The sequence below is a fragment of the Castor canadensis genome, chromosome 4, assembly GCF_047511655.1.
Source record: "Castor canadensis chromosome 4, mCasCan1.hap1v2, whole genome shotgun sequence".
Taxonomy (NCBI): domain Eukaryota; kingdom Metazoa; phylum Chordata; class Mammalia; order Rodentia; family Castoridae; genus Castor; species Castor canadensis.
This window is the reverse complement of record NC_133389.1, coordinates 16,272,171-16,560,528: the sequence shown is the minus strand read 5'-3', so window position 1 is coordinate 16,560,528 and position 288,358 is coordinate 16,272,171. Positions and strand designations below refer to the sequence as shown.

Below are 288,358 nucleotides of genomic sequence, written 5' to 3'. Positions count from 1 at the left end.
TATTTTCCAAGGCTTAGTGGATAGAGGCCCTAACAATGCATGTGTAGCTCAGTCTTAGGAAGACTTATGAATAGATCTGGGATGAAGATGAACGGGCTGTCTTGGAAAATGCTGAGCCTCTCTGGCTGACTGATAAATAGGCAAGGAATTTATAGAGAGACTTCTAGTCCTTGAACAAGATAATTAATAGGGCTTCTTCCAATTCTGAAATCCCACAACTCTATGATGGTGCCATTTCCATGACATTGCCAACAGACTAAAGAGGTACTCAGAATATTCTGGTGGGAAGAACTTGAATGTAGTTTAACTAATGAATCTATAAAAATAAAACTTAAAGCCAACACCTACACCACATAGTTAACACTGAATCTTAAAAGTTATTTTAAAAATAAAACTTAAGCATGTAAAATAAAGATAAACCTCATTTTTGAGATGAAGGCAACCTAAGCATTGAAACTGGCACTTAGAAGCTGACCCATGTGACCTTGACCAAGTTTCTCAGCCTTTCAATGCCAGTTCCTTATATGTATAAGGGAGATAACAATAATAACTTTAAAACCTATCTTATGTAATTGGTGTGAAAATTAGTGAGTTAACAAATTCAAAGTGCTCAGAATAGTGTCTGGCACAACATAAAACCTATAAAAGTGTCTGATATCTATTATTAATCAGAATACTTAGATGAGAGGTTCTGAAATCAGACAAATGTGTATTAAATCCCATTTCCATCCTTAACTAGTGACATTTCCCCCTCTATAAAATAGAAATGAATGAATAAACAAGTTAAGGTTGAGTTTCCAAAATTAGGAACTATCCCGAGTACCATAAACAGGTAGTGATTAACTGCAGAGAGTTAGAAACCTACAAAAGTTTGTAAGCCAGAAATGGATAGCAGTTCTGGGCTATGGAGTGACACACCCAGGACACGTTTGCAGAGCAGGTCCAACACAGGTGTTGCCATCTTTGATATTATTCAAAAGTAAGAGAATCCAGCTGCTAACTTCACACTTCTTTGAGGATCTAGAGACCCAAAATTGCTATCACAACACAGGACCAAAAATGGATGCTTACAGAGTCTTCTACAACCACCCCATCATCGTTGCTGCAAAACACAAATGCCTCCATCAAGGTGCCTGCAGAACAGAAGTGTGGGTCTCACCTCCTGCCTCAGTTCCCAGCACCATGAAGCACATCTGCTCAATGCAAGTTAGCTCACGTGTAGAAATGGTGTTGTAAGGAAGCCTGAGAGATGTAGGCTTTGCCTTTTCAGCAATAGCTGCAATATAAAATAGCTGCTCTCAGTAGGGTGAGATTTAAACAGGAAATTATGCACGTGTATTACTTAGGACTGTGTTTACCACATGGCAATACTCAATACATACTGTTGACCTCTAATGGAATGAGGCTGAATAGGAATTATCTTTCCATTTCTCCTTCTAAAAATTAAGAGAAAAGTGGAAAGCAAGAACCATGCTCTGTTTTTAGTATAACTAAGGGAAATACATAATAAGCTGACTCATAGACATACATAATGTCTTCCAAAATTAGCAAAAATAAAACAGAAGCTACACAGGAGGTCATACAAAAAGGAAGCAGAGAGGATGCCAACAGAGCCCAGTGATGATGATCCTACAAGGGGCTTCCTGAAAGCGGAACTTCATACCGAAGCAAGTTATGATTTGTTGAAGTGGCTATTGAAACAGAAGTGAGAAAGCTGACAAAATGTAATTCTCTGGGTGAGTTTTAATTGAGACACAGCGAGGAAAGCACCCCAATAACTCACTCACAGGGGTCATAGTGTGGAAAGCAGTCATTCTATGTGGCAGCAAAATGACAGAAGCCTTTGCTTTGGGTTGAGACGCCTGAAAGGCTGCCATGAACACCACATACACACACACACACACACACACACACACACACACACACGCACACGCACATGCACATGCACAGAGCCTTACACAAAGAAGCAAGTCTGGAAAATTCAATTCATTCAATGAGTGAAAGAAAAGAAATTCCCCACAGAATAAACATGAAAATACAATCAGAAAAAAAAAATGTGAGGAAAAAAACAAATTCTATCATTAGAAGTACACTTACCAGAAAAAAAGCAAATAAAAATAGCTACATAATTTGCTGACATTTTTTCTTTCATATGTTAAAGTCTTAATCTCTGGCACATCAGAATGTGACTGTCTTAGAGATAGAGTCTTTAAAGAGGCAAAGCTAAATGAGGTCCCTGAGGTGGACCATACACCAATATGACTGATGTACTTACTGGAAGAAGAAGAAGAAATTTAGGACACAGACATGCACAGAAGCAAGATGTGAAGACTCCAAAAGGAGATGGCATGTCCACGCCAAGGAGAGAGGCCACAGATGACACCAAACCTGCCAACATCCTCATCTTGCACTTTCAGCCTCCAAAACTATGAGACGAAGGTTTTTTTTATTAAATTCTCCCAGTCTCTGGTGCTTTATTATGGCAGCCCTAACAAACTAACACATCACCTGTATAAGCAAGGATCATGAAACAAAAATGCAAAAACCAAAGATGGTGAGACAACAGAAATTGAAATGACAGCTGACAGAATTCAGGGAAAAAGTAAAAGGTGGGGGAAAAGCATCAATAGGATAACTTTGCTTTTAAAAAAGATACTTTGAATGTTAGACCATATAGCATGTACTCTTTGGGACATAAAGGATAGAAATAGCAAAATGAAGAGGAAATAAGAAACATCTTGTAAAGAATTAGAGGAAAAATGGTTAAAGAAGGTAGTCAAAGCAAATCTAAAATATGCACAATCAGATGTTCTAAAGTAGAGCACCAAAACAATTTAACTGAAAACGATTTAAACGTATGATCAAAGAAAAGCTTCCTGACTCTCCTTATTACAAGGTCTACCATGTGCCTATCAGTACGGTAAGCAACAGATATCCTGGTAAAGTTATTAGAGTGTGAAGATAAAGACAGACTCTTTGGGTTTCCAGGCAGAAGGAGTAAGTTTCTTGCAAAGAGAAATAGCACAAAGTTATCTCAAGTTTTTCTCCAGAAACCTACGATGACAGAAGTGGAGTAAACCCAAAAGACACTCAAGACAAAACAGAGCAAGTCAAGGACTAGGTGTGTATCCATCAGAGAAGATTCAGATGCAAAGCTGTGGAGAAACAATTGAGCACACAAGTTTCTAAGGCAGATGCACTCACTTGGTTAGAGAACCAGCTTAGCCAATGAAGAAATGCTAGGGAAGCAAAAGGTAACAGAATTAGAAATGAGAATTGAGCATATGTATTTATAAAACTAAGACTACACAAATGTGAGCATCCAGAGGAAAAACAATGGAGGAATTTTCCTACTATGGAGGAATCATACAAACATTGGGAGAAGAATGAGGTAAAAAAGTAGAACGTACAAGAAGTTTATCAGTCACCTATATAGTTTATGTTCAGAGAATTTTATCCAACAATATCAATGAAGTTATGAAATATAGGCAGAGCATAGCAATATGCAGGGAAACATTTAGGAAATACTAATAATTAAAACTGAGTTATAACAAAGAGGGAAGGACAAGGGAAAAGAAAACACACTTGCAGTAGAAATAAATGTGTATGGGCTAAGGAAAGATAATAATATAGATTATATTATATAAACATTTAATTATAAAAGTAGACACTAGAACAAGAATAAAAATATAACCCTTCTAAATGGCATTAAAAAAGATCTATATACACACGTGTGCACACATGCACACACACACACAGCTGATAGACCAGTGGGGAACATAGGTAAGACTTCATTAAGTTAGAGAACAGAAACCATAATATGCAATAAAATGACAAGAATAAGATCAAATACAATTGATGTATCAACTTAATAAATGTAAATAAGTTTAATTCATTTATTAAAAAGCAAAAAAAAGTGCTTTTAACACTAGATTACAAAGGAAAAGTCCAGCTCCTTATAAAAGACAAATTACAACAAAGTGAGACAGAAAGATCAAAAACAAAGCAATAGACAAAAGTATTCTGGCCAGAGAGAGAAACTTCCAACTGTGACAAGGTAAAAAGGTCAGCAAATCTCCAGGAAAAAAAAAAGTGTAAAGCCAGTCAAAATTGTCCAAAAAACAACTCTTCCAGAATCCTAGAAATAGAAGAAAGGCAGAGAATACATGGAAAGTACTGACTCTTTTTAATAGCTTTATTATATTTTGAAATTAGCATACATTAATAGTGCAAGGGGGTTTCATTGTGATAATTTCATGCATGTGTACTGTATACTTTGAAAAAGTTTATTCCCACCCATCCATTATATCCCCATTCTCCCCCTTTCTCCTCCCCCCATTTTCAAAGAGTGTTTGGTGGGTTTCATTACGTTGTCTTCATGTATAGATATAGATAGATAGATAGATAGATAGATAGATAGATAGATAGATAGATAGATAGATAGATAAGGGATAGATAGATGTATATGTGTGTGTGTCATACTTCTATCCTCTTCACCCTTGGTACCTTTTCCTTTCACCCTCCCTCCTCCTGCTGATCCTTCCCAGACCATCCCCCTTCATGGTCATGTCCCATTATTTTTATCATCATCACCATCATTTTAAGTCTAGGTTTCACAAATGAGCAAGAACATGCAATATTTGGCATTTAGAGCTTGGTTTAGCTCACTCAACATGATGATCTCCAGTCTATCCATTTTCCTAAACAGTGACACAACTTCATTTTTCTTTAGGCTGATTCCATGGCATAAATAGATAGATAGATAGATAGATAGATAGATAGATAGATAGATAGATAGATAGATAGATTTTTTTATCCATTCATTGGCTATTGGGTACCTCAGTTGATTCCACAGTTTAGCTACTGTGAACAGAGCTGCAATAAATGTTGTTATGCAGGTATCTCTGTTGTATATCAATTTATATTCCTTAGATATATGCTAAATTGATAAGTGAGACTTGGTGGTACAGGTGTATGGTGCTAGCTATGCAGGAGGCACAAGAAGAATTGCAGTCTGAGGCTGGCCCTGGGTAAGAAAAAAAGAAAAGGCTAGGGCTGAGGCTCAAGTGGTAGAGTACGTGCCAGCAAGTGTGAAGCCATGAGTTCAAACTCTACTACTGCCAAAAAAATAAAAAGAAAAAAGTTAGCAAGACTCTGTCTCAAAAACATGCTGTGTTGTGGTGGAGCACACCTATAAGCCCAGCTATTAGGAAGGCAGAAAGAAGTAGGAAGACAGGGCTTGAGGCCTACCCAGGCAAAATGCAAGACTCTATATCAAAAGCAAACTGAAAGTAAACAGACTGGGGCATGCATGGCTCAAATACTGCAGAACTTGCCTATCAAGCATGAGGCCCCGAGATCAACTCCAAGTACAGAAGAGAAAAAGGGAGAAACACCAGATGGTAACTCATACCCACATGAAGAAATGAAGAATCCTGGAAATGATACATTCATGAGCAAAAGACTAACCAGAGCCACAGCACCTGCATACTGGCTACATTGAACCTGCAACAGCTTCTCCAGCAGCCACCTGAAGGGACTAATGTGACCCAGTAATGCAACTTAGAAACATGAGGGAGGCGGTGTACCTGAAGCATCCCCAACCAACAGGAAATGAGACACAGAAGAAAGCCAGCACATATACTTCTCACCTCTCTACCTACCTCACCCTGCTCCGAGATAGTCGTTTAAATGGTATCTCCATTAACACCCATGAAGAGCCAGCTGAATTTTCCTAAAGCTGTGGTTTAGGTAGTAATGCACCCCTTGTATTGTTCTGCATTTTTCCCCACTTCAATTCCATTTTTCCCTCACTTTTGCTTTCTTAGGATGACAACTCCCCCTCCCAAAAAGCTTCTGATTTTTAGGAAACTAAGTGTGGTCCTAAAAACTCAACCTTCAGGATAGGATTTCAGAGTTGAATTAGCAACCTTTCTACCATCTCTTTCTGGTAATATGGTAATAATAACTATCATTATTTGTTATTTATCTGACACAATGTTTTCTCATTTATATAGACAAAACTTTAACATTCCAGTTTTTTGTTTCATTTTATTAATAAGGGGTAGCTTCAAATTAATCAGAACATTTTTATTTAGTTTTTCGTTTATCCAATATATCTGTATTGATCCCTCATCAAGTGATAGACACTATAAAGAGATAATATATTTGCCTAAGTAGAGGAAGGGGAACAAGAAAGAAAAGAAAGGGAAAGAAGAAAGAAAGGAAGGAAGGATGGAAGGAAAGAAGGAAGGAAGAAGGAAGGAAAGAAAGAGAAAGAAAGCCTTTACCCCCAAGTAGCAAAAAGCATAATGGGAAAGTGACAGTTAAACACACAAGGATCCTCCAGTGGGTTGACTGAAGCAATGACAGTAATTCCTGGCATGCAATCGCATGACAGCTTCTAAGGCTTTTTCACTTGCAGTTGTGGTTGACTGGGATGAAGATTAAGTGGAAGGTAGCACTGAGGAACCAACTGGCTGCTGCCCTGAATATGCATGTGAGGCAATGGTAATGACAGGATTGTGGCTAGTGTTGCCTGCTTTAATGAAATTAAAGCCCTGGCAAAAAAGAAAATGATAGGCTCGGCAGTACAAATAGTGCAATAAATAAATTTTGAAAATAATAACTAAATCGGAAATAAAAAGGCTCTTCTAACACTTGCACATTCACAACCACACAATATACACATGACATAGGTTAGCTGATTCTTACACCAGTACTACTACTTTAGCCCGATAATAGAGAATGAATCAACGCACCTCAGATTCCCATGACCTGCCACAACAATCAGAAAAGAAAGATAAATTGTTCTTATTCGTCAATTACATCACCATATATGTTAAAATTCCTAGAGATCCCACCAAAAACTTTTAGAACTGACATATGAATTCAGTAAAGTTGCAGCATACAAATCAACATGCAAAAATCATAGTCTAGCATTTCTTTACACTAAAAACAAACATTCTGCAAAGAGAAGCCTAGGAAGAGCAATAGGTGGCATGATGGGTAAGCATGCAAGCTTTAGACCTGGAACCTGTGTTTAATCCCAGTTTGCCACTTACCAGCTATGTAACCCCAGGAAAGTGACTTAATCCTCTCTGCCTCCATTTCCTTGAGATAATATCTATTTAAACAGTACACTTTTGTTACATGTAATAAATTGACATAGGGTGCCTGGAACAGAGCCCATCATTGCATAAGTACGAGGGAATGGAAATGTAGTCATGAAGAAGACACTATGTCTGCTCTCCAAAAGCTTGAATTCTGATGGCTCCACAGCAAATCGTCGTCGTGTGCTAAAATAATACCTAAGTGTTTGCTAATAAGCACTATGACAAACTCTATAACTATTCTATAGGCTAGTCTGACTATGAAAAAATGTTCTGAGATATTTTTTAGAAGAAAATCTTGAAAGAAAATGCAAAAAATTGCAGTTATTATTTGAGACCATCAATGAGCTACATAATATTTTGTTTAGGCCAAAAATGTTTCTCACTTAGAACCACTTGGAGAATTTTCTAAGTCCCTGCTTTCTGAGGCATGTGTGAAACAAGCTCAAGGATTCAAAGCTAATGCTTTATGATACTACCAAGCTCTCATTGCACCTAGACTTGTAAAAAGCAGACTGCAGTGGATACATCAACCCAAAATCTGTACAGATATTGAAAAAACAAAAGATACAATTTCACATAAGCTGGCTTCAGTGGAAGGAACTCTGAGGTTCAGGCATAGATCCCTGACTAACACAGTTACAGAAAGCAAGTTGTGAAAGTAAATTGTAGAAGAGGACATGATTGAGACCTCTGAATCCAGCACTTTCCTCCTTAAAATCATAAATTTGCAAATTATAAGAATGAAAATGATTGAAATCCACTTATCTTTGGGGATTGGTTTACAGATTACTCTGTAATAAGCACACCAAATGACTGCAGCAACTGAAGTTGAGACAAGGTGATATTAAACAGGTCTCCCATCTGACATCTCCAAGGAAGCTGTAAGAAAATCTGAACCTTTTCTTATTTCATTCAAATATAATAATGTCTAACTTTTCTAAATTAGTTATAAATGTTATCATCTGAGAATCAAGTTAAAGGGAACTCAACATTTTGTCCTCAGCTTCCCTTCCTTGTCTACAGAATAAGAACAAACTTGGCATAAGAGTTGTTACAGTAGCTCTTTCATGGACACTGTCCTGAAAAAGGACAAACCTTCAGATCCGGATCCAGTTGTGCTATTCTAACTAATGCTATCAGTTGCAACTTGCTTAAGAATGTCCTATGGTAATTTAATCACCAACAGAAATATGGAGTATATAGACTACAGGAGACATGGTGGCCTTCGATGGGATGGATGGCGCATTTGCCCCTCCTAGCTAAAAGAGGTGGAGACCAACAGAAACAGACAGAAAGACTGGAGACTGAAAGAGGAAGAACAGCCCGTCACTGTCAAGCAAGATAGCTGCAGAACTGCGGAAACTGGTTAGCCTACTATTAGTCAATGTCCCATCACTATAGCACAATACCTGAGATAAGTCACTTATTAAAAGAAAATATTAACCGTGGCTCCCAGATATGGTGACTTCAGTCCATGATCAGCTGGCTCCATTGCTTCTGGCCTGTGGTAAGGTAGTACATCATGGCAGGAGTGCATGATGGAGCAAATAACTCTTACACCACAAGCAAGGAAAAACAGAGACAGAAGAAGGGGTCAGGGTCCCACAATTCCCTCCCAGGGCATACTTCCAATCACCTAAGTTCCTTCTATAATCCCCTCCTCTTGCAAGTTCTACCACCTCCAAATAGCACCACCTTGGGGACCAGACCTTAACACATTGGCTTTGGAGAGACATTCAAGATCCAAATTATAGCAGATGCCTCCCTCTGTCATCAGACCAGAATACAGCAACAGTATTCTTGAGCAAACTAGATCTGTACCTTCTGGAGTTTGAGGCATAGATGAACATAGGTACTAATTGGTCCCCTTGTCTTAGAAATTCTGAAAGGAGACAATAACCTACACCAACAGAACAAGAAGTGAGTGAACCCATCTGAACTCCCTCCACAGGTACAGTAAAGATGACCTTCTTTCCCTTGGGACAAATTATTACTTGGACGATGGCAGGAATTACACCATCTTTCTAGATACCTCAAACAAGAGGGTGCTAATGAGGGCCACGAGACCTCACAGTAAAAGACTACAGGACACATTGAAAAGAGGCAGAAAATAAGAGCATTTATAGATCAGTGGTGCCAATATTTTGGAACTGTGCAATGTGATCTTTTAAAGGACTTCCAAATAACCTAACATGCACCCCACAATCACATGAGACATTCACCCCAGTTATCTAATGTTTTGTTCCTTTTTCCTCTAATTGCCTGCCCCTCCAAATGTCAGAAAAGCAAAAAGAAGAAGCAATATAACAGAACATACCTTCTTTCTATTGCAGAAGATAGAGATTCTGTCTGTTTTATGAGATAAATATTTTTATTTAGTCTGGACTGTTTTTAATATTTGAAAATAGAAATTATACAAAAGAAGCTTGTCTTCCCTACAGAAAAGAGACTATAACATCCACTCCTTTGTTAAAAAAACAAAAACCATGTTCTATTAGTTGTCAAAGCCATTCAAACTGTTTTATAGTCAATCAATCAATCAGGAAGCTGATCAAACATGAACTTTATTAGAGAGGATGATTTGCATAAATAACTAATAACTAATAATCTAGCAAAATGAGAACAGACAGTTAATGAAGCCATATTGCCCAATGGTAATTACTAACTCTTTGTATAATTCTGTACCAATACAGCCTGGGAATAGATTAAGGAGAGGAACTTGCTAGACTGGTATGCCTGTCAACTCTGTGGACCAGTGTAATAATCTAATGCTCCATTCAAAGTAGGAAACATTTGCATTAAAATCGATGATATATGGAGAGGAAAAATAGTAGCTAAATGTAAGGAATAAAAAAATGGTTTATGTAATTTACAAAATCTAGTACCATCTTCAGAGAGACTAAGAGCAAGAAAATGATACTGTCTCTTAGCACAGTTGTACCAAAACCCCAAAAGATGAAGCCATAAATTTGCCAAGACCCCCTGCTCTTGAAATCTGGTGAAGTTTAATGGCAGCCAGCAAACCTAGATAGCACTTCTAACATTTTGCTCATATAATATAATGATGAACTGGATAATCTGTTGATGACTGATGTTAACTCTAATAATGTGCCAATATCTTTGACTAATTTTTCAGGTCAAAGCTCCTATAAAGGATATCATTTAGGAAGATATTTCTAGCAACTACTCTCCACCAGGCCATGCAGTAGAATGATCACTGTGTAATTATAAACCCTGATGAGCAAATGCTTAAAAAGGTCCCTAGTACTAATGGAGAAAATGTACAAGCTGCATGATTGACATGCCACAGTGTGCTGTGTACAAGCACATATTACTCTTTTGTGAGTAGAAAGCTATTAAACAGAATAGAAAAAATGGGTTCCTGATTAGAAAAAAGCAATAGGCTTCACATACTAGATCTGATTTCTCCTTGCTAAACCCTGAGATGCAGAGGCCTATGGGAAGCCTTAGGGCATACTCAAACTATCTCATATCTAAAGTCTGACCACTACTCATTACATGAGGGACCCAACATTTTGGAATATGAAACCTGTGCTCTTACTGCACTAAGTCCACTTGTACACAATAGCATCCACATATGAGATGCATTGTAAGACTTTGGCCTACAAGACAGTGATTTAGGGGAGATGTACCAGTTTAGACATTGTAAGATGTACCAAATTGACCTTGAAAGAAAAGCAGTATTCAAAGGAAAATAATGCATTAACTAGGAATAGCAGATTAGAGGAACTTCTGTTCAAGCAGAAAGGTAAGAGATATGTCAGCCTGGAAAGAGGCTTTAGCAAAGTAGGTCAGGCAAACTCAACAAATATGGCAGACAATGCCAGGATCCAGCATTTGGAAAGAACTTGGACTTGGGTCTCTAGCCTGATTTAATGCAGATCGAAGCGGATGTTGCCATGAAACAATGGGCTTTGTCCCCAACTGATTTGGAACCCAAAAATAATTGAATCATGACCAATTGTAATTATTTCTGCACACAATACAAGCAATTCTGTTGAGAACATATCTCAAATACCTCTGTAATTCTTACTTACTTGTTCTGTAATGGAACTGAATTGTACCAACACCATATTGCCATATGCTGTAACACTGGCTTTGTTGGTAAGATTAAACTATCTTCTACAAAAAAGTAAATACCAATATTCATTCAAATGATGAGATATACTGGAAAATGGAGTTAAAATTTCCTCAAGATATAATACTCATGCAAAATGACTGGTCTGAGGAAGAACTAGCTTTGACTAAATATCAACTTATTTCCATGCTAAATAGTTCTATACATTTATCACAACATAAATCAAGTTGGAAAGTGAATGGTTTAATTAGTACAATTATATGGCAAATATAATTATACTAATTATATTTATGCAATGCCTTTGTAAAATGGGTCATTGTTTCCTTAACTGTTTCTTTCCCTGCCCCACACCACCTTCTCCAAATGCTAGGTACCTTCACTTCAGTACTACTGCTGCAACTAATGCTAGACTAAAGGCAGATACTTATAAAAACATCATTATTTTAATAAAAGAGCCCACACAAAGGGCCAGGGGTATTAACTATGTGGAAAGGGGATCACACAGCAGGCCTGGGTTGCTCAAACCATGTACATCCCTGAGAAATGTTGGCTTCAGCATTGGCCCTTGGCTAGCTCCTGGGAGATGAGCTCTGAGCCACTGGAAGAGTTTGTCTGATAATAAAATAGAAGATCCAGAAATAAACACACACAGGTATAGCAATCTAATTTTTGACAAGGAACCAGAAACATATGTTGGAGAAAAGAAATCTTCTTCAACAAATGGTGTTGGGAAAACTGGATATCCACAGGTATAAACCAAATCCCTGTCTCTCACCCTATAAAAAAATCGGTCCAAAATGGGTCAGAAATCTTGATGCTAGACCAGAAACTTGGAAACTACTACAGGAAAACATAGGAAAAATACTTGAAGATACAAGCATAGGCAACAGTTTTCTGAATAGGTCTCCAATTGCTCAGGATGTAAGAACAAAAGACAAATGGGACTGCATCAGATTGAAAAGCTTCTGCACATCAAAGGCAACAATTTCCAGAATGAAGAGACAACGACAGAATGAGAGAAAGTCTTTGTCAGCTATTCATCAAAGGATTTACATCCAGAATATATAAAGAGCTCAGAAAATTAAACACCAAAAGAATAAATAATCCAATTAATAAATGGGCAATTAATTAATAATAATTGAAAGAACAGACAGTTCTCAAAAGCAGTAGAAATGGCTAATAAATACATGAAGAAGTGCTTCACATCCTCAGCCTTTAAGGAAATGTGTATCAAAATGACCCTGCGATCCCATCTTACTCCAGTCAGAATGACTAACATCAAGAAACAACAACAAATGGTGGAGAGGATGTGGGCGGGAAGGAACCCTTATACGCTGTTGGTGGAAATGTAAGTTAGTCCAGCTACTATGGAAATCAGTATGTAGATTCCTCACAAAGCTAAAAATATAACTACCATATGATTCTGCTATTCCATTCCTGGACATAAATCTGAAGGAATGTAAATCAACATTCAAGAAGGGTACCGAACACCCATGTTGATAGCAGCACTACTTACAACAGCTAAGCTATGGAACCAGCCTAGGTACCCAACAATCAATGATGGGATAAAGAAAATGTGGTACATACGTACAATGCTGTATTATTTGGTCATAAAAAGAATGAAATTTTGTTGTTTGCAGGAAAATGGATAGAACTGTAGACCATCGTGTTAAGCAAGATAAGCCAAGCTCAGGAAGATAAATATTGCATACTTTCACTCATATGCTGAATCTAGAAATAATAATAATATGACTTGATTGTAAAGGGGGCTGCTGGGTAGGGGGAGAATCAGAGGTGGGGGGGAGTGAAAGAAGAGGGGAATATAGGTTGAGTGTTATAGAAGAACATTATATATATATCTATGAAAACAGTGTAATGAAATTCACCAAAAACTGTTAAAAAGAAGGAGAAGGAGGAGAGGGGGGTCAAAAGGAATAATATAGATGGGGTAAGTTTGATCAAAGTACATTATATGCATGCTTAAATTAAGTATCACAATGAAACCCCTTTGTACAATTAATTTATGCTAATAAAAAATTAAATTAAAAAAGAATGCCTTTTTATGTCTAAGGTCTTGGGCAACCCAGTGCCAGGCTGATCAGATAGTTTATGCTAACAGTGAAATTTACAATGAATGCGTATTTTTGCTCTGATAATGGATGGAATCTGGGTAGTTGAAGTCAGTCACACCTATGCTACTGAGCCCAATTAAAAGCCCTGCACACCAAAATTCATATGAGCTTCCCTGGTTGGTTACATTTTGCAATGTTGTCACACATCAATCCTGAGACAAGTGCATCCATAGGACTGCCCTGGAAACTTGCACACAGTTTCTTCTGGATCTCACTCCCTGTGCCTTTTCTCTATTTATTTTAATCTCTATCCTGTAACTATAATAAACCAAATCCATGAATCAAATAGCTTTTTCTGAATCTCCTAAATTCTTCCAGTGAATTATCAAATTTAAAGATAGTTTTGAGATTCCCTAACCCATGGACTAATCAGAGAAATCTATACAAAGGAGTAAAATGTGACCTGAGACTTAAAGAAGGGGTATATATCTTAAGGAAGGATAAATATTTCAAGGCAGAATGGAGGGTGAACATACAGAAGGATTCTTACTACAGCTAAGAATCATGAAAGGGAATAAAGAATGAATTTTATCTCATCTAGAAGTCTTTGGAATGCCTTCCTGGAGATCTCTTTCTGACTACTTTCTACCCCTAGCAACAAACAATACAAAACTGTTTTTGTGTGTTTTCTAACCTATGTTCCATACGGTTAGAAGCTCGTCACTAATAACTCTCTAGTTCATTCACGCTCCTTAAAACAGCACTGAAATTTGTTTCTATTTTGAATGTTGGTAAGTTGTGTTTTCTTTTTCATGGAACCTAGTTCTTTTATTTTTTACAGATCAAGTCCACAAATACAGACCTCCGTAGACCGTCACTTTTTTTGAGAAAATTCACAAATTGTGCCACATGACAGAACATGTACTATAAAAAGTTATTCCACATCAGCTGTCACCAAAAGCATCTGAATTCTTTTTTGTTTGACCGGGGCATTTTGCCAAGCAACTAAAAATGTTCTTTCATGGGCAGTTGATTTCCTAATAAGGCTTCTAGTTCATATCCATGAAAAAGTCCAGTAAATTATTTGTGTTATATAGTTCAAATTTGCTTGATACTCAAATTTTGCCAAGATCTGCCCCACAAAAAGTCCTTCTTTGGGTAATTCTTATCACCTCCGCTAGAAGCCCTTTTTCTGACTCTTCCTACTTTGAAGAAGTTCTTCCTTGGCTCTCTAACTCCCAAATCCAATACTTTGAGCTGTCAACATAAAGACCTTCCACAGATATTTCAGAAGTTTTTTGCCCAAAATACCATAAAAATTCTAGCAAATGTCCCATACACATTTTCTTCTGCATTCTAGGAAATATATGAGGGTAAGGAAGAAAAGCAACTCTATAGCATGTAATCAATTAGAGAGCATTTCTCTTGAGAGAGCGGCAAGCTCTACTGATCCTCTGATTTGCTTCCTATTTAAGATGTGCCTTTCAGGGATCTAACACTTCTCTTGAGTTCAAACAAGTAACAAAACTTGGAGGAACATAAACCAGCTGGCTAAACAACAGACTGGGCAGTTCAGAGCTATTGGTTCTTATTGTTGTATTAAAATACAACAACCTGGTTCAAGTCCAGTGACTTACTTCTGCTTTTGTGTCCCCAAGTGTGAGAGAGTGCCAGGAGTAACCAACCCATCTCACTGGGCTGCTTGAAAGATTAAGAGAAATTTCAAAGAATTCTCTGAGCATAAAACAGTACACCAATGGTAAATAGAAGCACATCAAGGATTTTAAAATATTATAGTGAAAGTATGTTGTAGCAGAGACTCCAGCAGCCTCTCACATTTTCATTTAGACTGGCACAAATGATAATGTTGGCATATAATCTTTGTGAAAATAGCAACAATAGTTAGCCAAGGGCTTGCCTTGCGTATTGAAGCAAAACAGGATCTCTGGCACTTCTGAAGTTGGCACTCTCAACTACAGTTCATTTCTTACCCAGGAGATACATTTAACTTGTGTGAATTATTTGAAAAGGAGTTGAAAGAGAGTGCATTTTACCTGAGACTTTGACTAATTGTGTGATTTGCTCTGTTCTTTGGGCACCTGGCACCTGACAGATTCTAATTTCAATATTTTAAAATCATTAGTAAGATTGCAGTAAGGCTTTAATTTTAAACACCTTTAATCACTTGGTATAATCTGTCTCAACATTTTTGTCTATTTTTATACTTTTTGACTGTGAAATCTGAATGAGAAGCAGCTTCCTTGTCCAGAATTTATCCTGAGCTTCTGTCACTAGAAAGATATGAAAACTGAAAGTGAAAGCAAGCATAGACAACAGGAAACTACAGATACCTTTTTTAAAAATCTAGGATCATAAAATCTTTTTTACAAGTAACATTCTCCTTTATGTTTCCTTTCCGATTCTTGAAAGTTTTAGGTACAGAAAACATTTGCTTGTGAGCTACACTCGTTGTGACACACCTGCCTGGAATGATGCTATTCAATCACGTGAACCCTGCTATAACTCCACTCAACTCAATGCCCAACTTCGCCAAACTGCATCACTAAGGAACTCAAACTTGGTGGATAATCACATCAACAATGAAACTGCATAATAAGCAGCAGGGTGTGTACACTCACAGCTCTCTCAGCAGTTCTACTTCCTCAAGTGGGAGAGATGTTCTGTTCATTCATCATTTACAACTTACTGCCTGAATTTGTGAAATCAATATACACTCCTAACCTAACAGGTTTTGGAAAATGAATTCCCTCCAGTTTATACACATGTACTTAGAGGGAAAACATGTTTGTTTATATACAGTACAGGACGAATAGGCCTTGACTAAATATAGAGATTTAGGACATCCCGAGTCAAGGAAACGGGCTTCCATGAAAATCCCAATATGTTTCTACCCTAATAAAAACAGAACCAACTGAGAAAGACTCAAAAGGAGACACTTAGGATACACACAGTGCCACCTGGGTCTCGGACTAAGAGTGTTTATCACAGAGGGGAGAATGTAAGGCAGGAAGACATTTGAAAGGTTTGCTCCAGCATTTTCCCCTCCTTGTGGATGACAGAGTTACAGAAGCTGTTGTCCTTTGAAAAGCTGAGGCACTAGTGGTATTAAGTGCATATCATGACTGTAACAAATAGCTTGTGGAGTTATGAGTCTTACATAATGTCATGTACTGAACACCAGTGCTTTGTAAACTTAAGCACTGCAGAATTGACAGTGAGTGGTGACTGGATCTACCTTTCCTACATCCCATGTGGATCTCCCAGAATTCAGGATTGTTCAAGTCTTACAAAAAATTTGCCTTCTTGAAATTTCTTTGCATTTCCTTGTCATTTGTCTTCTGAAAAACCTGTGTATGTTTGCAACAGGCAGATGTGTCATATTTGTCAAACAGGACTAAAAACAATAAATACAAGTTTAAAAGGGTTGATTTGGTCTATGTATGAGAAAGAAATCTAATTAGAGCTCCTCCACAAAGAAATGAGTTTTCTCAACAAAGGAGTGAACTTCCAGTGCTTGGAAATACTCAGGTAGAAGCAAGCCATCTGTTATAGCGTGCAAACAGCACTGCTGTATTGAGAAAAAGACTGAAATAAGTGACTTAGAAGGTTCCCTCCCACTTCTAAAATGTGATGATTGATTGATAATGTGAACAAGAAAAATATGCTATGAACTTGAAAGTTATATTGTCCTCTTAAAAATTTTTAAACTCCCTTTCCCAAAATAACATTCTTAAGGAAGGTGGTGTTGATCATTCCCTAGAGGAAAGAAAGACAAACCTACCCAACCTTGATTTCTCCTCTCTAAGACATAATTAAGAAAAAGGGGTAGGGGGGATTATGGGGAAAATAACATAGTTAATAAACCTTATAGCACAGCCAGTGCCATCAATTCACCAAAAGCTGCATATTGAGTAGCTTTTGTGTTACAAGCATTGCAGGAGATAAAGGATGTATAAACACAAGGTCCCTGGCTTCAATGTCCTTGAAATATGTTTTGACAAGTAAGACATAAAAAGCAAATGCTTATAAATAAATAAAAGAGGTTACAAATCCACTGCCAGGGACTAGATCCAACCTGCATGCCTTATTTGGCCAACACACCAATGTTAAAATTTTCAACTTAGAATACATTAGGCAGAATTCACACCTTCCTCTTCACCATGTTGTCACCCCTCATCATCTTACACTGGACCAATTCAAACATTTACATCAAATACCTACTCCAACAGGCATTTTTGTCATTCCAGTCTACACTATAAAAAAATTAATAGCAGCAATAACATAAGATGGCATATAGTTACTTTCAAATAAATGTCACAAGCAATGAACACTAGAAGAAAAAGACCAGTGTGGCTGTCTTCTGCATGGAGAAGAAAATATCTAGTCTGAGTCTTAAAATATAGTAAAGACTTAAAACAGCAGAAAGAAGCCAAGTCAGATGTGATAAAGACAAGAGTAAAAAGTGGAAAAGACCACATCACAATCAGGAAAATGTGCTAGGAACAGCAGAGAACAGGAAAAAAAAAAAAAATGAGAGCAAGAAGTGAGATTTGACCAAGTTGTAGAAGGGTATGAAAGCCATTCCATATTAATCAGAACTCTTGGCAAAAATGAGAGAAATTCAAACTGGACTATTTAATAAAGATTAGAAACTTCCTGGCTTCCCCAATTGGTAAGTCAAGTGTAGTTCTAAATTCAGATACAGTTGGATCCAAGCAATCAAATGACATTATCAGCTCATACACTCTCACTCTTTTCTTCTCATTTTTCTTACTTTTGTAGTCACAAAAGTACTCTGCATCCAGAGAAATGGATTCCTGAATTGCTTGCTAACCATTAATTATGCCTTCTAAAAAATTATGTGCTATGCACTGAGCAACCAGAAAATTGAGATGGTTCATCCAGGCCCCATCATAGGATGGGAATCAGTACAGTTTTTAAGCCAGAAAATGGTATGACAAAAGCATTCTTTTAAGAGATTTACATGATGAATTGGAGGGAAAGGCAAATGAACATGTGAAGACCAGAAAGGGAGCTCATACAGTAGCCTAGGAAGGTAAGCAAAGAGCTCAGATTAAAATGGAGAAGGGTAGTAGAGAACAGGCAGATGCAAGAAATTTTAAGAGAGCTCAATCGATAGAATATGAAGATTAGCTGCATATAGGAAAGATATAGTTCAAGGTTGATTCATTTAGTAAATAGTCACTGAATGCTCATTCTGTCTTAATACTGTTCCAGGTGTTGGTGAGTAAAGAAGTCAAGAATAAGGAAGAAAAACACATACACTGATAAATAAGAAATATAATTTCAGTTCCTAATAAAGGCTGTGAAGAGAAAATGAGTGAGTGGCAGGGGTGACTAGAAGATGCTATTTTAGATAGGGTGGTCCAAGAAGGCCTGTAAAGGAAGCAACACATGGACAGACAAATGATGGGAAGGAAGCAACCATGTGAGGACCCAGGAGCAAAGTGCTCAGGGAAGGTGATCAACCTTGGCATAGAAGAGACACAGAAAGGCCACTTTGCTGGAGAAGAGTGGACCATGAGAGAATGAGAGGAGAGGAGCTCAGATTTGGTCAAGGGCCAAAGGCAAGAGCCAGATTTGCTCAGGTCACCTAAGCCAATAGAAAGGAGATGGGGTTCTATTTAAATTGCCATCAAAATTCACTGGAAAGTTTATAGCAGTAATGTGGTAGGACCTCCCCTCCCCCCATGATGGCATTAGTAGCTTTATAAGAAGAGACACCCAAACCACACATTTGTCATATGAGGCTTCTCATTATGCTAGGGAAGCAAAGAAAACCTCACAAGATGACGATGCTATGCTCTTGGACTTCACAGCCCCCAGAAAGATGAGCCAAACAAAATTCTGTTCTTTACCAGACTGTGGTGTTCAGTTATACCAACAGAAAACAGAGTAACAGAGCCTCACACAGGATTAGTGTGGAGCATGGACAGCTGGCAAGAAAGGAAGTAAAAGGAACCATTTTCAGATTACTGTGGTGGTCCAGACAAGAGGAGATTGTGGCTCTGGCCATGATGCTGCTGCAGAGATGGTGTTAGACGGTCAGAGAAAGGCGAAGTTTTTACGTCTGAGTGAAAAGTTGCATTATCATAAAGAGAAAAACACGTATGAGTTAGAGAATTTTTTCTTGTTTAAACCTGAATATAACTTCTATTTAGGGGATGCATAAACTGTTGGATTATATTCCCTGTCCAAGAGCAAAGGCCTATAGGTACTTCCTTCTATTCTGTGTGGAGACAGGGAAATATTTAAGCTTGTGTCTTTTAATTAAAAGTTTTAACCCAAAGTGGAAAACTGTTGGCAATAGCTATTTCTGATATGGAAAAATGACCTAAAGGCTACCCCAAAGAAAAAAGAAAGGATGGGAAAGAAGCATAAAAAATAAATCAAAATGAAATTAAAAAAAATTTTCACAGAGGAATTCTTGAAAACTTCATAGAAAAAAGAATGAGTTCATTTGGCCTCTGGCTCTGACAAATTTTTTTACAACAACAAAAAGGAAGGTACAATCCCCTCTCTCTTCCTCTCTTCACAAGGTAACGCGTGCCTTTCTTTCTATTGAGTTTTTTTTTTTTTGGTGATTTTTCAGAACAAAAAATATACAGAGACATTTCTATATATTGCTCTTTAAAGTGAAAACATGTACAGATTTTCTAAACAGAAGATGGGCAGAATATATAAAATTAAAAATCATTTATATTTGTTATTATACTCGTTATTTATAAGAATTAATCCTAAAGAAATCTAAATATGTTTAAAAAGATTCATGTGAAAAGTTACTAATTATAGAATTATATACTTTCGTTAAAAATCTGAAATAAAATAATCTAAATGAACAGCACGGAGGATTGACATCAGCATCACAAACAAGTTTTCTGTATCCTGTTATATTAGACAAACACAGAAGGGGAATCTGGGGAAACCTCACAAAAGCTTCATGTGGAGTCAGCCTGGGTAAGACAGATCTTCATCTGGTACATGGTCACCTTGTCATGACCCTAGACTAGCACTAAGAAGGTGAAATTCTAGACTTAGCAGAGGAAATCCCTGGATCATTTGTTGTTTTAGACCTCAAGAAAGGAAAACAACCATAAAAAAGAAAGGACAAAAAGAAAATACTGTATCAGGCTCATCACCTTGGGATTGAAGCCAAGTGGTTAGTACCTTGAGACTAAAGATAGAACCTCTCTGTCACCAAGATTTGTTTATGTTTTGATCCTGGACCCATCTGTGTTTTGCAATATTTTTTCTTTTTTAACATGCTCTTTGACTGTATCAGATAGCAATTGCTATTTTGTTCCTTGAAAGATCTAACAGTCTCTACTGTCTCAGCCTTTATCAAGTTTAAGAAAAGGATCCAAGGAGCCACAACAAACAGGATACAATGAATTGGCTGTCACTGGATGCTTCAGTTTCATGTTCAAAAAGAAAGAGAAAGAGAAGAGACAAAGGCATGGAAAAAAGAAGAAAAACATTCCGCAGCTACTTCAGCAGCATTCCCATTACCTTTGGGTCATCTCTGGATTATTTTTCACAATTAATAGGAAAACTAAAGAAATAAATGACAGAAAATTTAATTGTAGGTGCTAACAATCAGTGTAATACTGAAACAGAGAGTTTAATCTGATGGCTTTATGTTCTGAAGTAGAAGAGAAAGTATAATGTGTTTATATTTTAATGACTTTCATTTTTAATTAGTATCTTCAAAGATGTGAGCAAACTTAGTTTGGCCCCTCAAATCTATCATTTTAATTAGTTTCCAAATTTTTCTCAACAATTTAGAGAACGTGTTCAGGGTTTATCTTCCTTTGTGTAACAAATAGCTCAATAATTGTGACAAAACTCACTGTAGAACTTTTAAAAAACAGATATGTTGTAAACAAGACTTACACTTTGGTCACTCTGATTTAAAATTTATCTGAAAGGTAGCCATGTGACCTCATTTATGGTGACATTTGCACCACGCTCATTCGGCATGATTCTCAGGAGAGATGATTTATGTTTAATGAAACACATTTGGTGCAATCAAAGCTGTATTGTAAAGTCTTTATTTACAGTATTGTCTAATCACATTGGCCTCTGCGTTGGATGCTGAGAAAAAGAAACAAACAATACAGATCCTATTTTCTTCCTATTTCCTCTGACATGTTGTAGGTTGCCATGATTGCAAAATATGACTTTTTTTTTAGTTTGCACATGATGGTCTAGGTTCTTGCCTGAAGAATACCTTTGATGTCATGGAGTTTCACAATCGAGGAATGAAGGGATAATACCAATCCTATTCAGGTGGACTTTTGGTCCATGTAGGTGTATACAGGGATATTTCCATCCTAGTGACAGAAATGCATCCACCTCTCTTCCAATTCTTAAAAGACTGACGCAACCAAATATCCAAGTTCAGTGAGGACCGTAGTCACTACTTAAGCTGTGTGAACAGATGATTGGGCTTTGGAGGATTCACTGGTTGAATAAGCAATCTCCAAAGGTCATGTTGCCCCTGAAAAATCGTTATAGTCAAAGAAATGAAAGTAACATCCCAATGTGATACCAGTTTGACACTGGGTGAAGAATCTGAAAACTGCCATCACGTGCTATGTGTGTTATTTATTTGGGGAAATACAGCAGTGACTGACTGCATCATTAGCCTTTTCCTGTTGTGATCTTCCTTTTTTCATTTGGCGTGAGATTAATTTGTGACTGAGATTTATTAGCCTCAAGGAGGCTGGGGTTGATGAGATTTTGCTGATATACTGCATAGAACACATATCAAGTTAAAAAGAAAAGATGAAAAATTGAAATGATAAAGTTGCATTGCTAGCTTGTTGGTAAGGTAATTGAAGTGGTTTGTGTTGTGCTGTGCTCTGATGGGTAGAAATAAAGTATGTACAAATTTATCTAGATCATACTTCTGAATAAAAAACTGCAAAATATATTTCCTCTCAGCTTATGTGTTGACAAAACCTCTCAATTATTTCTTGACAGTGAGGTTGAAGCAAAACGAAAATGAAACCCATTCAGAATAGCTCCAAAAGGGAAGCCAGCTCTAAGTTATCCATGGAAATAGGCACAGGGTTAACAAAGATAACTGAAATATGAACATAATATAAAAACGGCATTTTCTCTATAAGGTTGAAACCACAACTCCATACAATTTCTTTTTAACAGAACTGAAATAAAGTAGCAAAATGGATTCAATTTTTTTAACTTGTTCAACTTTCCCTCTAATTGAGATTGTACTTATCAGCAAAATGCCTAAAAAATACACACTCACTAGAATTTAAAAAGGATAGAAAAGCCAAGGATCTTGACACTCATGAGGCACTAGAATATCACCTGCAGAGGAGTAGGATTCTGTAGTTCATTGATGTCCCAAGTGCCTGGAACTGAGCTGGCACTTGGAGGTGCCCAGAAGGATTTGGCTGAATTAACCAAGGGTGCATGCAATCATTCAGTCCTGCACTGCTGAGAACTGCGTAGCTATTCAGTTGGTATGGGGACAACCACAAATCTTTCCTTACTTTTCAGAGCCATATGGCAGATATACACATCATATGGGAACCTGCTACACACGGAGAGTCCACCAGCACACGGCCCTGTATGAATGGGTTGCAGAACTAGTTTAGGCATATGGGGCATTTCCCCACCATCTCTCCCCCCTACCAGGGTTGGAGAGATTTCAGAGTTAGAAGCTGACCTTCCTTGGAGCCTATAATGTCATCCCAGGATGATTCTACACCACTGCAGTTTTCCTTGTTTAGTTCATACAAAAGTCTCCATAGATGACCTTCACCAGGGTGAGCAAATCCTAGAGCGGACATCAGTACCTTATTACTGCCTGCTATTCTCATGCAACTGAAGCAAGGTTTAAGTCAGCAAAATGCCTGGAAGAGGAAAAGATAAAAATACAGAAAGAAGCTTTGAGGGAGGTCTGTGAAAATGAGTGTGCTTCATTTAGGCAAGTGGGGACTCTAGGAAATGACCACACTTGTGAGACTCTAGATTTGGAGGGGCAGCAGGAAAGGTCTTTTAGAAGTCATTTCCTTCTACTTCAGGCTGTGTTCTACATGACCTTCCCAGTAAATTAGGGGTCATTAGCCCCATAGTGCACCTACATCAGTGTCTCAGAGAAGCTGCCAGCCTTACTCTCAGCAGATTCTACCTCTGGGTTAGTACCTATTTACTTTAGTTCTCACAGCTGCCAGGGCTCCAAGGCACATCCAAAACACACTCCATAGCTCCTGAATGGAGGCTCAGGTGACACCTGGGGACCCCGTTACAATCTTGCTCTGTCCCAAGACTGCTCTGAAGACAAGAAGGAATATCTAAAATGTTCTGCTGCATCAGTCCTTGGAAGGATATCAAAGTCTTAAACTGCCCCAGACGGAAGGCGCTGCTCACGTACAGAGAAATGGCTAAGAATACTGTTCTGCTGGGCATGGTGGTACACACCTATAATCCCAGCTACTCGGGAGGTGAAGGTAAGAGGATCATGAGCTCAAGATCAGCCTGGGCAAAGTTAGCAAGATCCTATCTCAGAATACAAAAAGGGCTGGGTAGTAGCTCAAGTGGAAGAGCACTGGCCTTATAAGAGAGAGGCTCTCTCTAGTAAGGGAGGTCCCCTGTACTACAAAAAGAAGGAGGAGGAGGAGGAGGAGGAGGAGGAAGAAGTATGCTGGTTCTGAAATTTGTTACCTGGCTGATGTTGAATAAGTTACCTAATTATTTTGAGGCATTTTTTGGACATATGCTAAATGGAAATAGAACACACCTCCAATTCTGTTGTGGATATTAATTGCAAGTAAGATTTTTAGCACAAATGAAGCATTTGGATGAGACTTGAGGACCTTATTTTATGTGAAAGAAACCAGTCACAAAACATCACACACCACATGGATAGTCCAGAAAAGAGAAATGCTTAAGGAGAGAAAGTAGATCAGTGGTTGTACAGGGCTGGCTGGGGATGAGGGAAGGGAGGTAAATGTGAAGGAATGGAAGATGACAGATAAAATGTGGATTTGACAAAAATGTTCTAAAATTGATTAGTAATAGTTGCCCATACTGTGAATGAAATAAAAATATTGAATTGTACACACTCAATGATGTGAATTATATTTCAATAAAGTTATTAAAAATGTATTTAGCATAGTGACTGCCACACATTTAATATTTGAAAAATGTCATTGTTATTTGTTATTTAATTGAACAGATTTATTAAATGCTTATTTTTAGTCAGGTACTGCTCTTGTTCTTACTATGATACCAATTTTACATTTTAAACTTTTGTATGTGGGTGAAATTTGCAAAGGGAAATGTTGCGGAGAAATACTTCAAGGAAAGTCCATATCACTATTATGACCAAAACGACCCACTTGAACAGACAAAATTAATTTTAGTGAGTAAAATATTGTAGGTGTAAAATTTTTACAGTCATGAAAACCCTGCAACCACATAAGTTTCTTAAGAATATCAACAAAAAGTTTTTCTTTATTCAAAACTAGACTTTGTTTATAGTAAACTTAGAAAGTTTTTCAAATGTATTTCATTTTCAAATGAGAAATACCTAATTTAGTGACAGCAGAGCATCTAAGTTTCTGTGGATTTGAGCATTTCATATTTAAGAATCACAAAAATGAAATTCTGCACTGAATAGTTTGAAACAAATAACAGAGTCTAAAAGTCATGAAGAAGAACGAAATGTTATCATTCGTTGGTAAATGGATGGAATTGGAGAACATCATTCTGAGTGAGGTTAGCCTGGGCCAAAAGACCAAAAATCGTATGTTCTCCCTCATATGTGGACATTAGATCAAGGGCAAACACAACAAGGGGATTGGACTTTGAGCACATGATAAAAGCGAGAGCACACAAGGGAGGGGTGAGGATAGGTAAGACACCTAAAAAATTAGCTAACATTTGTTGCCCTCAATGCAGAGAAACTAAAGCAGATACCTTAAAGCAACTGAGGCCAATAGGAAAAGGGGAACAGGTACTAGAGAAAAGGTTAGATCAAAAAGAATTAACCTAGAAGGTAACACCCACGCACAGGAAATCAATGTGAGTCAACTCCCTGTATAGCTATCCTTATCTCAACCAGCAAAAACCCTTGTTCCTTCCTATTATTGCTTATACTCTCTCTACAAAAAAATCAGAAATAAGGGCAAAATAGTTTCTGCTGGGTATTGAGGGGGGGGAGAGGGAGGGGACGGAGTGGGTGGTAAGGGAGGGGATGGGGGCAGGGGGGAGAAATGAACCAAGCCTTGTATGCACATATGAATAATAAAAGAAAAAGAAAAAAAAATCTTAAGCCAGGCATGATGGTTTAAAATTTAATCCTAACAATACAAGAGTCAGAGGCCAGCCCAAGCCACTCCCCCAAAACAAAAAGTCAGCAAAAAAAAAAAAGAATCTCAGAAGACATTGGACAATTACTCTAAGTAGCTCTAAAAACACCATTGTCTCTACTATATTTCCCACAACTTTTATAAAATAATTACATTCTACTTCCTCTTGTCCTCTCTACCTTCAATCAATGCAAAGAAAAAATGCGGTTCTAAAACCTGTGTCCAAAAGGGACATTCCTTTACAAAAGCCATCTGATTGGCTTCAGCAAATGTGGAGATTCAAATGGTGTTGAGATTTGCCAAAGGGGCATGTGTGCCAGCTCCAAACTGGCTGGCTTCACCATAAATGGTGGCTCTGAGCGCAAAAGAACACAAACAGCAATCTGAAATGACAAAGCAGCCAGCAGCCAAATAAACCTCTGTGAACCTAACTCCTTTGTTTTTCATTTCAGAACAGGTAGACTTGCTCACCAGCAGGCTTTCTAGTGAATTCTCAGAAACCAGAGCAAGATGAAAGTGGTGAAGGCCCTGGTGAGACCTGATTTCCTGGAGAGAGTCACTGAGATTTTGGCTTCAGGACTGAAACCAAGGTAGCAAAAGTCTGTTCTGGTGAAGGATGTTTATTTTAAAATAATGCTCTCCTCCTATGCTTGCTTTCTTCATAATATGTCATGAGTTCGTTCATTCACACTGTCTCCTAAACCACCAAAAATCATTGAAAAAAGTTGGGAAATTTCTCAAGAAAATAAAGTACCCTGGGAAGTATTTGCAAATTGTAGGCATATTCAGAATTCCTTCAAAAGCACAAATTCTGAAGCAAACCAAAGTGAAAAAAAAATGGAAGGAAGGAGGAAGGAAAGAAGGAAGGAAGGAAGGAAGGAAGAATTTACTACTGCCAAATTTCCATGGGGACCACCCTAATTTCTCTATTCCTTAAACTCATTTAGCCTGCTTTATTAATGGCATAGTATTAAAATAATTTTTCATTCTTTATAGAACACTATCAGTTTTCTTTTTATAGATAGAGTAGTCTATGTAAAGTAAAATCATCATCCTCATAAAGGATCTTTTCCTCCTATTAAGACCTTAAATTTTCAGTGAGTAAATTCTCTGTCACTAACACTAAACCTATGTCCTCACAGATGTCAAAATTTCTTGACAAGTCCCGGCTTGCTGTGCTTGTAGGTCACTAGACTGATCCTAAACTTCTTAAGGAAGTGACTTTCATTAATTTTTTAGCGCTTATGCCTCACACTATGTCTAGCACAGTATATGGACTCAGAAATTGCTTGTGAAATAAGTGAATCACCACGGAAGTTAATATTGTATACTTGGCATTGTTTTAGAGATCTATCATCGGTTAAAGCAACTTCTCTTACACACAAAAAAAATAAACTCAAACCATTAATTATCAATATTTCGAAGATTGGTGCCCAAAATACTGAGAACTTGATTATGCTTCTTCCTTAAGTAGGTTTTGAGCCTGGCTGGGAAAGAGGAAATATTAATGGTCACTTCCCTCCATTTCAGCAGAAATATTTCTTATTGCTTTGGGGATTCAAATAGGGTAAGAACATTCTAGCTGGTAACTTCCCCAAAATGGTTTTTCCCTGCTACTTCCTACTTAGCTCCCAGATCCAAAATCTTGCTTTGGAGAGAGAGGCATGGGTATTGAGACACAGGCCCTTCCTATTTCTCTGCAATCAATACTTCTGGCAGTGAGCCAGGACAGATGGAATGTGTGCTCAGGGCTCCTGACAGTTGCTGGACTCGTAGCGTCTCTCTTTTTCTTTCACATACTTCATTCTTTGTTTTCTGTTAAGGATATGTATTGACTTTGTGGAACCACTGCAGAGAGCTGTAAATGATGCATTTAATGAAAAATCCTTGCCTTGCGCTCTGAGAGAGAACACAAACAATGTGGAGCAATCGTTGCTGGGCAGTGATGGGTGCTGTAATATCACTTTCATCTGCTTCACCAGCCAGACAAATGTACCAACTGGAAATATTCAACAGTATACGTAAAAAAATTAACTAACATTTTAATCTTATTCATTATTTGTTGTCTCTCCTGTCCCTACAGTGGTAATCCTTTATTCTTAAAGATTGTTTATTCTTTTGTCAGAGCGCCTCAAATCCCCTATCTTGAAAAGATGCACAAAAGGATTTTGAAAGATTACTTTTTTGGAGGGATTATATTAAAATTTTGATTTTCTGTGGAGCTCTGTAGTTATTGCTACCATACTTGTATTTCATCATTGAATTTCAGGTTATTGAAAAGGTAATTTTCTTCCATCTTCTCTCTCTCTCTCTCTTTTTCCTTTACCTTTAAAAATGAACAAGGGAAACAGGATTCGGTCTTCCCTATCATATCTTTAGCAAGCAACCTGAGTGACAAAGTCCTATCAAACAGGTACCTGCCAATGCCAGAGGAACCACATGGCAGAGCCTTATTTGAATGGGACTGGAGACCATTCCAGGGCCCTAGGGCTCCTGCAGGGTCCTGCACATTAACAGTGAAGGAAAAAAGAAAACTTCTGCTTCACTGCATATTCTCCAGGATGACCACACACAATGCCCTGGCACACAAAGCATGCATTTCCTGCTGACGCCTGACTCACTGCCCACCAGCTGGTGTGTAGGAGACATCCCACATCACAGAGCAGCCTTGAAACCACAGTGACAGGGCACAGCCAATGACGGCCACAGGCTAGGCAGCCCATGACTCTTCCAGCTTACTTTTCACCTACTTCTGCTGACTGGAACTCTGTGGGGTCACAGAAGAGCCAGCTCGATGACAACAGCCAGCAGATGCATTTCCCCCGCCCCCATTCCCAATAGAGCAGCCTGTCTGGTTTTCCCCTGCACTTAGAAGATGCCTCAGTCAATGTGTGCTCACCATACCCAGGGCCCTGTCCTGCCTGGAGACAGGCTCTTCTGGGATGTTTTTATTTTCAGTACTCCTCTACAAACTACAACCCTATGCTGATTTTTTCCTAATTGTCATTATTATTCACTATATGAATTAAGGGACAAGCTTTGCAGAGCACAGCCTATGGGTCTTTGTTTTGTTTTGCTCCAGTTGGGGGCAGAATCCAACTACTAGAACACATTTCCAAGTAAAGACACAAATATTGTCTAAACAGTACTTAAACACTTGGTCATACCTGTTGGGAAAAAAGCCAAGCATGGTTTGGATGGTACACAAAAGAAATAAGTGTTAGGCAGGATTTTTGTTGCTGTTTGTTTTGGTGGTTTGACATAGACACAGTGTGCATTTTAGAAATGGTCACTCATTTTTTTCTGCTTATGTCCAACTTTGACAGGTTTCCTGGATTTCAGAATGGCATGCCACAACTCCAGTCATCCTAGAGCATGCCTGAGCCTTCCTTCAGAGACTCCTAATTAAAACTGTGCTGAGAAAATCTTGCTTTCAAGCATGTGTAATCATAGAAATGTTCACATGTTGAAACCCACACAAGATGGCTAGAATCCTATTAATTCCAAATATTAGAGAACTCTTCAGGTTTATAAATTTTTATTTAAATAGCTGATTTAATTTCCTGTCACCAAATCAATTATAAAAATAATTCACATACAAGTTATAGATTTATATTTTCCAAAACTGCATTCCTAGAAACATGCCATGTCAATTCCTTATAAACTCAACAGGCTCATACCCCTTTATTGCAAAGCACCCCTGTTATCTTTATTTTCCTGTTTGTTTTATGCATCTCACTAGTCCTTTCTGGAGTTAAATAAATCATTCAGAATCTCCTGTGCTCAAGTTACACCAGACTAAAGAGATGTTAACATCCCAAATCATTTTCATGCCTTCTCTTTCTCTTACAAGAGCCCCTCTTTTGGTCACTTTTACTTGCCTTTTCTTTCCCTGATAATCTTCTCTGCTTCATTCCAACCGTGTTTTGCTGTGTGATATTTGAGGAGATAAAGATGTGACTGTGACCTCCTCTCTCTGCTCTTTTCCTGGGCAAATATGATCTCTTCAAGAACATTCTGCTAGCTTTACGCCGAAACCTGTTGTATAAAACATCACATAACAACATCGCTGCTTTGACCTAGTTTTTCTAGGATGATTTGAATGTTCTCATTCTAAAGCCATGGATTTCTGTTTTATAAGGTCAAACCTTCTTTGACACTCATCTGTTTCCCTGGTAAGACATTCAGCCTTTATCTCCCCTGTGCCATTGTCTCCTCACCATGTCCCAGTGGTTGCCTATCTCTTCCCGCTTTCCAAAACATTTGTTCTCCTGCACACACAACCCTTCTGTGCCAGGCGGGTAAAATCAGAAGCTTGCCTCCAGCCATCACATGCTGCCTTCCTAACAGGAAATCATATAAAACCTGGTGGCAACTCCCTATAAGTTGGAGCCTGTAGTAAAAGGTGTCATTAAATTCACCCAGCTCTCCTATAGGGACCAAGGTAATGTTTTCACAAATTCACAGTCTGAGGATTATATGCAATGCAACCTTTTCTATGCTGGAGTTACATGATATTAGCACTCAATAGGAGCTCCCACAAACTAGCTACTGCTGTTGAACTCCAGCAAAAGCATGGCCAGAGATGTTCTCTCACGTTTAGACAAAAATAACGAGTGATAATGAAAACACATATTCCAAATCCAGCTTTTTCTTGCTCCTGTCTTCTACTATACTTTCTAATAATGGCTTGTAAATGCCTGATTTTTTTTCCCACATCTTTACTTTCACCTATTTTATTTTGCCCCCACCCCTTTTTCCTCCCCAAACTGTAGGCCCACACTCTGCCTACCCTTGACCTTACTGAATACATTTTCTATACTTCAGATTTTCTAACATCTTGATTTCCCCTTGGTTTGGGGATCACACAATTTTCCTGGCATAATCCTGACATTTTAAATTCTGATTTTGTTTTTCTTAATAACAGTGAGGCATTTTCTACATATGTTAACATGTGATTTAGACTATGTGATATTTACAATCAACTTGCCTTAAATAAGATAAATGAGACTGATTGTCTCCCTATTTTTTCCCTTGAAAAAGAAACCTAAAATCCACACTGTAATTTTTTTTTCTCCTATCCACCATTGAGAATAAGGACGGATGCCTTTTACTTTTTTACAGAGACTGTTCATACATTAGGGCAGCTTGGCTACCACTTATGACTTTGAATAATTATAAAGAAAATGTATGTTTGCTGAATCCAAAGGCTGTTCTTCGTCTTAACCTAATAAAATTCCCTCTTTGGCACCCTTCCTTGGTCTTTTCCTAGAGTCACCAGGCACCCATATTCCATCATGTAAATACCAGATCTGTGGAAGTGCTTTGAAACCTATGCAATGCTCTTTGCTATTGTTAAGGTGACCAGTAGCCAGAATTCTTCCACAAATTCTATAATCAGAGCTTGAAATATCAATGAAATCAAATTTTAATGCCTACCTTCTCTACTTTCTCTTTGCTGGTCTCCTATGTGCCATAAGAACTTTGTTTTTTGTTTGTTTGTTTGTTTTGGGGGGTCTGAGGAAGATAGGGATGAATCTAGGGCCTCATACTTATAAGGAAAATGCTGTACAACTGAGCTACAACCCAGCCCTTTCCATTAAGAACTGTGAACCCGGGCTTCAAAAATGCAGAATGAAATCATCTGAATTAAAAATGGTTAAAATCTCTAAGAACTTGATCACACCACTAACTTTGAGGAGCACATAAACGATATTTCAAAGATATTATCAAGAACGAAATTCTTTGTAGAACTATTTCAATGGCAGGAAAGTAATTGGCTTTCTTTAAAACACTCATATGCACATAGAAATGTACTCATCATTTTATACACTCATACCTTCCTAAGTTGTTCTGTCTTGGCGATTATTTCTGTCCTACAAACTTAGAGAACCTGAGATGGATTTTATTAAGTGAGTTGGGTTTAGCTAGTGAAAATATTGGGGTAATTGGGAGAAGCTCAAAGAGCAGGTGCTTCTCAAGAAACCTTAACCAGGATATCAAAGTCCCGCCAACCCCCCTCTCCTGGAGAATCTGCCTTTTTCCTATCTGGGAGAAGTAGGCTTTTTTTATCATTAACTGCCTCACTTCTTTGGTCATTCAAACATCACTCCTCACCTCTGTTATTGTCAAAGCATAGCTCTTTCTGCACTTGAATCAGTTTTAGAAGTACTTCCTTATTCACATTACCTCTTTCAATCTATTTGTTTTCCTCTCCAGTCAAGCACCCTCTTTTCTTCTCACACATCAGATGGTTTTACTGCTGCTTGACCTCTTTTCTTTCTCCATGGGCTTCATCCTATATGTAGATTTCTTCTTTGTTCTTCAATTTCTGTTACTCATGCTCTAAGTTCTTAATTTTTATATAAAGTTCTTTGAATGCCTTTAGTCTCAGTCTTGGTCTTGTAAATGTCCTCTCTTAATTAAAACAGGCATCGTCCTCTATGATCTACCTTTTTAAAAAGGGTTTCTGCCTTTATTTTTAATTTCAATATATTGCAAAGTAGATTTATTCCTCCATCATAGATGTAAACTAGACTTTTTCAGATTTTAAAACTAATTTGACTATAACCTTTAAATTATAAGGAAAAATCAGGACTCATCCAGAATGTTAGAAAATGCACATAGTCACGTGTCACTCGACTACAGGGACAGGTTCTGAGAAATATGTCATTAGGCAACTTCATTGTTGCATGAACACCCATAGGGTGTACTTCCACAAATCTAGACTATACAGGCCAGTCACTCAATGATTTCATCAAGAGACGAGATGTATGTGGCTGCTGATGGCATATGTAACAAAGCATAGTGGGGTTTTGTTGGTTTTTTTTTTTTCATTTCTTTTATTCACATGTGCATACAATGCTTGGGTCATTTCTCCACCCCAACCCCCTCACTACCCAGCAGAAACTATTTTGCCCTTATCTCTAATTTTGTTGTAGAGAGAGTATAAGCAATAATAGGAAGGAACAAGGGTTTTTGCTAGTTGAGATAAGGATAGCTGTACAGGGCGTTTACTCGCATAAGCATAGTGCTTTGTAGTAAACTTTTCCTATGAGTAGAAGGAATACACTCTAAAAAAAACAATAAAAATTACTGCATATAAATACATAAGCAGAGGCCGGGTGCTGGTGGCTCACGCCTGTAATCTTAACTACTCAGGAGGCAGAGATCAGGAGGATCGTGGTTCGAAGCTGGCCCCAGGCAAATAGCTTGAGATACCCTGTCTTGAAAAAACCTAACAAAAAAAAGGGCTAGTGGAGTGGTTCAAGATGTAGGTCCTGAGTTCAAGCCTCAGTACTGCAAAAAAAAAAAAATACATAAGCAGTACCGTAACTTAGTTGTTTGTTACCATTACGAAGTATTCTGAACTATATGTACTAGGATATGTTACAGTTTTATACAAATGGTAGTGCAGCATTTGCTTACACCAGCATCACTACAAATTCATGAATAATGAATTGTGTGCAACACACCAACAGCTACAAGGTCACTAGGTGATGGGAATTTTTCAACTTGTTATAATCTGAAGGACCACTTCATATGTGTGACCTGTCATTGACCAAGACATCGTAATGTGACTCATAACTATAGATAATTTCCAAAAATATATATTTATTTACTGTCTCTCTGGTAGATATTGTGCTGGGCACTTTAGATATACAACTAATGAAGAGACTTACTTCCACCCTTACAGTTTCTAGAGGTTACTCTGGAGCAAGGCATGCAAAGAAGCAACCACATCCAACAAAGCACATGCCACCATGGAAACATGTGCAAAAGCCTCAGTTGGTAGAAAATGATCAAAAAGCTTCCAATAAAAGCAGAATGTAGAGTCAAAGAAGGACCCAAAGTTTGCCAAGCATCAATCCAAAGAGCAGATGGGAAAGTGGACAGGAGAGGAGGTCCCAAGCAGAAAACTAAAGCAACAAACAAAATCAGTATGGTCAAAGTCAAGGAAGAATAAAAGCATGATGTTTTTAAGAAAATGCATGTACCAATTAACAGAAATAAAGTCTGGTCTGCAGCCATCCTATTAGGAACAATAGCTCCTATTTATGGAAATCTGTTCTCTCCAACAGTATGTGTTATCTTATTTAATGCTAACAACTTTGCAACAACATCCCACTTTGTGGATAAAGAAACTGAGGCTTAAAGATTTTTTAATGAGTCCAACCTCAATCAATTTATAAATGGTGGCATCAGAATTGAGCCCAGCTGTGTCTGAGTCCATAGCCTATACTCCTCCCACCATACTAGCATCATTTCCAGATTTCATTTTGTAGGTGGTGAGAAGCCAGCATGTAATTTTGTAGAGAGAAGGAACTTGATATTTGAATTTGGGGGAGAATTAGTTTGTGAAGACATGAATTATAGGCAGGGAGTCCTTTAAAGAGAAAGAGATAGTGAAGACCTTGGTTGGGTTCTGTAACTTTAAGAATAGAAACAAGGGTATATCTTCAAGACATAATTGAGAATTAGGATGGATACTGAAGCCAAAATGACTGGCTGGTTGACGAAGAGGGAATATTTGAAGGGTACCTCTTGGGTTTCTGACTTGTGCAACTTAATCAACAGTTGTGCCACTCCCTGATGTAGAGGAGAATGGTGGGGGACAAAAAGTGTGTGGTGAATTTGGTTTGGGGCCAGATTGGCTATAGGAACAGGCTTAAAGAGTGCAGGAAGCAGTGGGTTAAGTGGAGGTACAAGATTGAGGTCAGAGCTAAATATTAAAAATGTAGGAGGTAGTACATATCCAAAGTGTGAGAGGAAAATGACATAACATACAAGGACATAACAAAGGGTGAGCGGAGAAAGAGTTGTTAAGGAAGCCTAAAAGGCCACCATGAAGTTGAAGAAACAGAGAGCAGAGTGTTGGCTAAGAGGGTGTGATCATGGAGGTAGCTAGGTTGTTTCTGGTGATGCTACCTCCTGGCATACAATCCCCTGGAAGACCCTCCCTCAAGTGCGGATTGAGTTTATTAGCAACTTGCTTCTTCCCAACAGAGTACAGTAAAAGTGAAGGAGGTTAGGTTATAAAATGACTGCCACTTCCGTCTGGGCACTATCTTAATCTCTCTTGAGTCACTCACTTTGGTGGAAGCCAGCTGCCATGTCTTGGGATTGGGAAGACAGCTGCCACTTCAAGCAGCCTGTGCAGAGACCATGTGCTAAGTCACCACAGACTGCCAACAACCATGGAACACAGTTGAAATACCCTCTTCCAACTGAATCTTGCAACAATTGGAGTCTAGCCAACAACATAACTGTCACCTCCCAAGACTGGACAAGAACTCCATAGCTCAGCCATTTGTAGATCCCCAATGCACAGAAACTGAAATAAGAAATGTTTGTTGTTTTAGGCCATGAGGTTTGGGATAATTCATGTGCAATAGATAACTGCTATAATCACTCAGCAAATGTAGCCCCCAGTGTTAGACAGGACTGAAAGGGCTTCTGCTCACTTTGCAGTTGCAATTTATATTTTTTGTCATGCACACATCTGTCAATTTTGAGCAGTCATTTGTTGAATGGTAATATATTCTGACTGAATAGGTACCTAGGTATGTACTGAGCAGCAGGACAGAGTGGTAGAGGGCATATACTCTCAAATCAGAATACCTGGGCTCAGCTTTCTGTTTTCTTCTTACTGCGTGTTTCTTTTCTCCTCTGGCTTATCCATATGAACATCCATGATAGCAGTACCTCTAGGGCTGTTTAGAGGAATGCCCATAACTCCCTTAAAACAGATCCTACAGCATTCAGGGCATTCAATCAGCATTGACTACTACTATTATTATTGTATACGTGGGGTGTTTATATAGAGAGAAAGAGGGAAGAGGGACAGATAGAACTTCAATTCTTATCTTCTCCCTTTGACTAAGTCTGTACCTCCATCAGTTACTTTTATTTTTTTTCACACAAATACTTTTTTATTAGGATATATATGCTGTTTAGAGAGGATTCATTGTGACACTTCCAAATAGGCTATATTGTACATTGGTTAGATCACCTCCACCATCTCTCCCTCCCACCCCTCCCTGCCCCAATTAAAGCAATTACAAGAGGTTTCTTTGTTCTATTTCATAGAAGTATACGAAGTCCATCTACCATATTCCCTCACCTTATTCTTCGTTCGCGCTTTCCCCTGCTATGTATCCCCCAGACAACTGTACCTATTTTACGGTCCTATCTTTTGTTATTAATATTTAAGTTGCTGTTCCAATGTGTTTTTCCATGTGTTCCCGCTGTGACTACACTTTACTTTGGTCCTTTCAACCCGTTCCATTGCTCTCCCTTACTCTTTTATCCCCCACCCCACCCCCATTTTTCAATAGCTTTCAATACATATCCTCATATCCTCTACCATCACAAATGTTATGTTTTATGATATTGATGTGCTATCTTTCTGTTTTCCTTTCCCTCCTTCCCTGATTTCCATAGAGGAGTCCCACTATTACAAACATGGTCTACATTTGAGTTTGTATACATCAGTTACTTTTTGTTTTCAGTTCTATCACTTTTCCCCAGAGAAAAAGTTCTTGAGTCAATGCATTACAAATTTGACCTTTTTTCCCCTTGACTCATTATCATATAATCTCCATCCTAGATGTCCTCTAACTCCCCCTTAGAGTGACCATTGCCCTAACCTTAACCTAAAACTTAACCAACCCATTCCTATACCTGAACCACATGCCTCACATCTGCATATACAGGAGTCTCCCACTGTGTGTCACCATCCTGTGCCTTATCCCACATCTTTCCCTGGGCTTGCCTGCCAAGGCCGGCTTCTCTAGCTTCCTACCTGCCTGAGCTACTTTCCTTACACATGGTATACAAATAAAGAGAAATTCTCTCAAGTTCCTTCTTCTCCTATGTACCTTAGGACATATCCTATTTCTCTTCTTTATTCTTACCTCTGGGATTTGGGTTTCATGTTGTTTGATTAGTCATTCTCAGTCTTGAGTATCCAATTCATGACTCTGAAGGCCCTCCCATCCGTCTTCCACTGTGAACATGTTTTCTGGGGCAATGAATTCTCATGTCCTTTATTTACTGGGAACTCTTTTAATCTCATGTCATTGATATAGCTCTTCCAGCATTTGTCTGTCACCTTTCTTGGCTTCTGTATTTTACCTCCTGGTTTTTTTTTTTTGTTTTTTTTTTTGTGGCTCCCCTTACACTATTCTGATTTCCACCTGTAGGTGGTGCCCTTGCATAGGTAAGGGCAGATGGCGCTGGCTCCCTGTCCTTTCGTTTCCCTCTGGTTTGTGTCCTGAGACATCTGCCCAGATGTGCCCTTCTTTCCCACAAAGACTCTTTATCACCTATGTAAAGAGATCATCCCTGTACCCTTGTTCTCCACTCCTGAAATACTTCCACTGACAGCATATGTACTGGAATAATTTCTTAAACTGCTTTATTAGGTAACCTCTCTAAGCCTTACTGTCCGAACTGTGGGGATAAATGGGCAGGCCCTTAAGCGGTGGTTGTGCAAGTTAACTGATAGAACATGTGCAAAGGCTCCAGAATCTAGTGAACAGGAGTAAGTGCTAGTGGTTAGTACTGTTGGCATCATCACCACCATCAGCTCCATCATACACAAACTGCAGTCCTTCTTCGCTCTTTGGGTGAAAAATTCCTGGAATACAGTTTAACTCCATCTTCCCTGGAGTATAGTTCTACATCCTAAATATACTTTTTTCTTTTCCAAAAGATCACTATCCAAAAAGAAGGTCCAATTGCTTCAATCCCACTGCTTTATTTCTGGAAAATATGGTGAGAATTTTTAGTCCTAAGCATGCTAACTAAAATTGCACACACACACAAAAAAATCTCTTCTAAGAGCCCTGTGCCTTTTTCTCACACAAGATCGCCAAAATAAATCTACTTTCTCTACTGACCCAAGCTCACATCAAACCTCTTATTAGGAAGAATTTGACTTCTGAAAGATATGTCTCTTGGGTACATTCTATGTGAACTGATGGTCAGAGTACCCAGCCATATAATCTGCTGTTGGACAGCTGTTCCCATCCTTTGTAAAACAGAATCCCCATAGCAAAATACCTTGTACAGAATCTCTTCCAATTTCACAAGCTTCCTAGATTTCCTTTATGTCTCTATTGACTATTCTTCCTCCCTTTAAATTTTAATGTAGGCACAATAGACAAACCAACCATTTGCCCTGCAATCATTCCCATCCTTTGTCTTCATTATTTTACTCTCTTCCCTGTCTTCCCCCTCACCCAGGTCTTCCACATTTTGCTGCTCCCTCTCCCCTTCCAAGTTCCCATTGTAGTGGACTCTAACCACACTAAAAATTCATGTCCAAAATCTTCTGCTCCAACCCAAAAAAGTACTGCAGAGTCCCAACTCCAAGAGGTTGTAAGAATTAGACCCACTTCCAGCTCTAACTGCCTTCATCATGTCTTAGACTCCCTTGCCAATAGATGCAACCTCTTCCTGGTATACTTCTCACAGCTTGATCTGTTTTAAGCTCCTGACTATCCGAGGAGGTAGTTTGATCAGATGTCAGATTTATAGATAAGAAAATGCAAGCAGAAAAGAAAAGCTTTGCCAAGATCCATTTGACGTGTAGAAACAAGAATAAATTCCTCACCCCACACTTTCAGAAGTGAACCCTATTCCTGTAACAAAAATAGGAGGCCATTTCCAAATATTCTCAGTTGAATGCTTCAGTGCATGCTGCCCTCATATGAAAACATTTCAATTTCCAGTCTTTTGTCCCTCTCCCCTCTGTGTCCCACACTGACAAAACCTGAGCTCTTTTCTATGAACAAGAATCAGAGCAGTCGCTTCTGTAAAGTTGCTTCATGAATCCACATAGAGAAAATGACTCAGAGTTGTTAATGAAATAAGAGGGTTGAATATTTGACCATCTCTAAAATTTCATATTCAAAAATTCTGTGATTTTTAATACTATAACAACAGCACATATATTGAGAGAAATATTTCAATCTCCTCTCTTGAGACAGATATTAAAAAGCATGAAATGCATAGTCACAACTCTTTTATTAATAAAAGTAGATAATCTTTAATGTATGATTACTATGTGCCAGAATGTGCTAAGCAATTGCCATGAGTTATTTAATCCTCATAAGACCCCCTATGATGTGGGTGTTCATATCATACCCACTTCACAGAGGAAGAAATGCAGGCACAAGTTTAAGTTACTTTCTCAAGGTCACTGGCAAGTAGCGAAGCCAATGTTGAAGCTGAGACTGTGCGACTCCATGGGCGGCATTCTTAGCTATGTCACTCCACTCCCCTTGCTTTCTCAATGCTTTTCTCCTACCAAAAATACATGCAAATAGTAGCTGTTAATTTTCCAGTGTTATACAGCACTAATTCTCTAATTCAGATAATCTACAACTTTGCCTCTAATAGGTTATCAATAAGCATATTCAGAGCTGTTTCTTGCAATTATTTGTGGCATAAGGATTTCAAAATAATGTCAAGAATAACAAATAGTCTTTACTTACAAAGGGACTTGCAAATTGAGTTTCCTTCATCTGCAAAACCTTGCCACGTAAAATTAGTCATCTTGTTTTATACTTTATTTTTAGACTGCTTTATGTTCCCTTACCATTTGGCGTAGTTGCATATCAAAATTCAGTCATTCTATCTGCTATGTGAGGACTTTACTCACTTATCAAAGGCTCCTATTCAAAAATTAATTTATAGCCCTACTAATGTTAGCAATTAATGTGTTTTTAAATAGCATGCACCTTATCCAGCTTTTAAAGGACTTGTTATGAATATGGAGTGATTATTATGCTTATGTGTCATGCTGAATGTACATGTGAATTTAACAGTGAATATATTTCAAACTTTTTCTGCCATTTACTTTATTCTTTGATGAAGCATCAAACTAAAACAATAAGCCAGACTCATATAATGTTAAAATTCAGAGATTGCCACTCGGTTACTGACAACTTACATTTTTATAGGAAGAGATAACATTTAATATTACCATTACGTTCACTGTTAAATTATTAATTATCTCACATATAATACAAATAGCAATAATGAAAGTGGGAAAGAAATTAACTTTTTTCTACAAGATCAGCTACTTGAAAGTGAGCTATAAAAGTAACAGTTTGAACATGATTGTGTAGTTTCAGTAAAAATGTAAATTGGGTGACCAAAACAAGGTCATGAACATACGTTGTGATTTCTGTGCACCGATGCTGTATTTCACAATGCTCAACCTGTTACCATCACATCTAGGAGCAGTTTCCTAGGAACCACAAAGGTAGCTTAATTTAAAACAACCAGTCTTGTTATAGTACCCAGTATGAAACAATCAAAGAACATACACTCTGCCTTCACACCACTAAACCTGTCAAATATATTCAGCCCAAGATTTGGAAATTTATAAGAAAACTTATTTCAATAGTTGAGTTGAACTGCTATACAACCATAGTTTATGTAGCTTGAACTTTTTAAATGTATTCTAATATGTAACAATACATCCAAAATAGTAAGCATGTTGATTGTCTTTCTGTATTAGTTTGCTATGTCTGCTATAACAAATGACCACAATTTTAGTGGCTTAAAACAACACAAATGTATTATCTTACAGTTAGGGAGGTCAAAAGACATTTATCCAAAGTGTTTCATTGGGATCAAGTGAAGATGTCTGCCAAGCTGTGTTCCTTTCTGAAAGTGCTAGAGATGAATGTTTCTTTGCCTTTTCCAGATTTTAAAGGCCACCCCATTTCTTGGCTCCTGGCTCCTCCTCACCTTCAAAGCAAGCACTGATCAGTAGGGTCATCACCCCATGTTAGTCTGACTTAACTCTCCGATTCTCTTTTCCACTTCTCAGCATTTATGACTGCACTGAACCCACTCAGATGAAGCACGATAATCTCCTTACTTGAATGTCAACTGATTAGTGCCTTAATTCTTCTTTGTCATATAATTTAACATAGGCATAGGTTCAGGGGATAGAGATGTAGACATCTTTGAAGGACCACTATTCTACCTACCACATCTTTTAACTAAAAGGTAAACCTTGAAAAACTACTAGGAAGTTCATATGAGATGTTTTTCTAGACCTCAGAGGACATGGTCCACCCATACAATTGTCCAGCTGTGCCCTCATCAGCTCTACCAGGTTACCTTCATGTCTCAGACATAATCAAAACCCATCTTCAACCCCAGGCATGCTCTTTTTTTCCCAACACTAATTAATAAAGGACTTAGCCTCACTTCTGTGGGGCTCACTGTGTGTGTGTGTATTGTGTGTGTGTGCCTGTATGTGAGTGTGTGTGTGTGTGTGTGTGTGTGCACATGGATACTTGTTTGTGCACGTGCATGTATGTGTGTCCAAGGCTGTTGAAATAAAGGCATCCAGGAGAAGCAGATAGAAATGCAACTGCAGTACGGCGTCAACACATATGCTATGATTCTTTCTTCATCTCTGTTTCCCTTTCCAGGTCCTGGTTCAGGTCATCATAACACCTTGCTTTAGCTACTGCAGTTTTCCCAGCTGGATCCCATCCCTTCAGTCTCCCACCTCTAAAATGTTCCACCCTCAAATATAAACACAGCTGTGTATCACTCCCTGGCTCAAAGGCAACGCCTTCATCATTTCCTTCAGAATAACATGTGCACTTCTCTGCATGCTATCACAGACTCTCTGGGCTCTACCTCTCTTTCTAGTCTTGTCTCCTTTCAATGTCATTTGCGCTTGGGCCAAATGCAATCACAGCAGTCCACACATCCCTGCTGTGCCTTCCCACATCCAAGTCCCTGCCTTGCCCCATATCCAATGTCCACTCTGCAGAAACAAACCAATAATCACTTCTTCTATGGGACATTCTCCTGTCCCTTCCCCACCGAAAAGAATCTTTCTCTACTCTCAGGGCTCCTGCAGCACTTCACTTTTTGTTTGTTATAGAAACTACCTCAGATCTTTTGCTTTGCTAAGTATCAAGGCCCCTCTCCCAGATTATAAACTCCTTGAGAGCAGTCTCTGGTTTTATTTCTCTTTGAACATCAACAGTAACTAGCACAGCACCTTGCCCATAGCAAGGATACTGTATTCAAGTTTGTCAGATTGAACTGAATGGATCAGTTGTGTCAACTTCCAGAATGTTGTCACAGGCTCTGTGTTTCCATGGCTAGTTCTCCTTGGAGGTGATGGTGGTGGGATGTATTTTTCTCTATTTTATTCATCAACACAGTGAGACATAGACAGGAACTGACAGACATCAACAGAGAGGGAATTAATTTCTTCTTTTAAAAGTGACTGAAAGTCACTGATTAACCCACAAACTCAAAGGACAGAATGAGTATACATGTTACACAAAGCAAAAGGTAACACAAAACTGGAAATGGCCTTAGCAAAATCAGTACAGAAACACACCTGCTTTGTACATTACCGCCCCAGAAAAGAACCTGTAGATTAATAGGACTTCCTAATTTCATGAGTGGTTTGTATGAGCATCTTTAACCAAAACAACTCTCTAGTAATGAATATTTATGGAAAAGACAAACTATGAAGCCACAAAAGGGTTTTTAGTGTGTCATTGTCATCAGTTCTACTAAATAATTATCATTATACATCCAAAAATATCTTGAATGGATAATACTGAATAATCTAGATCACCAAATTGCATTAGAAGGTATTAGCTGACTCAGGAGACTAATTATAATGAGGTATTGAGCTGCTAATCTCTCATCTCAATCTTAAAACCATAAACCACACCATGCATGCAGTGGTTGCCAATCAGGGTCAGTGTGGAGTAGCAAAAATAGTGTTGAACAGGGTCAGGAGCCTCAGCTCTGTCATTAACTCAGTAACCTTGGGAGCTCTTAATAAAGATTGTCCCTACGTGGGAAGAACAGATCACGTCCTCAGAGAAATACAGCTATGTCGGTGGCTGAAGCTGCTCATATACAGAAAACACTCGGGAACTGTGAGAAGGTCTCTCTCTCTCTCTTTCTCTCTCTCTCTCTCACACACACACAGAGTCACACACATATTCACCTTTCCTATATTAATGCCTTCTTGCTTAATGGCCAATTTAATAGTGCTGTTAGCCAGATGATTCTACTGTGAGCAAGTGTTATCCATCCAGGTCCTAAATAACAGCAGGTGACATAAAAATTATCAAGCCACTTCTTCACCTATAGGATATATCAGCCAGAGGTCAAGGCTAAAATTATTATATGTTTCTGGATCTATTTTTGGATAATAATATCATTTTAAGGTGTTTTTAAATTTTCAAAGCACCTTCCAGCTATTTCATTTAATCTTAATAACCCAGTGAAATCAACCAGACACATTTTTGAAAGTGTGCTAGAAGTGGCTGGTGTTGGTGGGATTTCTGAGTGCCTCCCACTCCACTAAATTTGGGGATGCAAAATGATTGCGACAATGTTCCTGGCTTCAGGTTGCTTTTGGCTACTGGCAGAGATAACACATTGTGTTCTAATTATTTCTTTACACATCTGAGAAGTCCTGGGGGAGAACATAGGAGGGAATTCTATTTCTACTGAAAAAGACTGTGTGAGCATGGGGTGGGCCAAAGGAGGGGGACAGAGAGAGATGTCAAAGATGGCCTCACTGAGAAGGTGACTGTGAAACTCCCTGCTCTGTTCCTTCCTGGGAGAAGCTCTGTTACTGAATCTCTGTAGTTGGAGATTCTGCATCAATTACATATGGACAACAAGGTTGAATTCACTGGCTACCAGGAGGATGGAATAGGGCGGGTTATGCGAGGGCAATTTGTAAATAGCAAAGCACTCAATAATTGCATTATACCATTCTACTTTGCAGACGCACTTGGTTTGTTCCAAAGGAGAATGGATTGTCTAAGATAGACTCACATTGCCAACCCAGTGCCGGTGTCCCAACACAGACTGTGGTGGTCCCCCCACAAACACTGCCTGCTAGGACTCCTGAGGAACTAGGGAAAGTACTCAGTCTTTATATTTTATGGGTTCTAAATAATGTTAACATATTCATGTAAATAAACAGGTCAGTGTCAGAAACTTCTCTGTGAAATGTGGCTTCTAAACCCTAGGAGGATTCTCTCCACAAAAGAAGGAATCCACAGAGCATTACAAGGAAGGAATCACAATGAGGAAATTTAATGCAAGTATTTAATACAAGGAGAAAACAGTCATACTTTTTTAGAATAAATGGTTTAAACCACCCAAAGTGGTAAAGAAGAAAATATGGCAGATCCCAGCTGTTTAAAGAGTGACTTAAAGTGTTTAAATCACTATTTAAAGTGATTTAACTGTGAATTTTAATATAAAGCATTTGAATAGATTTGTGCCTTATATTTTATAGGTATTCAACAACTGTCAAGTTCAAAGATTTAACCTGACCATTTTTACTCTTGGTTGTTTTTTTTTTTTTTTTTTTCCTTTTTCCTTTATTGTTGTGCTGGGTGGGGGTTCACTGCGGCATTTACAAAGGTTCTTACAATGTATCAAACATCATACTTGAATTCACCCCTTCTACTGCTCTCCCTTATCCCCCCGGCTATTTTTACTCTCAAAATTGTAATACTTAAATTTCTCCCCTTACATAACAACTATAAATTTTGCTTTAATCCAATATTTTAGTCCATTTTAGTTCTTTCAAAATAAGTTTTAGTTAAATTTGGTGACTCACATTAAAGGTAGAAAAATATAATTGTTCCTTCTTTATTAAGAATAGGCCTGAAAAAGCTTAAAAACAAAAATTGCATTTTCATTATGTACTACATGCTAAATAATTTGTTGGGAAATGGAAGTATTCAGACATGGTTGAAAAATTCACAAACAGTAGTATTTCTGAATGTATGCATTTATATTGGTCAGGGTTCTCCCGAGAAACAGAACCAATAGATAGATACATAGACAGATAGGTAAGTAGGTAGGTAGACAGGTAGGTAGGTAGGTAGATTGATAATAGATAGATAATAGATAGAAGATAGATAGATAGACAGTTAGCTAGCTATAATAGGAATAGGTTCATGGAATTATGAAGCCTGGCAAATCCAAAATGTGCAAAGCTGATGTTCCAATGTCAAGGCCATAAGCAGGAGAATTCTCTCTTCTGGGGGGAGAATCGAGCCTCTGGTCTATTGAGGCCTTTGACTGACTGGAGAAGGGCCACCCACATTATAGATGGAAAACTGCTTCACTTAATCTATCAATTTAAATATTAATCTCATCCAAAAACACCCTTACAGAAACACCCAGAATAACGTTTGACCAAAGATCTGGGGATTCTGTGACCAGTCAAGACATAAAATTAACCATCACACCACCTGTTATGGTTTAAATGTGTTCCCAAAAAGTTCATGTGTTGGAAACTTAATCCCCAAAGTCGTATCTTAATGATATATCTGGAGGTGAGCGTTTGGGATGTAATTAGGATTAAATGAAGTCTTGAGGATTAGGCCCTCATTACTGGCTTTGTAAGACAAGGCAGACAGGCAAGCTTGCTTCTCTGTCTCCACGATAACTTTCACCATGTTCTTACGCAGTCAGAGGCGCTCACCAGGTTTTGGCTCCATGCTCTTAGATCTTCCAGCATCCACAGTCATGAGTGAAATAAACATCTTGTTATGGTTTGAATATGGAATGTCCCCTCACATGGGTTGAACATTTGATCCCCAACAGGTGGTGCTATTTTGGGTGAAGGTAGAAACTTTTGGAGGCGAAGTCTACCTAAAGGAAGTAGGTGGGGGTGGGGATGCCTTTGAAGGTTACACCTGATCCCCAGAAACTTCCTCTCTCTGCTTCCTGTCTGCCAGGAGATAAACCACCCTCTCCTCCACACGCCCCTGTTCCCATGATGTTCTGCCTCACCATGGGCCCAGAATCAACAGAGCCAAGGTCAGTGGACGAAAATTTCTGGTACTGTGATCCAAAATAAATGTTTCCTCCTTTAAGTTGTTCACTTAAGCATTTTGGGTAATCGGTATGCAAAAGTAATAAATACACTTCTATTTCTTAGGAATTACTCGGTTTCCAGTATTTTATTATAGAAAATGGACTAAAACACCATCCTGTCCAAAAAAAAAAAAAAAAGAAACAAAACCCTTTTCTTCTAAATTTTGGTAAGGAATTCTCATTTCAACAAAGTACATGTCACTTAAACAAAATACCAAGAAACTATCTCTCTCCTTAGGTTAGGAAGCAGTGTAATCTGCTGGTGGCTTGACGGGCCTGGCCTAATGATCAGACGCAATTTCATCTCCACCACCTGTAACGATGTGGCCCGGGCACACCAGTGACCTTTACTATCCTCGCCTGCTTAACCTATTAAAATGGAGAAATAATGGTATATACCGAATAAGGTACTTACATTAAGTGAATGACTCATGTAACACAAACCTATCACATAAGCCCTCAGTAAACATTAGCTGCTCTAATATTAATAATTACCATTATAACCATGAGTCCTGTTTCTAGACTAGCTGGTATCTATTAAATATAGCACAACTGGCTTAATGGGAACACATATTTCGATTGTCACATACTTGGGAATTTTATTGGCTATTTACATACATAGCTTTGTCAGTTGTTTATAGACATAGATCCTTTGGCCACAGAGCACTTGCACAAGTAGATCATTTGATAACTTATTAATTCAATCAAAATTATTTTCTGTTTTTAGGAAATCAGTGATGAGTGAAAAGCAATCCTAAAGAGTGATGTGAATGCAGATCTGAGGAGGTTTCACCTGCTCACTTGCCAAACTCAAGGTCATTTGGCATTCCAGGATGGGAGTCAGGATAACAGTGGCATCTCTCCTTTGGGCCTTGTTATTTGACTCCCAGAAACAAGCGCCTGCGCTATAGAGCCTTCACTGCCTTCTAGACTGGCTCTGTCATAATTACTGTGATTTGGGAACTCTCTTCATCTGAGCCAGAAGGGCAGTTCAGCTTCTTCCTCTGAAATTTTTGGTGGTAGTGTCCCTCCATCCAGTCCACCCTTACATAACCCAAGGCTTCAAATTCTACGATTTTATTATAAGGGCAAAAGAAATCTGAGCACTTGGGTCAATTCTTAAGAGAGTCCATGAGCTATGTTTCTGCTCCTTCCGCCAGTTCCCCCCGCCCCCAACATTAGCATCCTAGCCATCAAGGTCAAGGTTAAATCCCGGTTGCTCCTCAGCTCCTTTCCTATTTGCCTGTCTTTTCCTGTTCTCTTTGCTTCTTCCAGAATCCATAGTCTGTGCAAAGTAAGTCACCTCAACTTATGGGGAAACTTTAGGTGTACACCGCCCCCTCCCCCCCACCACGCCTACCTTACGCCCTTTCATCCCTTTCGCGGTTGGCAATTCCTCACTCTCAGCCAATAGAGAAGTTTAAACATTTAAATGCGGTATTTAAACTGCATTTAAAGAATTAACCCATTTTGCCCCTCACTGGTCTAAGCCACAGGATGCCAACCGGACGTTAATTGCTTTCCTCTGGTGGGGTTCCAGACAGCTCCGAAGAAGGAAGGAGTGCACATTCCTGGCACCAATTGGCTAATTCAATTTACTTCAACGGCATTAGCCTCTGTCAGAATATTCATGAGCAGGGGAATGAGGACCCGCGGCACAGGCAGGCGGCAGCCACTCGGGCTAGGGAAGGCTGGAGGGAGGGGAAGGGGACCGCGCGCGGCGCTCGGGGAACTGTGACCACGACCAGGCGGCTCTTCTCACCCGCCGGCCGGAGCGCTGGGGACCGAGGGAGGACCTACTGGGGCATCGGAGGGTTGGCGCGCCTAGCATTGCCCCCCAACTCCTGGCGACAGGGCGGAGACTTTGCGAAACATCCGAAGGCAGAAAAGCTGTGACACTTTTGACAGAGGGGGGAAGGGGGGTGGGGGGCGGGGGCGGCGCCGTGAGCGGGGGCGAAGGGACCCAGCGGGACACTGGCCGCCGGGTGGGGGAGGCAGCGATGTGAGCTGGACGCCCGCCCCGGAGGAGCTGAACGTCTCCGGAGAGTCGCCGGCTGTGCCAGGTAAATCGGAAGGCTCGGGTCGGGCCCCGCGCGACTGTCCCCTGCTCCCAGCGACGAGGACGGGCGAGGGGCGCCCTGGAGCCCGCACTCTGGGAGAGTCCCCCGAGCTGCGCATCCTCCCCGCAACTACCCGCCGCTTTGGCGAGCCTACGGGCCGGCCCGAGTTCGACTTCCTCGGACTTTGGGGGGAAGGGGACGTGAGGGGGCTTCCCGGGCTGGCGGAGCTGCTCTCTGGGAGCAGGGAGGCTGTGGCGCAGCCGGGCAGGTGGAGGACGCGGCGCGATGGCAGTGGGGGCTGTGCGCGCCTGGGGACGGAGGGGGACGGAGGACCCCGGAGCGCGGCTTGCAGGGGCGCTTGGCCCCGGCTTGGCTCTCGCTTGCCTCGCGGGCGGCGGCGCCTCCCTCCGACTGCCAAGGGGAGAGGTGGCTGCGTTCCCGGCGTGGGGACTGGAGACTGAGGCTTTGGGGAGGCGCAGGTACCTACGGGCCATCCCCGGGTCGGCACCCCGCGCTGTGCCCCCGCTGGAGCTCCACGGTGGGAGGAGAATCTAGTGGTGACTCGCGTCCCTGCCACCTGCCGGACATCACCAACTCCCCGGATTTCCTATCTCCGGGCCCCGACACTCCCAGGGAAAGCTCTGAATTGCGCGCGGGTGGTTTGGTCTTTACTTGGTGGTGATGTTTGGGTAGAGCTGAGGGGATGAGGGGGTGGAGAAGGGGTCAGATCGGGTGAACGTTTCAGATTTGCAAAGAAAATGCTACTGCCACGTCCCAACCTGCCCTTAGCAATAGGACAGAACGTAGGCTGGACTTGTTATGATCAAGCAGGAGCCTTTGCCTGGCCATCCGCTCAGAGACGCAGGTGGTGGCGCAATCTGGAGGGCAGCTTGGAGGCAGCGCCAGGGCCATTTATTTATTTATTTGCTTATTTGTTCATTCATTCCTTTATCTTCCTGCTGAGCCCAGTGAGGGATTGTCACCGTGGTGCCAGACAACTGGAGAGTTGGTCACTGTGTAGATTCAGAGTTTTCTGTGCTACTGCGATTATTATGATAATGGGGTTGTTGTTTTTGGCACAATCGCCGGGAAGGATTTTGGTTTTTTATTAACTGCGTGGAAACTGAGCTCGCACAACCCTCCCAGGAATAATGTCTCCAGACTTCTTATAGTCTCCACCAGAGGAAATTACCCCTTCAGAGCTATGGTGATCAAGGACCTGGATAAAAATGGGGATATATTCAAGAACCACAAAAACTAGCAACTATAATGTACTGTAGTTCAATTCACGCACCCTCCCGGGTCTCCTCCCGTGTGGAGGTTTTGCGAGCCCCATATTTGACACAGCTTTCTCCTTTCATGTATTCCTACAACCTGGACAGTCTTTTCCTTTCAGTTGGTGTGACCCTTGCTGTCCCACTGGCTATGCTCCCTGGCAGGGCTGGCTTCCGTTGCCAACACTGGAGGAAGCCACAAGGGCACCTGTGGTTGCCTCCTCTCTGCTTGGCCCTGGGTACGATCTGCTCCAGGACGCAGGCTTGGCCAGCTGATGAAGCAGAAAGCAGGACAAGAGTGTGGGAGGGCAGCCTGGCAGAGTTAAGCTGAGCGCAGGAGATGAGGTCAAGCCTCCACGCTGGCCGCATCCTTTCCTGCCAGAGAAAAGGAGAGAGGAATGGAGAGCAAGTGAGAAGTGTTGTAACTTGGAGCCAACCTCTGTTGGCTTAGTCTGCTTAGGCTGTGGCCACTGACTTTGGTGTGACCTTTCTTTTCAGTGCTTCTGATTTCCCCTGTTTGCCAATGCACAAGCAGTTGTGCCTTTCTAATAGGACGATTGTTATGAGATGATCTAATTTTGAATCCAGAAAAAAAAAAAAAGCTTTGCGCATCCTGGGAAAGGACAGTCTATAAAATACGCGATTTTAATGTTTTGTGAAAAGTTTGCTACACTTCAGGTTAAGGAGATACATTTTTAGCATGTGTGCCATGTGGCAGTGTAAAATTAAAATGGGAAAGGAAAGTACAAACATAAAAATGACTTAGCATTCTTGACATTCTTGTGCATACTTGTAGAAAAATTATCTTTCGTTTGGGGAGAGTTGCCAGGGAATTTAATCAGTGTTTATACTACTGAAACGCCCCCTCCTACCTTTCCTTCTACCTTCTCCTTGGTAAAATTTTATGACCCAGTTCTCACCTGAAAGGCAATGTGACTGTAGTAAGTGTTGGGGGCTGAGAAAAGAGATTGAAGGGCTGTTAGGGGACTCGGTTGTCACAGACGGTTTGGAGACTGGAATCTTTGCAAAACGGTGAAATGTTCTTCTGCAAGATCCATTAAGCAGCTTAGGATAAGGCACACAGCATTGATTATCTATCCTCTGCTCCAAGATTCAGAAAGGAGACTCCACAGAGGGTCCCAGGAGGACTAACCAAGGTGCATTCCCACCTCCATTAAAAGATCCTGCCTCCTGTTGACCTTTGCACTGGGAATGACTTCTTTCTCCCAGTCACAGTGCAATAGTTTGCCACCTCAGAGAGACTTCGCCATACCCTCTGAGACCCTGATATATTTGTCAATATTCCTCATGTTCTGAAGCTTCTGGAAGAGTGCAGCTGTTGGCTAATTTAAGTAAATAGTTGGAAGTCATCAAGAGAGTCACTAAAAAGTGGGTATGTTTTCCCCTGGTGAAGAAGTTATTGAATGCCTTTTGAGCTAGAAAATTAGCAGTTTAGAAAAGCAGGAGGGATTTCCTTAACTTCCCTCCACCCATAAACCAATAGTCGTGTTTTTCTTTCCCTCATAGTGGTGAGCACTGTTTGCTTAAGCATTTTTTTTTTACGATTTTGGACTTAAAATGGGGTTTTGCTTGGTGGTGCTGTATGGAGAGAGGAAAAAATGTAAAGAGATATGGAAGGAAGAGCTGTAGTGGCTTGGACATAAATCAGCCAGAATATATGGGGGGTGATGAGAATAGGTCTTTTCACCCTAAAAAAAATGTTCACTTTGGAAGAAAAAGAAGTCTGATTATTGGCATCCCGGGCTGAAACCAAGGCAGCTGATGCCGAGAAGAGCCAAAGGGCAGTTCTTCTTAGTTTAGAAACAGCAAGGCAGCCTCTGCCAAAGATTGCTGTAAACATGGAATAAAGATTTCATTGTGGGCTGGTGTGACTAGAATAATTAGACAGTTAATTGTTCATTCTGTTCGGGTGGTGCTGCAATCAGGAGAGCAAACTAGGGAAAATAAGAGCAAGAGAGAAATAGGAAAGGAAATTTTATCACTTTTATCTTCACTTGCTTTACTTTGATGGCACTTTGGAAAATCCTAGTTTTGAAGGAAAAAAAAAAACAGTTCTCTGGAGCAGTGGAGAGCTGAGATATCCCACTGACATTCTCCCCTCCCGGCTGTACTCCAGATGTGGACAAAATTCCTCATCTTCTAAAACCAGTATGTGAAACTGTAATAAGAACAAATGCATTTGATAATTCTAGAATTAATTAATACATATTAGGCATCAGCCAAAATCTGCACACAGTCAGATTTTTGTGCTTCTCCAACAGTTTCTTTACACACATTTAAAGTTTGAGAAGTAAATATTCCATTCTTGACATTTACTGATTTTTCTATTGTAAAACAAATTGCCTAGAATGATTAATCCTTCACATTTAATTGAAGAAATAGCCTTCTCTTTATTTTTATACTAATTTTGAGACCAAAGACAATGTATCTTAAGTGAAAAAGGTGACTTTGGGCAACTGCGTATCTATGGTTATTATAGGCAGTAAAGACTGTGACTTATTTTTATTTACTAAGAGATAGCACTGTGATCAATTCCTTCTGAAATGAGTTCTGCAAATGAAGATGGGGGCAAGGAACAATAGATAGCACTGGACACATGGCACCTGGGGAGGAGCAAATAAAGTGCCATGTATTCACTGGTTTCAAACCCTCCCTGAATCCAGATATTGACATGGAATATGGGGCAAAGTTCTCACTATTTGAATTGATAAAGGGACATCTTTAAGTGTCAATGTTAAGTATTATTATTCTGGGAATAAAAAGCACTGTTAGGAAGAGAGCATAACAAATTAAGATAAGGTCATGCAGTCTCATAAAGAAAAATACTTAGTTTCTCTAAAATATTCATCTTGTCTCTTTGTTTAAAATGTCCTACTGTATCTTTACTAACCTTTAGTTACTTTTGTCCATCATGAATCAAAAGGTATTGCAATGGCAGAACACTTACTCAAGTGTTACAAAGTGTAAGTGGTGCAAATTTATGGAGGTAGCTAGCGCTCAGAAGAGAAAATTCTACTCTACAAAATGCACTGTGTACAGCAATTAAAAATAGAAAATCGTATTGCCGCATCAAGTTATGGCAACCACCCATTTTAAAGAGAAATTTAGTCTTTTCTCATTTAATTGCTAATCATGGTTTGCTAAATAGTTTTTCAGAATATTTTACCCATGTCTTGCCAACCAGGACTGTCTAAAGAACATTCCCAATTACATATGGATTGGCTTAATTTAGAACCCTTAGACTCCTCAGCTTAAAGCATTACTCAAGTACAATGCAAAACTTAAATGGTCCAATTCACCTAGAGGTTTATGTAAAATTTTTAAGTTTAAGGGGTTATAAAAAAGAGAACATTTGGTGTGGGAATACATCAGTACACAATAAGCAGGTAAAACAGCTATAAAGTATGGCATCTTATAAAGATACGTACAGTTTTAACAATATCACTCATTTCTTCTTCCAAAGCAATAAACACTGATCATGGAAAGTACCACACAAAAGTACAAATGTCAAAAACATGCACAGAATACCTGAAATGATGGTGTTTTTGCTACTTAGGGGAAAGTTTGACAATCTCATCCAAAATTTAGAGTATATTCTGACTAATGTCATTACCTCCTAAGAGTAAAGAGGCATCCTGTGTGCAAGAGAGATGCCCTTTTAGTGCCTAGATATTTCTTTATAGCTCCTAACTAGGATTTTACTTTTAGGACATTCTCAGTAGATATGTGTTGATTTAACTTAAAATTTTTTTACTTAAAAAAATAAATTATATTTAAGACATACAGCATAATTTTTAGATACATAAACATAGAATAAAATTGTTTTTGTAGTGGAACAAATGAAGACATCATCATTTCAGTTACCCATGTTCCCTTGTGATAAGAGAGCAAGTTACTCATTGAGTAAAAATTCTGAATGCAGTATACCATTATTAGCTGCCATCTTCACCTTTGAACTTGTTTACACTACATATTTGTATCCTTTGACTTACGTCTATCCCTACCACTTCCCCTCTTCCCCCCACAACCTTGACCCTGGTAACCAATGTTTATTTTCTACATACATTTGACCTGTTTTCTTTCTTTTGGTTTTAGATTTGCATATAAGTAATATTGTGCAATATTTTTCTTTCAGTGTCCAATTTATTTTACATAATGTTCTTTAAGGCCATCCATGCTGTGGTAAAAAGCAAAAATCTCCTTTTTGAGGGCTGAATAACATTTCTTTGTGTGTGTGTGTATATATGTATATATGTATATATAGTGTATATATGTATATATAATGTATATATGTATGTATAGTATATATATGTATATATTTTATGTATATATAATATACATATATCATCCACACTTTATCCGTTTATCTGCTCATGTACACCTGGGTTGTTTCCAGTATCTTGATTATTCTGAACAATGTGGCAGTGAACGTGGATGTGCAGATATCTTTATGAGGTAGCAATTTCATTTTCTTTGGGCATATAACCAGAAGAAAGACTGCAGAGCGATATGGAAATTCTATTAAATTTTCTCAGGAAACTTCATACTGTTTTTCATAATAGCTACACCACTTTATATTCCCACCAACAGTATACAAATATCCCCTTTCTCCACACCCTCACCAGTATTTATTATCTCTTGCTTTTTCATGAAAACTATCTTAATAGGTGTGAAGTAATATCATGATTTACATTTTCCTGATGACAGTGAATGCTGAGCACCTGTTCATGTACTTGTCTATTTATATATCATTTTTGGAGAAATGTCTATCCAAGTCCATTGCCCATTTTTAATTGAGTTGTGTGTTTTCTTGCTATTAAGTTGCATGAGACCTTTATAGATCTTGGATATTAACCCTTTATCTGATATATGGTTTACCAATATTATTTCCCATTCTGTACGCTGCCTTTTAATTTTGGTGATTACTTCTTTTGCTGTGCAGAAAAGTTTTTATTTTGATGTATTTTTATAAGGAAGAAAAAGTTGAAAAAAAGTTGAGTCAACGGATTTTTCAAGTTAGATGAATGTACTATGTTTAAAGTCAAATTCTTGGATGACCTTTGTTATTTTAAATTATTTTTTTAAACTGGCAAGATGTGCTTATCACCAATAGTAATGATTATTGGCAATTGTCTGATGTGGACACAAGGGAAGAAACTTTAAATGAAAAACTTTCTTTTTTTAAATGTCCGTTTTACCTAACTATCGAATGTGCTTATGCATATATAAGTTGTTCAAAATGCACAGGATCTTTTCATTAAAAGATGGCACTGTCACCGAAGTTGTCAGACAAATAGATCTACCCCTTAAGTTCTGAGTCTTAATCAGAACAATTAATGCTAAGTTACTGCATGGTCTCTGCTGTATCAACTAATTAAAGGGTAATTAATGAAATGATCATTCCATTCCATGGCAGTGGCTACGACTACATCTGGTAGCCATAGACGTTTGCTTAACATGGTCAAACTCAATCATGCAACTGCAACTCTGCGTTTTCAACATCTGGCAGTGGGACAGAAACTTAACTCTTAACATGTCACAGTGAAATTGCTTGTGGTCAGTACACTTCCTGCCCCTGCACCTGAGTTATAATGAAAATAAGCTATGTTAACACTCCACCCTAAATGAAAAACAGATGCTCAGTAGGAACTAAAATGTCTGTACGTAAATCAGCCTTTTTTTTTTTTTGTCTGTTTTAGGCCTGACCCTTGTTAAATGAACAAGATAGTCTTAGTGTTTTCCCAGAGAATGGAATTAGTGTAATACGCTGGCATAATTGGGAGCTAGTAAACAGGAGAAAACCAGGATGGAATTAGCATGAAGATTCAATTACCCCTTGTTCCCAGAGAGAGTTGTTTACTAGGATTAGAGTTAAGGTTGTGGCTAAAACAGCACAGAAAGATGCGCGGTGCAACTTTCTTGTTCTCTGCTTGATATCTTTGCATGAACCAAACTTTTCATTTTTCACCAATAATTTAAATGATGGCCTATAAATAGCAGCTTATGTAAATTATTGGATAGACATTTTAAGTGTGTACCTGAGCATAAACATTTTAGATTAATTTATTTAAAAATCTATGGTTAAATCTATTAGTACAAAATATCTTCCTGAAAGAATAAAGGAATAGTGTACATTTTATATTATATTCATTATTGCTTTCTGTTATTTGATAAAGTCAATGTCATTGAACCCCTTATCAAGTCCTAATAAAAGATAAAATTGTACATTTTTATGAATAATCAATAATTATTAAATTATTAATTAAAAAATAATTTGTTTTTAAACCAACAGACATAATTTCATTTAGCAATTTAATGAGAAATTGGTTAAAAGAATTTCACTTAACTGCATCTGGATTTGTAAAGATCACCAAACACATGGTTTTTAAAAAAAATTTTGGAAGATTGTTAACACACTGTTAAGAGTATCAAAACAGATGGAAATAAACACTCACTCTTTGCATCTAAGGAGACCTTTTTTTCCCATGCAAATATTCTGAATACACATGTAAATGGCAGTATCCCCTGCCTACCCCTGTTTAAAGTCTACAGAAAGATTGTGAGAAACCAACAGATACTACAGCCACCCCTGTGCCCACCACAGTACACCCACGTGTTCTCATATGTCCTAGCCTGTTCTGTTAGAACACCAGACTGCATGACTAATAAATAACAGAAATTTATTTTTCACAGACCTGGAGGCTGGATGCCTGAGATCAGGATGCCAGATGTCAGGTTCTGGTGAGGGCAGAAAACCAGGACAGAATTAGTTTTAGTGCCAACTTTTCCCTGAATTACTGAAAGAGGGCAAAAACCTCTCAAAGGTTTTATCAGGGCACAAATCCCTTTCCTGAGATTCCCTCTTCCTAATGCCTTTGAGGGTTAAGATTTCAGTATACAAATTTTGGGGGTCACAAATATTCACAGCCCATTGCATCTTCTCTGCATTTTCTGTTGCAAGAAACAATACAACTTCCAATATGTCTCTTTTACAAATCCTTTGATTCCCTGCAAGAGAAGCCTCCTTTGGAGTACAGATTTGCAAAGGCATTATTGTTATATCATTGAAAGCAAGTGCCACAGTTGAGAATATGTGTCATGTAGGTTTATTTGAGGGGAAATATTAATTAAGAATCTAAATCTATGCATTTACTTTGTACAAACTGACAAGAACTCCCAAGGATATCCATCCTATAAATAAATATTGAATAATAGTTTTGTGCTATCATTAATATCAAATCATGTTTAAAGCAAAGAGTATCTAGTAATCCAAGTACATCTCTATTGACATTATAGTTTTGAAGGGCTAGAGTTATAGCTACCTTTACCCTTAACACACAGTCTCATCATCTCCACAATACTGAGACCATTTACATCAGTATAAAAATGTGGGACATACTCATTTTTGGAAACAAAATCCTTACATAGTCATTAAAAACTCAATCCATTTGCAGTTCAACATCTCAATGGAATACTTCAGAGGATATCATGCAATTCATGGAGCTGGCTGACATTTGGAGATCAAATTGCTTAGGGCTGTACATTTCTTCAGATGTATTCACTCATGTCAAAATGTATAGCATTCAGAGAGATGCAAACAGAGCAATAAAAATAACTACCATTCTGTGAATCCTTCACCTCTATGCCAGACACGGTTTTGGGTGTTTCACATACATTACTTCATTCATCTTCTCTATCAGTGTTGTTATCCCTATCATTTTTCAAATGCAGAAAATAAAGCTCAAGTTTACATGGTCACTACAGACAGGTTTCGTACCCAGAACTCTCAGGCTCCCTCGTTGTAGTGTAGCCACTGAGTTACACTGCCTCACTTCAGCAAAGGATCCAGCCTCACTGTCACAACTGACATACTTTGATAATTCTTTGTTTGGGAGGAGTGCCTTATGCATTATAGGCTGTCTGTCTGCATCTCTGGCTTCTACCTCTAGATGCTAATGAAATCCTACACATCCAAACTGTCTCCAGACATTGCCACATGCCCCTGTGAGTTGAGAATCACTACATTATTGTAAAGTTCAACTTCCATGCATTTCTTATTAAAGCACACATTTTTCAATTTAAGGATGAATTGTCCATTTTCCAAATCATAATAATAGTTTTCATAGTTATATTAGCCACATTACAAATGTCTTTATTAACAGTTAGATAAAACCTTGTGGGAAAATGATTCTGTCAACATGCCTTCATTAAGTTCAGATCTTTCCCTACTAAACTCATTTCCTTTGGGACTCAAACTCATCACATCTGTGTGCTAACAAAAATTAGAATATGGTTGAAAAATTTTAAATCTCAGTTCCCGAAAACAGACAATTAGCCCACTAGATTCTAAGTTCCAGGAGGACAGAAATAAATCTCTTCAGATCCTTATATCCTCAGATCAATATCATATCTAGCACATAGTCAGTACTCAATATTTGTGTGTGCATGTGTGTGTGTGTGTGTGTGTGTGTGTGTGTGTGTGTGTGTGTGGTGCTGGGGATCAAACCTAGGGCTCTGTGCATGCTAGGCAAGTGCTCTACCACTGAACTATGTCTGAAGCCCTTGGATTTTGAGATAGCATCTCCCTGTCTATCTCAGGCATGCATCACCACACCTGGAAATAAGTATGTGTTGCATAAATGAATGAAACCCAGATTAACCTAGTACAGGGTTTGGATGTTCTGATGTAGGCCTCTGTCTGGACTAGCCAAGGATTACATTTTGCTTTTATTAATGGCACAGGTGCACACATTATGTTACACCAATCATATTTACAAATGCAATGAAACAAGAATGAATCGATATTAGATGAGGAAATCTGATCCAAATGGTTTGTGCTAGTTCTAACAAGATGAAATTTAACATGAACATGTGCTAGTGAGGAAAACAAACTATTCGGAGGTTGAAGGACCCTCCCAAGACCACTTGGCTGGGCAGGGTAGAGCTAAGACTCACATGCACGCTGTTGGATGCCTACTCTTTCCACGTGTCCAGGGATGAGCAGTCCTGCTCTGCTTTGTCAGGGGCAGGGCACATCCTGTACCATTCATTGCATTCTACAGAGTTGTGGGTGTGGAAAATGGCTCCCTGTATGGGAAGGGCACCACAACACATCTTCCAATAAGCAACAGTTGAATATCTTCAAATGACAGACCTGACATACAGAAGACTTAAAGGAACCACAATAGTCAACTTCAAGTTCAAGAATATCTTCATATAAAAAAAGAAAATGAATTTATTGTGCATTGCCTTGAAGGCCTGAACCAGGGTCACTGAATGGAAACAATAGAGAAACATATTTCATCCCATCACAATGGTGAATTGTTCTACCCTGGAGTGTGCTTTTGGGGAGAGTCACGAGTTACCAGCCAGCGGAAGTGACTGCAAATGACTAGCCTGTGGGAACCAGTACAAGCATCAGATGGGGGACACATCTGAGAGGTTCTCCAAGGTGCTTTCTAGCCCTCGATGTACTTGAACATTTTCTTAGAGGCTATTGATGACCTTGTAATCTACTCTGTGTAATTTTGTTAAGAAAAAAATCTATATTTTCTCCAACCTACATATTTAGAATCATTGGGGTAATTAAAAATAGAATAAGCAGGAAAGGGAATCTTACCATGTCCCAAACAGAAAAAGAGTCCCTCAGTCTGTGCCAAGCACTGGGAAAAACTCTTCACCAGCATGGTCCCCTCTACTACTGCTAAGAACTCAGTGAGGCAGGAAAAACTATCATCTCCATTTTGTGACTAAAGAAACTGAGTAACTTGTCCAAGATCATGCAACTAATAATTCTAGCCTTACTACTTCAACCCACGTCTTTCCAAAGCTACAAAGTCTGTTTTTAACTACTTGATTCTACCACCTCATCCATTCAGCAGGGATGCACGATTTTATTTGAAATGTTGACAATTTCCAGAATTTGAGACATATGGCTATTTATGCAAATACTCAAAACATCTTTCAAAGACTGAAATACATCATTTTAAAATTTGGTTGCTTTTTTCTATTATCCCTGATATTGCTCCCTTCAAATAGTTCAATCTACCATGAGTTGAGTTTAAGTAAATGAACAAAATAGGATTGTTTAAGGTTTATTTAAATCTCTGTAAAGGAAAGATTGAGAAGGGCATTTCAGATCCTGCTCTGGAAATTAGGGAATTAGATCTGAGGCCTCCAAGTTGCAGGGTTCCAATGTGAAACAAAATTGATAACTTTCATGTCCACAGCTTTCACGTCCACAAATCCCAGTGGTCAAGTTTTTATTTTTATAATAATTTTGTTACTAGAGATTGTTCTTTCTTCTGATTATGGTTATCTTATTGGTTACCTTCTATTTTATGATTATCTTGTTGGATATTTCATAAAACCAAACTGATTTTTAAAATTACTTTCTTTGTCTTCATTATTTTCAGTGCCCAAAAGATAGTAAACTAAACACTTTAAAGCACTGTGCCTACAAGCACAGGATTCAACCAATTTGTAACTCTGATTTAGTTGAGGATAACTTCTGCTTTGCAGATGGAATCTGGTGACTTTTGTCCTTTGGTAGTGCTGCTTCATGCTCACTGCTCCAGACAATAACCAGCAAAAGAGTTAGAGTTCAGCATTAGCTTTCTGAAGTTATTGCTACCCTGGTGTGTACATGCACTTAAACATTGATGGAAGTCCATAATTCTATGTTTATCATTCTTGCAAAGCATCAAGGAAGTTATAGGAGGGGCCCTACCACTTATCCTACAGCTGAAAATGGCATCTTATTCTACCCTTTATTTTGCAAGAAGTCAGAAGTCTTCACTAAGCCCTGAGGCTTACAAAACCACAGAAAAGCCCATTTCTCTATCTGCCAGTGGCCAGAGTCATCTGCTGTTAATAAAATGGTTTTGTGCTAGATATTCACAGTCTGCCACAGACCACGCTGACACATATCTGAAATGACTGCTCCACTGAGCCTCTTACCGTAACACTCGCTCATCGGGGTACCATTTCACCAAGTCAAATGTGACTTGGAGAACATTTATACAACTTTGTGAAGAAGAATGGAGATCAGCACACTGAAGTTTTTATGCACAGATCTCCCTTTGGGTTTTTACATTACTTCATAGAGGGAAACCTTTAAAAAAAGATTGTTCTCAATACACATCATGATGGTAGATATTATAAATCAAAAACCCAGATGTCTCCTTAATGGATCATTGGAAACACCTCTACAGCTCTCATAGGTATGGAACGTGCAGTGTGAGCCTAGGAAAGCAGGCATTTAATCCTACACGAGCTACCCTCTCACAGGGGTTTGGGGCAGAACAGACAAGGATTAACATGAGAAGAAAGCAAAGATGATACATTGTCTAGATTCACCAAACTTAAGACCAAAGAGATCTCATGAATGTTAAAGAATGTACAGACAGGTGCTACTGACAGTACCCTGGCCATAGGCTTTCCAAATTACCTGAGTCAGCATGTGTGAGAGACATTATAGCAGCCATTCATAATTCTGAGACATGTAGCTGCCTCCTTCAGGAATGGCACCCTTGGAAGTCATTGGCTAAAATATTTGAATGACTAGGACAGGGGTAAGTGATATATAGAAGAGAAAAAAAAATGACCACTAAGTCATGGCCCTATTTATCATAAGGGAAGATAAAAAATACATCACTGTTACAAGTTGTTCTTATTATAATAGACACCTTTTAAGTTAAATGGGTCTCTAACTTCCCATCCCCAACCTAGTCCCACTACTAATGCCCTGTGGAAGAGACCAAGAGTAACTCTCACATCCTCCAAATAAAAGGAAACCTTTTATATACTTTGTCCTGGGAAAGAGAAATACTTAAACCAAATTGAAGGCATCAAAAATAAGTAACTATTTGAAAAGTCACAACCATATTGAACAATAAACAATTTATGGAAGGAGCCCAGAAAAAAATTGCTTTTAAAAAAATTGAAAAGCATAGCTTCTGACAAGTATTCTTTATTTATGACTGTAAGTAGAATTTTTCAAGGAAGGAAAAAATACTAAAATAAAATGCAAGTTTGACACACAGTTTTCTTTGAGTTATGACAAAAAAAAAAGACGGGGGGAGCTCTAGGTACCTATGAGGTTAATTGCATTGTTTAATTCAATAATCATTTTCTATGCTAATGGAGAGAACAGGAGAGGTCAGGATTCTGTGAAATTGTTAATGATCCAAAAGAATTTGTAGTTGATTAAGGAAGTGGTTTTGGTGATTTGAGTATAAGGAAGCCTGGGGTCTAGCGATTCATTTTTCTCAAGTCAAGTCCTGGCGCCCAAACTTGGAAACTGCTCCCTTCCCCTCCCCAACCCCTATACACGTACACACACCTTGCATTGCGGGCCTCTCTATAGATCTACCTGGGCTACAGTGGACTGAACCCACCAGATCACTACTGAACTTACCTTCTGCTGAGTGCTTTAGGATAACACAGTGGTTGGATCCTTCGGTCGTATTCTTTTCTTTCTATGCTTTGCTTTCTGTTCTTTAGGGTCCCTGTGATTTTCTAAATGTATGGGTCTAAGGACAAAGCATGGGAGGAGGAGGAGGGCAGATTAACCACACAAATTTTTGCCCTAGCAAAAAGTGTTGGTGACACAACACATGTCTAATAGTCTCCAAACTGTTTACCACTATCGAAACCACAAAAATAAAACATATATCATCCGTTAAACATTTCTCTGGTTCTAAGCAAATTGCAATATGAATTGTTTCAAAAGAACTCTCCACACTTGTAAAGTAAATAGCTGTCAACAAAGCTATAATTAAGGAGATGAGATGCTGTTCAATAAACTTGAAATGATTTTTCCTGGAAGCAGGCACATTATATGTTATCTCTTTTCTACCTTCTCATATGGCCTCCCCTAGAATAATCTAGAGTTTTCTCCATTTAAGTAAGAGGCAGAAACTCCATAAGTAGCTCTTAGAGACTTCAAACAATTCATAGACACCACTCTTCTTCCTTTCCAGATGGACATGTTGGTAATGTTTTCTTAAAACTCCTGATGTATTTTTTGTCAAATAGTACCAATTATCCTCTCTAGCATTCTATGCAGCTAATATCCAAAGATAGTTTCATTGGTTGATGAACACAGAAATAAAGATATTTCCTAAGTGTCTAGTTCACTTCATATTTTAGTTCACTCATATAATTTCGTGTTTTCAGAGGATCTACCCCAAACCCTTCTCTTGACTATAATTGATTTCATATTGCATTTCTTTCATTCACTAGAACATTTGAGGTTTTTAAATGGAAGTATGGACTTCCTTTACCAAACAAAGTCACTTTATTCTTCCACTTCTAGGAAGACTTGGTCACATCAGTTCTACTTCTTGAGGAAACTATGACATTTGTTTCCAACTCTCTGATCCTTTCTTCCAAAAGATGATTGAAAACTTCTCTTTCTGAATGAGAACTCAAACAAGTATCCATAGTTGTTTTTGCCCTACCCTCAAGACTCTGACGTTCTCCTCTATGTTAAATTCTACTTGTGCACAATGTTGGGTGGCTTTTTCATCATTGAAGGTTGCTGTCACAGGCATGTATTTTCTCTCCTGTAAATGAGTCATCACCTTCTTCAAAGCAGAGACCGGCATTCTTCTTTTCAATGTTCTCTACTCTGAATGCTGGGGACACATGGATGCCAGTGCTTTATGCTTTGTTTACCACGTCCTTGAAGTGTTCGCTGTGTTGCCTCAGTGCTGGGAATACTCTGGGCCCACACTCCTGTCAGTGAGCGCATTATAGGATTCAATTAGCCACGAAAAGATGAGCAATTCAGATTGTCACCCATTTCAGGAAGGAGGGACTACATATGTGAAAGGTGAGTGGCAAGAGAGCTTTATTAGCACTGAGGCAGAGAAAAGGAAAGTTAAGAAGAGTCTGGGAGAGGGACTATAAAGCAGGATCATGTGGAAAAGGGGGAAATGTTCAGCTCTCCCACACACACACTTTGGTGGTACCTGGGATTGAACTCAGGGCCTTGTACTTGCTAGGCAAGAGCTCTACCATTTGAACCATGCCCTTTTTTGCTTTTAATTTGTCTTGCACTTTTTGCCTGGGGGCCAGCCTTGAACTGTGATTCCTCCTACCTCTGTCTTCCAGAGTAACTGGGATTATAGGCACAAATCACCATGTCCAGCCTCTATCTTATTAAAGGTATGAATGACTACATTTACTTTTTACTCCTTCGAGTCTAGGTGTAGCTTTATGATGCATTTGGGGGAAGTAAATTTATTTTTACACTGAATGTAGACTGTGCTTTTAAGACTGAAGACTACAAGGATGGGAATGTATGTTCTTTAATTGGTCATTTTCTGTGTTGCTGTTGGAAATATTGAAATTACCAGGACAATTAACCACTGTCTCCATCTTCAAACTCTAGGCAATAGAATAAAATTGGGCAAATCTGTTCTCTGTGCCCTACCAGCTAAAAACATCTGTTTGACTTTCACCATCTGCCTCTTCCTAACATATTCAATCCAAATCCAAAATAAACAGGTGGATTTAGGGAAAAAAGATCAATGCTTCCCAAAGAAAACTAGAGAAATACATTTATTGTTAGAAGTTCCAAGTACTCATTTACAAGTTGAACCTAGAGCGTGGTCATTCTCTGAATATGTCTTCCCAGGTTGCAATGTATAGATGCAAGACATCTAGGAAATAGGCTAATTTAGAAGGAATTTGAGTACTTAATGAATGTTTCCCACAGATTCCATAATGACTCCATCCTGTTCTTGCTGTGTAAAGAAGTACGCCCTTTTCGTTGTTGCTAGCATGCTCTTTTTAAAGATTCGCTCCTGCGTAGTGGAGTGACAATTATTTTCTCATGGATATCTATGGACTCAGCACAGAGAATTAGAACATCTTTATTCAAGCCACACCCAAATAAAAGCCAAATGCAGCAACATTCCACATCAGGCCAAAGACTATATAAATCCTTAAATTGCCACATGTTTGTGATTGAAGAAAAGATGGGTGAGCAGTATCAAAACTAGATGTTTTGGTCTATCTCACATCATGACTCATCACAAGGTAACTTGGTTTATATCTTCTCACATGAACAAGAGCTGAAGATTTAAATGGATGACAGAGAATTGAGGCAAAGGAGCAATTGCAACCAATAAAACTCGTCACAGTTAATGGATGTGTTACATTTAGATTGACCCAGCACTAAGAATCACTGCATGTTCTCTTAAATTCTCTGAGTTTGAGTGACTTTGCCAGCGGTCACACAGCAGTTGACCAACCTGAGACAGGATTCCAGGATCCCCATGCCATTGTTCTTGAGAACACTACATTTTCCTTCCCCAGTCTCCCTCATCTCCCTGCCAAAGTGCCACTCTTCGGTCTTGGTGGTCTCTGCACTTTATGCTGCTTAGTAATGTAAAGTGTTGTTTATTCTTCAGCAATATCCAAAAGCAATCTTTGCTTTTCTTCCCATTTTATTCATTTATGTTCTGGCTGTCATCATTTTTGCTTCGCTTTCTATCATAAAATTATTGCTGGCCTCTGAGCCTCCAATCTCTTCCTCTTAGAAGAACATTTAACTTTCTAATGAGACTGAACCTTCCCCAATTACTTTCTTCATTCTAAGACTGGTGACTCAGGGGTCTTCAGCTAATAGGTCAAAGTAATTACACAGATGGAGGGTGAATCCAAGTAAGAGTTTATCCTCAATCCAAAGGAACCATGGTGGATGACTGAATTTTATGAGCTGGAAACAAAAAAGGTACAATGGAGAGGTTCGAAACCATAAACAAAGCTGAGGTGTGAACTTCTAGCAGCTGTAAGAAAATCACCAAACCTCAGTGGCTTAACCCAGTAGTAGGTTATCTCTTGCTTACAACATGGTTCAGCTTTGTGCTGGCGGTCTTTTTGAGGACTTTCCTTCTGAGTAGAGAGTCAGAACTTCGGGCTGCTTCCTCCTTGTGTCTCAACTTCCCCTAGGGGGAAAAATATCTTTTAAAAAAAAATCATAGAGAGGAGCAAAGACAATGTATAGAGGATTTATTAATAGTCAGTAATAAGAAGGCATTTCATTGACCAGACTCCTGCCATATGACCCTAACCTAAAGGCAAGAAAGGCAAGAAAATGCTGTCTTCCCATGTGCCCAGGAAAAGGAAGTGGGCTCATGAACATCTTTCAGTCTCTGACACAACTCACAACCTTTTCCTCACTATCAAGCACCATCTTTATGCTCACCTGAATTCTTTTAGTTTGGTGGCAATGGAGGGGGAGCTCACCAAATAATTGTCAGTAATTTCACTTTAACAAAAAAATGAAATGCAAGCTCATTTTTAAAATGAGGAAGACACAAAGAACAGTACTGCATGATGGCAAAGTGCATCATCTCAGCAATCAAAAATCAGGGTACAGATGCTGCTGGTCCCAGGATTACATGTTGAAAACTACTGCCTTGAACCAGCCCATTTTCTTTGGATGTGGGTGTCACTCCCCTCCCATTTGAGCATAAGCTCCTGTAGTGTTTGATAGGGTTTGGCCCACCAATGTTGGAGTTTGATTAGCTTTAAATCATGTTCCTGTCTGAAATTTCTGAATCAGTTACATAATCTCTCTGAGCAAGTTACTATTTGAAAATGAGTCATAATGGTATTATCAAAGAAATAACATTTGATTATCTACAGAAAGCATTTTGCACCTTCACTAACACATAGAGTTAGGACTCTTTACTGTGTGTTTTACCTGTACACTACCTTTATGCAAAGTTGTTCCAAGTCAGCAATGTGGAATACCTAAATCTGTGTATAAGCCATGTGACTTTGGCCAAGTGACTTGACATCTTTCTTTAAAACTGCCAAGTTTCTCTGAAATGGTTCTACAATGGAAAGTAATGTTTTAAACTATGAGAGTGAGAAAAAAAACATCTTATAAGACATATTTGGGGAGAATGAATGATGAGGGTTTCTAGGAGATGCTTAATAGAAGGATGTTTTTGATCTTTGACCTTCATTACTCTCTACACCTCTTTGGGGAATGGCTTCTCCATACTGCTTTTCAAATGATAATCACTGTGCAAAAACTTCATTCAGGAACTTACAGTACACATCTTAATAAACCATAATGAACCTAAGACATGAAGAATAATGGGATAAACAGGCCTTTCTCCAGCTGTCATGTCAGTTTGTGACAGCAACGGGTATTTCATTGTAAAAGATGCTAATTTCAATCTGAGCAGTGGCAGTGTTGAGAGGAGCACAAAAGGAATTCTTGATTATCTATTTCAGTAACCGTGGTCCTTGGGGATATGCTTGGAAACTTCAGATCACATATGGCAAGAGTCCTGTGATAAAGTATGCATCAGTGAAGCTTCATGATTTATGATAATAAGGAAATAGAAAGTCTTGCCCTCTATGATAACTATTTGTGGCTGGTGTTTCTCTTGTTTTGCTATTTCTAGAGGCTTTGTAAATGACATTTGTTGTACTAATTATTACAGCATTCTATACCTGGACCACCAGCTCATTTCTGTAACTGTTCTTTCGAGTTCCTGGGGGCTTATCATAATACCATTTCAACAATGGTGATTTTTCCAATCTAAAGTTAAAATACAATTACCTTATTTGCTGGACTACATTAGCTGTCTGTCAAAGTTAAAAAAAAACACTAATTAGTATTTCAATTTAAATATCATTGCTTATCAGTGTTGACCAGGCTACAAAAGAGTAGGAAGAGATGAAATTCTCAGAGCTGCATAGCTCATATCATGAGTGCAGGGAGAGAAGAGTGTGGGATAAAATCAGGTTAATCACCACCTTTTCTCTGGAATGGCCTATTCATTATTTTAAAATTATGTCCTGTTTGTCTTGTGTTGGGGTTGGGGGCTTGAAATAATCTTTCTTGTCTTCCGTGGTAATAAAAGGAGATGATAGAGTTTAGAGAGAGTGGGGGATCATGTTTAATATTCTTAGGTGGCAAAATTAAAACTTAGTAATTCTAACTTCTCCCTCTCTCTGTTTGACCAATTGTTGAAATCTCAAATTTGGACTCAACATTTGCTGCAGCATCCCAGCAACAAAATCCTCAGGTGGCCAAAGGCTTACCATTTTACAAGCATTCCATTCCATTCATAGAAGCTCTCATTATGAGGAAATTACTCATTTTATCAATCCGAATATGCCTGCATATATTTGCAACTCTATTTTAGCTCTCTAGTGCCACATACAATAACTCTCATCCCTTTTGTTATAACAGCTCTTCAAATATATGAAGAGAAAACCAATGCACTCTCCCAGTTAATCTGCTCTCTAGCCATCTTCACCTGCTGTGCATGGTTTCTCCTTCTCCATTACCCTGCTAACAGAGTTGTTAGCTCCCCTCCATCCACCTCCACATGAACTCTGCCAAAAGTGCAGGTCTGATCCAGCAGTTTCCAATGTACAAACATTTACTTAATTGTCTATAGAACAAAGCCCAAAGTTTCTTTGTGTGTGGCATTAGCTTCTCTGCAATCCACATCTACATCCAAATAACCCTCTCAGGACACACAGACAGGCATCCTTCCTTTGTTCCTATACTTTCCACTACCCTGGGCCTTTTCTCAGCCAAATGCTGCTATCTATCTCTCTGAATCTGAATAAGCTTCAAGGTCTTGCTCTTCCACAAAGCTTTCTCAAAACCATGGGTTGGTACGCATTTCTCCTTCCCCTAGCTTCTGGTGAAATGAGCTTTGTTCACAATTTTAGCACTTATGATTTGTGTGCTTGTGTTCACATTGATTCCTCTGCTAGGTGATAAGATCTATAATTTCACAGATAGCCTTACTTGCTTTTGAATATAATCTACATCTACCACCTTAATGCTTATTGAAATTTTGTTCAGTTGAATTAAGTGATTGCTTAAATAGTTACCATCTATCAAACGCCCTTTCAACTATCATTCTCCAGTTTGCCACCTCCACCGTCACTGAGCTCCCTCTAAATCTCAACCTATACTATCCAATACAGTAGTCACCAATCACGTGTGGCTATTTAGTTTTAAGTCTACACTAATGAAATTTAAATACAATTAATAATTCAGTTCCCCAGTGTCATTAGCCATATTTCCAGTGCACAATAGTCACTCATGGTTAGCTACTCACGGTTAACTACCATACTGGCCCTCATAGATGGGAACATTTCCATTATTCACTGGCTAGTGCTGGTCTAGACACCATTCCATCATTCTGAAGGAGAGGCATTGCCATCCTTGTTGAGTGATTAGCTCCACCACACTTCTAGCAAATGTCATACAAGCCTCTAAAGAACTTAAGCCCCCAGATCTTTCCTAAATGAATAGCTAAACTTCCCTCATAATGTACTCAGATAATTATTTCTGAGAATCTAAAGGTAATTCCCCTCTATCCATCTATCCAACTTATCTATGTCTTCTATCATAGTTGCTAATAAAAATGTTGTCTATATTCAGGATGAGTATATAATTTGTCATCCCAAACTAGGACACTTTTCAGAGTGAACAGGAATGCCGAAAAAAAAATTTATGCTGGGATCAATCGAACCTGACCAGGATGAATGGCACAACATCCTTAAAGATCACATCTAGAACCATCATTCCATCACTAGAGAACTTCCTCCAGATTAAGACTGGTTTAATGTTCACTATTCTGTTAATTCTACTAAATTTTACCGTATTTCAAACCATACTATTCCACTTATCATAAGGAATAAAATATCTTGGCTTAAGTTCAAATCCTCTTACTGTTTTCAGCATTCAACAGATGAACCAGCACATTTCCATGCAAATGGAAACTATATATATATATCATATATATTATATTATATATATACACACACATATACATACACACACATATATATATATATTAGGTTAATTTCAGCAAAGTAAATGAAGTAGTAAAATTTTGATAGAATATCTAAGTGACATAGATTTCTAAAAGTTTACAAAATTTTGCCTGTACATGAAAGGCTAACAATTATTTGCAGCTACATTTGAGGAGTCAACCACAAGGGAAGAGCACATGTAACTAATTTTGCTTGAGAAAATTATTCAACATAGGTCATTATCTGTGAAAGTCTGTTTGGAGGGAAATAATAGCTAATAGAGGTTAACATAGTTCTTATAAATCTCTAAACTATAGAACATGGATCATGATAACAATAAACAAAGACAAAACCACGTGCAGGTTCTGATAAAATGAATAATATTAAGTAGCACTGCTAAGTGCCGAAGAAGATTTTTGTGGAAGTCTGTTTTCATGAATTTTATGTGCAAAAAATAAAAATAGATTTGGGCAACAATTGGACAAAAGTGAAAAGTTAGATAGGGATTATAACATGAGACTTAAGAAAATAGATGAAAGAGTAACATTAAATTGAAATCAGGGGAGAGGGGCCATATCTGGGCTTTGTTTGTTACTACCTCTTAGTCTTGGACTTATTCCCTTACCATTTGAGAAACAATGCTTCATACTGAGGACCTGGGGGAAAGCAGTGACTCCATCCTCAATGCCTACACCCACAGACTTGCACCCAAGGGTTCTCCAGCTTTAAATTCTCTATTGGGAAGAACAAATTTTTAAAAAAATATAAGGCTTCTCATATCCATAGAAAATATAGTTTTTAATTATAGTTAAAATATTCTCTTTTTTTGGAGTTGTTCATTTCTTGCATCTCTATAATGTATATAGCAAGTATACACAATCCACTTTTTTGACTTTTAAGACATTTTTAAGACACTATCTGGTATTATTTCACTTACATCTTTCTTAATGTTTTTCTCACACAGATTACCTTCTCCCTAATCTGATATCTGACATTTATAATTTGGTATTCATAAGGGAAATGTTATTTTGGCAAAAATTTTACTCCTATTGGCCCTTGACACTATACTAAAATAAAAATCACATTAGCTCTTAAAATTCTTATGAAGCTGTAGGAATAGCCCAAACAGTAGACTTCTTGTCTTGCAAGTGTAAAGCCCTGAGTTCAAGCCCAGTACTACCAAAAAAAGAAGGAAATTCTTATTTTTCTCTGCAGCCTAGATATATAAGGAAAAGCAACTGTCTAATCCATAACTTGAGGGGTGACTATATGTTATCATTTTAATTTTTTTTAATTTTAATTCCCAAGATGATAGCAATTCACAGGCAGTCAAGAAAACCAGTTCAATTCTGTTCTAAGGCCCTTGTTTTTCATTCGGATGATCCTTAAGGCAGGAGGCCTTCAATTAGTTTGGCTGACAGCTCTGGCTAATGTTTTAATGATCCTTAGTAAAGGCAACAAGTGGGGAAAAAATAAGGTGGAAGAAGATTTAAAGTGGTGAGGATAAACTAGATCAGGCAGGGAGATAGAGTACACAACCACTAATTAACTCTCATCATCATTTAAACATCTGCAAGCTAGGAGGAGACACACAAGCATCCCTGTTACCGCTGATAGGGCCTGGAAGTACTTGCTTCCGAATGGCTCCAGTCCTATATCCCAGACACCAGGAACTTGTGCAACAGCCTGTCAGATAATACTATTACAACATCTCATTCCTGAAGGCTTAACTGTAGTTGAAATACTTACAGCAAAACGAGTGGAAGAAGCAAGATCATCTCTTAACAACAGCCTCCTAACTGTTCTCTCTGCTTCCATCTCGCTTCCCTGCTGTCTAATTTATACACACAGCCAGGATACTCTCCAAGAAAAAGCTACATTATACTAGTCTTTTGCTTAACATCCTTTAATGTCTTCCTATTGCAATTAGAATAAAATGCAGACATCTTTAGCATGGCAAATAAACCCTACATGATCTGGCCCCTGACCACTTAGACTTTCAGCTGCATGAATTAGAAACCCAGCTATAATGGCTTAAGCACTGTAATACATGACATGCAAAAGTTTTTAACTCGTCACCATTAAACAAGAGGTTTATTTTTTTCTCCTATACCAGGAAGTCTAGAGGTTGCCAGTACAGGACTGGTACAATTGTTCAACAGTCATGAAGAAACCTAATTCTCTCCACTAGCCTTTACCTGCAGTTCTTGTCCTCATAATTTTAAAATGGCTGCTTTATCTCAGGTTCTATGTCAATATTCCAGGCAAAAAATAAGAAAAAAAAAAAAGCAAAGAATGAAAGTACTGCAAGCCAGGTGAATGTGATTTTTAATTAGGAAAATAATCATTTTCCTAGAATGTGTACCCAGGAGACTTCATCTCATTGACCAGAAGCAATACAGCTACTACAGTCCATCAAAATCAAGTGTTTGTTTTATTTGTTTCTTATAATCTGGTTCATTACCTCCACACACAAATTCAGGTCTTGGTAGAGAGAAAGAAGATTGCATAGAGTGTGCACCCATCCATCTGCCACTCAACCCAATTCCTAATCTCGTTTCTCCTTTCTCCGTGTTCAAACCATCCCAGCTGGTCCTTCAAGTACACTTTCCTTGTTTCTACTTTTCAGTTCTAGTGTTGCTCTACCTGGCCTTCTCTTCTCCAAATCGTCACTAGTTTACATGGTTCTGCTTCAGATCTCTGAACAAACAGTTGGCTCCTCTTGGCAGCCTTATGGATTCCCACTGGTGAACACAGTCACCCTACCTCTAGTTGCTTTGTCATTTTTTTTTTCTTGCACTGCTGGGGATCGAACCCTGGGTGTGTTAGACAGGTATTCTACCCCTTGAGCCACACCCCCAGTCCTTTTCCTCTTAGTTTGTTTTTCGTATAGGGTCTCATGCTTTTGCCCAGGCTGACTTCAAACTTCTGATCCTCGTAACTCCACCTCTCAAGTGACTAGGATTACAGGCCTGAACCACACACCTAATCCCCCTCTGTCTTTTTTGTTGTCATTACTGTTACATATTTTCTTCATAGCATTTCTTGATACTTGATATATTTTACTGTTTGTATTTCTGTGTTTCTTGTCTGCCCCCTGAGGCCTCATACCAGGGAGGAATCCTTTCTTTCCCCACTATATCCAGTGTCTTTTGGAAACTCGGACTCCTACAGGCCAGGTGCACACAGTGAACAGTTCAACTCTGACCGATGAATGGATCTGGGATTTTCTGACCTGTCCTAAACTGTCGACCCTTCTCTCCACTACATTCTTATTCTGAAATGAGTGAAAGCGTAATTCTGGTTAATTCTCTTTGAATTTTTTAAATGACATTTCACATTTTCTTAAATGTTCTCAGTTGGGTTTTATATGCATGATTTTCTTGATCACATAATGTATTAAAGGAAATTATTTCAATGATTTAGCATATCCATTGGTCCTTTTGGTTCCCCCATCATTTAATCATTCTCAATATTTGTGCAATGAATAGTTTTCTTCCCATCTTTGGAGTGACTCTCTGTATTCTAAAAACTGTTATTCAGAATTGGTCCCACACTGTTTTCTCTTTTTTGAAAATTCACGAGTACACGTTAAATAATTCTTTACAGGCTGGGTACACTAGTGCAGGTCTGTGATCCCAATTCTTGGGAAGCCCTAGCACAGGATCTCACATTCTAGGCTAGTCTAGGCCACATTGTGAAATCCTGTCTAAAAAAAAAATCCTCACATGCATCACTAGAAACCCCTTTGAAATAAACACTTAATTAAAACACAATTTCAAGGTTTTTTTGGGTTTTTTTTTAACTGAGTTTCAAATTTGGAAGATACAATAAGAGACTTTGTGTACCTTTCCTTATTCCATCCATTTTTTGCATCTTTCATACATTTTACAGATTATTATACAGGGACTCAATTTTCCTTATCCCAAGGATTTAACATTTATTATGTTTAAGTCCTCTAAAGATTTTTTAGTGCAGATTTTTCCTTTGTATTCATTTGTTTCACTGCAGGGACAAAGAACTATAGCAGTAGGAAAAAATAGAAAGGAAAGAAAGAAAGAAGAGAGGAAAAAACATGCTAAATGTAGAAATCTTTTTCCCTTTCCCTTTAAGGCATAAATGAGAACATTTTCATGACCAATTTTCTAAGATCCATTTTTCTTTCCACTTTGACTTCACTGACTAAGGGTGGGAAGCCCGAATTATCTGAGTAAAGTAGAAGAAAAAACAGTGCTAAGATAACACACGTCCTTAAGAAGCCTGAGGGTTAGCACATTTTTTTAGAAGTCTTCAGATTTTTCCATCTTTGGAGATTCTTTCTAAAGAGACATGAGCATTTGGAAGTACTGAGAAAGAGAGTTAAATGTGTGAAAACAGCATGACCCCAAATTGATCCTTCTGAACTGGGTTTTAGTCACTGACCATCATGCTTCATCCATCATTCCACCTATGTCTTCCACACCCCTGCTCCATGGACCGTGCTGTTCTGACATGTGGTTGCCTTCTGTTTAGCATCAGCTGAAGTTCTGTCTCTGTGCAGAGTGACACAGGCAGCTATCCCCTGAACAAAGGACACTCCTCTTCTTGTTTTTAACCATATCCTGTAGAAAGAACAGATTATCAAATGGCAGGGTGTATGAGAATCACCACAGAGCTTGTCAAAAAGGCATTTTCTTTTCACTACAATTTCCTTGGATAGGGTGGAGACCATAGATTATCTGCATAGAGTGGAAGTAAAAATAGCTCTACAGGTAGTTTTGCTATAGACAATCTGTAGGTTTATACTTTGAGAAAAAGATGTCCCAACCATTTAAGTGGGCAAAAAGAAGGAACATGGCTTGTTTTGAAAAATGATGATGGTAGAAATTAGATTGTTGATTGGAAAAAAAAAAAAGACCATGGATGAATGAATAAATGAATGAGTGAAATGTTTTCTTCACTAACATTTAAGGAGGGGATACAAAATGAAAGAAACAATTCCTTCTCTAAAAATGCCTAAACAACCACCACCCCAAGTGTCTAGTGCATTAGGAGGCATCTGAAGAGGGGTGAGAAGGAGAGCCTTGAGATCAGACTTCAGATGGGAAATGACATTTGGCCAATGAGTAAGGTTTGCCTGCTGACTAAGATAGAGACAATCCAGAGAAAAGGAACAGCGAATATTAGAGCACAGCCAGGCAAAGGGACCCCATCAATTTCCAACCCCCCTTGAAGCAGGGAGAGAAATGGTAGATGACAGCATGTCCTAAAGCTGCCATCAAATCCACACAGGTGTTTCTATACTTAACACTTTCTTTTACTATTTTAGTCATGATTTATAGATATCATGTCTTAATGTGCCACACTGATGTTAACAAAGTAAAAACTGCCCTGATTTGTGCCTCAGTGTTTTTAGCAATTATGCAGGGGAAATCTCAGATCGCATTCTTAGTGCCATATCCTAAACACAGACAATGAATGTGATCACCATTCAGACAAACTTTCTCTGAAAGTCTCTAACCAGCCCTACATGGTAACCATACATACTTCATGAGTTTGCAAACCCAGATTCCACTCACTTTTTTCCATTGGTTGATGGTTATTTTGTCTTTGGCTGTAAGCTGCTGCCAGTGGTAACAAACCAAAACCAGAAGATGGTAAATACATCAGTTCAAGAGCATCTTCCAAACTCATATTGATAAATTCCATTACTGTCCAGGCTGTTCATGTAAATGAATCTTAAAACAAGGAGAAAAGTTGTCTTTCTATAGAATTTGTGGGGTTTTCTTTATCATTACTTGTTCAATTTACTTGATTGTTACTTATGAATTTTGTTATCTCTCTAAGTCAATCAGGCTTTGGAAATATACACAGAGGAAAAATCACAACTGTTGAGCTAAGAGCAGAAATTTTCTTTACTCTTTTTTTCTTTCTTTCTTTCTTTTTTTTGATAGTACTGGGATTTGAACTCAGGGCCTTGCACTTGCTAGTCAGACACTCTACCACTAAGCCACTCCTCCAGCCCAGAAATTTCCTTTAAAAAGTGCACCTCTCTACACAGCCATTCATTGGCTACAGTAGCAGAATCAGAAGAGCTCACTAAGTGGAAAGCCAGTGCTGGTCCATGATCAGCTAAGTTCAGAGACTGAGAGTGCTTAGGAATGTTCACAGTGATTTAGCAGAGAACTATCTTGTCTGTTACATCTAACAATACGTTTAAATTTGGAGCTTTGCATTTGCGATTTTTCACTTCATTTTTCTAGCAAGTCATTTTTATTTTATTTTATAAAGGGATCAGAGCATAATGAACTAGAAAATACAACCAGCCAGGCATCACTGCAGATGATTCTAGATGTTCTGAACCAAGATAATCCTCTGGCTTTCCCCAGACCTATAATGCTGATAATTACAGCATCAATTGACAGTTACACTGTGTTGTATGTTTTTCAAACATTTTCTGAGTCTTAACAGTAACCCTGCTTTTTATTCATCTTCATTTTATGGAAAAAGAATTCTTTTTTCTAGGAAGGGTAAGTGAGTTGCCCAAGACCACACAGCAAATCTGAGGCAGACTTAAATCCACCTTACTACAAGAAAGCTTTTTTTCCTATCGTAACTCAAAAAATGAAATTATGGTAAATTTAACAAAAATGACAAAGGAATAAATGTTTTTAAATTTTTCCAGGGCAGAATTCAATGTAGTGGTTAAAAACTCTTTTTTCAATCCACATACCAATAATTCACATACCTGTTTCTTTTATTATACAGGTGGGAAGACAGAGACATAAAAATATAGATTCTCTGTATTGGGAGAGGATAGAGTATATAGACATCAAGCCTCTAGGCCCAATTCCCTCTCCAAGTGCCCACTCTGCCTTTTCATTAATTTATTCAGGATATATCTACTGAGTGCCTACTGTGCACCAAGGATTCTTCTCAGTGTTAAGGATTCAAACAAACAAAACTCTCAGCCCTCTTGCACCTGACATTCTAGTGGAGACAGATAATAGATATGAAAAATAAGTAAGTTGAACAGTTAGGTAATGATAAGTACTAGGGAAATACAAAGAGGAAGAAGATTGTAAAAATCAGGAGTAGCAGTTTTGGGTAAAATAGTCATGGTGGACACCATAGAGTAGGTCACTGTTGCAATATTCTTACTGGTATTTTTATATATGCATCTATAATTCACTTACTTGAGGTTTCTCAAAAATGTCATCATTTTTAACTAACTATGGACATGCAGTAGGAGCAGAGTCATAGTTTACTGATCTTCACGGGAAGTAACAACTTTGGGACAAGATGTTTAGAAGGTGCAAGTGCTCTGAAGAAGGTCTATGTCTTAGGTTCTTGCTGTCATCATGACCCAAGGAGCAAAAATTAGAGAACAGAGGCACCTGTTGTGGTTAATTAATTAGCACTTGTCCTGTGCCCTTAACACACCCAGATCTGCCACTCAATTTGTGGAGAGGAGTTATGGAGGAGTTTGCAATCAGGCTTGGATAATAATAAAAATAAACAACATTCTCCTACCCAGAAACAGTGGCTCACTGCTGTAATCCTCTCAATTCCAGAGGCTAAGATCAGGAGGATCATTGTTCAAGTCCAACCTGGACAAAGAGTTCAAGATACCCCATCTTAACCAAAAGCTGAGCATGGTGATGCTGCATGGGAGACTGACACTTGTCACCCCAGCTATGTGGGAGGCTTTGAAATCTGGAGAATCACAGTATTAGGCCAGCCTGAGGGGGTGAAAAAGTTCTTCATATTCCATTTCAACCAATAGTCAAGCACAGTAACACATGCCTGTCATCACAGCTACACTAGGAAGTGTAAACAGGAGGATTTGGTCCAAGCTAGGCCAGGGAAACAAGACTCTATCTCAAAAAATAAACAGACCCAAAGGACTGGAGGCACAGCACAAGTAGTAGAGTAGCCATCTAGTAAGCACAAAGCCCTGAGTTCAAACCACAGTACCACAAAAAAAAAGAAAGAAGAAACATTTTTAAAACATCCCAAGAGACTGCAGGGATGAAGGTTAGCAGTTTCTGCAGTAACATGGACCAAGGCACGCTTTGCAGGGGGTGGTTACAGAAACCCTCAGTGCACATCTGTTTTGAGCAGGGCACTTTTTTATAGGACCTAAGAGTTGTTTTACTGGGGAATTCTCTCCATCAAGTAATCTTGTACCAAGCATGGTGTAATGCCATCCTTTCTATGGTAGCTAATATACAGTTAAGAAAACAAAAGCATCGCTTATGAGCAAGAACTAAAATTTTTAAAAGATGAATGAGAGACTACAGGAAAATAAAAAACACATTCCTTTAATGTGTTTAGCATCATTTTAATTAGCAAGTGAACAGGCATGCTTTGGTAAATTTGAAATACTTTTGCTCTTTTGGCTAAGTGTCAATCTTGAATTATTTTTGTATGGCTTAAGGTAATGCTTATTTCCTGGACTTGTGCTGTGTGTGACAAAGATAATAATAATGACTTATTGTGGATTTATGAAGAAGGTCTATAAAATTTTATTTTATCTTACTTAAAGCAAGAGACAGGGAATTCATCCCACTGGATAGTAGTAACAGTGTTTTATTACATCAAAGTTGGTGGAAGCTTATAGAGGAAAAAATGGCCTTCTATGGTGTGTAACTTCATGACCTAAATGAAATGAGATGGATAATCCTCCCCTGAGTGATTTTTTATATTGTTTTAAAAAAAAAGTAGAGAGAAAGAAAGAAAAGAAATGCTAGTGAAACTCACCTTACAGGGCAACACCTTTGGTCCTGCCAACGTGAGGTCACATTAGAAAGACCATGGCGTCTTTAGCACAACACACAAATGACCATCTCTGTAATTACTTTAAATTAATTAAAATTCCTTAAGTTATATTTGCAGCAAATTAACTATTAGGGAAAAATGCATGATAAAGCTATGGCTACAGAAACATTTGAGAATGAATCATTCTAAATAGCTAAGCTAGAGTTGAGGTTTTACAATTTATAATATCTGCAACTGTTATCATTATTTTTATTTTGATAGAAATCCTGTTTATTTATCTTGGAAAAACTTGTGCTGCTATAATATTGTGTGTCCACTTAGGACACTGAATCTACTATCTAAAAGTTACTACTTTCCATCTCTGTCTTCTAACCCAATAGGTGTAACTGACACCTGCCTCTGAGGTATGGGAGCTGTGCTTCCTTCTCCTTGGCTTCCCACAGAGTAGACAGTCAATACCCTCAGTGGGATGAGCATGCAGTGCCCTTCAGAAGGTTTTCTCCTGAGGAATCAGAGACATCATCTTATGGGCATCCATTATTTTTTTTCAGATTTTTTTTATTTCTTTTATTCATATGTGCATACAATGTTTGGGTCCTTTCTCCCCCTTTCCCCCCGCCCCCTCCTTTTCCCCCACCCCCTCCCTCTCACTCCCTACCCCCTCTCTACCAAGCAGAAACTATTTTGCTCTTATCTCTAATTTTGTTGAAGAGAGAGTATAAGCAATAATAGGAAGGACCAAGGGTTTTTGCTAGTTGAGATAAGGATAGCTATACAGGGAGTTGATTTGCATTGCTTCCCTGTGCATGTGTGTTGCCTTCTAAATTAATTCTTCTTGAACTAACCTTTTCTCTAGTTCCTGGTCCCCTTCTCCTATTGGCCTCTGTCACTTTAAAGTTTCTGCATTAGTTCCTTTGCACTGAGGACATCAAATGCTATCTTGTTTTTTTTGGGTTTCTTGCCTATCCTCATACCTCCCTTGTATGTTCTCACTTCTTTATGTGATCAAAGTCCAATCCCCTTGTTGTGTTTGCCCTTGATCTAAAGTCCACATATGAGGGAGAACATATGATTTTTGGTCTTCTGGGCCAGGCTAACCTCACTCCGTGATGTCCTCCAGTTCCATCCATTTACCTGCAAATTATAACATTTTGTTCTTCTTCATGGCTGCATAAAATTCCATTGTGTATAAATACCACATTTTCTTGATTCATTCGTCAGTAGTGGGGCATCTTAGTTGTTTCCATAGCTTGGCTATTGTGAATAGTGCTGCAATAAACATGGGTGTGCAGATGCCTCCGGAGTAACCTGTGTCACATTCTTTTGGGTATATCCCCAAGAGTGGTATTGCTGGATCAAATGGTAGATCAATGTTTAGCTTTTTAAGTAGCCTCCAAATTTTTTTTCCAGAGTGGTTGTACTAGTTTGCATTCCCACCAGCGGTGTGAAAGGGTTCCTTTTTCCTCACATCCTCGCTAACACCTGTTGTTGGTGGTGTTGCTAATGATGGCTATTCTAACAGGGGTGAGGTAGAATCTTAGTGTGGTTTTAATTTGCATTTCCTTTATTGCTAGAGATGGTGAGCATTTTTTCATGTGGTTTTTGGCCATTTGAATTTCTTCTTTTGAGAAAGTTCTGTTTAGTTCACTTGCCCATTTCTTTATTGGTTCATTAGTTTTGGGAGAATTTAGTTTTTTAAGTTCCCTATATATTCTGGTTATCAGTCCTTTGTCTGACGTGTAGCTGGCAAATATTTTCTCCCACTCTGTGGGTGTTCTCTTCAGTTTAGAGACCATTTCTTTTGATGAGCAGAAGCTTTTTAGTTTTATGAAGTCCCATTTATCTATGCTCTCTCTTAGTTTGGTGTCCATTATTGAGTTAGCCTGTAACACAATGATTCCATCAGATCCCACTGAGGATTGTTGGACAGTTTCCCTCTAAAATAAATTGTCACAAATGCTGTATCACACTTTTTTTCCAGATACCTTGGCATAGTAATGGGTTTTGAGTGAGAGCCCTATGGGCAAAAAGTGCCCTGTGAGTAAAAATAAAAATTTTTATGAAAGATTTCTGTGACTTCATATGATCCTGGCAACTGGAGAACCCCCCCCCCCCACACACACATTCTGTAGCTTATTTAATTATGTATCACAGAGACAAGGTTGCTGACAGTACAGTTGAAATATTATCTGTTCCAATCCTAGGAACTTCTGTAGTTATAATAGCATGTTCCCAAGTTCCTGGAAATAGAGTACTTTGGCAGGTAAAGGTTTTCTGGATATCATGCATTCCAAAAAGTACAAGCTTACAAACTTCTAAGCTACTGAAATAGTGAAAATCACATTTCAGTGACACATTAGGCCCTATGCAAGGTATCAAAGTCTTCAGTCTCTTAACAAATAGAATCGACCTTTGAAGATGTGTTATGCTTTACAAAGTATTTTAAACTCCACAGGCAAAAAGTTTTCATAGAAACATTGAGATTTTATTTTGCTATTCATAACGATATTCATAAGTTTAAAATGCTACTTGTAACATTGAGCATTTGGAGCCTGTTACAGTGTTCATATATCTAATTTGATCCTCATAATGACCAGTCATGACTATGAGCTATTGTGAGGTCTTTATGGATTCATCTGCAATACTAAACTCTCAAATTTCTCTTGGTTCTAAAACTGGCCTCCTGAATTCTCTTATCCTACATATTATGCATTTCTTGAGTAAATGTCAGGGGCCAGAGAAAAATAAACTCACATTCTGCCATTTGGTATGAAGCAAGGAATCTAAACCAACATCATCAGTATAGATAGTATTTGTGATAAGCACTGCAAATACTGAGGGTGTTTTTTTAAAGTTAGAAGAAAAAGGGCTTTTGCTTCCTTTATGGTCCTCTTTTGACTACTTTTAATTTACTTACACTTTATTAAAGTACATCAGTTATGTAGTCAAGAAAATTTAAATTAATATTTGTTCTATGAATTTGACATTATTTCTCTAAGATATACGTTAAAGGACTAGAAATTCCCATAAATTCTTGTGTTTTTTTTATAACAAGTGTTTAATTTTTTTAAAGAACAGTAACTGATATAAGTTACAAAAGTAATGGGATTCATATTTCTTCATTTTTCACGTGAAATTAATCTATAATGGGTAGCCAGCATCTTGGATTTCAGACATTTCTAAATTATAATTTAAAATCATTCGTTATACAAATTAGAACAATTTGAATGCTACTTGAAGACTTACAATGTTGTCTTTTCACCTGCCACACACGCATCAACTTTTCATAATTCCTTTTTCTACTTTCATTGCCAGTGGTAGAACAAAGCAGAAGTAGTGTAAAAGCAATCTCTTCCTGCATGGCACATTCTTACCTAAGGATAATCTATTAACTGTTATTTTATGCAATGCTAAGTTACTGTGAAAAACTGGAATTATAGATGAAGCTTATGTGAAGATAAGACAAATACATTAGAACTCAACCCAAGTGAAATCAATTGCTAATTCCTGTGATACCAATGGCCATCTTTGTGTGACTTAAGATGTGCGTCTAGAATTGGAAAATAATTTCAGAAAGAAAAAAGGACTAAGAAAATAGGTCTATTGTGTGCCTTAGCATAAAGGGCTTCACTGGTCTTTTTAGAAAAAGTGCACATTTTTAAAACATTTCCTCTTATGTAGAGCAAGGGAACACCCTAAAAGAGTTTGCAATTCTTAAGAAAGTAAGAAGAGAAGGAGCTCGCCAAGTTCCTTTAAAAAAAAGTTTTACATGTTCTCTACAATAGTAGACAGGGAAAATGAGTGAGAGCTCAAAGCTTTGAACCCAAAAGAGATAAAACCAGAACAAAAGGAAGCCAAGCAGGATCTTAAAGAAATCAAACTTCATACTAAAAGAGATTAAACTCACTCACGGTACAAATTTTTTATGCTGCTGTGACAAATTGCTACTTAATGGCTTAAGACAACACAAACTTATCTCAGAGGACTGCAGTTCAGAAGTCCAATATGGGTCCCACTGGCTTAAAACCAGGGTGTTAGCTGAGGTACACTCCTTTCTGGGTGTTCTATTGGAGAACCCATTTTTTTGTTTTTCCCAGTTTGTAGAGACTGCTGGCATTCCTTGGCTGTTGGCCCAGTTCTTTCAAAGTCAGCAGTGGCCAATCCAGTTGTTCTCATGTTGAATAGCTCTATGATTTTTGCTTTCCTCTTCTACTTTGAAGAATTTGTACTTATTTCCTTGGCTGCCTAATAAAGTGCCACAAACTGGGTGCCTTAAGTAGCAGAAATCTCACCATCTCAGGGTTCTGGAGGTTTACAAGTCTTTGGTCAAGGTGTCAGCAAGACGTTTCCTCTGAGATCCCTTCTGGGCCTCTCTCCATCTTCTCCCAGTGTCTTCACATCATTTTTCCCTCTACACTTGAATGTGCCCAAATTTCCTCTTTTTACCAGTCACATTCAATTAGGGCTCACTCTTATGTCCTCATTTTAACTCGATTATCTCTTCAAAGACCCTGTTTCCAAAGAAAGACCCATTCCGCAGTACTGGGAATCAGGAGTTCAACATGAGTTTTTGAAGAAACCAATTCATCTGATTCTAGGATCCTTGTGACTATACTGGGCCTACTTGAATGATCTTCATATTTTAAGCTTGATTAGCAACCTTAACTTCATCTGCTACTTTAATCCTCCCTTTGTTAGATAACATGTGCACAGGTTATGGGATAAGGGCACGGGCATCGTTGAGGGGCCATTCTTCTACTTTCACCCTCACACTCTCCTTTTTCTTTTTTCTCTTTTTAAATTTAATTTCAAGTGTCAAGAGATCTAGTGTATTTGCTGTAGATTGATGCTTACGTTGCTTTTGATAATTGCTAAAATGGGACTATTGGAGCTGCTGTTTCAGTGAGGAGCAAAACAACTGATAAATGTAAAGGGCCAGTATGCATTTTGGGATCTAATAGATATTTTTACAAATTATAAAGATAGATGTAATATATGTGTACTTAGAAATAATGCTTTAAGTGATTAAAAACTTAAATATAAGTGCCCTATAAAACTATTCTATGTTGTGACTATTATATCTACCAACTCAATAATGTTGAAATACATTTTATGTATTAATATTATTAATCATAACATTTTATGTATTAATATTATACATATCTCTTAATAACAAACAAACCAGCAATCCATTGTATCAAAGTATGCTATTTAATAAGTATTACTTAAAAAAAAATTCCCATAGAGAAGACAGAATTTTTCAAATGCCACAAAGGAGACAAAGTCTGTAACAAAGATGTGCAGTTCATTTAAACTCATCCTGGAAAAAAAAATAGAAACTAGTCTTTATTTTCAGAAAAAAGTTCCAAATAAGTTGAATATTCTGTAAATTATGTTTTCCTATTCTACTAGTCACACAGAGAAAAGTTGTACCTCACCTTTGGTAATTTAATACTTTTCCTGAAAGTCATAAAATACTAATAGTTTCTAAGTCCTAAAAATGTTCTATAAGAACTGTGCTTTGGGGTTTAGGCAAAGGACAGAATTAGGAGGGAAAAGAAGTAGTACCACTTACTGTGTAAGTGTACTACACATCAGATAGGCACATACATTTCAAATAATACTACTAGGCAGGGAGGGAGGTTTATCATAAGTGAAATTTCAGAGGGTCAGCTAAGTTGTGTGATTTACCTAAGATCAAGCCACTTGCAGGTGCAGAACTGAAAACTAAATTCGGGTTTCTTTGACTGTAAAAATCCATGGTCTGGTCCATGTAGCTTAGGTCCCTAAGATGGAAGAAAATATACTGTATGGATTTCTAATCTCCTTAATTGCAGGACATACTTTAATGGGAGTATATTATTCTAAGCACAGGAGATATTAAAATTAAGTATATACTCTTTAAAAATACCTGCTAGAATATTAATGGCTATATACTAAACCTCATAGTTTTAGGAATGAATTTTAAATGTTCATTTCCAAGAGCTGACTTTTAATTGTGAATCATCATAACTAAGGAGTTTTGCTCTCACTGGTACTTTTGCTATTGTTTTGTTCACTTGACTTTCTCAGTAAGTCCTTTGCCTAAAGAAATGTAAGCACAGACAAGCTCCCTCTTGAGTCTAGGGTACAGAGCATGGTGTTTACAACCATGCTTAGAAGTTGATAGGATGCTTGAGTTTGGCATATCTGTTTCCAAAAAGCATTTTAAGTGTTATTAACTAGGTCATTTAGCTCATGCACAAGTGGGTGGGTATCTATGCTTCAGGTCCAGGTTAGTCTGACACCAGCTAAAAACAGAGTAGCATTCATATTAACTTTTCTAGTACTAAAACCTTGTCTATTTCTTCCCACAAATAAAAGTTGCATGTATATAAAAAGTTGCATGCTATAATAAATGAGTTAACATAGCCTTTATTTTACTTAGTTGTCATTTTCTTTTTCTCTTCTTGATTTTTTGTTTTATTTTTAATTTTTTTTTGATGTAGTGAGAGCACTTAAGACCTACCCTCTTGGCAACTTTCAGATATACAGAACAGTATTTTTAACTAGTTTCCAATTGCTGTACATCAGGTCTCCTCTTGCATAACTGAGACTTTCCTGGTCAAAGGGCACAAAACCTCAGTATTTTTTTCTTCTTTGTAGTATTGATTCTTCCAATGGTAGCCAGCATCAAAGGCATCTTTTTTTGGAAAGTATGATTATTCAATAACAGATCAATTTTTAAGTTACAAGCACTATCAGGATGTTCTTTTAAAATAACAATGGAGGGCTGGTGAAGTGGCTCACGCAGTAGAGCGCCTAACAAGTGTGAGGCCGTGAGTTCAAACCCCAGTTCTGCAAAAAAAAAAAAAAAAAAGAAAGAAAAGTGGAATAAAATAACAATGGAATTATTTTCTCAAACTATAAAAAATTAAAGTGATCAGATAGCCCCTGCAATGGGCACTGAAGGTAATAAAGTCTATTTTATTGAGCAGCAAAGGAGCCCTTTTAAAACAACTCTGTTGACAGGGATACAATCTCAGATAGATGTTCTGGATTAAGAATGAATGTTAATAAGAAATATCCTTGAAAAAGAAAGGCTATCTTCTCCTATATTTGTGTTTCCTAGGGTGTGGGGGAAGAGATTAGTAACCTGCAATTAACCTGATACATTTGCACACTTCTCTTTAATCACAGTGCTTTGCATGGTGACTGATGAGACTGAGCGACGGGAAAGTATTTCTTTATTAGCGCTGGTTGACTTGATTTTGGTTTTTGTTTCCTACTGAAAAAAATTAACTGATGGTAATGAAATGGTATCTGTTGTGACTTGTATCTCGTTATAGGTGTTAGAGAGTAAATCACTACTATCACCTTCTTTGGGATTGTTACCCATGTTATTAGAACATGATATTCACTGGATTCAGGAGACTGGACTTAGGAAAATGAGGTCACACACATTTTTTAATCCAATTTACATGCATGAATATAAATACACACATTGCCTCAGATATGGAGAAAAGCACACCTTCTTTTTATTAGAACTAAAGAGAAAAATGAGGCATTTTTCTTTCCAAAAAATATTCATTTCTTGTGTGTCATTATACAATAATGACTGACAGCTGCCCAGAGGGTTTAGTCTCAAGAAAGGCTAATAAATGGTTGAAAGAAAAGTATCTCATTAGGAGTTAGAAAGCAATGACTTTGATAGCCCACAGCTAAATTTGTGACAAATATGACTATTGCCCTTAAATTTTCCATGTGGTCTCCCTTCTTTCATTACGGTACAAGAATATATGTTACTGCAAGTCAGCATCTCTTACAGACGATTCCAGTAGAGAACTGCTACCTGTAAATAGCTTGGCTACTCAAAAACATACTGACTTCAGGAACAATATTTCAATCGTGGTCATTTCCTCCTCATGCTTGAAGGTCATGTTCTTAAAAATCCCTGTGGGAGTAAAACTGCGAGTTAAGAGACAGTCACTAGGGGAAAAAATGAGGTTGAAGATTATAGTTAGGAAAAATCCTGTAAAAGGCCTTACACTTTTCATTCACTAAATATATGGGTGTATAAGCAATGCACACTAAATAAAGAGAATTACCAATGATGGCTTACTCTTTCAAATTTGAAACATTGAGTACTGTATTAAAATTTTTCATTTTTCTTTCCTACTTCTCTAGAAATTTCTCAGGATCTCTTTTTCCTTTAATTTCACTGTCCTAGACTTTATTTTTCTCTATTGCACAGACTATGTATACTACACCATTTTGTGTCTGTTGATTGGTTCAAATGTCCAATGCATTGCTAATTTGATAATACTTGTCAATAAAAGGAAAATACTTTATAATAAAATTGACATATACTTCAAGTGTAAACACTTAAGAAAGACTCTCAGTCAAAAAAAATGATCCCCCTTGCACTCTATTTCCCAAATGTATTTTAGAGGGCAATATCTGCCCCAGTAAGAACTTCTAATTTATACTAGAAGTTAACAAACTGTGTCCCACTGCTTGTTTTTTCATGACCCAGAAGATTTAGAATGGGTGTTTGCATTTTTAAATTGGTAGAAATAATCAAAAGAATATCCTATGACATTAAAATTATTTGAAATTCAAATTTTAGTGTCCATAAAGTTTTATTAGAACACATCCACCTTCATTCGTTTACAGATTGTCTGTGGCTGCTTTTGTGCTACCAGTGCAGTACTGAATAGTTGTGACTGAGACTAAGTGACTTGCAAAACTATCTGACCCTTCACAGAATAGGTTTGCAGATCCTAATTTATACAATAACATCTCCTAAAGGATTCTCACCTCTGCCCATGATAATCCCATAACCAAGTCTATGCCATCACCAGCTTCTCATTGATATAATTCTAAGGCAGATTCACATTGTCTTTTCTTCTGTCTCTCCATCCCAACTCAATTTATCTAACTCTTCTACTTTGGGGGTTTGTTTTCTTGTCTTATGTCATTTTCATTGTCTCTAATAGGAGTGACTTTTATTGTGGCTAAAATTCATATACTACTAACCCTCACAGAATATTTTTTATTTTAGATTTCCTAATTATTATTGTATGAGATTAATTCACCTAACTACAGAAATTAGTCCCCATTAGGGTATCCTACCATTTCTTAGGCCCTCAAGAGCTCCCTAATAAGTCCTGTGAAGACTTCTATTCCACTCCAAACTCCCAGCACCACTCCACGGCAACTGCTGTGGATGCCCACCCTGATTTTGAGTTGCTGGCTACTCTGGTTGTTTCCAAAGCATGAGACCCACCTTAATTATCCTCAGTAAGTATAAAACCAAGTCTCTAATAAAGGATCACAGATGATGAAAGAAATTATAACTTAAAACATAAATGACGACTGCTACTAGACTTGCTACTTTTAAAGCCACAACCTCAAACCTACAGGGACCAGACTATCCATCCTTTTCCAGGAAATCACTGCTCACCTTCTTGCCTTGCGGATTGCCCCTACTGGATGTGGAGGAAGTCGGTTTATACAATCCAAGGTCCACTTCATGCGTTACTCTATATCTGTAGAGCTTACCTTTTTCCCCAGACACCCATTCTCTTTAAGAGAAATCACATTTTCAAAGACTAGGAACTTATTTGGCACATGGCTCAGACAGTCTAAGTCCAAGTCTGTCAATACAGTTTTCCCAAACCCTAAATTGCCTTTCACTCTGTCATAATCTTTCCTGTAAGCTGAAATGATAAAATCAGGCTTGCTCCTCTCTCAGTTCTGTCTTTACTCATGATTCTATCTGAATCAAGTCAAAATTTTCAGGCATAGAGCAGCCTGCATTCAAATTTAGAGTGTGTGTGTATGGAAAGTGGGTTTCACCATCTTTATAGGACGAAGAGTCATACATTCAATCTCCATCGTTTAATACAACTCATACCACCTCAGTGCAAAGCATCTTTATTGAGGCACCTAACTGCCAACGCTCTTGGAGAGTGGGGGGGCGGGAATTTGCCTTTCCTGCATAACCTATAATATCTTCCATCAAGTGGATGCCTCTAAGAATAGAAAGATGGTCTTCTCCAAATCAAAGAAAATGGAAAAGATAGAAAGTTAATTTTTCCATCTAAACAAAACTATAAAACTTTAAGTCTAATCCTTTGAGTAGAAACTGTAACTAAAAGTATCAGTACTTATAAACATACATAGAAGCATATTTGCATAAAATTCAAAAAATTTTTAATTTAAAATAATTGTACTTCTTGTTGGAGAGGAATATTTTTATATTCTGCCTATGTTTGTTTTTCAAAGCAGAAAGAAAAAGAAAAAAAAGACCAACTAGCATTTTACACAAAATTATCTACCTACCCTTTTTAAGCTCATGCAGAATTTTCCATTTAAACCATTCCTAAACACTTTCACAGTTTTTAGATTCTTGTGGACTTGAATACTTTGCCTTCTAGTTGGCTGTTAGAAAATTAATTATATCCTGGTAGTTTCAGATCTAGGTCACTAGGGATGTGTTCATACAAAACAAGCATAACTAAAAGGCATGTTTTATGCATTTTACAAAGGCTACTGCTTTCTGATCTATCCACTCAAGGCACACCTCTCATTTCAGTATGTGTCGATTTTGCCTATCCAATTTAGGGATCTTTAGCAATATCTACAGGAGTTCTTTTAGTGTATGTTTTTATAAAGAAAGCAAAAAGATTAGCTGAAAATAACTGAACCTATAATGTGGGATAACTATTGTATAATTTACTAATTTCAATCCCTACTCATTAAAGATGCTAAGGAAAATGTCTCATTGTGCACCATTCTTCCTCCGAATTGTTGTCCAAGTCCAGTTCACATTGGGCTTGTCATTTCTCAAAATTAGAACTGGCCTTTACAGTGACTGATCATTTTCAAGATCTGCCTATTGTTACTGATAGCTCATAGTTGAAGTGCCAGATTTTTATTGACATTTATAAAGTTCTTTCTTTGTAACTACTGAAGCATTACATGCAATGCTGAATCCTGGGAAAGTTCATCTTCCCATGGGCCATATAAAATTCCTGCTGCACTTGAGAATACCAGAGATCGGCTTTGTTCTCCCTCTTGGTGGGAAGGTTATACAAACAACCTTACATTTGGGTGGAAAGAGAGCTGTAGTATTGAATACAACCCAAAACCTCTCCTGTGCTGCTTCCATGCTCCCATCTTCCATTTCAGACTTTTTATAGGTTGCTGTGCAAATAAGGTTGCTTCCTTCTTCCACACTTTTATATGTCCTATTTTTGTCTGGAATGCCTCCTCATACCCCTTTTCTCCCCTTAGTCAACTCCTTCATCCTTTAAAAGCCAACCAATACAAATGTCACCAATCTTGGAAGACTTTCTCTATCCCCCCTTCATAATAAATACTATTCATTCATTGAACAAAATGTTATTACCACAGACCATGTGCCAGACACTGTCCTTAAATTGATCTCACTTTTAATAATATCAGCAACCAGAACAGCTGGGTTTTTTTTTAACTACTTCCACCTTCAATCTTCTATAGTGTCCACGGCTCAACCTGCTTAAAAGAAAAAAAAAGCATTTCCCTTTGCCCACCATTCTTCTTTACAGTGTATAATTATGTTTTCTTCAATTAATTAAGATCATTGGTTCAATGAGTAAGATTTAATTATCAATTTAAAATAATATGTACTAATATGTTGACTGCAAAATCTATAAATTATTGCATCTATTAACACAATAATTTTATCTATAATTCTTAGGACAGTTATGTATTTCTACAGAATGCATTACAGAATTTGGGGAAGATTCCTGCCAAACTGCCCCTCATTTCCTTCCTCCAAGTCTCACTCTGCCCTCTCTTGAAAGGATATATCTTCTGTTGCTTGTTGTGACTGGACAGTTTTCAAAAAACACATCTTCATTTTGTCCAAGCCTGTGATGTTCTTTTCCATCAGTGCTCAGGGTAGACACCTGGTATCCATGACTCAACATAGTTCCAAAGGGAAGTGAAGAGGGACAGGCCACTCAGCCACCTGGGGTTATAAACCAATAAATAATTTCTCTGACTGTATTCCTTCTCTTTTTTCAATGCAGAAACAATCTGACCTCAAAGACAGACCCAGAGGAAGTAGGTAGGAGTTACCCATTGATGTAAGAAAGCACATCCTGAAAATACATTTACTCATATAGAGAACACCAAAACGCACATAAGCATAGTCAGTTTTTTTACCTGAATACCAAATAGTATTCATTGATAGAAAATGTTTCTTAGTGTAATGAAGCTTGGAATGCAGTTCTAGATGTCAAATAACTCAAAAAGAAGTTTCACGACAGCACATCGACATGTACCCTCCACTCCCAAAACAAGTAAAGTCACCAAGCTTCTCTGTGGACCAAACATGAGGTGTGAAATCAATTCACCTCAAAGTTTATTCTAGCAGATCCTGTTCACTTGACAAAAGGAATGCACTGATCTATACATAGCATTGTTTCTCTCCATTTTCCTATCAGATGTATAAAAAGATACAAGGCAGCATATTAAAGTCTCTTAAGGAAGCATTTTTATAAACCAACAAATTCCTTTCTAAAAATAAGGAATTAAGGCTCTATATTTGGATTTTTACATGTATGTGGTCTGTGGGTTTCTGGGTCTTGGTTTACATTTTTCCTCAAACTACCAGTAATATTGTTTCTACCATCAAATATTCAGTAAAAATGGATAGCTTTTCAATTGTTGATTCTTTGAAAATTGAAGTTTTCCAATCCGATTTTTCTATTAAAAAACATATCTTATTGGATGTGCAGTGAGTTGTCCTACTTACTATTATTAAAACACATAGAATGTACATATGTGAGACAGAGTGTTGTTCCTGGAGGGAGAATGAGAATGACAATATGAAAAAAAATTCAAAAATTTTTAAGCCCTGAACTTTATCACAAATTATTTTAAGTCTCTTGATATGTAAAATAAATTTAGCATAGGCATCTCAGGTACCTCTTTGGTGGTGTAACTAACTTATTTACAAGAGTTTTTTTTTAAATAACTTGTGAGATATTCCAGGGTATAACAGTCCCCCAAAGATTAGAACTCAGGGAGCTAATGTGTCTGTGTGCAGAGTTAATTATTTATGGAAGTAGTGTTAAGAGGAGAGAGTGGAGTAAACCCAGGAAATCTCCTGCTGTTTCATTAAGAGTAGGAGCTGTATTAGTTACATTGGATAAAGGCTTAGCTGATATACCAAGGAAAATACAGAATAGTTTTTTTCTCCTTTAACAGAGAAAGTAAGGCCAGTCTGCTCCATGAGATCATTCAGAGAAATTAGTTCCTTCCGTCTTGAAGCCTTTAGAATTTGTATGATCAGAGCTGAGTTCACCTCCACATGCTTTTTCTGGTCTATGGTTCTCATAAGAAAGATGAGAAAAGGAAGTCTAGACCAAATAATAAATAAATTCCCTTCTGAGCAATTCTTATAGAAGTTGTAATTGGTAATACTCATTCAAATTTAATTAGAGAAAACAGAATTTCATGGTCATATATATAGCTGCAGAGGAATTTGGAAATGTGGCCTCTGGTGACCAATAGTATATCCAGATTAACTCCACTGAAATAAAACAAGGAAGGAACACCCTGGAGGAAAATGGCAGACTGCTATGAGAGATTTGAAATGTTAGGACTGGCGGCAAAAGTTTCTATCATTTTTATACTTTCTCCAGTTTCCTCAGACACACAAAGCCTCTCAGCCTTCCTTCATATCTTCATCCCAACGAGCTCAATTTTATTTGAGTTATGACTCGGCACCATTGTTGATTCTTTGATGAATACTTCCTTATATTCAGGTTAACTAAAATTAATTTTTTGTGTTTTCCAGCAAGCACATAGGTATTTCTTTTAGGTAAATGGAGAGAATGTGACTATTATCAAATCAGGACCCCATTTGATAATAGGTAGGTCATTCCTACCCCAGCTACTTATTTCAGCACTTCATTATGGATTCCCCGATATTGCTTCTTCTCCGCTTTTTACAGATACAAACCTTGCAAGATGAAATTATGAATTGGATCTATAATACTTTTCACTCCAGAGATATTAGGTAACTTAATAACTCTTTTGCATGGTTGAGTTCATGTCCTGACAAGTAATGACCTATTTACTTCACAGATTTGAAATATGCAATCTTTCCTTAAGGAAGAGCATACCCAAGCAGGCATTATCTTTTGTCAAATTAAAAACATCCATGGGAGATCTAGGCATCCCTGTGATGTCCCAAGAGCCAACAAAACTCTCATTATATCACTAAAGACTAAACTACAAAATAACATATTGATCATTTACTTGGTTCATTCTACCAGAAGCAGTTTAAATACCTGGATAGGCATTCAAAATTAAATTTTAATGCAGTGGGACTATGAAATATTTTTATTTTCAAAGTGATGTTGTTTTTGACTAGTTGCAGTATTTATCATGATGATTCAGAGAAACAGAAATAACAGGGAGAAAAAAAGGATGCATACAAACACACATATCTGAGTGAGAAATCCCAAGATCTTTAAGTCAGCAAAGTTTTAGAGACCCAGAGGAGCTGATGATATAAGTTCTAGTTTAAATTCAAGTCCAATGAAAGAAGAAGACTGATGTCCCAGACTGAAGACAAGTAGAGAATGAAGTTCCCAATTTACTCAGCCTTCTTACTCTATTCAGGTCTTGAGGACTGGATTATGTTCACCCACATTGCAAGGATGATCTGCTCCCCTCAATCTACAGGTTCAACTGTCATGTCCCTCAAAACATCTCCACAGACACATCCAGAGCCATGCTTAACCAAATGTCTGGGTACCCCTATGGCCCAGTCAAACTGACACATAAAATTAACCATTACCACTAATAACTATCCTACTCTCTTTCATAAAAGTTTTGAAGTAAATCAAGTAACAATGAGGAAAACAGTTCTCCTTTTTTAAAAAATCCTCTAAAGAACTGGTATTTGGCACATTAGCTTAGGTGCAACTTAGGATGTATTTTAAGGAAACAACCACACTCAAGTAGAATTAATATGAGACACTCAGGGCTACTTACCAGGAATAGAATATATACTGCAAATAGCCATTCTGGGAGAGAACATGTGGTAATTTAAGAATATCTTGTGATAAATTGGATGATGCCCTTTTTTTCTCCCTTCTCAGCAATTTTCCCATAGTATTAAAAACTTTGAGATACCTAGATAAATACAATATGAAATTAAAACTTAAGAATAAGATTTACAATTAGATTTTCCCCTTGTTATGTAAGTTGTGGACTTTTAAATTATCTGTATCCTTGAAGTGATGTATAAAAATGATAATGACTAAGACAGAGTACACCATCCATAGACAATCAGTTTAGATAATTGCAATAGAAGAGTAGATGTCTTTTATTCCAACTCACACTTTTAATTTATCAGATAAGCCTAATAATCAAGCCATTTCTACCTAATTTGCTCTGGGCACATATAATTTCAACAGCATTGAAGCATTATTGTTCTTCCTTAAAATTTTTTCTAGGGCTCTTTGGGAAACTGTAATGTCAAAATTTTTATGGCTTTATCCAGGACAGCAACCCTTCACAGTGTTGCCTTGGATTCCCTCATGTTAAGATACAGAATATACACTCCTAGTAACTTTTCTTACTCTGGAGACTCACAGTATAAAGCTTAATATGTAAAGAAAAACCTACAAAATATTCTTCAGGATGACAGAGACAGGATGTTTATTGTTAGCTGATAGTTGTTGATATTATGAGATAGTGCCCAGTCAGGTGTGGTAGTGCTCACCTGTTATCCCAGCCACTTGAAAGATGGATTTAGGAGGATCCCAGTCTGATGCCAGCCCAGGCAAAGTTAGCCCTGAAAATCAACTAAAAACAAAAGGACTAGGGTGAGGTTTAAGTAATAGAATACTTACATAGCAAGCTCTACACCCTGAATTCAATCCTCAATATCACACACACACAAAAAGAGATAGTTCCCAGTATGAATCTCAAAGATACCCAAGTTTTAGTGGGCTAAAAAAAATCAGAAGGGAGTCTACCTTTATGTTCATCTCACTCATCTAGTGTCTTTGTACATGAAGTGGTTACTGTCAAGGGTGTTTTAACATAATCTGCTGACTGACTCCAAGGGTTTCACTGAAATGAGACAACTATTACTATTGTGAAGGCTGCCAAGAGGAGATAAACAGGAGGGTCTTTGATGATTTCATTTGGACTCCAACATCATGAATCATTCAAAGTTAGACTTCAGGCCTTATATCTACTCTTCATCAGCCACTGGACCAAAGTAGTGAGCCAAGTGCTTCCAAGGATTGTCAGCTTGTAGTTGATGCAGGCAAAGCATCCTTGTCAGGGGATTAGAAAGCAGACAGACAAGTGGATGTTTATTTTAGATCATTTGTTCTGACAAGACTGTCGATTTGGAGTTGCTACAAATACATGTTAAGGAAAGTACTGAAAGTGGCTACAGGCAGATAAAACCCCCTGAAGGGGGCTTCTGGGAGGAAGGTCAATACCCTCATGAAAAGTCTCCTTGGATTTATCCACAGTTAGCTTTGAGCTTGTAAAAACTAAAGAGAGATCAAAGTATATTTCCAAGACTTGATGTAATAAAGAAATAATCGTGGATATTCCCTGCACTTCTGAGAAAAGGGGAAGTTTGATCTCAACATGGACGTATGCTATGAACGCCATAGCAACATTAAGTAAGAAAAGAAGCACTGTTAAAAATGAAGTGTGTGAGCATCGGGTAACAAGGCGTCAGGTGCTTTTTGTTGTTGACAAAAGTAGAAATTAAAGCTAGTTCACATTCCTGTGTTTGAATTTCTGCAACATTTTTGTTGTAAGAATTAACAAGACTTAAGATTCAGGAAAAAATCAACACAGAAGTATTTCTTGGTCAGTTGGTGGCACATATTGCTAAAGTAAGATAGATGGGTTCTGATTTTGAAAAGCAATTAATCTGTAAAAAGGATACAGCCATCCCTCCCCTCAGTGTGATGAACAATGTGTTTACTATAAGATGCTAATTAGCCCTTAAAATTATTAATGTAATTATTTTCATCTAAAGACATAAATCTGACAGCCTCTGAGGTCAGGAGTATCTCATTTTAAAGAAGAAATCTTCAAGAACTTTTTTGCTTACCTACTTGCTTATTTTAAACTAAACCATTCTGAAAAAAGAAACAAAAATAAAATATCACCAAGATGACAGTCATTTGAAGAGGACAAGGATGTTTGGAGCTAAAATAAAAGGTTTTGAAACACACCGACACTGTGATCATAAGTAAGGCATTATTTTTAGCCCTAAAATAGTAGATCATGGATTTAAAGGTGTGCACTGTGAATGCTCATTTAAGCTCTGATAGCAATAAAATGAAAAATAGTGTTGCTCCTTCTCTAACATACTAGATTTTAGAGTGAATTTATTTACTTATATTTTATACAGAGCTTCTAAGTTATGTGTTCCAGGAGCAGTATCTCTACACTGTCCTCACTACCTTCTTTAAATACAGATCTATCACTCTATTTATCTGGAATAAATATAATTATCTTGCTACAAAGATGAAAAGTATATTACAAATTCACCAATCATGTTCCAGAGGAAAGTCTGGGTAATTTCAACAAAGGCAAAAGGGAGAATAAGTGCTGAGGAGGCAATCCAAAAATGCCTGAAACACAATAAAAACTCCATCCAAGTTGCTTGAAGAATCTGTAGAATGTCTAAGAACTATAAAGACAATCAGATAACAGACTCGTTTTCAGAGATATCAGCATTTGAAATGTCAAAGCCATTTTTGACCCTTCCTAAATCACTAACTCCAATATGATCACCTGTTAATTCCATATCACCAGTGTCTCTTGACTTCATCTCCTGCTCATAAGTCCCATTTCCTTACCCTAATCTATGCTTAATGCTCCACTGCAACAATACCCAGCTGGACTTCTAGACATCAGATGAATAAAACTCCAGTCCACCATCTCATTACTATTAGAATTATAAATATCATTGAATTCTTACAACAATCCTTCAAAAATTTCTCCTGTTATTCTTAGTTCAAAACTGCAGATCATTTTGTTCCCTAAGTCTACACTTCAGAACATTCTTCTAAATACAGCATGGTAATTAGGCTAACAATAAGCAAGATGGCTTAAATTGAAAAACGTTTGCTAAAGAAAATAGAGTAAACCTAAGGCAAAAGAGAAGAATGAGAAAAAGCAAGGGCTTGGAGTCAGAAAGTTGTGGAGTGAGTTTAGCTTACAAAGTGAGTGAAAATAGGGCAAGCCCCTTACCCTCTCAGAACTCTAATTTCTTCCTCTGTTAACATAGAGTATAGTCCCCACTTTGTAAGTTATCAAGGGTTTAAATGAGGAAATAGATTAAGTATCTACTGTGGAATGGCAACAGATCCTCAACTCAAAACTGCAATTTTTGTTGTTCTTTTTACTAGGCCCTTCCAAAATGCTGTTTTTTTCCCTTCTTATCAAAAAAAGAGCTTACTGCAGAATTCGTACTTAGAAATGATACACAACTCTAATAAATTTTTTTATTCTGATCTCTCAGCCCAGATTGAATGAACAGCAGCAAATGGAAAAGCAAGAAGGAAAATGGGGAGAAATAGTAGATGGCAGCAAGGAAACTTAAGGAGACATGTAACCATACAGATATTAGAACTCAAAATGTACATTAGGGCAAACAACCTTTGCTACCCAGAGAGACCCACTAGATGAGCGACAAAAAAAGAACCTAATGTGGAAGTGAAGAGCACAGGCTGTGAATTCTGGCTTCATAGGTTTGACTCTCAGCTTTCTGATGACTAGCTCATGGCTGAGGACAGGTTTCTCGACCTGTTGGGGCCTCAGTTTCCTGTCTGTAGAAGAACACAATCATTGCACCTATGACACAGAGGTAAGTGTCATACAACTAAGTGACTTATTTGCTGGAAGAGCAGTGTGTGGCCCAGTGAGGGACCACGGAAGCACTTGTTTGTATTACTACAACACAGCATTGCCAATAATGCTTATTTAAAAGACTGCATTATTGGAAATTTCAGTTTTACTCTGCATCTTCTGTTCTTAAAGAGAAATGGCAATAGCTTTGAGAATTAGTTCAACCAGAGCTGGTACATTCTTAAGAAGGTGTGATGTTTAAGGAGGAAAATTTCAGTCATATGAAATTCCACTGATAGTACCAAAATGTAAAATACTACATTTAGATTATGAACTTTTAAGTCAATGTTATTTTCAGAATACTAAAAGAAGTCTCTCCATCACTACCCCATGCCTGGAGTATTGAAATGAGAGACATGGTCTTTCAAAAAGACTTGCTGAGCACATCCATGGTGGGCTCAGCCACAGGGGGACTTTGTAGAGCAGAGAGAGGTGAGAAGCTACTGAACTGGGAAGAGCTAGACATGATTCCACTAAACATAAGGAACCCAGGCATGCTGTATATGAGAATAAGACTTCCCTAACTAACACATAAATCAGTGTCAGAGGTGTTTCTTGTGTTTTCTGACAAGAGAAGCAAGGGGCAGTAATATTTACATCTTTATAAAGGATGGGTGAAAACAGCTAAGGAAACTTTTATGACTCTACTATCTCAGGCTACTAGGTTTCTGTACTTCACAAGTTTTTTCCAAATAATAAATCACCCAGAAAATGCTGCACTTAGTTTTCAATCAAAAAGCAGATTTAAATCACTTCTTATGATCATTCATAAATTTTTTCATCCTGTCACATCAGGAGAAAGTAAGAATTGTATTAGAACCACTAGAGTGGTTCTAGTTCAGTCTAATTTTGACAGTATGTTGATAAGGCCTTCAGCATTTGAATCCTTGAAATGAATCTTCTGAATGAAGAAAGACACGCCAGCCCTACGCCAAGAAAATTTGAAGGTGTTAGTGTGCCTTCTTACAATGTACCGCCTTCCTCCTTCTGCCATTACCAATAACAGAAAAATTTACACCAAAGAATGGCTAGGCCTGTGATCAAAAAGATTGGCTGACTATGTCCTTCACCTGCATTTGTGAACTCTAAAAAAATATCTAATAGATAATTCAATGAATTATTGATTGTATTTCCTAAGACAGCCTAGGGGATTCACTTAGCATTCAGGGCTTAAGCCTAAATAATAAAAAACTGTTTAGAATGATAACTTCCAGCTGAAGTTAATAGTTGAATAGTTATTTAAACTATTCCAGTTGAATAAATAGTTATTTAGTAGTTATTTAAAAGCACCACATTATTATTTACCTCTAAATTCTCCCTGTATGAAAATAGAATAATGAAACCAGTTTAGTAAAGGAGGCAGAAGACAAGAAAAAGTAATAGAAGAGGTAAATTTGTCAAGGTACATTATACACATGTATGGAAATAGATGGGAATGCACCCCTTTGTATAATTAATACATACTAATGAATAAAGAGAAACAAAATTAATTTGAGAGCATATGTAAATAATAATCCACTTCAGTAAAGTACTTTATCCCATCAGTATGAGTCTCTATTAGTAGCAAAATTTGAATTTGGCATGATTAGTTCAATAAATACTAAGAAGGAATTCGTGAAATTCCCACCTTTTCCTAAGAAGACTAAAGGCAACAGTTGAATTTCCTGCATGCCAGGCCCTGTCCTCCGTGATCTGGATACACTACCTCCTTCAACCATTTCATCAATCCTATCAAGAAAATAGCATCATCAACTCTAATAATTAAGGGTTAGAGGCACGATAGTACTTGCCCAACATCTTATTTTTAAAACTTGTTTTAATTAATCATGACATACTAATTTTACTCTTAGTAAAAAGGGAACATAAGGCAACAATGTGAACCTAATAAGCATATTTACCTTAAGCTAACAGCCAGCATCTATTAATGGCAAACAAAAAAATCAATGCTTATTATCACCACTGTTATCCAGTGTTTCATAAGCTCTCATTAATGCAATATGGCATGAACAGAAGTAAAACAAATTTAAACATAAAGAAACAAAATATGAATTTAAATATACAAATATCTGTGCTTAGAGACTTTCTTTTATTGAAAGGGATAAGTTTCTAAGCATAAAAAATTAAAAGAAACATACTTGTGATATATCCTATTACAATCAAAACAACAAAATCAGAGATCCAAAAATCAAGAACACAATTTTAATAAGTACGATGGATTATACCCTTAAGAAAACTCATAAAATTAAAAGACAAAAACAAATTGTGAAAAGATAACTTCACAGTAGATAGGAAAAACATGAAGACCCACATTTTTAAGGATATATTGGAAAAATTGCTTGTAGGAAGATAAATGTCTCTAACTCTGGCTAGACATTTATCAATTAACATGAGGATTCTTAAATATTATATATCTTTTGCTTTAGTTTGCTTGTTTGTGTCTCCCTAAAAGTCCTATGTTGAACCTGATGCCCAATGTAAGGAAATTTAGAAGCTGGCTTTTGGAAGGTGATTAGATCATGAAGGCAGAGACCTCATGAATGGGATTAATGACCTTAGAAAGCCCTGAGAGACACTGCCTAACCTTCTGAGATATGACAACACCAACTATGAACAGGGAAGGAGGAGAGCCTGAATATGTGCTCTGACTGACATAGGACTTTCCAGCTCCAAAACTACAAGAAACAAATTTCTGTTGTTTCTAAATCACCCAGTTTTATGGTATTTTGTAATAACAGCCTGAAAGGACTTCAAATTATCCCTATAATATGTAGTTATGCAAGGGGAATAATTTGAAATAATAATCAACAGTTTATACAAAAAGCTATCCTTTAAAATGTTATATATAACACTGACAAAATTGGAACTAGCTTAACAGTACAGGAATGGTTAACTTTAGTTCATCTTTATGACAGAATATCAAGTTAACCTCTAAAATGTGTTTTGAATATTTACTTACTTAAAAATGATCTATCTCAAGATATAAATGTCAAAAACAATGAAAAATGATGGATTTTTATATGTAATACAATTCCAACTATGTATCTGTATATTAATAGATTAAAGGTACTAATAGATTAAAGATAAAATGTTGACAGTAGTTATTTCTGTGTTTTCTAAAACCTCTATACGGAACTGGCATAATTTTTATGCCCTTCAAAATGTTACAAATATAAGAGGGTCTGAACTAATGATATTCTATGGGCAAATGATTTTTGATACTATTTCAAGTTTTATGGTAAGAGCTCCAGTAGCTGTGGTCTATTTTCATCCATATTTCTATTCAACTTTCACAAATAAAGCAGCTCCCATGACATGGTTGATGTTCATTAGAGTAAACTAATGCCAAGGACCAACACAGTGGCCCCAACTGCACACACAGGCCCCTTGCTGTTCTGGAGCCTGGCTTCCTTACTGTGGCAGAGACTGTCAGTCCTACCAAAAGAAGTAGAGGATGGAGGAGGGGGAAGCCTGAGGTACACAATTGCCAGGGTCTGTCTTTAAATCTTCCGCAAGGTAGGTCTTCAGTTTAATGATGAAACTGTCACTGAGAAATGGTGCTTGTTCCCAATCACCCTCAGACCATTAACTGTGAGAACCTGCAGGAACATACTTTTCCTCTTGGGATATGTGCCAGTTTGCTCAATTTGACAAATTAACCAGTTCTCACTCAGCAAATGAATTGCAATTCATGAAACTCTGCTAAATTTCTTGATAAGAATGCAGTCTTCATGTGATACTTTCTGAACAAACATATTCATATTTTCAGCAAACCCCCTCTCTATTCTAAATATCCAGAGGCTGCTGTATATAAACTTTGACATAGACATAAAAATACATGAACCAGCCAACTAAACAGTACATCAAGAATTGGACAGAGACAGAGAAACTTACGGTCTTCTAGCACTTGGAAATCAACAGTGCCTACCCAATTAAAATCAGCATTTGTTTGTCCTTGGTGGAGGAAGCAGAATGAATCAGATTCTAGGCTTTGATTGTATTAAAGTAATGATTCTTTTTCATTTCAACTTTTCTCTATTTTCCAAATTTTCTCTCATTAAGTATATGTTACTTTTATAATGGAAAGAAAAAAACATTTAACACGTTTAATGTTCTCTGGTTTGCAGAAATTAAAACCAGCAAGCAAGTCAGAGATTTTACAACTAGCTTTATGACAGTGTGAAGAAAACTACATTGACAGTGCCAGGTTCTCGGGAGCTCTCAGGGGAGGGAGAAGATTGATTCTGTCCAGGAAGGAAGAGAAGTCACGAGGACAAATGAGCTTCACAGGGGAAGTCATATTTGAAATGAGCTTTGAAGGACAAGTAATATTTTTATCTGGTTAAGAAGAGCATTCCAAGAGAAAGGTCAGCAGCATGAGGAAATTCAGACATGAGGGAATGAAACATCCTAGCGAAGGGTAACTAACGTGGGGGCATGGCCCTTGTTTGATGTGGCCACCCAGTTGTCATCCGTTTCCACCCCAAAGTTTATTTTATGTTTTTTTATTTCTTTTATTCACATATGCATACAATGTTTGGGTCATTTCTCCCCCCCTTCCCCCCACCCCTTCCCTTTCCCCCCCCACCCCCTCGCTACCAGGCAGAAACTATTTTGCCCTTATCTCTGATTTTTCCAACATAAAGTTTAATCTTGATTAGATTTTAATTCCTTGGTATGCATTTGGGTTACAATCGATTTCTCATTTTAATGTTTCCATGTTAGCTAACATTGCATGCTTCATGTGTCTATAAAGGTTATTTCAAAAATGAAACTGATTTCAAAATTAAACAGATTTAAGTGTTCCATCAATTCATTTGATTTGCATTTTAGAGATTTCTGTTGAAAAGTTATAGTGATTCCTCACAACTTGTTATTTCTTAGCAATTTGATTAAAGGCTCTTTAACTTAGCTAATTCAGGTGTAGACCAATATTTAGGAAAACATTTTTAAGCAGTTTCATGACCTATGTGAGGATGGGAACTGTAATATAAGTATACAGTAATAGTTTCTGGCAGAAATTCTTTTAGATATTTTAGCCAGTATCTTTATCAAATCAGCATAAGGCCGGTTAGGGAAAATTATTTAATAACAATAAAAGAATTGCCTAAACAAAGAGGAGAAGACAGGGCTCCAGTCCCTATTCCTACATCTCCTAGACAAGAGATTCCAGCAAATGATAAGCTCTGAACCTGAGTTCCCATCTGTGAAACAGATGATGCTGTACATTCCTTACTTCACAGGATTATTAAAGTCACATCAGACAATGCCTATTATAGCTTAAACAACTGCTTATGGCCTTAGAGACAATCTTACCAGATCTCTAAATTTTGCTCCAAGAAATCCCCACTGAGTGGCATAGGGCAGGGGAGGCAGGACCCAGCACCTTACTGCAATGTTTAAGATCTCCTTCCCATCTCCACTTTTATCTGATGAGTCCTAGATTATCTGCTTTACAAACTGGGCTCCAGGAAAGCTTCCATGTAAAGAAAATGTCCAACAGTTTGAAAGGGTTGAAAACCACTGATTTATTACGATTGCCACAAAAATAAAACCCAGAGACGCTAAATAACTTCCCAGCTTTAAGTAACTAAAGTGGCAGGGTAGATAATTAAATCCAAATGTTCTGTCTCCAAGCTCAATGCCTTCTCTATTATACCACATGGTAAAGATAAATACATCTTACGTGCTGACATGAGAGTCGCCGCAAGTATGCATAGAGGGTAAGACATCCCTGTGCAGTATGAAAATTCCATTTAGCAATATACAAGTGTGGGCCACTCACTAGTTTGTGTATTTATTCCACAAATCTGAAGTAAGTATCAGATATATACCAGATGTTTTTCTAATCACTAGTTTCAACACTGTGTAAAATATAGTAACAAACCAAAGTTATAATAGCCAAGCTGAATACATTAAAGCATTCTAAGTTTTAAATTTTTTTTTTGGTTTAGGAGTGTATTTCCTTTTCTTTATTTAAGTTTAAGTAACCTACTTTCTTTTTTATTATTATTGTACTGGATGTACATTGTGACATTTATAAAAGTTTTTACAATATATCATAGTTGAATTCACCCCCTCCATCATTCTCCTATATTCTTCCTCCCCTCATTTCTGGAATAATTTCAACAGGTCACATTTTTCCATTTTCATACATGAGTAAAGAATATATCCACCATATTCACCTCCTACACATTCTAAGTTTTTACTGAAATCAAAGAATAATTACTAGAACATTACAAATTTGTTTATTGCCCATACAAAAGGATCTCTTTAATTTCAGAAGAGAAACAAACACTAGTCTACTTATACTGGGCCCATTCTGAATTTCTTCTTAACTTGTTCCTTCTATCAAAACCTAACATTGCACTCATGGAACACATTTCACCTTTTCCCACCTTTGAGGATTTGGATATTGCGAGCATCTCCTTTCTCTTCCATATCTTCATTTCTCCCTTTCTGGAAATTCATTCTACAATGTGTAAATATGTTCTGATGTCTCCCATCTTACAAACAAAACAAAAACCTTTTCCCCCTGATCAAATGCCACCAATTTCCTGTCTTCCTTTTTAAAGTTAGTATGTTTGGAAAGAGTCGTCTGCAGTGACTGTGATCTTCCCACACTTCCACTGAACCCATCTTTCATAGAAGACAAGTTCCACTGTCTTTCCCCTCTAGAATATGGGAACAGAGATCCTGCCTTTCCACCATTGCATCCCAGCACTTGGAACAGTGCTTACCATATGCCTAGCTCAGTAAATATTTGTTGAATGAATAAATCATCTAAAACTGGGTAGTGATTAAGTGAATTCCATCATGCCATAGCAAGTGAATTCCATCATGCCAAAGCTTGCCAGTTTCTCATATTTTCTGAAAGAGGGGTCATGATATGTAGTAAACTTTATTTGACCCAAATTAAAAAAACTTCAATCGTTATTTGAAAAAAAATGTACTGACCCAGAATGCTAAAGTTAATCTATAAATGTAATTCAATCCCTACCAAAGTCACAACATGATATTTTTGTATAACTTGGCAAAATGACTCTAAAATCCATTTTGAAGAATAAATATTTTTAAATAACTAGGAAAATCTGACAAAGATGAATAATGTGGGTAAAATTGCACTATCGGATATAAAAATTGTGTTACAAAATAACAGTAATTAAAACAGCATGAATCTGGCACGGGATGAGAGATCAGAAACAAAATACAGAGTTCAGAATTGAGCTCACATGTATTTGGAGATTTTATAAATAAAAAAGGATAGCATTTCAAATCAGGAAGGAAAATAGTGGTAATTCAACAAAAGGTATTGGGATAACTGCTTAGGTACTTGCAAAATACATAAGTGACCCTCATTTACTTCTTATTCTGAATTCCAAATACATTCATAATAGAAAAGTATTGGAGATATTTTTCTAGCCTTGGAGTGAGTAAGGCCTTTCAAATATATAAACAAAGCTGAAACCATGAAAAAAACCCTGACAGATGGCAGACGCAACTACTTGTATGCATGTATACGTACAAACCCACGGTAAACACAAAACTAGAAAATCCTGTCAACAAGATTAAAAGGCAAGCAAACTAGCTAATGGTTTCATACATGCATATGACAAAGGGTTAAAAACAAGTTATGTTTAATTAATGGGAAAAAAACATCCCCATAGATAAACAGACATAGGAAACAGATAATCCACAAAAGAATAAATATAAATAGTCAGTAAACATATAAAAAGTGGCCAATTTCATTAGTAATCAAAAGAACAAATGTTAAAATGCCAAATTCCTTAATTTTAGCCAGCTAAAATTAAAAAGATTGCCAATACACCAGGTTGGCAAGAGGGTACAAAAACAGAATTCTTAACACTGTTAGTTAGTAAGAGTCAACTGATACAAAGTTTCTGGAAGCTACTTTGGCATTTAATGTAAAATATCCATTAAAGGAATACATACAGTTAATACATAAAGGGTATTATTTACAGTCATTTATAATTGACAAACATCCATTGACAGATTATTGAATGTGTTATTGATCCATACAAGGTACTATGAAGATCTAATTGTGGAGAGCTACATTTTTGAAATGTAGAAAGAGATCCACATGTCTAGTGGAAAAAAGCAAGTTACAAAACTACTACAGCTCCTCAATATTTCTTGATTCAGTCTCCCTCGTTCATCTTCATCATTATTCTGCAACTGAATATTCCTCTTTCCTTGTCCCCCAGCTTTCTCCTACTGATTTTCCAGTCATGGAGATAGTTCTACAGTACTAGGATCTGATTACTTTGTTATTCACTCCACACTTAAAAACTGGCATTGTTTACCATTGCTCACTCTGCTACCTCTTGCCTGATCTTGTCTCTGTTTACACCTCCAGTCCTCACTCTTGTCTCTCTCCTATTTGCTCTACTGCCCAAGTCACAGTGGCCTTCTTTCTGACCTGTCACTCCCTTTTTCTCACTCCAGCCTTGGTCCTTTGCATTTGTTATTCCCTGCCTGGAACCTTCTGATGTACACTCACCTTCCCTCTCCACCCTGTGCATGTTAAGGTCTTTACACCATTTTGTGCTCAGCAAACACACCATTTCCTCAGAGAAGTCTTCCCTGGCCACTCACTCTAGATCAGCTGCTCTTTTACATACTGTCATAGGTCTCTTCCTTTTCCCTTGGTCACCTTATCACAGTTTGCAACTATATATTAGTGGATTTATCATTACTTTGCATCTCCCTCTCCATGCTAAGGAACAGGACTGGGTCTACTTCGCTCCTCTTTATATGCCTGCTAGCTATTGAATACAGTTCAGAGACTATCACATGTGAGGCATCAAATATCCTATAAATGAAGGAGGAAGGGGATGGCAAAAGAAAGGAAAGAGCATTTGCTCCTCTGTTACTTGACATCTATAGGAAGTAAATGAGTAGCTATAACTAAATTTTTAATTATTGTAAGAATATATATCACTCATTACAAATTTTGAACCATATCAGTAGTACTTTTATTCTTCTAAATTTATCCTTCCCAAATCAGAGGATCAGTGGTGCATTGTTTGGTTATTGTTCTAGACAAGATGGCAGATGCATCCCCCAAAGGCAGGATCACGGCCAGGGTCAAGTTTATAGTAAACTCTGGAACTCTGATGCCAAGAGCCAAATCTCTCTCAAACTCAGATCCCTGATTTCCTAAATGTAATCAATAATAAAGGCAGTTCTATTTTCCATTTGCATAAGGTAAATCAGAAGTTCTATGTTGAATTGATGATTCCACATTTCTAGTTATTATTCCCTTTTGCCATGGCCCTAATGTCACTCTAATCCAAAAAGAAGATCATTCCCCTTCATCTTCTTTCTCTTTCCCTAGCTTTCTACCTTACACCATAATCAAATCTAGTCATAATCACAGTCACCCAGGAAACTCAGGACAGACATTTCATTCCCCAGGGTTATCAAGTAGTTCCCAGCTCAATGTTGAATTTAAAATTTTGGAGCTACATTGTCAACAATCACTGTTCATCTGCCTACACTGTGAAGAATCCAGGCCTTTATGTAGAATTCAACCATTTCTCCCAACTAAGCTCTTCTGATCACTTAAGAAAGGTGTGGGGAAAGAAACTACAGTGGTTCTGGTGGCTAGCTGTTTCAATTTTAAAGGATTCAAGAAACTTACTTCTGTGTTTTGGCATCCAATACAAATTACATAAGTTGTATATAGCTGTAGGCAGATTGGCACCTGTACATAGTGGGTGTTTGAAGATTTATAGTAAATATTTAGTCAACAGCTCAGTCACTTCACTATAGATAAAAAGGTCTATAGCTACTTCTAAACATTATTTTCCACTTTGTGTTCTGAAGCTCATGTAATCCTTTTCCTAAACACTTAAAATAAAAATATTTGAAACAATACATTTCAAAGATATATGATATGGTTGAAATGGGCCTGGATGTGCATTTATATACATAATGCAATTGAAAGAGCAGATTTCTAGCCAGCAGATCTGCTGCAGGTCATTTGACATTTGTGGAACTGAGATTCCTTACCTGTAAAACAAACAAAAAACCTAAGCCAGATTAGCCTGTCTCCACTTCCCTTCTCAAATAATCTTATAGTTTATGTAAACTCAGCTTGCATCTTACATTTACCAGATCCTTCTTGCAATTTAGATGTTTGAGTTCTTTATAACCTATCCACTGGATCTAATTCCAAATCCATCCATGAAGACAGGGATTTTGCTTCATTCATTTACATCATTCCTGTGTACTCAGTGCTTTGGTTTGAATATGATTTGTATCTCCCAAATTCAGGTAGTTATTTAATCCCAAAAGTCACATATTAATGGTATTGAAAGAGTGGAAACTTAATCCGACTATGATGTTTGCAGTGGGGGAGGGGGACTTGGGAAAATAATTAAGTCTAGATAAAGTCATTTGGGTGAAGCTCCCATGATTGAATCTTAGTGACTTTATAAGAGGGACACCACACACAGAGTCATAGACTGTCTCGTGTCATGTGACATTCTGTGCCAATTCAGGGCTCTGAATGCAAGAAGGTCACTACCTGATGAGCCCCTAGACCTAGAACCATGAGTCTAAATAAGCCTTTCCTTTATAAAGTAACTTCAGGCATTTAATTATAGTAATGAAAACAGATTTATATGCCTACTAAAGTTCCTTGAATGCTCAGGTGCTCAGAAGCGATATCAAATTAAATAGGAGTAGCCAGGAGTGAATGTTGCCTCTGCCACTCACTGCTATTCTGTCTCCCCAAAATTTATCCTGTTGTAATCCTAACCCTCAGTATTTCAGAATGTGTCCTTATTTAGGAATAGGATCATTGCATATGTAATTAGTTATTAAGATGAGGACATTAGGGTGGGCCCTAATCCAGTATGACTAGTATCCTTATGAAAAGGGGAAATCTGGACACAGACAGACACATGGGGACAGGACCATGTGAAGAAGGTAGGAATCACAGTGATGCTTATACCCACCAAGAAACACCAACAATTGCCTGCAACCACCAAAAGCAAGGAAAGAGGCATGGAACAGATTCTTCCTCGTGACCCTCAGAAGGAACCAACCCAGCCAACATCTGAGTCTGAATGTCTAGCCTACAGAAATGAGAAACTATAAATTCCTATTGTTTAAGCCACTCTGTGAACTTTGTGATGGCAACCCTAGCCAAGGAGCATGCTCTCTTGCTTTCTCATGGGAGTTAAAGCAACCCCAGGACCTCCATCAGTGTTTACCATGGTCTGCTAGAAGTCCCTGCTCACTTGTCCATCACCACTAATGTACTTGTCAGAGTCTGCACTTGACCGCCCCCACACTGCCTAACCACCACCCTCCACTGGGCCTCGAGGGTCTTCCAATATCCTTTACCTTTTTTGGAATGCCCCTTCTACCTCTTTGCCTTAACAGGAACTTGCTATGCCCAGAAGAAACAGCTGTCTTGAATCTGCAGTCATCTTAAATGGATGCTATTTTGTCATTCATACCTCAAGCCTAAGTGCCTTATTTGTCTGAGACTGCTTCTTCCTCTTCCCTTTGCCACATCTTCTGCCTCATTAAGGTTCACACTATAGCACTGTTCTGTCCCATGATTATACTACACAGCCACAGATACAGGACAGCAAGGAGGTTAAGAACATAGGCTCTGGGACAAGAGTACCTGGGTCTGTGAGCTGTTTTGACACTCAGTGTCACTTCCAATGTCATTCAGGCAAGTTTACAACCTCTGTTAAGATTCATTTTCCTCACCTATAAAATGGAGGTAATCTAGAAAGCTCTTGGAACAATGCCTGGTGTTTGGTAAGCACTGAATATCCATTCACTATTATTTGTCGGTTTTTAGATCTGAGTTGTTATCTATATCTGTATATTATTGGCTATCTTTTTTCTTGGTGCCTTTCACATACATGTGGGTGACCCATCCCCACTCCTGACCTCTGGCTCTTTGATCTCCTCACCTCCAGTAGCCTTTCCTTTACATCAACTGAGCCACAGATGTCCTGATCAACATTCTAGCCTCATTAACTCCAAAATCTGTACGACTTCCAACTTTAAGAATTAAAAAGATCCCAAACTCCAATCACAGTGTTAATGTTTTGTCATGTATGTTTTTGTTTTCTTATTTATTTTTATAGTGCTAGTGATGGAACCTGGGGCCTTGTGCATGCAAGGCAAGACCTCCACCACTGAGCTACACCTCCCAGCCTGCGTTTTCTTAAATAAAGTCAATTCTCTTATCACTATACGTAATCTTTCTTCATATGCTGAATGAAGAAATTCTGCCACCTCCTTTAACTTCCAGCCACATATGCCATTCTCAGTGTTCATCAGTCCCTTACTATCTTCTATTGCATGAGAATTCCTCCTTTTCATGCCTACTCTCAACTAGGCAAACAATGCCAGAGAAAATCATAAAAATCATTTAAACTGGTGCAATAGGTTTAACATACTTTTAAGTATTTCCCTCCCAGTAAAATTGCTCCTTCTAAATGCATCCTTCTAAAAGACACACACAACTAGGTGTGTGAGCAGCTGTCTCTGGCTTCTGCTTCCCAACTCACTGCCTAGCAGTAGTCATTAGTCCCAATAACAGGTGTCTGTTTCAAGAGGCAAATTGGCATCCTCCAAGAATAGCCTGTACTCTTGGGGTCTTTTGTGAGACCCTCAGAACAGCCTTTGCAACAGGATATCCAATGACAAAATGTTCACTTCTTTCTGTACAAGCAAAAAAGCAAGTTTAAAAAAAAAAAGATGAACATGTGCTTTTTCCCATATTCTTAGAAACCATCTTCTCTGAGGCTATGCACCAGCCTTGCAGTGAAGTCTTATTCCCTGAGTTGTCTCCGGCATAGACTCTCTAGCCATATGTGTGTGTGTGTGTGTGTGTGTGTGTGTGTGTGTGTGTGTGTGTGTGTGTGTGTAACGTGCAGGAAGTGTATTATTGGTAAATTAGGAACAGGTGCCATCGAGGGAACTGGACTCACCTTTACCTCGATATCCATTTCTTACAGTAAAGAAGAGTACTCTCCATTTAAAATTGCCCTTTCTGTTCTTAGGGGATTATTTTAAAAAGTCATGGTCCAAGTTAGAAGCCATAAAAAATCATTTTCAGAACCCCCCTCCCCTTTCTAGGTATTCTTCTGGAAATCAGTAACTTAGTTTACTAAAAATTAACAATTTTTAAACACCTCTAAGGTATCTAAGGATACCTTCACTTCTTCTCCGTTTTGTTTTTTTCCTGAGGACCAACTTTTATCTGCCCAGGGAGTTTAAAACATGCTCCTACACTTTTTTGAACTCAATCTTATCACAGCCCATTGATATTTCCAAAATCAACAGCAACTTCTGAGAGACGATCTCATTTCTACTCAACAGCTCTCCCACAGGGTTACACGTGTTGCCTCCAGATGCTTTGGCTTTCATCCTAGAGTTTCTAATCAACCCATGGTGTGGATATTTGCTGCCAGTGAAGATGCCTCCACATGAAGCTCGTAGGAACTTCAGTCTACAAACTCAGATGTGCAGGAGTCTCCTTCCCTTCTGAGTCTCACTCTGCAGAGGTGAAAGTCAGTAACTCCACTTTCCCTGGGGTGACCTAACTCTCCAGGGGAAGAGGAGCACTCACAGTAGTCAGACATTGCTGCGTGCATTTGCCATTCCTCTATACAAGGTCTCCCGAGAGACAACCCTTCTGCTGCATTATCTTTTCAGGCCTGGCTGTTCTCTCCACTCATGTCCCTGTGGACTAGGGGCTGTTTGGCTTCAGCGCCAAGCTGGGAACCAGAGTATCTGTGAAGCTGTCCATGACCCACTCATCTGTGTATAACATTCTGGTGGGAGAGGGGTGCTGCTTCCTGGTGTCTAATCCAGAATACAGGGAGTAGATCACCCCTCATCTCAGCTTCTTCAGGATTCTTGGTGATTGGCCTCTTGTCTGAGAGTCCTCTGAGCCCCACCTCCATCTCTGCCCACCTTACTTCCCCTCATAATCGTCCCATCCTAACTTCCCAGACTCCAAGATATACTCTGTCTCATCTCGAACAGTTTTGTTTGTCTCATGAAGCTTCTTCCCGGAAGCCTGGAGTCCTGCCCTGGTTTGCTCCCCTCCTGAGGTGGCAAGCACAGGAACAGCAGTTGCAGCCCATGGCCTCTGCCAGGTGTCTTGAACACTAGAGACCTTCCTTTGGTCTGATCTCTCTCTCTGCTCTTGGCTGGCTTCTTCTCACCCTACCTGCCTTAGTTTTAAAGTCAATTCCCTGAACACCAGGTATAGCACCTATTATTCCTCTATGTTCCCTTCATAGCTTTATCATGGTCCAGTTCCGATTTGTTTCCTTCTGTTTACCTGTTTATTTATTGTCTGTATTCCCTCTGGACTGTAAAGCTCCAGGGGGGAAGAGACTGTATTGTGGCTAAGAGCACGGACTTTGGAGCCTGCCTGTGTTTTAATTTCAGTTCTGCCACTTACTAGCTGTGTGACTTTGGGAAAGTTCCTCAACCTCTCTATGACATAATTTCATCAGTAAAAGGAGAGAAATTTACCTCCAAAGAGTGGTTATGAAATTACATGAGTCAGTGTCTGTCACATAGTACTATAAATTGTTTATTAGTCAAAGAACCACTTAACATCATGCCTAACTGATATGGAATGCTCTGAACCTGTTTTTTGAAGTAGGAATGAACACATGAGTGAGTGAATACTACAACTCCAAACAAATATCTGTGACTCGCTTGTTCTGCTGACCAAAGCACAGTGCAGCAAGATCAAGGCCATTTGTTTGAATCCTAAAAATGGCATAACTTATTGCACCATAGCAACTAACTACATTCCTACATCTACGTAGCTGTCTAACAATTGCAGCTGTTAACAAGCTGTAATGAATAAGAGAGTTTGAATGAGTCAATGTCCAATTTTCACAACTAGGATACAAATCATATATAGTACATGTCTTAGTGTTCTTTCTAGTTTCATCTGCTTTATAAATAAATGATAGTTCTGTTTTTAATCATCTTCCCAAACTGTGAAGTCTGCCAACAATAATCCTTGAACTTAAAAAGAATTAATAGCAGGGAGTAGGGATGAAGAAGAATGATGGAGGGGGTGAATCTAAGTAAGGTATGTTGTAAGCCCCTATGTGAATATCACAATGAATCCCCCATACAACTTTTTTATGTTAATAAAAATAAATTTAACAAAAATAATAGCAATTTAATTCTGGCCTCTTGTGTGTAAAGTTAACAAAACTATATGTAAATATTTTTGATTTTCATATGTACATATAGATGTGTTAATGCATCTAATTTTGAAAATCAAATTAAAGTCAGGTATTTAAAGGGATAATAAATACCTGAAAAATCTACTGATCAATATGTTGACAGTTTGTCAATGCCTAAAACAAAACAAAAAAGGAAAATCTAATGTGTTTAAAGATAAATTCTTATGAAGTTAAGATAACCAACCACACGTACAGGGTGAAGACTTTGTTTCATTTGCTCTGTGAGCTTTAAGATTCTTGTGTGTGTGTGTGTGTGTGTGTGTGTGTATATATATATATATATATATTTTTTTTTTTTTGCTGTTTGCCTTTATTTTCTCTGTTCGCCCCAGTCACTAAAAAAGAGTCATGGCATAGAGAGTTGACCTAGCATGGCTCAATCAAATTCTCCTGATATTAAAAAACAGAAATGAATTAGGATGTATTTCCCATAAGAAAGATCTAGCCTACATAAGTATTCTTTTATTTTTATTCTTTGTTCTTTTTGTATTTTTTTAATCTTTTCTCTCCAAGTACGTATTCTTGAGTGGCCAGCACTAGTATCTAGATTAGCCAGGGTGGTCCCTTCGATCCCACGATGAGAGGGAAATCGCTATTCCCCCAGTGAATCTGTGTCAGCTCTTAAGGAGCATGAGTTGTTATGGGTAAATGAAGGTCTCCTGGTCTACTTATACAGTACACTTGAGCTTTAGTCAAGCATAGGAAATATGAACCTTTAATCTTAACACAATAAGACATAAGATAAGCACATTTTGTGTGAGGAATCTGTCAGATCTTGACCCTATCATTAGTTAGTACTTACTGCTAATTCATGTTGGGTCTTCAGAGGAGTTTGCAGAAACTGGCAAGTGTACATATCCTTTTGAGTAGAACATCCAAGGAGTTTACTGTAATGAATATAGCCAACAGCATAACATCTATATTTTACCATTAATTCCATCAATTACTCAAGCAGTCTAATTTTCAGCACTTACATATTTTTTCTGCTTTCCTTGAGTCTTATGTCTGATTTTAAGAGCCAAATGGCCATAAGGCCACATGTAGAAATGATATCTCCCTGTTACACTTGATTTTTTTGCTAACACCATGATTCATTTTATAGGCAGCTCAATCTAGCATTTCCTCTCCAGCCTAACATCCCATCATGTTTTGTTTTGTCAGCTCACTGGATCAAAAATACATTGCCATCATGTCATTTCCAGACTGGAAATCATACTATTGTCATTATTTTTTTTCATGAAAATCAGTCTTTACTCTTTGCGTACTCTCTTCACCTTCCTCCACCAATGTCTTTCTTCACCTCTGCCTCAAATTGCTCATCATTCCAATAAATTAATATATTAGAATGAGAAAAATTTGGTTTCAGTCTCAGGGATCAATTTATGATAATCTTAAACAACCCTCTTTTTAATTGATGAGTCTACTACAAATTGCATACTTAGGTTTACTCTGTAAGGAATACAATTAAACCAAGGCAAGGCTGGTTATGACTCATGTATAATGAGATGAAAACAGTATCATCATTAAACACCAAATAAAGCCATTGATTCCATGTATTATTCTGTCAGTTTTAATTGAATTGCATTTTCCCCCTTTCAGTTCTTAATTACGCAGTTCATGCTGAATCTTTATTTTTATGCACAGAATGGGATAATGTTCTCTTCCTCCTTACCTTAGTGTCTAAAAATATAAGCCTACTGAGAACAGAAAAGTCTTTGTTGGTCTTAATTAAAGCAAAACACCTGCTTTTATCCTGGGAACTGAATGTGTTGCTGTACTGTGAGACTGTTACCAAGTGAGGGACAATAGGGCCGTCTCCTATTGCACGTCCCTCTCACTGACCTGCAGTCTCAGCCTCTTTCCAGATTCTATCAGAGGAGGAAAACCGTGACATCACACTATCTGGCAAAGAAGGTCCAGGGAGTCTCTGCAGCTTACTAATGAGCTTTAACTCTGTCTAGACTGCCAGGTCTCAACAATGCAAGGCAAAGGAGATATTGTTTAACTTGGGGGTGGATATGGTTAGTGAGATAACAGTCAATCTAAAAGTACATTCTTCAGTTAACTTATCAAAGACTTAAAGGCAAAAGCAAGACACTCTTCTCTGATCTGTGCCACATAACTGAGATGTTGTGCAAGTGAAAATGAGCAAAGGGAGACGGAATAAGTATCTATTGAACCTAGGTTTGAAAGAAAGCCTGATATGACAATCTGACTGCTTCAGTTCAGAAGAGGTAAAGGGAAAACAACCCCTACTCTTTTCTCTTCCCATAAGCATGCTGACTTTCCAAAGTGCTTCTGCTAGATTCACGTACATGCACCACTCAAATGCCAGCAAAATTTTATTTCTAGGATTCAATTCATAGGGATCAGCTATTCTTGTCTAGATATATCAAAAGATAGAGACTAAGGGATAAGTTGTCCATCTTGGAACATACAACAAAGGCAAAATTTTATATTTTCAGGTAGGACAGTGTCCCAATAGCAACCTAGGTTGGTGAATAAACATCAGAATTGAGAATCAAGGGTCAGTCTTTGATGAAAAGCTGTTATCTTAGGCTGAATGCCCCAGATAACCAGGAATTGAGTCATGGTAAGCAGTTAACGGAGAAGAGGAAGTGGCTGCCATTTGGATATAACTTACAGCTGACATATTGGCCTCATCAGGCTGAGAACATCTCATCTGTTCCACTAAAGAGCTAGCTCTCTTGGAATGTCTCCTAGCTCTGACATCAGTCTCTGCCCTCCATGCAGCTGCAACTCCAAGGATCCATGCTAAAAAGAATGCTGTCTTGGAATGAGAAGAGGTACTAATCATTCTTGTACTCATTTTACCCATGTTCAAACTCATCTGCCAGTAGTTCCCTGTGCAATGCGCTGCAGTGCATTTTAATAAGCTTAACCCAATTCCATCTCCATTTAATCCCCAACCTATCCTGGGATAGAAATGAGAAAACAAGGAAAATGCCCAAGAAGTGAAAGGGGAGTAGGATAGGCAGAAGAAATTCACATCAATTGAGTTCCTTGTATGCTATAGGTAGTGTTTGGTTTTTCATATCAGTGCCAGTTTTTTTTATATCAATGACCAGTTTTAAATTTATCTATCTTGATAAATTACACATGTGTATAATACATATACAATACCTATAACACATGGTATATATACACAAATATATGATTATGTATAGGAAACAAAATAATATGATTTACATACTGGACAATCAAGAGTTAAATGTAAATGCTGAGACCTTGGTCTACATATTTTCTAATATTCCTGACTCAGATTCTACTGTAATAGGTAGCCAGTAAGTCGATAAATAGTGTTGTTTTTCCATGTTCATTGTTCTTAATGTTGCAAACTAAGGATTATGCCACAGTAACATCTATTTCAAATCAATTTCCTGTGAACACTGTTCACAACTGTATTGTTTTTACTAATAAATTAAAACAGCCTACTTGAGCAATGTATTTTTTTGTTTCACACAAATTCACAGAGATCCAAAAAGATTATGAAGGAGATAAAATTTGTGCTTACAAGATATTCTCTTTCAGAAGGGTTTAGGAAATCATTCTCTCACTACTCAAAATGGGAACTCATAAAACACAGAGATTATAACAAATCCTTGGCATGAATTCACATGGACTGTCTGCCAACATTTTAATTAAGGAGAATAGGTTGGCTTATCAAATATAATTGAGGGAATATTGACCGAAGGGTGGTTTGTCTAAAGGGCAGTCAATGGAACATGAGGTTCAAGGCACAGCTTCCTTCTGTCACATTTCTCCTAGATGGCTTTTGAAAGTAACATTCTCCTCACCTTGCCCCCTAAAAGCAAGAAGCAGTTAAATCAAAATACCCAGCTGGATCTCACAGCCAGGGTCTAGGGATCAATGGAAAGGCAAAGCAGTCTGGTGCTAAAAGAGCTTTCAAAGTTGGACACTAACGTGATCTAATGCCTTTGAGGATCAAAGGTAGGGATCCCATGCCAGTGGAAGATTTGTTCCTCCATCATGGCTGTAACATGGCCCTGAGTGAAAGCTCTGCTAAGATTCACTGAACCACTTCTGAATGCAGAACAATCAGATTAACCCTGCTAGGACACAGAAAATTAAAAACTGACATATATTCAAAAAAAAGATATGGAAATCAATTAGCAAAAATATTCCCATGAAATACATTTCTTGATTCCTTAACGTCATCTTCTTTATGAGTCAGATTTTCTCATGGCCTAAACTACTACTCCCTGGTTGTAAGTTAAGTATTATGTGAATAACTTTCTTGATGGTATTCTAGGGAGCTAAGGTTAATCTAAACTGTTAACAGAAAATAGGATTCCAGGTACTATACCCCAGGAGAGTACCATTAGGCACCATTTAGCAAATCTCATTTAAGTCTTATAATAAAGGAGGAACTTAAGTGCTGGAAGAATCTGAACACGAGGAGAAATTGATGTGAAAGGAACCCATCCCCTGGGCCAGGATATTTTATGTTTCAATATTGAAACTTGAACATTTTTTTTACATCAGAAAAGTTATTCTAAGTGGTTGGCAGAGTAAATCCATGTTATCCTGCATTCTGAAGCAGTTCAGCTGAATCTAATTAGAACATCTGCAGATTTATGCAGCTTTCTTATATTAAAGTCCCTACCCCTGTGAAATAAATATTACTCCTCAATCCTTTATTTTTACCCATCCCAGTGTTAATCAGACTAATATGGCATAAATTTTAACAACCATTTTTATGATCCTAGGATGAATGGTGCAATGCACTTCTAAAATATCAAGACCTTATAAATAGTGTCAGTGCGCACTGGATTTCAATGCCTTCCTACTGGCATCAATTTTAGCTTAGAGAAATGGAAACAATTACGAACTCGGTCATTGGCTTCTTGTAAGTTTTTCAGAGATTTTCAAGGTGATCCATGCAATTCTGGAATATTAAGGAGAATTTTGTTCTTGGTTTCTCATCATAAGAGAATTCATGGAATCATGTAGGTAATTTAGCAACAAAGGTGGATTTGTTTTTTGCTACACTCTGTCCCACTTGGTAAGCAAGACCATCATCTTTCTTGAGTAACAAAGCACCAAGATATGCTATTTCATGTTAGAACTTTTAAATCCTAACCAGCCTTCAAGGTCAGAACAGACTAACCTCAGGTTAATTCGTAATTTCTACTTCGGTTTTGAACAACTCAAGGTGTTCGCCAGTAGTTTTAATTTTTCAGGCCAAGAAGCAATGTAGTAAAGAGACCTAAATCTGTAGTCAAGAGAGCCCTGTGGAAACTTCAGTCATATCACTAACTAGGTGTGAACCACTAGAGAGTAATCAAGCTACCCTGATGCTTAAATTCTTCATGGATACAAAGGGGATAATAACATTCACCCTGGTGTAGGATTATAAGGATTAAATGAAATAATGTGTATAACTAGAACAAATAATAAGTGAAATATAAAGATGAGAGCCTGAAAATGGAGCATGCAAAGGACCTTTTTCCCTGGCAATTAAAAAGAGGAACATTTAATATTTTTCAAAAACCCATGGTCATCTCTGGAAAGGTTGTTATACACAAACCATCTACTTCTACTAGTCAGGCAATGTTATGATTCCCAAAGGTCTGGGCGGACCAGCAGCATCAGCATAAATTGGGAACTTACTAAAACGCAAATTTCGGAGCCCCATCCCAGGCCTACTGAGTGGGAAATTTTGAGAGTGAGGCTCAGCAGACTGTTAAAGACGCCCTTCAGGGAAGAGTGATGCATGCTCAAGGGTGAGGAGCATTGTGTTAAGCCTTCTCTCAAACATCAGCATAACCCCTAGGGTTTCCTCCTCCTCACAGGGCTGCACAGAATGTCTCTACTCTGTCCGTGTGAACGTGTGGACACTTAGTAGGTTTGCAGAATGATCTGACTCTCCACCTCCTCCTTGGAATTGGTCTCCTGGTCTTTATTCACAATTAATTAATATTCACATTGGCCCATTAGGAAATGCTACAATTCAAATGGCCCCAACTATGTCCAGAATTAGCATGAAAGCTTTCCTAAAATATGTAAGTAGTTTTATTTTTTAAACACCACAGATCTTCTTATTTGAAAAACAAGCATTTGGCCAATTTTTATTCAATTTTTCAGGTATCATTCCCATGACATAACTATTTTATAGACACACATTGCTAAAAACTTCAGTTTGTAAGACTTCAAAAAGTTGGTAAGGAATGAGATAAAAGCAATTGCACACCTCTATTACATAACTACACTAACCTTCTCCATTCATTCATTGGTTCATTCTACAAATATTCAGCAAGCACCTATAGTGTACCAGACACTGTTCTAGATATAGAGGATTCATCTGTGAAAGGTCAGGTTCACAGCTGAGCTGGGGCTAAAAGGAGAGTCTTTTCTCCTATAATCAGAAATTATATTGGAGGAAAATACACTAACATCAAGAAGCCAATCAATACAACAACTGCAGGTTGTGCTGAGTACTCTGTAGGACATAAACAGTATGATGTGATCGAGTCTTTGGAAGGGGTGCCTTCTTAGACAGGGTGGTGGAGAAAGGCATATTTAGGGAGATTACATCTGAAATCAGTCGTGAAGAATGGAAGGAGCCACTTAGATGAAGAGGTGGAGAAAGTGAAGGATTTGAGGAGGAGGGTTATTCACAAGAAGCAATAGCTTAGTTTTCACGATATGAAAGAAAGCCATTGTAAGTGAATGGGAAATATAATTAAAAACAAAATATCCTCCCAATCCAAGAAAACCTCTCCATAAAGTAGAGAAGTTTATAATTGAATAAATATTAAAGCAGAGTGACATGAATCACAGGTAATCCACTAAGAGATTCCAATGATTGAAAGACACCTCACCCTTTTATGCAACCCAGGAGATGCAGTGCTTAACATACATGATGAATGATAACTAGTCCCCAGGTTAGAGAACCTGACAGCACCACCTGTCACACATAGGTCTGCTTAAATGTACTCGGTAGTTGGATAGCTACCTGTGTCAATTAACTGACTTTATCCAAAAGGAAAATAAAGTGCCCTTTATGACCTCTTTAGAGGTAGTTTTGCAACTTGGAGCAAAGAGCCTGGGTCCTACAGAAACTAGGAGATGGATCCTGAATTCCTTCATGATTACATGTCAAAGAGGTACCTTCCCATGATTTGAGCAACATAGTCCTTGCTCTAAAATTGGCAAGAGATTTATTTAGCTTTTAAATAGAATTACATACACTTCGAGATTTATTTAGCTTTTAAATAGAATTACATACACTTCAAAGATACATAAAGAACTTTCAAGTTTTATAAAGTAATCGTTCTAAGGATAAGGTGAGGGATCTTTCCTTTACTTTCAACAGGGATAATTTATCCTCTTTAATTGTACTCATCCTAACAAAATGCATGAATTAAAGTAATAAGGGAAATTGGGGTTTTAGAGGGTTTGTACTTTGCTCCCAGAGAAATGGAAACCCACTGAAGATTTGGGACATAATCTAACTTCTGACAAGACATTTGACTGCCCTTGACATGATGTATCAAAAAAGGTCCAGCACCAGATTTATGGTGATTCTCAGCCAAAAAAAAAAAGCAGAATCTCAATCTGATGAAAATAATATACAACCCTAAATTGAGGAGCATTCTGTGGAAGAACCAACCAGCACTTTTCAAAGATGTCAAGGTGATGAAAGACAAAAGACTGAGAAGGGTCCCTTAAAAATTGTGGAACATTAAAGATATATGACAAGTAAATGTAATGTGGGATCCTAGACCAGAAACATTACAGGAAAAGCTGGTGAAAATTGAATAAGGTCTATAGCTTAATTGATAGTATTGCATCAAAATTAATCTCCTTGTTTCCATTATTGATTATATAGAAGACAATGAAATTAAGGGAAGGTGGATGAAGGATATATGAGAACTCCACTATATTTGCAAATTTTATAAATTGAAAGTATTTCAAAATTTAAATTTTTTTAAAAGATCATTTCTGGAGCTTGAAGACATTATGTTACATGAAATAAGATAGACGTGGAAGACAAATACTGCAGGTTCACTCTCATATATGGAAGTATAAAAAAGCTGAACTCATGGAAGTAGAGAGAAGAATAGTGATCATTAGAGAATAGGAAGGAAGTGGGGAGGGGAATAGAGCAAACAGGTGCCAAAATAGAGTTAGAATGGAGGAATAAGTTCTAGTGCTCTGAAGCACAGTGGAGTGACTACAGCTTACAATGATCTATTATATATTTTACAAAGAACTGGAAAAGAAGAGTTTGAAGTCTCCCAACATAAAGAAATGATAAACTTTTGAGATGAAATGCTATGTACTCTGATCTGATCATTACACATTGTGCACACGTATCAAATTATCACAGTACAGTCCACAAATACATGAAATTATTAAGTGTCAATTAAAAGTAATAATTTAGAAGACCATTTAGGCTATTGAGTGACTAAATTGTTGGACAGAAGTGGGGAGGCCAGTTAGAAGGCTAATGAAACATGTCTGGGTTAGAGATAATAATTTGAATGTAGTGGTGGCAAAAATGGAGAAAATGAAGAACCAAGGGACATTTTGAGGATGGAATTGACAGTGCTCGGGAATCTATTACATGTAAGATATGAAGGACAGGTTTCATTTCTAGGGTTTAGCATCAGTAACTCTGTTGGGGTATGCCATTTGTTCAGAGAGCGGGGAGAAAGGGAGCACAAGGTTTTAGACAAAATGGCTTGTCTATAAAATGCTGTGTCCTAAGTCTCACCCTCCCCTCCTTGGAATGAGGAGAGGGCATTGATCAGTGTTGTAATAGTCAATATATGACGTCAACATTATCTCTCATGAAGGTGACTATAGACATATCAAACCCTAGTTGAAAACTGTGTGCAAGTCACAATCAGGATGTCTAGGACTTGTTTTTTACAAATACTGTTTTAGATTCCTTTTCTTTCCTTCCATCTCCCCTTCCCCAAAAAACCACCCCTAAACCTTAGATAGCAAACAGGAAAGCAATAAAGAGGTAAACAGAACCCTAGTTGAACTTTGTGGTTCTCTTAATTTAGCCAGTTATGGAAGCCAAAAGAAAATCACTGCCTATTTTTTATTTCAAGATTAACAGTGTACTATGTGGACTTAAAGATTATCTAGCTTCAACTAATCTAAACTTCATGAAATTGACAAGTGTAGACAAAGGGATAGCACTACTAATAAAAATGAAACACCTGACATTTCTAATTCTCAAGAATTTTCAACTCTTCATCTGCTACATTACAACTTAAAAGCAAGTACATTTTAATTGGATAAAACAGTAGTGCCCTACTCTGCATTTTTAAATAAATAAATACATGCAACTAACTCCTTCCAGGTAAAGATGACTTTTTACAGAGGCTGAGAATGTTGCTACTTTTCAAAAGAAACTTAACACTATGCCTCCATAGCCTTTTGCACATTTTGAAATGGTTGCTTGGAAATGTTATCATTAATAAATGATTTGTCACCCAAAGCAATGTATGTCTTACTCATGGTTTTCACTGTGGCAAGGTCCCCATAATGCTTCTGACTTCATATCCTCATGCCCCCATTTCCAGAGACTTTGAGGCCCTGACTTTAAGAGAACAGACAGTTGTTTATGTCTTTGCAGACCTGATGGGGGCCAGCTCCTTCAGTGCGTGTCTGTGGCTGTTCAGGGAAAAGACATCACAGCCAGTGGTGGAAACTTTTGAACTCAGAGGTCACACAGCTGGATTCACATGGTAGCCCCAGCACTTGTGAGTTGTGTCTCTCCTTGAGCACCAGATGTACATTAGGAGGTGGGGATTGATATAATACCTATTTCATTGAGAGGATTCAACCAGCCAAGGAACACAGGCCCTCAGAACAAAGCTCAGTGAAGGTTGGCTACTCTCACCCTGCTTTTCTCTGGTAGGAAGTTCCTTAGCTCAGAGTTGCCTGTTCCTGGATCAACCACTATGTTCTCCTTGGGTGGGCTCAAGCAGTTTCTAAAAGATGCATATCCCCTAATATGAGCATATTTAACTGAACTGAAAATATTAAACACTAATTGCAAAACTAAATCACTGTATGAAAGAGTTCAGCCTTACTAGTAAGATGCTTTACAAGAAAGCTTATGACACGTGGTTTTTAACCTGTCAGTTGGGACTTTTTAAAATATGAGTAAACAGCCACAAAGAAGAATGAAATTTTGTCACTCACTGGTAAATGGATGGAACTGGAGAACATCATCTTAAGTGAAGTTAGCCAGGATCAGAAGGCCAAAAGCTGCATGTTCTCTCTCATTTGTGGAATACAGACTAAATAAAAATGTAGCAATATTATGAAACATTGGTCATGCTAAGGGGAGGGCATGCATGAGAAGGGGAGGGAAACTAAAAACTTGAATAGAGTTGATATACTTTCTACATAAGATTGAATATAGAAATCTTAAACTGACTGAAACTACCATTTTTTTTCTTTCATTATTCATATGTGCATACAAGGCTTGGGTCATTTCTCCCCCCTGCCACCACCCCCTCCCTTACCACCCACTCCGCCCCCTCCCTCTCCCCCCCACACCCTCAATACCCAGCAGAAACTGTTTTGCCCTTATTTCTAATTTTGTTGAAGAGAGAGTATAAGCAATAATAGGAAGGAACAAGGGTTTTTGCTGGTTGAGATAAGGATAGCTATACAGGGAGTTGACTCACTTTAATTTCCTGTGCGTGTGTTACCTTCTAGGTTAATTCTTTTTGATCTCACCTTTTCTCTAGTTCCTGGTCCCCTTTTCCTATTGGCCTCAGTTGCTTTTAAGATATCTGCTTTAGTTTCTCTGCGTTAAGGGCAACAAATGCTAGCTAGTTTTTTAGGTGTCTTACCTATCCTCACCCCTTCCTTGTGTGCTCTTGCTTTTATCATGTGCTCAAAGTCCAATCCCATTGTTGTGTTTGCCCTTGATCTAATGTCCACACATGAGGGAGAACATACGATTTTTGGTCTTTTGGCCCAGGCTAACCTCACTCAGAATGATGTTCTCCAATTCCATCCATTTACCAGCGAATGATAACATTTCTTTCTTCTTCATGGCTGCATAAAATTCCATTGTGTATAGATACCACATTTTCTTAATCCACTCGTCAGTGGTGGGGCATCTTGGTTGTTTCCATAACTTGGCTATTGTGAATAGTGCTGCAATAAACATGGGTGTGCAGATGCCTCTGGAGTAACCTGTGTCACAGTTTTTGGGTATATCCTCAAGAGTGGTATTGCTGGATCAAATGGTAGATCGATGTCTAGCTTTTTAAGAAGCTTCCAAATATTTTTCCAGAGTGGTTGTACTAGTTTACATTCCCACCAACAGTGTAAGAGGGTTCCTTTTTCCCCCCATCCTCGCCAACACCTGTTGTTGGTGGTGTTGCTAATGATGGCTATTCTAACAGGGGTGAGGTGGAATCTTAGTGTGGTTTTAATTTCCATTTCCTTTATTGCTAGAGATGGTGAGCATTTTTTCATGTGTTTCTTGGCCATTTGAATGTCTTCTTTTGAGAAAGTTCTGTTTAGTTCACTTGCCCATTTCTTTATTGGTTCATTAGTTTTGGGAGAATTTAATTTTTTAAGTTCCCTATATATTCTGGTTATCAGTCCTTTGTCTGATGTATAGTTGGAAAATATTTTCTCCCACTCTGTGGGTGTTCTCTTCAGTTTAGAGACCATTTCTTTCGATAAACAGAAGCTTTTTAGCTTTATGAGTATCTATGCTATCTCTTAGTTGCTGTGCTGCTGGGGTTTCGTTGAGAAAGTTCTTACCTATACCTACTAACTCCAGAGTATTTCCTACTCTTTCCTGTATCAACTTTAGAGTTTGTGGTCTGATATTAACATCCTTGATCCATTTTGAGTTAATATTGGTGTAGGGTGATATACATGGATCTAGTTTCAGTTTTTTGCAGACTGCTAACCAGTTTTCCCAGCAGTTTTTGTTGAAGAGGCTGCTATTTCTCCATCGTATATTTTTAGCTCCTTTGTCAAAGACAAGTTGGTTATAGTTGTGTGGCTTCATATCTGGGTCCTCTATTCTGTTCCACTGGTCTTCATGTCTGTTTTTGTGCCAGTACCATGCTGTTTTTATTGCTACTGCTTTGTAATATAGTTTGAAGTCAGGTATTGTGATACCTCCTGCATTGTTCTTTTGACTGAGTATTGCCTTGGCTATTCATGGCTTCCTGTGTTTCCATATAAATTTAACAGTAGATTTTTCGATCTCTTTAATGAATGTCACTGGAATTTTGATGGGAATTGCCTTAAACATGTAGATTACTTTGGGGAGTATCGACATTTTTACTATGTTGATTCTACCAATCCATGAGCATGGGAGATCTCTCCACTTTCTATAGTCTTCCTCAATCTCTTTCTTCAGAAGTGTATAGTTTTCCTTGTAGAGGTCTTTCACATCTTTTGTTAGGTTTACACCTAGGTATTTGATTTTTTTTGAGGCTATTGTATTTGGAATTGTATTCATACATTCTTTTTCAGTTTGCTCATTGTTAGTGTATAGAAATGATAATGATTTTTCTATGTGATTTTATATCCTGCTACCTTGCTCTAGCTATTGATGATGTCTAGAAGCTTCTGAGTAGAGTTTTTTGGGTCTTTAAGGTATAGGATCATGTCATCTGCAAATAGGGATATTTTGACAGTTTCTTTACCTATTTGTATTCCTTTTATTCCTTCTTCTTGCCTAATTGCTCTGGCTAGGAATTCCAGTACTATGTTGAATAGGAGTGAAGATAGTGGGCATCCTTGTCTGGTTCCTGATTTTAGAGGGAATGGTTTTAATTTTTCTCCGTTAAGTATAATGCTGGCTGTAGGTTTGTCATACATAGCTTTTATAATGTTGAGGTACTTTCCTTCTATTCCTAGTTTTCTTAGAGCTTTTATCATGAAATGGTGTTGGATCTTATCAAAGGCTTTTTCTGCATCTATTGAGATGATCAAGTGGTTTTTGTCTTTGCTTCTGTTAATGTGGTTTATTACGTTTATTGATTTTCATATGTTGAACCAGCCCTGCATCCCTGGGATGAAGCCTACTTGGTCGTGGTGAATAATCTTTTTGATGTATTGTTGAATTCGGTTTGCCATTATTTTGTTGAGGATTTTTGCATCAATGTTCATTAAGGAGATTGACCTATAGTTCTTCTTTTTGGAGGTGTCTTTGCCTCGTTTTGGTATAAGTGTAATACTGGCTTCATAAAATGTGTTTGGCAGTTTTCCTTCCCTTTCTATTTCATGGAACAGTTTAAGAAGGGTTGGTATCAGTTCTTCTTTAAAGGTCTGATAGAATTCAGCAGAGAACCCATCACGTCCTGGACTTTTCTTTTTGGGGAGACTCTTGATTGCTGCTTCAATTTCATTTTGTGTTATAGGTCTATTCAGGTGATTAATTTCCTCTTGGTTCAGTTTTGGATGATCATGTGTATCTAGAATTCTGTCCATTTCTTTAAGATTTTCAAATTTATTTGAATATAGGTTCTCAAAGTAGTCTCTGATGATTTCCTGGACTTCTATGGTGTTTGTTGTTATCTCCCCTTTTGCATTCCTGATTCTACTAATTTGGGTTTTTCTCTCCTCATTTTAGTCAGGTTTGCCAGGGGTCTATCGATCTTGTTTATTTTTTCAAAGAACCAACTTTTTGTTTCATTAATTCTTTGTATGGTTTTTTTGGTTTCTATTTCGTTGATTTCAGCTCTTATTTTTATTATTTCTCTCCTATTTGTTTTGGGATTTGCTTGTTCTTGTTTTTCTAGGAGTTTGAGATGTATCATTAGGTCATTGATTTGGGATCTTTCAGTCTTTTTAATATATGCACTCATGGCTATAAACTTTCCTCTCAGGACTGCCTTAGCTATGTCCCATAGGTTCTGGTAGGTTGTGTTTTCATTTTCATTGACTTCCAGGAACTTTTTAATTTCCTCTTTTATTTCATTGATGATCCATTCTTCATTAAGTAATGAGTTATTTAGTTTCCAGCTGTTTGCATATATTTTGTCTTTACTTTTGTTGTTGAGTTCTACTTTTACTGCATTGTGATCAGATAGTGTGCACAGTATAATTTCTATTTTCTTATATTTGCTGAGACTTGCTTTGTGCCCTAGGATATGATCTATTTTGGAGAATGTTCCGTGGGCTGCTGAGAAGAATGTATATTGTGTAGAGGTTGGATGAAATGTTCTGTAGACATCAACTAGGTCCATTTGATCTATTGCATATTTTGGATCTTAGATTTCTGTATTGATTTTTTCCTTTGGATGACCTATCTATTGATGATAATGGGGTGTTAAAGTCTCCCACAACCACTGTGTTGGCATTTATATATGCTTTTAGGTCTTTCAGGGTATGTTTGATGAAATTGGGTATGTTGACATTGGGTGCATACAGGTTGATAATTATTATTTCCTTTTGGTCTATTTCCCCTTTTATTAGTATGGAATGTCCTTCTTTATCTCGTTTGATCAATGTAGGTTTGAAGTCTACTTTGTCAGAGATAAGTATTGCTACTGCTGCCTGTTTTCGGGGGCCATTGGCTTGGTAAATCTTCTTCCAGCCTTTCATCCTTAGCTTATGCTTATTTCTGCCGGTGAGATGGGTCTCCTGAAAGCAACAAATTGTTGGATCTTCCTTTTTAATCCATTTTGTCAAGCGGTGCCTTTTGGTGGGTTTATTAATTCCGTCAACATTTAGCGTTAGTACTGATAGGTATGTGGTGATTCTTGTCATTTAGTTGTCTTAGTTGTTTGAAGGTTTGATTGTGTGTACCTAAGTTGAGGTTACTCTCTACTGTCTTGTTTTTTTCTTTTCCTGTGATTTGGTGCTGCCTGTCTTTTCATGGTTAAGTTGGGTTTCACTTTCTGTGTGCAGAATCCCTTGAAGAATCCTTTGTAGTGGTGGCTTTGTGGTCACATATTGTTTTATTTTCTGCTTGTCATAGAAGACTTTTATTGCTCTATCTATTTTGAATGATAGTTTTGCTGGGTAGAGTATCCTGGGGTTGAAGTTATTTTCATTCAGGGCCTGGAAGATCTCACCCCACGCTCTTCTTGCTTTTAATGGTTCTGTTGAGAAGTCTGCTGTGATTTTGATGAGTTTACCTTTGCATGTTACTTGTTTTATCTCTCTTACAGCCTTCAATATTCTTTCATTAGTTTCTGAACTTGTTGTTTTAATGATGATATGTCGTGGAGTAGTTCTATTTTGATCTGGTCTGTTTGGTATCCTGGAGGCCTCTTGCATTTGTATGGGAATATCTTTCTCTAGATTTGGGAAAATTTCCGTTATTATTTTGTTGAATATATTACGCATTCCCTTCGCTTACACCTCTTCTCCTTCTTTGATGACCATGATTCTCAAGTTTGGTCTTTTGATGGAGTCGGTGAGTTCTTGCATTTTCTTTTCACAGGTCTTGAGTTGTTTAATTAATAGTTCTTCGGTTTTTCCTTTAATTACCATTTCATCTTCAAGTTCTGAGATTCTGACTTCTGTTTGTTCTATTCTGCTGGATTGGCCTTCTGTTTTGTTTTGCAGTTCTGTTTCATTCTTTTTTCTGAGGTTTTCCATATCCTGGCTGTTTTCCTCTTTAATGTTGTCTATTTTTGTCCTGAGTTCATTTATCTGTTTATTCATCATGTTCTCTCTTTCACTTTGGTGTTTATACAGTGCTTCTATGGTTTCCTTTATTTCTTTTTTTGCTTTTTCAAATTCTCTATTTTTATTGTCTTGGAATTTCTTGAGTGTCTCCTGTACATTTTGGTTGACCCCATCCAATATCATCTCTATAAAATTCTCATTAAGTACCTGTAGTATGTCTTCTTTTAAATTATTCTTGTGGGCTTCATTGGGTCCTTTGGCATAGTTTATCTTCATTTTGTTGGAGTCTGGATCTGAGTACCTGTTTTCTTCATTCCCCTCTGGTTCCTGTACTAATTTTTTGCTGTGGGGAAACTGGTTTCCCTGTTTTTTCTGTCTTCCCATCATTGTCTTTGGTGTTGTTACTGTCCCTGTACTGTGTGCAATTAAGTATTTTCTAGCTTGTAATAATAACAATGGTAATATTTAGAATGGAAGGGTGAGCTGAGATGGAAAGCAAGAAGTTAAAGAAATGGGAAAAACAAATACACAGACTGGAGGGAGAAAACAGAACAAGGTATCAGACAAGAAGATTTCAAAGGTATAAACAGGGAGCTTTAGTGTACTAATTGACAGTAAGCTGAACAGACATTAGAGAGACAGAGAGAGGATTGAAAATCAAAACTAAAAAAAAAGGTAAGAATAAAAATAAAAAATAAGTAAATGAAAGAAAAATCTATTTATAAAAATGTATTAAAATAAAATGAAAAAATTGAAAATTTTAAAAAACAAAAAAACCTCCAAGTTCAAATGCAGTGAAGTCTCAGTCTCCAATCCTGGAGATGGTGCCTCAGATGTTGTTCTGTAGTTGTCTCATCAAAGGGGACGCATAAAGTAGAACAAAACTACACACACATGCACAAAAAAAAACCCCACCAAGTGTCCCAAGTTCAAATGCAATACAGTTTCCATAAGTTTTTCAGCTTGCAGGTGTAATTCAGTTGTTCTCTCATCAAAGGTAGGGAGACAAAAAAAAGAGTCTGGAGACAGTTCTGAGAATGGTATCTGCAACTGTGGCTTGCCTGCCTGCTGCTGTCAGCCTCCTGTTGCTGGAGGCGTTATTTATGCAGATCTCAGGGGTGCTTAGCACTCACCTGGCCCTGCAGGCTTTGTTTGCTCAGATTTCTCCTGTGCATGAGCCTGTGCTACAAGCTTTCCCCTTTCCAAGCACTGGGAAAGGTGACACTGTACCCATGTTGTCAGGCCTGTGTGTTTATTTACAGTTCATGTTGGAGGTGGGTCTTCCCCACTCTCCTGTGCAGTTCTCCCACCTCCGCTTTCACAAGCTTTCCTGCTCCTGCTTACTGTGCGGTGCTGCTGCTCCTGCCAGCCGCCATGTTTGTGTACAGTTCACGTGGGAAGTGGATCTTCCCTCCTCTCACAAGCTTTCCTGCTCTTGGTTGCTGGGCACGCGCCCCCGCTCCCACCAGAGGCTCTCCGGCCTGCCCGGCTCGTTTATTTACAGTCCCAGGAAGGATTCCCTTCCCTCAATCTTCGGCGCTCAGTGCGCCCCACCCTCTTTCCAGTGTGTCTTATTTGTTCTTATTGCTTATTACTCAGTTTCTCTTTTTTTCCCTGGGTGGAGGTCTGTCTGTCAAGGGGGCTATGCTGCTCTGGCCCAGGCTTGTCTGTGGGAGTACTGCGTGGTACCGCAAAGCTCACCTGGTCCACATCTTCCCAAGCTGTCTGGGCGCCAGCAACTGGCAGCCCGGGGGCCTTCCTGGTTTCTCTGTTTAACGTGAAGTGGAGATTCTCTGCGCTGGCTGAATAAGGCCAAATAGCAAATGTCACCAGGGAACTCTCCATTGAAAAGGCAGGCCAACCGGGTTTTCCACTGGAACCATGTCTCCCTGGTTCAAAAACAGCTATGACTCTGAAACTACCATAAAAAGAGACTAAGGTAGAATGAAGAAAATTAGAGGAGATAAACCAATTGGGGTTATAATACATACAAACATGGAAATATCACAAGGAAACTCCTTGTGTAATGCCCCTGATCTCAAGCTAAAATGTCATGTAGTTCATTTTAACTTGTCTCTTTTTTTCTCCTACAAAATTGTAGAACAAGGGGACAGAACAAGCCCTACCTGTTGGGGGAGGGCTGGCACCAGTGGGAGAGGAGAGGTGTTGGGGAAAGGAGGTAGGAGGGTGAATATGATGCAATAAAATGTGTACACATGTAAGTAAATGCAAAAATGATACTTTTTGAAACTACTTCAGGAATCGGGGGAGGGGTGATAAAGGAGAATGGTTGAGGAGGTAAATTCATGTAAAATATATTTGATATATTGTAAGAATCTCTGTAAATGCCACAATGAACAAAATAAAATAAAATATGAGTACAATAAGGGATAGTGGTGTGGTACAAGTGCCTGCCTAGAAAGCATGAGGCCCTGAGTTCAAACCCCGTACATAAATAAATAAATAGTAAATTATACGAAATATATATGTACAAGTGTTAGCAAGGTAAAGTGAAATAAGTGCTTGTATATCCCACTAACAAGGGTGGAAATTAGTGCAGCCCTCCTGGAACCTTAAACTTAGCATATAATTCCATCCAACAATTATCTTGGTGAAGTAGCTTTTTTTCTTTCTTCCAGATAACAAAATACATTATAAGGCAAAAATAATTTTTACATGATATGTTATTTGAACAGGGGACATAATAGAGAAATAGATTCAAATAATATGGTCATTTTGTACATTAAGTAGATATTTGAAATCAGTGGCAAAAAAGATGAAATGAAAAGGAAATGCTTTGGAGATAATTGTACATTCCTTGAGAAAACCATAAAGTCAGACTGCCTCTTCATCCCATTAAGTAAAAACAGGTTTCAAATGGATTTGATATCTAACCACTATAGCCCAGGCAGAAAACATGGAAAACTATTTTTAATAATCTTTGAGAGAAAGCCTTTCTCAGTACAGGTATAAGGCTAAAACTCATAAAGAAATCACTGAAATTTGGACTACAACTAAAAATATTTGCAGGGAAAAAGTACCATGATTAGTTCAAAGATAAGTGGTGGATTGAATGAACATATTTGCCAGACATACAGAAAACAAAGGGTTAAAAATTTCTATAGATCAATAAAAAGATATTATTTAATAGAAAACTAAACATATGATTCAAAGAGAAAATTCACTGAAATAGAAATATAAATGGACAATAATGGATGCTCAATTTTTTAAATTATTAAGGTGAAGAAAATTATGCTATATATGAGTTCTTGCCTATAAAGTTGGCAAAATCTTATGATATTGAGAGAATATGGGAATTCACCTTGTTTGTGAATGTAAATTGATACAACTTTTTTAATAATAATTTGACAATATCTATTAAAAGCAAAAGCCCCCCATCCTCTTCCTCAGACATTTATCTTCAAGGAAGTTATTATATAAACTCTCAATGTGTGCATAAAGATATATGCTCAAGGAATATTGTGACAGATTTTGTTTATAATAAGAAAACATAAACAAAGAGAATAGCCCAACAGTCCATGTGTAGGAGGAATATGGGTGGAGCAGAGACAGTGATTCAGCTTAAAAGAGGTATAGAATTTTTTAAAAGGTTTAAAATAGCAATAAATAAATTATAAAAAATAAAATAATCTGTGTCACAATCAAATTATTACTTTAAACTATTCATCTATAAGGAAACACTTTACATCCATTAAAAATACTTTAAGATGTTTACTTAGGAAAGGGATCAAGGCATAGTGAAATAGGATGAGGTTATAATCTTGTATGTTCAGTAGACCAGTTTTGCAATCTGTCTATATATATATATATATATATACACACCAACAAACAAACATGGACATCAATTAGGTGGAATAGGAAAAGAAGTTATAAGATAGTTTATTTATTTTTATTTATTTATAACTTATTTACTAGTCAAAATTAATGTTTTGTGATTAGAAAAATGAAAGTTTAACAACAACAACAACAACAAAATGAAGACTGAGAAAAGGGAGAATTCCTGAACTAAGGTAGAATACTTTAGTGGATCTTTCTCTCCAAAGCACAATTTCTTAAAGTGAAATGCTGTGTGTTTGTTTCATGCATAAAAATACAAAATGTTTTAATTTTACCTCCAAGCACCTTCTTGGTTGTCCACACCCACATCTGTTAATCTCCTATTTGGGGGTCATACAATTTGTACGGCAGGATCTCTGAAATGCACATTCTGCTGTCAATCTTAACACCAGGGGATTTTTAGAAAACAGCATGAATGAAATGTGCTAACCCAGCCTTGAGAGGCAGTCATTCTAGAAAGCACATTTATTTTTATTTTTTTTACCAATGAATGAATAGATGTCTCAGCTGCTATATATAAAAATATTCACTTTTCAATCTGAAAACTCAGCTGCAACAGAAAAAGAATACGATACACTATAAGAAAAGTTTAAAGTTATAAGCTTGTGTGGCCATGCATAAAAACCACTAAAAACTGTGACCATCCAACGGTTTCTCACTGAATGAGTCTTTTATCCCAGTGAGTTGGCACAGTGAAAGATACACTGCATTGTTCTGACATCACACCAGGGTGAAAACACATCGTTCTGTTGACATCAGTATAATACACTACAATATATTTTTATATCCTCTGTAGGTATTCTGAAAGGACCTTGTTGGTGGGAATTTTTTTCAAGAAATTGTAGAAAAATCCCTGTAATGAATAGGACACAAAAGTGTTTCAATTTCCTAGGAAAAACTGGATTCTTCTTAGAAATGTAATGGTGAAATTAAGTCTAACAATTGAGAGAAATTTTCAAAAAAGAACATATAAAATATGTTCCCCAAGTCAGGGTTAATTATGAAAATTCCATATATCTGAGTAAAATGTAATATTCCTAAGAAAATGATTTTGTCAAGAAGTCTGTTCATCATAAATCTCAGATCAAGAGAGATTTAATTTTTATGTAGACATGGTTTTATCCCTCACTGTGCTCTGTGTTCCCATACTTTCTAGTCTTGATCAAAATTGTCTATCTAAATTCTTGTGAATGAGTGTTCTTGGCAATACCATGGTCCCTCCATCTCATTCCAGAAACTTAAATGAAAGTGTTCACAGATGTAGGTGTGGATGATACTGTGGATAGTGTGGGATGAAATGAAACCAGTGAAAATCGGACACATCAGAACAGATGCAAAGTTTGCACTCCAAGGGGTCCTGGATACTGAAGATTCAAGTGTAAGAAGATCTCAGAACCTTGTCGTGTGCAGCTTGAACAGAAACTGAAAAAGCATAAAGGAAGCTGCTCAGCAAATCAATTCATCTCAGCCATATGAATGCAGTGGCTTCCTATGACCCTCCTTGCGTACAACAGTAGCTCCAAAAGAATGAAGGGAAGTAGGACATGGCATCATTTGCTACTTTAACTAGATTTATTTACAGATATATTTTAATTAAAAACAGCATAATATAATGTGCTCATGTTAATACTGAACATGAGATATTTAGGATTTTATATGGTGAATTTGCTTTTATACATGAGCATATCCAAACAGTATCATATCCAAACAATAGTAATGCTGTCCAAAAATATGTAAAGCTCTCAAAATAAAGGCATTAGTGAGAATAAGTCATTAATAAAAGCATGCTATAGAAGTGAATTTGTGTTTTAATTTGATTGGGTATGGATAAAATATGAATAACCAAATTTGCTATTTCAACTATTTCTAAATGCACTACTCACTGAAAATATGTATATTCACATTGTTGGGAAAACATCACCCCCATCCATCTACAGAATTTTTTTATTTTCCTAAGCTGAAACTCCATGCCCATAAGTAAACAATAAGTTCCCATAGTAAGAAATTCTAAACACAGGAAAAATATCAGCACGGTTTCAAGAAAGAAAAATTACTCCATGTTGTTTCCCATGTTTTCATAGTTGTTTCCCAAACTACATATGTAATAACCTCATGATTTTTTGCTATATTCTAGTATTTTTATCCACAAGTACTTTTATTAGCTGAGTATTTGTCATCTGATGATCTCTTATTTCCATTTAATCCCAAACATCAGGAAAAACTGTCAGTATCATTTATCATTAGAGTTCAGTGGGCCCTTCATATTTTTATATTTTCAGTTATTTTTACAAATAATTTACAGAAATATAAAGGGACAGTGAAAATTTTGTTTAAAATTTCATAAGAAATTAAACATAGCAAACCTCACTGGATAAAGTAAATTTTGTTGTCCAAGCATCATAAAAAATGAAATAGTATTGTCACACATTCTTTTTGTGAGTCTTGTCACAAAATATTTTATTGCGTATGCCTAGAAATATATAGTTTATCTGTTTTTGAGTTTGAGAAAACTCAAGTAGGTTATTGCCATCTGCAAACTCATAATGAAATTTTGCTCAATCAATTTTACAACCATTATTCAAAAGTAAAATGCTATTATCTGCCTGTTTGCATTTATCTTTTGATTCATGTTTAAGTTGTAAACCAGATTTCTCTATTTCTTTCCTTTGTTGTTTTGGGCAAAACATGTAAAATTCTGAATTCTCAGCTGTTTCAATGAAAGTTAAAAGCAAACCACAAAAATGATGGTCTCCAGTCTTCTCTTAGACTATTGTTGAAAGATGGTGCCATACTTTGAATAATGTGACTAGAAAACAAGAGAATGGTAATTTGTTTTGCTGTGGTGTCATTCTTTAAGAGTCTCAAATTTCAGGTGTTGCATTATTCTTGTTTTCTTTTTTTTTTATTGTTGTGCTGTGTGAGGGTACATTGTGGCATTTACAAAACTTCTTACTATATATCAAATATATCATACTTGAATTTACCCCCTCCACCATTCTTTATCCTCCCCTCCCCCATTCCTGGAACAGTTCCAATAGATCTTATTTTTCCATTTACATACATGTGTACACAGTATTTGCACCATATTCACCTTCCACCTTTCCCCCACTTCTTCCACACTCCCACTGGTACCAACCTCCCCTCCTTCCAAGGCAAGACCTTTTCTGCCCTCCTGTTCTCAGATTTTGTAAAAGAAAAAAAATGACATTTTTGCTTGTTTAAGATAGCGACACAGGGAGTTTCCTTGTGGCACTTCCATGTATAAATGTATTATAGCCCAGATTGGTTCGTCTCCTCTATTTTTCTTCTTTCTACCATAGTCCCTTTTTTGTGGTGGTTTCAACTGGTTTAAAAATTCTACATTCATTCTTATATAGCGGGTGCATCACCCATATTTACCTTCTTATCTTCCTTCTTTTACCCTACCCTTCTCATATGTGATCTCCCCTCAGCATGACCTGTTTTTCATGATGCTTCTATTTGTATTAGGTCTATATTCCACATATGAGCAAAACCATACAGCCTTTGGCCTTCTGGATCTGGCTAAGTTCATTTAAGATCATGTTCTCCAGTTCCATTCGTTTACCTGCAAACACCAAAAATTTCATTCTTCTTTGTGGCTGAATAAAATTCCATTGTGTGTAAATACCACATTTGAGTCTATTTAGCTTAATTATTAATAACTGATGAGTAATAATGAAATAATTCCTAAGAGTGACCTAGTAGAAAGCACTAAACCATTGAAAATAATTATAATAGCATCACTAATATCTATAATGTATCTCGACATGCAAAAGGTTTAAATGACACATATATTTGCAAGACTGAATAAGGATTTTTCCTATTGAAAATAATGTTAAACTTTCTCTTCATTTTTTAGAAATCTTCAGAGAAAGAACGAAAGTCATGAAATTAGTATTGGTCCTTATAAATAGTTAAGCTACTCAAAAATAAACTCTAAAATTCAAATCAGATCCAATGGGCCTTGATAGCATGCAAATGAAATAAATTTCAAAATATATTTTGTCTCACTGACATAATTAAAAAACTAACAACACCTGCTGTTTTATTTTAAAATGTTTGCTTTTATGTAACTCACCTAAAATAAAGATAGCTTAAACAGACAAATCTCTCATGAAAAAATAATTCAGAGATAGGCAGTCTAATCTTCGGTATGGTGGATCATGGTCATTAAGAACCACTATCCTATTTTTCTGCTCTTCCATTCTTAGTTTGAGTCTTTTGTTCTAGCATTGCCTCTTGGTCCAATTCAGCTATTATTGCTCTAGCCACCTCATCCATATAAGAACTAGGAAGAAATAATGGAGCTCAGGCAGTATATTTTCACCTCTTAGATTAATCAGCTCCACAGAGCATCCCTCCTAGATACCACAAATGGCATTTCTACTTATATTGTGATAGGCCAGAACTAAGGCACACAACTACATCTATCTGTAAGGAAAGCCAGACCTGATTATTTTTTATTTGCTACATTGCCATTACCAATAATAAAGAGATACTTTTACTAAAGAAGGAGTGAATAATAGATATTGATAGGCAACCAACACACAAACACATACAGGAAAAACAAAATGATATTATTATAGATATATGTTGATAACTGAAGTCTGAAGCCCAAATGCTTCTCCCTCTTGGATAAAAAGGGAAAGAATAAAGTACCCAAAAATGCTATTGACTGTCTCTTTGACTCCAATCAAAACCACTGAAAGGGACAATAACTATTTTCCACCAATTTGATAATTTAGTGAGTTAGTATTTTTTAATATCTTCATGTAGAACTTAATAATCACTCCCTAAGTGACCAGTGGTGCACATTTCACATATTGGGACAAGCTGGGCTAAATAAAGAAATCACAGAAGAAGATAGGATTATAGATGTAAACTGAGGGCTATGAAAGATAAGACTGTAGTTGCTAAGTCAAGGAATTCTGAAATGGACTTTGGAAATTTATAACAAGAAAGACAGATATTATCCAGTCATAGAATTATAATCTCACAAAGTTGAAAATTATTTTAAAAATAATTTTGCCCATTAAATAGGATAATTCTTTATTTTTTTATATTCATTTATTCACATGTGCATACACTGGGTCATTTCCCCCTCAGTTCCAGGCCAGTCCTTTTCTGCCCTTATCACTAATTTTGTTGAAGAAAAGACACAGCATAATAAGGAAGACAAAGCATTTTTGTTAGTTAAGGATAGCTATACAGAGAGATTCTTAACATTGTTTTCGTGTACCCATGTGTTACAACCCATGTTGATTCATCTCTAACTGATCTTTACACTGGTTCCTGATCCCCTTCTCATGTTAACCTCTGTTGCTTTAAGGTTTCTGTATTAGTTCCTCTGGAGTTTGAACATCAAACGCTTTCATGGTTTGGGTTTTTTCTACATATTCCTATATCTCCCGTATGTGCTATCCCCTTGTCATGTGATCCAAGTCCAACCACATTGGTGCATTTGCCCTAGATCTAAAGTCCGCATAAGAGGGAGAACATGCAATTTTTGGTCTTCTGAGCCTGGCTGACCTCACTCAGAATGATGCTGTCCAGTTCCATCCATTTACCTGCAAATGATAAGATTCCGTTCTTTTTCATGGCTGAGTAAAATTCCACTGTGTACAAGTACCACATTTTCTTGATCCATTCATCAATAGTGGGGCATCTTGGTTGTTTCCATAACTTGGCTATTGTGAATAGTGCTGCAATAAACATGAGTGTGCAGGTGCCTCTGGAGTAACCTGTGTTGCATTCCTTTGGGTATATTCCCAGGAGTGGGATTGCTGAATCATATGGCAGGTCTATGTTTAGATTTTTAAGAAGTCTCCAAATTTTTTTCAGAGTGGTTGCACCAGCTTGCATTTCCACCAGCAGTGTACAAGAGTTGTTTTTTCCCCACATCCTCACCAACACATGCTGTTGGTGGTGTTTTTGATGATGGCTATTCTAACAGGGGTGAGGTGGAATCTTAGTGTGGTTTTGATTTGCATTTCTTTTATGGCTAGAGATGGTGAGCATTTTTTCATGTGTTTTTTGGCCATTTAAATTTCTTCTTTTGAGAAAGTTCTGTTTAGTTCAACTGCCCACTTATTAATTGGTTCATTGATTTTGGGAGAGTTTAGTTTCTTAAGTTCCCTGTATATTCTAGTTATCAGTCCCTTGTCTGATGTATGGCTGGCAAATATTTTCTCCCATTCTGTGGGTGGACCCTTCAGTTTAGAGACCATTTCTTTTGTTATGCAGAAGCTTTTTAATTTTATGAAGTCCCATTTATTCATCCTTTCTCTTAGTTGCTGGGCTGCTAGTGTTCTATTGAGTAAGTCGTTGCCTATACCTATTAGTTCCAGATTGTTTCCTGCTTCTTCCTGTAGTAACTTTAGAGTTTTGGGTCTGATATTAAGGTCCTTGATCCATTTTGAGTAGTTGATACTAGTACAGGATGATAGACATGACTCTAGTTTCAGTTTCTTGCAAATGGATAACCACTTTTCCAAGCAACATTTGTTGAAGAGGCTGTCTTTTCTCCATCGTATTTTTTTTGGCCCTTTTGTCAAAAATAGTGGATATAATGTGTATTCATATCTGGGTCCTCTATTCTGTTCCACTGATCTTCATGTCTGTTTTTGTGCCAGTACCATGTTGTTTTTATTGCTACTGCTTTGTAATATAGTTTGAAGTCGGGTATTGTGATACCTCCAGCATTGCTCTTTTTGCTGAGTATTGCCTTGGCTATTTGTGGTCTCTTGTGTTTCCAAATGAACTTTAGGGTAGATTTTTCAATCTCTGTGATGAAAGTCATTGGAATTTTGAAGGGAATTGCATTAAACATGCAGATTGCTTTCAGTAGTATAGCCATTTTTCTATGTTGATTCCACCAATCCACGAGCATGGGAGATCTTTCCATCTTCTGTAGTCTTCCTCGATCTCTTTCTTCAGGAGTTTGTAATTCTCCTTGTAGAGGTCATTCACATCCTTTATTAAATTTAATCCTAAGTATTTAGTTTTTTTGAGGCTATTGTGAATGGAATTGTTTCCATATATTCCTTCTCAGTTTGTTCATTGTTGGTGTATAGAAAAGCTAATGATTTCTGTAAGTTGATTTTGTATCCTGTCACCTTACTGTAGCTGTTTATGATGTCTAAGAGTTTTGGGATAGAGTATAGGATCATATCATCTGCAAATAGGGATATTTTGACAGTTTCTTTATCTATTTGTATTCCTTTTATTTCTTCTTCTTGCCTAATTGCTCTGGCTAGGAATTCCCATACTATGTTGAATAGGAGTGGGGATAGTGGGCACCCTTGTCTCATTCCTGATTTTAGGGGGAATGGTTTCAGTTTTTCACCATTAAGTATGATGTTGGCTGTAGGTTTGTCATATATAGCCTTTACAATGTTGAGGTACATTCCTTCTATTCCTAGTTTTCTTAGAGCTTTTATCATGAAGTGGTGTTGGATCTTATCAAAGGATTTTTCTGCATCTATTGAGATGATCAAGTGGTTTTTGTCTTTGCTTCTATTGATGTGCTGTATTACATTTATAGATTTGTGTATGTTGAACCACCCCTGCATCCCTGGGAAGAAGTCGACTTGGTCGTGGTGGATGATCTTTCTGAAGTGTTTTTGGATTCAGTTTGCCATTATTTTATTAAGGATTTTTGCATCGATATTCATTAAGGAAATTGGCCCTCCTTTTTTGGAGGGGGTCTTTGTCTGGTTTTGGGATGACAGTAATATTGGCTTCTTAAAATGAGTTAGGCAGTGTTCCTTCCTTTTCTATTTCGTGGAACAGTTTAAGGAGGGTTGGTATCAGGTCTTCTTTAAACATTTGATAGAATTCAGCAGTGAATCCATCAGGTCCTGGACTTTTCTTTTTTGGGAGACTCTTGATTGCTGCTTCAATTTCATTTTGTGTTATAGATCTATTCAGGTGATTAATATCCTCTTGGTTCAGTTTTGGGTGCTTGTAAGTTTCTAGGAATCTGTCCATTTGTTCAAGATTTTCAAATTTATTAGAGTATAGATTCTCAAAATAGTCTCTGATGATTTCCTGGATTTCTGTGGTGTTTGTTGTTATCTCCCCTTTTGCATTTCTGATTTTACTGATTTGGGTTTTTTCCCTCCTCATTTTAGTCAGGTTTGCCAGAGGTCTGTCAATCTTATTTATTTTTTCAAAGAACCAGCGTTTTGTTTCATTGATTCTTTGTATGGTTTTTTTGGTTTCTATTTCATTGATTTCAGCCCTTATTTTAATTATTTCTTTCCTTCTGCTTGTTTTGGGATTTGCTTGTTCTGTTTTTCTAGGAGTTTGAGCTGTAGTATTAGGTTATTGATTTGAGATCTTTCTTTCCTTTTCATATATTCATTCATGGCTATAAGCTTTCCTCTGAGGACTGACTGCCTTTGCTGTGTCCCATAGGTTCTGGTAGATCATATTTTCATTTTCATTAACTTCTAGGAACCTTTTAATTTCCTCTTTTATTTCATCAATGACCCATTCATCATTGAGCAATGTATTGTTCAGCTTCCAGTTGTTTGCATGTTTTTTACTGCTGTTCTTGTTGTTGATTTCTATCTGTGGTCAGATAGAATGCATGGGATTATTTCTATTTTCTTGTATTTGCTGAGGTTTGCTTTGTGCCCTAAGATATGATCAATTTTGGAGAAGGTTCCATGGGCTGCTGAGAAGAATGTGTATTTTGCAGAAGTTGGATGAAATATTCTATAGACATGAGCTAGGTCCATTTGATCTATGGTGTGATTTAGTTCTAGGATTTCTTTATTGATTTTTTGTTTGGATAACCTATCTATTGGTGATAAGGGGGTATTAAGGTCTCCCACTACCAGTGTGTTGGAGTTTATACATGTTTTTAGGTCCTTCAGGATATGTTTGATGAAATTGTGTGTGTTGATGTTGTGTGCATATAGGTTGATAATTGCTATTTCTTTTTGGTGCATTTTCCCTTTTATTAGTATGGAGTGTCCTTCTTTATCTCATTTGATCAATGTAGGTTTGAAGTCTACTTTGTCCAAGAAAGTATTGCTATCCCTGCCTGTTTTGGGGGACCATTGGCTTGGTAAATCTTCTTCCAGCCTTTCACTCTCAGCCAGTGCTTATTTCTGTCAATGAGCTGGGTCTCCTGTAGGCAGCATATTGTTGGATCTTCTTTTTTAATCCAGTTTGCCAATCATTGTCTTTTGATGGGGGAATTTAGTCCATTAACATTCAGTGTTAGTATTGATAAATAAATACGTGGTGATCCCTGTCATGTAGTTGTCTTTGTTGATTAAGGGTTCGATTGTGTGCAGCTGAATCACTGTTACTCTTTACTTTCTTGCCTTTTCTTCTCCTGTGGTTTGGTACTGCCTGCCCTTTCATGGTTTTGTTTGCTTTCATTTTCTGTGTGCAGAATTCCTTGGAGAATCTTTTGTAGTGGTGGCTTGGTGGTCATATATTGTTTTAGTTTCTGCTTATCATGGAAAACTTTTATTGCTCCATCTATTTGAATGATAGCTTTGAGGGGTAGAGTATCCTAGGATTGAAGTTATTTTCATTCAGTACTTGGAAGATCTCACCCTAAGCTCTTCTTACTTTTAATGTTTCTGTTGAGAAGTCTGCTGTGATTTTGATGGGTTTACCTTTGTATGTTATTTATTTTTTCTCTCTTACAGCCTTCAATATTCTTTCTCTAGTCTCTGTACTTGTTGTTTTAATGATAATATGTCATGGGGTAGTTCTATTTTGGTCAGGTCTGTTTGGTGTTCTGGAGGCTTCCTGTACCTGAATGGGCATAGTTTTCTCTAGATTTGGGAAATTTTCTGTTATTATTTTGTTGAATATATTACACATTCCTTTTGCTTGCACCTCTTCTCCTTCAATGTCCATGATTCTCAAGTTTGGTCTTTTGATGGAGTCAGTGAGTTCTTGCATTTTCTTTCCACAGGTCTTGATTTTTTTAACTAGTAGTTCTTCAGTTTTTCCTTTAATTGCCATTTAATCTTCAAGTTCTGAGATTCTGTCTTCTGTTTGTTCTATTCTTCTGGAATGGCCTTTCATTTTGTTTTGTATTTCTGTTTCATTCTTTTTTCTAAGGTTTTCCATATCGTGGGTTACTTCCCCTTTAATATTGTCAATTTTTGCCCATAATTCATTTATCTCTCTGTTTATGGTGATCTCTGTTTCAGTCTGATATTTATTTAGGGTTCCTATGATTTCATTTATTTATTTCTGTGTTTTATCATATTCTTTAATTTTTTTGTCCTGGAATTTCTTGAGTGCCTCCTGTACGTTTTGGTTGACCATGTCTAGTAACATCTCTATGAAATTCTCATTAATTACTTGTAGGATATCTTCTTTCTGGGTGTTCTTGTGGGCCTCGTTGGGTTCCTTGGTATAGTTTATCTTCGTTTTGTTGGAGTCTGGATCTGGGTATCTGTTTTTTTCATTTCGCTCTAAATCCTGTACTACTTTGTTTATGGGAGGAGAATGGTTTCCATCCCATACTTCTTCTTCCCATACTTCCACTAGGTACCATTTCTATCCCTGGACTATGTGTAATTTAGTATTAGCTGGGTTACAATATTAATACTAACAAAACCAAGAGAGAAGAATAAAAAAGAGAAAGAGATGGAAAGATAAAAGGATGAGAGAAGAGAGGAGAAAGAAAGAGAGAGAGAGAGAGAGAGATGGTGGGTGGTGAAACAGCAAACCAGGCAGCAAAACCCTTAAAGAAAGGGAAAAAAAAGAAAAAAAATCACCAGTTCTGGAACAGTAAAATTGCGGTCTTAGTTGTTCTGATGTTACTCCTTTAGCATCCAGACCTGTCTGTGTGTGTCTCTTAGGCAGGTTTGGAGCCCTCCTGTGGCAGGTGGCAGGTGGGTGGGGTCCCACAGGCCTACAGGAGGAGGCCTTTCATTGAGGTGAATTAGTGGGCCTTTGGATCGTGGGCTTCTTTAAAGAACATCTTTGAATCCAGTATCTGAGTTCTAGTTCAATCCTTCAATGAGGATGGAGCCAATAGTTGTCAACAGTTTCATTTTAAAATCTGTGTAACCCTAGAAAATGTTTCCTTCCATGAAATTTAAAAAGCTTTCAATATAATCTACCTTGCTTTCCCTCTGGACCTGTGTAGAAAAGGTAATCTAATCATTTTTCCAATGTGTAAACCCTATACAAATTTTATTTATTCACTTTATTCCTATATAAACTCCATTAAAGAACCTACATAACCTCATTACTAAAGAACTACTTGAATACACTTTTATGTAAAAATATACTCTATACAAATGATGAACCCTTTTACCTTCTCTGAATCCAATGCATTGGAACCATTGTCAGTTTTCCAGGAATTATTCCAGATCTTAATCTTTTTATGCACATCACCATTTTAATGGGTTTTTTCAATAAATTTTAACACATATATTATATTCTACATATTTTTAGTTTAACTGGATAAATCTTGATGATCTCTGCACATCAGAATCAACAACCCTACTTCCCCTCTGAGTTTAACTACTGGCATTATATTGTTAGGTCACAGATGGAACTTAAGTGTGATAAACATAGGATATTTCCAATTTGGGACAATTAATAAAACTACTACAGTAAACATCCTTATAAATGTCTTAGTTTATATACTTTTGTGCATATGTATTTGTGTATAAAATTTCTTTCCATGATATACAAATAAATGTGCATTTAAAAAATTGACCATGTTAAATTGCTATACAATCCAATCTAAAACAACTGTTAACTTTTTTGAAGTCATATGCAATATTTCTGTAAAATCTTTCCTTCTTCAAGCCTAGCCCTCTGGTTTCTTCAATCCACCTTTATAGGTCATGGTTTCCAGACCTTCCACTACCCCAGAGTTGCCTCCTAGAGATGCTTCAATTTATCAATGTCTCTCTTAAAATGTATTTCCAAGAACCGATTATACTGGTACAAGTGTACTTTGACCTGAGCTATATCCAAAATAGGACTATTACCTATCTTGTTCTGAACTGCTAGATCTTCATATTTTATGAATCACTGTTCTCAAGAATCTAATAAAAGATATGAACACTTTCTCCTAAAAAAGAAAACTCTCATACATGCAATATATGTATAATGGTTGGAGGTTCCATTCACCATGGACCCTGGCTAATCATTTATTAATTCACCAGAAAATCACATTTTTATTTTAGTAGCAGCACCATGTTATAGTTGGTTTACATTAAGTTTGCAATTAACTGCATCTCAAGTCTTATTTGTATTAACTACTAGAAAATTACATCCCTTCTTAGCCTATGTTTTTTATACTTTTTGAGCCAAGATGTTGCGCATTTGCAAATTATTCTCTGAACTTCATCTTTTCAGTTTCTTCCTCCTCTGTCATTTCATTGAGCTGTTTGGGAACTGCTCTCACCTAATTTGTGAATGTCTTCATTCAGCTCAATGAAAATGAGATTGGAACACAATGACATACCATGTAGCTTGTCTCTGCAGAGTTTTTGGGTTTCTTTTTTCAACAAATATTTTTGAAGGATCACTTTAGCTAGGCTCTGGATCTGTACCTTAACCTAACACATACTTGTCTTTGCCCACAATGGTATCATATGAAAATTAATAAATATCTTTGTTAAAGTCCAGGTGTACTTCAAACATATTATCCCATAGTCTTCCAAAATAGAAACCAATATGGGTTTGCATTGTCCTGATTAGTTTATATTTATTCTTTGAAAAGATTCCTTATTCACTTCCACATTTCTTGCTGAATGTTCAAAACCTCCCACTGAATAGTCCATTCTGAAATGTTGCCAGATACAAAATACAAAGGTTGAGGGGCATGGCTTGGTCTTTCCAATCTCAAACAGCTAGCTAATTATTAAGTTTGGCATTATTCGATCAACAGTAATAATGGTGCCACTTTGTTAAGTGGCCTCTAAAAAAGTTCAAGAATTATTTTGTAAGTAAATAAAGCAGGGAAACAGGACAGTAGCAAGAATATCAGAGTAAACACAGAGCATTAAAAACTAGTGTAATCTAATGTATGGACCATGAAGATAAATTTTACTTAGTGAAATTCATAATATTCCCTCTTATTGTATTTGCAAATAACTCCTGCTTTCATTTTCTAAAAGGAAAGACCAGAACCTAAGTCTCTGAGTCTCTGGCAATCAGGCTTAAAAGTTTCACTATTTAATCGTATAATCTGTAACTGTAAAGTGCACAGCTGTTTTCCTAGGTTTGTAAATCTCCCATAAATACAAATTAGCATGAGTGTGGATTTTTCAAAGGGGCACATGGTAAGATAGAATTAATTTGAATTTCCCTGGAAAAAATGAGTTTGTTTTGTATGGTGTTAATGAAGGGGTTAAAAAATGGTAGTTTCATCTACATCACCATAAATTCCATTTTTGATAGCATCCGTATCATAAAACAAGCTCATTTTCCAAGCTACTTCTCAAAAATCTATATACTGCTACACTTACATTGCTTAATATCTAAACTCACAAAAGAAGTGTATTGATTTGGGATTAATATGGTTTTAAGTCCATACATCCATGACCCTTAATCAGGATGGAAATATTTTAAAAATTCATAAAATGCACTGCTAAATTAACATGAGTGGTTCTTTAGCTGCATAGGATAGAAAAGTGATTTTCTACATAAGCTTAAAGACATAATTAAACATAAATTTCATTTCTCTTTCAAGAATATTCTTTTGAACCCTCCAGATACAGCTGCAGAGAACGTAACCAGCAGCTTTAAGGCAAAAGGAAAACTCTTGGTTCTTTATAAGCTGCTTTTTGGCATTTAAAATTCTCTTTTTATCTTCCCATTTTATGTTCCTCAGTCTTGATATTATTTGTTGAATTAGAAATTAGTGTTTTACTGGAAAAAATATGTTGTTACAAATTAAAAGAAAATCAAATAGTCAAATTAATGAGAACTTTGCTAATTGCTTTCTAGTTATCCCAGTATTTCTATTGACCCCTGCTCTATGTTTTTGGGAGAAGCTGTTATTAGAAGAAACTACATAGTTATAACTGCAAATTACAGTTTAAAAAAAAAAAAAACTTCTCCATCTCAGAGGAGCCAAGATTCTGAAAAAATCATCACACTGTGAGCTTTTGATTACACGAGACTTAATAGGAAATTATTTGCTGCATGTATCATAAATAAGAACAAAATATATTTTAAATGTCCCACGTATATAAACATGAAATAAATACATTTATAAATAAATATAAGTCAAATACATAATAAATTTCTAAAAATATATTTTTAGAGATGGCCACATTTTATTTTATGAATATGTGTGAAAGAACCTATCATTCATAATGCCAAGATTTACCTGCTTAACATGAAGTTACTCTATGAAGTAGTAAGAGAAAATATGTTCCTATGGTTACAATACATTGCCCTATGTTCACATGGGGATTCCCTTTTTCACAGAAAGCAATATGTTTTCCTATTACTTTTGCTTACTTCCTGTCCCCAGTCCTTCAATATTAACAATTAGCACAGGAGGAAATGCTTCCTGTATGTATAAAACATTTGCAACTCCTTTTTCAAGTTAACTCTCCCTGAATTGATGGGAGTGGGGAAAGGAAGTATAAAATAAAATTGCCAATTTTGTGACTTAGGATAAGTCTTGTGGTAGGTGAATAGTTTACCTAATAAATGAAAGTATAAGTTTGTTATTATTTGGACAGGCAGTACCTTGGTCTAGTGGGAGAAGTAGGAATAAAGGAGAAAAAGAATCACAGGCAGCCAGTGGAGTGGCTCTATCAAGTGGTAGAGCCTAGCAACCATGAGGCCCTCAGTTCAAACCCTAGTACTGCCCCCTACAAAAAAAATTCATAGGCAGGGTGGACCATGAAAGATGTGGACAACAGGCCAAGATAAAGGAACCAGAGAGAAAGTTGTACAGAGCCCAGGGAGAGTAGATTTGGAGGGCCCCTCCCTCCAGCATCTCTTGTCAGAAGAGGTGGGGAGGCCTGCATCAGAGAGCACTCCCACCTTGAGCCTCTCTGAGTAAGTGTGAGGACTTATTTCTTGGTGTGAACAGCCCACCCTTAGAGGAATCATACTTTGGCAGTACAATCCCATTAATCTCTGTCAGAAAAATCTCTGCTTCATCCACCAGGGCCAGTGCCCTACCTTCCCTCTCTCCTGCTCTCCTGAATATCATATATCATAAGCTTGAAGATCTACTAAACTCATACTGATTCTCTCCAGAAACTTCTTTCCATTTGGTTTTGGTTTGGGTGTTTTTTTGAGACCGTCTCACTATGCAGCCCAAGCTAGCTTCACCTCCTGCCTTCATCTCATGAGTGCTGGGATTACAGATGTGTACCACATGCCTGGCCTTTCTTTTTTAAACATAACAGATCTATGCTTCCAATAAAAGCCACTGTTTAACCACAATGTATTTCTAACTCACCTACCCCTACCCACCTTTCTCCCCATTCAAATCACTAAATTCAAGGTTTCTTGATCTAGTTCTGTGAATCTGAGGTTCTGGGAAATTCTTCTGTTTAATATAAACTGTCTATATTTCACTTCCAAATGCTAAATTAAATTCTTTCACCATGACAGGGCTTTATAGTTTCCTAAAATAAAAAAAATTAATTAAACAATGTAGCATATGATATGCACTGAGATGACAATCTCGTTTTCTAAGATTTTAATCTTTCTAAAGATTTGTGATTGTTTTTTCAAATCTCATTTCCTCCAATTTTCTGGCAAGTATGCCTTTTTTAGCCTAGTTGCTCTACACTCGTTAAAACATGAAGGGCAAGTCAATTTAGCACTGCATTCAGTGCAAACTGGACCATATGCAAAGGTGTGAAAGACACTAAAGACTTGCCTGCCGTCTTGTATGGTACTTGCTAAATGGAAGGACCAAGAGAAACCAAAAATCCTTATCTCTCTAGGCATTGGGTAGCATGGCACAAATTATTATCTGTGTTTAAATTAGACTTAATTTACTCTTGGTTAGACACTACGCCCTCCTAATCAATACAACATCCATCATATTATGGAAACTGATAAAATATACAGTGACTATTCTACTGAGATCTCATCCACATAGGATTTCGTATATACTAACTTTATTTAATGTCAAACAACATTGATTTAGCATTAGTCAATGTAGTCTGTAAAAACCATTTCCCAGGATGCACATTCTTTTTGACATTTGCTGGAATCCAGCGTTTTATAAGAACCTGCCCTCTGCTTATACAGTTTTAACCCATGTATCAGTTCCTTTTCCTTCATGTTTTTTTTCTTTCTAGCAATAAAAAAATGGCGCAGCAGTCTTGCCCTGGGCCATGCCACAATCCATTTTAAGAATCCCTCAACATCCTCATACCAATTTTTTACAAACAATGAAAAAGAAAATTAATGATAGGGTCAATAATTAGATTCCAGAATTTCTAAACTATCTCTCATACTCAACAGAGTCTCTATAAACAGAGAGATGCATGCTTGCGTCTCTTATTATCTGGGGTCCATGGGGGATTGGTTCCCAGATTCCAAAATCCACAGATGCTCTTACGTCCCTTTTATAAAGCGGTGTAATAGCTGCATATAACCTGCACACATCCTTCAGTACACTTTAATCGTCTCTAGATTACTTAAAATACTAACACAATGCAAAAGCTATGTAAATGCTTGTTATACTGCATTGTTTTGGGAACAATGACAACAAAAATATTCTCTACATGTTCAGTACAGATACAATTTTTTCCAAATATTTTTTATTCCTAATTGGTAAAATTCAGAGATTCAGGGCCCACAAATAGGAATTGTGATAGATAGATAGATAGATAGATAGATAGATAGACAGACAGATAGATAGATAGATAGATAGGTATAGATACAGATACAGATACAGTCTCCCTTCCTTCTTGCCTCCTGAAAATGTCTTACTGCAAATGCAAGATAAAAATGCAGCTTGTATTTGTCAGGGAAAGCTGAAGTCCTGGAGACACTTATGTCATGCTATGGGGCCTGACTTTACTGCTTGGGTTTGTCCTTGAGCAGAAGAGGATGGACAGGTGGGAACTTCCAGCTATGACCCTGTCATTGCCCCATAGGATAGAAAGCATGTCCTACACCCACAAAGGGAGAAGGGGTGTACATAGGACAGCTGAGGAGCTGAGACCCAAGATGGTGCCAGTGCCTTCCTCACTATCCTCAGTTGATAGTGAACAGGTGACCCCAGCAAAGGCCTACCTGGAGAATGTTCACCCCAGCACTCACTGCCTCATTCTGTGTCCTCATATATAATAGGAATAAAGAGAACCTCTTTCCCAGGGAATTGTTCAGATTAAATGAGTTAACATACATAAAGCCCTTAGAACAGCGCCTGGAACACAATAAGCTCTCATTAAATCATGTTTTTAAGAAATACAATATGGCATACAAGAGGGCAAAGGACATAAAATTTAGAAAGAGTTTGAAAATGGTTTTTCAAAGCCTTGGGGGAGGAGAGGAATTATATGAGGAAAATGGCATTCTTTGTCCTCATGAAATACAGAATTTTTTAATAGGCATAGAAAACTGGCCAGAAAATCATTTTTTGTGTTATTTGGTTCTTTTGCTTTTGAACCGAACATGAGTAAGGTCTTCTAACTTATAGGTAAACCAGTTCCTTTGTGTGGGTGGAGTCAGAAAGAATTAAAACATCTGTCCACTGTCTCCCACTGCTCTCTCCATGACAGGTCAATGCCGCTTGTCCCACAAGGACTGACTTAATGGCCTGAATCAGCAGCATATTGTGTGATTAATTTTCTTTGCACGGAAGTCAGTCATAATTTTAATAAACATTTGCAGTCACTGCTCATCTTTGCTGCAGTGTTCCTATGACATGTCCTCATGGTTTTGTTAAGCTGTGAGTCTACGTGCTGTCAGGACATCCACTAACCCTGGTGATCTATGCAGTAACTCCAGGAGAAAAACTAAATCCCAAACAAGCAAGCACAATGATTTGGTCTGTGGCCAATTAGGTAAGGATCTGACTGAGGTCACCAAGATTTGAATGTGTCTTAAGAATAAACATTGTGAAGGGGACACAGAGCAAATGAGGGGTCAGTGCAAAGTGGGAGGTGAGCAGACGAGAATAAGAGAATATTATTTTTGGCAGGGAGTAACTTGGAATATAGAGAAGAAAGCAGAAACTGTTGAGAAGCACAGAGAGTCTGGATTTCTCAGTAGGCATGTAACCTCAAGCAGTTCTCTTTACTTCCTTGAATCTGTTTTTCATCTGTAATAACAATGGCCATTAATTATAAAGCACTCCCATGTGACAGACCCTGTTCTGTTTTAGTACATATACTACCAATGAAGTTGGTAGAAAAAATTTTGTCATCCTAATGACCCATTTTACAGAAGAGAACAGTGAGAAACAGAGATTGAATAATTTTCCAAGGTCACTTACATGGAAAGCCAAGGATTCCCACCTGGAGAGTCCAGTTCCGGGGTCAGTGTATAGCACAATGGTTAACCCATTGCTATATTGCTGTATTGCTTCTCTGAAAAGACAGAGAACTGACTACAAATGTGGATCTCAAGCTTTTATTTGAGACAAACAAAAAGTCATGTCTTCTATCATTTCCTTCATTAGATAGTATTAGTTTAATAATACTACAAACATGAGATATTAGAAACATGATCACATGATTGGATGCTACAGAAATGTCAATTCCTATAAAAGTTTTAAAGCTTCTCCTTTCCAAACTTCCTTATCTTGGACCCATGCACAGTTCACAGACTGGCACTGGTCCATGGATCACACTGTGGATAGTACAAAACTGCATGATCTCTTAACTCTTTCTAACTCTATGGTTGCAAATGATAAATTGTGAAAAGATGCCCTGGTTTCCTTCCATATAAAACCAGATTCCAAAAGAAGTTAAAACTTAGCCTAAATAAAGCACCTAACACAACATCAGCTTTACATTCAACATCTTGCATTCATCCACAAGCACTGTCTGAGCACCTACTTTGTTTCTAGGGTTGTATTACATGTCAGAGATAAAGGGATAAAGATAGAGCCCACTGTACAAACTTCCACTCTAGTGGAGAGGGATAAGAACTACATCACATACTGTAAGATTCACACAAGTGCTGATGACGTTTAAAGCTAGGAAAGCAAAAGGAAGAAAGGTTCTTTCTTCTCTCACTTGAGTTCCTTTCAAGGAGTAAAAGAAATGAAACCTGTTTCCAAGTCATCCTCCTTACCCAATACTCATTGGACAGTGAGGAGGTGTCCAGGTGGTATAAAATGAATCTCCAATCAACCAAGAGCATTTTTTGGGATCTGTCTTTACCCAGGCTGCAGCAACTCTGGTCTTCTCTCTCCTTAACATTTCTTCCAAAGACGTTTAGATGGCCCTGAAGGATGTTTCGTGTGTACTCTAATAAATTCTCTTAATAGCCATGGGGCACCAGAGACTGTTTTCCCCTCACTTTGATCTGGCTTGTTGTGGTGACATCTCCTGCACTGCATGTGCATAAGTGATAGTTCAGTCACAGATGGCTTCTGGAGTCTCCAGACCCAGATAATGAAGGTCTTGTACAGAGTCAAGAGCTCCATTAAACCACGCTGATGCCTTGCATCTCAAATCTTAGTCTTAGCTTCTACTTGTTCTTCCATCGTGCTTGCCTCATTCTCCTTGTACGGAGCTCAAGTCTGAGCTCACAATGCTCACAACACTGATGGACTCTTAAGAAGAATCACAACTCCCAAACTCTAGCCCATGACTCTTGAAGAAAATTTTTCCCCTGAATTATGCATTGCACCTTCCCTCTGAGATTAAATCATCCCCATGCCCTTAGTTCTTTCCAGAAAACAGACTCACCCACCAGTCTTCCAGACATGTCTGATGCAAGCCTAAGCTAGACCATCTATTCAAGACTATACCACAGCTCAGCAATGTGGCCTCCTTTATGTTTAGTGATCACCACTTGTCTATGCCACTGTGATTTCCAACATTAACTAGTCTCTACAACATGACACCCTGAGACGTATCAGTTCAATATGACAGTGTCAAGTGGGAATTTCTAGGTGGTGATGGGCGCTTTCTCCAAATCTCTGAGAGGTAGGGGTATACAGAGAATCACAAGTCTGTGACTACTGTACCAGGGCTCTTTCTTTTCCATTCCAAACAAGGGAAACTTTTAGGTAATGCATTGGATTTTAAAATGCTAATTCATGAAGGGAGAAGAGGTGGGAGTAGAGAGGAGGTACGTGATCAGTGAATGACATATGCATGTATGGAAATAGCACAGTGAATCCCATTAATGTGTAAATTAATATTTGTTAATAATTATAATAAAGCTAGTTAAATAAAATCCTAATTCACGTGGATTTTTTTTTTTTTTTGCCCAATTCTCTTCCTCCTAAACAACAAACACCATTGCACTGAGTATTGATTCTGCCACTACAGCTGGGAATTTTGCAGGATATCTCCTACATCTTAAAATTGCATCTCCTCTCTCTGTTGCTCTAGCTTATCTCAAAGTTGCCTTTCAGATGAGATATGTTTTTTGTGTATGTTCTGTCCTTTTGATTATTTATAACTTCCAAGTAATCAGAATTGTTATGTATGCTGTTCAAGTAAATTGCAAGCCCACTCACTATCTTCAATGACTTCTGCTCTACAGAGAAACTCTGCTTTTCAAATGTAGACATAACTTGATTAAACATTTTTCAGCTTTTTCCAAATTCCATTTATCTTCCCCAAATCACTAGAAGAAGTACAGAACATTGTCCCCCACCCCATTCCCTCTAGCACACCTAGACAGCCTGTCCTCCCCTGTGATTCTCTCCAGCACAAAAGAGTTAACCCAGCTTGGCAATTCTCCCCTATCTTAGCAACAAGCCCATCAAATCAAGAGCACAGAGAAGCCTGAGGGAGTTCATTTTGAGAAATAACTCCTCCCTAATCCTTTCTCAGATAAACAGTGATGGTTTACAGATGTTATTCTTGCTTGGAATTGCAGTTATCTTCCTTCTCTCTTATCTCAACAGAGGTATGTTCTTTTGTAGTTGATACTTTGAAAACAGACTGTTAGCATCCTTCCACTTCAACTCCTATGCTTTGTGTCACACATATTTACAGCTGCAAAAGAACCGTAACTTCAGAGGCAATCCATACAAGTTGTCTTGAAATGGCTCTATCAAAGGGCTTAGTAACTAGAGCAGAATATTTGCTCCTGTTTATTGTCCCCTTGCTCTTAAATGTCCTTTTTTCTCCTCAAAGAAAATGTGTTAATTGTTTTGCAGGTTGTTCATGCTTGCGGGCATCAATATTATAGTATCTAGATCATAAACTCTCTCTCTCTCTTCCCCACCCCCTTTGAAAATAGTGACAGGTATTTAATAGGTTCTTAGTTACTACAGTCAGTTCATTTCAGAAGTAAAAACTGGACTTCTAGAAGACCACAGAGGTTAAGAACAATTCTCATCACATCAGAGCCAGGATACACTGGGCAGTATCAACATCATATCACTGTTGATGCTAACCCTGGTCACCTGATTGATACAATATTGTTAGGTTTCTGCACTATAAAATTTCTTTTTCTATCCTGTACTCATTGGGAGGAAGTCACTAGGCAGCCCACATTTAAGAAGTGGGGAGCTATGTTCCATCTTCTTGGGGTCAGAATAGCTATACAAATTATTTGAAATTAGGGTGTGTGGAGTGGCTCAAGCAGTAAGAGCACCTGCCGAGCCAAGTGTGAGGCCCTGAGTTCAAACTCCACTGCTGCAAAAACAAAAAAAGAAGAAATTACTTGAAATTATTCTGCAAAGGGATTTGTCTCTTCTTCCTCATTCAATTTGCTATTTAGTCATTATTTTATATCAGTATGGATCAATGTTTATTTTACACTTTGGGTTATAATTCAATACTATATTATTTATTTTGTTCAAATTGTTCCAGCCTTGGTCATTAGGAGCTCTTTCAGACTGGCTCTTGTGACCCTCTGACATGCCCCATCATTTTTTTAGTACTTTCTTGCTTTCTGGCACTACAATGTCCTCCAGGCTTATTAGGTATGTTTCCTGTCCCAGTCTAAGAATTAGCCATTTCTTCAAGGAGCTCTGGTTCCTTTTACTGGAGAATGGCATTAGAAAAAAGATCTGGACAGGAAGTGTGCCAGTTGCTTCAGGGGTGTTGCTACTTCTAGTATCTCTCAGGAGACAGAGTTAGGACATTATATATATATATGTATATATACATATGCACACACATATATAGCAACTGCTGTATACCCATATCTGTAATGATTTCTCTGTCTGTATCCATCTGTAGTAAGGCAAACATAAGTCCATACTTAAGTCTTTGACTCCCATCCAGTAATGCATGTTTCATTCTGTTTCCAGTCTTACTTATCTGTAACTCTCCACTCCAACAGTGTGAGAACCCTCCATACTCCTGCCTAACCATAACCCAAACTGAACAACATTCTGCTAAATACCAGATTATACACACATCCTCATTGTCAAGGTCATCAAACACAATTAAGTTTTGAGAAACTAAGCAGACATGGTGACAGATCTGATATCCTGGATGGGATCCTGGGTGAGAAGAAAGACATTAGTTATAAACTAAGAAAACCCAAATAAGGTATGGACTTCATTAATAATTACGTATCAGTATTGGTTCATTATTTGTTACAAATGTACCTTAATAATGTAAGAGGAAATCAAGTACAAGTAAATGGGAACTCTGTAACATGCCTGCAACTTTTCTACACATATAAAACAAAAAGATTATTTAAATCTTAAATGAACAAGGGCCTAGAAAGTACTTGGCATGTATAGGTGTTGAATAAATGGTAGGGCTATTATTTTTACAATAATCTTTGCCCTTTTCAAAAGTGAAAATTTTTGACTAATGAGTTGGGAGCCATGTTCTGGGTGTGGTTTGTGTTGCACCTGGATTCTTCTGACTTATCTGTCTTCTCCAGGGCGATCAAACTTCCCAGGTTGTCAGGAACAGTTCTGATTTATATTGTTGCCCCAGCTACTGATTAACACAAACATCTTACATTTAGAAAGATGAATTACCACGTCACCCTCCTATGTCCCTGTGCTGCCCTGACCTCAGCTGCTTATGCGTCCTCCCACCTACCTGTACCACACTTCAGCTGATCCTTACTTGGCCTCCTTCCATTGTTTGCCTAGTCCTCAAGACACACCTTGGCGTTTCAACAGGGGAAGTGGTTTTGGTAGACAGTAGTCTTCTGCCAAAAAACTCAAAACATTTTATTAAATGACAACCCTTTGAGAAAGATATGACCTTGCACATAAATTACAACTCAGTTTAGTACTACCATACTTCACTCCCACAGCTGGAAAGAATACAGTGTCCTTATAAGGAGTGTAGAAGTCCCTTCCCCAAAACCTTGAGTTTTGAAGCACATTTCCTCTGCCACTGTCCACTGTGCTGAGCCACATTCAATGCCACCCCCACAAGGAGGTAGAAGGGTACAGAGCTGTGCACACACATGATTCTACAGCCGTGTATTAAGACATTCATCCTCTCTCCTGCCTTCCTGCCTTTCTTTCCTTCCCTGACCTTTTCTTTCATTTCTTATCTTACTTTATTTTTAGTTTTTATTCTCCTTTTCTTTCTCTCCTCAACTCCTCCTTCTGCTCTGGTAAGTTGTTTATCATTCAATTGATTCCCTTTCCTTTATTTACTCCTCATATAAGTTCATTCATGAAAATTAGAAAAAACAGGGCTGAGAGTATGGCTCAAGTAGTACAGCGCCTGCTTACCAAGCCCAAGGCTCTGGGTTCAAAACCCCAGTGCCACTAAAAGAAAAGAAAGAAAGAAAGAAAAGAAAATGCAGATAAGCTTTTTAAGAAGGAAAAACTGCACCACCCACAACTAGTAATTTTGAAGAACTTGTATGTCTATTTCTCATATCTATTTGGGGCAGTGTACCAATAGAGAGCACTGTTGACATCAAGTATTTCCTAACTGTAGCACACATTTGGTGAAACAGGAACAAATGATATATTATTATTATATACAATATTATTATTTTTGTCAGGATTAAACAAGATAATTCATGTAAATTACTTAGCATAGAGCCAAAATCAGAATAAGTATCCTATAAAAGGTAGGAGCTAATAAAACATGTTTGTTGAACACAAGATCATATAATCATTCCAACATGGGTAACTGATGTTTGATCAACAAAATACCAACCTCTTAGTGATTAAATATAGACCCACATTATCATTTTTTGATGTTTATTTCTTTGTAGCACATTTTTATTTCAAAATACAATGAGGACAAGTATGTGTTAAAAAATAGGAAATGAATATCATATATTAATCATGTATTACCACTACTTTTGATGCCCTCCGAGTATTAACATTTCCTTAGAAATTATCATTTTTTTTAAATTTTAGATTTTAAAGACCTCACAAGAAAATGAGGTCATTTCAAAGCAAAGGTGTTGGGTCCGTGCTATTTTGGCATCCCTTTTGCTCTCATGCTCATGAGAGCAGGTTCCACCTGGGTCTGGGGTTGATCTTGAAGCCTAATGAGCTCCAAGGAACAATCTAAGCTAAATATAATATCGAACATCAAAATGTGCATTTAAAGTGTTGTTTTCTCCATTTTATCTGAAAAACTGCTTCATCTGGTGTTTGATGTTCTATTTAAGGAAATATTTGTGGTTGTTGCTGTTGCTATTTGTCTTGTTCAAGAGTAGAAGTAGGCTTGCAGTGGCCTTCCTAATTAGAAATAAGAACCCAGAAACAGTACAGAAAATTTATGTTTACTCTTTGCAAATAGAAAATTAGAAATAAATTTAGGGGTCAAATCAATATAACAAAAAGAAGATACTGAGTTCCTGGGTATTTGACCAGATTTTCCCTGGGGAAGTCTAAGAGGTCTGATTATTTAGGGACACACATAAGCACATATACTCTGTTAAAGCTCCAAAATGCTAACAGTAATATGAAATCATCCACTGATGAGTTCATAGCTGAATGGACCTCTAGGAGGTGGGACCTGGTTGGAGGAGGCAGGTCACCAGGGTGTGCCTTTGTGTCACTGGCCCCTTGTTTGCTCTCTCTCTCTCTCTCTCTCTCTCTCTCTCTCTCTCTCTGCTTCCTGGCTGACAGGTAAGCAACTCTGCTCCACCATATGCTCCCCACTATGATATTCTGCCTCACCACAATCCAGAAACAATGGAGCCAAGTGGGCTAAAATGTCTGAAACCATGAGCCAAAATAAATCTTTCCTTCTTTAAATTGTCTTTCACAGGTATTTTGTCACAGTGATGGAAAAGTTGACTAATACCTATAGGTTCCACATCTGTGGATTCTATCAACCGTGGATTCCAAATATTTGGGGAAAAAATGTGTCTGTACTTAAACATATATAGGACTTATTTTTCTTGTCATATTTCCTAAGCAATAAAGTATGACACCTATGTACATAGCTTTACATTTTATTAGGTACTATTAATAACTTATGTATGATTTGAAGTGTTGGTTATATGTAAATACTAGATCATGTGATATGAGCCCCTTGGGCATCCAAAGATTTTGCTGTCAGTAGAGAGTCCTGGAACTAAACTCCTGCAGATATGAAGGACAACCATACTCAGCCCAGGGTTCTGCATTAATAGCCAATATTAATCCTGAGTCCACACAAGTAGTAAAGATTAGTGAACAGCAAGGGCAAACATGCCATTGCTACCATCAACCTTTGACCAGAAAAAAACATAAATGGCAGATTCCTTTACATGCTCTTCCCACTTGCCAGGTGGCTCCCTGAGGACCTGTTAGAGAGGAAAGATTCCCATCCACGGTGACTCTGCTCTTTCAGTTGAGCAAATGTGATTTGTGAGCCGTGTGCTCATCCTCCTCCTCCATCAGGCCATTTATGGCCCTTACAATTTCACTCTTGATGAGAATGCATAAAATATTATTGGCCCTGTGTGCTTGCTGTATTATACACAGAACTTTAATAGGCATTATTAAATACTGTTAAATGAAGAGCTGAATGGGTGCACTAAAAACACTGCCTGTTAAAAGGATCTGTTAACCCCACTGATGCTGTAGAAAGAAACTGCAACATTTCCCCTGATTCCTCTTACACAAAAATCATCGTGAAATAGTTCAACAGGGCCATGCAGAAATAAAGTTCTGGATCAACAGCACTGGCCCAGGATTCAGAAGCCTGGTTCAGAAAGTGGCTCTGGCATTCACATTACCTTAAAGAAGTCACCTTACTTCTCTGGTTGTAAAGTCATCAATAAAATGATTAGATTTGTGTCTATAAACCTTTGACATTCTTTAATTCCATAAAAAATATTAAGGGTAGAATTTATTACTGCTATCCTCTTTTTTTCCCTTTAGCAAATTCTCTATTCATCTTATCCACACTTCTGTTTTCAGGTTGGTTTGGATGAACACTAAACACAGAGAGTATCAAGGTAGCATTGTCTAAATTGCTTTTATTTGGCATAGATACCCCTACCAAGAACAGAGTCTTTGGGCAGTAGAGTAAGTGCTATGGATAGCCATGAATAAATATTTAGAGGAATCAACCTTATCTCAACAGGGGATTAGTTTGGCTGGTAGTCTCCAATTCACACTTACTATGTCTCTGTTTCCATTTATTCCTATCTCACCTACTTCCTATTCTGCACTAGCTCTCTATCTTTTGTTGCTTTTCTGCCTGTCTCTCCTGTTTTCTTTCTCCTCAACTCCTCTGACATTGATGGCTCCTAAGGAATACGATGAGATTTCTTCCCTGGCATCATAGATGCTCAGGTATGTGGGTGGTGACAGGAAAAAGAGAGAAGATCGAAGAGGAGGAGAGTAGTTCCTGGAGAGGGCTCTGACTCTTTCCCAAGCACTTGTGCTCTTGCCGGAGGTACCCGACACACCTGACACAGGAAGACAGATAGGTAGAGTCACCTTTAACAAACAAGTCTATAGGGCAAACTGATCAAAAATATCCACTTACATCTTCTAATGTCATTTCAAATCAAATTGTCCGATCGATGATTGTATATAGAGAAATACTGATATATATTTATTTTTAACAAAGCAAAATGATTTTGTGGCTGTCACACTTCCCAAATAACAAAGTGGTATTGTTCAAAGGAATACCTGTCAATGAAAGAAGCATTAAGATGAGTCAACCACAAAAGCAATGCCTGGATTCTAACGCCCACAGATTGAGAGGAGCACAAACACCACATGAAATCGGGTGTTTACAGCACACTCTGTGCAGCATGTAGTACAAAGCAGGGTTCTCCATTTCTACGATAACATGAATTTAGCCTCTGATTTAGCTGTTTTAATTAATTTAAATTGACTAAAAAACCCTTTTATAATTAGAGTGTATACAAGCCTACAGCAGCAAATATAGCTTTATTGCTGGCTCTACCATTTTTTAAAGTAGAAGAAATATATTTTCCTCTCTCTATAATACTACAACCCAAGGAAATCTCACTAAAAGCCGGGTACACAAAATTATGAAACCAAGAGAGTTAGAATCACCATATAGCCCACACATGTAGTAACATAAAGAGGAAGTAGGGCCAGATGAGTGAGTTGACAAAGAAAAATGAAAATATTTTGGTATATTACTGTTCTAGGGAACTTAAGTCTCAGGAAAATAAAAGCCCCACATTCGTGCTAGCATATTAATTGTCACAGGTCATTGATGGTCTGTTTTGGCTTTTTCTGAGCAAACTGTTACTGCATTAATGAGTTTCAAGTACTTCTGAAAATGACTTTCCCATTCTACCTTCTGAATAGCTCTTCCTGCAGCCCATTGTTGTTCCCAAGTGGTTCCTCTAACAGGACCTCATGTCACTTAGTGCCGCATGACTTTGCCAGGCCTCCACTAACACAGAGACAGCATACACAGCCACTTTGACCTAACCAAGTGATTTCTCCTCTGCCCAACAGAAGTTAGTTGGTATGAGGCAAACAAGACTTTAACTGTGCTTGTGTAATTTAACTTGATTCTTGTGTTTTAGCCATCTGTCATGAGAGTCCACTCTTTTTTCTTTTTTTTTTTTTTTTTTTTGGTGCTAGGGTTTGAACTCAGGACCTCATGCTTTCTAGGAAAGCACTTTACCACTTGAGCCATGCTGACAGCCTTTTTTGCTTCAGTCTATTTTTCAGACAGGGCCTTATGCTTTTGCTTGTGGCTGGTCTTGGACCACAATCCTACTTCTGCCTCCCAAGTAGCTAGGATTACAGGCATGTGCCACCTCGCTGAGCCACTGATATTCCACTCTTGATTGGGTGGAGCTACAGTCACATTGCAGAGTATGTGGATACAGAGAAGGATAGAGAATTGCAGCCACTTTTGTACTCAGTTTAACAAAGCTCAAATTACATGGATGGAACACCAAGCTAAGAATCCCAAACAGAATAAGAGAACATTTACAACAGTGACTGTTATTAATGGTTCATCTAATAGCTTCCTACTTTCAAACTGATCATGAGGTCAGATATTGTAAGTCCCCTGCCATATCATAGCCTGAAAGTCTCCATTCTCTCATCTTTGCATATTGTTTTCTGAATTCATTTTCGTAATGTTACTTTTTAACTTCTCTCCCCTTATTTCTCCTATAAAGTACTGACCACATGAAGTATACTTATGCCTTGTGTGTGTTAAACATTCGGATGAATCAATTTTACTGAACTTAAGGGAGAGCCAAATTTAGGGCTGGAGTACATCTGGGTGCTGTCTGCTCTTTTTATTGGGCAAACCAAATAAGTAATAAATATAGACTTTGCACACAGAAAGTGTTCAATAAATTATACTGAAGATAGTGAGGAAAAGGTAAGAAACATTGAATAGCTTTTGTGCCCATTAACTCAGTCATGCTTATAGCAATGGAACCTAGTACCTTTTGCAATGCCAACCTTCTTTGAGCATTTAATAATACCCAAATTTTATCACTCCTTTATTCTATGTACCTTCTACATTCTTATAGTCTATTTATATGGTAGAATATTCTGCACTTAGTGAAAATACTTCTTCATTCATTGCAAGAGTGTATGATCTAGGTTAATTATAATGTAGATTTTAAGACATTCACATGCACAATTCCACATTCTCTGCTAAGATACCTCCAATTCGTGTTCCTGTGGTAGAACGTACAAACTGTATTGCTTTTGAACTCTGTCACCCACTATATTCTAATTTCAGTTGACTAGATTGAGGAAAAGCTGCCCCAACACCCAGTTATCCTCCCATTCCTCTCAATTCAGAACTCACAAAATCTTACAATATTTTATAGCAAGTAATAAATAGGAACAAAGAAAATGCAAAACAAAATTCAAAAAATGTCCAGCAAAGTAATGGTCATGGGGATGTGCCCTGTGAGACATCTACTTTAGGACATCACAGTGGTTTACAAGGACTTCACCCGAATCTGGCTCAACAAGAGCTACCCAAAATCAAGTCTCCCGAATCATAGCAAGTACTCACTTAGAATTTTCAGTTTCAATTAGTTTCCTTCAGACAGTACAAGAAAATATATGCAAAGCTTTAAACTATGGGGAAAATGGCTTTATGACTAAAACTGGAGACTATGATGTGCTTTCAGAGAAGTCAGATCAAACACCATTTTGTAAAATTTGTAAGGATTAGAGGGAGCAGTGAATGGGAACCTTTGTGCCAAGAAGATCGATGAAGTATTGCAACCAAAAGGCACTTTCTAGAGAAGCCCTTTTGATACAGCCCACTCTCTTGGGAAGGTTAATAGTAACATCTCTCTGAGTAGTTGGCAATGGTTCACAGGGCTGACCCTCTGAGGCCCTCACTGATGCACCCTCTGGTCTATAGATCTAATGCCCAGGTGCCTGGAAAATCAGTGCTTGCTAGATTGGAACAGCTTACTAGGATTTTGCTGTGAAAGAAAGTACATATACTCAGTCACCTTTCTCTACCTCTTCTCCTTGTCTCATTGCTGAGCAGATTTGATGATGGAAACTCTGAGGGATTCTATGATGGTAAGGGTATGAGAGAATTTTCCATGAATGGATGAAGGAAGAAAGGAAGGAGCAGGAGGGGTAATCTTAATCACATACCCATCCAGTTCTCTCTTCTGTGACTGAGGTATACTCACCTGCTTGTTCAGTGAGCCCCATCATCGTGAAGGGCTATGAAATCAGATGCCTCTAGAGGTCACCAGGCAACATAAATGAACAAAATGGACCAAGCTGGTTCTTTGAATTACTTAAGGTGCCTGCCCTGTATGAAAAAGAAAGTCAGCTGTGGCTATGTAGGAATGTGGAGCCCCCAGACAATTGATGTCAAAAGGTAAACAAAATAAAGGTATGATGAAGAGAGGTTTGGAATGTGGAATTTTTTTGTGAAATCTTTCATTTTAAAATGCTGACAATGGTGTGCACTCCTAAGAAAACATGATGCAGCAATATGATTCCTGAATTTGTAGTCCAGAGTAGTGCCACTCAAAATATGGCCTGATAAGCACCTGTGTATATTGTCCCCAGCCTGTAACGAGATAAGGAGCCAACACTAGAATGTAAATCATCTAAATCACTAAGTGTACTGTGTAGTCCAGCCAACCTTTTTTTTCATAATGAATATTCTTATAGAGTAAGCAAATTCAAGCAGCCATCCAGATCAATTGCTTTTGTCCCCTCTCTTAACATATCCAACACCTGGGTTCTTCCAGAATATAAGCATTTAGAGCTTGTAGTTAGTCAAGGTAGGTTGCATGTCATGAATGTTCTTTCTGACGAAACTTGTTTATTTTCTGTCTCCCACCACTGCCACCCACACTCCATTCTCTACCATAGATTTGAAATTCCAAAAGGACAGATATCTAGGCCAGTGTCATAAATAGGAGACAGTAAATAGTACATGAATGAATGATGTTGTCTCAAAGGTATGAGTACATAAGAAGGGTGTATGCATCATGTTAACTAGATAGATAAATTAATTTTTAAGTGTTCACAGAAGCTGACATATATCTTTCCAAGGGAATTTCATTGGCCATTGCATGTAGTATAGGAAATGTTTGAAGGTGAAGCTCCTGTGAAAATGACTGAAGGTGCAGCTATGAGAAAGTAGGGAAGGAAGGTTCCCAGACACTGAGCTAGTAAGTGATTAGTAGTCACTTAAGGTAAAAGTAGATTAATGTGTCTGAGGATGTCCAAGAAAAGATTCAGCCAAAAAAGTGAAAGGCCCCAGGATGAGCTTAAGTCCTGTGCAAGTCCATGTGTGTCACTGATGTAAAGGAGGATGGCAGAGCGATGGCCAGGAGTTGTCTGGTGAATGAGGCAGAACTTTATCTCTCCTTCCTCTTACTAAAATTCCTAGAAACAATCCTGCTTATCAACCATATTACTTTCCTTTCAGGCTTTGTTCACTCCTAATTTCAGATCCATTATGTTGGCGCTTTGTGGCCTTTTCTAATATTTAGAAACTCATTATTTTTCTAATCTCCTTAGCCTGTTTCCTCCTGTCCCAAGTACTAGAAGAAAGGGGTTGCTTTAAGTGCTTCTAAGTCTTTATTCTACTCTCATCACTCAAAAATTCCCTCTTTTAAAATTTATACCACTTATTAATATCATCCATTCTAAAATGTTGTCATCACTTTCAACAAATTGCTAGAAACTTCCTAAAACTCCCTCGAAAACTTCAGTGCTTGACTCAGAATTTTCTTACCTGCCCTACTCCTGCAAGTAGTCATAATAAGTTCACAGATATAATACTAATTGTAATATTTATAATTATTGTACCTGACACCTACTCAGTGCCTATCATGTGCCAGTCACTGTGCTAGGTCTTACAGACACAGTTTCTTACCTGTAACAATGGCATGAGGTAGGCTTCATCCTCCACTTACATAAAAAAGAATGCGTGATTCGGGAGTTATGTATAACATTCCGTAATCCACACAGGTGAAGCCAGAAGGAAAACAGAACTAACTGATGCTGAAGCCCAAGATATTTCCAAGCTTCCTTAATGATAGAAATATAGCTACCTGAATGACTACCACCTTCCAGCCATTAGCTTTAAACTAACTACTTCCAAATCTTAGAACAATCCTATAAGGTCAGTACATTCTCACATTAAAGACAAAAGAAAAATGAATGTTACTCAGAAATGTTGAGTAATTTATTCCAAATCACATGGTGGTCAAACATTTGGACTCAGATCACTGTTCTTGCTCTTTGGACAGAGCACACCGACAGAGACAGAAACATCTCTGTGGATTGCTAAAAGCCTATTATGATTTTCTATTGCTGCATACAAACCATCCAGATTTAGCAGCTTAAAACAACAATAATCATTTATTTTCCTCACAAATCTGCAATTTGGTCAGAGCTGAGCAGAGAAGTCTATTCTCTGCTCCATGTGGCATCAGTTAGGGTGGTTTAACCAAAGATCTGAGGATTTACTTCCCATATGGTTCATTTATAGGACTGCCAAGTTACTGTGGATTTGTCTGGGAGCTCAGCTAAGGCAGGGGTCATGGATCTCTCCATGTGGCCTAGACTCCTCAAAGCATAGTAGCTGGGTTCCAGTACAATCATCCCAAGAGGGAGCAGACAGTGCTGTCACACCTTTTGTATCACTTCCATGCATTTGTCAGAAACAAATTACTAAGGCTGGCCATAATTAAAGAGAGGAGGATGGTATCACACCTCCTAACACAAGAACATCAAAGGAGTTACAGACTTGCTGCACACCACGCACATTGTTCACAGTCTCCCACCCACTCCACCTCCATTCTGCTTACTTCCCATGAAAATAATGCACCTTGTCCACATCAGCATCACTGAAGAAAATAGCAAAGACAAGTTCACCGTCTCTGTATCTTGCTCCCACCCCACTGACTACCTTACTCCTGGACTTGACCTTCTCAATCAAGACCTCCCATCCGCTTCTCCATATCCTTCAAATCTTTCATCTCTGGATTGGGGTTCCATGGTCCAGAATTTCACTGCTGTCCTTTTATCACTTTATAATTCTTTACACCTTTTTCAATGTCTACCTTTTTTATTTTTGCCTTGTAATCTACCTTCCTTTCTAACAATTCTTCTCCAGTTACTCCAGAGTTACCTATTACTCCCCAGTTCCCATACTGTCCTTTCACATTTCTCATTCTCCTTCTTTTTCTTGTATCATTTGATACAGTTGCCTACTCTTTCTTTAAATTTGTCCCTTTTTTATAACTGGGAATTTGTTTTTCCTTATCTCAGTTCACTTCAATTTAACAGAATAGTCCAAACCAAAGTAATAGAAAGGCCAGTCCTAAAGGAACTGAGTGTAAGCATATGAGCAATTACAGCACAGCAAACCGAGTTGCCATATGTGTAAACCAAGTAATTGTGTTATCCCCACAAGGGGCATAAGATTTGGATGAGAAATCTTGCAACAGCCAACATTTTAAAGTCTGCACAGAAATATCTTCCCCAACTACCAGGGTCATGTTAAAGAGAAAGAGTTTTATTTAGGAAGAATGCACAATATAGTTCTAAATTTTCCTTGGGCCACAGAATTTGCAAAGTATCTAATGAAAATGCTATACCCTCCCTTGGAGAGAAAAGTGGATACAGACAGAGAGACATAAATAGGAGCCCAATCATGTTCAGCTGAGTCATATTAGAATTACTGAATTTGAGGTAGCTATGGGAACCCCAAAGTACAGTTTACTAAGACATAGACATATAGTTGTGATGCTCAGGAGAGACATTTAAACTAAAGTAGAGATTTTGGAAGCATTGGACATGAATTGGATAAAGCCATCAAATGGAGTTTATAACCCTAAAACAGTCACATGGTGAATTTTTGACATGTATGTTAAGAATGGGATCTTTTTTTTTTCTTTTCACAGTTTTGAACTCAGGGCCTTGCACTTATTAGGTAGGCAGGCACTTTACTACTTGAGCCACACCCCAAGTCCTTTGTTACTTTCTTCTTTTTTGCAGGTAGGATATTGCATTTTTGCCTGGGGCTAGCCTCAGATTGTGGTCCTCCTGCCTGTGGTCTCCTATGTAGCTGAGATCACAAGCATGTACTTCTATCACCAGCTTATTGACTGACATGCTGTCTTGCTAACTTTGACCCAGGCTGGTTTCAAACTGTAATCCTCTTGACTGGTAGGGGTGGAATCTTGAGAAACAACAGGATTTCAAAGAAACAAGAACAGAATACAAATGCAAGAAGCTGCCAGTGAGTTAGAAGGACAACCTGGAAAGTGGGTCTCATAGATATTAGGGAAGTTCGAGAGGAAAGGGAATTGTAACAAACCATGGTCATTTATGGCTAGGGTTAAGGATGCAGCAACAAAAAAGGTAAGCAAAGCCTATGACCTATGGGACAAACAGACATCTAACTAGCCAGTGTAAATTTGATGAGCTCAACCAACACTTTTCTTTGGGAAGAAAATTTTAGATCTAAGTTCACATCATGACTTTAATCGCTGTCATCTGCTCCCTACTATAGCCAAGCTGAGCCACACTGCCAGCCCTCACACTCCTCCATGCTCACCTGCTTTCCCAGTAACCTTCCACACTCAAGCATAAGCTTCATGCCTGCACTGCTACATGCTTCCTGAGCAAGCCATCTCTGCCCAGCCAAGGGCCTCTCAAAGCAGCCCCTTAACTCTGCACATGTCAAGGACTCAGCACTGGCTTTAAGTCCAGACTCCTCTACTTACTAGCTACAGAACCCCAGGCGAGGACTTGGCCACTGCCAACTTCAGCTTTCTCATCTTCCTCCTAATGATATTGCAGAGCACTGAGTCACATGACATTTCTAAAACATGGAATACAACGCTTGACCAATGCTCATGAAATACAAAAACAAAGAAAAGGAAATGAAGAACAGAAGTGGGTTGAGGAGAGTTCTACTTTGCTCTGCCTCAAGGAAAGGACTTTCTATAGAAAGTCTTCACCCAATCACTACCTTCAAGAATACTAGGATCCCAAGTATTTCTTAATATTTGTAAGAACCTTTGCCCTCTCTCAGATACACCAGAGAGGTCAGACAATGTAAGCCTGAAAGTTCTGTGACTGAGCAAGAACACCTTGGATGAGTAAAACTGATTTCAATTAGAAAAGGCAAAAGCCTGGTATCACTGGTGATATGGGAAGTAAGTGGGTGGGAAGTGGGAAAGTGGATGTTACATAAACTTGACTTTCTGGAAGTGTGGCTGTGGCAGGAAGGAGAAGTAGGCATTATTGAATTAATAATTAGCTCATATTCCTCAATCATTACCTGAACTTCCCCTGAATAGAGCTGAGTTGGTCTGAACAAAACCCTTACTTTGTGCTTTGTTTTTCCAAATATATGTGTATTACTTTTTTTTTTCATTGTGACCAAATACCTGAAACAATTTAAAGGAGGAAGGATTTACTTTGGCTCAGGGTTTCAGTGCACACACCTTGGCTCTGTTGATTCTGGGCCAGTGGTGAAGCAGGAGCATGTGGCAGAAGCCATCCACTGCAGGTTGGACAGGAAGCCGGCAGTGGGGCCTGTGACAAGAAACAACTGTAACCCTAGCTACTCAGGAAGCAGAGATTAGGAGGATCACTGTTACTCAGGAGGATCACTGTTCGAGATCAGCCCAGGCAAATAGTTCATGAGGCCCTGCTCAAAAATATCCAATACAAGAAAAGGGCTGGCAGAGTGGCTCAAGTAGGAGAGCACCTGTGTAGCATGTGTGAGGTCCTGAGTTCAAACCCTAGTACTGCGAAAAAGAAAAGAAACAGTGCCAAAAGACATGTCTCAAGTGACCTACTTCCTCTAGCTAAGCCCCACCTCCTAAAGTTTCTAGAACCTCCCAAGGTAGCACCAAACCTTCATCAATGAGTCTGTGGTGGACATTTCATATTTGGACAATAACATGAAACATGTTGTGGTTTTTTAAAATAGTCATCCTAAAATAAAAATGATAAAATGAAAAATCAATAAACATTCATCCTGTTATAACCACCACCTTTGTCTCTATCCTGTCACCCTCATGGCATTTACATATCAGAAGTGACTAAGTCTTTCTTGGAGGAGTTTAAGAAAGGGATAGACATTATTGTTGAAAGGAGTAAACTTGGGTTTAAACCAAGTGACTATTGATGTACCTTTCTCAATGGCAAAAGACAACTCCTTTCACTCTTTGGGTTCCTCTGTCTGAAATCAATTCTAAGTGTCCATATTGATCTCTTGATTAAGGAAAGACTGGTGTGTTCTTATGCTACCTTCCCTTTCTGATGATACCAAATATATACCCTGACCCCAGGTACTTACAGAAGTTACTGATGGCTTTCGACTTCATTGTCCCATTTATATTTTGCTTTCAGTGCCAAAAAAGTCAAGAGAACCATATTGACAGAGAACTATTCTCATTAAAGGCAAACATGAACCCAAATCCTCTACCTTTACCACTCAAACCAATAACAACGTCATTTAATTCTAGCACCAAACAATGTGTTTCACTTAAAATTAATGTCTTGTCCACATAAAATTGAAATACAGAATGCAGCCTTCCCAATGATAAGTAGAAAGCATAGAGGTGACTTTTAAGGAGATAAATTTATTCTGTCAGGGAAGGAATAAAACCCTTTTGCTATTCACCTGTGACTTGAACACTCCTAAGCAATGAGTTCATCCCTTATTTGTAACTAAAAATGATCTGTCACTCAGCCTTCCCTTTCTGTCATGTGTTAAATTAAAACTTATAATTAATATATATATATTGTCTCTGATCCTCACATGGTTAATGCCTCTGCATTAAAAAGACCAGGCAGCATGTTGGCAACTGATAGCCATGTAGACAGAATAATATACTGTCCAGATGGATAGGTGGTAGGGAACATGGCACTCTAAATTATTTAAAATAGCATAATTGTATTGCTTCCATTTACAGAGAATATCAAGTAAGGCAGTACAAATTGTTTTGAGTTAATGGAATCATAAAGAATTAAGATGATCCCATGGAGATTTCTGAAAATAAAATTATATAGAAATATTTGTGTTGTTTAATAAGACAGTCTAAATCTTGAAATAGAAAAATATTGTGGATAATTGAATAATAATTTTCATTCTTCAATGAATAAAAGTAAAGTATTGCATTCCATCTTTGTTATCTGTTTTGGGATGTGCTGTGGTATAAATTATGTTGGTCATTCTCTACAAATGAAGAAAACTTAGCTGTGCTTTTGTCTGACTGCCTCCAGTGTCAATGCAACTAGCATATATAGAATACTTACTAGATGTCAACTATGTTATTTAATTTAATCCCCTCAACAAAACTTAGAGGCATATTTTAGTAACATCAGCAGCAACATCTTATTTTGTAGATTAAAAATAACCAAAACCTATTAAATACCAGGCACATATTTTAATTCCTTTGGACAGTAACTGTGAGGTAGGGACTATTACCACTATCTCCATATTTTTCAGACAGGGAAATTAGACAGCAGAACACTCAATCAAAGGGCTCAGAGTCAGCAGGGAGTAAGTGACGGGTATGGATCAGAACCCATTCCACCTTGCCTCGTAGAGAAGGAAAATACAAGACTCAGTGGGCAATACTCCGACCCAGGTCACATAGCTAGAGAAAACTGAAGATGAAGTGCAAATCCTTACCACTCATTCAGACCAGAAAGGTTTCCTCTGCTATGGTTTGGATCTTAAATGTCTCCCAAAGGCCCCTATGCGAAAGACTTAGTTATCAGCCTGTGGCACTACTAGGGAATGGTGGAACTTTTAGGAGGTGGGCCTTGTGGAAGGAAGTTAGGTATTGGGGCATGACTCTGAAGGGGACATTGGGACCCTGGACGTTCCCTGCCTCCATTTCTCCTTTTGCCTCCCAGCCACCGTGAGATAGGCAGCTTTGGTCCATCATGGGCTTCCCACATGATGCTCTGTGCTGCCACAGGCCAAAGTCAACAAGGCCAATCAACCATGAACTGAAGCCACTGAAATGGTGAACCAAACAAACTTTTTCTCCTTTTAACTTATTTATCTTGGGTATTTTGCCACAGTGATGAAAAAATCTTATTAACACAGCCTCTATTGATAATTGTGTGTATACGTGTCCTTCCAGACTTTTACTAAACACACACACATGCAGATACATTTTCAAAATATTTCATCAAGTTCTATACAGCCTTAAAACCTGCTGATTTTATTCTTTAAGACACCATGGAACTGGACATGGTGGCACATTCCTATAATTCCAGATATTTGGGAAGCTGAGGCAGGAGGATCAAGAGTTCAAGGCCAGCCCGAGAAAAAAATTAGGGAGACCCTATCTCAAAAACAAAAGGGCTGGGGTGTAGCTCAAGTGACAGAGTGTCTTGGTTCAATCCCCACTCGGGAGCAGGGGAGGAAGGCAAGGTGAACATATTTCCATTACAATAAACATTGATCTGCAGCATCATTCTGAATGGATACTCTATATCCCATTATATCAATGAGCCATTGTTTACTTAGCCAACTCCATATTGATGTACTTATGTTTTTAATTTTTTTATTAATTATAAATTTTTATTAGGATATTTTCATTATACAGGGGGGAGGAATTCGTGACAATTCCAATTAGAGTTATATTGTACATTAGTTACATCGTCCCCTTCGTCTGTCCCCTCAACCCCCTTCTCACCCACTGTGTGTAATTCTTTGTTATTACAAATACATTGTGGCAAATCTCTTTCACTATACATTTTATATACTTGTAAAATTATATCTGGCACATAATAGGCTGTTAATAAATTATTGAATTAATAGATTAAAGGAAAGTGGAAAGGTTTAGTCAAAGAAATTGGTAAATTTTACATTTTGATGTGTGTTCCTAATTTGACTTTCAGAAAGGCAAATAATGTACTTTCTGTTTTTTCCTTTATTTTTAAAAAGCTTTATGATTAAATATTTCAGGGTTTACTTCGTGGTTCTATCTTAGGGATGGTAACATATTGCAGTAGGAATACAACAGCTTATGAAAACCAGTTGCCCAATTTTCAGAAATCTTGAGAATAAGTTGTAAAGTATAGCCCTTATATAAAAAATATATAAACTTGCAATGAAGTAAATTAGATTTTATGAAGGTAATAAGTGCTCAGAACACACTATTTCCTAATTATTTTGCCAAGTTTTACTATTATCTGTGCTCGTGAAGTCAGTTATGACTATCATATCCGGAAAGTGGATAGTGGTGGGCTGTCCACATCTTATCCCAATTCCATGTTCAGTGACAAGGCTGGTAGCATGAAATTGATTATGGTGGGTATATTTACACACAGACATTAGCAAGTGCAGTAAATCAAGGCTTCATTTAGTGCTGAAGCTAAGAGTTTTCAGTTTCATTAATAATTTATATACAGGGAAGAAACAGTTTAATAGTTGAATAAGCCATGTGCAAAATTTAGTGACAATAAAATTTATTGGGGAAAAATTTAGTAGATTGGAATGCCAGTGCATTCATCAAATCATGGCTGAATGTTGACTACCAACTCCAAGTTAGAAAAAATCAAAAGCTTTCTTTGAGAATTAATTGATCTTATTGAATTAATTTATTTGCAATAGAGCATGATGTATTTTTATTTTTATAAATTGTGTGCCACACATCATTGATATCAATAAAATATATAGTGAATTCAAGTCTACATGTTTGCATACTTTCTTTTAGAGATCTCGTTGGCAAACGTTTAATGGCACACCAGTGTTTAGGGATCATATTTGAGGTGTGCTCCCTTTATAAAAACTGAACCACCACAATACTGTATTCTAAAGTCCTGTAGGTAGTTATCAGCCATTTCTGAAATTTGTGTTTTGTTTCATTAATCTTTCTGTTTTTTTCAGTGTTGGTACTATATAAATCATTATAACTTCAAAATGTGTTTAGTATGTGGGAGGAAAAATACCACCCCTGGCTATTCCAAGTGAGTTTAAAAAACACTCCTGCCTCACTACCAAAAGTCCTCCCTCCCCCACTCAATGAGGTCTCCTCTTTCCATTCAGCTCTTATTTTACTTTCCTTATCACAGCCTTTCCATTTTCTTGGTATGTATCATATACATTAGTCTTCAAAACTCTATTCATTTTGGGTTTTTTTGTTTTTATGTACTTTATATGTAGAATTTTAATATATTTAATAGTTATTTATCATAGATGTTTTACCACCAATTAAAACTGTTACAAAATTCCTGCACTAAAAACTAACTTAAAAAGAGTAGTTGCAAACCAACTGCAACAATAATGATAGGTGGATCATTGTTGATTTGTTACCATCCTTCCAATAACTTTCAGTTTTTCCACCTAGAAATGGTATGGTTATTTTCTTTAAATTCCCTTGTATGGGTTCCCTTATATGGATTGTTGTATTAGAAGGTGAGTTCTCAAATGCCAACCAAAAAAGTTGCATAATATCAGTAAAAGTATGAATGTATTTGTCTATGTCAGGAATTGCCATAATTAAATAGATATACATATGATATCTCTAATTCTTTAAGATTTTTGTACTATAGAATATGAAATAATATGCACCAGTCTTTAAATTACTTGTGTTTTTCCTCCCACTTGACAGCAATGTAACTGTTTCATGTTTCCTTCTTGGCTGTGACTGAGAGGTATCCCAGTGACTGAAAAGAAGCAAAGAACTAAGTTTTATGTCTTAACAATTCCTTAGTTAAAAGTCACATACAATCTGAAATTCTCCTTCCCTCCCCCTTTGGTAATTTTTATTGCATTAATAATTCATGATATCTATTCATTAAAAATTCTAATAAGAGTATTTTCAGTACAAAGTAGGTTGTTTCCTTCTTTAATGTCTGGCTTGTGTCTTTTTAAAATTAAACTCTTTGAGATAATTGTGTATAAATAATTATATAAGGTTATAAGAAATAATGCAGTGAGCTCCTATATATCCTTTCCCCAGTTCCCTCCACTGGCTGCTTAATGACAACTATTCTATAATGTCACAACCAGGATATTGACACTGATGTGGTCAAGATACAGGACAGTTCCACCACCACATGGATTCCTTCTGTTGTCTTTTGGTAGCCATACACATTTTCCTTCTACCCCACCTCCTTCCTAATCCCTGGAAACCACTAATCTTACCTCTATGCCTGTGATTTGGTCATTTCAAGGTTGGCATGTTAAAGGAATCATAGCATATAACCTTTGGGATAGGCATTTTTTTATCTAGCAGAATTCTCTGGAGATTCATCCATGTCATTGCACATAACAGTAATTTCCTTTTTTGCTGAGAAGTTGTCTAGGTGAAATGTTTTTTCCTGACTTTTATTCATGTTCTAATTACAACATTTTCTTTTTCTACTACTGATGAGTCTTGAGAGTCCTTTGTGTGTTACAGATACCAACCCTTTGACAGATATGTGGTTTGCAAATATTTTTTCCCACTCTGTTGGCTTACATCTTTTGTTTTGGTAACTATAGTTAAACCTTACCTTAACAAAGAAGATAGAGATCCAAAAAACCTCTATTACATAAAATATAAGCAATGAATTACAAGATTAATGGAAAACCATGTCTTGAGTTTTATTTTGCTTTAGTTTTAGACAATATTCCAATACCTCTCTGTGTAACAGAAGGGAGAGGAAGAAAACATGTTTTTATTTTTTTAGACACATAGGAAAGAGAATGATTCTTGCAAAGAAAGTATCCACTGTAAACTAAAATGAGAAAATTTAGAGAAGTTTTAGAGCAAAAGGAGTCATTTCCTGCCTCACCCCAACCCCAAAAAGATAACAATTTCTTTTTTTATTCTTGTGCTGGGTGGGGGTACATTGTGGCATTTACAAATGTTCTTACCATATATAATACTTGAATTCACCCCCTGCACCATTCTCCTCTATCCCTCCCTCCCCCCATTCCTGGAACAGTTTCAACAAGTATCATTTTTCCATTTACATACATGTGTACACAGTATTTGTACCATATTCACCCTCCCACACCCTTCCCCTATCTCCTTCCCTCTCCCACTGGTACCAACCCCTCCATTCCCACAGGACCTGTTTTTTCCTCCTGTTTTCTGATTTTGTAAGTGAAAAGAAAATTACATTTTTGTTTGTTTAAGAAAGCTACTCAAGAAGCCTCCTTGTGACATTTCCATGTGTATATGTATTGCAACCCAAATTGGTTCTTCTCCTCTATTTTCCTTCCTTCTACCTTAGTCCCCATCTTATATTGGCTTCAACAAACTTAAAAATTCTATATTCATTTTTGTATAGAAAATACATCAACCATATTCACTTTCTTAACTTCCTTCTTTTATCTTCCCCCTCTCGTATGTGACCTCCCCTTAGTTTGATCAGTGTTACATAATACTGCTTGTATTTGTATTAGGTCTATATTCCACACACGAGAGAAAACGTATGGCTTTTGACCTTCTGAACTTGCATAACTTCACTTAAGATGATGTTCTCCAGTGCTATCTGTTTACCGCAAATGACAAAATTTCATTCTTCTTTGTGGCTGAATAAAATTCCATTGTACATAAATACCACATTTTCTTAATCTATTCAAAAGACAACAATTTCTATCCTTCAGCCACCTTCTTCTAAAAACCCGATCTGAGTAGAAGATCAAAAACATCTGCCAGTCACAATATAGCTGAATAACCCGTAGGATCTTACTCAGTTAATTATATTATCAGCTACCTCCAGTCATCTTATGGATAGTTCAAGTAGACACATCGGCACCAGCCAAGATGCATATCCCCAAGGAGCACTGTTCACGTGACATCATGTGAACAAGACTCCTAGAGAATAAAACAGTATCCCAGGGTTTACGAACCCCGATATGGTAAGGTGTTCATTGGACATAGATATTTGCATGATACCTTGAAAAAGCCTCATGTGGAGGCAAGAGAACTGAGTACTAGTCCTGGCCTGAGTCCCTGTCACTGCCATCTAAACCCTACAGGCCTTGCTTTTTATGCCAGTTAAATCAGGAATTTAGTCAATAAAATAAATTCTAAGGTCCTTTCCAGCTAGTAAGCTCTATTATTTCTATTTTTAAAGTTTGACAATTTCACTAAAAGATACAATGGACATTCCACCAATACCTAATCAGTACTTTTCGAAGGTGTCATTATCGTGAAAGACCAACCATTAAGAAACTGTCACAGATTGGAGACTGAAGAGACATCACTAAATGCAATGTGGGATCCTGGATTCAATCCTGCAATAGAGAATAGACAACTAGAGGAAAAATTGGGGAAATCTAAACAAAGTCTGTAGTTTAGCTTATTAAAAAGTATCACTGATGGGTTAAAACTATTAAGAGGACAATTCCAGGACAAAGATTTTGGAACCATGAGTGAAATTGTTTCAGAGAAAATAGGTCAACTCTTCTTTTTAAACGTGAATATGTATGTTTAGAGAGCCAAAAGATGATACAACTTTTGAGTCATTTTTTCCATGTTTTAGGTTTCTTCAATATGGTATTTACAAAACCACTAGAAGTTCATATTGTTCTCCTAACAATATTCTTTTGACTACAAAATCATCTTCTCAGAGGTCTGGTGGAGTGGCTCAAGTGGTAGAGCACCTGGCTGGCAAGCGTGAGGCCTTGAGTTCAAACTCTAGTACCACCAAAAAAAAAAAAAAAATCTCCTCCTAAATTATACAAGTATAAAATTATTTTCCCGATAGAGAACTGAAGTTAGACAACCAAGAAAAAATATGATTGACCATAAAGATCAAGAATCATATAATTCCATGCTAAATGACATAAAAAGATGACCTTTTAATTTTATGTCAAATCAATATTTTTTACATAAATTGGACAAGTTAACATCATCTCTATGGTGAGCAGCCTTTTCAGAAACAGCTCTTTAAGAATTGTTGAAAAATGTTGAAACAGAGGCATATAAGTTTAAATTCTAGACCCCCTTCACTGCAGAATTTACCCTACAGATTTCTGAAAAATACATTCCTCTGACCCTATTTAATCTGCTTCATGGTTTGGAGCAGCGCCAGTCCACAGTGTACTGCTAACCTAAACCCTTAATCCTATAGCCCAAATAGCCCCATTTCCTTTATTTTCCCCTTGGTGGGTAGAGAAACCAAATGACTTCCAGATAATAAATTGTAATGCATATGATAATAGGCTCACAGTTTTTATTTCCTTCCTTCGGATTATCAAATGCAAAGTATGAGGTGGCCTAGCTATTCTGTGTTCTCCCAAAGATTTGGAAGATACCGTTAAGATTTTCCCAAGCATATGATTGTCCCTATTTGCTGTTTTGAGGCGAGACAGCTACATGAAGTTCTTCTTATATTTGATAGTAAAATCCTGCAAAACAAATCTCTTCCAATGCTTAAAGGACTTCTAATCTTAATAAAGCTGGTTTTATGTTAAAAAAAAAAAGCTATTCATGGTTCAACAGACTACATAATTGCATAACTCTTTAAAAACCAGAAAACAAAGGTTGGAAGGAGATGTCTTAAGAGCAAAAGTATTTTTTGCTACAAAAACCTAAATTTGGGTGAGAGACATTTTGCAATGGAAACACTTTACCTTTTTTTTCTTTTCTTTAAGACTCTTTGGTTAATGAATCTGTCTCAAGCTGTTTGGCTGCTATTGTAGAATACCATTCACAAAATGACTGAACCAACAGACATTTGTTTCCCACAATTCTGGAGGCTGGGAAGACCAAGATCAAAATGCTTGTTGAGGGCCCTCTCTCTGGTTTGAGGATGGCCTATGGCCATCTTCTTGCTGCATCCTCTTATGGCTGAGGAACTTCTCTCTCAAGTTTACTCTTATAAAAACACTAATCTCAGTCATGAAGGCTTCACTTGCATGACCTAACTAACTAACTCCCGAAGGTCCCACTTCCCAATACCATCAGACTGGTAGAATTAGAATTCCAACAGACGAACAACAGGAATCCATTTCTTATAGAACTTTTTCCAATCAGAAGCCCTCCTACATAGACCCTTTGTTCTGCTCCAACCTCTGTTCTTTCTTGTACTGTAGGGCCTTGGTCCTGTATTTGAAGCAGTCTCAGAATTGAAAAAGAAGTGGGAACTCTTGGTTATTCACTGATGTTTCTGAGGTTAACCAATCGCAGTTTGTTGAAATGAACTGTAGGTATGAACTTAGAACACCTGATCTGAATATTTTAATCTTTCCTAAAAATTAAAATAACAATAACCAGTGTTTAACTTTTAAAGGTTTGCCAGACACTGTTCTACGTCTGCTGTACTATCTCATTTAACAAGGACAAGACCCTTATAAGTCAAGTATTCATATTACCATCCTTATCATATAGATGAGGAGGTTGAGGCACAGAAAAGTTAAATTGTTTGCCCAAAATACCATAGTGGCAGGGCCATGCCCTGTTCAACTGCAATGTAGATTAATTACTCCTTTCTAGCTAGGCAAATTACAATCAGGCAATCAATGCCAGGTCTCAGTTTTATCTTCTGTTTAGCTGGGTAACATTAGTATTTATGCCTGTCACACCTTACTTCACAGATTTGCTAAAAAGGTAAAATATAATGGTGGAGGAACATGTTTTCTCCTCATTGGCACTGTTCTAAAAAATACAGACTATAGAACATACAAAATACATGAAAGATCTTAACTCTTTGGGGGGGACTGTGTACTATCTAGAGACAACCCTAAACAGATGAAGCTGGGAATTCTCCATCCTCTGTCCCACAACCTTCTCCATACAGTTGGTGTGGAGCCTCTGTTGCCATGGCAACCCACAGTGGGCTCCTGGTTGACCTCACACCGCTGCTGCTCCTCTTCTCTGTTATAGCTAATTTTAAAATGCAAATTCTCCAGTGAGCAATCTGAGTTCTCAGCTGAGTCCTTTCATGAATAAAGGAGCTAGTCTTCTTTCAAACACTTAAAAAAACATACATATAGAGCATAACACAAGTATTTAACCCAGCATGCTCTGCTATTTCCTCTGCTTCCCTATGTCTTCTTTGCAAGGCCATTTTCTCATTCTCTATAATCTCATCCCTTTGGCCCTCCACCATCTTTTATTTTACTGTAAGAGATCATAATATTGAGCCAGCATATTACATATTATTCGCTCTATTTCAAAATAAGGTTTCCCTTCCTTGACAAGAAAAGTACAACATTCTAAATATTACTTTCTTAAAAGAACTCTAAAACACTGGAAGTTAATGATTTGTTGGACCCTCCCTCATAAGTATTAGGCTCATTCCTTGCAATGTCTGAGCAGAGAAGGTCAAGAAAGTTTCCCATGATTGGGAAAGAAGCTCTTTCCATAGGAGGGCACCAGAGCCCCTCCCTTTCAGAGCTGGGTCTGAACTCTGCCAGACAGTGGGCAAGAGACTGTTGCCACAAACCTCTTTGATTCTGCATTCATGAACAGAGCCTCCTCCAGGGCAGGGAATCAGGCTCATAGGCTTGTACCAGGTATAACCTGTGATTCCCTCAGGATCTGAACAGAAGCTAAAGGACCCATATGCAGTAACTTAACTTGAAGGTAAACCTTGCATCAGCATCTGAGAGCAGAAGCCAGCCTTGCAATTGCATGTGAATTAATGAAGGCAAATTAGCCTGGGATTTGTGTTTGTTGTGTGGGAAGGTGATGGCAGAGTAAATCTTCCAGATTAAAGTATATTTTATGTTAATTGCAGAAAGTAGCATAGATGTGTCGCTTTAAATCTCATCTACAGGGAACTAGAGTTTGGCTTGTTGATTTCTTTTATTATCCACTCAAATGACTCCAGTCCTTGTTTGTATTTACTTGAGAAGCACGGATCTATTTCTGAATAGCTTTACAACTTTAAGTGTTTTAAGAAACTTCTTTTTAATACCATCTAGTTAATTGTACCATAATAGCTCCTAAGTGGAACATTATATCTATCAATCTTAAGTGCTGCTGTGGATCTATAATAGCTTTGGTCATATTATTATTATCTTTTTTATTTAGAGCACTTGGGAAGCTGAAAATTAAATATGCCTCAATCTGCTAACATTCTAGCCATTACTTACCTTAGTGCTAAGTAAATACTAATGAAACTCTGTCACCTCTGATAAGATTATATTCTGAATTCTCTGATGATGGAATATGGGTTCACATCTTTCTTTGCTTCTCTCTACTCAGTAAAAAATATTTTCTCTATAATGACCAGGTTCTATGTGTATTGATTTTTTTTAATACCAGTTAGTGCACTTAGTGAGGATAGATTTGGAATGGAGGATAAAAGGCAAATGATAGAATTACACCCATGTGTGGGTGGATAACAGTCAACACTAAGACCTATATGCTCTACATCAGGAATATCCCAAATCCAAAAATTGCCCAGTATCAAGAGAAAGAGTGGACTAAGAAAATTGGTCTAAACTAAATGCTCTGGAATCACACCACCACTTGGACTTAAGACATGATGCACCAACTAGCAGCTGTTTGCACACTTAGGAGCTTCATAGAAATGCAAATGCTCCCTCCTCAGGCACCAACTAGGCTGACCCAATAAAAATCTACACATTAACAAAACCCTTGAAAGATTCCTATGCACTGTCAAGTCTGAGAAGCTCAACAATGCACCTCTAAGATTCTCCACTGGGATGAAGAGAAAGAAAGCCCATGTTTAACTTCAGGTGTCATCTAGGAATTGCTAGTCATTCCCTTTAGCAGAGAAGGCGCTACAGTGATACTAAAAATGGAAGGCTGTGACTATTTAATAATTCAAATCAGCCCTTGAGATCTGAGGCCTAGGGAAGTATAGATAGGAAAGAAGGGAGAGTGTTGCACACTTCATTCCAATCAACTTTTAGAAAAAAGAGCTTTTGTTGGAACCATTTTACTCTCTTCTCTGTATGACGTTATTGAATCTGATTTCGTTTCTTCCAAAGAAGGACACATGGGTTTAAAAAAAAAAAAAGTGACCTAAATTCTGTATTCCATCCAGATGCTTTCAATTTGGCAGGCCGAAAGCAAGTTTTACATAGAGACTGAGCTCAGTGAAAAGGATTAGAATTTTTAGTTTGAAATTCCAAAGGCATTTTAAAGTCGAGAAACTGTTCAAGAAAAAATAAATAAATAAATAAATAAATAAATACAAGTGACCTTCATATAATTTTGCAATGATATTCACACCTCAGAGCCATCTTGGAATAAATTTCTCTGGGTACCTTTGTAACTAGTATTCCTGGACTGAGTTCAGAACAACAGACTTTATGCTAAATCTCACTTAGGCAAATGACAGAAAGTGGGAAGTGTATTAAGACCCAAAACACATTTAATTTAACTGAAGCAGCAGGTCACAGCAAACATATGTAGTACAGGGAGTGTAGATATAAAGAAAAAGAGACTCAAATTCAGTTTGTCCTCCTATACAGTCACAACACAGATCACTTCTGTGACCTTAAGAGATGCAGGGATGTCTCCTCACCATCAATTCTGTGGCAGACACCGGATGTGTCCTGTAATTTAATTCACTTCTGACCCAGTCTACTCGGAGGTCATGTCAGATGCCAAAGTTGAGGGTTTGGAATCCAAGACTGTCTCCCACATTCCAGAAACCAGCTGCAAGCTTCAGGTTGTTTTTCCTGTTTCCAACCAACCAGCTATAATCAGAGCTCCCACAACCCCTCCTCAGGTTTGATTAATTTGGCTGCTAGTCTCACTGAATTAAGGGAAATACGTTCACTGGTTTATTACAAAGGATATTACAAAAGATACAGATGAAGGGATGTATAGGGTAAGGTATGGAGAAAAGGCTTGGAGCATCCATGCTCTTTCCTATCACACCATTGATACAAGGAATTTTTAGGAGGTGAGGGTCTTTGTTCCGAGCTTAGATGGAAATCAAAGGCAGACTCGAGCAGCAAAGGTCAAAAAAGTTTTATTTGCAGAAAAGAGAAAGGAAAGGCCCCAGAGGGTCATGCAGCAGGATCCAGAACTGGTGGTCCCCTAGGCCAGGTAGGAAATTGGGTTTTATAGCTTTTTGTATTGCCCCAAGGGAAGAGATTTTGGTGTTGAAGGATATGAAGGAGAACTGTCTCCCTGGTGGGAACAGATGTTTCTTGGGAAGGCGAAGGGGCGTTTTTACCCCCAGCTAATTGATACCTTTGGGATACATGGCCTTCCTGTAGTCTGCCCTTCGCTATCCTCCAGGAACCTCTACTTGTTGCTCACCTGTGTGGATGCTCTCTGAACCCTGTTCTTTTGGAGTTTATGGCGATGTCATTGCATAGGCATGAATGAGGTGTGGACAACCATGTAGAAAGGTGATTGGACAGAGGGTGTGATCTAATACCGTAGACTGGGTAGGGAAAACCAGCAAGGCTGTCTGTTCAGATTCTTCTTGGCCTCTCTGTGAAACATTCCTTCTTCCTAGGTATGGGTCAGGACCTTTTTTGAAATGGTGTTCTTATGATCTGCTGTCAGACAAGGTAGGTCAGAGAACTTCTCTGTGGTCAGCTGTAAGACTGAAAGGCAGGAAAGATTAGAGTTTCTTTGACCTGCCTTGGGTAAGAGGAATTTTAGTTTCTATGGCCTGACTTGAGGAGAAAAAGGAACAGGTAAAAGAAGGTAAGAGAAGGTCAGAGACAGACTTTGTTTCTTAAGGACTTTTTCTGGTGCCTTAAGTGCTCAAACGTTATTCAGTCACTTAGGAAGTAAGGGCTATGAGTAATGAGCCAGAAAACACAGATGAGGGCTGAGGACATGACTCCAGTGGTAAAGCGCTTGCCTAGCAAGTTCAAGGCTCTGAGCACAAATCCCATCACCACCAAAAAGAAAAAAAAAGAAACCATGGATGAAAACCAAAACATTTATCATAATGCCACAGGAATGGGCAAGCACCTCTGCAAGGATACACTTACCCAAGCTACTCCTGTCTCAGAACTGAACCTCACATGCATGGCAGACACTCCTGGGAGTGACTGAGCAGCTCCACTGTCTTTCTCTAAAGGTAATTTACAGGATCAGATTGATGCTGATCTCAAAATAAATTTGAGAGTTTTGACTTTCTTGATCGCATGGTGTATTTATTGCATAAATTAGTTTTGTGGTTTCCTTTTTACTTAGCCATTTGTATTTTTTTCTTATTTTTGTCACCTTTTTCAATAATTTTATATCCAGACACCAATAGCTACTGTCAAGAAATATTTACTTTTTCAAAGTATTTCTTTTCAAGTAATTCATTGATTGAGGAGTAAATTTATCTTTCAATATTTTTAATCAAAATCTTACTTAGAATACTTCAGATAATAAGTGCTAACAAACTGTATGATATTGTTATTTGTATCTTCACTTCACTAAGGCTATTACAATGACTTTTTAAGGTTTAAAAGGACAATAGCCTATATAAGTTGAGAATTTCATAGTTCTTATGACCATAATGGATTTTTGTGTCTCAAAGAGAGATAGAAAACTAGTATATAACTAATGAACTCATTCAAAATAGGATCAAAATGACACTTCCTATAGAAAAAAATAGCTAAACATGGTATTTTAGTTCCCTAGGTTGATGTAATACATATCTCAAACTGGGTGATTTCAAACAAGAGAAATGGATTGTCTCACAGTTCCCAAAGCAAGAACTCTTCTAACCTTATCCTTAATGAAGGTGTTGGCAGGGCCATGCTTTCTCCAACAGTACTAGAAGAAGATCTTTCCCGGCCTCTTCCACTTTCTGGCAGCTTGGCATTCCTTCACTTGCAGCAGCATACATTCAACCCATACCACCATCCTCCTGTGATCACCTTCTTCGTGGGTTACCATCTATCTTTTCCTATTTCTAGATAATATCAGTCATATTGGATTTAGGGCTAATCTTGACTTGATTATACAGGCAAAGACCGTATTTGCAAATAAGGCCATATTCAAAGGTACCAGGAGTTAGGGGGACACAATTCAACACATCACATGAGGCTAGCATTTCCCCAGTGACAGAACATAGCCTGAAACTTTATCACAATGAGTTATAGTCTCTTTCTGCTCCAAAAATTAAAATTCCTTTCACTTGCCTTTATAAAATGAGAAATAGTTTGAAATCAAGCTTGTATCCAACTAGTATTCCATAGAGTCTCACATAAAGGTGAAAAGTGTATCTTGGGCCTGTTGATGGTGGCAGTACCAATAACAAGACCTAATAACTTATAACTCAGCCAGGCATGGAGGTTCACACTTGTAATACTAGCTGAAGCAAGAGGATCACAAATTGAAGATCAGATTAGGCTACATAATGAGTTCAAGGTCATCCTAAGCAACATAGCAAGATGCTGTCTCAAAAAAAACTAAGGGCTACAACACAAAACAGTGCTGACAGAGTGACTCAAGTGCCTAGTAAGTTCAAGTTGCCTTCCTGGTAAGCTTGAAGTCCTGAGTTCAAACCCCAGTACTGCCAAAAAAGAAAAAAGAGTTAAGTATGTGAGCAACACATCTGCTTGGCTGGCCTATGATAAATAAAATTGAGTTCAAAAGATTTTTAACAGGAAAGAGATAGAAGCCCTACTATCAAAAGTCATTTACTGTATAAATACCATAAATAATTTAGCATTAAAAGTTCAATGCTTAGGTGGGGGAGGGGGGAGGAAAAAAAGTTAAATGCTTAAAAAACATAATTCATACTAAGGTATATGTTATTCAGGATTTAATAGATCATAGTAAACAATCTCTTTTTGTTGTTACAATTCTGTGCCTGTATTCAAGTAGGTTACTTTCTTCCCAAATTCACAATCTTCCCACCTTCCTAATCATTTTAGGGACCTTTCCATTGTCTCTGTCCCCTCTTCCTGACTGGGCTCATTTTCTATTCCTTGTAGGATCCTGCAGGGATCCTCTGGGCACCACTCCAGGCTCCTCTAATCTCAGCCCCAGCTCCCCAGTGCTATCCTAACATCCCAGTAGAACTCTGGGATATTAGATTAGGTTCTCCTTAATCACCCTGGGGTAGCCTCCCAGAGATCTACCTTGGATTTTCCTTGGCATTCTGGGGAATCTATGAATCAAATAGTCCTAACTTAAAGGGTAAACATTGTTAGAATTTCTGGGGTGTAGAGTTCAGACTTTTAAAGGCCTCCCTAATCCCAAAATAACAAAATAGTAAAAAAGAAAAGAAAACAACAAAAAAAGTCCCACTGTCAATAGTGAAATACCAGGTACTGTCAGAAAACATGATGGAAGAGGAGTACAGCGGGGAGGGGCTACACCAAACCACACCTTCTGGCATGCTCTCTCCTGGTCCCTTCATGAGGTTCTGCATCTGGAGAGCAGAGGAAGAGCTGAGCTGGATGCTGCAGGTCTCCTTCACCCGTTCCCTCAAAAACGCAAAGGCCTTCCTTTGGAGCTTTGGATTCTCCTTCCTTATATTGAGACAGAATTCCCATCTGAATGCTAGAGTATGGGCTGCCTGTCATCTTCCAGCCCCTAGCAAAATGTGACAGCAAATTAGAATATGGATGAAAGGAGCTGTGTCCTCACTCCGTTCAGGTATGACAAAGATTCCAAGACTCAAGAAGTGCAAACTCCTAAACCAAAGAAATGTCAAAGATCCTTAGCCCACTGAGAAAACAGACACCCTTGCCAAAGCAAAGAGAATAAAAGTGCAATTTTGCCCAACTCCCCCCACAATGGCCCTGGAAATGCCTTGATAAGAAATACATTAAAGGAGATAACATACGTAAAGCACCCAGCATGCAGCCCAGCAGATATTAGAGATTCAATAAGTATTAGTTCCCTGAGCACACAAGGGAGGGGTGAGGATAGGTAAGACACCTAAAAAACTAGCTAGCATTTGTTGCCCTTAACGCAGAGAAACTAAAGCAGATACCTTAAAGCAACTGAGGCCAATAGGAAAAGGGGACCAGGAACTAGAGAAAAGGTTAGATCAAAAAGAATTAACCTAGAAGGTAACACCCACACACAGGAAATCAATGTGAGTCAATGCCCTGTATAGCTATCCTTATCTCAACCAGCAAAACCCCTTGTTCCTTCCTATTATTGCTTATACTCTCTCTACAACAAAATTAGAGATAAGGGCAAAATAGTTTCTGCTGGGTATTGAGGGGGGGAGCGGGAGGGGGCGGAGTGGGTGGTAAGGGAGGGGGTGGGGGCAGGGGGGAGAAATGAACCAAGCCTTGTATGCACACATGAATAATAAAAGAAAAATGAAAAAAAAATAAATTAAAAAAAAAATAATAAAAAAAAATAAAAGGAATGCCAGCTACAATGTTTATGTGATTCTCTGGCCATTATCACCATGTAGCAGAGTAAGAAGTGTGTGCATAATTAAATATGTACCACTACAGTAATTTTGTTTTTAAATTTTATTGATAACATCATTATATACATTATGTTAAGCTCAGAGTTTTTCTTTTTGTTCAGCATGATTATCAGTTCCTAACTTTAAAAGAAAAAAAAATGCAAGGGAACAGCTGAAAGAAAAATTTGGTGGTTTGACAAGGTTAAAAAAAAGGAGAGAAAGAGAGAGAGAGAAAGTTTAACAACGTCCTGAAGTGTGAAATATCACTTTACTAATGGTTATTCCTCTCTGAATCCAGCCCCAGCCCTGCCCCTCAACCTTGGCCCTCCCCACCAACTCCCCTACTCTACCCACTAAAAACACTGATACTGATATTTCTCCCTCTCTTTGCCCATTTGTCACAGCTAGGGAAAACCAGGCAATCTCTAGGAATACTCCTCCCCACTTTCATCGGCTTTCTGGATGCTTTGATGCACTGTATAGTTCATCCTGAAGTCTGGAGACCGCAGAGCTTGCTACAGGAACCAACAGCTTCCTGCCAAAACAACCCTCACTCCAGAATCATTGATCAAAACACTAGCTGGAAGTGAAAGTGGGCTGTGACTCAAAGCCACAAAGAGCTGAAAGCAACCACACCCATCTATCAATCTCTGGAACTAGGAGGGAACATTAGTAGAAAAGTGAAAAATAGCTAGACCTCTCAAACTTGAAAGTAGACATTAATGAAGAAGCCCAGAGCTGAAGCTAAGGTGAGGATGTGAGGAAACCAGTTGGAATTCTCTCTCCATCATGGTCTAGATAAGAATTGTTCTTCTTTTTAAAACCTGGGAAGCCATTGACAATAGTCAGAAAATCCTCAACCGTGTCTATCACTGCATAACAATCATCTTGACACATACCCAACATCAGGAAATGATAATATCCACAAATAGAATCAATCAATTCAAAATAAGCCTTGTAATATCAAACAATTTCAGGTCCCAGGCTAGTTTTGGGGAATATTTTAAATGTGCTTATCACAGAGTTCACTGAAGATAAACTGGTTGGCCTGGTTGCTCAAAGATACCCTTTGATATTGTTTTAAATTAAAATTTAAATTGAAAACAGGATCACTGTCTACAGGCACTGACAGATACATAAACTCCTACAGCTGCTAAAAAGTGAATCAAAACACACAGAGAATAACACCAAGTCTATTAACTCTAGTCATTCTCCAGCCCACTGGACTCTCCTGACCTTGACTTTGCATATGGTAGTTACAACTGCCATTTCTAATAAAGAATGGCACACTGCTCATCTTGCAACTGTGCGGGCCTTTGGCTAGTCACACACCTGTTTCCCACACACTGAAGAAAATAAGATAAAATAGAAATGGCAACAAGAATCCCGGAATTAGAGTTACAAACTGATATTTTGATCTCCAAAACATTTTTAAACTTTAACATCTTGCAAATAAAATAATTCTTAGTTTTCAGAAAGACTTACATGGGCTGGAAATAGGTTGTCAAACCAAGTGAACTTTAATAGTTCATTTTAAAATTGACGTTGGAATGAAATGAGACATTTGGACAGCACAGGAGCCTGAGCATCCAGGAAACATATGGAAGAGGACATGTGTGAGTGCAAAGTAAGAAATACCCTCACCCTGATTCTACAGAGAACCTTAGTAACGTCTCTAGATACAGATACTCTCCAGGGAAGCAGGTATATTAGTCACATAAACAATATAAAAATTAAAAGAAGGCATATTCCTTAGAAGCAAATAGCTTCCTTTCACCATGCAAATAGCAATCATTACGTTTTAAAATAAATGCAAATACATACTTATAGTAGATGAATAACTCAGTGATTCCTACCCCCTTTTTAAAATATATATAGCTTAGCTATCTCACAAATGTTCAAACTTATTTTCTAACATTTACCATAGAGACTTACTATTTTATTTTTTTATACTGTACATAGAACATTCCTTTAAAATTAGAACTAATAAATCCCTCCATGACATGCCCTTCTAGTCAGGTAAAGTTATGGAATACACAAACTCATGATGTCATCACCATTCTCTCAAAGGCCAGCTTGCTATGACTCTACCTCAATAATAAAGGTGTTCAAACCAATCTAGGAGTCTGACAAGACTCATTCTCTGAAAATCATTTTTTTCTTGGTAGTACCGGGATTTGAACTCAGGGCCTCGTGCTTATTAGGCAAGTACTCTACCACTTGAGCCACTCCACCAGTCTTTTTTCGTTGGCTATTTTCAAGATAGGGTCTTGCAAACTATTTTGCCCAGGCTGGCCTTGAGTCACTATCCTCCTAATCTCTGCCTCCCAAGAAGCTAGGTTTACATGTGTGAGCCCCCACCACCCAGCTTCATTCTATGAAGCTGTCTAGAGACAGCTTTTCCCTGGATCACAGCTTGAGGCCAGAATCCTACGAGATAGCTATAACAACTCCTAGTAAAGTTTTGTTCTGAGGGACTAATATTCCCTCAAGCTGGCTTTAAAGAAAAGGGAGAGATTAGTGCAGTTACAAAGGTAACTCATGGGGTCTAAGAGCAAGCGGTTCAGCTCAGCCTCCCCAAAGACTGGGAGAGGGAGTAAGAGCCCCTTCTTTCCCCTGCCCTCCTGCTGCTTCTTCTCACCCAACTTCCTCACTCTGTTTCTTCAGGGCACAACAACCCAGCCAGCCTTGCCTGTCCAAATTCCACTGCAGTCTGCAAGTATCCACCTGTTCCAAAACTGCTGTGACCTGGAACAGGAGGAATGGGGCAAAAACCTTTGTGACAAACAAGACTTCAAGGAGCCATCTTGTGGGAGATGAGATAGTTCATATACAAGGCAGAAATAGACTGGGCAGGCACCCCAAAAAGTGTTTGATACCCTCAAGATAATCTCATACATAATGGCAAACCTACCATCAAGGAGATAAATTGCTCAGATAACCTCATCAGATTTTTCTCATTAGGATCATGTGCAAATTATTTTATTGCAAAATATGTTTTCTACTTGCTCTATCTTTGGAAAGGTTTGTGAAGCATAATTTTCCTTCCTCTCCTCTCAAGATCATCTCCACATAGCCACAGTGGGAAGCATGTTTGTGGCATTTAGGGGCTTTGCCCCACTCCCCAAAAAGATATCAGGAATACAGTATACTTGTGAGCCAGGTAGAATTTTATATACCATTACCACTGCTACCAATAACTGATAAGAAATCCCAATGTGGAAAGATTCATTCCTCCTCCAAAATCTTGAGTGGAAAGATCCACACAATTATAAAGAAACACTAACATTACAGTTTACACCACAGAAATATTGTCTTTGCTGCTTTGGGGGAGACTTAAACTTTTAGTGAGCATCTGTTATGTCCTATACACTGTGCTTTGCCCATTGCTTATATAAAATGATTTCATGCACACAGAAACTTTGCAAATCCGTGTGTTGAAAAACTGAGCCTCAAAGAGATTAAAGCATTTGCCAAAACACACACACACATACACACAAAAGCAAAATCTAAAACTGATTCTGCCTGAACCCAAAGCCTATATTGCTTCTTTTTCTAGTACCAATAGCAAATACAGCAAATTCAGTTTTGCCTATGATCTATTTCTATGCCTATGCTTCACATATACTGGCTTACAAAATAGATGTAGGAACTAACTACTATGAGCTCCATTTCCCAGATCTTTAGAGGGAAGTACAAAGAGATTCATTAAATATTTGCCCAAGTTCATGCAGCCTGTAAGTAAGGAAGCAGAAGTCAGAACTTAGGCGATCCTGCTACAGGTCATGACAAGTTGCCTTCAGCAGAGAATCTGATTCTGTAGCTATCACATGTCCCTCCTTTGTGGTTACTCTCATTATTAAGTGAACGGCCTCAACTCTTATCTTCAGAGCAACAATGATCCTATCACAAGTTCAAAGTGAGACTGAGTTAAAATTGTAAGTCTTGTCTTTTCACTGCATGCATGGAGAACAGAAGTGACACTCTCTGTAGCCAGGATTCTCAAATCCTTAGTTCTCCCTAAAACAGTTCATTTTCCTTACAAACCCTAAGGATTCGAGATATCAAGCCATTAAGGATGGTCTTTCTGCCTGTAAAAGTGTGTGTGTGTGTGTGCGTGTGTGCGTGTGCGTGTGCGTGTGTGTGTGTGTGCGTGTGTGTTACCTGTATCTACATCTATGTGTGCATGCGCTTGGGGAGGAGGAGTGCACACTATCAAACAATATTGGTAGTTCTCTTCTAAGAATATTCTTCTTTTTTAAGCAGGGTTTGAACTTAGAGCCTTGCACTTGCTAGGCAGGCACTCTACTACTTCAGCCATTCTCCCAGTCCATTTTGCTTTAATTATCTTTTTTTTTTAGTCTTGTTGGCCCACAATCCTCCTACCTACACTTCCTGTGTAGCTGGCATCGCAAGGCATTTGCTACCATGCCTGGCTTGTTTGTTAAGATGGGCTCTAGCTAACTCTTTGCTCTGTTGGCCTTGAACTGAGATTCTCCAGATCTCTACCTCTTGAGTAGCTAGGATTACAAGCATGAGCCATGGTGTCCAGCAAGACTGTTCTTTCTTACCTCACCCTTTTAGCATATTTACTGCTGAGAAATCTTTAATGGACTCTATGCCTCCAGGATCTCTTTTTTTTTCTCTTCTGATTACCCATTAAATGCCTTCCAGTTTCAAATCACCATAGTCCAACTGGCTCAGCTAATGTGCTGCCAGCCCTACCTTACACGCTGTGTCCTGGGGACGTGCTTTACCATAAGCATCACTCCAGTGCAGTGAGCTGGACACAGGCCATGACCTGTGGAGCCCTGTGGCCATTTATTATAAACTATAGTTTGTGGGTGACACTAATGAAGTTGCTCAAGAAGCCACATTTGCATGACTCCACATTTTGCTGTGTCCCCTGTAAAATGTTTTTTATCATTAGTTTCTTCCCTGTTTCTTCATGCTTTTCTATAGAGGAAAAAACATTTCCATTCAAACTATTATAACACAGCCCTCCATGACCACCAAAAACCAACCACATCCTCCCCCAAAACTTACAAAAGAGAAAAGCAAATGTGGTAATTGCCTCCGGATTTGGAGCTGTATATGCAAACTCTTTATGGCACTCACAAAGCTGGGAAGGAACTGCAATCACACTGTGCTTCTGGAAAGATGAAGCCAATTTCAGAATCCAATTTTCAAAAGGAAATGCCATGTTTGTTTCATGTCAGCCTCTGCTTCAAATCAAAACGATGACAGAAAAAAAAAAAAAAAAAGCATGAACAAAGCTGAAACTGTTGGTCTGGCTGGTTCTCTCCAAGCAAAGCAGAGGGTAGATGGAAAGTCTTTCAGTTGGCTGGAGTTCCTTGTCTTGTCTACCTCCAGTCACTTTGGAAGCAGCTGAGCAAAGCCTCACCCTGTTGAATGAGAATTAACACACACACACACTTTCAAACGTTTATATAAATAACATTATTTTAAAAACACAGATTGGCTGTCACACGTACAGGTGGTCTGGCTGCCTTAACAGTTCTGATTCACCAGGCTTGCTGCCCAGTTTGGCAAAGACCCTGCCTCCTTTGGGAGGGCCCAACCATGCTGGAATGACAACACAATACACAGTCTTGGTTGTAGAGTGACCCTCAAGCCCAATACAATCTCTCACTAAGGTGGAAGGATTTCTGGAAGGGAGCCTGTGGTATGATGTAGATGAGACTCAACCTTTGGAGTGTGAATGTCTGTGTAAAAGAGGAAGTCACCTTCATTGCTGCATCTGTTTGCTGTCCACTTGCATATGGGCCTTATTGTTTCCAACTATCTACATACAGATGAAATTAATGAATGCACAGAAACATATACACATATAGGAATATACACGCACACACAAATATGTACATAGACATGCCATCGGTATCATATAGAAAATATATCAATGGTTGGTAGAGATTCTGATAAAGACATGTGGGGGGAAATGTAAAAGAATTCTTTCTCTTTTTTACAGTGCTGAGTTTTGAACCCAGGGCCTGGTACATGCCAGCCAGGTAACCAGCCACTGAGCTATATCCCTAGTCTATAATAAGATACTTTTTTCTTTTTGGCACTGGGGATTGAATCCAGGGCTTCACGTGTGCTAGGCAGGTGCTCTATCCCTTAAGCCACACTCACAGTCCAAGGGTTTTTTTTTAATGGGTCCCTTTACCTTTACATTCAGATTTCTTACCAAAGACCATTTTTCTCATTGCTATCTGGTAAAAAGAATCTGAATGTTGCTTTTGCTGGTCTTCACCAGATGCAAGAACAACACAAATACAATCTTTGTGCTTCCCTTGCTGACTGGCTGTGTGTAAGTCCAGTCATTCCCTGACAAATGTATATCCACATGCCCAGAGCCAAATGGGGAAAACAAGGCTCAGTTAGCTCAGTGATCATGGTGCTACATCTGACCATCCCTGTATACAATCTGTCCTGTATACAATCTGTATACATCTTCAGCACAACTGGGCACTGACTGTATCCAATCTATTTCTATACTGTATTGTCATTGGTCAAAAATGGCTTTGTTCTCCTGTTCCCTCCATTTTCCAACTGAAAAGGGAAAGGAACCAATAAACCTGAGCTCAATTTGTTCTGGCAATTATTACAATTATTACTGGGAGGGAAGCTCTGCCCTTTGGTGTGGAATGAGACGCAGTCACCGAGGATTCAGACAAAAGGAGATCCTCCTTATCTCCAAGTGTACTCAGCCATGTATAGACATACAGGTGAGGATGCCTGTCCATTCACGTCTGAATGTGGAAAAGAGAAAGACAAGAACCTGAGGGAAGAGAAGGAGAATGAAAGATTAAGTGACACCCAGATATGGAAGGGATGAAATCAAGATGTGAAACTGGTAGAAACAAAGAAAGGAAACAATTTTGACCACAGGAAAGCAAATCGCTGATATAATGTGGAGACACACAGATGTGTGTGTGTACAGCTAAACTACACTTATTACAAATAAAGATTTCTATCATGATACTAAAATGTGAAACTGACATTATGTTTGGAGGTTGGATTATATGAGTCTCTCTCTCTCTCTCTCTCTCTCTCTCTCTCTCTCTCTCTCTCCACTAAGGCACAGCTGCACATTAATTCAACCAAATGAAACTGTTAGGATGAAATACCACTGAGATGCATTCTACAGTATAATTCCTCTGAAACAGTATGTAACTTTATTAAAAAACCAAAGTACCCGTCAAAAGGTGAAAGAAATATATTACATTATGATGAAAAAAAGGTCATTTAGGAAAAGGCTGAAATAGCACTTCTTTTTGAAATGGCATATGGAGTCTTTTCTAACACTGAAAAAAAGTGACTTTTTCTTAATACTTGTCCTTACTCTCTGCTCATGAACAGAAAGGAAATGTTTGCAGATAAGGTCACTTTCAATTCTAGGTCCTGGCAAATGTTCCTCTCTGGAGCCAAATTGCCCTCGTCTCTTCCCCTTTCAACTAAATCTAGTGATAATTGTTCAGCCCATCCTGCACTCCTGTCTACTAGGAAAACAGTTGACAAGAAGTAATGTCAGAGTTAGTTCTCTGACACACCCAAAATTATTTCTCCGTGTGAAAGACACTTATTTCAAAGAATACGTAATGAAATGAACAGAGGAAATTATGTTAATTTTAAAATGTGTTATTAGTTGCTTCTCTTTAGTCATAATGGAAATAGAGGAGGAAATTACAGATTCAATAACAACGTGCATTTTCCCATTACGAAGAATGACTTATTCAATGGATGAATCATTAGAGAATGCTCCCTCTGGCCTTCTGGAACTCCACACATAGAAACAAAAAGGGCAAGTTTAAGATATAAAATATAGTATGAAATTGCTGGAAAAGTGAACTACAATCCCCCAGAGAAATTACCTCTTATGGCAATTAAGAGAGTGTTTGTTGGAGCATTAACAGCCTCAGGCAAACTCAACAAACCCATTCCTAGTTGCTGGTAATGACAGATTTCTTAGGGAGTATTATTTAATTAACAATAATTTGAAAGAGTAGCTCAGCTGAGAAACTGCATTTACTTACTGGAAACACTAAGCAATGGTAAGTGAAAAAGACAAGACGTGCAATTTGCTAGCCTTCCCATTATCTTTTGTTTCTGAAACACGTAAGTAGCTGATAGGTATTTGCCACTAGATATTTTCAGCTGTGTGTGAGACCAACATATCCAAAGAACTTTAGCTCTAACTGTACAGGACTGCTAATAGTCCTCTGCAGTTTGATTCTGTTAGGAAATCCCCCAGGGCCTCAAATGTTCAGGGCCAGCATTCTTTGTCCTTCCCCCCTTTAGACAAGGGCAACTGCCAGCCCCCCTTCCTTGTATAGCAGGCTCCCTCCCACTCCCATACATCGTTTGCAGCTAATCACCTAACATAAGTGATGCCTTTTGTTCCTGCTCCCTTTCCAAGGGTTAGTTTGCATCAGTCACTTGGTGGCTGGCAGGGTCTTACCTCCCCCCAGAGACATGCTCAGACCCCATGGCACCGGCAGCAGAGAAGGCAAACTTTCTCTCCTCAAAGTTACTGGACTAAATTCCCTCCATCCAGTGGCCTCCTTCAGAGTTGATTATAATTTAAAGACCAATTTCAAACTGGCAAAGGGAGGACCACTCTAAGTTGTTCTGACATCCAGTGGGAGCTGGCAGCAGGAGGTGAACTCCACAACTCAAGCGGCAAGCTTGGGGAAAATGCAAAAATAGCACACTTCCTGGAAGAAGAAGAAAAGTAAGTTATAAAACTTTCCATACATCTGTTATTTCTGTGACATCTCTTCACTAACTGTTCAAGACTGGTCAGTGAAATAGCAAGGGTGTCTTGGGAAATGAATGTGTCAATTTGGTTCCTGTGGAAGCCAAACAAAGCTATCCGAGAGAGTAATTTTAAATTATTATTGGGTGGTTGTTAATTGTAGTCACTAGTGCCCATAAAATTCCTGACAACAGAAAACCTTTCTCTTGATTCGTGATAAACTTAGAAATGAACAATCGATGTGGAGCATGGTGATGAAGCAAAACAAGTGCTTTTCATGGATTCTGAAAGGCAAGTCTGAAATCCCAACCAGCTAGGTCCTGCTTATGTTTGGGAGTAGATTAGGGTGGGGGTGTATAGAGCACTAGCTTCCACAGTGGATTAAGATTAATTGCAGAAGCAAAAGATTTTTCTCTTTGATTCTTTTGAGTCCAAAGTAGCTTTCATTCAAATAATATCAAAGGCATCTGATTAAACACATCTCCCAGCAGGATTTTATGGTTGGGCATACTTTATTATGTACAGTACAATCAGATTAATGTAATACAGCATCAGCCAGTGGATGTCTTGTTTTGAAACAACTTGTGAAAATAGATTTTTATCTCTTTTTTAATTCTAGTTTGATGTTATTAACCAATTCCATTATTTAAATTGACTATTAAGATTGAAATCAGTTTGATTTATCAGAATGTATTTCCCATTAATAAGGCTTTCATTTTAGCCTCCTTCTTTAACCTTCATTTACTTTTTAATACTTTGCAGAGAAACATTTGCAAAATCCTTCTCCTTAATATGGATTACAGCATGGGGCTTGTTTCCTATTAAATGGTTGATAGCCTTACAGTATAAGAGCAAAACTTGTAGAGTTTATATGGGTTTCTTTTAATGATTCTTTACTACATAGGAAAGATGAAAAGGATGGTAAGAAAATGGAGTAAAAATTAAATTTTGTATAATCTGTATAAGAATATTTTCTATTCCAAAGAAACCCAAATTTCTTTCCTAACAGAATAGGAATATACAGGAATCTTAACTGCTAATGAGATTTCCACTGGTAACATCTGAACATCTTTGTGGCACTATTATATTTCAATTTCAGAAAGGGAGACAATGACAGCACTGAAGCAGGGGAGACTGACTGTAATTCCCACATATCAACTATGCTTCTCAAATAGCAATCCTAGCCTGGCACATGTGCTACCTGAGATCAATCGCCAGACCATTAAAAAAAAAAGTTTTGTTTTTGTTTTTTTTTAAAATAACTGACACCTTACAGCAAGAGTAGAACTATTTAGAGGCCAGGTGTGCTGGTGCACTTCTGTAATCCCAGCACTCAGGAGGCAGAGGTAAGGAGGGCTATGAGTTTTAGACCAGCCTGAGCTGCGTATCATGACCCTATTTGTTTAAAAAACAAAAAACAAAAAAAACACCTCATTAGAATCAAGCATCATCATCAATTGCAGCTTTAAAAACACAGCTCATTTTCACTGTGTGCTTGCCAATTCAACATTTCTCCTAGGCAAATATAAATGAAATGCTAGAAATGCTTACTACTAAGAAAATATCCTTGATTTCTAGAGCTCGTAAAGGCCCACAGTTCCTTTGATCCCGTCTCTTGCCTTGGCAGGTCTTCACTTAAGTTGGTGGGAAATTTCCTCCCCAACCCTCTGTCTCCACTGCCACCCTCTGCCCAGAAAAAGGCAGAAGAATTCTTCATCTTCCTAAGCAGCCTACCCCAGTTCCTAAGCCTCACAGTCAGAAAACCTGTCGCTTAAATTTCTTCTGCTCTGATTAAGGTCGTATTCCCTATTCCTGGTTCCTAAAAGATAGCTACATCCTGTGAAGATGAATTTTAAAAATCTGAATGTCATTATTGAGCTGTACCTTGACCTGTTCTCCCCTGGCCCTCAAGGTTCCTTTCCACAGTCACTTAGGTTTCATCTTTAGGGCTTGTTTGCTCCTCTGAGCCTGCTGCAAGTTTCAAATCATCTTCCCTTCCCAAACCCAATTTGGTTGCAGCTCTCAGAAACTGACATGCCGTGAGGCTTCCTGTTGGCCCCTATGTAACTCTTAATATTGTCATGCAAATGCCAAGATTCGCTTTGAAATGAGAACCTGTATTGCTGAATTACTGTTTACTTTTTATTTAATTCTATTCCAAATTCTATTAAATTCTTGCTTGGTGCTGATATCCTGCTAATTCTGAGGGTAAAGAGGTGACAGTCATCATCCTCAGAGAATTCACAGACTAACAGGGAAAGCAAATCACAGGTGTGGGCTATGTTGGTATAAGGGACAGAGTGTCATAGGAAGACAGGTCTGTGGATTGATAAATGCTCCTGAGAAGAGAGGAGATCACCAAGCAAAGAAGGACCTGAACAAGACATCTGTATGTGAACAAAAGCAAAACAGTATTAAAATACAGGACTTGGAGGTTTTTTTGAGGGACCAAAAAGAAAAAGGAAAGAAATAGAGACAAGAGATGAGAGAGAATAGTGGGTAGGAGTCAGATTGTTGAAGTCCTTAAATGTTTTGTCAAGGAGTTTTAGATTGTATCAGTTAAGAAATGAGAACTTGTGGCAGAGAGCCCAGTAAGAGTCTCTCTGGCAGGTTAAAGGAGAATGGATTAAGCAGGGTCACCAGGTGGAAGGCTGCTATAGGTGGTCAGGTTCTGGAATATGAAACACCAGAACTATCACCATGCAGCAGAAGTGAGTAAGATAGACTTGAGAAAAACTTTAGAAGGTAGACTTGGTAGAATTTCTTAGGTCTAAGTAACCAGACATGAGGTTGGAGTGGAAATAGAAGGAATTTCAAACTAACTTGTGGATTTCTACTTGAGTGGCTGAAAGTATCACTCCTCAGCTGAGTAATGAACACCAGGGGCTCCACAAAGGAACAAAAATTAGAAGTCCAACTGGAAGGAAATACCATCCACTATGGCTCACAAATCTTACATTTATTTAATGGTTTCTGACTTCTAGAGGTTACTAGATTTCATTTGATTCATCATTAATCTCTCTTCTAATCTTTTTTTTATTTCCTTTATTCATATGTGCATACAATGATTGGGTCATTATTCCCCCTTCCCCCCACCCTCTTCTAATCTTTTACTTTTTTTTTGGTGGTACTGGAGTTTGAACTCAGGACCTCACACTTGCTAGGCAAGGGCTCTATTGCTTGAGTCACTCCACCAGCCCTCTTATCTTCTAATTCTTCTCCAGTAATCCATGTGTCTAAACCCAAGCAACACACTTTTCTACAATTGCTTTTACTTGTTCTCCTTTGGAAAAATCTCAATGCATAGCAATTATGTCTTTATATATCTTGAGAATTATGAATGAATAGTTACACACTTGAGACAGAACTTATTCCTATATAATACTACTATTGCACTTAAGTTGAAAACAATCAATTGATAACAATTCTCCAGTCATTCAGAACTGAAAATCCACAACCATATTTTCTTGTCCTGCCTGAAGAGACACATGTTGTATGACAACTTGCATAGAATTCTTTCCTTCACTCATATATATCCACCTCTGCTCCAACATAAATGGAGCTTAGACCCATGTAACTAAACTTGTTCTGTATTTTTAAAATAAAAAAAAAAAAAACATTTCTCCACCCCCTTCTAAATGTAAGAATTTGCCCTTCCTTTGTTCCTTTCTTCCTTCTTTCTTCTTTCTCTTTGAGACAGTCTCACCATGTAGCCCAGGCTACTCTGAAACTTGGGATCCTCCCATCAAAGGCTCCCCAGTATTGGGATTACAAGTGAAAAACACCATGCCCTGGCTTGCCTCTGCATTGGCGACAGGAATTTAGCTCTTTACTATACTGAGATTACAAACATTTTTCAGCACTGAACACAGTGACCATAGATGACCGGATTGATATTCCAGGTTTGGCAGACTATGTTTTCTAAAAATACTTCTCCCAAGGCTCTTTTGGAGCCTTGCCAATCCCTTACTCCTGCAACACCTGTCAAGAGGTGGCTCTAAGTTTCTTCACCCTGGATGTGCATGTTTTTGCTAATGACTTATAACTAATAGAATGGGATGGAAATGAAGTTGAATGAATTCTGACATGAGGCAGTGAAAGGTGATGTACCTTGTGCTTTGAGAACAAAGCACTCACATTTCAGCCCTTATTCTGACTGTCTTCCCAGAAGCTACTATGCTGTGAAGCAGCCCAAATAAGTGCATGTGGAAATCACACGTCACAGTCCGAAATGAGACCGTGTGGCAAGACAGATACCCAGCATCCCCATTTGCACCACACCCAGCAGTGCTGGATCCAGCCACCATTTGACTGCAAATGCCCAAGAAACCCCACATCAGAATCACCCAGCCAAGACACATCCAAATTCCTGATCCACAGGAACCACAAGATGTTCTAAGTTTCTACATTTTAAGGTGATTTGCTTCATAATGATAACTAGCCAGAAAATGGAACTAACTGCCACAATGATCCAGTACTAGATCAAAGGATGGAGGCCCAGTGGATAGGATCTCCCTTCCCTCGCTGCGTGTATTACAATTTCACCCCTTAATTCAGACTCTTAGATTCTAGCTGGTGCCTTTGATGCCAAAACTAGGCTGTACTCCTTGAGCTTCAAATGGCTGAGAAGTTTCTGACTTGAAACTATTCTCACTCCTAGTAGTGCCAGTCTCTCCCACTTTGAAGAACTTCGTTTGAGATTAGTTTGTCTTGGGCCATTGGGAGTTTTTAAAAATAATTCCTTGTTAACATGAGAGAATTTCCCAAAGAAGAATAAAAAATATTCATGGATCCTAATGGAGGCTGATTGGACTAGACTTAGGTTGGGGGGAGCAGGTCCTTTCTAATGTGTTTAGAGTCTACATTAAGACCACCTTACAGACATGCTTGAAAGATGGTTCCAGTTACTGAACTAGAGAACACTACTGAAGAATTATCTGAGAGTGAAAGTGGTCCAGAAAAATGAGGACATTAGACATGGGCTGTTGCTGCAGGCTACAGATCAAATAACAACTCTTGTTATGTGCATATGGCTGGGTACAGTCCATTGGGGTCTATTCAAGGAGAAGAAAATATTGAATCTCAAGCTTATAAACAATGCCTTCCACAATTATATTCTGTTACTGTAATTGGGATCTGTAGGTAATGGTCACTATTGGTCTAGGGTCATTTAATGCTGACTATATTAGTTCATTGTGAAGTATATCCACAGGATGGTTTCCTATTTTCTTATAAAACTGTGAAGTGACTAACTTCTGTTTCTCCAATCAAGGACTATGTGGCAAAAATGTGTTAAGAAATTATAATAAATGGTATTTTGAGAACAGTTTTGAAACAAATTTTCAATCTTCCCTCAAAGACAGAATTGCATGTTCTTCTTTTGCATGTCACAATTTAAAAAAAAATCTTTTGTTGCAAATCTGGACTATTCTAATTTCTTGCTATATGTCTATAACAAATATAGACTTAAATTACACACACACACACACACACATACACACACACACACACACACACACACACACACATATATATATAAAACAAGTAGTTCCTTAGGATCAATTACATAGTTATTTAAAAAAAAAACAAAACAGAACACAAAATGCAAAATTGCCTTCCAGAAAGTTTTTACCAACCTACGCGCTCATCTGAAGCATATGAGCAACATATGTTCAGCAACACTGGTTAGCTTAGTTATTTTTTAATGTGTGCCAATTTAATAGGCTGAAATTATATTTTATTTCTTACATTACTCAGCTACTTAACTAATTGCTAAAATGTTTTTTCATATACAGTATTTCTTGGTCATTTTATGTCCTTTTTGTAAATTTCTCTATTATTTGATTATTTTGTTGGAATGATCATCATTTCTAATAAAGTCCCATCTCTTTTTGTGGTACTGTGGTTTGAACTCAGGACCTCATATTTGCTAGGCAGGTGCTCTACCACTTAAGCCACTCTACCAGCCCAATGATCATATTTTCTAACAGTGAGCATAGAGATTCCTCAATATGCTAAGAATAATATGCCCTTGTTTTCTCATGCTTGTTACCTAATTTTATACATAAAAATATAATAATTTCAAATCTGGTTCAAACTACAACATTTACCTTCTCTACTTTTGGAAGAATTCCTTAACCCAGTATTATAAAAATAATGTTCACCTACATCTTCCCTTAGTAGTTTTAATTTTGTTTTCCAGTGTGTTCTAGTAATATACATATGGTTTCCTTCTCCCCATTTGACTATTCACTACATGACTATTCACTGGTGTTTGGTGAAGGACAGGGTGACAACCTTTATTTTACCCCCAGTTAACCAACTTACTAAAGTATTCTTACTAAATATGCAATACAGATTAAAATCAGAAGAATTTAATAAAGAACATAAAGAAGAAATAGCAATAAAAGAAAGGGGAAATCAGAACACAGAAGAGCCTAGAAACTCCACAGTAGATCATGAAAAAGCCTGAGAACTGACTTCTCTGTTGGGTAGTTGAGGATTTCGTTCTCTTTAAACATACTCTCATCCACTCTCCCCTCCCTTGCGCTCACAACAAAGTGGTACTTCAATATTTATTAAAAGAATAATCAGTGTTTACTTTATTTTGCAGAAGTGTTGTTTTCTATTGAGCAAAGTAATACATTAACATTTTAATTCCTTTCTTGTAGAGTTTTTTTGGTTTTGGTGATCAATTGCCCAGTGTTCTCTTTTCTCATCTTCTCTATGTATATGTCATTATTTTCCATATGCTCAAAAGATCTCTCCCATGCCCATCAATAATTTCTCCACACTGCAAGTTTCTCAGTCACTCAAACACTTCAGTTTTTTTATTTTATGTTTGTTTGTTTTATAGGCCCTTCCACTCTAGCCTGGCTTGTAGCCTAAGCCCAATGTACAACAATGATCCAGGATCCTCGCCAATATCCTATGTTGGATTCCCTTTCTCTTGAATCTTTTTCTTAGTCTGTTCTACCATTTTACTAAAATACATACAGTTTCTCAATAGTAATAATGGGTGCTAGAAGACAGTGAAGCAATTTTCATCATAGAGGTTCATACATAACCAAACTCTCAATGAAACATGAGGATAGAATTTAAATTTTTCAGGATATATGAATATCATCAGACAGCAAGGACTGAACTAATAAAGAGATTCATGAAAACATTCAAGAAAGAGGCATTGCTGAAAAACAGGTGAAGGGAAACTTTGAAAAGAATTAGAAGAAAAAGATCTCATAGCACATTCTCCCTACCACAAAATTAAAGAGGAAAAAAATCTAAATCACCAGAAGTGACTTGGTGGTCAAACACCTTTCAACAATGAATAAATATCACATAATCTTAGACTACTTTAAATTTTCAAATCCCAATCCCCTCATGAGAGTTCCAAGGATTTCTACAAAGGATCCTTTAATTTTGCATTACAAGTGATGCCACAGTTCTAGAACACTTCTGACATTTGTTTATTACAGTTTCTGTTCAAAAACTAAAACATTATTTGTAAAAACTGATTGTTTTCTTGACTTTTGTTGACATTGTGCTATCTTTGATTATCCATACCTCTTAATATGTTCACTAATCTGTTGCTGGAGGGAATGGATAATAAAACTGGTAGTGGGAAATATCAATTACATCAAATTAAATGTCTGAAGGTAGAAAAAATAAATATCGAACTGTCAAATGCCTTTTTACAGTTGAAAAATACATTGGCACTGAGTTAATATTTACTAAGCACCCAGTATATGCCAAATACTGCACTAAGCATCAAAGATAAATGGATAAAAGACATTACGTATGGTTTCCGAGCTTATACTATGGGGGAAGACAGATAAGTAAACAATTACAATACAAACTAATGAAGAGTCACAACAGGAAATGCATAAATTCCTTTGAGGAGATACAGGAAGAGGGAAACACATAGGAAGTACACAATTATTAAAGAAAAAAATTTAACCTATAGTATCAGGCCATGATTATCTGTGACAATCCTTTAATGATGATGATTCTCATGGTTGAGTGGCGAAACTGAAACTCTGGTCATCAACTAAGGTGTCCTACTTCCAGACTATGTGCTGTGCTTCACAAGAGATTCTTTTTTCTAAAAACATGTATTAGAAGACAAGTTTTTCCTTTCCTTCAACAAGAAGAATAATAAACATCAATAAGATTTTTTGTTTTGTCCTGTTTTATTAGGAAGTAGACAAATTTTTCTTCTTTGACCAGATCACCCAGTTGTCTTCTCTGTGTGATTTCTTACACATCAGAAGAATGAAAGGTGAAACACTCACTGTTAGTGTGAAAAGGGGGAGCTGTAAAAGGGACAGTATCTGGAAATGAGAAGTCAAAACGTCCCTAGCTAAGTTGATGCTGAAGATAAGTTTCACCAAGTCAGCCACAGGAAAGCATCTTTGTGCACCAGGCTGACAAGGCTGGATTCGGCACAGTAACTTAAGTGAGAGGCCACTGATTTGCTGAGAGAGGAGCTCGCATTCTTTATGCCCAAAGCCACTTTGAAGTTTTGGACTAAAAAGAGAAGGAAAGTTCTTGCCTCTTTAAATACTCAGGCACAGAATGATGAAATTTTTATCTCTAAGTCTAAATCCAAATTTATCACCTTGCCTCTAACTAGAGCCTCCTCCAACTTCCTGCCGTAACCCAAGTACAGAAGTTTAAGTCATCGTGGTTGCTTTTCTTACACCTGCCTGCCTTCGTTCATGTCCATCAGTGGGCAAGCACTGGAGACTCTCCCTCCTCCCTGCTCCCTCCACTCCTCTGGACCAATTTTTCCTGGACTCAACTAATTCTCCCACCTCCTCTCCAGCAACCCTACTAAGCAGAGACCAGATCACTATGACTTTGGCATATTCAGAAACCTTCAGTTGTAACCTTTGGTTGCTCACTATGAACTACTAAATATGTTCAAAGCACTTCACTCCAATTTCCAAAACTCCTAGGGAGTCCCATTTTCCTACATTTCTTGCCTCATTTCTCATTCCTCTCCTAAATGGACCCTATTCTCTAAGCAAATTATTTTTCTCCCAGATGGGTCCTCAACATCCTCTGTGCCCGCATTTCCTTTCCCTTGGCATTCCCCCATCTCTGTCCCTCAAGGCCCAGTTCAAATGCTTCCTTGAACTTTTCCTTCTGCATGGATACCATGTCTCCCTCTTCTGGTCTAGCATTTTGATTTAGGGGGATTCTCTGTGCCACACTCTGTCATAGGCTAAGAACATGCTGTGGAGTCCACTCCCGAGGAAGAATCCCACCTTGTCCTCTAACTAGCTAGGGAGCATCTGCCAATATCCATGGGGTAAATACATACACCATGCAAATCTGCAATACTAAGAGATGGTAAGAGCTGACCTCAGCACACCACTCTGCTTCTTTGTAAAGTGGAGAAATGAAACCTTTTCATGGAATTCTTATAAAAATTAAATGATACAGTACATGACTTAACACAGCCTGGCATAGAACAAACTCTCCACACCATTACTTCAGCTGTTGTCACTTGTGCTGCCACCACGGCTGCTGCCACAACACTACCATCACTCTAATAATGCTAAAATACTTATCCCTATTCCTAGTACCTCTTCTACCACTACTGTTACTAGGAGAGAATGAGAACTGAGATGTATTAAGCACCTATTGTTTTTCACACACAAGACTAACCATCTGTCAAACACTATGTATATAGTTTCATGTATATTTTCTCACTTAATTCTAACAATTCCCCGTGAGATAGTCTTTAATCATCTCTGGTCTGTAGATGACAAACTGAGACTAAGGAGTTTAAGTCACAGCTCAAAGCCACACAGATAGTAAGTGGTAGAGCTGAAATGCAAACTCAATTTTATCTGGCTTTGCAATCCATTCTTTGATTAAACATATTCGATATTCAAGACTTAAATCTTAATTTTAGATAGCAAACTTATCTGTGCCCCAAATTCTTCCTGTGGGTTAATCTTTATGGCCTAGGAACAACTACAGGATTATTATTCTATCTTCTCAAAGTTCTGTACAAAGAAAAAGCAATAAGAGAAAACACTGAGCAGCAATTATTTTTAACTACTTATCAAAGAAGATTAGTCAAAAATTTATATTTTAAATACATGCTTTTTAAATAAATGAGCACTAATTTAATGCAATTATTAATGTCTCATAAGATGAGAAATTAGTGAGGATGTGGCACAATGCTCAGAAAATCAAAACTGATCAATCTTGTCTGACTATAGTCAGAGAAATTGCCCATGGACTGGGCTGTAGTTTCATTAGCTTGATTAAAAGTGAAAACTGGAGGAAGGGTAAAGTAGGTCAAAAACTTCCTGCCTCCTTGAGGATTAAAACATTTACTAGATACTAAGTATGTGTGAAAGGATCTATTTGCCGGTCTTAGAGGCTGTGGATGGAAAGACAGGGTATCCTCAACTGGAAAAATTGATTATAATGAGAATGAAAGGCAGAGAGGAAATGGGCATGAGGATTTCCTAGCAAAAGGATTTCTATGTGAGAATGCCTTTATTCATGACCCAAGCAAGGGAATTTATAGCTAGAAGGTCAAAATGTACACCAGAGAAACACAGCAAGTTTTGTAATGGGATACATCAGTTTTCTTTTCAAAGCCAGCTCTTAATTATGTAACTCAAGTTTTCTACTCTGTAATTTCCCTCTATTCTTCTAACCCACACATGTACACACACATACACACTCACATCCCTACTCTTACATAAAACCAGATACTGTTCCTAAACTTCAATTAAGCCGTCCTATATATACCTTCTCCCTACCACATCAATTCCACAGTTCCATTTATAGGAGCACTCCCTCGCATAAACTAGCTTGGTTGTGGAAAAGGGAGAGCAAGAAGGTAGAGAAGGGAAAGGGAAAGAGAACCAATAATAGGCTGAGAAAACACCAGAAAAGCTAAGACTTCAGGCTCAGGATTTCCAGTTTTTGAGGAATTTGGAGAAGAAAGACTTCATAGAAAATTAAATAACCAAAAATAGATTAAACAAGAGTGATGATCTCTTGTTCTATGAAATCACTATGGAAAATAAATATTCTTTGTTTTTCTTCTGTTAATTTTTTTAAAGTAATGCCACAACTCCTCAATTCTTTACATACCATTTATTAACAGTTTCTTCAAGAAGAAAAAGAAGGAAAACACGAGCACAATAAGCACATAAATACTGTTTTTAAAATACATCCCATTTCAGAAATGTTAAATTCAGAAAAGAGAGTGCTGGGAGACAAGCAAGGACTGCCATATAGGATAGAAATGAGAACACAAATCAAAATCCAGGAAATCTATTATCATGACAGCTCTGCTGGATCTTTTGGGAGTTGGTGGTCTCCACAGATGGGTGTCTCTGGATAGGCCAGTGAATTGATGGCCACAATAAGGCATGGAGCTTCTACTCATTTAATGACCACCAGAAAGAAATGGTGAAGGATGGAACCTCTATTCCAAATGAAAATAACTTCTAGTCAAAGAACTGTCTCATCTTTCAGCATACAAAACCATACTATCCACCTTTTCCAAAACATATCCTCAGTGATAGATTTTGATCAGTCACACATACATACATAAACAGATTCAAGAAAGTTCAAAGTTTGGTTATAGAAGAACTGAAAATATTTTCTTTATGGAATTTCATGATGGGGATATTCTTTGTGAGTTACACACACCCAAATATATGATCACCATATGAACCATTCACTCCTATAAAGTTATTCTCTGGGAGGTTCTGTAATCTACACTGAAGGATGAGTTCACTTATATTTCTCAAGAGAGACCCTTGATTGAGAGGTAGAATAGCACTGTGACATTGAGTTATATTCTGATTTAATGTTGATGCACCTTATGGTACACTGTCATGTTTCATTGTAGTATCCAAGATCCCCATAAAGTCTCTCTTTTCTTTTTTTCTTTTAAGTGCATTTTGAGGCTCTTTCTGTAAGTAAAGTGGTAGCTTAAGTAATGTAGCTGCCTAAGTTCACTACACCACTATCTACATTTATTTCAGTAAAGGCACTAGGCCACGTCAGAGCATTAAATGCCCTACCTTCACTGAGTCAAGTGGCTGCTTCTGCAGAGATGTCATTGGAGCTTTTCTGAATAGTACTTCTACTAAGCCTGAAAAGCTTGGGAAAACAGGAATAATGAGGAAAGGAATCAGAGGGAGACCATAAAAGCCCAGTTTATTTCGAGGAAAAAGCAGTACCCATCCCTCCACCATATTTTAAATATCACAATGAACTTAAGTAACAAAATAAATAATTTGCTGGGTTTAAAACACTCTATGTACAACTTTAATGTTTTCCTACCAAGTTCATTATCAAGCTGTTTGCTTTCCCTGGAAGGACTGGAAAGGGGAAAATTTTGAAAACATGCATTTGACATAGAAGCCAATTTCCACTAATGTATTAATCCTGTGGTATATGTAGTCTCCCAAAGCAGATCTGGCTATGCTAATATTCATATATCGGTATCTTTCTTTACAAGAGTAACAACAATTACCCTCCATTACATAATCCATTTATATTTGTAGAGAAAACGTGCATGTGAGAGTCACAACATTTATGACTACAAACTGCTTAGTATTTCTAATAGGACTGATTTTCCCTTCATTTGTATGAAAACAGGTCAAACTGTGGTAAGAGCAATGTAACTAGTGTATAACCCACCATTTGTTTTCTAAAAAGTTAGGCAAAGAGTGTTTTTTCATGCATTCCACTCTGAACAAGCAGAAATAGTGTGATTTCCATCAACTATTACTATCAAGTTTTTTAACACAGAAAGAGTCTGCAGGCATGGTGGTCTTTGTCACTGAATCTGAGAGGTCCCAGGGACCACCAGTTTTCACAGGATCACCAAGGCCCCAAAGACCCCAAACCCACTATTGTGCATGCTCAGTGAAAGGGAAGGAAGTAAGAACTTTGCACTGGTTTGTAGGAAGTCCAAGTGGGTGACAGAGGGAGATGAAAGCTGAGGCAATTGAGCTGCCTACAAAACATTCATCACAAAGATTTCAATGAATGTTTTTTTTTTCCTTGAACTCTTTAGATGCTATCTATAGGTAAGGGGGAGGGAGTTAATTGCAAGAATGCAAGCCTGTCTAGTTTGTAAGAAATGAAAGAATATAAGAACATAAAATTCCTCAAATTTTCCTCACATCTTATTCTGTTCATGAAATTTAGCCAGTGGAAGCAGAATAGAGGACATTTGCACACCCAGACACATGCACACTTATACATAAAGCAAGCCGTTAATGCTGCCAGAGAAGATAATTGATACTGTATGTTTAGGCAAAATGTACTTACATGAAACTCAGACACTAAAGGAAATACACATACGCTCTATCTTTGCTAAGAATTTTTATCTACTATTCAGGAGTTTTCTAATAGGTAACCCTTCATTAAATTTCCTCAAATGGAAAGACAATGTGTGGTTATTACAGAATTAGAGTCAGAATCTGCTACTAAACAATACTTACCACAGATTTACAGATCTGTGGAATGACAGATATACATTATAACCCATTTCAGAATTTTGGTCCCAAAGGTGCCCATGAAATGTTTCAGGTCCAGCTCCATTATTTTCACACATAACCAGGTAATTTATGGGAATGCTTAAATGTCAGTTGGTACTTTCATCATTAACAGACCACTTCCACCTACATTATCCCATCAGAACCTCATGATAGTCCTTTGAGGTCCTTGCTTAACAGATAAAGAAACTAAATATGAAGAGTTACTAAGAGAGTCAAATAACAGAGCTCTAATCAAAACTTTGATAACGGAAGTGATCAAGTCAGAGGTAAAGAAAATAGAACCAGAAACCAAACTAATGCTAAATCTTACAATATATAGAATGTTTTCTTTGTGCTTTGCCTAGTGCAGTATTCTGGCAATAGCTTTTGTTTGGTGTTGTCACTTAGTTCATCTTCTAGCTCACTAGAACAGAAAAGCTGTTTCTCACCAACCTTTTTTGACAATTTAACTCCAAGGTTAATGTTCCTTCTTCCAGAATACCTCCCCTTAGACAGAGATCACAGAAACATGAGCTGGGTTTCAGCCCACCAGTCCAAAGAAAGAGGGAACTACTAACATCTAGTAAGTCGGCTTCCAGCAATACCACTGCCCTTCATCAACAACACCTCATCCTAAATAAAGTACATCTGGCTTGCTTTTTCTTAATACTCAATGTGCCTTTAGAGCTAGAACTTGAAAGAGGCACAGCCATCCATTCTGCTACAAAAATTCTAGTTTCCCCTGCTTTTTCCTCTTTATCAGTCCTCACTGAAGTGATTTCTTCTACAGAAATGAAATGGCATATTGTAAGAAATGATTATATTTTAAAAATTCTTTTGAACATTTCAATAGTGAGTATTAGAAAGGAAGATGAACCCGGTTCTGATGATGACAGGTGAAAGGCAGGAATTGAGTTAGCATCAATGCATCTATTTTAAGCCACTTTCAGAAAAGAAACATTTAGTTGCACGGATCTGAAATCCCCAAGTATACATGTTTGTTCTAAGAAATAAGAGCAGTTCTTCAAATTAACAATGAAAATATTTAGCCTACAGAGAACATTTTGATTGTTTTGACAGAGTGGCTTGAGTGCTATGCTACCTCATTAAACCCAACCAAATAAGGGAAGAAAAGGTTGATGAGGTAACAGCTTAGAAGTGAGGTCACCAGCTAAATCTGACTTCATACTAACAAAAGAAGTTTGACTGATGAAAAGGTGTCCCGGGGTAGAAGTTAACAATTCCTTTGCCTAAATGAGTCTTTCAGGTCAGGAAAGAAAATTTTGTTGGATGGGCTCTTTTAACTTACTCACAGAGCCATGTGACCAACAGCATTTGAAAGTCTATTGTGAAGGGTGTGATGATTAACTGACTGGTCACATCCTAGAAAGGTCACATTAGCAGCCCCTATCAGTGCTTCAAAGCAGAAGCAGTAGAGTGTGAAACCTGAATTCTCATGAGCTCAAAGAATGATTAAACTCAGAAGTGATCCACTGCCATTTATAAATGAAGCCTAAGATTCCTAGCATTATCAGTAACAGGAGAAGACACAAGATAATTGTGGGCAGCAAAAAAAAAAAAAAAATTAGGTTTGACTTTGCTATTTTTTACCCCCTCCATCATTCTCCTTCATTTTGGTATTTTAAATAAGCCAAGAAAAGCAATTGAATTAATAGAAATATTAGTTACTAACTGTAAATTTTGGAAGCAAAAGCTATTTTCAAGGGATTGGGAGGCTGCCTGATTATAAATATTTTGAAGAGCACACCATTAGTATTCAAGTCAATCAATAACACAGTTCAGTTACCACTGAGAACAAAGTTATTCACTAGTTTTATTCCCACTGAATTCAGATCCAAAGGTTTGGAGTTGATCATAAGAAGATATGTTGTCTTTTTTTGTATTAAAATATTATTTATAACTGAAGCATTTCTAAAGCAATAATGAGTTGACTCTTTAATTCATTGAGTAGAAAATTAAATATTTACTGACATTTCTTGAAAACTTATAACCAGTCCACAGGAAAGAATATGACTTCATCATGCTGTGTTTTCCTTAACTTGACAGGAAGTCAACTTCAAGCAGATTTACTATGAATCAGGATCTTATTTGAGAAGCACCAAGTGTCCAATAAACTGTGTTGTTTTTTTTTAATTGGGAAAATACTCAAGTTACAGTGACTTATCTTATACTTTGCTTTCTGAAATCCTGCAATCCCATGTGGACTTCTGGTAGAATGAGCAATGCAAAGAGCTGGCTTGGACTTGGAATGTCCTTGTACTTCTGGGGATTGATGGACCTTACAACCACCGTTCTCTCCAGCACCCCAACACCACGAGGCAGATTAGAGGGTCTCCTGTCAAACAAGCCACAGTCACATCAGCGAACCAAGAGGAGCTGGGTTTGGAACCAGTTTTTTGTTCTGGAAGAGTACACTGGGACCGACCCTTTATATGTTGGCAAGGTAAGACATACTCAGTAGAGAGATAAGCTTTCTGCATATCTGATATTACACTGGATATGAATATGAACTGAGTACAAATGCTCATCTAGCCTTTGTCTGAGGCCCAAGAAAAAATTCAACTAGTGGCACATTATTTGACCCATAACTGACATATAGCTTTTGCTTTGTCAGATATGAGTCAGAAAGAGATTTCTCTCCTTGTTCATGCTTCAGTTCAGAGTGGGAAAGCTAGAAGCAGGGTTTTCAAGGAAAAGCCCTTCAGATCCTACAAGAGTCTCTCAAGCCCCAAGAGAGGCAGCAGCAACTTTCTGGGAATAATAGGATGGGGAAGAGAGAAACAAAAATACCAAAGGGAAAGTAGAAGTTTATGCTTTTTTTTTTTTTTCTTTTAAGTATGTCCACAGGTATAGCCTGAGTCCCAAATTTAATGGAAAAAAAAAAGAAGAAGAAAACATTCTTCATTTCAGAATTTCCTAGCATGTGCTTTATGATAGTTGGGGATAATCGATGAATATATTTATAAACTTTATTTGAATTCCCTTGATTTATCTATCATCATTTCATTTTTAATCTTGGCTTTCTCCTGTGTTTTCTTTATTTGGATATTAATCAGAGACCATTTTGTGAAAGCAACCAAGTAAGAGAGGAATTAATTAGAAAATAAATAATTCATTTAAATGATAGTACAAAAGCTAAGAGCATGGGTTTCAGATTTAATACATATGGTTCAAAGCCCAGCGTTGTGAGGGACTCTGGACAGGTCACCAAGCCCCATTAGCCCTGCCTCCTCAACTGTCCAGTGGGAAGAATGACAGAATGAGATAACTGCTACTTCTCAAGAGCTATCTACACAGCCCTTTCTACAACTCTCATCCCCTTCTTAACCAAGTTTCCTGGCTCTATCCCCACCACTACACTAAATCTGTGTTTTCATCACTGTTCAAGACCTCTCTACTGCCTGCCTGATAACTTCATTTTATGGAATCTTCTAGTCATAGCCTTGACACTGCTGATCCATCCCTCCTGGACTTAACCCTTATCTCTAAACATCATGATCACTACAATTTCATTTTTCTTCCTTTATTCCTAACCTTTTTTGCTGCCCTTCTCCTTTTCCCTCATCCCAATTATTGCTGGGCTTACCCAATTCACCCTGGACTGTTCTGTATCCAAACTCACTCTCTGGTGGACTCACCTGTGGTTTTAAATACCATCTCTGGGCCAAGAACTACAAACCTCCATCTCTAGCTAAAACCACTCATCTAAGCCTCAGACTTATAGATCCTGTTGCATATATAACACCTGTGCATTTATGACTCACAAGTCTTTCAAATACATCATATCTGATAAGGAAGTCATATTTTTCCTTGCAAATATGGCCCAGCCCAGTCTTCCCTATCTCAGCATTGCCATTACCCTATTCCTATAACCAAAGACCTAATGGACACTCTTCCCTTTCCCTCACCCTGCATTCTCTCCATCTGCAATTCTGTTAGTTATATACCAAAATAACTCCCAAATCTTTTTTCTCTCTCATTTCCACTTCCACCATTACCTCTCACCAGGCAAATACCTAGCTTGCCTCCCAACCAGTCTCCTTATGCCCATCTGCATTTCTTTCTAACATATTCTCCATATGTGAGCTTTGTAAAAAGTCAATCAGATTATGTCATCCCTCTACTTAAATCTCTTCAATGTCTCCCCATTGGAAGAGAATAAGGATCTACAGCTTACTGGTCAGCCTGCCCTCTAGCATCCAAACGTGTTCTGTGTTATTCTTTTCGGTTCTCGTGTTCCCAAAACTTGCCAAGTGTTTCCTGTACTGTTTCCCACAATTAAATACCCTTCCCCTGGCTTCTTCCATGGTGGGCTTCTCTTTTTCTTTCAGAGCTATTTTGAATTTAAGCCTTGGCCACTCTCTATGATAGGCTCCTCTATTAGATTCAGCATTATTTGTTTCACAGCTCTAATCATAATCTATAATATTTATTGTTTTATTTCCATGTGTATTGTCCAAAGCCCCTGACTAAACTAGAAGACCAATGAGGACAAAGACATTGCTCCTATTTTATTCCCAAGTCCTAACATGGCACCTGTCACATGGAAGATGAAGATACTTAATGAATTGATCAATGAACAAATTAACCCTTCCTGGTATAGTAAAGATTAAATAAACCAATGCACATAAAGTGCTTGGCATAGTACCTGGGCCAGAACGGGGTTTTAATCATTGTGACCCTGTAGCAGCAATAGTATAGGGACTTCATTATGGGAATTTAGCAGCTGCATAATGCATACCTAACACAGCTACAAGCCCTGTGACCTCAAAGTCCTTCTCTTCTCCTTTACCTTCTTTATCCTTTATGGACAGTTAGTCACCATATCTATCAATACTTCCTTGCCAGTTTCTCTCAGATTCAACTCTTCCTCTCCAGATATGTCATTACCATGATCCTCCCTTCCTCAGGATTAGAGCAACCAGAGAGGTCCCTCCTATCTCTATCTCCAAGAAGCACCCTCTCCTCTTTCTCTCCGCTCTGGCAACTCTCCTACCTGATTAAGAAAGCCCTCTACTTCTTGAATGCTTAGCAGAGTTCCTAGCATTGTGGTTCAAGGGTTCCTCCTCATCATCAGACCCTGTCTCACAATTTCTCAAATCAGGGGCTCATCCTGATGGATCCCAGATGGATCTCCTTATCGGTCTTACTCACAGTGTGTTGGTCCTCAGCCCAGACGTGTCCATGCTTCTGCCCTGGCAAACACATGCTATTAGCACCTCCCTTAATCCACATTCAAATGATCACGTCTTCCCACTACTCAGAATCCCAAAGACCTCTAACTTCTTGATATTTAAAAAAAAGTTCTTCCAAGTCAACATACGTGGCTATTGCTAAAAAAAAGAATACATTTGTACTTGAGTCCTCATACAATTTAGACATCTCTTCCCCCCTTCAAAGGCTAGAAGCGGGGAAGAGATGTCTAAATTGTACTCAATCTTGTCTACGTCCCCTAGACCTAGCACAACTGGCCACAGAAAAGTGCAGAAAGTAGAGGTGCTCACTTGGCAATGGCCTGCCACAGTACTATGAGTCAGTCACATTCACATAAAGCAGATCACTTAATCATTACAACAATGCTGTGAGATAGGTTTAATTAACCTAGGGAACCAGGGTCAAAGAGGTTATGTATGTTCACTGTCCAAAGTTACACTGAAGGTAGCAGCTAAAGCCCAGATTGAAACAGCCATCACTTCTACCCTGACACCATGGGCTTTCCTTTACATTGCTCTGCATGTGTCCAGGCAGTGACTTCAGGTTTAGCTCTGAGGACAGAGACACATAAGGTGGGATCAGGAACCTAAAGGAGTCTGACTGCTTCCTGAACTCTTTATCACTGACACTGGGGAGTATTTAGCTGTGTAGTTTCCTCTAAGACTGTTAGTGCTCGCCCTCTCCTAATTACCTCAACCAGGACACAGGACAGCAACACACCTCCAGTCATTTGCTCCAGTCAGCACACGAGCAGCTGGGCAAGGCTTTACCCTGCACTGGTGTGTCCCCTCCCCACACAGAAGACACTTTTCACCTCCACTTTCTTTTGAAAGAGAAATCATCCATCTTTCATTCTCTTTACCCCAGAGGCATTCAGTGTGTCACCTTAAGCTCAAGTAGGTCTGTTTAGAAAACCTTCCATAGTATTTGCTTATTTCAGGAAGGAGTATGGCAACAATTATCAGCTGTAATTGGTATAGCCTTATAAAATCTACACAGGGCTTTCCAGGGACGAGGCTATGTGGAGCTAAAGCTAGGTTATATTGACATACGCAAAAATGGGGGTGCAGAGAGGCCTATGCTTGTGCACGAATCCATGGGTCCAAGTCACACCGAGGTTAACAACTACATAGATACTGTTTAACCACAACTATAAATACTTACCTCATTTCTGGAATGCCATGAGGCACTCTGAAAGCTGACAAAAGGGGTGAAAAACACCTCTGCTTTTTGAGATTCTCAAAAACCAAGATTTCTGAGAATCTGCATCAACTTCCCAGCATTCACTGCTTCTCTGGCTGAAGGTCTTACAACACCGAAGACTTATTATAAGTGAGATTTTTACCTGTCTTATTCTGTCTAGGAGATTTTGAGGGGAAAAAAATGTTTTCCCAAAATGTACATAACTATGTGCCGTAGCTGGTGTTCATTCAGTGTTTGTTGGATTAAATATGGGTAAAGATAATACACATTTTTATTACACTGCCAATTTTCTGAGTGACTTAGAGAAAAGCTATTAACATCCCTTCTTTTGCAATTTTCACAACCAACTGTGTATTCTATGGCTGGTAAACCTGACTACTCCATGCGCATTACTGTGTTGGTTTTAAGCTCCTTAGTGTCTCTCAGCTCTGCAGTCACTTTGCCATATTCTACTCTGTGATCTGAGACTGAGACTCTGCAAGCCACTATTTCTCTCCTGCCAACTGGGATGTGAAAGTGGGAGGCCAGGAGGCTAGAGGAGGAAGAAAGGACTTGCTCCTTTACTTGGCCAGTAGTTAGTTCTTGTTTCTGGGCTTTTCCAGACCCTCAGAAATACCAGCACCAGCAACAGCACCCCTTCCGAGGCCTGTGTCCCAGGTCTGCAGGATTTGGCATGTGATGGGGGGTGGGGGAAGCTCAGTGAGAGAGGTTCCTCTAAGCTCCTTAGGCCCCAGTCCCAGGGCAGCAGTCTTTCTTCAGAGGCCTCAGGCCCAGCCTCAACCTCCTCCAAACACTTGGTTACCACAGCCCTAACTCCTGCCCTCTATTCCATCTTCCAGAGGGGCCCTGGCTGGTTCCTGAAAGTTACTGTCCCTCAGACACCACAGGGTCCTCCTCTTGCTTTTTCAGTCCTCCATAATTTTGTTCTCTGACAAGATCCTGAACTGGCACCACTATATTCCTCGGAGATCAATTCTTCATAGCTGCTCCTCTTCCTGTATACATGCGGATTCCTCTTTTCTTTCCCTCCTCCCTTTCTCTTGCAAACCTGTAAACACACACTCAGAAGCCACCTGAGAGAGTCTAGTTCTTTTAAAACAAAGGTAACATGGCTCTACAAAAAGCTTAAGCCCAGACCCTACACCATCCTTTCAATTATTGAGCACTTACTACATGTCAGGGCCCACACCAAGAGGAGGCCACATAGTCCCTATCTTCAAGGAATTCTCAGTCTAGAGAGCTCTTCCATTTCTTTTCCCAATACAGAGGAAAGTAAAGATAACACATCTGAGCTTACACTTGGCTGATGAAGATCACAAGGGCACCTAAGATTTTTTAATATTCATAGGACAAAATGCCTTAAAACACCTCAAAACAGTCCCAGGTGCATTCTTTAAGTCAGCTTCTACTCACTCCCCACAACCAGGTATGCTGTAAATTAACTAACTTCATTATAAGTCCTATACCATGTGACTTAAAATTGCATATATTATATGTAAACACACAAACTTTTTTATTTTCATAATTTAAGAAGCATTCTGAAATCTTTGTTCTTCCCCCAATTCCACTCCTTTGCCAGGAAGCATAGTTCCAAATGGAATGAATTTTCATTTCTCTGTCCCCAGGTCCAAATGAAATGCCTTTCTATTCTACACAATAAGATCTGGCACTTCTGCATTTTTACCTGCATAAATAGAAGATCTGGGTTGTAAAAAAAAAAATAGTTATAATACTGTATGTAGAATGAGGAAATGTGAGAACCTCATATTCTACAAAGAATACTTTTAGTAAAAAAAAACCCACAGCTATTTTTTCAGTCAATTTTATTTTATTTCCCTTCTCTAGATAGGACACAGCCAAGTTCCTCTAGGCAGTGAAGCTGCTGCCTGTGTGACTTAGCCAGGAGTCAATTTGAGATCAACTTAAAGCCAGCCCCAATCTCCAAAGCCACCCGTGTGAGGATGCCGGGAATACATTTCCAGGTGTCTTCTTGGTGTCTGCACTCTTCAATCTTCAGACTAGCAGGGCCCCTCCGATGCTTCAGGCTGCCTTAGCAGTCTTGACCAAAAAAAAAAAAAAAAAAACCTGCCATTTGTTTTCCCTTCTCTGCTAAGGAGGCTTGAGGGCAGCCGAGAAGAGCTAGTATGTTAATACCCTTTTCTCTGTGCAGGTGTCATCATCACAACACATACAGTATTCCTATTATGGGAAAGGCACTGTGCTCAGTGCTTTCCATACATTATTCTCTAATGATCCCAATAACCCTTCAGAGTAAGTATTAATGCTGTTCCTGGATTATAATGTGAGGAAATTAAAGGTTATAGACTACAAATAATTTGTCAAGGGCACTCAGTTTACAAATGACGTAGCCAGTGTTCAGGTCAGATATAGTTGGCTCCCTGCTCTGAACCTGACACTGGCTGGCTGTTTTATAAATTGATCTCATGAACTTCATTGCTGAACTATGCAAAGTACTAATGACACAGGCAACAACAGACTTAGTGGTGACAAAATTTAGCTAATTGTTTATTGACCCCTTTAGAAAGAGACCTTTCTAAAAGACTATAGAGTAACTCAAAATTCTAGGGTTCTCACCACTCGTACATATCAATGCAGAAATGTTTGTAGGCCTGAGATCCAAATAGCACTCCTGGACACCTTTGGGAAGTAATTATAAAAATAATCTGGGAAGAATATAGTTAGATGAGCAGGTAGAAGCATGTCCCTAACTTAGCCATCCACACACAAATTTGAGTGAATCAGTTATGAACCAAGAAGGGATACCATCAAAAGGAAAACATACTAACCAGCAGTTAAATTTCATTTATCACCTGAAACATGAGCAGGAATCATCCTGCTAAATAAAACTACAGAATCGGGGTCACAGAACGGGAGAGGTACAAGAGACCCCAGAAGTCATTTAGGTATTTCCTACACAGTGGCCTTAGCTTTTTAATGAATGAGTTCTCATCAACTTTGCAGCCAACTTGAATTGCCATAAAATTTTAATACTCCAAAAAATTAACTTAGAGCATTTTTAAAATTTTAAGATGTTTAAGCTTATCTGTTTTTTTTGTTTTGTTTTTGTTTTCATTTTTTCTGAAATGTAAAGGTGAGATTCCTCATTATGCTTGCTCTTCTCCATGCATCACAGATCTCTATTTTCTAGAGATATTTTCTGTATTTTTCAAGGAGAGTAACTTTAAAATACTAAGTTCAAGATAATATAATGCATCAAAACTTTATTCATTAACCTCATCTACTCTTTGATGAAATCATACTCAAAGCATATTAATTCTTTACAGATAGACTTTTTGTGGTACTGGGGTTTGAGTGTGGGTACAGTAATCATGGTAGTACTCTATCACTGGAGCCATACCTCCAGTCCTAGTCAGACTTTAAAAAAATAAACTTCCAATGTGAAGGGAGGTCATAAATTTTACTGAACTAAAAATCAATTTATTTCCAACACCTGTTCATGTCCATAATGAGACTTGTGGGCTTTTTTTTTCCTCAGCTTCACTCAGATATGGACAGGGGAGATGGATCCATCAAATACATCCTCTCAGGAGAAGGTGCAGGCATCGCATTTACCATTGATGACACCACTGGTGACATCCATGCTATTCAAAGACTCGACCGAGAGGAAAGAGCCCAGTACACTTTAAGGGCTCAAGCCCTGGACAGGAGAACAGGCCGGCCAATGGAGCCAGAGTCAGAGTTCATCATCAAAATACAAGACATCAATGACAATGAGCCCAAGTTCCTAGATGGACCTTACGTTGCCACTGTGCCGGAAATGTCACCAGTGGGTAAGATGGTGATTCACTGGTTTTCACAAACAGCAATTGCTCTATGGGAGAAGGAGAATAGATGCAGAACAGCTCACAAATGACAAACCTGAACCAAAAAGAAACAACAAAGTTCTTTGGCAGGCAGAAAATTACTTAGATCTTTGAATCAGCAGTAGTAAATAATAAGCTTTGTGCAGTTTTTCAGTTGAGTCTTTAAAAACAAAAAAAATAGATGACAGATAGATAGATGTCTGATTCATAAGAAGAAAGATTTTTGACATTATCAGACAGCAAGGAAGGACCCCCAAAGACTGTGTTGTCTTTAATGGCTACTAAGAATTCAAACACAAATAACTATCATCTCTATTAACTAAGTACAAGGTAGGAACTATGACAGCTTACTCTAGAAAGGGGATTCTCCCAGTGGAGCAAATGTAACAACTACCGTGCTTTAAGCTTGACTGTTCAGATCAACTGTCTTTAGCAACTGGACATGAACGTTCTCCACCACTTCTCTTCCCTAGGTACCTCTGTTATCCAGGTGACAGCCACAGATGCCGATGACCCGACCTATGGCAATAGTGCCCGTGTAGTGTACAGCATTCTCCAGGGCCAGCCATACTTTTCTGTGGACTCCAAAACAGGTATCTGATGCAAGAGTCCAGTCAGAGGTGTTTGTTTCACACCATAAGCCTTTGTAACTGCTGCTTGAGACAGACCCAACTCTCCTTTTCAAGGACTCTCCAGGGAGTGTATTAGGCAGAGAAGTCTGTTATAAGCTTTAGGATTAAGAGAGCAAAGGAGCACTGCCCAGTGGGTGAGAGCAGCTCTATGCATAGACAGTGTATAGGGACTGCTTGGAAATGCCAGAGGTTAGCCTGCACCAAAATATCTCCTTGCCAGCCTCCAAAAAGTCCTATGGTGGTATTTATTCCCAGAAACTAGGGTCTTTTATTACTCTAAGAAGATCCAAGAGGATTGACACATTCACCTGAATGCACTCTAAAACTACAATCATGAATTCTGAAACCAGAGAGTACCCTAACCCTAATCCTAATCATCTGAAGCCAGATAGTCCCTTCCCCCCACCCCATTCAGCCCATCCACTTCACAGATAAGGAAACTGGGAAACTGAGAGCTAATGAAGTTAACCTGGTGGTAGATACGTCTACTGACATGTGGCCCAATGTTCTCTCCACAGAACAATCCTATATGGAGCAGAGTACAAGGCCAGAATAATGGCTGCTGGGCAGACAGGTTTCTATGAGGGAGGAGAAAGCTTTGGATTGTGGCCCCAAGAAAGGTGGATCCCAATGGGGAAGCTCTAATAGGGAGGAAGACCGAGAGAACTGAATGCGTAAGGAGCAACGTTGCAGAAAAAGACAGACCAACAGTTTAGAGGTTTTTGCTTCAGTTTGTTTTTGAGAGTTTTGTCTACAGAATCCGTATGTTTTAATCTATGAAAGGTTTCCTTTAATATGCTTGAGTTGGGTAGAATAATAGTTTATCATTATTGTCTTATACTTACTTATGCCAGGCTTTCTCTCTTTTCAAATACTTTCATAAAAATTACTATAGTTGAGCCTCTCAATAATCTTGTGAACTAACAAAATACACAGGAAGTATTATTACTCCCATTTTACATAGGGGAAACCAGAGAGAAGGAGCTTGAGTAAAGAACGTTATAGCCACAGAGGTAAAGTCAACGGTGAACACTCAAAGTCACCTCTTTATTTGAAAGAGAAAAAAATACAACTCTATTATTAGCAATCTGATAGGATTTTTTCTCTCAGAAGTCCTAAAGGTAGCCAGGCATTCAGAAAATTGTATCATAAAAGTAGAAAGTGAGGAAGTGTAAATTAGTAGGAGGAAAGAAAAAAAAGATTGCAGTTACGGACTTCTATAAAACAGAAACTTCAATAATTCTACTAACGGGGAGAGGGAGAATGAAAGCGTGCCCATGGGGAAGAAAAATGCAGGTAGGAAGAGGGTAATGTGTCCTTTATATCCTAAGAAGTATCTTACATTATTTTGACAGCTCCCGGGGGGCATGTGTAGTGTTAAGGTCAAAAATACGTGAAAAGATAGTTATTGCTGTGCCCATGAGGCATTTTAAAAAAGAAAAGTGCTACATATTTCACTTTAGAATGTTATTAACTAAATGCAATATATACATTATAGGAGTAAACTAGGGACAGGTGGTTGTTCCCAGTGCATTCCTTTTCCGTGCAAAAGGTCTATTTAACCCAGGATCATGTCATAAACCTGCAGCAAATAAGCCTTTAATCTTTGCTTGGAGTATACAGAAGTCAATTTTTCTGAGTTCAGGGGTTAAAAAGGGGATAAAACATCACCACACATCTTCGGCAGGATCAGAACACATTTCAGTGGATTTGGTTTAGACCCCTCTTCTTAAATGAAACCATATCATCACACTGCTACTTACTGTCTGGGGAAGTTCATCTTTTATGCATGGCTAAGATAAGCAACTCATACAATGTCTTTCATGTCCAAGTTCACGGAATTCACTGAAGCATAGAGGTAAACAACATAACAAAACAGAAGGAATATATAACAAAAGGAAACCAAATCAGAATTCCAGCCCTACTTACAGGTAGTTGGGAGGCAGGAAAAAGCAGTATAGGAGGGAATTATCTAAAAAAGAGTCATTGACACTGCAAGGGCCCTAGGGATTGCAGAGATAAGGAGCTGAAAGACAATTGTGTAAAAATCACAGATTTGTAGACATATAGGCTTTGTTTTCTGGACTCAAAGCCCCAGTTTTTCTTGGTGAGACAGAGTCGTCTGAAATCTCCTTGGACTGCAACTCTCCAAGTCTGTAAGAGAACCACTGCTGCCACCTCCTGTTCTCTTTCAGTAATGTTGCCAAAGGAAGTCAGTCTCAGTCCTTCCTGCTGGGATCAGATTTATTCACCATTTGTTTCAACACAGTGTTATTTGATGGTGAGGTTTTTTCCCTCAATTTTAACAAAACAAGTGACACACATCTCAACTGGCATTTACAATGCACACGGGAAACACCTAGGAATTAATCTTTTGAAAACTGGACTTGTGGTTTTGTTTTTAAAATCAAAGTCATTTCTATCCTACAGGTGTAATTAGAACAGCACTCACAAACATGGACAGAGAAGCCAAAGAATACTATGAAGTGATTATTCAAGCCAAGGACATGGGGGGGCAGCTTGGGGGATTGGCTGGGACCACGACTGTCAACATCACTCTCTCGGATGTCAACGATAACCCACCCCGCTTTCCCCAGAGTGAGTACCTAACCAACCAGAGCACAGATCTCAGGCCAGAGGGACTTGCCTATTACAGAGGTGCAGGAGGGAGGCCAGGTTGAGTGTTGAATTCACTGATCTTGGATTTCTTTCTTATGCTAATTGTGCAATTTTCACACAGCCATTTTCCTTCTGGGCCTCAGCTTCCTATAGCATTAATATGTTTCTCAAACTTATTTTCATTATTTCCTCCATATAGAGCCTTTTTGCTTTTTCTCCTCCTTTATTGCCATACCCACACACCCTGCACAAAATCAAATGCTAAGGAATAAGATTTGTTGGACAGGGTTTTCGTGGGCCACAAATCATTGCCGTAGCTAGGATTTTTTTTCCACCCTCCCCCGCGCCCCCCCACACACAACAAGAACCAATTTTTTCCTCCCTCAGAGATGACTTTGAGGATGTGTTGAAATGCATTCACTGAAAGCCAAAGCTGTAGCTGAACATATCACCCATCTGATCTTTTTTTTTTTTTTTTTGAGGGAGGGAAGTGGGTACTAGGGTTTTCACTTGCTAGGCTAGTGCTCTACCACTTGAGCCATGCCCAGACTCCTTTATTTTTTTTTTTTTCCAATAGGGTCTCATGCTAACCTTGTTCAAGCTGGCTTTGAACCAAGAGCCTCTTAATGCCCCCTCCTGAGTAGCTGGGATCAGAAAGGTACCACCATGCCTGGCTTGTTCGTAAGATAGGAACTTGCTACCTTTTTGCCATCTTCCTGTCTCTACTTCCCAAATAGCTGGGATTATAGGCCTTCATCATCACACCTGGACCCATCTATCTTAACCAATCAATTCACAAGTAGGTAACAAGTCCTGCTTTGAGTGTGCCAAATATACTCTAAACCCAGCCCTTGCCCTTGTGAAGCTTAAAGTCCATTTGAGGAGTACATATTCTATACATAAGAAAAGTTAATAATGAGTATTTGATATGCCACTTGGAAAGCTCACAAATGGTGTAAGTTAAGAAGGTTACTAAGTTGATTGGTGCTATAGCACAAAACAATATGTGTCATGGAACAGTTCTGGAAATACCTGTGGACTGACTTTTTGTTCACAATAAACTAAGATGAATGAAGGCTTCATAGAAAGATGTCACTTTCACAGAGGGTTGAAGAATCTAAAAGATTTATATAAGCAGAAAAGAAAACATGCCAGAATGAAGAAGCCATTCATTCATTCAAGAAATATTTGTTCCACTGGGAAGAGAAGTCAGGAGATCGTGAGTTTGAGGCCAGCCTGGGCTATATAGAAAGACCCTATATGAGAGAGAGAGAAATTTGTCCCACACACCATTCCAGGTATAAAATACAGAGCAGTGTACCAAAATAAAAAAAAAAAGTTCTGCTCTCCACAGCTCATTAGAGTAGAAATGTGTGAAAGATATATATACATATACGTACACACATACACACACACCTTCGGAAATGAAAGTTATTTTATGTTGAGACTCCTAAAATCAAGACGTGCTCTTGGACTAGTGGAATGGCTCAAGTAATAGATTGCCTGCCTAAAAGCATGAAGCCCTGATTCAAACCCCAGTACTGAGGAAAAAAAAAAAAAGACATGCTGTTTCTATGCATTGTATTTCTAATGGAAGCCATAGAAGAGTTTTCGAGCAATTGACATAAAGAAAGACTAATTTGGTGGCCATGGGCAAGGATGGGCTGGCAAAAGCAGACCAGAGGCATGGGAGTTGTTAGGAGGCTTTCAGAGGGTCCAGATTGGAGCTAATAAGGACTTAAGTAAATGCAGGAGTAGAGTGAGACAAACAAGAAAGCATGAACTTCTGCCTCTGAATATCTTGGCAGAGGGAACCAAGGCTGAGGGTGGCATCAAAGATGACAACAATGTTTTAAGTCCAGTGACAGGGAGAAGGATTGTATTACTGATAGAAATAGAGGATGCATAATGGAACTAGTGGCAGGGAAGGAAGGAGACAAATTCAGATTTGAATATAAAGTGACAGCAGAACAATCAGGTTGAATGTCCTTAAGGAACATGGAAATACAGAGCTATAGTGGTGGAGCAGTGCCCAGGAATGAAGACATTGAGTTTGAAAAGCGGATGCCTAAAGGGAGTAAACTGAGAAGTGAGAGCAGCGGAGTGATTCTTGGTGAAAGACTCAGCCAAGAAATGGGATTTAAAAAACTAAAAACAAAAAGAGTCAAGCCAGACTATTTGCTGAGTAATTCACATTTTGAGTCAGTCAGACCTAGTGAACCCTCTATTTTATCCATGTAAATACTGAAAGAGAGCTCAAATATTGACATGCAACTGGTATATACAAAGCTTCCTTGAGCATTCATGAAAAAGAAAGGCAGGATTCTAGGTTAGTGTTTCATGAATAGTGCAGGTAAGCAGGTTACATAGTTTAGTCCTACAGTACAGAACACCTATTCCAGTTTGTGGAATGCCACATGGAATAGATTTTTGGTGCTTTGCTGTTCTTGTGGGTTCCATCTTTGTATTTCATGAATGATTCACATTGTGTACACTGTATAGTGTAGATTCTTGAACATCCTTGACTATTTGACTTTTTAAATGTGATACTAGACAGGTATCTCAGCTGGAGATAGAAGGCATGGAAGAACCAAGTTATTACTTAGCTCAAAGGTATAGGGATTTGGACATATTGTACACAAATTATGCCACTCCAAACACGACAGCTTCACAGTAGCTAATACAATATAAAGAGGACCAGGGCTTTTATCTTGCCCTCCAAAACCAAAATCTTAATGTCATTCTAAAACATACATTTTGAATAGTCTGTTTCAAAGTTCAGTAATAGCAGAAAATGTAGAATACACTGAAAGTATTAAATATATTTCATGGAAAGCAAAATGGAACAATATGAAGTAATTTAAATCTCTGTGTCTTGAAAGCATTCTTTGAACATTAACTCTGCTTCTAAAATGGGCATTATTTGGGGCTTTTTAAACCAATTTATTTAGCCATTTAAATATTCCCCCTTTATTTGCTAAAATTAAGTTTAGATGATCTCATTATTTAATAACCCTATATTGGATGAACTCTTTTGCCTCATTATTATTCTGATTACTCATTATAGGAACTCCATTTAGTTTTTTTTTCACAAATATTACCGTAACTGTGGGATGTTGACAAAATGACACACCTACCCTTTTACATTGAACAAGCTCACTTTTAATTGAACAAAACATAACAGAATATCAAGAGCTCAAGATGTTTATTTCTTTATTTATTAGTATATTGTGGTTGTACCAGGGGTACATTGTAACATTTACAAAAGTGCTTACAGTGTATCTTAGACTCATCTTCCCCATCTGTCTATTTATCCTCCCTCCCCCTTTCTTGGAACAATTTCAGTGGATGTCATTATTCCATTTTCATACATGAATATATAGTACTTCTACCATGTTTGCCCTCCTCCACCCTTTCCTTATGCCCTCCGACAGGTACCAACTTGAGGACATCTTTTACCGTTCTGTCCTTTATTTTAAAAAAAATACTTCGTTTTTCATTATGACATTTCCTTTTATGTGTTACACCCTGAATAGGTTCATCCTCTCCATTATTCTCCTTTCTACCTTAGTCCTTGTTGTGTGTGTGTTACTGGGGCTTGAACTCAGGGCCTACACCTTGAGCCACTCCACCACACCTTTTTTTCTTTTTTTTTGTGTGATAGGTTTTTCGGGATAGGGTCTCATGGACTATTTGCCCAACCTGGCTTCGAACCATGATCCTACTGATCTCTGCTTCTTGAGTAACTAAGATTACAGGCATGAGCCACCGGTGCCTGCCCTTAGTCCTCTTCTTAAAGTGATTTCAACAGGTTCAAGCTATTTATTTCTAGTACAATGCATCACATGTAGAAATTGCATACATATCCCAAACACATAACATACTTTTCTGGTATGGGGAAAATTATAGGCAGATGTTTGTTTTTCCCAAAAGTATTATAAAAACAAAATGCAATCCATTGATAACTCTGGAAGTAAATGGAAGGAACTGATGAAATCCACATACCCACCAGCTTAATATATTAGAGGTTTCCTGGTTTGTATTATAAGGAACAGACATCACTTCTCCTATGCAAAGGTGGCATGCTGTCTGCCTAGGTGCTGTCATCCTCCCAATCTTTGTGAAACTTGAGCCCTTGCTCCCAGGCTACTCCCAGCTTACAATGCATATTAGAATAAAAGAGACCATGCACATTTTCAAAATGCGATTGTATGATTTTCCTTTGTTAGTCAATCTATGATTGTCAAAACAATGCAGAAAATCTTAAGTTGGTAACTTAGCAAAGATCTGACTTAACAGAAATGAAAACGAACTAAATTTACTTGTGAATCAAGACAAGTCAAAAAAGAGAGCATTACCAACTCTGATCTTCTTAAATATGTGGGAACTTTTTGGATTTCTATTCTGGAACAAGAGGACAAGAAGCACCAGGGGTCTGTCCATGAAGCAGCAGCAGAGGATTCCAGTCGCAAGGCTCATTAATGTACCATACAAATACATGGAGCACCAGAGCTTGTGCTCTGTGGCCTCCTCTATACATCACTGTTCTCTATCAGCTCTTGGCAAGTGATCATAGAGGTAAACACTCAGCACATTGGCCAAACCATGAAGAGAAATGTGAGCATTTGAAATATAACTGAATACATGTGGGCTTTATGAGCACAATGCTTTTCTATCTTTCTTAGCAGGAAGTGACATCTGGGGAACTATTTCCATTCATGAGGTAGTACTAAAAGACTGGAAAGCAAGGTAGTTCCCACCACTCTGAAGGTAGAGTGACTGTGACGAGAACCAGTTTTGATTTTATCCTATCGTACTCTTAAGATTACAATCAAGCTATTTTGACTCCTACTGAACATCCAGTATAGTCTATAACCTGTTTGACTATTTGCTTCATCTCTCTGGACCTCAGTTTTTATCTGTAAAACTCAAGCTTCAAATTTGAACCAAGAAAAAGATGTTTTGTATAGCATGCCTAACATGATGTAATAATGATGAGGCACATTTTTGTAGTGACAGATTATCAAGGATGCATGTTCTTGCTTTTCTTCACAGAACATTATCAGATGAGTGTGTTGGAATCAGCTCCAATTAGCTCCACTGTAGGCAGAGTGTTTGCCAAGGACTTGGATGAAGGGATCAATGCAGAGATGAAATACACTATTGTGGACGGAGATGGTGCCGACGCTTTTGATATTAACACAGATCCAAATTTCCAAGTTGGCATCATAACTGTGAAGAAGGTAACCAACTCCTTTTTCCAAGTCATGTTCACGGATGCTTTGTATATGGATTGCTAGTGAGGACTCCTGTACTATAGATAAGTACTGGTTCAAATTTCCAGATAAAAGTTCTTTCCTGTATTTTTTTAAAAATGCCTCTTACTGTTGTGCTAACATGGGAAAACTGGCTATGTTATCATTTTATGGAAAAGGTACCAAGTTATGTTAAAAATATTTTTATAAATATGCCATTTCTCCTACTTAGCCACTCAAAAAACTGTTGTAGCATAATGTTCTAATAATGTTAATGACTAAATCAATATCTGAATTACACATTTTTATAGCAGTATACCATAAATAACAACAAAGCAAGCTATAATACTATTTATGAATCAAGAAATAGCATACAAGAATTTAATTGCTTCTTGAATATCCATAAATGCAAATTAAACTGGAAAAAGTTTTATCAAGCATAGCTTGTGAGTGATTATTATCATTTGAAACTCCTTTGTTTCATGATAAGGTACCAAGTTTACTGAATGTAAACTCTTAATTCTTTCTAAAGCATAAAGCACATATGGATAAACTCAGTTACAGTTGAAAAACATGTAACTTTTTTTTAATTGAACTTTTAACACCCTACAAATAAATAGCTGATGAAATACATTATTTAATGTATTAAATGTATTGTTTCATCTTCCTCTATTTTTAAACCCAAGATATCTTACTTATTTGACAAATATTAAGTGCCTACTATGTGCTAGGTATTGTTGTAGGCATTGACCACAGAGAAAATAAACAACAAAAAAGTTATGTATCGTGGAGTTTACACTCTAGTAAGATGAAAAAGACAATCAAAACAAGCCAATGTATAGAGTTGTGTATTAGAAAATGATAATTGCCATGGAGGGAAGAGCAAAATAGAACAAAATAAGTGAGATAGGGAGAATGAATCAAATGACTTCAAATTTAAATTGAATTAAATTTTAATTGGGATTGGCCTCACAGAGATGGATATGTAGGTAAAGACTTAAAGTAGTCAGGCACTGTTGGCTCAGACCTGCAATCCTAGCTACTCAGGAGATAGAGATCAGGAGGATCGTGATTCAAAGCCAGCCTGAGCAAACAGTGAGACCCTATCTGAAAAAAACCCATCACAAAAAAGGGCTGGTGGAGGGGCTCAAGGTGTAGGCCCTGAGTTCAAGCCCCAGTACCACAAAAAAAAAAAAAAAAGACTTAAAGTAAGCAGAGTCATAGCTCACAGCTGGGCAGATTAATTGTGGGAGGTGCCCTATAAATGACTGCTGGTAAGAAATGTCCATGGCCATCCTGGGGGGAAGGGAATGGGCATGAAGGTATTGAAGATTCAGTGTTCTACACAAAAAGACAGCCAGTGCAAAGGCCCTGAGGTAGGACCATGCTTGGTGTGTTTTGACAACAAGGGGGTTTATAAGGCTGAGTAGAGGAAAGACTCTTAGGATATGAGGTCACAAGAGTAACAAAGGCACAAGGTTGTGTAGGTCCTAATAAGAACTTCAGATTTTACTCTTAGTAAACTGGGGAGCTAGAGGATTTTAACAGATGTAACATGACTAAGCTTTAATAATAAAATAATTACACTGTAGTCTATGTTGAGAGTAAAAAGGGTGGGTCAAGGATAGAAACAAGGAGAACATTTAAGAGGATATTGCAATAATCCAGGTTAGAGATGATGGTGGTTTAGCTGGAAACGGAGGTGTGAGAAAAGGTCAGACTCTGTACATCTTTTGAAAGTAGGGCCAACAGGAGTTCCTAAAAGACTGGATGAGGACATAAAAGAAAGAAGAGTCGACTGAGCAACAAGAAGAATGGAATTGCCACAAACTGAGATGAGCAAGTATACAAGTACAACTGGAAGCAGGGTGTGACAAGAACTGGAATTCTTTCCAAATGTGCTACATTTTCAGTGTCTGTTAGACACTCAAGTAGAGATGTATAATGGCTTTGTCAATAGCAGTCAGAATCTGTAGAAGAGATCTGGGATAGAAATATAAATTTGAAGGCCATAAACTTATAGACAGTACCTAAATAAAGCAGGATGAGATTCCAAGGGACTGAGCATTGACAGAACGGGAACAGTGAATTGAGCCCTGAGGCACCCAACATAAAGAGGTCAAAAGAAGAGCAAGGAGACTGAGGAATAACTAGGAAGGCAGGAGGAAAATCAAGGGAGTATGGCATCCTGAAGACATAAAGAAAGTGTGCAAGGTAAGGTAGTGATCACCTGTGACAAATGTTGCTCAAGTTCCAAGAACACTGAAAACTAACCAGAGACTTTAAGAACATGGAAGTCACTGATGACCTTGACAAAAGCAATATCGCCTAACTTAAAATGTTAGTGTGTGCTTATGATAACTTCATTCTATGTTGCTTCACAGAATTGAATTAATGCTGCTTTAAAGGGGAAGAAGGGATGAGTTCACATGTTTGTTATTTACTTAAGATACAATCAAACACAGCAAAGAAACCAATACATTCAGATTTCACCAACCAGTACACGATGACCTTGACACAGTACAAAGTGCTAAGATTAAATTCTGAATCAGCAAACAAATCTGGATATAATTGAAATACTGTAATTTCTATTTTATTCTTATTCTGTAAGAATACATGTTCTAGAATTATGAAAGGTGACTAAAAATAATACCAATTTGATGTATGACATGATTAAAAACATTCCTGTGTCATGACACAAATAAATAATAATACATTGTTAACTATGACTAGTAACTATAAATATTCAAAGTTTCCAATTATTATTTCTTAAATGCAAAAATTTTATTCAAAAATTAAGTAATCAGAAAAATAGCTTTGGGGATGCTTAACATTTAAATTTTCTTTTATATCTTAACATAACTCTAAATCACAGAACAACACCAATTTATTTTAAATTACCACAATATAACTTAGATCTCATTGTAAGCCATCTGTTTTTTAAAATCTATTAATATTGCAATTCGAGGAACCCCAAAATGTCTTTTTTCCAGCTTCATTCCCTAAAAAGAAACATTAAAGCTTATAGGACAGAACACTCTCTCTCACTGTCATTATCAAAACTATATCTTTGTTTAATTAATGCATACATCAATTCTTTCTAAGGTCATTTTGATTTGTTCTCTGAACTTCTGAGCTGCCAGAAAATGAGATTAAGAAAGAGATCAATAAACTGGGTTAGATGGGCCAGTCACATATAATAATAAATACTTTAGAGTTTATTGACTGATTGTTCAATCCATAGCTCTACAACAACACTCACTCAGATATCTGGTCCACACCCATCTTCCCACCTCATCATTAAGAATGTCACATAAAATTGAAACAAAAGTTTTGCTTTTGATTTATTTCTCTTAGGCCTATTATTTAGCAAGAAAGCACATTCTTTTTCAAAAAGAGAAATTAAGTTAAATTGATAGAATTGGGTCTTCATAAAACCACACTGATTACTACTCAGTTCCCTGAGTCTTTTTAGCTTTTAAGTAATCGATCAATTGATTTTTAGTCTCTTAACTTAAATGCTTGAAATATATAATTCTCAGAATCTTCTTTACTTGGTATGAGTATGATAATGTGTCATTTTCTAGTCTTCAACTTACCTTCTATCTTCCAGCATACAATAAGCAATTGTGGAGAGTTCAAAGATTCTTAGATGGGTCACAAAGAACAAAATTCAATGTTTCACTAAATTTAAGAGGCCATGAATTGTAATTCTATAGCTTAATGCACCTCTTAAAAGTTCTTGCCAATTTAAGTGATACAATGCTTTCTTATTTCTTACTTAAAAAGCTCTTATAGATACAGACATATTTGCTTCACTTAGTATCAGGTTTTATCCCTGCTGGTGTTTCCATGCTATTCTGCTTATACAACTTTTGTTTCAATGCTGAAAAATAATATAATTTTTTAAAACATTTCAGAAGGCAATAAAATTTAACACACTCAGTACAAATAATGTGCCAAACTCACCTGAAGTACAACACAAATGCCTCTGACCAGGTCTAGTTCACGCAAGCAGTAACTACATCCTTCTACTGAGCCCAAAGCAATTGTAAGTTATCACAAACTGGAGAGTAACCATATTTCCAAAGTATAAAAATATGAAAGAATGTGTACACTTTGGAAATACTGAAACATGGTAACATAAAGTCCATATATATCATCACTCAAACATGTACATTTTAATATAACATGGAGAAACTTTCTGTACTATTCAATATAATAACTTTTTTTGCTACATTGTGATTTAGGCCTGGGGGGTCACACAGGAGAATAATAATCCAACTGAGTCATCACTTTTGCCTTTGAATCTGGGGATAGAACCAACATAGAAAGAGGTATTTGTAACACAAAACAAAAGCTATAATGGAAATACAATAAAATGCTATGTGAACACAAGAGAAAATACTTAATTCTGCTTAAATTAATAATAAAATCTGCATTACTATTTTGTTATAATTTTCATGATTGGATTTTCAAGATTATAATTTTTGTATGCTATAACAGGAATTTCTTGAATTTGGAATTTGGATTTGTTACTACTATTTGATATATCATTTTGAATATAGAAATAAACAATTATTTAATGTTTAGAAAAATAAAAAATTATTCAAGAAAGAAGAGCAGTTCATATCAAGTATGGGCAATTTAAAGATGTGAATATTTAGGGCATGTTTTCTTTCAGTTTTGAAGGGGAAGTAAGGGAGATAATAATTTTAAATAGTTTTAAAATCATAAAGTGACATATTTAAAAAGAAATGTCAACAATAATTAAAAACCCACTCTAGTCTTTTCAACAGATGGTGTTGGAACAACTGGGTACCATATGCAAAAAGAAAATGAACCTCAATTATCTCTTACAAAAAAAACTCAAAATGGATCATACAACTAAATCACAAAAACCTAAAACTAACATTTCTAAAAGGAAACATAGGAGAAAATCCTTGTGACCCTGATTAGGCAAGAATTTCTTCAATATGACATCAGAATAGCAGTCTACAAAAAAAAAAAGTAATATGACTTCATCAAAATTAAGAGTTTTTCTCTTCAAAAGAGTCTATTAAAAGTATGAAAAGATATATCATAGATTAGGAGGAAATACAAATTGTATGTCTGACAAAGGACTTGACTATAGGATTTATATAAAGGAACTTTTCAAGAAGACATATAAAGATGCATCAGTAGGTAAGAGAAAAGTGCAAGTCAAACCACAAAGAGATACCACTTCATATACTAAGATAGCTAAAATTAAAAACTGACCAAACTAAGTGCTAACAAGGATATAGAGAAACTAAAATTCTCATACATTCCTGATGGAAAACAGAAAATGGCACTGTTACTTTGAAAACTGGTTTTCGATTTTCTCATAAAGTTAAAAAACATATTTATCACACAATCCTGAAACCCCACTCCTAGATATTTATCCAAGTAAAATGAAAATTTATGTTCACACAAAAACCTGTGAGTGTTGATAGCAACTTTGTTAATAATTATTAGAAACTGTAAGCAACCCAAACAGACCTCTAGTGGAGAATGGAAACATCAACTACCTATACAATAGAATACTGAAGACAATAAAAGAATAAACTACCTATGCATAAAGCTACATGGATGAATCCCACATGCATCATGCTAAGTGGATAAAAAAGTCACAAAATATGACATCTTGAATGATGCCATTTATATGATATTCTTATAATAAGGACAGAACATGGATCAGGCATCAGGGCCTGAGGAATAGGAAGAGGCTGACCATAAAGGGACACAGGGTGGGAATTCTAAGCACAGAACAGTTCTTATCTTCATTATCAGGTGACACATGACTGCAGATTTGTCAAAATCTACAAAACTTTACACTAAAAAATAAGTTTAATATATATACATTACCCTTGAATTTTAAATGTGGATAGAAAATTCACATATAGAAAAATGACTTAAAACTAAGGGGAAAACAATTAGTTTTGCCTAGCTCAAACCCAGTGTTATCCAGTGTCCACTTTGGGTTATCCATACATAAGGAAAGAGTTTTAAAAGAATAAAATTAGTTATGAAAGAAAAAAACGTAGATTTAGAAAGCAAGTACAAATGAATTGGTAGATAAAACTAATTCTTGAAATATGTCATGTGAATAGCAGATTTCCATTTATGCAGCTTTGCCTTTTGATAAGACTGAGGTGGGCTGTGCAAATAGCCTACTTGGTTTCAGTGGAAGTGGCTGAGGATGTGTAAAATAGGGAGCTCACAATGTCTAGCTCTAAATAAATGCAATGTAAGTGGCTGTAACAGCAAGTTGCAAAAAAATACTTTTTGTCAGAATTTGAAAATAACATATTTAGTTAAAGAAAATCCCGCTGATGTTTGTTTTACAAAATCACACACTTGCTTAAATGGGCACATGTCTTTTTCTAACATGCTGTGTCCTAACAGTCAGCATATTTTATAAAAAAAGCACAAGTGAATGTTTAACTAGAAAGATTTAAGTCATTGGCAGAGTAACATGTGACTTTTAAGCTTTAGCAACTGCTTTGTTATCCACCATAATTATTTTGTAAGACTTGCTTTCAATGATTTTTTTTTATCATTGATGTTTTGAGATAATTGTTACTTAAACATTTCTGTCAGCTTTAAGAAAAAAAAATAAAATTATGCTTTAGAAACAGCATTTAAGTTTACTTTCTGCCCTGAATTGCTATATTTATTTTGACATAAAACATTCTGAAGATAGGATAAATCAAAAGAGAGTAGCTGAAAAATTCTAATTTATGAGACAGAATTCTACTAGACAAAACTTAATTCTTGTGGATGAGCCCTGGATGAGAAACTCATACACATGGGTCAGCACTTCAGCCCTGACACTACAATGGCTAACAGAGCCATGTTAGCTTAGTCTACTTATCTGAGCTTTCTGGTGGATAAAATGAGGTGCTGAATTAGGAATTGCAAAGGTACTTTTAGAAGGGATCAGCTTTGATGAAATAAATACACAGACTCTGGTCTAACAAAAGAGCCCCAAGAACCCTTGTGAAGTACTTAGGGATAGTTTCTTAGAAAGAATCACTATTGCCTTTGAATTCAAGAACAGTTTTTTTATTTATGTATTTTTATTTTATTTTTACATTTAATCACATGTGTATACATTGTTTGGGCCACCTTCTCCTACCCCAAGAATTTTTTTAAAAGAAAGAAAATAGAAAAGTACAAGCCTCAGTTGCATGTATGTTCTAAAACAGAATATGAATTTGCTCTTCATTGTCCCAACATTTCTCAAATGGGCAAGCACCTTTATTCTGATTTGCCTAGGAGAAAACAGGTCCTCAGGAAATAAAACTTTCCATTTTGAAACTGAGACAGTGCCAAGCAAACTAGCCCAGGACTAAGGAGGTTCCCAGGAACCTCTCTGGAGACCATGCTGATTGCAGAGTAGACAAGTTTTAAAGCTGTGCTTGCCTGGCTTTTTTTATCATCCCAAAGGTTTCCTTAACTACCTCTGAAGTTCTGCCATCTTCCTTATCTTCCTTACCCAAGGCTGAATCTGAGATTAAAACCTGGAACTACAGAAAGAAAAATTTCCCTCATTTTTATGTTTACATTTTTTCTGTCAATTTAATGAATTTGAGGCTCTTTCCACTAACCATCTATATTGGATATCCTTTTGACCTCAGACTTATATACTAAGAGCTAATAAGTTTTCCTGTCATTACTTTCCAGCCCCTGAGTTTTGAAAGCAAGAAAAGCTACACCTTAAAGGTGGAGGGAGCCAATCCTCACCTAGAGATGCGTTTTCTGAACCTGGGCCCATTTCAGGACACAACGACAGTGCACATCAGTGTGGAAGATGTGGATGAACCCCCTGTGTTTGAACCTGGTTTTTATTTTGTGGAGGTACCTGAGGATGTGGCAATTGGAACAACCATACAGATCATTTCTGCCAAGGACCCAGATGTGACCAACAACTCAATCAGGTTTTTCCATAGATTTCACCTTTTCCTTATATCCAGGAATTTTCCCTTTTCCTGTATGTAATTTTCTAGCACTTTTCCCTTTGCTTCTTCCTCTTCTATTCCATCTCTGGAAACTCCTTTTTTCTTGAGCCTCTTCTGCTTAAATAACATGGCCTTGTCATGTTATTTGAAAATGAAGTGCCATCATATTTACACTCATTTCATGTAGTACACACCCACACACTCACACACACACTCACACATAAATATTCCCTTAGTTCTCAATACCGGCTCCATTGACATTTGGGGCTGTATAACTATATTATTGTGGGAGGATGTCCTGTACATTTCATGATGTGGAGTATTATCACTGGTCTTTACCCACTAAATGCCAGTGACAGCCCCCAAGTTGTAGCAATCTAAAACGTACCAAGATATTGCCAAATGTCCATATCCTATAGAAGTAGCAGACACAGAAACCACTTCTGATGCCAGTGGCTCTGATGCATGTAGACTATCAGATAGTGCAATATCATTTATCTCTCCAAGGTACATTTTGAAATTAAAGATTCCAACCAAGACATTCAAAAGGGAAGAACTTCTCATACAACTGTGGCCATTTCCCATCAACTCTGGAACTAAAGCACAAACAGCTGGTGGACAGGTTGACACCTCAACCTTCCAGAGCAACTGCCAAGCCCCTGAAGCTTGACACAAAAGACCAGGACTCCAAGGCTATTTGAGACCATCTGTCACATTAGTTGTTAAAAAGCCACACAATAAAATGAATCTAGGACCTTAATACACAGATAATACATTTTAAACACAACCCAATTTATCAAATGCCTTTTCTGTCAACTGGCTATTATCTTCATCTGATGTTGTTTTGTATTAATGAAAATATGCTTTCACAGTTTAACAAGAACAATTCTCTCTAGGGAATAGCTATCCTGGGGGAAAATTTGCTTCCTCTAACCAACTAGTAAACATGTTACATGCTTAGGAATTAAAATGGCTAAATTATTTTATTTAAGTTCCTCTATTTTATTTTTTTAAAGATAACTAATCATTTTAGTATGAGTTATAACATCATAAAAATGGTATTTCACCATTAAGCTTTTTAAGTGTAAAACAGAAAAATGAAGCAGAATTCTATTGTAACTTTATATTTTCTGTAGGAATATACTTATTATGATCATTATTTATTATTTATGTATCTATTACCTATAATACATTAAACTATTCATATTAGAGAAGATACTAGGAGTGGGAACTTTAAAGGATAAAATTTTATGAGGGAAACTGATATAAAATAAACACAAGTTTGCAAAACTCAGCTCCCATTTCTAAAACAGTCAGAATATCCTCTGTATACTACCATACCATCTTTCCAGATTCTGACTCTGGACCCTTTGGTAGTACGCACTAGAAACAGTTCTTGTTTGAGTCATACTACTGCTTAAGAAACAAGCAAAAAAGCCTGAACAGGCAACACACACATAACTAAAGCCATTATGTAAAGATATATCTAGGGGGTTCATTCCCTAGTACATACCCCAGTGGCTCTACATTCATTGCAAAATGAAGTAGACAGACAAAATAGAGAAACATGCCTGGCAAACAGAAAATGCTGCTTCAGATGGGCCAGTTTACAAACATCAGCTAGCATCAGTGAGGTGAGCAAGGGAATGCATGGCTAGTCCAATAAAACCTAGCCAGGATGAATACATAAGTGAACAAGCCAGAGGCATTAAGCAGGGTCCAACAGGCTATTCTGGGGCAGGACTAACATCATGTAAGACAAACTGTCAAAAACAAGGCTCTAGACCTGGAGGTGACAAAAAAAGAGCTCAAGTACAAGGGTCAAGACAGATTTCCAATTCTCATAACTGAGGATAATTCTCTATTTTGCTTACAAAGAAAGAACAGAGTTCATCCTGGTAGACGTAAGGTCCCTGACTCTTTGTACTATCCCACAGAAGTACAGAATAGTCTCTGGACCCAAGCCAGAACACAGGGGTCCTAGATTCTCAGAAGAAAAAGCATCTATAACGCAAATCTCTGGGTATCATTTACTAAGCCTATTTGGGATTGCTTTCCTCTGTTATCTTTCCCCAAATTGCTCACTTTATCCTTACTTTTGATAAAAAGTTAGCTTGTAATCTTTGTCATATACTATGTGGCTAACTCATAACCTGCATTTTGTTATAAATGAGATTTATATCCCTAAAAACAAAACATAATATTAAATCACTAAAAAATTCCACATCACCTGAAGTTAAAATATTATGGATTAATGACCATTTAACATTTTAAAAAGATAATTAGGACTTTTATAATCTCCTTTCTAGAAAGGTGATGGTGTGTTCAGGTATATAGCTGGTCACCTTCTACCAGTAAACCCCAAAATAATGGCTCCAGATTTAGTGTGAATGTGTATGAAAAAATATAATGTTTAGAGACCCTGAATCTCAATAAATGCTCAATGAATTTCTGGCAAGCAGGATACTGCACCATTTGGCAAACGAAATAGGCATCTGCTGGTGTGGAAACAGCCTGCCCTTCTGTGCCCCCCTGGAGTGTGTGGATTTACTGAGCCTGCACATGACAGAGAATATCCTCATCCGAGCCAACAAGTGGGGAGCTCCACAAACACCAGCAACTGTTTGCTTAGGGCAGTTTTGCATGTGTGGGTCATGCCTATTCTGGTCATAGTAGGTGAGAATATTACAGTTAGAGAAAGGAAAACCACCTACCAAATTCACTAGTGTGTCCCAATTTCCTCATTTTCCATCTGTATCTATACCTTTAATTTGTTCTCCCTCCTCCTGGAAATTGGCCCAGTGCCCCATTCAGAGAAATGAAGGCCATTATTCCCTCAATGCAGGCTTACTTCAGGAAATTGGAGAGAAATTCCACTTGATGAGGGAGGCTTCCTGAGGCAGGCTCCTGCTGTGTCGACCAGGCAGTGCTGTCAGGGATCCTGTTGCTAAGTTATTTCTATCACTCCATTTCCCATACCATCTGTGATATTTGCTATGGTGTTGTAGGTTGCTGGTTCCTCATAGGCTGCTCTCCCCTTGGCATTATGCCTACAGCTTGGAGAACTGCCATCAGGGTTAGGGCTCTGTGGACTAAATGCTGGGCTTTTTCTCATGTGTGAGAAGCAGAAAGTCTGTCATGAGCCAAGCAATATTTTTTTTCTAAAAGAAAATTCAACTCTTAAAATAACTAGTAAACTTTAAAACTAAATCACAAGTCATGCCTAGGGAAAAAATAATGCTCCAGTTCATTTTAAATGAACTTTGTAGATTTTATTATTATAAAAATTCAACTGTTGCTGTTATGGCTTATTTTAAAGAGGTAGAGTTGTTTTCTTAGATCAAGGGGGTGGGGGAGGGATCTAACCAATGTACGATGTAAGGCTATTCAGAACTGTCACCATGAATCCCCTTTGTACAGTAAATACATCCTAATAAAAATAGGAAAAAATCTGTTTCCTTAGAGAATCTCACAATCCATGTGTCAGTAAGGGACCATGGTCCATTGGTTAGGTTAAGAACCTGAAGTCAGACTGCCTGGGCTTGATTACCAGCAGTGTAACCTTGGGCAAGTAACCTACAACCTCAGTTTTCTCATCAGTAACAGATATTATCAGAGTACCTACTTCATAGTGTTATTGTGAAGATTACACGAGTCAATATATGTAGTATGTGTGAAGCAAAGCCAGGCACACAGTAAATGTTCATTAAATAGGGTCACAGGCGAAAGCATTAGTTGCCTTCATTAAATTTCTTAATACTTAGGAAGTCATAACCGAAATGGTTCCACATCCTTGCTCATCCACGAGCTCTTTAATTCCTAATTCTCTGAACAGCCACTCTGAATTTCTGCAAAAAGATACATGTACAAATATACATATACATACATATATATGCACAAATATATATACATATATGTATATGTGTGTGTATATATAAATGAGGGATAGGCATGTTGGTGTATGTCCATAATCCTAGTTCTCATGAGGTAGAGGCAGGAGGCGGGGGCCAACCTGGGCTACAGAATAAGTTCAAGGCCAGTCTGAACTGCATAGTAAGATTTTGTCTCAAAAAAAAATGAAAATTCCAATCATGAAAGTTTCACATCATTATTTACCCTTTCTGCTTATAATAATCTGGCATGCATATATTCCACTCTATTTCATTTTCTTTCCATGCTAACCATAATCTATCATACTGACTTTGCAACTCACTAATCTGTTTGAAAGTTAATGCACTAAAGAAACTTCTTCCCACCGAAATTGTAATGTCTCCATGTCAACAACTTTAAGATGTAGACAGCAATTGCTGCCAAATTTAATTAGAATTTTGAGCTCACTATATTACCTGGTGTCTATTTAAACAATTTGTAAGAACACAATAGTTATAACTCCTATATAGAGTTATGGTTCAAATCTTAGTTCTGCAAATTACCTGTGCAACTCTATGAAACTGACTTAATTTCTCTAATCCTCAGTTTCCTTACCTGATGACTGGGATAGTAATTTCCCAGAGATATTGTAAAAATTTTAAAAGAAGCTATGTATTAAGTACATGATAAAGTGCCTGATATTCAAATACAGCTATTATGTTTGCTGACCTTTTTAAAACAGGGAAAGGGAAGACGTTGGTCAAACAATACAAAGTTTCAGCTAAACAGGAGGAGTGAATTCTGAGGCTCTATTGTACCCCATGGTGACTATAGCTTGTAATAATGTAGCATATATTTAAAAATCTCTAGAAACTTGGATTCTAAATGTTCTCACCACAAAGAATTAAGTATGTGAGGTGATGAATATATTAATTAGCCTGATTTACATGCATTGAAACCTCACATCGCAACCTGTAAGTATATAACACTGTCAATTAAAATAAAATAAAAATAACTTTGCTAGCCTTAACCAAAGTATATACAAGGTTCTCAACAATGGTTCGCAATCATGGCTACTTACCAAAATCCTTTATGGAGGATTTTAAACATACTGATACCCAAGTCTCCCTCCATACTTATTGAATCTCACAAAATAGGGAGCAGGTGCAATAATACAGGTTAAAGAACGCAAAGGAATCAGACTGCAAAATCAGATTATAGGAATTACAGATCTTACCCAGTCCCAAGTTCATTAGAGACTCAAAGATATAGACAACAGCAAAATGAGCAAAGCATTCTTTTCTTAGAAAGGTCTGAAACTGTTTGGCACAAGTACCTATAAATATTCTTCTTTCCCTTTATAAAGATGCACATTGGGCCAGATAAAAAATGCAAAGTGGAAGCAATGGGTGAGGTTCATTGTTTGAACAGGAAACACTATTTTTGTTATAGAACATCACCTTATTATATCCTACTAGCTATGTAGATTACATGATATTTTTCAGCAGGCTGTACCCCATAAATGCATAAATTTCAGGCTTATTTACAGCAAACAACCTCTACAGACCTGGTCCATCATGCTAAAAGCATTCTGTAGATAAGGAATCTTCAGCTAGTAAATTCCACTGTTGCATTTTTCAGTAGGTGAGTCATTAGCACATTTACAAAAGACCTGGAGCAAAGCTTTCCTTCCCAACAAGTGATACTAATTACAAGAACAAGAACCACTGAACTATACCTTTTCCTTTTTCCAGTTTCAGATTAGTACTTGAGAATTCATTTGAATTTTGAACAAATATATGTAAAGGTTGATATTCAGGATGTCCCAAAATTCCTAGGGCAGTTTTAAATTTAAATAGCATAAACTAGTCTTTAAATAGACTAACACTGCCCTAAGATTCTTGGCACCCTGTTTATTTCATTTTATAATGAGAAAATTGAAGCAGTAATAGTTTTGGGGTTTTATTTTTTGTTCTTGAACATGATAAAAACACAGTCTTCCAGGTAGCCATAACTCAGTTGAATCAGGTTTCACATGGTATGTACTGTTCTCTCATGTGGTGTGCTGTCTTATGTTTATCCAAATACAAAGGTTGTACATAATCCATGTTTTTGCAGATATTCTATTGACAGAAGCAGTGATCCTGGAAGATTTTTCTATGTTGACATTACAACAGGTGCCCTAATGACTGCAAGACCCCTAGATCGGGAAGAATATTCTTGGCATAATATCACTGTCCTTGCTATGGAAATGAGTAAGTAACATAATAAACTGGTCTCCATATAGTGACACAATGTAAGTGTGCATAAAGTGGAAGTTTCTAGAATTTATAGCAAAAAAAAACAAGAGAAGAAACTGAGATCAGGTTTTATGCAAGTAAGTACATTTAGTTCAAACACTTTTCAAGTATTCATATACTTAATGCCATGCTAGAGATAAAAGCAAACAAAACACATATAAAAGTAGTAAAAGATGCCATTCTCACCCCAAATGGCTATGAAGGGGGAGGTTCCTGCAAAATCTATGAAGTTTTCAATCTTTACAAAGATTGCAAATGCACAAATAGTATAGTGTTATCATTGAATGAAAAGAAGCATCAATAACATCAATAATATATCACTTTTTTTGTGCATGTGTAATACTGGGGTTTGAACTCAGAGTCTTATACTTGCTAAGCAGGCACTCTACCACTTGAGCCACCCTCCCAGCCCAACATATCACTTTTACTACACACACATATATATGTCCACAACTATGGGAATTTGAGGCAACAAAAGGCAGACTATTCACATAATATACTTATAAATGGAATGTAAAATTCATAAAAACTAGATTAATATATATGTTATAAACAATAAACAGGGCTAGGGATGTTGGTCAGTGGTACTGCTTGCCTAGCATTCACAAGGCTCTGGGTTTATTTTCCAGCACTGCAAAAAAAAAAACTTGAAACTTAGATTATATACCACTACATTCAAATGGCTTCATAAGGGGGTGGGTGGAGTGGCTCAAGAGGTAAGAACACCTGCCTAGCAAGTATAAAGCCCCTGTGCCACCAAAAAAAAGACAGTCCCAACAAATGGTTTCAAAATATTTACTGACAGTAAAGATTGAGGGAAACAGCAGTCTCTAACCTATTGGCTATATAACTAGGCACAATTTCTAACTCATTTGCTTTATAACTAAGCACAGGAGGGCAATTTGACAATATGTACTAAGATTCGTCAAGGCATTCACTGCTTTCCTCAGGTATTCTACTTCCAGTAATTATCCTAAGGAAATAATTACAGCTATCAGCAAAGATTTATATAACAAAATGTCTACTGCAGTGTTATTTTTAAATGGGAGAAAATAGGAATTATATAAATGCCTAATAAATAGATTGACTAAATAAATTATGGTACAATCTACATCAAAAAAAGAACATTACGTAAACATGTTCATGCTTTCAAAGTACATGCAATGATAGGATAATCTTGCCCTAAAATTATTCTGAATCTAATTTTTTAATTTCACTTAACTGAAATTTCTGTGTGTATGTGTGCAGCTCCATATTTTTAACCCATTTAATGTTACTTATATAATGGGTATCTCTGGTAGGATTAAGGATCATATTTATCTTCTTAAATTTTTTCTGGAATTTTTATTTTTTCTTATATAAACAAGTATCTCTGTTATAGTGAAAAAATAAAAGTCAATTACATTAGCACTTTCTGGTAATCAAGGATAGAAGTATTTCAGGGGAAAACACAGAAAAACAGATATTTTTGAGAAAGAAGGAAAACTTGAACCAAAAAAACAAGGCATTCTGGGATTTAGTAAAATTATTTACTAAGAAAAATTTCTATGTCTTATAATGTCTGTTTCATCCTTGGGGTGTGACCAAAACAGAAAAAGACAGAAGGGGCACTACTGGGGCTATGAAATTATCTTTGTGTGGCAGTACCAACTGAAACACAAACCAAAAAGATGTTTCCCCAAAAGTACCTATGCTCCTACCACAACAAAAGGTAGGGATTTGGTTTGAGTTTGATCCTGTAATATCTTTTTAATCCCTACGCAAAAAAAAAAAAAAATGTGCTGTGTTATCTGTATTTCAGTGAATAAGAAATCTTTTATTTTATTTCCTTTATTCATATGTGCATACAATGATTGGGTCATTACTCGCCCCTTCCTCTCGCCCCTTTCCTTCCCACCCCCCCAAGAAACCTTTTTTAAACACATTCAAAGAACTGATTATGCGGCAGGAATAAAGCCAAGTAGTACCACACAGGATGCATCCAATAAGAAATGGGATGTTTTAAACCCCGGAATGGGGAACTGACCTGTCTTTAATTCCAGAACCCAAAGTGTGAGCTAAGCAAGAGTCAAAACCTCTGTTTTGTTTTGTGACACTTGCTTTCCCTCAAGTTTCACCGTACCCCTCACCCACCTGATGTCAAACACACCCCCAACAGACACCTCCTTCTGGTCACATTCTTACTAGGCAATGCACACATCCTATACCTGTGTTACTATTTCCATGTACTTTATAAACCAAATACCTACTTTCAGGAAAGAGCTGCTTTTCTGCACTACTGAACTCTCATCTTTGGTTTTCCTTACATTCTCTTTAGACAATCCCTCCCAGGTGGGAAGTGTTTCCGTCACTATCAAAGTCTTAGATGTGAATGACAATGCTCCAGAGTTCCCCAGATTCTATGAAGCTTTTGTCTGTGAGAATGCCAAAGCTGGACAGGTAAGGAAACCTCTGAGCCAGGCACCTTGGTAAACCTCCCAACTTACAAACACAATTTTCAGATAACCAAATTCACCATCAAAGACATTTCCACTCCAAAAAGTAACAGTTTACAAAACAGAATCCCAATTTCTGTATATCAATTTTCAAGATATACAATTGTCGATCCAAGACAACAATGTGGAGCCTACATCACGTTTTATGTTCTAAACAGTGCTTCAATGGTACTTAATTCACAGGGTAGCCTGTATAAGGCATCTATCGACCTCGAAATGCAACTATATCATAGCAACTGTCAAAATATGAACTCTGGGTCCAGAAGGAGGGACCATGTAGTTCAGGAAGAAGAGTCTTTTCTTTTCCCAGTTGTGTCATCAATCCCCCAAAAAAGTATACAGTAGGGAAAGCTTATTTTCTGTATCTCCCCATCTCTCTTTCCTAACTTCTGGCAAGGAGAACACTGTTTAGGATCTGCCTGCCCTACTCTCAGAATGCTTCATTACCTCTTTCCCCTTCAGTTAAAACACACTTTCTTAGTGCTGCTCATGTCAGTTAAGTTTTAGGAGGAAAGTAATCTGAAGGAACAAAGTTGTATGTATTTGAAATAACTATTGCTCCTTAAATCTCAGAGACATATTATTTAAAGTTTACTTTCAAACCTAACTGAACATTTCATCAAATTCCAAATGATTTTAATTGAGAAACATCCAAAACTCCATTTGGAGTGGCCACACATTAATTTATGTGTCAAGGCTTATCTATTCTATAACTTGTCCTTCCATGCCCCCCATTCTGCTCCTGCTCTTATGAGATGCTTTCCTCCTCTACCTATGACCCAATGGATCCCTTAACAGTCCTGATGTACACACCTGAGTACAGCCTGTGATCCCATGGATTCTGGGGCAAGCAGGTTAGGATCATTTTAATATGAAAGTTACAGGTTTGGGAAGTATACATTTATAAGGTAATTCAGATCTCTGACTGTAACTTTTGGTTTCACTTCTCTCGCTTACTTGGAACAGCTCCCCCAGCATACCTTTCCCATTCTATTGAAAATGAAAAGTGATTCCCATCTCTGATCTAAACTGATCCTACCCACTGATTTTTTTTTTTTTTTTATGGCACTGGGGTTTGAACTCAAGAGTCTTGTACTTGCTAGGCAGGCACTCAATCACTTGAGCCACACCCCATCCCTTCATTCACTGATTCTTGAATTTTGGTGCAATGGCCTATTGAGCTCCTAAAAGCTTTTTTTTAAGTTTAGGATAATTCTGCTTCCACATCTACTAAATTTCTAGTCTAGGAAGACCTAAAACATTATGCAGCTAATAAAAATTATAATCAAAACTTTACAGCATAAGAAATGACATATTATTATAAAGAATGGAATTATAAAAATTACATATACATGCTTACAGATCTATAAAATCATGTTTACATGTGAATAAAGATAGGAGGGAAGAAGCAAAAGTAGCATAGTTACTATGCTAAGTAAGGTGTATGAGTTTTGAGTGAAGGACCTTAGGCTTTTAACAATTTTGCTCTGTAATTTTATATATTATATATACATTTTGCTTTATATTAAATACACTATATGGCAAACATTTTATATTAAAAGAAGCTAATTTTAATTAAAAATAAACAGAATGATAAGTAGCATAGTAAAGTAAGCTCCCTCTTCCCTCAAAATGAAGCACTCCATCTTAAAGGGCTCCAAAACAGAAGAGGGTGCACCATGACAAGCTGAAAGCACCTTAACCTCCTCTCCCATCTTGGGGGCCAAGCATAGCCTCCATTTCTAAGGGCATCTCTAAGGGCCCATCATGCAGTGTTTTGAAGGGCAGCTTATCTGTAACTTCAGTTTGGGGACTGAGCTACAAGTCTGTCACATTTGTCATCTGTAACCAAGATACTGAAAATCCTGCCCTTGGATTTGGGTTCTGGGAAACATTTTGAAGTTTTTCAAAAGCACACAGCTCAGGAGGTACTGGTTTACGAACAATCAGGACTCCTTGGTGTACCTGCTCAACACTGTTGTCATCTTCACCTCTACCAAGTGCTTTCCTCTTAGCAAACAGCCATAGAGGAAGACAAATTATGTACTTGGGTCATTCTAAGCATACTGCACAAGCGGGGTTAAGGGAGAGATCTGACCTGCCAAGGTAATGGAGTGCAGAAGGGCAGGTCACTGACCCACTCTTTAAAGCTTCATAACCAACCAGCCAATGTCTTAGGCCTATCACACCAATCAATACATACACAGTTCATAGATCAAGTGTTCTGAAATGACTCTTCTAACTCTGTTTGTCATCTATTTGTAACATTTCTCAAGAAACATGTTACCTCTTTCTATAATGTTTTGCAAGCAAGAAGAAAAGTGCAAGATTTGCCCCTCAGTGGGGATGGGGTAGATGGCACCCTTGTATGCGAACAGCACTGACATGAGACTCGACTATGGACTCCCCTGGCTTTATTACCATTTCATACCCTCTACCTTTAGATTCAACAGTTGAGTTCCCAGAAGACTTACCAAGACAGAATTTGGTGTTAATAAAGGAGGGCTCTTGGGACCTGTGGAAGTGAAGGAAAGTCAGGAGACTGGGCAAGTTGAGAAGTCCAACTCCAATACTTACCCACTAATAGCTTCACAAAGTTCTACAACAATAGTTTTCTGGAATTGAGATGGGACAGCCAGACCTTTATATGAGCACATCAGTCCCTGGGTGTGGGTTCCCCTCAAAGGATGTGGTGACCTTGGATAAAATGACTGTCTGCAACAGAAGCAATCCCTGAAAAGAATGATAAATGAAGGCTGTGGCAACAAGTCCTTTATTGAAGGGACATTGAGCAACATAGTGTGCAGAGGTCCCTTGCTGGAAGTGTCCCTGTTCTTCAGCGTATTGTGAGGCCAGTATTAACCTCCCTTAATTTACAGCCCACATGGACCCTCAAGCTGACCTTTCGTGCTACCATTTGTGAAGAAGCTCAGCCAGCTTTTAACAAGAATGGTAAATGCACAGGGCCAGGCTCAACAGGGGTGGGTGTTATCTATGCTATAGGTTATCAGGAGGGCAAACATAAAAGGAGAACCACCAGTTCAACACATTTCATATATTCCCCAGCCCACCTGCTAATGTTCCAGTTGTCTATGTCACATTGCTTTAATGGATTTTTTTAAAGTAACTAGTAGTAATAAATATTGGGTTTATTAGCATATATTAATTGTACAAAGGAGTTTCTTAGTGATATTTCACATATGCATATAATGTACTTTTCATATTCACCCACTCCATTACTCATTCTTATCCCCTTTTTATATTTTAATGGGCTTCAATATTCTATTTTCATACATGCATATAATATACTTTGATCATACTCACCACCACCCCCCATTGCCCACCTCTTATCTTCCCACTGCCCCCTCCTAACAGTCACTTTTACATGTATGTCTTTTGGGATTTTTTAAGTCTAGATTCTACTTTTGAGAGAAAACATGTGATAACTGCCTTCCTGAATTTGTCTTATTTCACGTAATATGCTGATCTCCAGTTTCATCCATTTTCCTGCAAATGACATAATTTTGTTCTGATGGACAAATAATATTCCATTGTGTATATGTACCACATTTTCTTTATCTGTTCTTTGGTTGATGGGCACCCAGGCTGATTTCATAGCTTGGCTATTGTGAAGAATGCTGCTATAAACATAGATGTGCAGGTATCTTTTCTTGAATGCTGACTTTCATTCCTTCTGATATATGCCCAGCAGTGATATAGCTAGATCATATGGCAGTCCTACGTTTACTTTTCTGAGGACCCACTATACCTCTATACTAGTATATAGTTCTGAGGACCTAGTATAGAGGCTAGACTAATTCACATTCCCACTATCGGTTCCTTTGTCCCCTGAATCCTTCCCAGCATTTGTTATTTTCTTGATGACAGCCATTCTGACTGGGGTGAGACAGAATCTCAATGTAATTTTGATTTGCTTTTCCTTTATAGCTAAGGACATTGAACATTTATGTATTTATTGGCCATCTGTCCTTCTTAAGAACTGCCTGTTCAATTTATTTACCCATTGATTAATTCTAATTGTTACTCTGGTGTTTAGTTTTGAGCTCTTTATATATTCTGGATATTAATCCCTTATCTGATGAATAGCTTTCACCTATTCTGTAGGCTGTCTGTTCATTCTGATAACTGTTTCCTTTGCAATGCAGAGCTTTTTAATTAGATGCAATCCCATTCATCAATTCTTGCTCTTATTCCTTGAGCTACTGAAGTCCTGGTCAGGAAGTTGAGTATGCCTGTTTCTTCCTGAAGTAAAGTAGCCCCTTGGTATCTACAGGTAAACAATATAAGGAGACCATGACAGAGGAAAAACTGCACATGCTCAGAATGCATAAAGTTCAGTACTATATTACAGATGCTTCATTCATTTTTACCACACTTATGCTGCCCAACTTCCACTAAAGATGTCGCATTTCAACAAATCTAAATTTTTCACTTCATAACTTAAATTAAGCACATTAACTTTTACCTTGTTTGGGGGCACCATTTGCTTTTGGGGAAGCGTATTTTCACAAAATCAAGGGCAGGGAAACACTCAGCAGATCACACAACATAAACACAACTGACAACAACACAGAATTGACAGAACATCCCTGCATTAAGTGAGCTGCATTATGCATGCACAGGAATTTTTGAAATTTTTAACTTTTTATAAAATTTTTATAGCACTTGGTCCAAACCACATGAAATAAATATGCAAATAAGGCAAGCTTACTGTAGCTTCAAAGTTTCAGGTTTTACATCAAGGTCTTTGATCCATTTTGACTAATTTTTGCACAGTAAGAGAGAGGGATCTAATCTAAGTCCCTCACACTTTTCTTGATACCATTTGTTGAAGAGGCTATCTTTTCTACAATGTATGTTTGGACACCTTTCTTGAAAATCAAATTGGTCTACATGTCTGTTTTTGTGCCAGTACCATGCTATTTTTGTTACTACAGCTTAATAGTATAATTTAAGGTCTGGTACTGTGATACCTATAGCATTTCTCTTTTTGTTCAGGATTACTTTGGCTATTTGTTGTCTTTTATGACTTGATTCCATATAAATTTTTGGATTAATTTTTATATTTCTGTGAAGAATGGCATTGCAATTTTCAGGATTGCACTGAATCTGCAGATTGCTTTTGATACTATAGCCATTTTCACAAGATCAATCCATTAACATGGGAGATTTCTCAAGCTTCTAAGTGTCTTCTTCAATTTCTTTCCTCAATGTTTTATAGTTTTCATTGTAGAGGTCTTTCATCTCCTTAGTTTAAGTTTATTCCAATGTATTTTTGAGGACATTATGAATGGGATGTTTTCCTGATTTCTTTCTCAACCTGCTCACTATTGGTAGATAGAAAAGCTACTGATTTTTGTGTATTGATTTTGTATTCAGCTACTTTGTCAAAAGTGTTTATCAGATCTCAGAGGGTTTTGTTTGGTTTTGATGGAATCTTTACATCATATTATCTTCAAATAGGAATAATTTTATTCTTCCTTTCCTATTCATATCCCTTTTATTGCTTTCTCTTGCCTATTGCTTTGGCCAAGAATTCAAGCACTATATTGAATAAGGAAAGAATAGACATCTGATCTCATTCCTGAATGTAGAGGAAATAGCTTGTTTTTCCCCATTTTGTATGATGTTGTCTGTAAGTTTGTTGGATACAGCCATTATTATGTTGAGGAATGTTCCTTCTAGTCCTAGCTTGTTCTAGGCTTTTATCATGAAGGGATGTCAAATTTTGTCAACACCTTGTTTCTACTGAGATGTCAATTTGCTGTTTTTATGTTTATTTCCTAATCTTCATTTGCTTATTTACTCATCTAGTAAGATTATTTCCCTTATTTTCATAGTTGCATTTGTCCTCCTCTTCTGTGTGTAAGATTCCTTTGGTTATCTTCTGCATTGCTAGCTTAATGGTCATGAATTTCTTTAGTTCTTATTTACCATGGAAAGTTTTTACCTCTTCTGTAATTATGAAAAACAGCTTGCTAGATATAGAGTAATGTAAGTTGGCATTTTCTAAGTTGGTATTTTCTTTCAGGGCTTGAAATACATCATTTCATACCTTCTTTGCTGTTATAGTTTCTATTGGGAAATCTACTGTCATTCTGATGTATGTGCCTCTGTATGTAGCTTGGTGCTTCTCTCTTGCAGCTCTCAATAATCTATTCCTGTAATGTATACTTAATGTTTTAAATATAGTCTGACCTGGAGAGGTTCTGTTTTGTATGTTTTGTGTTCTAAAAGCTTCCTGTGCTGGGCATGGTGGTGCATGCCTGTAACTATGCAGGAGGTGGAGATGTGAGGATCATTGTTCAAGGTCAGTCTTTGCAAAACAGTGAGACCCCCCCATCTCCAAAAAACAAGTGCTGTAGTCATGCCTGTAATCCAAGCTATGTGGGAAGTAGGAGGATCACAGTCCAAGGCTGGCCCTAAGCAGTAAGATAAGACCCAACTGAGAAATAAACTAAAGCAAAATGTCCTGGGGGCATGGTTCAAGTGGTATAGTGTTTTCCTAAGAAGCATGAAGCCCTTAGGTCAAAACTCCAGTACCACCAAAATAATAAAAAGTCTCCTGAACCTGGATGATCAACTCTTATTCCTAAGACTTGAGAAATTTTCTATTATTTTATTGAATGTGTTTTCTATGCCTTGATCTTGCACCTATTTTCCTTTTTCCATGCCTAAGATTTGTAGGTTTGGTCTTTTAATGGTATCCTAGGGATCCTATGTGTTCCATTTCTACTTTTTTTTTCGTTATCACTGCCTGGATGTTCTAATTCATCTACCTTGTCTTCAAGCCAGATATTCTAACTTTTACTTGACTTTTACTTTTACTTTAACTTTTACCAGTCTGTTGGTGAGGCTTTTTTTTTTCTGGGGGTGGGGGGGAAGTCTGCTAGTGAGATTTGAACTTAGAACTTCACACTTGTTAGACAGGCACTCAACCACTTGAGCCACACCTCCAGCCTTATTGGTGAGGCTCTCAACTGAGCTATTTGATTTGCTGAGCATTTCATTGCCAAAATTTTAATGTTTTTTCAAGATTTTTATACCTTTATTGAATTCCTCTTTTATGTCCTGCATTGTCTTCCTTGTTTTACTCATTTATTTGTATTCTCCTTGAATTTCACACAGGTGTTTATTCATGTTCTCTTTAAATTCACTGATTTTTTTTTTTTTTTTGGTGGTGGTACTAGGGTTTAAACTCTAGGCCTTACACTTGCTAAGCAGGTACTCCACCACTTGAGCCACACACCTCTACACACCTCTAGGCTATTTTTGCTTTAATTTCTTTCAGATAGGGTCTCATGCTTTTGCTCAGAGCTGGCCTCAGACTGTGATCCTCCTACTCTGCCTTGCAAGTACCTGGGCATGCACCATCATGCACAACTTGTTTTTTGAAGATAGGGTTTCCTTGCTTTTTTCCCTTTTTTGGCCTTGAACTCTGATCCTCCTATCTCTGGCTCTTGAGTAGCTAGCATTTCAGGCATGTAATGCTCCACTGGTCATTCTTTTCAATCCTTTGAGATTTCATCCACTTCACTGTCACTAGACTCCATCATTATAGAACTGTTGACTTCACTGTCACTAGACTCCATCATTATAGAACTGTTGACTTTTACAGGAGTCATGTTGCCTTTTTCCCCATATTTCTTGTGTTTCTGCATTGAGACTTATGTATCTATGGCCAAGTCATTGGTTTGAGGCTTTAATCACCTATCGTCTTTTCAGTTAAAGTTTTCAATGTTTGGGCAGGACTGGGGAGTGGCAGGATTGAGGTGAAGTTTCTCACCACTGGTCTGGGAATATAACTCAATAGCTAATTCACCCACATGCTAAGGGAGGGTACTAACACCACACAGAAAAAAATCCAACTGTAGTCTCTTGTAGTTCCTAGTGTACAGGATGGTACTGTTATCTGGGCTGACGGCAGGGCCAGACAAGTTATTTGTCCACTTCAAGGCTGTTTTCACTTCAGAAGCTTCCCTATATGTATGAGGAGCTGCTGCTGGCTGTAAGATTTACAGCCTGTGGGCCGAGCAGGTTCCCACTTGCATCACACTTCTCCCTCCACCCCTGATAATTTGTATCCCCAGGGTCAACAAGCCTCCAAGCCTAGGGTGTCTTCCCAAATGCATGGGAGAGAGATGGGAGCAAATAGAGCCCTGAATTCTAACTGGAGACCTAAAGTAATCAGGTAGTATGCCTACTAGTCTCAGTGCTTTCAGATTCTGGCCAGCAGTTAACCACCCTGTGGGAGGGGGTAGGCTGGAGAAACTGTGGGATCTGTGGGATCTGGGCTCAGAGCTCAAAGCACTCCACCAGCTATAGGCTTGGAGCTCTTTTCTACAGTGATCCTCAGGGAATGGTGAGGATCCTCATCAGAGAGGGCAGGACCACTGACAATGCCATCTGTCACTGCCTGAGCAGGTCAATGTCAGACCATCCCCATTCTTCAAAATCCCTCTCATGACATTTTCCACCAAGTCACTGTGGCAGGGTGGCCCCAGGCTCCCTAAGGCTGATACATAAAGAGTACTTACCATCCAAACAAATCCCTGCTATAGGTTTAAGACTTGCAGAAAGTGTGTGCTTATCCTGTGGCTAGGTCTGCCAATCCGTCACCAGGGTCTGACTTACTGTGTTATAGTCACCCTTCCCCTCTCTACAGACAGGGCTGTAGCTGCAGACTATGTCCTACCTCTCTCTGTTGCCTGTTTCTCATGCTTTCCAGCTGTCCTGTCACCTCTTTTATGATTCCTGATGTTCTTCCTCTTCATCCTCAAAATATAATCTTTACTTTGTTACCCTGACTCTTCTTATTCACAGAATTGAAAAATGGAAGAAGCTTCTAGAACACATTCTTGTCCCACATCTTTTTAAATGGCTTTTTCACCATGGTTTTAAGAGCTTTCACAGATACTTATTCTTTTAAAGAACATTGTGGAAAAGATAAAACTTGGCCAGCAGGTTCAAAAGAAAGCCCACCCAACTCTTGCCCCTGCTTTCCCTACCACTAGGCTTTGTACTAACTCTAGTCTACCTTGTTATTGTTTCGTTTTGGTAGAACTGAGGTTTGAACTCAGAGCGTCACACTTTTTTTTTTCTTTTTTTGCACTGACTCTAGTCTATTCCCCACCCTAGGGATCTTGTGCTCTGCAACTTGTCTAGCTTCCCCTCCTGCCAACAAAAATGTGACTGCCTGGGGACCCTTCCCCTCATATCTGCTTTCCACCAAGCTAGCACAACCCTTCCAGGTAGTACTTATTCTCAAAGGTAGCAGCAATTTAACCCTGAAATAGTCAGCCAATGTTAAGTGGATAGAGTGAGAGGAGGATAACCTAGAGGATAAGACCTTGTGGTACACTGGAGTCCTTTTACTCAAAGTATTCTACTAATGCTACCTAAAAATGACTGGTTGTAGTCTGTAGATATGTTATATTGCTGTCTAGCATCTGAGGTACTTAGATTACATTTATCCCTTACCTATTAACACACTCAGGCACAACAATAAACCAAAATTAAATTCTGAATTATGTGATGGCATGAAGACTTTCCAGGTATATATCAGGATGTCCTCACTAGGTAAAACAACCTTCCATTAGATTCAAGTTTGGGATTTCACTAAACACTGACGCTTTCTGCCTCTAACTGACCTGATTTCATGTCTCTCTTTCAGCTGATCCAGACAGTGAGTGCTGTGGACCAAGATGACCCACACAATGGTCAGCATTTCTACTACAGCTTGGCTCCTGATGCTGTGAGCAACCCAAACTTCACTGTAAGGGACAACCAAGGTAATCAAATGGATAGATGGCTATCTGTGCTTTTCTACAGTTTAGGCTGGATGGTTTTGGTTACTATATCATAATGTCAGTTTGCCTATTCTATAACAGAAGAGAGAATATTAATACTAATCTGCAGCCTCTTTAAAGTTTTGTTTCAAAACATCAAAGACAAAGAGTGTTCTCTGCTGACTCTAAAACTTGCATTCATCAGTCAGTTGACAAATGTTTATTGATCTTTGCTCTGTGCCACTGTTTAAGACAGAAGCAAAATCCTTCCTTTATTCCTACTAATAACATCCATGTTTACATGTTTGTAAAGATGGGAAAACCTACAAAGATAATAGAAAGTGACCAGAGAAAGAGAAAGCCCTGAGGGAACTTTGTTTTTTTTTTTTTTGTTTTTGGTGGTACTGAGGCTTGAATGAATTCGGGGCCTCACTCTTGTTAGGCAGGCACTCTGCCACTTAATCCACTCCACCAGCCTAAAAGAACATTTCTAATCAAAGGAGAAAACAGTGAAGAGCTCTTAGAACAAAAGGGAGGCAAAGGGTAAATAATAAAGACAGCAAAGGGCAAAAAAAGGGACATAAACAGCAGTCTCAGCATTGGAACACCACCCAGGTGGGAGCCCTAATGCAGAAAGTGCTCCTCACTACATCTCTGATGGAATTAGGATTGTAGGCTCTTCTTCTCCAACAAGCATTCAGATCAGCCAAGGGACTTATAGACCCATCATACTTTTCTTTAGGCACAGATGTGAAAAAGAGGGACTTTTGTTCTCTTGCCAGATGATCTGCTTCAAAGAAATGTCAGAGTAACTGAGAAAATATTTTAAATCTGTCAGATGAACCCTTCTGCTGTTAATTCTGCTACCACGGAGCTGACTTGGAGAGGTCATCACTTCTCTTGGATGTGGTACTCATTTTCATTCCAATTCAAAAATATTGTGACTGAGTAACAATCTATACAAAAGGTAGCAAAAAGTCATAATTAAGCATGCTCTGTCTTAGTCTCAAAGATCAATTATTTGAGATTTAAAGTGATCAAATTCAACTCCACATCATTTTTGTGCTATCAATGTTGAGAATCTCAAATCTGCTTTCTTCTATATGGAAACCATGCTATAATAATTCTGGAAGGAAGGACAATTTGAATCACAACAACAGAAATACTCTAAATATTTGAGATTTTTTTTCTGAGTCAAACTTTTGATTTATCCATCTGTCTGCTTCAAAGGGAAACCTTTCTTTTGAAAACTGATTTCAAAATCAGCCTTCTTGGGACTGGTTTCACACAGTAAACCCTGGGGTGAAGAGGATAACAAATTATGTTGTTTCTTCAAATTTTCAACTGTCACTCTATTTCTTCACTCTTATACTTGTCAGAGTCAATACAAAAACAATATGCCACAAAATGCCACAAATTTCTTAGGATGATTTTGGGCACCAATTGATGGAATCAACGTCTTACATCTAAAGATGGGTCATGGAGCAGGACGATAAAAAGAAAAAAAAAAGAAAAAAGACTCATCTCTTGGAAAGTTTCCCAAAACAGAAGTTAGATATCATCAACAGAAATCATGAACTCCTGATCTCCTCATAACAATTTATCCCACCAGTATCTTTTATTGAGGCTTATTTTTAAAACCTGACCAATATGTGATATGGTACATCGGCTATTAAGTGGAGACCTCCCTGCCTCATTCATGAAACATGATGTCTATAATGTCCTTTTATGAAAACAGGGCACTATCTCAAGCAAAAACGTCACTTCTACTTTTTAGCCTCAAAATGTACATATCACTTTCCAGTTTCAAAAACATCTTCCCATCTTTGTTTTATTCAACTTTTATAATAAACTCATACAGTCTTAAGGAAGTTCCTAATCCCTCTGATTGTCATTATCCCATTTGACAGATGAGGGAAGTAAAGCAAATAGCCCATGATCAGAGAGTGAGTAAGCATTAAGATTGGGACCAGATGTCAGATCCTGTTGTAGCACACATGCACACATACACCCAAGTGTTTTGTCACCTTAGAAATAATACTCTTTCCAAACAAGTTACAAAAAAATAAAATAAAATAAACCTCATCATATTCAACAAATTTCCAAATGGCTGTAAAACCGGGCCCTTCCCCAGGCTATACTCAGATATGTAAAGCTGGTATTTTTTTCTTTATTCTTAAATAAAATAGCTGTTATGAAAATAGGGAAGAAAAGGAAACATTAAGAGAAAATGTGTTAGAATGGGTTAGATTATATTACAGGAACACATCACAATCTCTGTGGCTTAGCACAACTAAAGTTACTTTCTTGCTCAAATAAAGCCCACCACAGGTCTCCATAAGGCAAGACAGCTGTCTGCCATGTGCAGCTCAGTGTTCCAGGCTGTATGGACCTCCAGCTCACGTGTTCTTTCAATTATCACAGCTATGCAAGAGAGTACAGAGAATCATACACTAACTCTTATGTGCTTCTGCCTAGAAGTTGACACAGTTACTTCTGCTCATATTTCATCAACTAAGCCAAATCTCGTAGATAGGCTCAAATTCAAAAAGGTAGGAAAGCATAATCCTTTATTATGTCCCAAAAGGAAAGGAAAGCCAGAAGTACTGATAATCACTACTCATGTTTATTTTGGTTAGACTGTCAGAGGTTTTTGTAATTTTCTAGACCCAGCCTTGTGAATGTGATATACATCAAACTTTTCCTTGTTGATGGCATTAGCTTCGAAACACACTTCTTGCATGTCCCCCACATCTCTCAAACTGTTCCTCAGCTGAAATGACCAGAACTTTACAACTATCTGCTTTAGAATTCAAAGCCACTCAAGGAAACTTCAGAATATATATTTAAAATTTTTAAATCCTAATTATAATATTAGGCAATTATATAAATATAAATACACACACTTTGTAGAAACATATCTAATAATTTGGAAGCTGGTGACTGCAATTCAGAGGCATAAAAGCAAACAGCAAAAGATGTGAATTCCAACCAAAGTGGCAAAAATAAGCAATCTGCCGCAAGCACATGGTCTCCTCAGCATTCTCTTCCTGGAAGCACAAAGCAGCACTGGGCCCTTGGCAAGCTGAGCAGGAACAAACAGGGCCCACAAGTCGCCAGTGATTGTTCACTTCTGTCAAGCTTTCCCAGGGACATTTTTGTTAGATCTGAAGCCTGACAGTTTGCCCTGGGCACTTTATGTCACAAAGGGTAAGTGGACTCTCAAAAAAGTGTTTCCCTCCCAGGCCTCAGGGTTTTGCCTAACAGCAAGCAAAGATCTTGGTTTCTGAATCCAGGCCAACCTGCTGTGGCTGTAGTTGACCACCACCAGGGAATCTCCTTCCTAAACCCCATTGCTGTCCCCTTACTTTCCTCAACTGAAGAAATTAATTCACCTATTGCTTCTTACATTTTCTTCTCTACTTTCATCTTCCCGTTTTCTGTTTTCCTGGAACCCCTTGCTCCTTCAGATAACACTGCCCGGATTCTAACCAGAAGGTCTGGCTTCCGGCAGCAGGAACAGAGTGTCTTCTACCTGCCCATCCTCATCGCAGACAGTGGGCAGCCAGCGCTGAGCAGCACAGGCACGCTGACCATCCAGGTGTGCAGCTGTGATGATGACGGTCATGTCATGTCCTGCAGCCCTGAGGCCTACATGCTCCCAGTCAGCTTGAGCCGGGGTGCCCTCATCGCCATCCTGGCCTGCATCTTTGTCCTCTTAGGTAAGACAGTAACCACCACCTCCCAACTCAGTTATCCAGAACTGGTTTTCCACTCCATGCTTACTGAAAAAGGTGGTAGAGTAGAGCTCAGGAGAAAAGTACAGAAATTGAAGACATCCCTTCCTTCAAGGCCTCTTTGGTACATATATTTATAAAGCATTTACTAGAGGCCAGAACAAGCTAGGTCCTTGGTTTAATAAGGCAGACATGTCCCCATCTTCACAGTTTACTTCAAAATGAAGCAAATTCATTTTGACATCATAGAGCCAAAATCACAATTGTGCAGAAGATATGATAATCACCTCTTCTAACTCCTTCATTTCAGATAAGTAGTAGCTAAATCACAGAAAGGTAAGTGACAGCCCAAAGTCAAATGTCCGGCAGAACTGGGACTGAAATGCAAGTAGGCCAGACACTGGACACCCTATCTAGCGGCACTGCTCTTGCTCCTGGGTATTCATGCCCAGTTTCTGCAGGTAGTATTACAGAAAAGGAAAGAACAGAGAATGTTTCCTGGAAGGATAGGGGAAAGGGTAAGTGCCATTCCAAATAGGGTGCTCAGCAAAGCCCTCATCAAAAAGGAGAACTCTGAGCACAGATATGAAGGAAGGGGTGGAGTGGACCTCGGATTTCTGGGGAATAAGCTGGAGGTATCAGCACCCCTCCTGGGCAACTGTGGCCACCAAACAATGAGCTGTGACTAAACAGGGCCAGTTTGCCTCTGCTGGCAAAAAATGAATAAAAGAGGTAACAACAGGCTAGTCGTACTTCAAGGCAGTCACCCAACTCCTTTGTACATAAAGCCATCTGTGCAAATGTTTTCTAACTCCACGCTCAGAAACAAATGCCTAAATCATCTCTTGGATCCTCTTCTGATTAAATTAAGTCATAGCACATATATCTTGCTTAGAGAAAAGCACGTGTAATAGACAATTATTATTATCCAATAAAAGAAATCCCAGCTTTCTATGGAGGAAAAATACAGCACTGGGAATTTAAATTAAAACAACTTGCAGATATCCATGTACATCCTTGGTATCTAGGTCAGCTATACACCAAGAGACTGAATCAGACCAAAGAAATTGTGGAACAGTGATCACTACAGAGACTGAGAAGGACAGGATGGAAAGAAGTTCAATAAGGGACATCAAAAAAGTTAGAAGGCCTGGAGTGGAGGTGCATGTTTGTAATATCCCAACTGGGAGTGGTAGCATAAGAATCGTAAGTTCAAGGCCAGCCTGGGCTACGTAGCAAGTTCTAGGCCACGTGAGGTAGAAGACTTGTCTTAAAAAAAAAAAAACTTAGAATGAAAGAATCATTCTTTCATTCTGGTCTGGTTCTTCAGCATAGTTAGGGTAACTATTAGTTAAAACAAGCTATGATGTATTTCGAAATGACTATAAAGGAAGAATGCAAAGTTTCCAACACATTAAGACGCTTAATGTTTGAAGAGTGGGAATGCTTGTTATCTTAATTTGATTATTACACATTATATTGAGTTACTGTAATATAAGACATAAAGTGGTACAGATATTATAATAAAAATTAAATTTAAAAAAAGAAATTGTTCACTGTATAAATTGTTCACTGTCAGCTTTCAATCGACTTTCTAGGTAGGCCTCTCATTTTTAAAATGCAACATGCTAGGTTTTACATGGAGAGAGAAGTAGCATAAATAACTAATATTTCTAAGTCCTTGGATATCTGTATCAGAGAGAATTGTTACCATTTCTAGTCTATATTGAAAATTAAAATCTGCCTGCAATTTCTGGAGTATCCATAAGGTGGCATTGGGAGTCCTTGAGTGCAGAACAGGAAAACCTGCATTTTGTCTTTGAAGAAACTTGCTCCTAGGAGAAATTTCCAACCGGCTGTCCTTACTTCTATCTTTGGAAAATGTAAGTTCACCCTGGCCTACAAAGAGCCATCATGACAGAAGGATTGATTTAAAGAGACTGGTTCAGAGGAGCGCCCAAGTTAGCAGTGATATGGGAGAGTTATTTTATTTTGTCCCTCCCAAACTCAGTGTCTTCTTTTTTGAATTGTACAGAGTAAACAGTTTTCAGGAGCTAAAATAAGCAAAGTTACCATAAAAATCTCATAGTTTTATGCATTCTTATTTCTAAGAGAGCACATCCCATATAAAACATAATTCATAAAACTGAATTATGATTTCATAAAACTGAATTAAGATTTGAGTGGCAGGTGGTTTATCAACAAAATACTGTATTATGTGGACAATTAAACAAACATGTTGATTTTGATAGTTTTTGCTTTAGAGGACTTTTTTTGTGTCTTGAATTTATATCCACTTCCTAGGGAAATCTCATAAGAACTATACACTGGACCCTGAGTATCAAAAGAATAAGCCTCCCTAGAATTGATGCTCTTCCGTCAAAAAACCAGGGCAGCTTTTTAGCTGAATAAAGCCATTTTCCCGAAATCTGATTTTCTGAGAATACAAAACAATGTAACTAGCAATCTTTCTAAATCCCCATGGCCATCAGAATTACCTCCATCAGATACTCAAAGACTGCTTTTTTTCTTCTCTTTAGAGACAGGGTCAAACTCCTGGGTTCAACTTAGCCTCCAAAATTGCTGAGATTACAGGCATGCACAACTATTCCAGGCTACCCAAAGACTTTTCTACTTTTGTTTCCTACTTCCAAAGTACCATCACTACTACTCCAAGGTCACCTGTATGACTCCCTTCCCAGTCTTCCTAGCAGAATTCACTGGCCATTCCCTGTACTCTTATTGACAAACTTGTGACCCAATGATAGCCCTATCACTGTCTGATCTGTATTAATCATCAGCATCTTTAATCTCCTTAGACTGCAAATTCATAAAAGTTTATGCTATAATCAATGTTGTTTATTCATTGCTTACCATAAAACATAAAAAACTTTGGTTTATAGAACGTCACAAACACAGTATGTTCACTTAGAATACATTTTTCACAATCCAGCCTTTAACATTCAAGCCTCCATTTCCTTAAAGTCCTATTAGTTTCTTTTCCTGAAATCCCACAGTTCTAGTCCATGCCTCATAGTTTCTCAAATAGGGAAAATATAGAAGAGTGTATCGTTATTTTCTGTGTGTGCATTTTGTCATTAAAGGTATTCACAAAAACATTAGGTATTAACATTAATTGCAATTTACTTAAAAGGCTCATCCTACATTCAAATACTTTAAAAATCATTGCTGTGAGTTGTATTAGTCTGTAATCTCTTACTGCACTATACTCCATTTTCCCCCTTGGGTAAACTGGGGTCTTACTTTGCAGTGCCGTCAAACTGTCACTGTTCACCAGCTGTAACAAAAGCACACCAGAAAAAAAAAATCAATACCAGCTAAAACCTCAACACACTTCCTAGGAAACATTTTCAGTCACAGAGATAAACAGCTCAATGGGATTATCTCTATCTCTCCTTTAAGCCCCAGTGAACATATCCTGGGAAAAGTGCATTTGTTGGGATAAAATTTTATCCAAACCTACAAGGGCACATCTAACAGTGTGGTGTTTCTTTGATAACTGATGAATTATCTAAAATGTCACCGCTTATTCTCTGCCTTCATGAAAACCACTGAATACAGAATGCCACAACCACTTCTCTAATGAAAGGCTTTTCTGAGGAATCGGACGTTACTGGACCACAGGGATCATTTATGCTTTTTTTTTTTTTTTTGGAGGAGGTACAAAAAGACAATGACTTTAGCACATCTTTAGTTTCAGTGTCCATGTGCATATTCATTAACATGTGATTGCATTTATAGAGAAGAATCCGGTAAGATGCTAATAATGTAAGAAAGCAGATTCCACTTACGCAGTAAGATTTTTGAATTATAAGAGAAATATGTATTCGTTATTATATAAACAGAGTGCATGATCTGATCCTTTGCTTATCTTACTCCACAGCAGGCCCTAGTGTTTTGTGCTTTGTGAAGATCACACTAGGTCGTTGGTTGTATAGGCATACACACACACACACACACACAAAATCCAAGCAGCAAGCTGATGTAAAAAGACTTTATATGCAACTTCCAACTGAACCAAGTGAAAAAATACAAGACTTCATTTGCTCATAAGCTCTCAAATGTAGCCTCGGTTAACTGCCTGAGGTTTAAAGGATCCACATGCACTGAGTTCATTACTGGGTGGATGCTTCCTGTACCCGTGGTTAATCGAGAGTATTTCTAGTGCTTGATGCTGGCGGCTCACGCCCGTAATCCTAACTACTCGGGAGGCAAAGATCAGGAGGATTGAGGTTTGAGGTCAACCCTGGGGAAAACAGTTCCCAAGACCCTATCTCAAAAAAACCCAAAACAAAAAAGGGCTGGCGGGGTAGATCGAGCCTAGCAGGTGTGAGGCCCTGAGTTCAAACCCCATCCTGCCAAAAAAAAAAGAGTATTTCTCGTGACAACACCCCCCCCCAGGCGTCGAGCTAAACACCCTGCTTTGCCTGTGCCCCCGCAGTGCTGGTGCTGCTCATTTTGTCCATGAGGCGACACCGGAAGCAACCGTACATCATTGACGACGAGGAGAATATCCACGAGAACATCGTCCGCTACGACGACGAGGGCGGCGGCGAGGAGGACACGGAGGCCTTCGACATCGCGGCCATGTGGAACCCGCGGGAGGCGCAGGCGGGCGCCGCCCCCAAGACGCGGCAGGACATGCTGCCCGAGATTGAGAGCCTCTCGCGCTACGTGCCCCAGACGTGCGCCGTCAACAGCACGGTCCACAGCTACGTGCTGGCCAAGCTCTACGAGGCCGACATGGACCTGTGGGCCCCACCCTTCGACTCCCTCCAGACGTACATGTTCGAGGGGGACGGCTCTGTGGCTGGCTCGCTGAGCTCCCTGCAGTCAGCCACCTCGGACTCGGAGCAGAGCTTCGACTTCCTGACGGACTGGGGGCCCCGGTTCCGGAAGCTGGCGGAGCTCTACGGGGCTTCCGAGGGGCCCGCACCGCTGTGGTGACGTGATGACGTACGACGGAAGCCGAGGGGCGGGCTCGCGTCCAAATCTGGCCATTCTTGGAGTGCGCTTCGCAGACGGACAGGTGCAGCAGATCTCGCGAGCAACACTGTGCTTGAGAGTGAGCGTGGGGCTGAGCGGAGCCAACCGAGCTCTCTCTGGATCAGCTTTACTTGGTTAGAGGAAGTTAAATAATCAAAAGGAAACACAGGAAACGGAGGGCAGGATCTCCGATTACCTTTTTCTTTTCTTTCAAATTTTTCTGACACTGTATTATTCAAAGGCTTAGACTTTAAGGTGTTAGGCAACAGCTTTCAGGGTGTTTGTTTTTGTCTTTGTTTTTTGTTTTTATTTTACCATTCACCAAGGTCTTTGTCAGTTTGCCACCATACAAAGGCTCTGGTCTTCAACACAGATATGGCAAGTGAAACACAGAAAGTTCTACTTGTATCTGCTTTTTTGTCTCTTTGTTTTGGGTTTCCTGGTTTCGATTTGTTTTAATCTTATTCTCCATTTAAAAGTTTTGCTGGATCATCAAACCATAGAAACCAACCTACACAAAAGAACACTGGAAAATTGTTCCTTGGTGAAATTAACCTACTTGTTCTGTGATGGATGGGATTTCTTTTAACCCTTTTGAGACAAGGTTAAGACTGGATTAGCCTTGCATGGGGGATGGGTGGGAGGGTGGGAGAAGGAAGAGACATTGGCTTTGTGCTCAAGTTTAATAGCTAAACCAAGAGTCGTTGGCATTACAACTAATCCAGCACCATCAAGTTAGAGTGCTTCTGTTCTTCTCTCAGCTCTTAACTAGGCCCCTGCAAAAGTGTTCAGAATGAAACCAGAAAATCTGCCTCCTTTGCACTGTAGATGTCTCTTCCGTGTGCCAAATGTGGAGATTAGATGCTACAAATGAAAGCCAAATAAAAAGAAGTATCTGATAAAAGCATGGGTTAGAGGGCTTTCCTAATCTGTGTGAGGTCAATCCAAGGGATGTTTACATACTGTAGATAACCTACTTGAAAAAAAATCAGTATTATAGAGAATAAATGGATGTAAGAAAATTACATGTAAAAGTTTTGTATATTTGTTAATAATTTTGGTAATAAATATGATGTACTGCATCTCAGTACCTTAGCACTTCTTTTAATAAAAGTTAAACAGAAGGGAAAGTCTATTGCAAATTTGTTTAATTGCTGAGCAGGTAGATAACTTTGTGATCCTGATTTAGAGTCATGTTCCTGGGTCTGGAACTAATTCATAAGACAGAAGCAATGTCAAAGAAGTGTGAGGCTGTGCATTCTATTTTGGTCACTGAACAGGTGAATATTATGGTTCAAACTGTTAAGCTTTTAATGAACACTCATCATTCTTCCATCTCTTAAAGGAGAAAAGAGTCATTTTGTAATATCAATAATACAATAATGAATTTAGCTCATATTTCTCATCTTGTGAGATATTACAGAAAACCACCAAGAAAATACTTTCACTCCTGCTTTATTGCCAAATCAAATATGAACAACTCATTCACTCTAGATAAGCTCCCAGAAGTTAGGGACCATATTCTATTCATCTTTTCCTACAGTAGTTAACATAGTCCTTTGCATGCAGAAGATGCTCAACAAATGTTTGCTGTGTACTTAATGGAAGGTATCTCTTTCTTTGACATCCTATTACTAAAGAATATCCTACACAATTATACTCACAATTGACAGACTGAGAACAAAATAGTTTTCTGATAATCTGGATTATAGCAATGGCACTGAAATTTTAATGTGTATCAGTATCAACTAGAGAACCTGTTAAACTACCTCACCCTCAGAACTTCTGATTTAATAATCTAAGACAATTTGCCTTTCTAACAAGTTCCCAGGCAATGCTGATGCTGCTGGTCCAGGAACCACAGTTTGATGATGTCTAGTATACAGTTGCTGTCTCTCAAACATATGAAGATTAGATTATCAGCCCACTTGAAGCCCATCCTATCTACAGAGCATCAAAAAGATAATTTGTCAAAAATGTGCAAGAATGCTGCTGAAAAGTATGAGAAGGAAGATGAGGGTCTAGAAGCCAGTGGGATGTGATTTTGTGCATATTACATTTCTTCACCAGCAGCAAGGCAAATTTTCAGCTTTCTGTATCCTAACCTTTACCTCCCATGAAAGGCATTCAGCTCTCATCCATCCTCCTTGAGGGTAAAGTGTAAGGTAAAAACAAATACATTTTAAAAAGCAAAAGAACTTGAGCCCTAACTGGACTCTACAACATACCAATTATGTGAATGTAGGTAAATTAGCCTCTGTAAAATTCCTTTCTACCACAAGCTCTGAGGATAATTTTGTGACTATTTCACTTTGTGTCGCATGCTTTACAGCTGTAACTCTAACCACAGGGTGTTATCATGCTCACATCCTGCAAATGTGGTCCCCTTGATACTGGGCATGAAGTGATTAAGCAGAATTTCCTGGGTCTTCTGGTCCCTGGGAGGAGGTTTAATAGTATAATACAGGAAATGTGAAAGAATCAGAAAATAGGAGAGCCATCTCAGCTCATTCTGTAAACTGAAAAAGATTCTTCCTCTCCAAATGAATTTTAAATTCTCTTTCTGCTGCTATAGTATACCATAATGCTGCTCCCTGGGTGGGTACTACAGGAGAGGAGGGAGACAGGACAGGGGGTGGGAAGGAAGTCATCACTATTAAACAAGTAGCATGCTCAGGTTAGACCTCAGAGATAAACTAACAAGTAAAGCAGGTAGCCCATTATTGACATGTTAGAGGGAAATGGACATTGATAGGAATCAATTGATTTCTTAAATTCAGTCTCAAACTGTATTCTTAATAAGAACACAAGAAAAGATGAAAATTGTCAATACATTTTATGAAACAAAAAAGGAGACTATTTCAACATGGTACACAGCAAAGCCAAAGATGAATGGGCTCACATAAGAAAGAACCTATAAATCCTCAAAACAAAATTCAGACAAGTGAATATCAGTGCAGGCACATTGTTTAAAGGCTGACCTGGATAGCAGAATTTACAGTTTATCCAAAATGTGCTTGGATTAAATATACAAAGAATATACTATAGATAGTTCTCACTGCAGATCAATTCATACTCAAATCCATTGGTCATTTTTGTAACAGAACTTTTAAGATATTATTACATATGTTATGTGTATATGTATATTTATACATGGATATATGTATATGTACTCTATATATATCTATCCATTCTTGGGAAGCTTCTGCTTAATTTTTAAGTATACAACAGGTGGATAAAATTAGGTAAACGGGTCATCTTTTAAAAATGATCTACTGGTGAGACATTTGGTGAGTCAAGTTATGCAAAAAACATGCACGTTAATTTATAATATATGTAAGTAACTGTGATACCACCCAAAACACGGTTTTTCTTAGATTTCTCTTCCTGCGTTAGGAATGTGGCAAATCCTATCCCCTTTTTTTTGGCCACAATCTTGATTTTTAAGGATGACCAAATGGCTAAGGATGAAGGAGCTTCTTCCACTTCAGTAATTCAACTATGTTGCCACTTTTCTCATATCCATGATTCCAGGAGCTCTACCTCCTATCCCAGGAAATGGCAGACCACTTCTCTGTGGTATCCACTCTCAAAATTTAGTACAACTACTCATAGAATCTTTTCTAATTTTTCAGGACTGCCAGATCGTACCTTTTTAAATTATTTTCACTTCTTCTCTTTCTTTTCTATCACCTGTTTCAGTTACCATTGCTGTTAAATGATCAATAGTCATTTAGTGGTGTTAAATGATCAATAATAACCATTTTATTATGCTCAAAGAATTTGTGGGCCAAGAATTCAGAATGGGTATATCAAAGCCATCTTGCCTCTGCTCTGCAATGTCTGGGGCCTCAGCTGGAAAGACTCAAATGTGAGGTAATTCAAGGATGGAGACCTAACTTATCCAAAGACTTGTTCATCCATGTGTCTGGTAGTTGATTCTGTCAACTAGGACCAGATGGAGTGGTTGGCATCCAGACCTCTGCATCTGGCTGCTTGGACTTCCTTACAGCATGGAAGCTGGGGTCTAAAAGAGAACATCACAAGAAAACCAGGCAGAAGCTGAATTGCCTTTTCTAAATTCAAGTCACATAGCATTACCTCTGTGGCAGTCATCGAGCCTCCCCATAATGAAGAAGAGGTGATGTGGACTCTACCTCTCAATGGGAAGTATCAGAGCATTGACACAAGAAGAAATAATGTTGTAGGTGTTATTGGAAAATACATTCTGTCACATCGTCTTTTCCTTTTACCCTGACTCTTCCCCCTACCCCAGGAATCACTTTTGTTTCCATTCATTTCCTTCCTCTCTTCCACTCCTCTCTATAGAACACATTCTTAGTCTATAGATATATGACTGTTCTCTGAAATTCAGCCTGATCTCTACCACACAGTATTTTTAGAAGTAAATAAATGCTTCATCAAAACATCTGACAAATAATAGGCATATGGTACATTTTATTGAAGTATAATTGACATTCAATGAACTGCATATAAAGTAAATAACTTGGTAAGCTTTTATATATTTATATAAACATGTAAGCATCGCCACAATTGAGATAGTGAATATATGACACCCAAAAAAAAGTTTTCTCATGCCACTCTCATCCTATCCTATGCTCTTCAGCCTTAAGCAAGTACTGATATGCTTTTTATCATTATAGTTTTCATTTTCTAGACATGCATACATGTACTTTTTTCTTTTGACCTGGCTTCTTTCTTTTGACCTAGAAATAATTATTTTAAGATTCACCAATGCTATTGTACCAATAATTCATTTTGTTATGTTGTTGAATAACATTTTTGTATAGACATACCACAATTATTTTTCTTTCCTAAATGAATAGACATTTGAGGTTTTTGCAGTGTGGGGCTATAATAAGTAATGCTCCCATGAACATGTATGTGAGTCTTCATATGGATATATATTAACTCTTCTTAGCAAATACCTAGGAGTGGAATGGCTGGATCACAGAGTAGGTATATGCTTTATTTAAAATTGCCAAACTGAGTCTTTGCTCACATTTTCTGCTTGGGGGACAAGGGAACGTTTATCTCTTTTCCTCTCTCCCTCCACCCCTTGTCTATACTTTATCCTGTTATACTAAAATAAATCCTTGCTAAAACCTTCAAAAGAATTGCCAAACTGCTCTCCAAAGTATTTTTACATTTTACACTCCTACCAGCAGTGTATGAGTCTCATGTCCTCCACATCCTCACATCACTTGGGGTGGTCAGTCTCTTCAATTCAGCCATCATAACAGTAGTTTCATATTATCTAACGTACTTTTTTTTTGTCTTTTCTTTTTTGCTGCTGGGATCGAACCCAGGGCCTCACACATGCTAGGCAAGCGCTGTACCACCGAGCTACATCCCAGCCCTCTAACTGTACTTTTTATAATATCATAAAGACTGATAATTTGAGCATCTTTTCAGGTGCATATTTGCCATCCATTACATCTTCCTGAGGAATGTATCCAGACATTTTCTCCATTTTTAATTGAGTTATTTTCTTACTGTTGAATTTTGAGATTTCTTTATATTTTCTAGATACAAGCTCTTAATCAGATAAATAGTTTAAGAAGATATAATCCAAGTCTGTGAGATATCCAATTATTTTAGCACCATCTATTGCCTTTGCATTGTTGTGATTGTGTGTCAACCTCCCTGCCAGAAGATTTGTTCAAGTTCTAACCTCCAGTGCCTGTAAATTTGAACTTCTTTGGAAATATAGAATCATTGTCTGTAGATGTAATCAAGTTAAGATGAGGTCATACTGGATTAAGATGGATCCTAATCCAATGACTCTTATCCTTATGCTTGCACACTGAGACAGAGACACAAAGAGGAGAACACTGCATGATGATGGAGACACAGATTGGGGTGATGCTTCTATAAGCCAAGGAATGCCATAGATTGCTGGCAACCACCAGAAGCTAGGAGAGAGGGGTGCAAAAGACTGTCCTTCTGAGCTATAGAAGAAACTTATCCTGTCAACACCTTGATTTCAGACTTCTGGCCTCCAGAAGTGTGAGAGAATAAATCTCTGTTGTTTTAAACCACCCAGTTTGTTATGACAGCCCTAGGATATATACCTACATAGTGTATGCAATGTATGTAATACATGTTTTTAATCTTTGTAACATAAAAAAAAAACTAAGAACAAGTCCTCCAAGTGCCTTTGTCACTTTGAATCTAACACATAGACATACACAGCAATTTACCTATTAATTAACTAGTTTATTCATTGTATGAGATTCTTTTTTCTAATTTCAACTCATCCATAAGTGCATAGAGATGGCCTCTGAATATGCCACTGTAGTCTGGCAGGCCACAAGTGGCAGCAGTCCTCTCTAGCTGATTAGGCAGTGTGTGAACAATTCTCTCACAGTTCCAGGCAGGGGGTAGGGAAGAATGAATCACCAGATGGCTAAAAAGATACACTTCCATTCATGTGACTCCACTGGTGTGGACCAAGAGAAACTTGTGCTTGCTGGAAACAGTACTAAGCATCCATTGGTCCTCAGGCACAATGACCTAAGGACAGCCTTCAGAGAGATCCCCCATACTCTGCACAAACACAAAATATATGTGCAAGGCTGGTGAATTCCCCTTGCCATGATCTTCTGTTAAGTGGAGAATTGCACTGCAAAATGAAAGAATTAACCTTCAAAGAGCAGTCTGCATGGTTTCCTTCTGTCTCTCACACTTGATAATCCCTGGCTACCCCAGGAAACTGCTACAACCCTCTGCATTTTCCTGCCTGTCAACCCCATATGCAATGAACTTCATTCATCCTAACTGCTATTCTTCACTAGCCCACTGTGGGCACAAATTCTCGGCCTGGTGTTTGCCTCCAGAATTATCATCAACAACCACAAATTTTCACATTTGCCAATAACTTCTTGGCACTTGACTCTCTGGTAGCCTGTATAAGATGAGATTCTCAAATGAGAAGCATTATCTGTGAATGGATATTGATTATACCCAGGAGACCCAGGGCTTCATCAGCATGCTCCAGGCTGACATCCCCACTGCTGAGCAAGAAAGGGAACAGAGAAGAAAACTGACAACTATTGAGCACCTACTGTATGGAGGCATGGTGCTAAATGCTTTCCTGTACATAACCATGTTAAAACACAAAGCAAAAACCAAAAGCCAGAAGAGGAAATAAAAGCTGTGTGTGAAACACTCACCTTGGATATGAGGCCATTGGCTCCTCCAAGAAGAGTAACACATACAGTGATCTCTGAAGACATTATTAAGCATCGATCATTTATATCTCTTCTACACTTTTGGCCTTGAAGAACTAAGCACTGGCTTTCAGAGTGGGCAGCAAAATCAGGTAAGGACACCTGCCATGAGTCATCTGAGAAATAGTGAGTGATCTTGCTCTCAAAGTTCCATTTTTGTGTTCTTTCCTGAAAGCCAATTTTACTACATTATGTAGTTTTTTAAGTAGCTATCATTGCATAGGACTTTGTTATCAGGACCTCATATAACTCAGGACAATCTCCTCTCAAAAGAGCAGGAAGCTATTTATTTCCAAAGGACACTGGCATACTGCCACATTTACAGTATGTCCCATACTTACAAACAAGGTACAAATGCTCTGTAAACTCAAGACCACTTACCACATCCAGGCTCCTACATGGATCTAAGCATAGGCCATGTACATCTCAGGCACATTTGGCAAACAGATTATTTATGGGACTTGGAAGAGAAATGTGTATCAGGGTTTTTAGTCATACTCTCTGTGACAGCACCCACTGTGACATTGAGCAGGTAAAGTGAATAATAATATATCCAACTTGGAAGGTCAACTCCTGCTCATATTTCTAAATCTTAAATACACCATTACTGAGGAGCTCCCTGTAGCACAGTTTCCTGCTGTGAAGGTAAACCATTCATTATTCACAGTTGTTCTTTTGCTGCACATAACCAAAACAGCATATTATTAACTAGAGCATCCCTTTTCCAAAGGAAAGAAGATGAAGGGTTTTCTTTTCTTTTCTGGCTTCTTGGAACAGAAGGCTGGTACTTATTTCTTCTCTTTTTATCTTCACTATTAGAATTCATTGGTACATCTTAAGCCTACACTAAAATACAAATTTATTAGGAATCATCTCTTAGTATCACCTTAATTGATTTGTTTTCCTTCTGACTAAACAATTTCCTTTGAAAGAAAACAATGGGAACCTCCAATTTGATCTAAAAGAGAAAAGAAAAAACAAAAAGAATTTTTAGGTTGTAGAAACAGAAAAGCCTCTATAGGCTCCCTCCAGCCAATGACAGAGCAGACTTAAAAATGCCAATACAGGGGACACGAGACCATCTACATGACATTCACATTAATTATATTACTTGCCTGACCTTGGCCAAGTTTTCTAATAAAGCCTAAATGGATAAACTAAACAAATAGCAAGTTTAAGTAGATAAATTACTTTTATATCCTCTATATTACCCACCACACTTGGGAGCCTAAATTATTCAGTACTAATCATAAGAGTATTTATGGGATGGCCATGAATCCTTTGTCCTTCTGTTCTATGTCTTTGCTTGTAAGTAGCATTACTATACATGGCCATATTCTGAGAGTTTGTTCAGCATTATATTCGGTTGTCTGGTCAAAGTTCCATACTTAAAGAGAGAATTCCCCCTCATCCCAATTGAAAAGAATGGTAATGACGATGTATAGTAATTCTAAACTGAAAAAAATCCACAGCAGAAGAATGTGATAGTCAATAAGGCTGTTAACAGATAGTCCACTTCTCTATTATGGACTTGATGTTTGTGTCCCCACAAAATTCACTTGTTAAGCCCCAACTCCCAATGTAATGGCATCAGGAGACAGGACCTTTAGGAGGTAAGGTATAAATAAGTTCGTGAAGGTAGAGCCCTCATTATGGGATTATTGTCTTTATAAAGAGAGAGAGACTAGAGCTCACTCTGTTAGCTACATGAGGACACAACAAGACAAAAGCTGTGTACAAGCCAGGTCAAGAGCTCTCACAAAGAACCTACTCTACCGGCTTTGATCTTGGATGTCCCAGCCCCCCCGAACTTTAAGAAAGAAATGTTTGTTGTTTAAGCCATCAGGTTTATGCTACTCCACTAGAGTAGCCCAAACTGACTACATATGACTTCCATGTAGGGATGCAGTTCTCCACCCCTTCCTGATTAGGAATGGCCATGTGACTCTATTTAGCTAATGAAATGTGAGCATGAGCCTTAAGAACCAGTGTAAAACTTGCCATGTTCCTTTCTCTCTGCTGTAGTGACCTTCAATGTCTGTGCCACAATGGAACCTCTGCCTGCTTGGGTCTCTGAGTAACTGTTTTAAAAAGGGTTGTAGTACTACCCTGTAACCTGAGATAGGAATGACAGCTGTCATATGACAGGGACATCAACTTTCATAGTATTAAGCTACTGAGATTCTTTTTTTATATTTTTGATGGGACTGGGGTTGGAACTCAGGGCCTCACACTTGCTAGGCAGGCACTCTACCACTTGAGCCATTCTACCAGTCCATTTTTGTGTTGAGATTTTCAATATTCCTGAGATAGGGCTTTACAAACTATATGCCAGTGCTGGCTTTGAACCACAATCCTCCTGATCTCTGCCTCCCAAGTTGCTAGGGTGCAGGCATGAGCCAACAGCACCCAGCTTGTTGATTCATCTTAAAGAGAGAAACTAACTAACTGGTATGACTAGTACAAATAGAATCGTGACCATTAATACCTTATCAAAAGTTGTTTCTCAGTTGTGGGTTTTTGTCCCATGAGTAAGAATGGATTTCATGGGCCAATACACCTTCTTCTGTTCTTCTTCAAAGTTTACAGCACAAATTTTAGAGATTAGTGATACAATATAGTACTGTAGTCTGTAGTACTTCTCCCCCTTTCCACATATTAAAAGTGTCCTCATCCTCCAAGATCCTCTCATGAAACTTTCTGATCTGGAGACAACTCCAACCTCTTTGGAGCTCTCATGTACTGTTTTTCATACCCCTCATGGAACTCAGCATATTCTTTGGTATTATAGATATTGTGTGCCTGGCTTTTTAGAGTCCCTGGCCCTCTGAATATCAGGTATCTTAACATTTCAGGGAAAATGTATACAAATGCCCATTATTTTTCCAGGGGAAATGTCTACCTTGAATATCTGACTCCTCTTGTATCTAAGAGAGTGATTCTAAAGAAGTTAGGAAGAAATATAAAAGGTCCCACTTCCCTGTTTGCCAAAGTCTTTAACAAACCTAAGTTGACTATTGCCTGCTTTCTTTTCTCATCCTGTTCCTATGTTTTTCCAGAGTTAAAGAGCCCCAGCTAGGGTATCCTCTAACATTAAAAGGCAAGAAAGAATAAAATGTACCCACTTCATAATATAGAATGTCCCCACTTCTCTCTCTGAAATTATTGTATCATTTCTGCTACAGCCCTACTTCAACTTTTAGGATTCCTAGTTTCAACTTGGAAGAGGAGTAAGAAAACAATGATTTGCTTCTTTTTTGTTCCTTCTTGGGAACACATTACTTCATTTCCTCATGATCATGTCCTGTTGAGTTTTGTCAGCATTTATTTGTTTGGATGAATACTATCCTTCCAAAATTCACATCCTTTCCAGAACTTCAAAATGTGAACCCTTATTTATAAATAAGATCACTGCAAATATAACTAGTTAAGGCAAGGTTATAATGGAGTAGAGTAAGACTTTAATCCAGTATTTACTGGCATCTTTATAAGAAGAGGAAAAGAGAGCCAGAGACAGCCAAAGAGGGAGGATGGCCATAAAATGATGTAAAGATTGGAGCTACATAGCTACAAGTCAAAGAATACCAAAAACTGCCAGCAACAACCAGAAGCTATGAGTGAGGCACACAGATTCTTCCCCTGCCTACCCCCAGAAAGGAACTAAAGCTACTAACACCTCCTTGATTTAGGACTTCTGGTACCCAAGTTGTAAGAGAAAAACTTCCTGATGTTTTAAGCCACTAATTTATGGGACCTAGTTACAGCAGTCATGAGAAACTAATATAGTGTCTGAACTATGTTTCTACCACTGCCCAGCTTGAAACTTTTATGAGCCTTCGTGCAATGGTCCCACATATTCCTGCACTAATTGATGCTTTCCAAGCCTCTTTCCTGAGTTGAGTAAAATGAGGTATGAAGCCTGAAATCTTCATTCTCCAAATAAAAGTGCATCAGTATCTGAAGCAATGTCTTATTCATCTTTTAATCCCTCCTTCAGCACCTTTCAGAACCTAGCACAGCTCCTGACCCAGAGTAAGTCCTTAACAATATCTAAAAACTTATGTAACAAACACTGGATATTACCTCTATTCTTTTGGCCTCTATCTCATAATAAATATTGATTTAAAACAACTGAATTACTAAGTCTATGAGTGTTGGTTCACTTCATGGCCAATTATGAAGTAATAAACAAGGTCACTTTAGTAGTCAAGCTGAATCGGTCTATTCACACATGGCTAGCAACCATTCCATGGCCCACTAGTACCACTCCCATCAATGATTACATCAGAGCAACCAAAGAAACAGACAATCACTACACCTAGGTTTGGAGTATTTGAAGTAACAGAAGATCATTAATCACAAAAGACAGAATGAGAAACCTATGACTAAAGAGTAAAACAAAAAGCCACCCTATCAATTAGAAAGAGTAAGACTCCATGTACACAGCCATACCATCAATGAATGTGTACACATAGCATAGCCTAACCAGTTTGTTTATTCATTTATTATTCATCTTAATGAGTTGGCTCATAGGTAAGATATCTATTAGCTTCCATATACATACAATCCACTTCTTTCCCAAGTATAAGAAAAGCCAATTTTACCATTTTAACTGGGAAGAAGTCCTAACTACCTAAGAACTAGCTCATTTCAATCTCATGAGAACTAGTTTTCTCTGTGTTTGGGATACAACCAAAAAGACAGATTTCTGTCTCATGCACAGAAATCTGCCAAACCCCTTATGCCTGGGAGATTTTTCAGACAACTTTATCATTTGAAATCATATCCCTTACAGACAAGCAAATGGTCCCAAAGCATCTCTTTCAGCATTAATCATCCTAATTTGTGGCATTTGTTGGATGCTTTAATTAGCTCAACTATTTAATCATTCCTTTCAGTATCTCAAAGTATCTATTGGTGTCTTAAAGTTCTCAGGAAGGCATCCCCCTCCTTAGAGGTAGCTGGGAAACCTACAACTGCTTTCAAAGTTTTATTGCTTTCTGAGACAAGCAGTTAATCTTACTTCCTCTCTAGTGCTAGTCATTAAAGTTGAAGAGCTGGGCTAATTCTGGATGCCCTAATCCATGGCAAATCTCAAGTAAGAGAAAGCCAACTAAAAGCCAGACTGTGGTCAGTCGTGCACTATTTCAGGAACATGCTGATTGCAAAGCAGGGTAGTTGACTGTCCCTATTGACTCCAGATATAGTCTCAAAATTTCCAATACTTCTGCCACAGATTTCCTCTGAACATGCAAATAACACAGAGGAGATAAACCTCCTTTACTGAGATATTCTTCTCCATTGTACCTTTTCAGGGCACTGAAAAGGTAGCTATTTATCTACAGCCAGGAAGAGCAGCACCCTGGGTGGGCACCAAATGGGGAGCCAGAGAAGATTGAAAAAGATCAGAGTTTAAGATCCTTTGTTTCTGATTAGAGAAAATACTGTTATTCCTATTTCAGGACTAAGACAACTGAATCCCTCAGAATTAAGAAGGAGGCCTCGTTGAACAGCAAGAAGGCACCAAACACTTGAAAGTTTTTAAGAGAAGAGAAAGAACTGAAAAATGCAGAGGAAGGGTGCCAAAAACATAGCTTCACAATTTTGCCCGATATATCTCTACTATGTGAAAAATATCAGTGCCACCTGTGAAGGTGACACACACAGCCAGTATCAATTAGGGCTGTGAAGAACAAGGGCATGAAAGAGACAAGTTTGGATAGAGGTGAGAAGCAGGGAAGTCGGGGACATTGAGGATTCTGAATGTCTGGATCAGGATGCAGAGAAATGTGGAAAAGAAAAAGTCAAAGCTCTCCTCCTTATTCCCTGAAAGCTGGCTCTCCTGATTTTATACTCCTGCATTCAGTACAAATCATTTGACAATTATCTAGGGAGAGAATGAGTAGAAGGGGATTCAAAGCTTGGTAGAAAATGAGTAAAGCCAAATATTTTCTGTGTAATATTCAGTACCCCAAAACATTCCAGGTCAGAGAAGCAGTGACTATTCTGTGGACCTTAACCACCACACAATGGTGGACATAGTCTTCTGTCAGTTACATATATCTGCCTATAAGTAGCAGACAGTGCTATTATTTTTCTCACAAACAAACAAAAAAAATTGCTTTGGTGACTCAATGGTGTCAGGCCAATAATTCTGTAGTTCTTTTATCTTTCCTGTCACAAAATGGCAACAGCCACTCCAAGGCTCAGGTTGCTCACTGTGTCCAAAGGCAGGAAGCTGAGGAAAAGGCTAGAAGGTCTTTTTAGACCTTCTGTAACTAGAGAAGAAAGATCTTTCTTGGAAGATCCAAGCAGACTTTTTACATTCTTCCTGATCTATATCACAATCCCACCCTTAGCCCAGGGACTGCACCTACATTCCAGATGATCAATGGAACTATATCTGATAGCTGTCCAAAATGGGTTACTCCTACTCCTTCTTATGAACAGGGAAGATGGGGAGCAGGGCCTTTGCAGAGCTCTACTATTTTTTGTAAGATCTGAGGGTCAACTGAGTGCTAATGATCAGAGCAGAACCATGAAGATCAGCACAAGCAGGAGACTACTGGGGCTGCTGATTGAAAGGAAGGCATCTATCTCAGGCAGGTGTCCTCTCCAAATTTAGAAGCAAGAGCTAGCGTTCCCAGAGGCTCCTCTAAAACTGTTAAGAAATTATAATTAAACTGAACTTCTACAAAGCCTTTCATCCCAGGAGCTCAGGGCACTTCTCTGAATCATCTCATTAATCTTCACAACACCATTCAAGGCAGCTGGCATCTATTGTCACCTTTATTTTCAGGATGAAGAAACTGAGATGTGAGTGCAGGTTAATGGCTTACTCAATGTCATATACTCAGTGAGTCAGCACCAGCTGGGGATGGGACCAAAACCAACTCACCAAAGACCCTGGGCATGTACTTGGAGGTCATTTACTTACCTCCATGAGATCTGCAAGGTGATTTGATAGGAAAATGCCAAAGTTCTGTTAAAAAAAGGGGGGGTGGGGGGGCAAGAGGAATGGAGCACAGTCATAAGTCCCTATCCAGGAAGACTGAAAAGCCACTTACACTCTGAACAGTTTCTTTAGCTAAAAAATAAGGAGAGTAGTAGCATTTACCTCATCTTCACTCAGCTATTTTGCAGATAAATGTTTCAAATAAGCCATATAATGTAGGACATTTTGTAAAAATCTAAGTCAATATAAGGCATTGTTATAGAAAGAATTGGTAGAAGCAACATTTAAAATGAGCCTGCTGCTCTGGGGTCACAATGATCATCCTAAATTGCAACCAGACAATTATATGGGATTCTTCCCAGATGACCAAGAAGTTCTCTTTTGCCATTCAGGGTGTTGTGAACATACAGCATCTACTGTATAGAAATGCTATGTGAGATGCAGGGATAACGATATGACTCACATCCTCTGAAAACACAGTCAGGTAGAGGAATAAATAAAGAAGCCCCTCATTTCTCTATGAGGCAAAAATGAAACAAACTGCACAATAAACAAGGAGGCCAGATGTGGGGGCCCAGAAGAGGTTTATATCACCTTCCATTCAGCTGCATGAAGGATGTCACATGATGACAGAAAATAAACTGTAGATGACAGGAATATTATAATGGAAAGGACTGGAAACAAGTATGTGAGATTAGTATGGCTGGAGGAAAAGGTACATGAAGAAAGACTGTAAAGGGCTGGAAATGTGGCTCAAGCGCTTGAGTACCTGCCTAGCAAGCACAAAGCCTGGAGTTCAAACACCAGGGTCGGTCTCTCTCTCTCTCTCTCTCTCTCACACACACACACACACACACACACACACACACACACACAAAGACTGTAGACATTCTGCTGAAAAAATTGCACAATAGGCAACTAGGTGGGATTTTTTTTTAATTGCCTCTGAATGGCAGCTATGGCCTATAGCTGAGGTCAGAGACGGCCCTAATTACCTCATGCTACAAGATCAAGGAGACTTTCACAGATGAGGGCTATCATATCCCTGCAGGGTTTGTTGAAGCCAACTCAAAACCAGTTCTCCCTCTTCCTTCCCCTACTCCCAGAAATCTGGAGGAGAGAATGATATTAGACTTTGGAGGTATAATTTTCATGCAGAAGGCAGTAAAGAGGAAGGAGGTATCCTTTTTGGCCTAGAAAGGCAGGGAGAAGGCACTGCAGGTGGGGTGCCTAAAAGAAGAAAGAACTGTAATTTTATTTCCCAATCAGGTGCTGCCTATACAATACTCACCAGCAGAGTGCAGCCTAATAAGAGAACTCTTAGGAAAGTTCTCAACACTTGGAAGTGAGGTGTATTGTCATTTCCATAAAGAGCTACTTAATATTTGTCATGGATGTCTAAAGGGTATATTTGAAGAGAGACTCATGTCCATGGAATTTGAAATGCAAATTTGAAAAACAAACAGGACTGAAAAGATATTGTTCTAATAACCTAAAACCACAATCCCAGTAGTCTTCAAGGGACTTGCTGCTCAGCTAGAAATTGCTGTGGTGTAGAAGAGCAGAAGAAAGTTATTGAAAAATAAGAATAAAACCATTTCCTATGGGTACTCATAGGAATCCTGAATAAAGTTAAGTGGGACAAAATTGTGAAAGCCCATGCATACAAAGAAACAGCAGTAGATCATGGCTGGGCAATGAGAAATGACCTCATTAAGCAGTTGGAGAGCAGACAAATACTAGAGCTAGAAAAGCCTCTCCTTTAGGGATGGCAAGGCTTCTGTTAGAGGTCTCTGACCTCTGCATCAGAGATGGAGAGACTTCCGGGTCTGTGATAGGAAGACTTCCGGGTCTGTGATAGGAAGACTTCCGGGTCAGAGGTGGAACGCTGCTTCTTCGCAGTAAGCTGTGAGAGGGCCTAAAGGGAAGAGCTCGGCTGGCCGTGTACAAAAGCTGAAACAGGAAAAATCCTTTACTCTTCTTCCCTTTTCCCAGTGTCCATCATCCTCCCTCCTGAGAATAGTGAAGAAAGAATGACAGAGTATCAGAAGAGTTTGTTTGCTTGACAGGCATGGAGGGGATGCTCTGCCCGTTCTGGGCAAGGCTCTCTCTGCAGGCAGAACTGCTTTCGGCCACAGGAGGGCGCGTCAGCTCCGGGGTTTCTGCAAGAAACTGGGCTGTGTGAGGTCCACAATACCTAAAACGTTGCCGGAGAGCACCATTAGAAGAGCATCCTGGAGGAGGTCAGATTCTTCAGGAGGTGGAAATGGCTTCTCGGGAAGTCCCCATCCCGTCCCAGGTTTACAGAAAGGCCAGAACCTACTGACATCTCAGGACACAGTGCCCTTCCCACAGATGCCTGTTCTGTGAAAGAAAACATAGGGGCTTCCAATATGAGGCAGCACCAGACAGGGATGGCAGCCACCTTTATTTATTTTTCTTTTGATAATTAACTGTTTAAAATACCTGAGGAAGGAAACTGTTCAGACTGGATAGGCACAAGTCAAGGATTCCTAAATTGCACCAAACTGGCTGCCTTCCAGGGTCCTTTGTTCTCTCCACAACCTCTAATGAACATGCATGCCCACTGCCACCCTGGATTATTTGTCTTCAGTGAGTTGGAAGGAAGGTATTTAAGATAAGGCCAGTAAAACCGACAGTCAGGAGCCTTTTACTCAAAATGCTCCTCAGAATTAATGGGAGACTCTTGTTTCTTTATGTTTTGCATCCAGGGAATAACTGATGCTCATGATTTTGAGTTAGTCACTTAACTGAGTGGCTTTTGTATAAAAACAGCCTAAATTGTCATAAACTTTGAGATAACCAAGAATTATTAGAGTATGTAAAACCCCAAACATAGTCTGAGAAATACTTGAACTAAAATCCTATAAACTGAACACAAAACCTATTTGTAGAACCACATGCCCAAAATACACTCTACATAATCACTTGTCTGGCAGATGAATTGATTATCATCACTAATGAGTGGTTTATCAGCCAGAAGCTGGCTCAGATACAGCCCACAGTTAAAGGTTGGTAATCCTATTTTTTTCCCTTTTACTTGCTAAACCCACATCGCAGTGTTTGGGATACTTCCCAGACCATGCACTTCCTTCAGTGTCACTGCAGGTACTAAGACAAACCTCTGTGTAGTCCTCCTCCCCTCATAACAGAATCAAATCTGAAGAAAATAAGTGTTCCCATGTAAAACTAGGCTGAGTCCAGCATCTTCTAGAGACATCTATACAGATCTTATAAAAAAATAATGATTTTTATGTTTTCTGTAGGATTTCCACCCTTACTATTAGGTGTATGTTTCCAAAATCACACCACTACCACCCAGTCTAGAGAAATTTGAAGTTACAAACATTAAGAGGGAGCTGGGCATGGTGGTGCATTCCTGCAATCCCAGCTACTCAGAAAGCTGAGACAGGCACATCATGAGTTTGATGCCAGCTTGATCAACATAGGGAGACTGTCTCAAAAAAATTTAAAGAATGTAAGATTGGAAGAAAAAATTATATAATGATTAGGCTGGGGGTGTAGGTAGAGTGCGATCCTAGAATGTGTGAGGCCCTAGGTTTGATCACTAATGCTACAAAAAAAGTTATGATTAATTTTATGTTCCAGTTTAGCTGGGCAAAGGCTGTAAATGCCTGGCCATTTAGCAAATATTAGTTTAGATGTTATTGTGAAGATTATTTCTGTAAATGTGATTAATACTTATAATCAGCAACTTTGAGTAAAGGAGGTTATTCTCAATAATGTGGGTGGGCCTTACCCAATCAGATGAAGGCCTTAGCAGTGAAGACTGAAGTTTATTAAAGAAGGAATTCTGCCTCAGGAGTGCAACATCAACTCTTCCCTGAGTTTGTAGGAAACCCTGCAGGTTTCAGATTTTCCAGCCCCCACAATGGTTTGCACCAATTCTTTAAGATAATGCTTTGTACACTTGTATTCTACTGATTCTGTTTCTACAGAGAACCCAGAGACAGATTTCAAGTAAATCTATTTTATTTTTTATGTTTTATAAATTAAAATAATGAGACATTAAGTAATATTATTTTACATAACATACACAGCACAGACTTTTGATTTTGTTTGGGTACCCAGTCCCTCCCCACAGTGCCTAGCCTCACTAGAAACTGACCATAGCTGTCTTCAGGGACAGTCTCCACTGGTCTCCATAGGGGTAGCCATCCCCTTGCCAATGATTGTCTGGGGAGGGTGTCATGTGACTTAGTAAAGATCAAAGAGAGATGAGAATAGGGACTATTTTTTCCTTTCAAGAGGTTCTACACAAGCAACATTTTTTCTCTCTCTCTCTCCTTGTGGTAGGAAGTAAAAGAAGCAGTAGCTCCCTCCACCACCACCCCATTGGCAAGTACTCTTTGATCAAAGGAAAATAACTTGAGTCCCTGATAATGCGTTGATCTAGCTAGATCACCCAGCCCCAAAGCCTACACTAACTCTAGGTGTTCTTTGAGGTGAACCAATCACATTGCCGTCATTGTACAATCCAGTTTGAGCCTGGCTTCTTTTTAGTTGCCCTCAAATGATCAAGTTCCTTGTGCTTAATTTCTTGCCTATAACAGAAGAGCTGGACTAGTTAATCTAAATTTCAGCTTTCCTCAAACTCTGTGAATTGTGCACTCAAATGCTGGCACTAACAACAATATTATTTGCCAATTTTTGTTTAGAGAAGCTAAATATTATTGTAGTTATGTTTCTAAATATACCTCAATTTTAGAAATAGTAAAATGATGTGTGAATTTCAATTCTCTAAAGTGTTTTGATATCACTTACTATGTTGTTCAGATTGACCTCATAGTCTGGTTCAAGCCATTAGCCAAAGCCTCCCAAGTAGCTGAGACTATAGGCATATACCACCACACTGAGGTTTAAAACATAATTGGATGTCATTTTTTTCCAGTGGCCTTAACCTTAGTGAACCACTCAGCAACAATAATTTTTGGTAATTTTTTTGTATTTAAAATGGTCTAACAAACAAACAAGAAAAAGAACCTAGTATGGAAATGGGGAAAGGATAAGAGAACAGAGTTCCCAGCAGACAAATGACTTTTTTTTTTTCATTTATTCACATGTGCATACACTGGGTCATTTTCCCCCCTGCCCCCTGTCCCCCCCACTCCCCCCCTTGCTTAAACCTATGGAAAGGTGTTTACCCTCACTCATGGAGAGAGATGCAAATTAATGTGACAGATTGCTTTTTCATATACAAGATTGTCAAGTTATTAAACAGTTTAAAAACACAGTCTGCACATGTTAACTTTAAAAAGTTATTTTAAAAACCTGAAATAAAATAAAATAAAAACACAATTAGTGGAGATAAAAATAATCCCAACTTTCACATAATGAAAATTATTACCGAAGATCAGCAACCACAATTTTTAAGGAAAGTAATTTACCTTTATCTATAACAATTGAAAATGCCTGTAAACATAGACAGAACAATTCCCCCTCTAAATTTTTATCCTGTAAGTATACCTACTCATGTGTAAAATGGCATATGTGAAACTGTAGTATTTGTAAACAATTTAAATATATATTGATAGAAAAAAGGTTAAATAATGAATTTATATAATATATAGTTCTCAGCTCTTAAAGAAATGAGGCAGCTGTCCAGACAATAAAGTGGAATGATCTCTCCCTTAGCCCATTCAGGCTGCTGAAACAAAATATCATAGACTGGGTGGGTTAAAAACAGCACACATTTATTTTCTCACAGTTCTAGAGGCTTGGCAGTCCAAGATCGAGGAAATAGCAAATTCAGCACCTGGTTCCAGCCTACTCTCTGGTTCAAAGATGGTGTCCCATTGCTAGTTCTCTGGGGTCTTGTTTGTAAGGACACTAATCTCAATCATTAGGGCTCTGCCCTCAATCTAGTTACTTCCCCAAATCCCCTTGGAGGTGAGAATTTCAGTACATTAATTTGAGGGATCTATCATCAGACCATAGCAATCTCTAAATTCTATAGTAAATAAAATCAGCAAGATGAAAAGCAATGAGTGCATCAGGCTGTTTATATTTTTTAAAAGAATAGCTAAATAAATTTTTGTGTAGAAATAAACTAGGAAGCTGTAGAAGTAAGTGAGAATTATGGTTAATCTAGGAATTATTGCAGGAACTAAAGCCAGGCCTCAGTGACTCACACCTGTAATCCTAGCTACTCAGGAGGCAGAGATCAGGAGGATCATGGTTGGAAGCCAGCCTAGGCAAATAGTTCCGCAAAGCCCTATCTTGGAAATACCCATCACACAAATAGGGCTGGTGGAGTGGCTCAAGTTGAAGGCCTTGAGTTCAAGTCTCAGTACTGCAAAAAAAAAAAAAAAGAAAGAAAAAGACAAAGAAACAGGAACTAAAAAACAGGGCTAAAAGAGAGTTCAGCTCTTTACTAGATATCTTAAAATTTTTTGACATAGAATGTATGCCAATTATGTTTTAAATTAATAAACTTGGGGGAAAGTAAAGTAATTATGATAAATACATTTCCTATTTGCTATAATTTGTTTTCAGTACCTCTGAAGCTAAATTACAGAGCTTGTGCTTTGGATAAATGATAATTAATGATCTGATATGAAATAATGATTTGGTACATTTGTTCTCATTTTCCTTTATGTCTAAATAAGAACAGTAGAAAAGGATCATGAATTAAGGGGAGAAAATCAATTTTATCTGTATTACTTGAAAAACTAGTTCGCTGGACATTTGGGTTTTCTATGCATTATACCCCTAGACTGCTTTATATGAATGTTTTCCAACCCAGTGTTTTATTGCTCATTCACATCCATTCACCTACAAAGATTTGCTAAATAGCCTTAGTGTTACAGACACTGGAGGTCCAGTAGAGAATAAGCCCAGTATATGTGCCCCTTCATGAGCTCAGTCCTTTCCACTATTGTCATACTTCAAGTCATATGGAAAGGGTGAGGATATAATTGATAAACTGAAAGCTTAAACTCCTAAAATATAGAGGATCCAGAAGCAGAACTACTCACGATCCCCATATGGGAAAAAAAATGATGAGAATTCATAAACAACATGATTGGTCTATAGAAACCCATTCTAAAAGGAACCTTGTCAAGTTTGGAATTTCAATGTCTCAATAAATGTTTACTTTAGGAAGAAAAATAAGATGGAAGGAGGGAAGAGAAAACAAAGAAAAGAAAAAGCCAGATGACAAAATAATCTGGGGTTAATACATGCATTCATTTACACATTAGCTTAATAAATAAAAAAGAGAGGAGTGGAGAAATAGTTCAGTGCTAGAACACTTGCCTGGTACTTGTGAGGCCCTGGGTTCAATTCCCAGCACTACCAAAAAAAGGAAAAAAGAAGAGCCAAAAAGTATGGAGATAAAGAGGCAAAGACACCATTTTGGTTGGTTAGTAGGGCTCTTCTGTCTGAGGTGAGACTGAGAAGAGAGCTGAAGGAAGTGAGTCATGTGGCTGAAAGAAGAGTTTTCTAAGCAGAGGAAAGAACAGACCAGCAGCAAAAGCCCTGACCTGGAAATGTACTCAGAGAGTTGAAGAATCAAGAGGCAAAGAGGAGAGAATGTCCTCACAGAGTTTAGGAAAACATAGCTGAGGAACAATGTCAGTGTTCCAATAAACACACCCAACAGTTATGTCATGCCACACAAACAGCCCTGGATATTTAAAGCAAAAACAGAATCTTCTTATTTATCGACAGGGTAGGAGTCTTCCCATGTGGTAGAGTGTTAGTAACACTGACCAATTGCCCTCTGACCAAGAAATATTTTCAGGGCTGGGATGTAGCTCAGTGGTAAAGCATGCACAGTGAGGCCCTGAATAAAATCCTCAGCTAAAAAAGAAAAGAAAAGAAATACTTTTGCCCACACCCACTAATCAGTGGATTTCTTTCCATAGGAGCAATGCTTTGGTGGCCCATATTTTGAGGTAAGCTTCAAAATATAAAATGTCTTGGAAAGATAATGCAGAGATTTGAGTTCATACCAAGATAAAAATTATTATTAGCTGCTCTGCTGTGAGCACTAAAGGTTTTCTGAATTCAGGGAAGGACAGAGCATTGAAAAATTAAACAGAAACAACAAAAGCTGGAAGTCCCCAAATTCAGCTTCAGCTGCTGTACTATTTTCTCTCAGACAATTGCCAAACAGAAATATTCTTTCTCCCTAGAGAAAAGAAAGTTATTTCTGTTAAGCTACCATAGCTTGTTAGAAATATCCCTTAGGGATACACAATCCTTTGGAGTCTAATTATATACTCACCCAACAGTGTTCTGATCTGAATTTAGTTATCTGAGAAATACCCAGAAAGAGAATACCATTTTCAGGCAGCTGCACTAGGTAATCACATATTATTAATAAACTGACTCTGTTTTATATAATTCCAACTTTAATGAATTTTGCATATGTAATAGGGCCAAAGACACAAATCTGAAACAATCTAATGAATGTATGGAAGTAGTGCTAGTCTTCAAATCTGTGAGAATCCTTGTACTTGTAAGCCCTTTCCAGATTTGATAATTAAGGGAGTTCATTTCCTGGAGGTAGATCATGGAAGGAAGAGTCCACTAATTCCACAAAAGATCTGGTTAAGCACTTGCAGGGGAAAGTAGACTTGTCTTCTTCTACCAGAGACCACCATGTCTACCAACGAAGCACAGTGGGACCAAGACAGCCAAAGTTGAACAAATACATTTAAGATTCCTAACACTTTTATTTTCTCAAAAGACCTCCTCTTTAGACATCATTGTTAGATGTTGGATTCTGGAGCTTTGGCACTAACCATTTGTTTTTAATAAGCAGTGAACTGGCCCTTCGAGATTTAACTGTAAACTTGGTAGCTACCTCTTCTGTTGGGGTAAACATGGGGAGGTTTATATCAGAGCATAGGCTTCCTGGGAGGAAAGTAATTGATACTCTCTTCCTTATTAAGATTCAAAACTGATGCTTTGGACTTAACGGTTCCCCAGCTGAGACCAAATATAGAAAGAGGCTATAAGAATGACACAGGAAGAAAAGGTGAGTGGAGAACAACTATGGCTCCACTACTCACGTGGGCTAACAACTTATCCAAAGCTAATGGCCAGGGAGCCCTGAAAAATTGACCTTTTCCCATCATTGCACATTCATGACACTGACCCCCAAATGACTGGCTCCTGAGAGTTCTCTAGAAGCTTGCTGCTCTGCTCAGCCCATGCTTTTCCTTTGGTGAGAGTTTATGATAGAAATAATTCTGAAATATAAGTCAAACTAACAGAATAAAATCATGATTTACATTTTCAGAATTGCAACCATCTAAAAGTCTATAGTCCTGCTATAATGAGCTAAATTATGTCATCCCAATAATCCTATGTTGAAGACCTAACCCCTTCATAACGTGATTATGTTTGAAGATAGTAACATGCCTTTAAAAAGATAATTAAGTTAGGATCAACTTCTAGAGACCACGCACATTCTCGGGTTCATGGTCCCCTTATCCTTTAGCAAAGCCAATAATGTCACGTGCCTCTGTGACTGATTTCCCTTTCACATCCCTCTCTGACAACAATTGGGAAAGGTTCTCCTTTTTCAAGGGCTCCCATGATTGGACCCAGCAGGATCCTCCAGGATAATTTTATTTTAAGGTCGGCTGATCAGCAATCTTACCTCCATTTGCTATTTTAGTTCCCCTCTATTGTGCAATTTTAATATATTCACAGTTTCTGGGAACAAGAATTTGTACATTGCGTTAGTTACTTTTACATCATTATGACCAAAATGCCTTGAGAAAAACTCAAAGGGAAAAATTCCTTATTTTAGCTAACAGTTTCAGAGGCATAAGTTCATTGTGGCAGGGAGGGAATGGCAGAACAGAGAAAGTCAAGGGGACAGAAGAAGAGGCCAGGATGAGATATAGTCCTCAAGCTCCCAGTAAGCTACTTCCTGCAAGTAGACACCAACTCATACCTTTCCCCACCTCCCAATATGCTCATATTATGAACCTATCAAGGGGTTAACCCATTATTATGAAGAGTCCTCATGATCTTAATCAACTCTGGAAACACCATCACAGATACCTGTAGAGGTGCTATCTGTGCTTCACTAATCTCTTAGGTGTTTTTCAATCCAGTCAAGTTGACAGTCAAGATTAACCATCACAAACATCTTTGGTGGGAATCAGGACCATTTTTTTACAGTCCACACTATATGACTGTGAAATTTTGGAAGCTTGACATAAAGTTTATTTCTGTTTCACCTCAAATCTAACATAATAAAGGCATTTTCCCAAGAATTTAGGCCCTTTCCACTATGCTCTCTATCATCTTAGGACCCTCCATTTCCAGCAGATTCATTACTAAAGAGCAAAAGGAAAAAAAATAACAAAAAAACAAGATGAAGGTATCATGAGATCTGTTAGGAGATAGGCTGGAAATGAGCAATATTATTTCTGCCTATTTCCTATTGGTCAGAACCCAATCACCACAACATAACTGCAAGGGGAACTGGGAAATGTAGTCTTCTGGTGTACATAAGAACAGTAAACTAATACATGGGTTTGGTAAATACATGCCATTGTTTCTGCCACAATGTCAGACTGTGGTTGGAGAAGAAGAGCAGTCTCCATGAGGAGAGTCAATATGTAAAAGAGTCAATCCTGCATAAAGTTAGCCAAGCTTCTCAAAACTTTTTGCTTCCCTACCTCCCTCCTCCAAACTGCACAGATTCATTTCCACCTGCGGACTCAGAGTCATTCCAGTTTATAAGGATCCTCTAAAACCCAGCATAATCACATTTGTTGTTGATCTGCCTTTGACTTAATATCCCAATTCTGACAGCATGTTTGTTTTCCTGGGAACAGTCTCTGCCTAGAACCCTGTGTTTCTCTTAGTACTTCTGCCCAGGAATCAAGACCTATAACTGAACTCCAGCAGAATCCTAGGGATTTGCTAGAGTAGACATGTCTGCTGGTTAGACCTCTTCTTCAGGTCCACGAGCTACATATCCACTTCCATAAATTTCACCTGCACCTCACACTTCCCAGGACTGAGCTCACGAACTTCCCCACAAAATTCAGGGCTCCTCCATGAGTATGTCCACCCACTGCTCCAGCCTACAACCTGGGCAACCCTTTCACTCCTTCCTTTTCCTTTCTGATCACATCCAGTCACAATGGCTGTCACTTGTTTATATTATGGTAAACATGTAACATGAAATTTACCAGCTTAAATAACCTATCTCTGAAACGTTTGGGGTTTTTTGTTTGTTTTATTTTATGGTACTGGGGTTTTAACTCAGGGCTTCAGGCTTGCTAGGCAGGTGCTCTACCACTTGAGCTACTCTGCCAGGGCTTTTTTGTGTTGGGTATTTTTGAGATAGGGTCTTGCAAACTATTTGTCTAGGCTATCTTCAAACCATTATCCTCCTGATCTCTGCCTCCTGAGTAACTGCATAAGCTACCATCGCTTGGCTTTTGCAACATTTCTTAAATCCATCCATTTCTCTACATACCAATAGCAATTCCACAAGTGAAAGTCACAAGCATCTCTTATTTAGACTATGTCAGTTTCCTCTCCCATAATCAGTTTTTTTACTTCTAATCCATGATTTAAACATTAGCCAAAATAATTTTTGAAACATATGAGTCCCCGCCACACACACACACAAATCTCTAATCCAGAATCTTCAACATAACTTAAAAATGGCATGTATGACCTAGCACCTTCCTCATTTTACCCACACCACCACAACCCTTTGTTCTGCAGCCAGCCAAGTATTCATTCGCAAGTATTCATTCAGGTCTTAGGGGGACTGGGGTTTGAACTAAGGGCTTCTTCACACTTCCAAAGCAGGGGCTCTACCACTTGAGCCACACCTCCAGTCCACTTTGCTCTGGTTATTTTGGAGATGGAGTCTTGCAAACTATTTGCCTGGGCTGGCCTTGAACCACAATCCTCCTGATCTCAGCCTTCCAAGTAGCCACTGGGCCCAGCTTCATTCAGATCTTCAAAGGCCTCAGACTCCTTTTGCCTCTGGGTCTTCTCACTGACCTCAAATGATCCTTACACTCCTTTTTACCTCTTTGTCAAAAAATCACCTTAGGGAAATCTTCCCTGTGCCCTCCAGACCACATCAGCCCTCATCTCCAGCCTCATGCCACTGTCACAGTTCAGTGTGGGACTGAGGGGCTCAAGTGGTAGTGTTGTGGGAAGTTGCTAGCTGAGATACGGGAGATACGGGACACTGAGGCAGTTTAGCAGGAAGCAATATTTTATTGTGCTGGCACAGACCCAGCGGACTTGTGTCCAAAGGCTGAGGGGTCTGACCTTATGTACCCTTGCAAGCAGGTTACAGAGGCAATAAAATTTAAAAAACAAGGTTTAACCCATATATGGTTACATGCAATTCTATAGGCTACTTCAAGTGCTAAATGCCCTTCTACCCCTAGTGCTATGTGACCTTCTTCACCTTTGAATTCTTTAGGTTTTATCTGTCTGTTATGCCATCCCTCCCCCCTGCTACTTTATCAGAACTCAGGCTTAGTCTGTTTTCTGATCCTCCTCCCTGCTACAGTAGAGCACCTGCCTAGCAAGCGTGAGGCCCTGAGTTCCTGAGTTCAAACCCCAGTGCTGCAAAAAAAAATAAAAAAAGGCAAATTTTATGTTACATATATATTTTACCATGGGGGGGATTGAAAAGGTGTAGGAGCCAGGCATGATGTTACCTGCTTGTAATCTTAGCACTAGCTCTCAGGAGTCGGAGACAAGAGGATCAAAAAGAGTTCAAAGGCTACATAGTGGGACCCCCATCTCCAAAAAGAAAAATAATATAGGTAAAGGGAAGCCTATATTACTAAATGATATCTATTTTTAAACATTATAATACTAGTTAAAGATCAATTTAGTTCCTGGATACAGCTTGCAGCTTGCTTTTCTTGCATTACAAGAAGTGTACCGAATATATTCTTGTACAGGATAGTGGAAAGGAAACCAGTATGAGAAAATTATCAGCCAGGAAAACTCACTGGCCAGCTCCACTGAAGTGTTGCCTTTTTTGGTAGATTAGCTCTATTAGTGTGGAAAAGAAAAGCCCCCGTGTGCTTCAACTATGACTTCCTTCTAAGTGTTCTTTTTATTAGGCAGTAGTCCATTAAATTAGGTTTAATTAAGGTTGATTTGATTGATGAACTAAGGCTTCATAGTCTATCCAAAGATAACATAGGTTTGTGTCATTGATCCAAAAAACCTTCACATTTTGGCAACCAGGTAGCAAGATGATTTATTTCCTCAGTAAAAGCAGACCATACTATTGATCTAAAGAAACATCGCTTCAGTCATTCCTGTGTAGTAGAGGTTCTTAACTGTTATTAAATCAGCTGTTCACTCGCTGACACATCAC

At 38.0% G+C, this 288,358-nt stretch overlaps 1 protein-coding gene and 1 long non-coding RNA gene across 5 annotated transcripts; one reads left to right on the top strand and one right to left on the bottom strand.

The window, feature by feature from the left end:
• Positions 1-47,529: 47,529 nt before the first annotated feature.
• Positions 47,530-261,401, top strand: Cdh20 (cadherin 20). Of its 4 annotated transcripts, none has more exons than XM_074069695.1 (13): positions 47,551-47,658; positions 197,414-197,660; positions 209,013-209,241; positions 216,733-217,027; positions 217,534-217,653; positions 220,123-220,290; positions 225,367-225,554; positions 233,274-233,527; positions 239,537-239,673; positions 242,036-242,157; positions 251,908-252,025; positions 255,493-255,744; positions 260,222-261,401. In XM_074069695.1, exons 2-13 carry the CDS (start codon positions 197,563-197,565, stop codon positions 260,725-260,727), a joined length of 2,487 nt encoding a protein of 828 aa, XP_073925796.1. In that variant the 5' UTR covers positions 47,551-47,658; positions 197,414-197,562; the 3' UTR covers positions 260,728-261,401. The 4 variants fall into 4 exon arrangements, with proteins under 4 accessions (XP_073925797.1, XP_020009275.2, XP_073925796.1 ...); XM_074069697.1 differs by having other exon boundaries at positions 208,845-209,241; XM_074069696.1 differs by lacking the exon at positions 197,414-197,660 and having other exon boundaries at positions 47,530-47,658; positions 208,845-209,241.
• Positions 62,758-76,802, bottom strand: LOC141422456 (uncharacterized). Its single transcript, XR_012447010.1, has 3 exons — positions 74,324-76,802; positions 73,188-73,366; positions 62,758-64,909 (listed from the first exon to the last, which is right to left on the bottom strand). It is a non-coding gene; the product is annotated as an uncharacterized lncRNA (long non-coding RNA).
• Positions 261,402-288,358: the final 26,957 nt, after the last annotated feature.

Excerpts from the sequence above, each read along its gene's own strand:
- Cdh20 (XM_074069695.1), top strand. The coding sequence starts at position 197,563 with ATGCCCAAGAAACCCCACATCAGAATCACCCAGCCAAGACACATCCAA. Across the intron at positions 209,242-216,732 it reads ACCCTTTATATGTTGGCAAG|CTTCACTCAGATATGGACAG; the intron begins GTAAGACATACT and ends TTTTTTCCTCAG. Across the intron at positions 217,654-220,122 it reads TTCTGTGGACTCCAAAACAG|GTGTAATTAGAACAGCACTC; the intron begins GTATCTGATGCA and ends TCTATCCTACAG.